Source organism: Macaca fascicularis, chromosome X, assembly GCF_037993035.2.
Source record: "Macaca fascicularis isolate 582-1 chromosome X, T2T-MFA8v1.1".
NCBI lineage: Eukaryota > Metazoa > Chordata > Mammalia > Primates > Cercopithecidae > Macaca > Macaca fascicularis.
Window position 1 is genome coordinate 9,469,074 of NC_088395.1, and position 232,170 is coordinate 9,701,243.

A 232,170-nucleotide genomic window follows, 5' to 3' on the forward strand; every position below is an offset into this window, starting at 1 on the left:
AGAATCGTCACCTCCGGAAACGGCTTGGATGGAGCTGCTTAGAGGAAAGGAAAGAGGTGTTCACCAGCGTTCAGCTACGTATACAAACGGCAAGGAAAACAGCTTTTTTGCAAAGCATGTAAATACCTATCCATGCAGGTATTTTAGACCAGAGTTTCATGGAAACTGAAACCGAGCAGGAAGAGGTGGCACACGTGTTTTGTCCGCAAACTTTCACCAATCCCAGACCACCACCTCCCCTTTTCGGGGATGTAAACATGGGAGACTTGAAGACCTTGTGGCCCAATCCTAGGCGAGTGGGGCCAGCGTCTAGACAGAAAGGCTTTCCGCGCGGTGGCTGTGGGAGGAGCCGTGGGCAGGCGCTGCGGGAGGCCTCTGCGGGAAGGTGGGAAGGCCCTCGCTGAAACGGGGCACGGTCCTTCTGCGCCCGCCTTCCGAGCCTCTCCAGAGGCCGGACCCGCGCCCGGCTCAGGCTGCTGGGGGGCGCCCTTCCCCGCTCTCCAAGTCCGGAGTGTGAGTGCGCGCAGGGCCGCGCGGGACGAGCGGTCTCCCTGCCCCGGGCAGCGGGCACACCGCGGGCACCGGGGCCTCCCGCAGCACTTCCGCTCTCACCTGCGCGGCAACCCGCATCCCGCGGTGCGCGAGAACAAAGTGGGGGCGCCGGCGGGCCGCGCGCCCCGAGACGGAGGAGGCCGGGGCTCCGGACACGCCACACCGCGCCCGCCGCCTCACCTGCCGCCTCACCTGCCCGGTCCCGGCCTCCAGCCGGCGGACGGGGGCGCCCAGAGCCTCGAAGCACTGCCGAGCTCTAGCGCGGGAGGAAGGGCCCGACCTGGCGCCGGGGCCTCCGTCCCCATCCCCGTCCCCGCCCGCGCGGGCTCCGCCAGCCCCGGGGCGCGCGCTCCTCGACCCCGACCCCGCCGAACGGCGCGCGCGCCTGAGCGCCCCTCCCGGCCCGCTCCCCTCCTCCGGACGAGAGAACTGGGGCGCGCCCCTCCCCAACCCTCCCCGGTACGAGCAGCCGCGTGGGACCCCGAGCGCGCACCTGAACCCCGCCCCTCACCCTGCGGGCCCCGGGCTGGACCCCTTGGCGCGCTCCCCGGGCCCGCGGCGCGAGCTCCCGAGCGCGCCTGCCCCGCCCCCGTCGGCCCCGCCCCCTCCCGCCCCCTCCCGCCCCCTCCCGCCCCCTCCCGCCCCCTCCCGCCCCCTCCCGCCCCCTCCCCGCCGGCCCTGGCCCCAGCCGGGGCCCCGGCCCCGCCTCCTCTCGGCTAGCCCTCCGGGCTCCCTCCGCTGCCGGGCCGGCACTTTCTTTCCAAGTTACGGCGCAAGTTCTGCTGTGCCCGGAGCCTCCCTCACGATCCCACGGCCGGGACTGCCCGGAGTGCATGGGTGCGGGCCAGGGACGCTGAGCGGACGCGCCATGGAGGGCGCCGAGCCCCGCGCGCGGCCCCAGCGCCTGGCCGAGGCCGAGACCGAGACGCGGGCGGCCGACGGCGGGCGCCTGGTGGAGGTGCAGCTGAGCGGCGGCGCCCCGTGGGGCTTCACCCTGAAGGGCGGCCGCGAGCACGGCGAGCCGCTGGTCATCACCAAGGTAAGGCGGCCGCCGGGCGCGGGCGGTGACAGCCCGGAGCTGGCCGCGCTGCGGGGCGCGTCGGGGTAGGGGCGCGGGAGGGGTGGTAGGCTCGCGCCCCCGGCTCTGGCGCGCGCGTCTGCTGGGGTCACCTGCGGGGACTGGGCGCCTGGACCAGCGTGGGCGTGTGGTCCTGGCGGTTCCCCGCGCCTCGCAGAGTTTAAATGGCTCCTGTTCCGAGTCCTCTTCCCCTCCCCCTCCCTCCTCCGGGCAGGGGCCTGGCCGGGTCCTCTGGCACTCCCGGGCCCGCCAGCGGCGGCCTGCACCTGCGGGGCTGCCCGGAGGCCAGGGGAGGAACGTGTCCCCTAGCCGTCCCCACCTGTGTTTGCCTCTCTGGGGTCCCTGGTTCGGCACACCTTGGACCCGTGCCTGTGATCACTACGAAACCCAGAGTAGCAGCTGTCGCCGGCGCAACTTCTCTATTCCCTTCAGCCCATCAATGTTTACTGACTTTCGGCTTCCAGTCCCAGATTCCCTGCGCACTGGATACCTGCGCAAACTTAGAGAAACCTGAAAGCCTGCTTCTTAAGAGCAGGACCCTAGTTCTAATAATAAGAAAGAAATTCCAGCTGTATCTCATCAGGAATGTTGTGTGTGTGTGGTTTGCTTTAGAACATTGAATTTTCTTGTCTCAAAACAAAATCCATCTGGAAACTTACCAGTTGAACCTGTATGAACTTGTAAAAGCAAACACATAAACAACAGTCTAGTCACCCTGTGTTCTGGTTAAAAGTGTGTAGTGGTCAGTTTCTCTGGGAAGGGTTGAGTCGGACCTTTCGTATGGACGAAGTTCCTTTTCAAATGTAAGGATTCTTGGCGACTAGAAGCGTTTGAAGATGATTTACTGGTTTTCTCGGCTTTCCTGCCTCTCCACAGCAGGAAGAAATTAAGTGATTCCTAACCCGCCCCACTGGTAATCAGTTTGGGAAGTGGGATGGCTTTGTTGTTCAAATAGCAAATGAGACACCAACGTCTTCCATTCTATATTTTCTGTCGCTTTTATGATTACAGAACTTTGTGGAGGGATTTGGGGAAGCCTTGGTTAGCTTTGCACTAAATTTTTGTTGAACTCAGGAAAGAGGTTGCCATTGTTTAAAATTGGACCAATGTGTAATCTTTTATCACATTGGCTTCTTTGGAAACATGGTGGACAGTCATAAAGTGTGTACACTCTGCCCAGCCAGAACACTCTTTTTCTTCTTTTTTTTCTTTTTTCTTTTTTTTTTTTTGAGACAGGGTCTTGTTCTGTCAGCCTCCTGAGTAGCTGGGACCACAGATGTCTGCCACCATGCCTGGTTAATTTTTTATTTTTTGTGGAAACGGGGATTTCACTATTTTGCCCAGGCTGGTCTCGAACTCCTCTGCCTCCCAAAGTCCTGGCATTACAGGCGTGAGCCACCGCGCCTGGCTCAGAATATGGATTAATCCAAGCTTTGAATCTTCCTTTCCCAAAAGCTACTGAAAAGTCACTGGGGCTCATTAAAAAATAGATCTTCTAATAGTTGGTTTTATTTGTTTTTTTTTTTTTTTTTTTTTTCGCTTAAAAAACCTTGTAATTAAATAGTTACATATTAGAGACCTGGAATATTGTGCAACTCACTTGCTATTTAGCAGACTCTGATTTGGGGGTAGCTTGCGTTAAGGTAAGAGGACACCTTCTCTTTATGATAATGAGGGTATCATTTGAAAGCCTCATGGGAGTGCGTGTAGTAGAATTGGGAGGGGTGTCAAGAACAGGGCTGGTTTGGTCCTGGTCTTCAGATGGAATTTTATCAGCCCATTTTATAGATGAAACAGCTGTGGCCCAGGCAGGGCAAATGGTGTATCTTGAGGTCACAAACTGTTGAGTCCTGGGAAGGGCCCTAAGAATCAGACTCTGGCCCCAGTGTTCATGCCTGCTGCTCCCCTCCGGTCAGTGCCATGTGCTTGGGTCTGGGATCTCCTGCAATACCATATTGAATACGTTCATCACATCGGTTAGGTGAGGGTTTGCCAGCCTTGGCATTGTGGACTTTGTGAGCTGAATCTGTGTTTGCTGTGCTGTGGGGCTGCCCTGTGTTTTGGAGGATGCTCAGCAGCCTCCCCGGCCTCTACCTGCTTGATGCCACTGTCACCTCTCTCCAGGTGTAACAACAAAAACGTCTCCAGACATTGCCAAATGTCCTCTGGGGGCAAAATTAGCCTGGTTTTGAATCACTTTTGTTAGATTAACCATGTATCACCTTTGCTCTTAAAGGATTTTTGCCTTTAAACTTGTTTCTTTTTGAAGACACTGGCCTTTAAGGTGGTGTGTTTAGAGGCCCCTGGCATTGCCAGTGTTTGCATGGAGGGCTGTTTTCCTCCCACGCGTTGGCCCTGAGAATAGGCTTTATTTACATAGTCAAACTCAAACAAATACTTGCTTCATCTGCATTTTTGTAGCTGGAGAAAGGAAATTGAAGCAGGAACTCCCAAGTGCTGTGTTTTATGGGCATCCACAGTGGCTGTTCAGGATCAGGACTGACTATTATCTGGGTTTAGTTTGAAGCTAAAGGGATACTAACTTCAGAGGAGTAGCATTCTTGGAATTTGGGGTGCATGCATGAAGCCCAGCAGAACCTCCGCTGACAGATGGCGACAGGATTCATCACTCCTCAGTATGTTTCTGCTGATTTCTGCCTTGAAATTTTGCTAGAGTTGGTGAAAAAAATGCACTCAAACCCATTTTTCCGTGCGGTTGTTAGAGAGGGGACAGGAATAACGTCCATGCTGTAGGAATCTACGTAACGGAAGTAGAGATGGTGGATATATGTGATCCTGGCGGATTTTTTGCATGTTTCTGTTCCCATCCATTCAACCAGTGGAAGTCTTCAGTGGGGGGAGGGGAGGGGACTGATGTCTAAAATGTCACTAGAGTGGCTTGAATTCCACAAAGCTGTTTGGGGGACTCATTAGGAAGCGTTAAATACACCAGCTGGGTGTCAGCAACCCCCTGTGGCCTCAGGAATGTTTGTTAAGGGAGGGAAGGAATGAAGCCCCAGCCTATCCTGTTCACTAGTTCTTAGAGTCCGCTCCCTCCCCCCAAAAGAATGCCAGAAGCCTTAGCCCGAAGCGCCAAAGAAGACAGTAACTTGGGCCTGGCCTAGCCCCAAGGGCAGCTCCTTTGGGAACCCATTGATTTTCGGGTTGCCATTGGGCACCAGAGCTGTTGTGTGCGACAAGACTGCTGTGGTCTGGGATGCTTGGAGGTCCCCCGACCTGACTCACCCACCCCACCCCAGGGCTTCAGACTCTGAGAACATTTCTCTGGAGAGGAGACAGAGCTTTGAAATGTCCTTTCCAGTGTGAATGCCAAAGACTGAATCAGGGCATATTTTGGGGGCTGTGCACCCAGGTGGCACTTGCCACTCTTGTGTAAAGTGTTAGCCGGGTCCTTGATTGCAGAGGGCACAGGGCTGAGACTGGTGGCTGGCGATGGGCAGGAATGGAGGCCCCGTGCCTGTGATGTACCTTCCTTATTGGTTTGGAAAGGGGGCTCCACTTTATGGGCCATGCCAAGTCACTTCATGACCCGAGGACCGGGGAGATCAGAGTGACCACCCTGGTCGGGATCAGTTCTTGTTTTGTATGCCTTTATATTGGCTCCCACGAGGCAACCAAGCTCTTTGTGAAATATCAGTAAAGGTTTTGAAAAAGTGGAATCTGCTGAATTCAGCAGTGGGTCAGGAGCTGGTGACTCTCAACTTTGTGGCTGCTGGTGGATTTCTGTGCCCAGACGCAGTGTGCGGTCAACATCTGTACAAGGGAGTGCTGCTGCTTCTCCAGCTGTCTGAGAACCAGCGGGTGAGGGCTTGGACCTCCCCTGCCGCTGCCATCTCTGGGTGATGTCCGAGTTGTAAAGTCTCACTCACTTTTTGATGCCAGTTACTGTGTTTTCTTCAGGTATTAGGATGAGTGTCATTATAAAGATCCATTTGTATTTAAGAATTAATAGTAAGGTTAAAAACCAAGAGGTGAGCTTTCTTTCCTGTGCTGAAAGACCCTTTCAGTTGGTAGGCCCGCCTTGCCAACTGGCTTTCAAATCTATCTTTATTACCTTTTCCCAGACTGTGAATTAATGTGACCCTGCTGAATTCTCATCCTTGTTCTCCAGCGATGTTTTGGGCGAGAGTATGGAGTCAGGCAGTGGGCCTCAAGTCCTATTCCAGGGTCTGGGAGCTGGAGGCTTTGAGGGTCAGCTCTGGGAGGATTCTTCCTCTCTTAGACATTAGCTCAGCTTGACTCACACCTATGAATCCAGAGCCTTCTGCGATTATGAGAAGCTATAAGCATAAGCTGTGCATCTCACTTCTGTACCAGGATGCGTTCGGTCTTCATGGCTCAGTTATGAGTATTTCTTAACATGTCCTAACATTTATCTTTTGGAAAAAAAAAAAAAGAAAGAAAAGAACACTAGTTTGCCCAAGAGCTAAAGGTAGAATAGTATGATAATGAAAGGCTCAGAACAAATAGTAGTTTTCACCTTGTCTTAATGAGCTGGGGTTTCTTAATCTACCTTTGTAATTCGTGGTCAAAGAAGCTGGCTTGCCACTTGGGAAGGGCTGGTTTTTCTCTTTGGAAAGCATTTTGGAGTTGTCTGTCCCCTTGCCAGAGTTGTTTTGTATCAGCATGCAAATAAACCTGGATTTGTGGCCAAGTTCTTAGGGGCAGCGGAGGAAAGCTGGGACTCTGGAACTTTTCTTCTTGCATACCGGGTGCAGCGGGGACATTCTACACGATAATGTTAGAGTATGAAGGCTGAATGGACTTTTTATTCAGGTCTTTTACTTTCAAGCACTGTAGTCAGGAGTGGGGTAATTCTTGAAGGATAAATTCTGCAGGTTTCTGCAAGCTGTCTTCCTACACATGCAAGCTGAAAACTTTAACCCACATGAAGGATTTTGAAAGAGTTCTGGGTTGCCTGTTGCTCTTTTAGGGCTTTTAAAAAATATCACCAGTGCCAGGCACGGTGGCTCATGGCTGTAATCCCAGCACTTTGGGAGGCCAAGGTGGGCGAATCACCTGAGGTCGGGAGTTCGAGACCAGCCTGACCAACATGGAGAAACCCTGTCTCTACTAAAAATACAAAAAATTAGCCGGGTGTGGTGGTGCATGCCTGTAATTCCAGCTACTCTGGAAGCTGAGGCCGGATAATCACTTGAACCCGGGAGGCGAAGGTTGTGGTGAGCCGAGATCGTGCCATTGCACTCCAGCCTGGGCAACAGGAGCGAAACTCCATCTCGAATAGAATAGAATAGAATAGAATAGAATAGAATAGAATAGAATAGAATAGAATAGAATAGAATAGAATAGAATAGAATAGAATAGAATAGAATAGAATAGAATATCACCAGTATCTGATACAGGGAGGGTGTGTTCTGGAGGAATTGTTGTCCTTTACCTTGTGTGATGCAGTATTTGGGCTGTCCTATAGTAGAGCCAGCCTGTACCCATTATGGGTGTGAGTATTCCAGCTTCTCTTTAGGGGAACATGCCTTAGAAGGATAATACTATATCATTAAAAAGAAAAAATTGGACAAATCTCATTTGGTTGAACCTCAGAACTAGGATGTTCTGAATTGCAAAGCAAAGGTAACTTTTTTTTTCCCAGATAAGGAGCCCCTGGGCTGTTTTTTTGTTTTTTTTTTGTTTTTTTAAATCCCCAGCATATTAAGTTGCAGGCAATGAGGGCTGCTTCTCTTGGATGGAAAGGCAGGAAAAACAGCATTTTGACTTGGCTAGGAAGGGCTGGGATTATCTTTCTTTTGGCAAAAGGTGACTTTCAGATCAAAGGCAAATTGTCAAGGTCAACAAGAACCCAGGCAGGGTAGACTCTGTGTCCTTGAAAGGTAACACTTACTCATAGAAGGGAAGGGGCAAGCATGATAGTGTATTTTTTATTTTATTTTATTCTTTTGAGACAGAGTCTTGTTCCGTCTCCCACACTGGAGTACAGTGGCATGATCTTGGCTCACTGCAACCTCCGCCTCTGGGCTTCAAGCAATCCTCCCACCTCAGCCTGGGGTTACAGGCACGCACCACCACGCCCGGCTAATTTTTGTATTTTTAGTAGAGATGAGGTTTTACCATGGTGGCCAGGCTGGTCTGTAACTCCTGACCTCAAGTGAACCACCCGCCTTGGCCTCCCAAAGTGCTGGGATTACAGGCATAAGCCACCGCGCCTGGCCAAGAATGTTAGTGTATCTTTTATGAGGTTTTATTTTATCAAAGTGGCTCTTGCACAGTATAAATTATCAAGCAGTTCTTCAAGGGTGCTTATATGCTACTGGTCATTTGGCCTGACTACTGATCATTTCCCCCTCCCTAGAGACAACTATCGAAACGTCTTAGCTGATTTCTTTTGGTATTTCCATCCATATCCCTAAATGATGGCTTATACTGTATATTGCTGCAACTTGTGTTTATTAGCTTGTTCTTCCCAATGTAGGATATTAGGATGTAGCCTTTTTTCCACTCTTTTTTTTTTTTTGAAAGTCTCATCCTGCCATTCAGGCCAGAGTGCAATGGCATGATCTCGGCTCACTGCAACCTCCACCTCTGGGGTTCAAGCGATCCTCCCACCTCAGTCTCCCGAGTAGCTGGGATCACAGGCTCAAGCCACCATGCCCAGCTAATTTTTATATTTTTAGTAGAGATAGGGTTTCACCATGATGGCCAGGCTGGTCTCAAACTCTTGGCCTCAAGTGATCTGTCCGCCTCAGCCTCCCAAAGTGCTGAGATTACAGGCATGAGCCACTGTGCCTGGCCCTTATTTCCACTCTTTTCCAATGCTCACCTACCCTCCTCCAACTACTCAGGCATAATTCTTGGCCCCTCATACCCCTAATGTAATTACATCATAATTTTTTGTTGTGGGACCATCCTGTGAATTATAGAATGTTGAGCAGCATACCTAGTCTCTTCCTTTTTTTTTGAGACAGGGTCTTGCTCTCTTGCTCAAGCTGGAGTGCAGTGTCATGATCACAGCTCACTGCAGCCTCCACCTTCTGGGCTCAAGTGATCCTCCCACCTCAGCCTCCTGAGTAGCTGTGACTACAGGTGCATGCCACTATGCCCAGCTAATTTTTGTATTTTTTGTAGACATGGGGTTTCACCATGTTGCTTGGGTTGATCCTGAACTCATGACCTCAAGTGATCCTCCCACCTTGGCCTCCCAAAATGTTGAAATTACAGGCGTGAGTGACTAAGTCTGGCCTCTTCCCCCTCTTGATGCTGGTCACACTCTTCCCTACTCTGAGGAGCACGGGGTTAACAATATTCAGTGTTTATTTTGGTTGCTATTGCTATCACTGCTGAGTCTGGGGGTACATACTGTGGAGTCCTGATAAGTTAGCATCAATGAAGAAGGGATCCCAGGGTGGGGGAGAACAATTGTTCTGAGAAACTGCTAATCACAAACAACTCTATTTCCATGGAGCTTCTCCAGCATGACCCTATAAAACTTCCCTCCAGCCCCTGCCTCTTTGCAGACAACCCCTTCTCTGCTGTGTTGCCCGTTGCTCCCTTGCAACGTACTTTTTCTCTAATAAACTAGTCTTCTCTTCTCTTTTCTTTCTTTTTTTCTGAGATGTAGTTTCGCTCTTGTTGCCCAGGCTGGACTGCAACGGCATGATCTCGGCTCACCACAACCTCCGCCTCCCAGGTTCAAGTGATTCTCCTGCCTCAGCCTCCTGAGTAGCTGGGATTACAGGTGCCCACCACCATGCCTGGCTAATTTTGTATTTTTAGTAGAGATGGGGTTTCTCCGTGTTGGTCAGGCTGGTCTCGAACTCCCGACCTTGGGTGATCCGCCCGCCTTGGCCTCCCAAAATGCTGGGGATTACAGGCATGAGCCACCAAGCCCAGCCATAAACTAGTTTTCTTTAACTCACCACTGTCTTGGTAAATTCTTTTACTGCCCGTGACTCTGGCCCCGGCCAGTGTACCCACGACACTAGTTTCTGCAGTCACTAGGGTTCAGGATAGTTTTCTTTGCTTAATTTTCAGTGCACTTATCCTTGATTCATCCCTCAAATCCTCCCCAGTGATGAAATACCTCTTAATATATTCAGGCACACCGGGGGTCATCTTTTGAGATCTTCTCTGTCTGAAAACAGCATGATTTTTATCTTGACAGTAAATTGTTTGGGTGCAGTCCTGAATGGAGACAGTTCTCCCACAGCACTCTGAAGGTGGTGCCCACTCTGCTGGTGTGCAGTATTGCTGGAGGGAGATCAGACATTTTTGTTTCTGGATCTTTTGTACTAGGTCTGCTTTTTCCCTCTCATTTTCTTTTTCTCTTCTTTTTTTTTTTTTTTCTTTTTCTTTTTTTTTAAAAGACAGGATCTTGCTGTGTTGCTCTGGCTGGAGTGCATTGGCTATTCACAGGCACGATTATAGCCACACTACAGCCTTGAACTCCTGTGCTTAACTGATCCTCCTACCTCAGCCTCCCAAGTAGTTGGGTTTACAGGTGTGTACCACTATGCCCAGCTCTCTTATTTTGCATTTCTTTGTATTTTTGTTCTTCCTTGAAGATTTTGTTCAACATCATCTTCTAATCTTTCCATTAAGTTTTAAATGTATGTCCTCATTTTTTCCCCAGATTCTAAACTTTTAAAATTTGTTTCTCAAATGTTCCTTTTTCATACCATACTGATGTTGTTTCATGATTCTTACATATCTGTGACAGTATTAAGCTGGTCTCTAAAAATGTCCTCTTTTTGCATAGATTGTTTCTGAGCTCTGCTTTTGTTGTTTGTTTTGGCTGCTTTCTTACCTGTTAGAGGTTGTCTTCAAATGTCTAGTGCTCCTTGGCCGTCTGCTGGTATTGAAGGTTGAGTTCCCCAAAATGCTGTCGACGCTCTGTACGTGGGGGTGAGTGATCAGGTGAAGCTGTTTCCCTGGGTATTCCCCCAAGGCTGTATCTTTCTATTTTTTTTTTTTTTTTTGGAGGGGCAGGGGGGCAGCCGTGTTTTTGTCAGATACTTTTTTCTACTTAATAAACTTGTGGTGTAGTGCAGGTTGAAAAGTAATGGGAAGTCTGCCAGTTGAGGGGATCTCTGCTTTGCTCAGCTGGGCGAGGGTGGTCGTCTCTGCCCCCAACTCTGGCTGTAGTGGTTCCAGTTTGGAGGGAAGGTCACCACTAGGCAGAGGAGGCAGTGCTTGCTTGCATCCGGAGCTGGAACTTGCTCTCAGTTCCTAACCGTTTCTAATTGGTAATCCTTTGTCTGTCCAACTAGAATCATTCCTACTTTATTGTGGTATCATGGGGATTACATGAGGCAACACATAAAGCTATCTCTAGTAAATTTAAATTCCCCCTCACTTCTCCTCCTTACTTTCCCTACTCAATCCTGATTCATTGAGAATTTGGAACTTTGGGAGGCCGAGGTGGGAGGATTGCTTGAGCCCAGGAAGTCAAAACAAGCATGGGCAACAAAATGAGACCCCATCTCTATAACAAATACAAAAATTAGCCAGGCAAGTTGGTATGTACCTGCAGTCCCAGCTACTTGGGAGGCTGAGGTGGGAGGATCGCTTTGAGCCCAGGAGGTTGAGGGTGCAGTGAGCCAAGATCATGCCACTGCACTCCAGCCTGGGCGACAGAGTGAGACTCTGTCTCAAAAACAAAAAATAAATAAAAAATAAAAATAAAATAAAAGATACATCTAATGCCCAGCATCGGTACATTTCCTATGTTATTTGTAGCCAACCAGAAGTGATTCTTTCCTCTCCTCTACCAAAAATTTTTTTTCTAGAATAATAGTGTTTCTTATTTTTATAATATTAATAAATGGAATAGCTCTTTCAGATCAATGTGGTATTCAGAGTAGGGTTTTTGTTTGTTTGTTTGTTTGCTTGCTTGTTTTGATATGGGGTCTCATTCTGTCATTCATGCTGGAGTGTGGTGGTGTGATCACGGTTCACTGCAACCTCAGCCACCTGGGCTCAAGCAGTCTTCCCACCTCAGCCCCCAGGTAGTTAGGACTAGAGGCACATGCCGTCACACCTGGCTAATTTTTAGTATTTTCTCTAGAGATAGGGTTTCGCCATATTGCCCAGGGTGGTCTCGAACTCCTGGGCTCAAGTGATCTACCCACCATGGCGACCCAAAGTGTTGAGATTACTGATGTGAGCCACTGTTCCTGGGCCAGAGTAGGGTTTTTAAAAAGTAGTTTTGGGAAGTGGAAATAGTGGGAAAGATGAAGGTTCAGTATCCCTGTGACAAGACTCTATTTCTTCACTCTTTCAATCTTTGGAGTAGAAAATCTGTTAAGGTTTAGAGTGGGACCCACAAGTGTGGCAGAAATGCTGCCTGCCAGAGTCCTTGTTGCCTCCTCCTTTCTCACACTGTTGGGCCACATTTCCCAGCCTCCCTTGCAGTTAGCTGTGGCCACATGACACTTCTCCCCTGGGGAGTGCAGCTGCAGCCATGCCTGCCATTTTACTTTTCCCCTTCTGGCTGCCTGGAGTGAAGATGGCCACAGGGCAGAGTTCATCAGCTTGGCTCCCTGAATGACTGCAGAGGTGGCTGCCTATGCTATGGGCACCATCCAAGCCAGTACCATTACATGAGCAAGAAATAAGCCTCTGCTGTGTTTGGGCCATTCATTGTATGTTTTTTGGATTATTTGCTGTAACTGTTAGACTATTCTCACAAATGAAATGCCGGGAGAAGTCAGAAGTTTTCCCTTTAGCAAATATACCCAGCTTTAAGAGGCGGAATGTACAGTGCTTCTTTTACACCCATGCTGGAAGGAGTGAGGAAAGCATCACTGTGGGTGTCCAATTAGCATGAAGCCTATTCCCTGCACACGTATTATATAAAATGAGACCTCCACACCCATTGGCTTCTTTCCACCTTAGCCTTTTCTCTCAGCTGTTAATTTAATACTGCCCCTCCCGGCCCTCCCCCCCACCCACCCTGTCCCGCCGCCGCCTTGCTCTTGCTTCTCCTCCCCGGGGATGATTTCCTGGGAGCCCTGGAGCATTAGGGCGGGAGGTTGGGAGAATGCCCAGTCTAGATAATTAGTCCTAGGTAGGGCTGACTGGAGGCACAGGGGTTGGGGTGGGTGGCCAGCTGCTGTTGGGATGATTTCAGGGATTGGACCTTCCTCCTGGTGGCAGTGCCCTTTCTTTAACTGCCTTGGTTAAAATGCAAATGTTGCTCCGGAGGGCTACACATTGTCATCATTAACAGAACTGCCTTCATCAGATTAATTAATTATAGTCTTGTATGGCAGACTTTTTTTCCCCCTGGTAATAGCACCCAGACACATGAATTAGACCAGCAAAGAGAGGAGAGATAAAGTTGAAAGCCAGATGAAAGCCAAGTAAAACTGGCCTCGGGAGGAAGGTGGAGCTGGCAGAGTGGGAATGCTGAGGAAAGACCTTGTCTGTTCAGGTACTGGCCGCCTACAAAGAGGAGTCAGGACAGCCTGTGGAGGAAGGTGGTAGGGAGGGCAGGGACCTAAGTCCAGCTGAAAGCCCTCCCGGGACTTGCAGAAGAGGTGAAAGAGATTCTTTACCTGCGGCTTGCAGATTCTGAAGCTGACGAAATTCCATGTCTTTTGTTGTTAATCGTGCATCTGTTTGCAAATTTGTAAACATGGTGATATTTATCTCTGCTAATTATATAATGCTTTGTATAGTGTCTTTTTTTCTTGTTGCATAATTAAAATGAAAAAAATTGAAAATAAAGGAAAAGATTGATCCATAGCCCAAAACATGTAATAATCTTATTTCTGAAAGTACAGCTGTATTGATTTTTCCCCATCTCTATGGAATTCTTTGCTTTGAACCTCGTAGATCTAATTTTTAATTGCTTGAAAACCCTTAAGAATTACATTGTCAACAATCTTTGGAATCAGATGAAAGGAAGTTTAATTTTGTGTATGCCACTTGACGTTTTAAGAAATGGTATGTTTTGTTGTGGAATATATTGAGTTTTATAATTTAGCTTTTTCTAGGCAGGCATATTTTTAAAAACCCTAATTTCTAGAAAACGGAGTGTACTTTATATTGGTCAAATATGTCAGTCTTTCAAACAACTATGTGCTTTTTTGTATGTGCAGCTTTTCTTAACATTTTCATTATGTTTAGATGCCTTGAATCTTGAATTAAAGTTTGGAAAGAAAACATCTGGACTTGAAAAGGTAGGCCTGCTGCTGCTTCCATCATATTTATTTTGTGTTTATATACCGACAGAGCTCTCACACGCTGATGCCATTAGGGTCTGGGACGGAGCCATTTCCACTCCCCCTCCTCATTTTTAGTGGCTGGTGTTTTGGGGACAAGTAATTAAAACTTGTACCACTATGCATGGTTGTGAAATCTCAACACAAAGGTAAAGTTCACATTCTCGGCTGGTTCCTGAGGATGCACCTCCTTGTACCCTGAGGCAGGAACTTGCCTTGCTTTTACCGAGAGTTTAATTCTTTTTTTTTTTTGAGATGGAGTCTGGCTCTGTCGCTCAGGCTGGAGTGCTATGGCATGATCTTGGCTCACTGCAACCTTTGCCTCCTGGGTTCAAGCAATTTTCGTGTCTTAACTTCCTGAGTAGCTGGGATTACAGGTGCGCCACCGTGCCCGGCTAATTTTTGTATTTTTAGTGGAGATGGGGTTTCGTCATGTTGGCCAGGCTGGTCTCGAACTCCTAACCTCAGGTGATCTGCCTGCCTCAGCCTCCCAAAGTTCTGGGATTACAGGTGTAAGCCACAATGCCTGGCCTGAGAGTTTAAGTTTTAATTTTTAAATTACCCATGTTGTAATTGCTTCGCTGAAAAAAATGTTCAATTCATATGAAAACTATTTCCCCTTCTTTCTGTTTTTACAGTGACTTCCACTGGTTCTTTTCCTTTGCCATCTACTAGAAGGTTGGATTTCTTGAAGATCCTTTTATCTGTCCTCTCTCATCTAGGTGGTCTCGTGCTTCCTTGAAATAACGTGCCTATAGACAATGCTCATATCTGTATGTGCAGCCTCAACTTCTCTTTTTTTTTTATTTTCAATGACCGTTTTACCAAATCAGCTTTTCGTCTGAACTCTGAAATGGCCCTTGTGTGTTGCTGAGGCCCTTTAAACTCAGCACAATCCAAATGGGAATCATTCATCTTCCTTTAACTTCTCTAATTCTGGATTTCTAATCTTGATCATCAGTTTATCCCCAAATCTAGAAGTCATCCCTGATGCCTTCCTCCCCTTAACCTCCCACAGCCAATTGATCACCAATCCTTTGGAGCCTAAATATGGGATGTGTGTTGCTTTCTTCTCATGCCCAGCGTCACTGCCTCCAGTGGTTTGCTCCAGTGACTGCCCAGGCAATCACAGGAGTCTGTAACTTGCATACTGCTGCTCACCTCTTCACATGGCAGACTCTTGAGACCTCCAGTAGTGGGTGTGCCAAAACAGTGGTCTACTTCTCATGCTGTTGCTGGAAAAGCCTCAGTAATTCCTCATGGGCCACCTTAGCTAGGTATAGAAGGCTTATTTATTTTATGTATTATTATTATTATTTTTTTGAGATGGAGTCATGCTCTGTCACCCAGGCTGGAGTGCAGTGGTGTGATCTTGGCTCACTGCAACCTCTGCTTCCTGGGTTCAAGTGATTCTCTTGCCTCAGCCTCCCAAATAGCTGGGATTATAGGCGCCTGCCACCACCATGCCTGGCAAATTTTTGTATTTTTAGTAGAGGTGGGGTTTCACCATGCTGGCCAGGCTGGTCTTGAACTCCAGACCTCAAGTGATCCACCCGCCTCAGCCTCTCAAAGTGCTGAGATTACAGGCGTGAGCCACTGCGCCTGGTCACTTTATTTTTATTTTATAGAGATGGGGTTCTCATCTCTGTCACCCCCTGTAGTGGGTGGTATGCAGTGGTGTAATGATAAATCACTGTAACCTCAAGCTCCTGAGCTCAAATGATTCTGCCCCCAACCCCTGCCTCAGCCTCCCAAATAGCTGGGACTACAGGCATGCGATACCATGCTCAGCTAATTATTTTTATTTTTTGTAGATACAGAGTCTCACTGTGTTGCCCAGGCTGGTCTTGAACTCTGGCTTCAAACAGTCCTCCCATCTTAGAAGGCTTTTTCTATTTTATCTCCTGCCTATTTTCCACCCTCATTTGCCGGTAACTCTTCGTGTAACACTGTATTAGTCTGTTCTCACGCTGCCAGACATACCCAAGACTGGGTAATTTATAAAGGAAAGAGGTTTAATGGACTCACAGTTCCACGTGGCTGGGGAGGCCTCACAATCATGGCAGAAGAACAAGAAAGAGCAGAAGGATGTCTTACATGGAGGCAGGCAAGAGAGAATGAGAGCCACGTGAAAAGGAAAACTTACAAAACCATCAGATCTCGTGAGACTTATTCACTACCATGAGAACAGTATGGGGGAAACTGCCCCCATGATTCAATTATCTCCCACTAGGTCCCTCGCATAACATATGGGAATTATGGGAGCTATAATTGAAGATGAGATTTGGGTGGGGACACGGCCAAACCATACCCAACACTTTAGCTGAGTATGAAAAGTTTTACATGCTTTAGCATCTTCCTTTTCCCTAGCCTTGTCTTCTGCTGTTACCCGCCTTGATCCTCCAGTCCTACATTGTATAATATGGTGGCCACTTGTCATATGTGACTGTTGAACAGTTGAAATGTAGCTGGTTCAAATTGAGATATACTGTAAATTAAAATATACACTGGATTTTAGACTTAGTCTGAAACAGAAAAGATGTAAAATATTTTAATAATTTTTTATTATGTTGGAATTATAATATTTTGACTACATTGGGTCAAGTAACTAAAATATATTATTAAAATTAACCTGGCCAGGCACGGTGGCTCATGCGTGTAACCCTAGCACTTTGGGAGGCCAAGGTGGGCTGATCGCTTGAGCCCAGGAATTCGAGACCAGGCTGGGCAACATGGTGAAACCCTGTCTCTACAAAAAAATACAAAAAATTAGCCAGGCGTGGTGACTGGCACCTGTAGTCCAAGCTGCTTGAGAGGCTGAGGTGGAAGGATCACCTGAGCCCAGGAGGTTGAGGCTGTGGTGAGCTGTGATTGTGCCATTGCACTCCAGCCTGGGTGACGGAGTAAGAAAGACCCTGTCTCAAAAAATAAAAATTAAAAATAAAAATAAAATTAATTTGACATGTTCCTTTTTACTCTTTGAAATGTGGCTCCTAACCAATTTGAAGGTGGATGTGTAGTGCTCTTATTTCTGTTGGACAGCTCTGCTTTAGCCTTTTTTTTTTTTTTTAAAGAGAGATGGGGTGTTAAGCTATGTTGCCCAGGCTGGACTTAGCTACTGGGCTCAAGTGATCTTCCCACCTCAGCCTCCTGATGTGGCTGGCACTACAGTCGTGCCTCACCATGCCCAGCTTGCTTCAGACTCTTGTTAGGCGGAGTGTGGTTTTTAGGTTAGCACATCCGCATCACCTGGGAGCTTGTTACAACTGCAGAATCTCAGACCCTGCCCCATACCTGCTGAATCAGAACCCATATTTTAACAACGTGATTTAGTCACATGGTAAAAAGTTTGCTGAGTGCTGCTTTAGAGAATGATTTGCTGGTCTCCCAGCATCCTCTGTTATTTGAGGCCTTGCAGTGTTTCTGAGACATTCACAGTTTTGTGGAAGGCTTTGCTCAGATTACATCACCCAGGCGAAGTGGCCCTAACTCTCCGTCCCCAGTCATGTGGAATGCCCTCGGTGGCCCTCTATAATCATTGGTTTTGCAGCATCCTTAAGCCTACTTGACCTGGGAGATCCCTGACAGTGGGGACTGGCTCTGTTTCATTGCTGGTATCACAGGCATATTGCCTGGCATATAATAGGTCCTTAAATATTAAAGTCCTTTAAACACAGCTTACACGTAGCCTTGAGATGGGATGAATGACTGCACATTGTCACACTGTTCTGAGCACTGTTAGGTCCTTTGTCCCCTTCCTTTTTATGAGGACCATCTAAGACAAGGTAACTTGGGCTGAGAGTGATCTGCCTGGGTCATGCAGGTTGTACATGGAGTCAGGATCTGAAGTCTCCATCTGGGTGACATCACAGCTGCAGATTTCTTTTTCTTTTTCTTTTTTTATGAGACAGCATCTTGCTGTGTCACCCACGCTGGAGTGCAGTGGCGTGATCACAGTTCCCTGCAGCCTTGACCTCCTGGGCTCAAGCAGTCCTCCTGCCTCAACCCCTGAGTAGCTGGAACCACAGGCACACACCACCTCGACTCCTGGCTTGGTTATTTTTTTAGTTTTTTTTTTTTTTTTAGAGATGGGGTCTTACTATGTTGCCCAGGTTGGTCTTGAACTCCTGGGCTCAAGTGGCCCTCCTGCATCAGCCTCCCAAAGTGCTGGGATTACAGTTGGGAGCCACCACCCCGGTAGCATCCCAGCTCTTTCTCCCTCTTTACCTCCTTGCTAAACAAGACACTTAAGCCTATCTTACTGTGTAAGCCACATGAGCCATACAGAGATTTCTTAAAGATAATTTTTTAAAAATGTGTAGCCTCAAAAGATTTGAGATATTTTTTTCTAACACAGAAATGCACACAGCAGTCTTGCTTTACGGTAACCCTTGGTTCCGTGGGGATGGGACTGGCTCAGGTGCCAGAGGCTGGTTGGAGAGGCAGGCCTCCATGCTGTCTCTTTGGTGCTTGCCCCCAGGACTCCAGCGAAGGGTGCCCGGTGCTTTTCCCACCCGACGGTGCTCTGTGCCTCCCATCAGGAAGAAAGCAGAACTGACTGCCGCCCACTACCAGACTCAGGAGCCTCTCCTGCCTTCCTGGGAAGGTGGTTTTGATGAGGTACTGATGAACTTGAGCCTGGTTTTTACAAAATGAGCATAGCCATCAGTTGTTCCATTGCACACAGCCAACTCTTAGGAGGGGCCGCCTTCACAGACCACCTCCGGACACAGAAGTCGGGATTTTAGGCTTTTCTCCTATGCATGCAGTATACTCCGTGGGCACACAAGGGAAAAGCAGTGCCAGTGAGAATCTGCCAGCGCTGTTTGGACAGCACGGGTTCTCGACAGGTGTTGTTTTATGTGCGTGTGGTGGATATAAGAACCGCCAACCAATCTCGATAACAAATCTAGCCGTTTAAACATCCACAGACATTTTAACGGTCCTAACCTATGGTCACTCACGGTGTCTGGCCTTGGGAAGATGGGCTGGGTGGGTTGAAGAAGGCCCACTGAATTAACTAGATCATGCCCGGGTTGGGAGGATGGCACGTTAAATTCTGTGGTATCTGATGTCTCTTTCTGTGAGCTCCCTGTCTTCCTTTGACAGCTCCCCAGTGGACAAGGTCTTTGGGGAGGTGGAGGCTGAAGGAGCATGTGCTTATGGTCCAGCAGGAGGCGGTGTGTCACTTAACACTCCTTCCCAGGACTCTGAGTCTCGAGCGGGGCAAGGGCTGGGTGCCGTCAGCTCCGTGGCCTGCTGTGGGTGATGGGCTGGGGCCCAGAGAAAACAGCTTGGATGCAACGGTCTGCAAGACCAGCCTCCCCAGGTTCCTTGTCTCTGGCTCATTTCTGACCCTTTACCTAAGACTTCCAACAATCCTTATGTTCCTGGTAGCATCTTAGTAAATCACCCTTTCGCTTACAAATAGGAATTCATTTCCATTGCTCACAACCAAGAAAACCATGGCCTGAAACAGCCTAGTAGGAAGCCTGCAGACCTGAGATCAGGGGGGCCTTACCACTTTGTCGTTTGCGGCCCTCTGCAAACGTGCCGTCCGACGCACTGCAAGGAAGAGTCTCTGCTTCAGAAGGTCTGAGGAGTGGCATCCTGAGACTGGCTGTGGTGAGCTGGTGGGTGCAGCTGTCTCCTGCACACTGACCTTCTTCCCTGGGTGGCTGTCCCCAGACCTCTGAAATTTGGGAGGAGCCAGGGTTTCCTTTTAGTTTACCCTCACCGGCACTGTCCAATCTGGAGCCCTGGAGGGTGGAACATTGTAGGAATGACTCCTGGGCTCTGTAGAGCACCTACTGTATGCCAGCAGCTGTGCATTATGCTGTGACTTCCTGGGCTCTGGGAACTGCTGTTATTCCGTATCACCAAGTCACATTGCATCGGAGTGGTGCAGTCAGAATCCACATAGCGGCCAGGCACAGTGGCTCATGCCTGTAATCCCAGCACTTTGGGAGGCTGAGGTGGGTGGATTATTTGAGGTCAGGAGTTCAAAAAATAAAAAATAAAAAAATAAAGGAATCCAAGTAGCATCTGCCAAATTTCCACCGTGCTCCAGGCACTGTTCAACTTTATGTGAACTTCACAGTGGTTCTGCGGGGTAGGTTTATACAGTTGGTATTGGTATGATCTGAATGTTTCTGTCCCCCCAAAATTCCGATGTTGAAAACCCACAAGGTGATGGTATTAGGAGGTGGGGACTGGGTGTGGTGGCTCACGCCTGTAATCCCAGCACTTTGTGGGGCTGAGGTGGGCAGATCACTTGAGGTCAGGAGTTTGAGACCAGCCTGGCCAACATGGTGAAACCCTGTCTCTACTAAAGATTCAAAAATTAGCCGGGCTTGGTGGCAGGCACCTGTAATCCCAGCTGCTTGGGAGGCTGAGGCAGGAGAATTGCTTGAACCTGGGAGGAGGAGATTGCAGTGAGCTGAGATCGCGCCATTGCACTCTAGCCTGGGTGACAGAGTGAGACTGTGTCTCAAAAAAAAAAAAAAAAAAGAGGTGGGGTCTTTTGGGAGGTGATTAGGAATGGGATCCATGCCCTTATAAAAGAGACCCAGGTAGTTCCTCGTCCCTTCTGTCCTGTGAGGACACAGTGCGAAGGCGCCTCCTGCAAACCAGGAAGTGGGTCCACAGCAGACACTGAATCTGCCGTCTCTTGACCTTGGACACCCAGCCTCCACAGCTATGAACAATACATTTCTGCTGTTTATGAGCCTCCCAGTCTGTGGTGTTTTGTTACAGCGTCTTGAACTAGACAGTTAGTGAGGAGCGTTAGGCTTAGAGAGGTTGAGAAACCTGCCCGTGGTTATGGCAGGGCCAGTCTCTTCACTCGCACCACAGGCACATTGCTGGGGCCCATGAACACGTTCTAGTTTTCAGAAGAAAATGAACTTCTAGGTTCCCAAAAATGTTTAGAGATAAATTATTTCAATATTTATTTACTGTATAATATTAATTTATATAAAATAATTGAATAACATCAAGTTAAATAGATTAACTGAAATACATTAATGATCTGGATGAAGTATATAACTTTAATTTGGTATATCACATTAATGTAGTCATCCTTATGCCAGCACAGTCATCACATACAACTTTAATCCTTTTTGTTTTTGTTTTTTGTTTTTTTGAGACAGAGTCTCACTCCGTTGCCCAGGCTAGAGTACAGTGGCTCGATCTCTGCTCACTGCAAGCTCCGCCTCCCGGGTTCACGCCATTCTCCTGCCTCAGCCTCCCGAGTAGCTGGGATTACAAGCCTGCACCACCACACCTGACTAATTTTTGTATTTTTAGTAGAGAGGCTTTCACCATGTTAGCCAGGCTATTCTCCAACTCCTGGGCGCAAGGCATCCTCCTGTGTTGGCCTCCCAAAGTGCTGGGATTACAGGCATGAGCCACCACGCAGGGCCCAACTTTAATCCTTTTTTATGGAGATGGGGTCTAGGGAAGGCCTCCGGGGCCCTGGGTCACAGCTGGCAAGTGAAGGGACTGGGTTCCCACCCATTCTGTTTGGATTCAGAAGCCTCATGAAGGTCCCTGCCTCGAGTATGTCTGAGCCTGGATGATCCCCGAGTAGGGTCACAGCCAGCCCCGTCGCCATGCCTAGCACATAACAGACACTCAGTAGATGTTTGGTAGGTGCAGGAAAGCCAGCCTATGAAAGGGCGCTCATCCTTCCTGCATTCAAGCATCAAGCCTGGTGTCAGAGCTGGGGTCATTCTGCTGCTTTGCTTCAGACGTGCGAGTTTGGGGGCATATGTCAGAGTGTCTCCAGGACCAAGCAGGTTGCACAGGGGGCTGTTTCCATGAGCCTGGGCTAAGGGGACCTGTCGGGAGGCCGGTAGCCCTGGGAGACAGGAACAGGCCTCAGGTGTTTCTAAGGATCTAGACCTTGGTGTATTGTAAAGACATCACAAAATCAGGCTTCCAGAGGCCTCATAGCGACAGGTGTGTCACATAGCGTGTGCTGTGCCATGGAAATAAAACCCGAGTTCAGGACTGCATGCTGCCTGCTGGTCTAGACTGTAAAAAACTGTCTGTGCCCCAACAAAAAAGTAAAGCAGAGAAATTAGACTCCTGAGATTAAAGCCATTTGCCTTTCTTTCTTGTCTTCTACATTGCTTGTAGCAAGGTGATGCTTTTCTGTGAAAAGGCATTTCTCACTGTCTAAAGGGAGCCCTTCTCTGATCCCCCACTGAGAGCAGCCCTTCTGAGTGTCCTTTCCCACCCCCTCTGGGCTGCCAGGCTCCTGCTGCTAACTTGACTCTTCTGAAGTCTCTTTTTAAGGTTCAGTGTCATGGGGAGGTCAGAGAGGGGCGTGGTTCAGCAGGAAAAGAGGAAGAGAGCCTGACTCGTGACCATCCTGGGTGCCAGGCACACCTGAGCACATGCAGCCCCGAGCTGTTAGCCTGGACAAGCCCAGGCCTGGCACCGCAGGGAGAACTGGTTCGTGGATTCAGTCTCCACAGCCTGATTTCCTCCCAGACTTTGCCCTGCTTGGAGCATTCCGATCTCCCGTGTTTGAGGGTTTCATCCAGTAAGTGCAGACTAAAGGTGTGCTGTGCACCCTGGGAGTTCCTTTACTTGGGGGTGGTAGGAGAGGCTGGAGGAAGCCTGCCTGCACTTCTTTTTTCTTGAAAAAAGAGGTTTTTTTCATTATTAAAAATGGAGGCTGTGCGCTGTGGCTCACACCTGTAATTCCAGTGCTTTGGGAGGATCACTGGAGCCCAGGGGTTTGAGACCCTGGGAAATATAGTGAGACCATGTCTCTACAAAAAAAAAAAAAACAAAAAAAAAAACAAAATTAGCCAGGTGTGGCGGTGCATGCCTGTAGTCCCACCTACTTGGGAGCCTGAGGCTGGAGGATTTTGCTTGAGCCAGAGAGTTGGAGGCTGCAGTGAGCTGTCATTATGCTACTGTACTCCAGCCTAGGTGACAGAGTGAGACCCTGTCTCAAAAAATTTTTAAAAAATAAATGGATATAATGGCCGGGCGCAGTGGCTCACACCTGTAATCCCCGCACTTTGGGAGGCCAAAGCGGGAGGATCACCTGAGGTCAGGAGTTCGACACCAGCCTGGCCAACATGGTGAAACTCCGTCTCTACTAAAAATACAAAAAAATTAGCCAGGCATGGTGGCAGGCGCCTATAATCCCAGCTACTCGGGAAGCTGAGGCAGGAGAATCGCTTGAACCTGGGAAGCGGAGGTTGCAGTGAGCCGAGTTCGCACCATTGCACTCCAGCCTGGGGGACAAGAGTGAACTTCGTCTCAAAAAAAAATAAATAAATAAATAAATGGATATAATTCACATGTCACAAAATTCACCGTGTTAAAGGGTACAGTTTAGTGGTATTTTTTCTGTATATTCACTGACTTGTGTAATCGTCACTTTAATTCCAGAACAATTTTTTTTTTTTTTTTTGAGACAGAGTCTCGCTCTGTCGCCCAGGCTAGAGTGCAGTGGCCGGATCTCGGCTCACTGCAAGCTCCGCCTCCCGGATTTACGCCATTATCCTGCCTCAGCCTCCCGAGTAGCTGGGACTACAGGCGCCCACCACCTTGCCCCGCTAGTTTTTTTGTATTTTTTTTGTTTTTTAGTAGAGACGGGGTTTCACCGTGTTAGCCAGGATGGTCTTGATCTCCTGACCTCGTGATCCGCCCATCTCGGCCTCCCAAAGTGTTGGGATTACAGGCTTGAGCCACCGCGCCTGGCCATAATTCCAGAACATTTTTATCACCCCAAAAAAGAATCCCTACATCCATTAATACTCCCTCCCCATTTCCTCCCTTCCCCCAAATCCCACCCCCGCACTGATCTGCTTTCTTTTATTAGTCAGGGTTCTCTAGAGAGACAGAAGTAATAGGAAATACCTATGAAGAGGAGTTTATTATAAAGTATTAACTCACATGATCACAGGGTCCCACAACAGGCTATCTGCAAACTGAGGAGCAAGGAAGCCAGTCCGAGTCCCAAAACTGAAGAACTTGGAGTCTGATGTTCGAGGCCAGGAAGCATCCAGCATGGGAGAAAGATGTAGGCTGGGAGGCCAGGCCAGTCTCTCCTTTTCACGCCTTTCTGTCTGATTTAGATTAGACTGTGCCCACCAGATTAAGGGCAGATCTGCCTTCCCCAGCCCACTGACTCACATGTTAATCTCTTTTGGCAACACCCCCACAGACACACCCAGGACCCAGGATCAATATTTTGTGTTCTTCGATCCAATCAAGTTGACACTCAGTATTAACCATCACAAGTCCACCCCTTGTCAATGTGAGATCATACATAATCTTCAAGTAAAGACAATAATAAGGTCATAATTACACCTAACATAATACAGCTATCCTTCATACAACCAAAAATGCACCAATCCCCAACCCAAATACTATTACATAAAGCTGATAATACTTAAATGCTGATATGAAGTCAATAAATCTTTTTTTTGAGACAGAGTCTCGCTCTGTTGCCCAGGCTGGAGTGCAGTGGCACGATCTCAGCTCACTGCAACCTCTGCCTCCTGGGTTCAAGCAATTCTCCTGCCTCAGCCTCCCGAGTAACTGGGACTACAGGCGTGCGCCACGACGCTGGCCAATTTTTTTTTGTATTTTTAGTAGAGATGGAGTTTCACCATGTTTGCCAGGCTGGTCTTGAGCTCCTGACCTCAAGTGATCCACCTGCCTCGGCCTCCCAAAGTGCTGGGATGACAGGCGTGAGCCACTGTGCCTAGCCTGAAGTCAATAAATCTTATGTCACGTGATAAAGGAAAAGAAATTAAAATAAAGATATTTTCCTAGTACAGGTGTATACATGCACAAACATACTTTTAGCAAAAGGAGGAGGAAATACTCATGACAGTTACAGTCCCCATTTCTGCAGCTGGTCACATGGTCGTAGCTGGTACTGATGACTACCTTCTACTACCCATTCTGTATTCCCTTTGCCTTCAGCAAGCTCCTTAGCTGATTGTGTTTTTTTGCCTGGTGGAGTGACTCAAACCTTCATTCCTGAAGGGTCTGGGTCATTCGTAGTCTGGCCTGGATTGGGCTGTTGTAGTGTTCCCTTAACCTTAATCACAGGGCATGGTAATACTAAGAGATGCCCTAATGGGTCTCCTGTATTCCATGCATACTCTTCCCTAGCTCCGTTGTGGAGTAGTAGACTGATTTTATCTTGATAGTCTGGGTCAGTCACCCCAGCCAACACTGTAACTCCCTTCTTATCCTGTTGACTTAAAGGTAGGAGGAGCCCAAAGCAGCCAGGTGGCAATCTGAACTTCCAGTTTAATGGAATCATTGTTGTGTCTCCTGGTGGCAGCGTTCCTCCCTCTGGAACTAAGACCCCTAGGCCAACAGAATGTAATGTTGCAGGAACAGGAAGCAAAAATTTTGCTAGTGGATCACTAGAGGTGATGGTAAGTCGTGCCACGTCTACTTCCACCCTTTGATTCCTGGACCCATGAATTCTGGCTATGGGAGAAACAGTACCATACATTGGATGCTGATTCAGAGCATACATGGCCTTCTGAAGAACTTTGCCCCAGCCCTGCAAAGTATTGTCACCTAGTTGGCGTTACAGTTGACTTCAAAAGGCCATTCCACCATTCCATTAATCCAGCTGCTTCAGGATGAAGGGGAACGTGGTAAGACCAGTGAATTCCATGAGCATGAGCCCACTGCCACACTTCTTTAGCTATAAAGTGAGTGCCTTAGTCAGAGGCAATGCTGTGTGGAATACCATGATGGTGGATAAGGCATTCCATGAGTCCACAGATGGTAGTCTTGGCAGAAGCATTGCGTGCAGGATAGGCAAACCCATATCTGGAGTAAGTGTCTATTGCAGTGAGAACAAACCTTTGGCCTTGCCATGATGGAAGAGGTACAATATAATCAACCTGCCACCAGGTAGCTGGCTGATCACCCCAAGGAATGGTAACATATCGAGGGCTCAGTGATGGTCTCTGCTGCTGGCAAATTGGGTATCCAGCAGTGGCCATAGCCAGGTCAGCCTTGGTGAGTGGAAGTCCATGTTGCTGAGTCCATCCATAACCTCCATCCCTGCCACCATGGCCACTTTGTTCATGGGCCCATTGGGCGATGATGGGTAGCTGGGAAAAGAGGCTGAGTGGTGTCCACAGAAAGGGTCATCCTATCCAGTTGATTCTTAAAATCCTCCTCTACTGAGGTCACCTGTTGGTGAGCACTCACATGGGATGCAAGTATCTTCACAGTTTTTGAGCACTCAGAGAGGTCCATCCACAAACCTCATCCCCGAATTTCTTTGTCACCAATTTTCCAATCATACTTCTTCCCATGAATTCAGCCCATGAATCAGTATATAATCACACATCTGGCCATTTTTCCGTCCATACAAAGTACACAACCAGGTGCACTGCTCCAAGTTCTGCCCACTGGGAAGGTTTCCCTTCACCGCTGTCCTTCAGGGGTGTTGTAGAAAGGGGCTGTAGTGGTGCCACTCTCTATTTTGGGGTGGTGTCTGCATATCATACAGAACCGTCTGTGAACCAGACCCTAGTCTTCTCTTCCTCTGACAACTGATCATAGGGAACTCTCCATGAGGCTATTACTGCAGGCTCGGGGAGAGAAGGCAGGGTGGCAGGAGTGGAGACCATTGGCATTTGAGTCACTTCTTCATGTAACTTACTTGTGCCTTCAGGACCTGCTTGAGCCCGATCACGTATATACCACTTCCATTTGATGATAGAGTGCTGCTGTGCACACCCAGCTTTATGGATAGATGGGCCAGAAAGCACCCAGTTCATGATAGGTAGTTCAGATTGCATGGTGGCTTGATGAGCCATAGTCAAATATTCAGTTTCTACCAAAGCCCAGTAACGGGCCAAGAGCTGTATCTCAAAAGGAGAGTAGTTGTCTGCAGAAGATGGCAGGGCCTTGCTCCAAAATCCTAGAGGCCTCCGCTGTGATTCACCTATGGGGGCCTGCCAGAGGCTCCAAACAGCATCCCTATCTGCCACTGACACCTCAGGCACCATTGGATCATATGGCCCAAGTGGCAGGGCAGCTTGCACAGCAGCCTGGACCTGTTGCAGAGCCTTGTCCTGTTCTGGACCCCACTCAAAACTGGCAGCCTTTCGGGTCACTTGATAAATGGGTCAGAGTAACACACCCAAATGAGGAATGTGTTGCCTCCAAAATCCAGATAGGCCCACTAGGCGTTGTGCCTCTTTCCTGCTTGTAGGAGAGGCCAAATGCAGCAACTTATTCTTCACCTTGGAATATCTCGACAGGCCCCATACCGTTGGACCCCTAGAAATTTTACTGAGGTAGAAGGTCCCTGAATTTTAGTCGGATTTATTTCCCATCCTCTGGCACACAAATGTCTCACCAATAAGTCCAGTGTGTTTGCTACTTCTTGTTCACTGGATCCAATCAGCATAATATCATCAGTGCAGTGGACCAGTGTGATGTCTTGGGGAAGCGAAAAGCAATCAAGGTCTCTCCGAATAAGATTATGACACAAAGCTGGAGAGCTGATACACCCCTGAGGTAGGACAGTAAAAGTATATTGCTGCTGAAGGCAAATTGCTTCTGGTAGGCCTTGTGGACAGTAATGGAGAAAAAGGCATTTGCCAAGTCAATGGCTGCATACCAGGTACCAGGAGATGTGTTAGTTTGCTCAAGCAATGAAACCACATCTGGTACAGCAGCTGCAGTTGGAGTCACCACTTAGTTAAGCTGATGATAATCCACTGTCATTCTCCAAGATCCATCTGTCTTCTGCACAGGCCAAATGGGAGAGTTGAACAGGGATGTGATGGGAATCACCACCCATGTGTCTTTCAAGTCCTTGGTGGTGGCACTAATCTCTGCAATCCCTGCAGGGATGTGACATTGTTTTTGATTTACTGTTTTTCTAGGTAGAGGCAACTCTAATGGCTTCCATTGAGCCTTTCCCACTATAATAGCCCTCACCCTACCAGTCAGGGAACCAATGTGGGGGTTCTGCCAGCTGCTAAGTATGTCTATGCCAATCATGCATTCTGGCACTGGGGAAATGACCACAGGATGAGTCTGGGGACCCACTGTAAGTCGGACCTGAGCTAAAATTCCATTAATTACCATACCTCCATAAGCCCGTACTTTAACTGGAGGACCACAATGACGTTTTTGCTCCCTTGAAATCAACATCAGCTCAGAGCCAGTGTCCAGTAGTCCCCAAAATGTCTGATCATTTCCCTTTCCCCAATGCACAGTTACCCTGGTTAAAGTCCAGAGGTCTCATTGGGGAAGGATGGGAGAAAGATTCACCACATTAATTGTTGGTAATGTAGTGGGGTCCTTCCTCAAGGGAACCTGGCCTCCTCTTCATTCAAGGGGTTCTGGGTCTGTAAACTGGCTCAAGTCTGGAAATTGATTGAGGGGCTGTGATTCTGTTTTTATAATTCAAATTAGTCTTTTGTCCATTCAACCCAGAAGTTTTCTGCTTGTATAAATTCAGTAGGAAGGCAATAGGCTTCCTATCAACTTCACTTCTAGGAGCACCGTGATTAATTAATTAGCCAATGCCAGAGCTCACACGAGTCAGACTATTCTGATTGCCGCTTTGCCTCTGCTGTCCATTACGGTAGCTACACACACCTTGCCTTTGACAGTTGAGTGTCATCACTTGGCTTCTGCCACCTCAGGATCCAATTATTCCTATTGTATTTAAACTTTGTAGTTGCGTGACTGCAGTTCCCACCATTAGATCTGACATACAGGGAAGAACAATCACAGGGCTCTTCAAAGATGCAGGTGCTGCCCTCACAAATCTGTTTTGCAAGGCATTGGTCAAGGGTATATCTTCTGGACCCTCTCAGCTGGGATGAGTAGGTCTAAGGTGACTAATCCACTCCACCATCCCGATCTCCCTAAGCCTTTGGATCCCTTCCTCTACATTAAACCAAGGGAGGTCAGGCATTTCTAGCTCATTCATGTGGGCCATCTTTTAATCCATATTTCAGCTAACCAAGCAAATAAAACTATTAGAACATTTTTAAACTCCCCAGCTGCAACATTAAAAGCAGAGTCCCTACTTAGTGGGCCCAAATCAATAAATTCAGCCTGATCCAACTCTGTGTTCCTTCCATCATTATCCCGTACCCTTAATATCCATTCCCATGCCTGTTCTCCAGATTGCTGTTTATATGAATTAGAGAACTCAAATGGTTCTTTTCGAGTGTAGCACACCTCCTCATGAGTCACATTCTCAACCTCACCTCTAGGGGCCCGCTGGGACTTTAGTTATAGGTCTAGAAGTAAACAGGGGTTTTGGGGGTGGCTCCTGAGAAGAATCAACATTATCTTGCCTAGCAACTGTCTTGTGGGAGGCCATCACTGTTGCCTCCGGCAGCACAGGTTTATCTCCTCAGACAAAGGTGGAAAGGCTGATGGCAGCATGGGAAGGGATGTTGCCGCCACAGGGGATGGGGAAGCTGTTCCTTCTGGCAAAAAAGGTTCATCAGAGTTTACAAACTCAGTGTCCCCAGCTTCATCAGGGTCCTCCCACACGTCCCCATTCCAAGCTGCAGGGTCCCATTCTTTTCCAATCAATGCCCTCACTTTAACAGTAGACACCTGGCGAGGCTGTGCACGTGTCTTGCATTGCAGGTCAGCCACTCGCATGATAAGAACTTGTGTCTGTTTTTCCACAATTTCAGCTCTTTCTCTACAGGAGGTAAGAATTTCACTTGGGGCAATCTTAGCAGATTTGAGGCTCAGTATCTGCTTCTGAAGCTGAGAGACGGAATCCCTGAGTTCATCATTTTCTTTTGTCACTTTGCCCGCTGAACTTAGGAACAACCAACCAGCTTCATTATGTTCCTTGGTTCTCCACATATGGTCAAAGGTATTATGTATAGAGTCACTAAACTCCTTGCCTCTCATGAGCAGTGAATCAGGAGTGTCAAATGCATTTATTTTGCATAACTCTCTAAACAGTTTATGCCAAGGACTATCAGTGTTTTCCATACTATGTGAAGTAGAGTCCTTAGCATTTTGGAGTCTAATCATATTAAGCAGCTAACTCCAGAAACCCCAAAACCGACAAAAGAACTCCATCCTTAATATTCTGTTCCTCTAGAACCAGTCCTGGTACCAAAATCTGCATTAGGGTTCTCTTAGAGGGACAGAACTAATAGGCTAGATATACATATTTATATATATATATATATCTCCTACATATAGCTCAGATATATATCCTCTATATAGAAAGATCTGTTCTCTATATATATCCTGTATATATCTATATATAATTATATATATGTCTACATCATATATATATGTATATACATATAAAGGGGATGTTATTAAGTATTAACTCCCACGATCACAAGGTCCCACAACAGACTGTCTGCAAGCTGAGGAGCAAGGAGAGCCAGTCCGAGTCCCAAAACTGAAGAACTTGGAGTCTGATGTTCGAGGGCAGGAAGCATCCAGCACGGGAGAAAGATGTAGGCTGGGAGGCCAGGCCAGTCTCTCCTTTTCACGTCTTTCTGTCTGCTTAATATCCGTTTCAGCTGATTAGATGGTGCCCACCAGATTAAGGGTGGATCTGCCTTCCCCAGCCCACTGACTCAAATTTAATCTCTTTTGGCAACACCCTCACAGACACACCTAGGATCAGTACTTTGTATCCTTCGATCCAATCAAGCTGGCACTCAGTATTAACCATCACAGTTACTATGTATGGATTTGTCTGTTCTGGACATTTCATGTCACTGGGATCATAGAATATGTGGTCATTTGTGTCTGGCTTATCTCATTATAATGTTTGGAGATTAATCCATGTTGTAGTGTGTATCAGTCATTCCTTTTCACGGCTGAATGCTATTGTCCTATGGGAATGGACCGCGTTTTGTTCATATCCTTTGATGGACATGTGGGTGGTTCTCCTTTGTGACTCTTGTGAATAATGCTGCTGTGTGGACCAGTTTTCAAGTCTCCTGAGTATTTTCCTTGTGTTTCGAGCTTTTAACCTCACTGCCCCAGGCATAGCATTTGTGATTTCCTGAGCACAGGGGTGGCACATCTCTTATGAATCAAAAGAATAGGATTGGTCATTTTGGCTTCACAGCTGTTGAAGCAAAATTAAAACTCACAATTTTCAAAGGTCATAGGATTTTTGTCCTGACCCTGGTGGGTGTGGGGCCCTGAAGGGCTCCAACAGAGGTGGTCAGCATGTCTGCTGAGCCTTCAGGAAGACATGCATGGTCGCCGGCATCCTGGTGGTCCTTGTGGTGGCAGTTTGTGATTAGCTCAGCCTCATCCCCTGCTGCTGCTGCTGCTTTCTGAGCAGGAGCATGGGAGTCTTTCAGCCTCCGTGTGAAGTGGACACAGGGTTGATTCTGGGGTTCAGGCACTGAGCGGAGTCCCTGTAACCCAAGGGTGATAGCGCTCGGGAAGGTGTCCCCCCTTAGACATGAGCTGCTCTCTTGTCATTTTCCACTCTTTCACTTCCCAGCAACAACATAGCTTCAGACCAAAATCAAAACCTTCACCTCTTCATCATTTCTGGTTATATTTCAGAAACCCCTGCTATAGGGAGATCCCTCAATAAACTTAAATTTTCCAGATTTGGGGGACATTGTATCTTCATCATAGCATTGTAGGATTTATAAAGTTTTGTGTTGAATATTTTTATTTATTTATTTATTTAAGAGACATTGTCCTGCTCTGTTACCCAAGCTAGAGTGCAGTGGTGTGACCTTGCCTCCCTGCAGCCTTCAATTCCTGGGCTCAAGTGATCCTCCTGCCTCTGCCTCCTGAGTAGGTGGGACTACAGGCACCCGTCACCCATGCCCAGCTAACTTCTGTATTTTTTGTAGAGATGGGATTTCACCATGTTGGCTAGGCTGGTCTCAAACCCCTGACCTCAAGTGATCCACCCACCTTGGCCTCCCAAAGTGCTGGAATTACAGGTGTGAGCCACCACACCCGACCTCCCTCTACCTTTTTTTTTTTTTCTTTCAGTATGTCTAAATATTTTGGAATTGTAATTTAAACCATAAGGGCAAAAGCTGAAAATTAATGCTTAGGTTTGCTAGTAAGTGCACCCTTCCCTGTTTCCCCCAAATAAAATCAGTTTATTGTTTAATTGCACCCCAAAGCGAGTTCTCTCAGTATGAAGCAACTACTACATACACACAAAATGGTTGTTAATGTAATAACTTCCCTGGCTCATCCAACGTGCAATGCACACGACTTCAAAGACTACAATTTAGGGCAAGTGTACATGAAATGAGAAAGCAACTCTCCAAGTTTCAAAACCTGCTGTTAAATTATTTCTAGGACACTCAGGTCATATTTACTTCTCAGTAGGATGTTGCACTGTCATGTGATTATCAGTCTACCTCACAGTGTACATTACCAGATGCCAATTGGAGGGACTAGAGATAAAACTTAAGTAGTATTATTTCTTAATGGGCTGAATAAGGTAATTACAAATAAGTTTGCTTTACATCCTGTTGAAGACCTCTTTACAGCCTCAGCACCTAACAATATCTAGCAGGCTCCAAGAATGCTTGTCAGGTGAAATGATGATGTAACATTTGAAAATGGAGCCAGTTGCTTCAGGTTAAGTCATTCAGAACCAAGTATCTGAAGAATGACCAAAATCAAATCTTTATTTTTATAACTGTATAAATGTGATCCAAATGTGTTCACCACCAGTTTTTCAAAAAGAAACATGCTATAAATAAGCAAACTGCATCTGCTCACTAATGTGTGTATGGACTCCCTAGATGTCTCATTGGGCTTAATTACAGAGCACTCACAGTAATAGATTTTTAGTGTATAGTGTAGCTTGATGTTAAGCCATTTTAGCTTTTGCACATACATGTTGTGCTTCTGGCTGATAATGGAGAAGAATTTGCAGCATTACACTGTTAAGCTAGGTTGCATCCATCCCATTAAATGGCATCAATATCAATGTCATCATCCTTGTTTTTGGACTTTACAGTTTCAACTTTAGGTACACTGACAGTCTTCTAATATACCACCTCAATGCTCTCATCTTCATCTTCTTTACCACCAGAAGATTCTTCCTCTGCCTCCTTCATTTTATAAATGGTTCTGCTTTGACACAAATCTCTTTGGCTAATTCTTTTGAGACATATTTCTTAAAGGCCTTTTTCCGACCAGCTGATGATGACCTCTTCTTCTAAAAAATCTACATCATACGTCTCCTTCAAGATATGTGGAATCTTGGAGATGAGGTGAGCTTGGTGCATTGCTACCCCACACGTCAAACCACGAAGAAGGTACCATTGAGCTTTGTTGTTGTTGTGACAAAATCATAGGAAATGGTGCCTGTATTTCTTATGTGTTCTCTAATCTCCTCTTTAAAAAGAACTCCAGTCAGAACAAGAGGGCCCATGGCTTTTACATCCAGTCCTTCTGCTTCAGCAACAGTTTCTTTGTCACATAAATCAATGATACCCTCTTCTTTATTTTTCTTCACAAAATCAAGCAGGATGTTGGCCCACTCTTCAACTGTTCTTTCCAAATCATCACGGAGTATCAGAACTTTTGCATAATCACTGATTTCATCCATTCTGAGACTTTGAGCTTCCTCACTTGTATCTTCCCCCCAATCATTCTCCTCTTCTTCCACTGTATATGGAGGACGGCTAATTTCTTTGGTGGTGGTGGTAATGTTGTCTCACTGCTGGATACGGAGCCATTTTCCTTGTCTTTGCCCTTTCTATTTTTCTTTTCCTTTTCTTTCTTTCCTGTACCACTGTCACTATTCTCAGGTGGGTTTTTGAGAATGAATGTGCAGAGTTTATGGTGTGTGTCAAGCATGCCTTGATAGCCACAGGCTTTATAAGAATTACCTAGTGTTTGCTGCTTTGGCTTGACATGCATATCTGTTTCAGGACTCTCACATTCAGGACAGACAACAATTTTTTAATGAATCCATCCAACATGTCTTGCACCTTATTGGCCTCATGAGATTCATTCACAATGTAACAATGTATCCCACCAAAATATTTGGTAGGATACCTTGGAGGCCGATTAATCGCCTTTGCGGTGTCAATCATGTTGACTATAACTGTCTTGATTCCATTTTCTTTGCCCTCAACCTTGGCAATCATACAGGGCATCTTGTGATAGAACTGGTCTGACACGCTGTGGTTGACATTGACAGACATTTTGGCTTTATTAGTGGCTTTATCAATAAGATGGAGATATCTTTGATTGCAGCTTTTTGGTATCTTCTGTCTGGAGAAGAAGGGATGACATAAACGACTGCAAAAGTTCTCGGTCTCTGATGTGAAAACATTTTCGCTACCAAGGCTGTAAGCTGTCTTGCTTGTATGCTATGTTTCCCCAATACAGGTACCAATGGCTGCACAACAGCTCTTCTGGTGAAGGCCTCCCTGTTCTCCCAGGCTTGAAAAGCGCTGTCCTTCATGCTTCCCTGTCACCTTGCTCCTAGCAGGCATCACATCAAGTCCACCCTGCCAGTTTATCTTTTTTTTGAGATGGAGTCTCACTCTGTTGCCCAGGCTGGAGTGCAGTGGTGCGATCTCAGCTCACTGAAACCTCTGTCTCCTGGGTTCAAGTGATTCTCCTGCCTCAGCCTCCCGAGTAGCTGGGACTACAGGCACCTGTCACCACACCCAGCTAATTTTTTTTTTTTTTTTTTTTGAGACGGAGTCTCGCTCTGTCGCCCAGGCTGGAGTGCAGTGGCCAGATCTCAGCTCACTGCAAGCTCCGCCTCCCGGGTTCCCGCCATTCTCCTGCCTCAGCCTCCCGAGTAGCTGGGACCACAGGCGCCGCCACCTCGCCCGGCTAATTTTTTGTGTTTTTAGTAGAGACGGGGTTTCGCCGTGTTAGCCAGGATGGTCTCGATCTCCTGACCTTGTGATCCGCCCATCTCGGCCTCCCAAAGTGCTGGGATTACAGGCTTGAGCCACCGCGCCCGGCCCCAGCTAATTTTTTTTTTTTTTTTTTTTTTGGTAGAGACGGAGTTTCACTATGTTGTCCAGGCTGGTCTTGAACTCCTGACCTAAAGTGATCTGCCTGCCTAGGCCTCCCGAAGTGCTGGGATTACAAGCATGAGCCACCGCACCTGGCTCCCTCCACCTTTTTAACTTTTTTTTCTTTTTCAGATTATGTTTTTCAAGCTTCAAGATTTATTTTATTGCAGTATTTTTTTGAAAATATGAAGAGTTATCCAGTAGAGTCTCATCACACATGGACTGAAGCTGACACCATCCTATGGCCCACAGAGTCTTCTGTAACTGGGTCTTCAACACGTGGCCTTCCCTCCATCCTTTCCCACCCTCTTTGCTCCAGCCACACCCAGCTTCCAGCTTCTAGAAGCAGCCTGCATTCCTCCCCTGCCCTTTTTAAAATAGACAGAGTCTTGCTCTGTCACCCAGGCTGGAGTGCAGTGGTGCAATCACAGTTTACTGCAGTCTCGAATTCCTGGGCTTAAGCAATCATCCCACCTCAGCCCTCCCAAGTAGCTGGGACTACAGATGCACCACCGTGCCCTGCTAATTCTAAAGTTTTTTTTAGAGATGAGTTCTCACCATGTTGCCCAGGCTGGTCTCAAACTCCTGGGCTCAAGTGATCCTCCTGCCTTGGTCTCCCAAATTGCTAGGATTTACTTGTGTGTGCCACTGTACCCGGCCTTCCTTTTTCTTTTGAAAAAATCCTTAGGTTTTAATAAAATTCCATGTCCTCCATTCTCTGAAATCTGTATGAAGTACCATAAGTCTCAATTTGACAATAGACATGGTCAGGATATTTCTAATGTTTAGATGATCCTCTGCAAACTAGAGGCCCGCAGACTTCTGTAAAGGGCCAGAGAGTAAATATTTTTGGCTCTGTGGGCCAAATTACTCCTCTGTACTGTACAGCATGATCGCTGCTGTAGACAGTGTGTAAATGAAAGGATTGTGTGCCAATAAATCGTTATTTACAAAAGCAGGCAATGGGCAGTAATTGGTATACTGGCTGGGGCTTGCTGCCCTTAGTAAGCAGTGGTTTTCAAAGTGTGGTTCCCAGACCAGCAGCATCAGTATCCCCTGGGAACTTGGCAGGGTTGAAAATTCTTGGACCCCACTCTAGACCTACTGAACCCCAAACCAGAAGTTAGTCAGGAATCATCTGGGTGATGCTGATGCTGGCTCCACACAGCAGAGCAGTTCTCTGTACAACTGCTCTACAGAGATGTGGCCTGTCTGCCATTTGCATTCTAATTAGCATGTGCAAAACCTCCAAATCACAGTTGCTGGGACCCAGGGACCTGAATTTTAACAACTGGCTCAGATGGTTTTATACACACTGAAATCAGAACCAGTTTCTAAAGCAGCACTTCTCTGAACCAGTAGAGGACATGGGGGAGGCATCAGGGAAGTTTTTCAAACTACAGCCTGGGCTTGCGTGGGGTGCTTTGCAAGAAGGAGGGGGTAATGTGGAAAGTGGGAGTGGGTGTGGCTTTTTGTTAGCTTATTGTGAACTCTGCCCATGATAACTGGTCTGGGAAGGTGGGTTTATTTCTTTTCTCCTACATGTAATGTGTGTTTTGAAACCCAGGAATTTCTGAAATTTTAAAGCCTGTTGGTTGTAATAAATATTGCACCCCATCACATTTGCTACCACATTTGCTAACTTGTATTTAGTATTTGAAGTGAAAACGGGTGGAGAAATACTGTATGATCCATTGGTATCAAATATCTTGAATATGCAAAAGCTTCAAATGCTTGAATATACAAAGACAGCAGAATGGTGGTTACCAGGGACGGAGTGCAGAGGGGAGGGTCTGGCAGCGGGCATGGGGTTTCTGTTGGGGTAATGAAAATGTTCTGGACTTAGAGAGTGGTGGTTGCACAACTCCGTGAATATACCAAAAACTCCTTGATTGTATACTTTAAAAAGGTGAATTTTATTGTATGTAAGTTATACTCAAGAAAGCAGTTACTTAAAAAAAGGAAATGGGTCAAGGTGTGTGTTCAGCCTTATTCTTGAATTGTAGAGACATCACTGAGAGGAGGCTGACCCTGAAGGCCCCTGTTAGAGCCTATCCTGGGGCAGTTCTTCAGTGGACCTGAATTCGTGTCATAGGGATCATCACTAAGCTGTGATTTTTCCTGGATCTGACCCAGGGGCAGACAGGCCTGGGAAAGAGTGTGTGTTGTTTATGGAGCCTCACTCCTGAGTGAGTGATCTCCGATTGAGGGAGAAACTCACACGGTGTTCCTCCAGGGCATGTAGCTGGAAGGCCCTCTGGGCTGGGGAGCTGGTGGCAGCCTGCAGGTTAGGGGAAGGGGGGAGGAGGCTGCAGTGGGTGAGGTAGGCAGGAGCCAGGGCCTTGCTCCAGGGCAGTGGGAGCCATGGAAGACTTTTAAGCAGGGTGTGGTGACAGAGACCACTTGTAGTAGAAGGGCAAATGGGTACAGGAGTTACATGGAGGAGTTTGGAAGCCTTGTGCTACCAACAGTGATAGAGAAAAGTCAAGGGATGAGAGTGGTACCACCAAGGCACAGTATGCGCATCTGGTGCAGGGATGGAGGATCCTGGTGCCTGAACGCATGTGTGCATCTGTGCATGACTACTTGCCTCTCCCTCCCTCCATCCCATCTGCCTGGGGGAGGCCAGGGCTGAGCAGGGATCAGTCCCCAGAGTCCTGGCTCCTGGATCCGTGCTCAGTGCCAGGCAGGTGGCAGCTTCAGAAAGCTCTGTGGAGGGAATGGCCGAATCTGGTGCAGACCGGCTCCTCTCTGCCCAGGTGCGGTTGGGGCTGCTTCAACATGCTTGCTCAGGGCCAGGAGGAGGAGGGGGTGTGCTCAGTGCCTCTGGGCAGGAGTGGGCCTCCCTGGGGCTCTGTCCCTTCTCTAAGGACTCCCAGCAAACACTGGCAGCAGGGGTCTTCAATGCCCTGTCCTAACTGCTTGTGCAGGAAATGAAGCAATTTGTTGGAAAAACTCAATTTTGAGAATATGAATTCTTCTTCTTCTTCTTTATATTTTTAGAGACAGGATCTCTCTCTGTTGCCCAGACTGGAGTGCAGTGGCATGATCATTGCTCACTGCAGCCTTAAACTCCCAGGCTTAAGCTATCCTCCTGACTCAGCCTCTCAAGTAGCTGGGACTACAGGCTTGTGCCACCACGCCTGGCTAATTTTTCTAATTTTTAGTAGAGACAAGGTCTTGCTATGTTGCCCAGGCTGGTGTGGAACTCCTGGCCTCAAGTGATCTTCTTGTCTCTGCCAATTTCATGTTATTCTTAAACATAAGATTGTATTTGAATTGTCACCATAAATAATAAGGTCTTATTTTTGTAGTTATGTCTTCACTGCATGTAAAATTGCATAGCGTGCTAGGAAAAGAGAATCAGGTAGTAGTTAATTCTCCTAGGAAGAGGCAGGATCTATACAAAGTCATTTTTGTTTTTTGTTTTGTTTTGTTTTTGGTAATAATCATGGAATTATGCTCCAGATTTACATGGAGAAACAACATTTTTTTCTTTTCTTTTTTTTTTTTTTTTTTGAGATAGGGTCTTGCTCGTTTGCCTAGGCTGGAATGCAGTGGCGCAATCACAGCTCACTGCAACCTCCACCTCCCAAACTCAAGTGATCCTCCCACCTCAGCTTGCTGAGTAGCTGGGACTATAGGCATGTACTACCACACCCGGCTAATTTTAAAATTTTTGGTAGAGATGAGGTTTTGCCATATTGCCCAGGCTGGTCTCCTGGGCTCAAAGTATCCTCCTGCCTTGGCCTTCCAAAGTGCTGGGATTACAGACGTGAGCCACTGCAGCAGCCCAAGAAATAACATTTGGGTATTAAGTGAATGAGGCTCCTTTACATTCTAGGTTTTTCCTCAAATCTTTTTAATTTAAACAACAGCTTAATAATTAAGGTCGGCCGGGTGCTGTGGCTCACGCCTGTAATCCTAGCACTTTGGGAGGCCAAGGCAGGCGGATCACCTGAGGTCAGGAGTTCGAGATCAGCCTGGCCAACATGGAGAAACCCAGTGTCTACTAAAAACAAAAAAACAAAAAAAAAAACCAAAAAAAAAAACGGCGTGGTGGCACTTGCCTATGATCCCAGCTGCTCAGGAGGCTGAGGCAGGAGAAACTCTTGAACCTGGGAGGCGGAGGTTGCAGTGAGCCAAGATCGCACCATTGCACTCCAGCCTGGGAAACAAGAGCTGAAACTCCATCTCAAAAATAAATAAATAAATAAAATAAAAGGTCATGGATTTCTAGTAAGAGAAGAGAGTATGTAAGTTGGAATGCATAAACCTAGAAATCTCCCATTCCATAGATTTTGCCCCTCTCTTCCTCCCCTCCCCACAAAGAAGTAAGTCATTTGGACCAAAGCAATTGCATAAACCTTTCTTAGCTGGTTTCCGGAGCTCCCTGGGAATAATGAGGGTGGAAAGCTGGAGGGGCGCTCTGGGTATTGGAATGCAAGCCAGTGGATCTGTAGCCCGCTGTGCTTCTGGGAGCCTGACACGACACACGACACACAACCAGCACACAACCGTTGTGCCTTTTTGAACTGTGCAGGGTCTTAGCTGGGCTGGGCAGTTTCACACGGCTGTTTTCCCCATCGGGATGTTCACTTATGGTTGAGTACTTGACAAGGGTAGGGAGAGAGGAATGTTCCCAGCCATCTACTGCAGGACACTTGGGACCCCCATCTTGAGATAGTCTCAGGATTATGGAGGGGGTGGCAGGGGTGCTGGGTTTGCTTTCATGAAAGAGAGAAGCAGTTTCCCTTCTACTTATCTTGTTTTCAGATGTAGTGGAGTAAGCCAGGAAATATTTCTCTGGATGAAAGGTCACTCTTCTTACATTGGAAGCTTTGGAAAAATCTCCCTAAATATCAAAACACAAAGGTTATGGAATAATATGTGCTTGGAATAGCTTAAGTGGTTAAAAAATTCTCTTTGCAGCTCAATATTAAAGGAAAAATAATAGACTGTTCTTGTACAAAAATGAAAGGGATCACGAAGAACGTGTTTCCAGCCAGCTTCCTGCACTGGGGTTATTGGCCCAGGACTGTGTCTCCATAGTAGAGACCCTGTTTACTGTGTTGCTTAGTCCTTAGTCAAGAAAGCGATATTTGAACCGGTAATCCCATGACAGCATGACATTTTAACTTGTGAGACTTTTTGGGTTCTCACAACGTGGTGGGAGTCTGTTTTGGTATTTTGTTCCTATAAATTCAGTTGGGGCTGACAAAATTAATGAACTGGCATTTTAGAGAAAGTGACATTGTAACTTCCCCTCCTCTTCCCATGTTTACATCCACACTGATAAAGATGCAACCTTGTCTGTAGCTCATTCTCCAGGAACTTGAGTGTCAAGGACAGTCTGCACCGCCCTTGGGAAATGGGCATTCCCTGACATTGAGTTGTTAATTGGACTCTGAGTGCTCGAGCTGCATTTATGGTTCCATATGTGGGTGTGTGTTTGTGTTTCAGTGAGGAAGATAGTAGCTGCTTCCCTCCCACAGCCTTGTGGACCCTGGCTGCACATTTCAGTTGCCTGTTTGAGGCTGTATGACCCTTTCTTAGCCAGTTTCTGGAGCTCCCTGGGAAGAACGAGGGTGGAAAGCTAGAGGGGTGTCCTGGGTATTGGAATGCAAGCCAGTGGATCTGTAGCCTGCTGTGCTTCTGGACACTCAACACGACACACAACTGTGTGTGTTCCAACGGAACCTCTGGGTGTGTCTGAAGCCCTCTGGGTGACTCCACCTGTGGCCACAGTTGGGAGCAAGCCTGCCTGGGCCTCAGCCTCCTGCAACTGTGATAGCCCCCACCCAGGGTGGGTGCATGTGCCTCTCACGGTAGCAACTCCATGGCTTGCCTGAGGTGGGCCAGGTTCTTCAGGGGCTAATGTCTCACCTCCCTGCCCAGTTCTGGTTCTCAGTGACTGTGATAGGCCATCATGACCTTTGTCAAATTCACCGGGTACCTTTCTTCCCCTTGCCTTGTTTTTGCACATTGGAATTTGCAAGCCAGTCTGTGGTCATCCGAAGTTGTGCTCTTCATGCATAACCCCACCTCCATGCCTCACTGCTGGGCTCGGATGATGCAGGTGGGAGACTTCTGAATATTAGAAGTTTATTGGGACATCTAAATTGTATTCTAAATAACATTTTTTTTTGTTTGTTTGTTTTGGACAGGTATCATTTTCCTTTTTTTTTTTTTTTTTTAAATCTCTATTTCTAAGAATAACTTTATCTTCAGCTCTTATCCATCATTTAAAAACAATAACAAAAGAGGCTGGGTGTGGTGGCTCACGCCTGTAATCCCAGCGTTTTGGGAGGCTGAGGTGAGAGGATTGCTTGACCTCAGGGGTTCAAGAGCAGTCTGGGCAATATGGCGAGACCCTATCTCTACAAAAAATACAGAAGATGTAGTTGGGTATGGTGGTGCACGCCTGTAGTCCTAGGTACTCGGGAAGCTGAGGTGGGAGGATCACTTGAGCCTGGGGAAGTCAAGGCTGCAGTGAGCCGTGATTGTGCCTCTGCACTCCGTCCAGGGCGACAGAGAGATACCCTGTCTAAATAAAAAAGAAAAATAAAAACAGCAAAAGAAAATATTACTATGTACATTCTTATCTTTCAAAGAATGAACAAGATTTGGGAAAATGCACCGAGGCTCAAATGCTTTTGAAACGTGGACAGTGGTAGAGAATGTTGAGTCTTTGGGCCTCTGGTCGGCTTTTAAGACCAGGGTGAAAACAGACCCCTGGAAATGTTACTGTGTGTTCAGTTAAATAAAAGAAGGGGGATGACGCCATTCCTCCAGTGAAATGGTGAAACCTTGGCTGTGCATTCAAATCACCTGGGGGAGCCGCGAAGCGCTGTTGACGGCCAGGCTGCACCCCAGGCCAGTTAGTCAGGAGACTGAGGGCAGGGGCAGGTATCGGTGATTCTAAAGAACACCAGGAGAGTCCAGTGTAGCCCGGATGGAGGGTTATGGTCTTACATGTTAGCCTTGACATTTTTCTTTTTCTTTTCTTTTTTGTGTTTTGTTTTGTTTTGTTTTTCTTATTGTCTCACTAAGGCTGCAGTGCAGTGATGTGATCTGGGCTCACTGCAGCCTCAACCACCCAAGTTCAAGTGATCTTCCCATCTCAGCCTCCCAGAGTGCTGGGATTACAGGCATGAGCCACCACGCCCAGCTAGTCTTGAGTCTTGTTGGCAGGTTAACAGACAGGCACCAAGCATTGTCTGCAAAGTTCACGGTGAACATTGAGTCCCCCTGGCCCGGAGCTTGCCCGAGTTTCATGAATGGGTGTGTTTTCTGAGCTGGAGGGGGTCACATTGGTTCTCTTTGGTTTGGGGCAAGGGAGCAAGTCAACCTTTGGTCAGGCTCTGGTGGTCAAGGTGTCACAGGAAGGGAAAAGGTGTAGTCTGTGTTGAGGCTGGGGCCGAGGGATTTTCAAGCAGAAGGAACTCCACAGAGTATGGAATGCACTCTTCTGCCTTGGGGAGCAGGGAGACCAATAGACCCAAGCAGTTCTGGGAAAGTAAATGGTGCTGCTATGTGGGGAGGTGGAGCAAGGAGGAGGGAGGAGGCCTTCCTCCACTGAGAGAATAGGGTCCTTCCGGGTCGGGGTGGTTGAGCTTCATTGTGTGGGATACTAGCTAGGGACCTAGCAGGTGCCAGGCTAAATGCTTTCTGGCAGGGCTTCTCTAAGAGTGTTCTTCCCATCAACAGCATCATCTTCCTCTGTGAGCTTGTCCAAAATGCAGAGGCTCAGGCCCTGCCCCAAGTCCTGCCCTTTAAGGGCTATATTAGTCCGATTTCACACTGCTATAAAGAATTACCTAAGACTGGGTAATTTATAAAGAGGCTTAATTGACTCACAGTTTCACATGGCTAGGAAGGCATCAGGAAACTTATGATCATGGTGGAAGAGGAAGAGGCACATCTTACATGGCGGCAGGCGAGAGAGAGTAGGCAAGAGCAGGGAAAACTGCTTTATAAAACCATCAGATCTTGTGAGAACTCACTATCACAAGAACCGCATGGAGGGGAATGCCCCCATTATCCAATCACCTTCTACCTGGTCCCTCCCTTGACACATGGGGATTATGAGAATTACGATTCAAGATGAGATCTGGGCGGGGACACAGAACCAAACCATATCAAGGGCCATCTGGAGGTTTCTGATTATAGGCTGGTGCTTGGGAACCTCAGCCTGATAGACTTTCTCTTATCCATTTCTCATATGTGTTCCAGGGAAGAAGTTGTTGTTGTTGTTCTTCTTATTATTATTGTTGCTTTAGTGACAGAGTATTGCTCTGTCAGAGTAAGCCTCACCCAGGCTGGAGAGCAGTGGCATGATGTTAACTCACTGCAACCTCCAACTGTGCCATCTGAGCCTCCCGGGTAGCTGGGACTATAGGTGCATGCTACCATGCCCAGTTAATGTTATTTTTTTTTTGTAGAGATGGGGTCTCGCTATGTTGCCCAGGCTGGTCTTGAACTCCTGGGCTCAAGTGATCCTCCAGCCTTGCCTCCCGAAGTGCTGGGATCACAGGTGTGAGCCACTATGCCCAGCTTGCCTGTCTATGTCTATATCTGTCTATCTGTCTCTTCATCCATACGTACAGTTTTACAAGTGGCAAAGCAACGGTTATTTCTATTTTGAACAGGCAAATGACACCTCAGCAGGGTGTAGCATAAGGACCATAGCACTATCTATGAGTTAGTAAACCAGACACTAATCCTTTGTGTTGATTGACTTTGAATTTAAAACCTTTGAGCACAGTTTTCACATATCTAAAGTTGGGAAGGTGATGCTTCCTGGGGTTGTTTTTTGTTTTTGTGTTTTAAACAGATTCTCTCTCTGTCGCCCAGGCTGGACTGTAGTGGCTCAATCTCGGCTCACTGCAACCTTCACCTCCCAGGTTCAAGTGATTCTCCTGCCACAGCCTCCTGAGTAGCTGGGACTACAGGCATGTGCCACCACACCCGGCTAACTTTTGTGTTTTTAGTAGAGGCGGGGTTTCACCATGTTAGCCAGGCTAGTCTCAAACTCCTGACCTCAGGTGATCTACCCACCTCAGCCTCACAAAGTGCTGAGATTACAGGCATGAGCCACCGCGCCTGGCCCCTAGGGCTGAGCAGCTGTCGCCACAGTCTACAAATGCTAGCTGTTAATAGCAGCACTGGTCAGAGACTCCACTTTTCCAGTGCCCTTGCAGTAGGTGTGATTGCTTTGTTGGTTAAGAACTGACCCCAGAGGTTTGTGGTGACAAGGACCAGAGCCATCCTTTGGAGGTGGAGTTCCAGTGATGCCCAATCATGATGGGGGCTGCTGTTGATCTGTACACTCTTTGATTCCTTTTCAGCCCTTAGGGTGGCAGGGACACATTGAGATTCTAGGGCCAAGAGACTGGGAGCCAGTCCTAGTACAAGGCATTTTTTAAAATATATGAAAACAAGGATGGTGAATCTGGAAGTTGATAAATTGCAGTTGGCTGAAGGTGACTCACAAGCGAAGGTATTTCTAAGCCAGAAGAAAATATGATTCAGATTGGAAACAGAACACACACCTGCTGGTTGCGGCAGAGTGATCTGAACGTGCTCATTACGACAGTCTAGTAGGGGTAGGTACAAAGATTATTCATCATGCATGCTTTCAGAATGAGAAAACCAAGGGCTCAGATATAATACAATATTATTCAGGTTTCAGGTTCAGTTGATGCTTTTAGGAGAGCATTTTGGCCCAGGTTTTTTTAATTATAATTTTTTTTTTAAGAATCATTAGCTAATGGTTTCAGAAAATACATGAGATTATTTCAGATTCACAGTGGCATGTCTTGGGCTCTGCAAGTCTCTCTCTCTCACACACAGTAAGAAGGTGGCCTTCTGCAGTCCAGGAAGAGACCCCTCACCAGAACCTAATTATGTTGCCATATCATGGACTTCCCAGCTCCAGGCTGTGAGAAATACATTTCTTTCTTTTTGTGTGTGTGCTGGGATTACAGGCATGAGCCACCACACCCGGCAGAAATACGTATTGTTGCCATTCCCTGCTCCCCTCTGCCCCTGGTAGCCTCCATTCTATTTTCTGGTTCTATGAGTTTAACTGCTTGAATCTCTTTTTGCCATGTACACGGAGCAGGGGGAGCGCTGGCTCCTGGATGATTGCCCGAATTTTCTTGCTGCCTAGAGTCACTGATCTGCCACAGCCATCTGTCTGGAAAGTGGGGTCAGCTGAATTGGAAGTGGCAACCTGATGAATTTCCAACATAGAGCATGATAATTCTTGTCCTTCACCCAAAGATTAACCTGGAAGAAAGCATGTTGTAGCTAAGAAAATTGATCGGTTTAGCTGTTACAGGGTCTCAAGTGAACCCCTGGTTTCTTTTTTTTTTTTTGAGACAGAGTTTCGCTCTTGTTGCCCAGGCTGGAGTGCAATGGCACGATCTTGGCTCACCACAGCCTCTACCTCTTGGGTTCAAGCGATTCTCCTGCCTCAGCCTCCCGAGTAGCTGGGATTACAGGCGTGCGCCACCACGCCAGGCTAATATTTTTGTATTTTTAGTAGAGACAGGGTTTCTCCATGTTGGTCAGGCTGGTCATGAACTCCTGACCTCAGGTGATCCGCCCATCTCGGCCTCCCAAAATGCTGGGATTACAACCCCTAGTTTCTTAGATAACTATCCAGCCTATTTGGCAAAGGCCAGACATTAACACCATGTGTTGAATGCGTGGGTCTCACGAGAGGCGTCTATGAGTTCTGAGTTTAGGCAGAAGGCGAGAGAAGTCAGGTTCTGTTGTGTGTTAGAGGAAAGCTTAAGGTTGAACCCACAGAACCACACACAGGAGAGGGGGAGGGGAGGGAAACTGAGGAAAACACTGACCTTTGTCAGAAAAGACTATTACGGAGGGGAAACCGAAATAGCTGGTTAGTGCCGTAGATGTGGTTTGTCAACATGACACTATTGACATTTGGGGCTTGATGATTCTTTGCTGTGGGGGCTTTTCTGTGGATTGTAGGATATTTAGCAACATCTTGGCATCTGTCTCCAGATGAGGACAACCAAAACTGTTTCTAGACATTGCCAAGTGTCTAGGGGATGGGGACCACAGTCACCGTGTCTTAGTCTGTTCAGGTTTCTGTAACAAAAGACCATAGACCAGTTGACAGTGGCTCATGCCTATAATCCCAGCACTTTGGGAAGCTAAGGTGGGCTGATCACCTGAGGTCAGGAGTTCAAGACTAGCCTGACCAACATGGAGAAACCCTGTCTCTACTAAAAATACAAAATTAGCCGGGTGTGGTGGCGCATGCCTGTAATCCCAGCTACTTGGGAGGCTGAGACAGGAGAATCGCTTGAACCTGGGAGGCGGAGGTTATGGTGAGCTGAGATCACGCCATTGCACTCCAGCCTGGGCAACAAGAACAGAACTCCATCTCAAAAACAAACAAGGAAACAAAAACAATGGACATTTGTTGCTCATAGTTCTGGGGGCTGGAAATCCAAGATCGAGGCGTGGCAGATTCAGTGTCTGGTGAGGGCTTCCTGGTTCACACAGTGCCTTCTTGCTGTATCCATGCATGGTGGAAGGGGCAACAGAGCTCTCTGGGGTCCCCTTATTAAGGGCACTAATCCCATTCGTGAGGCTCCACCCTCATGATGTAATCACTTCCCAAAGGCCCCACCTTCTAACACCATCACCATGAGGATCAGGAGTTCAACATATGGATTTTGTGGGTTGGGGGACACACATTCAGTCTGCAGCACATACCAGTTAGGAGCCACTTCTATCCACTGTCAGATTCTCCCTAATGTGTCATTCTTCCCTTGGCCTTAGGGCTGGGAGCCCTAGGGAACCTTAGTTAAGGTCTTCACACCTTCTTCTTTCCTGTGTTCTCTTTGCGCTGAAGTTTGCTTCAGGTGTTTAACAGAGTCTGGTCCTTGAAGAGGCAGGATGACCTTGGCAAGACCTGGAGGAGCCAGGGTGCCTGTCCAGAGGCAGGGAGCTCCTTAGGCCCGCACAGTGGGGCTTGGCCAGGGATCCATCCTCAGGACTTGGTTCTGGTGTGGGAGGTAACACCCAGCGCCTGTGTCTCCCTAGCCCTGCCGAGCCCCTCCCTCTGCAACACACCCCTCCTTGCTTGTCTTGCACTTTGTGTTTGTCAGGGAGCATGACCAGGTTGGTGGGGAGTGGAAGGGAAATCTCCAATCCTGAGGGATTTGGGATGCTGTCCCGTGGCCATCTCTTGGCTGAGTCTTTTGGAATCGTGTGCTGACTCCCTCGAAGTAGGATGCATGTGACCATGTGGCGCAGGCAGGTTTAGTAGTTAGGAAACCATTTACCCAGTAGGCATATGGGATAGGGAGTGGGCTCAGCTAGAGCTGGGAGTGCCCCAGCACACTAGAAGAACCAGCAGGAGCCTGCGTATGAACTGGCTGAGCTCCCCAGCTTACCGTTGAGCTCACTTGCAGGTCAGCGTGTCCTGGGGCTTGCTTGTTGAGTACTAACGTGTGTGCAGCCTGCAGGGGTAAGGGTGGGGGACGGGTGCACCTCACTCTGAGCCAGCTTCTCTGATGGCCCCTGGCTTGCTTGTCTACCAGGTGTTCCTCTGGCCAAGGTCAAAACTCCAGATATTTGATATTTCTTGTTTTGTGTATAGGGAGTAGTAGAAATCTACTTTGAAATGGGTCAGAGGAAGGGGGAGGACTTATTTGTGTTGGTTTCTGAAGCAGGAAGTGGCCACATGCAAAGGTTTTCCTGTGGCCGGGCAGTCACAGAGGGGAGATGAGATGGGAGGAGGAGTTGCCGGCACAATGGAAAGTGCTTTACTTCTAGTTAACAAATGTCTTCTCACATCCTTGTGGAGAAGGAAAACTGCAGGTGGCCCTGAGACTCTGTTGACTAGGAAATGACACATGGAACAAAACCGCAGCCTCAGAGCAAGCATCCCTGAGTCCCTTCACTGTCTGCGTGTGGGAACACATTGGTCCTCATTCCGTAACAGGAATCTGCCACGTTGCAGAGCGGACATTGTATTACCTGTGACCGCCCCATGTTGAATTGAATACACTTCTTTCCAGTTTTCTCTGGCTCTTGTGTTAGTGTAGTGACCTGCAGCCTCTCCTCTCCAAGGCAGACGTCCACATTTTCCCAAAGTTTTGGAAATTCCCTTCTCCTAGGTCATCATGAAGAAAATGAATCAAAATACTGGGTGATGTTTGCTCTGCAGGTTACTTTTGTTTAAAACTATATTGTGAATCACTGTATACATTTTCAGCTACCCCACCCCTGCATCGGACCTCCTAATTAGGGACCTCATAACTAAGCACTTAGTTACTAGGACTTTGAGCACTGAAGGACTCCATTGACAATGAAGAGACACACAAGTAGATTCTGTGTGTGTGTGTGTGTGCATGCGTGCACACGTGCACACATGACAACAGAATTCCAGCCAACTCCAGACAGCCAGAACTACTTTGTTTGCAAGTGACAGAAATACAGCCTAGACCATTAGCTTCCATGGGAGAGGGACTGCATTAACTCCCCAGCTAGAAAGTCTCAAGGGGCTTCAGGCGTGCTGGAGGACCCACTGTGTCTCCCTGTCCCACCCCACTGAGATCCGATGGCCTCCTTCCTGCTGGCCTAGTTCTCCAGCAGATTTCTCACAGTGACCACACATGTCCCTGGGCTTGTGTTCTACAGACCTGCAGCCTCAAAGGAAGGACAACGTTCCTCCCTGACAAGCCTCGCCGAGGTTCCCATCTACACTAGTGATTCACAGTTGGGAGTGACTTTGCTCCCCAGACATCTGGCAATGTCCAGAGGTGTTTTTGGTTGTCTTAAGATGGGGGGATGCTACTGGCCTTTGTGGGTGGAGAGTAGGGATGCTGCTTAACATCTGCCAGTGCGCACGATGCCCCCCTCACAGCAAACAGTCCATTCCTCCCTGGCCCTCTTTCTCCACTTTATTTATTTATTTATTTATTTACTTATTTATTTATTTATTTATTTATTTTCTTTGAGACAGCATCTCACGAAAAGTAAAAAAAATAATAATAAAAAAATAAAAAAGAAATAAAAAGAGCATCTCACTGTCGCCCAGGCTGTAGTGCAGTGGCACAATCACAGTTCACCTTTCACCTTGATCTCCCGGGTTCAAGAGATTCTCCCCCCTTGGGTTTTCCTTGTCAGGGAGCTGAGCCAGGTGGAGAGGGGTGTTTGCAAGGTGCACTGCCCGTGCCTGCAGGATCTGATTACTGGTGCAGAGCCCATGGTTTAGCTTCGCACTGGCTTTGTTCTCAAACTTCACCTAGCATCTGCCACTCTGCAGAAACAGGTGGCGCCTCATCAGGAGGTGGTGCTGTCATGCCCTACCCAAGGTGCCAGTCAGGGAAGTCTCTGTTCATCCTCATTGATTCTGATGTCCAGAATCTTACAGAGAATTTTTTTCTTTATATAAAGTAGGTTTTATTGTGTTCACCTTGAAAACAACTCACTGATGGGAAAAAACACACTGACAGTGTTGACTGCAAATAGAGTGACCTCATATTTTCATTTCAAACTAGGAGTCAGGAAACTGGACCTGCAGGGCAGAGAACCTATGCTTTGCGGTTGCCTGGAGGACCAGAAGTCCACAGGAAGAAAGGGCCAGTTGAGTATATGCACGGACAGATGTGTGTGAGGCAGATAATTCCTGGGGCTCTGTCTCCCTCTCTTCCCGCCCCCCACTCCCTGTCCAGCAGTTTTAATGTTTCGAGCCTTGCTGTTCCAAGGAAGGAGGCAAGAGCAGCAGCAGCATCATCCCCTTGGAAGCACATTAGAATGCAGGGCAATGGAGAGAAACCGTTCAGCTGCACTAGGGTTTAGGACAACGTTAATTCTTCTGCCATCTTACAGGTCCTGGCTGCAAAAAGCAAAAAGAAGAAAAGCAGCCTTAGCATACACCATTGTATACCCCAAAGAAGGGTTGTGCTTTCGGCACCAGCGTGGGCCAGGAGGATTCTGATTTTAGAAAACCAAACTTTTAAGCTTTGGGAGAGCACCCGCCCTGCCCTAGGGGGGTACTGGGTACAGAAGCCCAGCACTGCTTTTGCCCATCCTTACTGGCTCTCCATGTTTTTGTTTTGTTTTTTGTTTTTTTGGTTGTTTTGAGTCAGGCTCTCGCTCTGTTGCCCAGGCTGGATGGAGTCCAGTGGAACCATCATAGGTCACTGCAGCCTCCAACTGCTGGGCTCAAGTAATCCTCTCATCTCTGGAGTAGTTGTGTGCCACCACACCGAGCTCAGTTTTCTCTTGTTTTTGTTTGGAGGCTGAACACAGAGGCTCCCTGAAGAAAGTTGGTTGGAGTTAGAGTTGTTCTAGAACCTCTCACTGTCAAGTAAAGAACCCTGCTGAGCAGCTGAGCCCGGAAGCTTCTTCGCACCCCTGAGCACCTTTCCTGAGCCACGTACAGCCCACCTGAAGGCATCTGCACACCTAGAGAGTGGGGAGGAGAGGGGCAGCAGGCCCAGGCCCAAGGCAGCCGGCTTTGCATGGTGCAGTGGGGAGTGGAAAGGCCCACGTCCCCTCTCCCAGCTCCTCTTTTTAGTGGACAGCTGACCTTGGGTAAAAGTGGACCATGCTCAGCCTCAGTTTTCTCCTCTCTAAAAGGAGGGGAACCCCTGGCAGCATTGTGTCTGGAGTCTGCAGGACCTCAGAGATTGCTGGACACATAGACAGCGCTCAACAGATTGGAACTGGAGGTCTCTAAGAACATTTCTGGGCCTGGTTTAGCATCTTTGCAATGTCTGTGTGCCCTCGCTTCTCTCCCTCTCTAGCTGTCTTTCAGTCTCAGCCTCAGTCTACCCCTCAGCTTCTCTCTCTCTCTTTTCTCCCCCCCCTTCTCCCTTCTCTCTCTCCCTTTCCCTCCCACTGTTTTTCTTTTACAGCTTTATCGAGGTATGAGATTTTCTTTCTTTCTTTCTTTTTTGTTAAGAGACAGGGTCTCACTATATTGACCACACTGGTCTTGAACTCCTGGCCTGAAGCAATCCTCCTATCTCAGCCTCCCAAAGTGCTGGGATTACAGGCGTGAGCCACTGTTGCCAGCCAATTTCTACACTATAAAATTGACCAATTTTAAGTATACAATTCAGGGATTTTATACTGAGTTCAAAGGTGTGTATTCTTCATTATGATCCAATTCTAGACCCTTTCCATCACCCCCAAAAGATCCTTTTTATTCCTTAAGCCATCCCTTCTGGTTTCCACCACAGCCCCAGGCAACCATGAATCTCCTTTCTGTCTCTGGATTTGCTTCATTTGGACACTCCCTGTACGTGGAATCCTGCAGTATGTGGTGTTCTGTGACTGGCTTTTTGACTCCGCATCATATTTTCGGAATTGATCCACATTGCAGGTGGTATCGGTACTCCATTCCCTTCCGGTGCCAAGTGCTGGTCCTTGGTGTGGATCGACTGCATGGTGCTGACCAGTGTGTCAGCTGATGCACGGTCTCATTGCTTTCCCATGCCACCCTGACAAGAATGGTTCCCACCTTTGTGGGCACACGGGAGGAGGTCCCGGCTCTGGGAGTGACCAGCTCTGTGGTTTGTGGGGAGGCTGGTCTCATAAGTCCTTAGAACATCAACTGTCACTTGTGAGCAGGGATTGTTAGCATAGGATTGTTCAAAAAATCTAATAAGCCAAATAGTTTAAAAACGTGTTTCACGTTGCCTCTCTCTGACCTCAGGAAGTCACTGTCAATTCTTGTCGGGTGGGCAAAAATCTCCAACTTCCTTCAACTGACAGCTCAAGGGACAGGCTTCTAGAAGCATGTTCTCCATGTGGTTCTTCTGAAGATGAAACGTGTGGTGTGCACATGTCCCATCCTGCCTTCCCGACAGGGCGGCATGTGGAAGGAACGTAGGGGACCAGCCCTGTTTCAGTAGTGGGGAGGCTCACAGGAGATTGGGCACTGGGCTGCGCTCTGAGACCGTTCCTTCTCTTGCTTGGCTTTTTCTTTGGCCAAGTGGAGACGGCACCAGGTGGCCAGACTGTGTTGGGCCTGGTCATGTGCTTGATCTGCTGTATTGGGGATGTCGCCTCGTACCCCTCTGCCCAGCTCCTTGTGGCTGGGTGGGTCTCCTTCACCCTCCTGTCCTTACTGGCTCAGTGTCTGTGTGCCTGGCCAGTATAATGTGTGGCAGGTTCCCCACATCCTTCTTGGGCCAGGCGGGGTGCCTTCTCTAGGGCACTGCAGCCTCAGATGGTGGTGACACCTGCCCCCATGTATGGATCAGGCCACTGGGGCATCGGGGTCACCATTAGAAGAACAGCTGGAATTGGGTGGTCCTGGACACTTTCTTGGCGAACAAGAGCACTGAGTAAGCTCAAGACTTAAATCAGGAGTTTTAAGGTCACGAGCTGGCTGGGATTGGGTTGTTGCCAACACCCACGACAGCTGAAAACTGCTTAAGAAGTGCCTGCGTGTGGGACTTGCAGGGAGCCTGGGAATTCACAATCCCTACCATATAGTAGATCAAGCCTTGACTACTAAGGAAGGAGGGGCTATGGTAATCTGCAGGAAAGTAGCTCAGTAGTGACGAATTCATCATAGTATGTGGTGTAGCCTTTGTTTCTTCTCAAAACTTTTACAGCAAGTTCAGGATGGCTTCATCCAGACATCCGAGCTAAGCAAGCAAGCAAAAAACAAAAAGCTTTAAATAACAGAAGTGGAAGACAGTGCCCCTTCGTGCCTGAATTTGGCTAGGAAAACATTGGCATGGGAGAAGGTGGCACATTCTCTGGGCCACCTTCAGAGGTTTCACTTCTGTGTGAGAGAAACCATCCACTGGGATGCAGCTTTTACGCCACATACTCCAGGATTCCATGTACAGGGAGTGTCCAAAAGGGGCAAATCCAGAGACGAGAAGGAGATTCGTGGTTGCCTGGGGCTGTGGTGGGAACCGGAAGGGATGGCTTAAGGAACACAAAGGATTTTTTGGGGGTGATGGAAAGGGTCTAAAATTGGACCCTTTCCTTCCCTGTCACACAGGGAAGGAAATCAGAAACCAAGCAAGAGAGCTGGGTGTATGAAAAGAACTGTGTCATTTTCTTGACTGAAATTTCACCAGGTGGCACTGGGTGTTGAGATACATATCACTGAGCAATATCAGGTCACACAATACAGGAGTATTGTTTCTGTCACCTCCGAATTGGTGTGCTTGACCCCAACAGCTATTTTGTATGTGTTATGTGGGCAAACCCAAGTGGGTATTGTTAGGTTTCCATAGCAATGAGGCTGCGGGGCAGGGATGCGTTTTTTTACCATCACCCTCTGTGGTTTGGGTGCATTATGTCTGAGCCATTGGTCATCTTCTCTTGTCACCCACATCTCCCCGGGTCTGGAATATGACCAGAAAGGAAGCCGCATTTGCTCATCTGACAGGTCCCAAGGTCAGAGAGCTCCCGCCCCCATGAAACCATCACTGTGGGGCAGGTGATGAGCAAACCACACTCCCGAAACATCACGCATGTGCCCCCTTGCCATCTTCTCCCTCCTGCCTGTGTCCCCAGCCCAAGCACGGAGCTGCTTTCTGTCCCTGTAGGTCACTGTACACTTTCTGGACTTGTATGTAGATGGAGTCCTGCAGCTGGTGCACCCTTCCACCTGGCTCCTATCTCTTGGAATAACCATTCTGAGATGTGCCCGTGTTGTCGGATGGCTCAAGAGCTCATTTCTTTGCTTGCTGAGTAGTAGTGCAGTGTTGGGTGGTAAGTTACATGCTGGTGGCATTTTGTGTTAATATTAGAGGCTAGCTTTTAGAAAACAGTTGCGGCCGGGCGCGGTGGCTCACGCCTGTAATCCCAGCACTTTGGGAGGCCGAGGCAGGCGGATCACAAGGTCAGGAGATCGAGACCATCCTGGCTAACACAGTGAAACCCCGTCTCTACTAAAAAATACAAAAAAATTAGCCGGGCGTAGTGGCGGGCGCCTGTAGTCCCAGCTACTCGGGAGACTGAGGCAGGAGAATGGCGTGAACCCGGGAGGCGGAGCTTGCAGTGAGCCGAGATCGCGCCACTGCACTCCAGCCTGGGCGGCGGATAGAGACTCCGTCTCAAAAAAAAAGAAAAAAAAAAAAAAAAAAAAAAAAAAAAGAAAACAGTTGCAAGGAGAGCCCACAGGGAGAACAAAGAGAGTGTCCTGTGAAAGATATCTCTTGACACCAACAGAGAGAAGGGCGCTCATGCCAGTGCCGATGTCTGTTTCCAGTGCCATCGAGCTCTAACTTCAACCTGGACTCTGTTTTCCGAGTTTGGATAAGACTTGTTTCCTACTATATTTGAGGTCGTCGGAGACCATCACTTTATTATGGATGGGAAAAGTTTTCAGGTGATGAAGGGCTGTGCTGTTGATTTGGAAAGAGGATGCCGGACTGGACACTTCCTTTCAGAGTACCATTTCTAGGCCCTCTTGATATTTTAATATGTTTTAAAAATTAAGAGAATGTCTGCATATGTATTAGAGGAAGTCCTGTTACACAGAAAATACTCTAAATTCAACTCACATACAGCTGGTTCCCATTTTCAATTCTTGGGAATATGTTGGAAAACGAAAATTTTAACCTTGGAGTTAAAATCTGTTGCTGTTTTCTTTTCTTTTTCTTTTTCTTTTTGGAGACAGGGTCTCTGTCACCAGGCTGGAGTACAGTGGCATGATCATGGCTCACCTCCTGGGATCAAGCAATTCTCCCACCTCAGCTCCCCAAGTAGCTGGGACTACAGGTGTGCGCCACCACACTGGCTAATTTTTTGTATTTTTTTGTCAAGACGGAATTTCACCATGTTGCCCAGGCTGGTCTTGAACTCTTGGAATCAAGCAATCTATCTGCCTCAGCCTCCCAAAGTGCTGGGATTACAGGCATGAGCTACCTTGCCTGGCCTGCTATTTTTCACAGATGCTAAATGAGAACACTCAGAATTCTATGAAATCATTCAGACTATAAAATATTCTTTAGCAATTCAAGCTGCTGTTTATGAGGCGGGCTGTTCATAGTAGGGTAGATGCTTCTAATCTAATGTAGAATTGCAGCTGCAGCATAGAAAGGGAAGAAGAATTGAGAGTATACCAAAATGTTAAATGTTTGTCTTTTGGTTTTGGAATATGGGTGAGTTCCCCCCTCACTTCTTTATACTTTTATATAATATAGAACTCTTGGTTCTTCTGTAGTGAATATTTATTTTTAAGAAAGCAGATAAATGTTGCACATAACTTGCTTTGGAAAACTTTTCCCATTATGGTTACTTGAAGACTGAAAGATTTTTTTTTTTTTTTTTTGTGAGAAGGAGTCTTGCTCTTGTCACCCAGGCTGGGAGTGCAATGGCGCGATCTTGGCTCACTGCAACCTCTGCCTCCTGGGTTCAAGCGATTCTCCTGCCTCAGCCTCCCAAGTAACTGGGATTACAGGCATCCGCCACCACACCTGGTTAATTTTTGTATTTTTGGTAGAGATGGAGTTTCACTATTTTGGCCAGGCTAGTCTCGAACTCCTGACCTCAGGTGATCCTCCCGCCTCGGCCTCCCAAAGTGCTGGGATTATAGGCATGAGCCACTGCAGCTGGCCATTTTTTTTCTGTTTTAAAAATCCTTCATATCTTCCATGGCAGTAAATATGGTAAAATAATACGAGTGTGAGGATTTTTATAATACATAAAATATTCTAGAAGATGAGTTCTTGTACATGCTTTTGAATCGTTTCATTTGCCTTCTCCGTTTGACTTACATAATAAATAATGAAAACTGTAGTTTCTGTCTTGGGCCGTCTAACATTCCTAGGAAGGGAAGGAGGAGACAGGAGGGGAGACACTGGAAGAGGTGGTGGAATCACAGTAGCTTTTGTTTTTCCTGCATGCCAGACACAAAATACGCACCCACGTTATCCAGGCTGATAAGGCCTGCAGGTCAGACCCCACAGCATAGACAGGCAGTTACAGTTGGAGTCCTTCCCTCATTGCAGGGCGTTCCTTAGCAGACCAATTCGGAATGAGTTATGTGCAAAAATAAGCATAGAATGCTTAATGCAGTGGGCCACGGAATCACATCTGATGTTCAAACTTTCTAATGAGGCTAGATGTGGTGGCTCATGCCTGGAATCCCAGCACCTTGGGAGGCCGAGGTGGGAGGATCGCTTGAACCCAGGAGTTCAAGACCAGCCTGGGCAACACAGGGAAACTGTCTCTACCAAAAAATTTAAAAAGAAGCAAACAAAAAAATAATTAGCTGGGTGTGGTAGTACATACTTGTAGTCCCAGCTACTGGGAGGCTGAGGTGGGAGGATCACTTGAGCCTGGGAGTTCCAGGCTATAGTGAACTGTGATGGCGCCACCACACTCCAGCCTGGGTGACAGAGTGAGACTTTGTTTCTGAAATAAAATAAAATAAAATAAAACATCCTAATGATGTGTGGTGATGCTGTGTCGTATAGTGTCTGCATGCTATAGTCATCGGGTAACCTAATTAAGATTCTGGGTTGTAAATTTTTCATTTATAACCTCCTGAGATTCATTTCTTTTAATATTCATTAAGGCAACATAAATTTAGAGAGTTGGGATCATTTCCCTCTTAACCTATTGTTTTACTTCATGATTGCTGCATTTAGAAAACTTTTAAAATTTTGTTTAAAAAAATAGATAATCCCAAGGTGTTGATATTACAGGTGTGAGCCACTGTGTCTGGCCAGATTCATTTCACTTAAATCCCTGAAGATCCATGTGGGATTCTGAGAGATCTCTCTGAGACATTCTCCTGTTGTTTCCTTTTCACCACTGCAGGTCTCCACCTGCCCTGAGGTCCTTGGGAGGAAGCCCACCATAGTAGGGCACACAGCGGCTGACTTGTCCTGGTAAATCATAAGCGTGGTGGGCTCTGCAGGTGCCTCCCTCCCTTCTGTCCTTGAGTCTGAAGCCAGCACCTTCTTTGATGGCACAAATGTCTGTGGTTTAGGGTTTTCAAAGGAATCTCCCCTCTTCTTCTCCCAGCATAAGAAAGGCTGCTGTGGGGAGCCGGTAGCTTGCACACTGCGTTGTTTGGTTGTTTGAATTCCACGAGAAAGCCAACCTGGCTGTCCTGGCTTGGGGCGAGGCAGGAGGGCAGGAGTTCTGGATCTGCCTGTGTCTGTCTGTCCCTGGCTGTCTGCCCCTCCCTCCCCCTTCCCTCCCCTCTTGCTTGGGATTGGGCGGGGTCTGTCTTGGGGAAAGAAGAAGGGCAGGGAGGGAGAGAGCTGGAATTTGACCCCAGAGCTGTCTGCAGCTTCCCAGGAGCCCTTTTCATACAGGGTCTGGCTCCTTAGAAAGGCTGGGTGGCTCCTGCGTGGCAGGGCTACCTCGTTAAAAACACTGGCTTAGGGGAGAGTGCTGGTCGCTCTTGGGGCCAACCAAGATGTTTGCATTTGTCCTATGCAAACAGTACAAAGTTGTTGTTTTTTAAATACCGTTTTTAGAGGAGTTTGAGTTCTACAGAGGAGTGCAGAGATAGGAAGAACTCTCACCTCCCCCACACTGGGCTTCCCCCTATTGTTTTTTTTTTTCCAATGGCCGTATATCCCTGCCATCCCCTATTGTTAACATCTCATATCACCATGGTATATTTGTCCAAGCAATGAACCAATATTGCTACATTATTTATTGTTAACTAAAGCCCAAACTTTGTTCCTATTTCCTTAGTTTCCCATTAATGTCCTTTTCTGTCCTGGGATTAACCACATGCCTTTTTTTTTTTTTTTTTTTTAAACTGAGACAAGGCCTCTCTCTATTTCCCAGGCTGGAGTGCAGTGGCGTGATCACAGCTCACTGTGGCCTCTGCCTCCCGGGTTTAAGGGATCCTCCAGCCACTACCCCCAGCTAATTGTTTTGTGTTTTTAGTGGAGTTGGGGTTTTATCTTGTTGACCAGGCTGGTCTCGAAATACTGACCTCAAGTGATCCACCTGCCTCAGCCTCCCAAAGTGCTGGAATTACAGGCGTCAGCCACTGCGCCCGGCACACATGACATTTAGTCTTCCTGTCACCTTAGGTTCTTCTTGGCTGTGACAGTTTTTCAGACCTTCCTTGTTATTGATGACTCTGACCTTTTTGAGGAGTACTGATCAGGAATTTTGTAGACTGTATCCCTCTTGGGATTCATCTGATGATTTTCGCATAGTAGAATGAGGTTATCGTTTTTTGCAAAGACCACAGACCATTCTCATTACACATGATATGTTTTGTTTTTTAGTTTTGATTTTCTAACTTTTCTTAACTGTAGGAATTAATTAAGATTTTCCCCAATTCCTATGCTTTGGAAAATTTCCTTTGATGATGAAATTTCTTTAGGGAAAAACATTTTTCTTCTGAAAGTGTTTTGGCAGAGAAACGTTGTTACTGAAGTATTAGTGATCAGAGCTACTGAGTTATAGCAAATTTGTAGAGGTTATTGTCCCAGACAGGAGGGTCTGCTAAGTATGTCCTGTGGATATGTTATTTATCTTATTCTGTGCTGTTGTGCACCCTAAAAATAAATATTTTAGGCTGGGCATGGTGGCTCATGCCTGTAATCCCAACACATTGAGAGGCCAAAGCTGGAGGATCTCTTGAGCCCTGGAATTCAAGACCAGCCCAGGCAACATAGTGAGACGGCATCTCTCCAAGAAATTTAAAAATTAGCCGGTCATGGTGGTGTGCATCTGTGATCCCAACTACTTGGGAGGCTGAGGCAGGAGGATCACTTGAGAGCTTGGGAGGTTGGGGCTGCAGTGAGCCATGATCACACCACTGCACTCCAGCCTGGCCCACAGAGCAAGACCCTGTCTCAAAAAAATAAAAAAAATTAAGGCCAGGTGCAGTGACTCATGCCTATAATCCCAGCACTTTGGGAGGCCAAGGTTGGCGGATCACCTGAGGTCAGGAGTTCAAGACCAGCCTGGCCAACATGGTGAAACCCTGTCTCTACTAAAAATACAAAAAAATTAGCTGGGCGTGATGGCGGGCACCTGTAATCCCAGCTACTTAGGAGGCTGAGGAACGAGAATGGCTTGAACCCGGGATGCAGAGGTTGTGGCAAGCTGAGATTGTGCCATTGCACTCCAGCATGGGCGACAAGAGCGAAACTCCATCTCAAAATTAATTAATTAATTAATTAAAAAATTGTAGATTTCAAAATAGTGTTTGAAAGTTCTTGGTGAATTGGTGTGCTCCTGCATTCCTCTCAACTCCCACTGTTGCTCAGTTGTCTACCATCACCTCCAATCTCCTGATGTTGGATTTGCAAGTTAAAGTATTTCTCTAACGTGGGAGTTGGCAAGTGTCTTCTGTTAGAAGCCAGTAAATGTTTTCTGTTTGGGCCGCTTGTTCTCTGTGGGACTCCTCAGGGTTGTTGCAGTAGCAGGAAGCAGCCACAGCCGGTGTGTACATGAAGGTTGTGGCTGTGTTCCACTGAACCTTTATTCACCAAGCAGGTGGCAGGCCAGGTTTGGCGCAAAGGCTGTAGTTGGCTGATCCTTACCTTATTGCAGAAGTGTATACTGCCAGGACTTTTTTCTTGTTTTTGTTTTGCTTTGTTAGGGAGTCTGGCTCATTTGGCCCATGTTTATGGGGCACTTACTCTGTTGGAAGGCAGCTTACTAAGCGCTGTGTTGCTATGGAATGTTTTGGAGAGATTTAGACCTACCTAGTAAACCTGAACAAGAAGCCAGCCTGAGCAGTTAGCCGGGGCCACAGTTCTCCATAACTTCTCCCCCTGCTTCCTGCTGGAACAGCTCACTTTTGAAATGGCAGGGGAGTCATTCCAAGCTAGCATCCCTCATCCCACCTTGTCACCCATCCCCACCCACCTTTTTGTTTTTTTCTGGAAAACAAATAAAAGCTTTTATTGTATCTACTTGGGAAGGACTGGGGGTGGTAGTTCCAGAGTCCAAGGATTCAGAGCCAGGACCTGGCCCTCACCTCTGCGCACACCAGCCCACGCTGGCTCCTGTCACCCTCCTTTCTGTCCGTCTCTGCTCCTCTCTGGTCTTACCTCGTCTGCTGCAGACAGTCCCTCTTCATGAGTTGAGAAACAGAATTCCTGGCAGCTGCTGTGTCGCAACCCCTTCCTCTACATTTTGTGGAATGAACACAACTATGTAACTTGCTACCCAGATCAAGAGATGGAACATTCCTATTTATGTTTTAGGAATGTTCTAGCTCCCCAGGGGTGCCCTTGAGCCTCCCCCAACCCCCCAAATATAGGGCTGTCTTGAATGTCCACACTATAGATGAGGGTAGCCTCTATTTGGCCTTTATGTAAATGGCATCATCCAGTATGGATTCTTTTGTGTCTAGCTTTTTCAGTCAACATTACTTTTGTGAGATTCATTCATATTGTTTCTGGTGGCAGTTGTAGTTTATTCATTTTTATTGCAGTGAACCTCAGTTTGTTTGGTTTTCGTTTTTGTTTTTGAGACAGGATCTCACTCTGTTGCCCAGGCTGAAGTACAGTGGCGCCGTCAGGGCTCACTGTAGCCTCAAACTCCTGGGCTCAAGCCATCCTCCTGCCTCAGCCTCCTGAGTAGCTGGGACCACAGGTGCATGCCATCATGCACAGCTAATTCTTTTATTTTTTATTATTATTATTATTTTTGAGATGGAGTCTCGTTCTGTCACCCAGGCTGGAGTGCAGTGGTGTGATCTCAGCTCACTGCAACTTCCGCCACCCGGGTTCAAGTGATTCTGCTGCCTCAGCCTCCTCGTGCCACCACACCTGGCTAATTTTCTTGTATTTTTAGTAGAGACGGTGTTCCACCGTGTTAGCCAGGATGATCTAGATCTCCTGACCTCGTGATCCATCTGCCTCAGTGTCCCAAACTGCCGGGATTACAGATGTGAGCCACCGCACCTGGCCATTTTATTTTTTATAGACACGGTGTCTTGATATGTTGCCCAGGCTGCTCTCGAACTCCTGACCTCAGGCATGAGCCACTGCCTCCAGTCTGTGTGTTTATCTAAAGAATTCTTAGTGGCTAAGGAAGGTTAAGACCTTCCTGTAGGCCGGGCGCGGTGGCTCAAGCCTGTAATCCCAGCACTTTGGGAGGCCGAGACGGGCGGATCACGAGGTCAGGAGATCGAGACCATCCTGGCTAACCCCGTGAAACCCCGTCTCTACTAAAAAATACAAAAAACTAGCCGGGCGAGGTGGCGGGTGCCTGCAGTCCCAGCTACTCGGGAGGCTGAGGCAGGAGAATGGCGTAAACCCGGGAGGCGGAGCTTGCAGTGAGCTGAGATCCGGCCACTGCACTCCAGCCTGGGCCACAGAGCGAGACTCCATCTCAAACAAACAAACAAACAAACAAACAAAAACAAAACCTTCCTGTAGTCCCTTTCATCTTTCCCCAGAGATGAGCCATTTTGAACATGGATTTGGCATCTGTGCTGCCTCTGAGCCCATGCTTGGCTGATCTGTGGTTGGCGTCTGCCTTCCAGAGAATTCCTTGTTTTCCCACAGTCCCTTTGCAGCTGTTTCATGGAGCGCGGGGATGCACGCTGGCTGCTGCCACCAGCTCTGATGGCTATGAAGGTTTGAGACAAGTCTCATAGGTGAAATCTGGGCTCTAAGACAGCCCACCTTTTGAAAGGACAGTTCAGCCACCAGAATGTTATCTTCGATCTGTTGGTTTTTCTCATTTTGGTTTCCAAAAGCCTTTAACCATTGTTATTGTTCTGTGCTTATCTTGGTGTCAGCTCAGTATCCATGAAACCTGACAAACCTCTTTCTAGAATGAGGCTGGCAAACCAGTCTCATAATGTTCAACCCCAGTGAAGAGGAACTAAACCTCAAAATTGTTGTACCGCAAACTCTATTAGCCTTTTATTGGTGGGGGTTTTGTTTTTATTACAAGAGGGGTGACTGCTGCAGTGTTGGCGGGGCATTCACTTTAGGCCCTTTCCAGCAGCAGGCCGGGCCTGACAGATAAGAATGCTGTGTCATAAACAGTCTTTTGCAATGACTAACCTTGCTGGGTTGGAATGCAGTGCACACCAAAGGAAGATAGGACTTTTAGTGGTTGTCGCAATAGCTGTGTGAATCCAAATGTGGCTAGAAAATGTCAACATACTCTCCAGAGAATCAGCTCTGACAAATGTAAGAGACATAGTGTTAGGGGAATGTCTGGATAAGTTGAACTCCAATCAGAGGGAAAAGGGGGTTGGAGGAATAATGAATGAGGGAAACACTTTTATTGGGAGAATAGCTTGCAAAACGGCCAGTTGCGTAAAGTGTTCTGTCCTAAGAAGTTCTAGTGTAAGCCTCGGCGAGTCCTAATATATGAATGATACCTAGGACTTATTTTATGTATTTCTGTTATCCTTACTAGCAGTTTTGGAGTCTGCATTCTGGTAATGCCTAAATGCTTGTGCTAAGTTACATGTAGAAACAGCTCTACACAACATTCCCTAGTCTCTTGGACACTTACAGTGTTGGCCAGTCCTTTTCTCGTGATTTTTTCCATTTAATTTACTCATGTCCTAACAAAGTTATCATTTTTTGATTGTTTCTCTTTGCTTTCGTCCTTTGCATCTGTGGCTGCTCACTTGCTATGCCCAGGGGAGGGGAAGATGGAGAAATAGATTATGGATATGGCACTCCAGGGCCTGTTTACCAACAACCTGAAAGGCTTATATTCTCAGCGGGTCAATACCCCCCATGTCTGAGGGCGAATGTTGTGTGGATTAATAGGCGAAACATGTTGCATAGATTTGCAGATCCACATTGACAGATTCCCCGCTGTATAGCGAGGCCATAGAGGAGCCTGAATTTGTGTATCCCTTGTGGCTATTGATATGTTGCTGAAGTCAAGTCAGGTATCTATTGAAAAGCATGTTCTAAGTATCTAAGTATTTAAGTGGTACATGTCTAGGAGATAAAACTCTCTTTATACAGGGATGTGAGGAGAGGAACTAGGAGGAGGCTTTATCATGTGCTGATTTATGCTGTGCCAGTAATGAGCCGTGCAACCCTAAGCAAGTTACCTCACTCATTTGGCCAGTTTTTTAGCTTCCTCAATCAGTTTATCGACAAGATGGGGACATTCAGGTGTATCTGCCAGGGTTAGGGGAAGCTTTGAGTGGTAATGTATGCTTTGAATGGTAATGGTAATGGTAATACCAGAGAACCAGCTGGTGCCCTGCATGAGTGCAGCGCTCCATGAAGGACATTGTGTTATTAACTCCTGGGATGCCTGGATTCCCTTCCATTCATCCACTTTGTTCACCTGAAGGGCCAGAGCAAACAACCGTCCACTCAGGTAAACGTCCCCATCCCAGAGTGACCGTTTGCATCCTCCAGGACTTAACAGTACAGCTGGACTCACCGTGAGTCTCCTGGAAGGCATTGTGTCAGAAACGGAGCATGGGAGCGCTGGGCAGCGTCTCTCCTGCTTCCCTTGGTGTGGCCTATCTGGAAATCTATAGTCTGGAGCGTCCCAGGCTGGCCTCCTTTGGCAGGTGGTGCAGGAGTGCTGCAAGCCCTCCTGGCTGCACCCAAGGACCCAGGAAGATGAGAGCGTGGATCTCTGTGCCTGGGCACAGAGGCTGGGAGGAGACACAGCAGGCACCGGCTGGCAGGAGCGGTCCCTGTGGGAGCTTCTGTGTACTCCCACCTCCGCTTCACCTCCTGTTGATCTCGCCTCCCTCTGCAGCATGTTCTGCCCTCCTTCCCCAGAGTCCTCCCCACGGTTCGCCTTGAAACACACCTTTCCATGGGATTCATTTCAGAGGCTGCCCATGTGGGACCAGTGCTGCAGCTTCCCTGTGGGGGTGCTGGTGGCCTTGTGGCACTTGCTAAGCTGGGCGGGCAAGGCTGGGAGTTTGGGCACTCACCGAAGTTTCCTCTCTGCTGAGTGCTCCTGGGGTCCATCCCTCTGGGGTGAAGGCAGGCAGCTTTACACATCGCCTTAGAGCATGTCTTTGTTTGCTCCTGGATCAAGAACCTTTTACCATCAATGTAGGGCTGAGTACCGCCCCCCCACCACCACACACGCCCTGTCCAGATATCTCACTCTGGGGTGGAAGGAAGCACTCGTGGGAAGAAGCCTCCTCATCACATTAGCTCCAGGTAATTTCAGAGAACTTTGCCAATCTCTTCCCTAGCTTGTAGGTACAATGAAGATAACACTGGCAGACAAGATAGGATACTCTTTCTTGAGTTTAAAAGGCATCAGAATAGTTGCATGCAATTTAGCAAGGAATGGACAGATTAGATTGTATTTAAGAGAGTGCATGTTACTGTACAGTTTTTAAAAACAGGTTGAAGCAGAGCAGGTGCCTCTCAGACACTGTTTTGGTGGGGAGGATGGGGGACAGTTGTTTCCTGCTATCACGCTGGGGAGAACTGAAGGGGAGAACACTGCTGCGCCTGAGTGGAGCCTGACAGTCTTGAGGTGAGCACCCTGAACTTCGGGTGTGTATTGTCTCTCTCATACCTGGTGGGCATCTTGGGGCCAGGCTGGGCTGCGTGCTAGCTCTGTGGGATCATTCCCATCTGCGGCACCTGGGGGTGCTGCTCATTGTGTAGACCGAAGCCCAGCCAGCGGAGGCGCCCACTTGCTGACCTTCTTGCACGCCTGCCTTTCTGCTACTAGCTGTCATTTTCTTTTATTGATTGGTTGGCTGTCATTTTCTTTTATTGATTAATTGGTTGGTTGGCTGACAGGCCACATCACTGCAGCTTTGGTATGGTCACTTCTCTCATCTTTCCAAAAAGTCGCTTCAGGTTACAAAGTGAGTTAGCGGCCTGCTCCCTGGTTGCTCCGTGAGAGTTTGCCCTCTCCTCACAGTTGTACAGTGGGCCAGCATTGTTGTTTGGCTTCCTGGTTCATATGCCCCTTCTCTGTGGCACCCCATGTCCTTATGAAAATGACCTAAGCCAGGTGTGGTGGCACATGCCTGTAATCCCAGCACTTTGGGAGGCCAAGGTGGGTGGATCACTTGAGCTTAGGGAGTTCATGACCACCCTGGGCAACATAGCGAGATCTCGTCTCTACAAAAAATACGAAAATTAGCCAGGTGCGGTGGGACACAGCTGTAGTCCCAGCTACTCAGGAGGCTGAGGTGGGAGGATCACTTGAGCCCAGGAGGTCAAGGCTGCAGTGAGCCGAGATTGTGCCACTGCACTCCAGCCTAGGCTAGCAGATAAGACCCTGTGTCAAAAAAACAAGAGAAAACAAACAAACAGAAAAACCTGTACCCTGGTATTGATAAGTCTTAACGGGAGGGCCCCTGCCTCTTACCACAGCCTTCCAGAAGTCAGCTAGATCCCTTTGTTTCCAGCCCCTGGTAGACCAGGGTGGCCTTACGATCCCCTCTTTGTCAGTCTCATCTCTTCCTCTCTTTTTTTAGAGACAGAGTCTCACTGTGTCACCCAGACTGGAGTGCAGTGGCAGAAACACAGCTCACTGCAGCCTCCATCTCCTGGGCTCAAGTGGTCCTCCCACCTCAGACTTCTGTGTAGCTGGGACTACAGGCACACTACACCAAGCCTGGCTAACGTTTTTAGTTTTTGTAGAGATCGGGTCTTGCTATATGGCCCAGGCTGGCCTTTTTTTTTTTTTTTTTTTTTTCAGACGAAGTCTTGCTCTGTCACCCAGGCTGGAGTGCTGTGGTGCGATCTCGGCTCACTGCAAGCTCTGCCTCCCGGGTTCACGCCATTCTCCTGCCTCAGCCTCCCGAGTAGCTGGGACTACAGGTGCCTACCACCACACCCAGCTAATTTTTTGTATTTTTAGTAGAGACGGGGTTTCACCATATTAGCCAGGGTGGTCTCGATCTCCTGACCTCGTGATCCATCCGCCTCAGCCTCCCAAAATGCTGGAATTACAGGCGTGAGCCACCGCGCCTGGCCCCAGGCTGGTCTTGAACTCATGGTGTCAAGCAATCCTCCTGCCTTGGCCTCCCAAAATATTGGGATTATAGGTGTGAGCCACCATGCCTGGCCTCCTCTTTTTATTTTATTTTGAGCTAATTATAGCTTCATGTGGCAATACAGAGAGATGCCATGGGTCCTGTACTCAGGTTCCCCACGTGGCGACAATACCTTCTTTGTAATATGACGGTAACAGTGTTTCAACCAGGATATTGCCTTTTTTTGGTTTTTGGATAGAGTCTCATTCTGTCATCTAGGCTGGAATGCAGTGGCGTGATCATGGCTGACTACAGCCTCAACTTCAGCCTCCTGGGCCCAAAAAATCCTCCCACCTCAGGCTCATGTGTAGCTGGGACCACAGGTGTGCACCACCACACCTGACAAATTTTTGTATTTTTTTTTTTTTTAGAGATGGGGTGTTGCTGCGTTGCCCAGGCTGGTCTCAAACTCCTGGTCTTCACTGGTCCTTCTGCCTTGGCCTCCCAAAGTGCTGGGATTTTACAGGTGTGATATTGACATAGAGACCATCAAGACACAAGACATTTCCATCCCAAGAGGTTCCCTCACATTACCCCTTTTAACTCCTTTCTTGCTTTATAAAGATATCAAGTTCAAAACTTTATTATATAGTAGAACTCTGTTAATCAATTGTTGACCGTTTAAACCGGAATTTAACTGAGAGCCAAGGATCTTCCCCAGGTGACTGAAGTCTGTTGTATCCCTTCGACTTCTGGTTTTGAATTAACAGGAGTTCAGTGTATTTGGAGAGAGGCCTGTCACTCCCTTGTTCTGTTCCTTTAAAGAGTTATGGTCCAGTAGAGAGGGCACGCTCGTTAAAAGCAGTCTCTCGTGAAGTGGATCAAGATGTGTTGGAATGTAAGGCATGACTGCTAGCTGCTGAGCAATTCACATACTTTGGAGGAGGTTAGTGCCCATGAAAAGGTTGATGTGGTAATCAGAAAAAACTCCCGACTCCCTCCGGGCAACATATTCGGCTAACGCTTTGATTAATTGAAACATGTAATTAACTAGATTTTCCCCCCATGCTTTGCTTTTAAGAAGGATCCTTCACTTTCTGTCTTGGCAGGGGAGTGGGGACCAAAGATATTACCCTCTGATTCCCAGACCACCTGCAGGCATTTTCTAGCTGGGATTAGTCTAGCTCCTTGCTGGCTTTTCGTGGCATCTGAAGCTTAATTCTTATTGCCACCACCTTGAAGGTCTGCTCCGAGCTGGGTCTACCAAAGGCTTTCTCTTTCTGTTATGCCCACTTTCCCCCTGGGATACGCAGCACACCTTATTCGTGCAAAAATTTGTATGAATTGCAATTTTAAAGACTGTCGAATTTGACCTGCAATAAAAATGGTGATTGTAATTTGTCGTGGCAGAATTGTAAAGCTAGAAAAGGTCTTTAGGATTGAACTGATCATTTTATGGATAAGGAAACTGAGGCCCAGAAAGGTCATTGGTTTGCCTCTAATGTGTGTTTCTGTCTCCAGGAAGTGCTGGAAATGTACCCTCTTTCTTTAGCCGGTGCCCAGCCCACGCAAGTTGTTAACAGTGGATGGATGTAGACCTACTATATGCCTCATTCTGCATTCTCCGCTATGCAGTGGAACCAGTCTAGAAAAGCCGGCATCTTTATAGCCTTGAGAGTGTGCTTCTCAGTGGGATTGTGGGTGGTTTCCTCTTTAATAAGAAAGCCTGTTTTTATATAGATGTGTTTCTTGGGTGCTGACAGACCCAGCACCACCAGCTCCTAAGCAAGCCCCAGTGTTTTCTGCTGGGGACAGGATCCAGAAGCATCCCGTGGAGGGGTCGGGTACCCCAGATCCACCTGCCGGGACTCTGGGAGAGTCGTGCGTGAGCAGCCGATGAGCCCCCAGCTGTGGAGGACTGAGGCTTGGGGCACCCTGATCTCATTCTGGAACATTCAGTGGCCACACCAGCAGTTCTTTGTGGTCACTTAGGAGCCCATTTCTTGCAGCAAATGGGGGCTACATCAGTTTCGTAGGGCTGTCATAACAAAGTACCTAGCAGAAAGCTTAAAGCAACAGGAATGTGTTGTCTCATAGTAAAGAGGCCTGGAGGCCAGAAGTCTGCAGTCATGGTGTCTGCAGAGCCTCTTTCTGAAAGCTCTGGGGGAAGATCCCTCCTTGCTTTTCCTGCTTCTGTGACTCCAGGCATTCCCTGATTGCAGATGCATCATGCCAGTCTCTGCCTCCATCTCCACATAGTTCTCCCGTTTATATGTGTCCAAATTTCCCTCGTCTTTTGTGGGCACCGTCATTGGATTAGGGCCCTCCCTAATTCAGGATGACATCATCATCACCAGTTACACCTGCAATGATCCTGTTTCCAAATAAGGCCACGTGTACAGGTTCCGGAGGTGAGGCTTCAACATATCTTTTTGGGAGACATAATTCAGCCCCATAACAAAGGGTAATACAATGTTTTGAGAGAGGATCTATGTACAGAAAAGCACTCACGTCGTAGCGTAGACATTGATGAATTTTCACTTAGCAAGTCATACTTGTGACCCCCACCCAGATGAAGGAATAGAAGAGATAGTCGTAGAAAACAGATACCAAATTCCATGCCTAATGGAGAAAGCCAAGGCTCATTAGTCTGGTTTGTGCTTTTAGGGTTAAATCAGGTACATTGTTGACACTTCAGACCAGGTACACCTAAGGATGTGGGTATTATGCTGCAAATCACAAAGGGCAGTTTCGGTTTTTTACCCGAGTGGCTTCCTGAGAACTCTATTGTAAAGCATACTGTTATAAACTGAATTGCATTTTGAATAGGAATAATTAGATTTAAGTTAGAGATTCTGCCAAAAATTGCTTTATCAGATAAATGTCAGATGTGAGCAGTTACATCATAAAAGAAGAAATGCCACTCAAACCTGTGATTGCCAGTTTAGGAGAGGTTTTGGGTCTTGGGCCATTGCTCCGTGTTTCCATTTTGGGTGCCTTGTCTATAAAGGGGAAGGGGTGTCTGGATGGCTTTCTGGGTTGGATAGTGGGAGGAGACTGCAGCCCACATCTAGTTCCAGCCTCTTGTCACACAGTTGAGGGAGTGGAGCCCAGCTGAGATTGACCTGCTGAAGGCACCTGGATGGGGGTCATAGTCGCCATCCCTTTGTTTTGCATTTTCTCGTGTTTTTTTTTTTGTTTTTTTTTTTTTTTTTTTTTTTTTTTTTTTTTTTTGAGACGGAGTCTCGCTCTGTCGCCCAGACTGGAGTGCAGTGGCGCGATCTCGGCTCACTGCAAGCTCCGCCTCCCGGGTTCACGCCATTCTCCCGCCTCAGCCTCCCGAGTAGCTGGGACTACAGGCACCGGCCACCACGCCCGGCTAATTTCTTTTTGTATTTTTAGTAGAGACGGGGTTTCACCGTGTTAGCCAGGATGGTCTCGATCTCCTGACCTCGTGATCCGCCCGCCTCGGCCTCCCAAAGTGCTGGGATTACAGGCTTGAGCCACCGCGCCCGGCCATTTCTCATGTTTTAAAGCTTTGGTGCCCACTAATTCCAGCCCTGCTGTTCTTGTGAAAGTCACATACACAAAGTGACTGTCACAGCAACTCTTTGATCTTCACAGTCCTGAGTTTGATTTTCTGTAAAATTGAGAAAGAAATACTTGCCTGACCTCTCATCCCACGATTGTTTTTAAGAGTGGGAATCACAGCCCGGGGGGGGGCAGGGAGTTGAGATCTTCCACTGTAGTGGTGTGAGCAACACAGGATGGCCATATTTAAATTGGGGTTGTACTGTGGAGAGTTATATTAAATTCATAAGGTCAGGACACGGGAGTTGGGCCTTATTGCAGATTCCTCCTTGGTGATTTTACTTGGAGTAAATGGCACACGTAATCATAGCATGTCTCATGTCAAAATCATGTCAAAGAATGCCACGGGTAAGTCTGCGGCAGATGATCAGGGCATCTTTTTAAAGGAGAACCAAAAAACTAAAATTTATCTTTTCCTTTTTAATTGTGGCTATTTTAAACTTTGTTACTTTAAAAATTACATATGTGTAAGTGGTCCACTCTTTAAAAGAAAAAAGGCATCCTCATTGTTCAACTCCTGGACACAGGGAGGGGAACATCACACACCAGGGCCTGTCGGTGGGTGGGGGAGTAGGGGAGGGGTAACATTAGGAGAAATACCTAATGTAGGTGATGGGTGGATGGGTGCAGCAAAGCACCATGGCACGTGTATACCTATGTAACAAACCTGCATGTTCTGCACATGGATCCCAGAACTTAAAGTATAGTCAAAAAGGCATCCTATCGTATCTTGGCACCCTCGATGTCAAAATGTGGTGAAAAGGACCTTTGCCCATTATGTTAGGCATTTTAGCTCTGTTCAGAATCTGTCACTGTTACCTACACTTATTTTGATTTTAGAATTTGGGGGCAGAAATTTTTTTATCTGTCATGGAAAATAGCTGATGCCCCAATTTTTGAACTCAATAAAAATCCCAAACATTCCCATATTGATCCAGATAGATAGATAGATAGATAGATGGGTATTTATTGCATCAGATTTTGTCCCTAAAAGGATTGAATCCAGTACAGGATGTGGAGTGAAACAAGGCTGCTACGGTTTCAGAAACAGCTTTGAAGCTGAGACTTTGCCAAGGAAAGTGGGAACTGCCCTGCCCCAGGAAGAAGTGATGAACCCATCCTTGACTTGCACGACCATGGGGTGTGTCAGTTGCCTCGTTGCCTTGCTCTACAAACTCTTGCCCACCACGAGCTAGGCACACGCTTAACTCAGTGTTGTGGCAGATGGATGACTAATTCGGGTTTTAACTTGGAGAAGCAGAGGTGGCAGATTCCACCATCCTGGCAGAAGGTTGCACACCCGCCGAAGCGCACTCAAAAGCTTCCTAAGTCGCTCAGCTTTAGCTGAGGCTGAGTGCTGCTGTCTCAGAAGAATTAATTACTTTGAATGGGAGTCATTTTTTAAAGACTTAAGAATGTTTCCTTTTTTTTTTTTTTTTTTTTAGCAAAACTGAATGAACTTGGGAGAAATAAATGCTTTGCCTTTGAGAGTTTTCTGCTGGAAAAAGTCAACAAAGGGCTTCTGGGTTTTGTTCAGTGGTGTCTTGATTAGAGTGGCATAAATCTTAAGTACTTTCAGAGGAGGCTTACAAATTAGAGAATAGTTTGGCTGTTTTGGTTTGATTCTAACAAGAGTTCAGCATGGAGAAATAATACCACTGATGGGATGAGGAATGTGTTTAGCATAATAAAAAACTACCTCCGTGTAGCCCCATTTTTAGGGCAGATGCAATTTGTGTCTTAAACATAAAAACAGTCAGACATTATCATTTTTCTTTGCTTGTTCCTCAGACACCTTAATAGATTATACCCCTCAATCGTTTTATATTTTAATTACACAAGTGAACAAAGTTTTGCTGTTTAGAACTATTCTGTTGGGTGTTGGTTTTTAAGTTATAAACATTAAAGGAAAAATCATTTGGACTTATATAATGATGAGTCTTGAGAAATGTCAGTGTTTTCTGGGAAGAGTTATTCCATTTTTCTTTTCTTTTTTTCTTTTTTGTTTTTTTTTTTAGACGGAGTCTTGCTCTGTCTCCCAGGCTGGAGTGCAGTGGCGTGATCGCGGCTCACTGCAAGCTCTGCCTCCTGGGTTCACGTCATTCTCCTGCCTCAGCCTCCCGAGTAGCTGGGACTACAGGTGCCTGCCACCATGCCCCGCTAATTTTGTTTTTGTATTTTTAGTAGAGACGGGGTTTCACATGTTAGCCAGGATGGTCTCGATCTCTTGACCTCGTGATCCCTCCGCCTCGGCCTCCCAAAGTGCTGGGATTACAGGTGTCAGCTATCGTGCCCGGCCCGAATTGTTCCATTTTTCTAACTGCCTCACTGGGGATCCTGGACTGGAGCGTTTGCCCCTGGGATGCAGCGCCGGGCACCTCTGCTTCCGGGCAAGTGGCTGTGCTGTTCCTGGCCTCCGTGACTTTTCAGGCCTTTCTCTCCCAGTTGCATGATAGCTGCTGCATCCGCAGGCATCCGGTCTTTGTTTAAGACCAGAAGAAAAGGGAAAGGGCTGTACCAGACATTTCTGCCCCTTTGATTGCGGAGACAAAGGCTCTCCTCAAGCCTGCAGCTAACTTCTGCCTTTCCCCCATCCGCTGGGACTGCACATGCCACATGGGGCACGAGGCTGCTCCAGTCTCCATGGTGGATTCAGATATTAAGGAGGGCAGGGCTGATGGCCGCCAGGGATCCTTTGATATTAGTAATGGGGGAGAGAAGAGGACATCAGTTCCAAAGGGTGCAGTCTTCCTATAGAACATGGGACTTGAATGAAGCCCTAATAGAGAAGTCAACTTTGAAGAGGCAGAAAGAGGACACAAAGGTGACGTGCTAGTGAGGTCTAGGATGAAGAGAAACAGTGAGGGAACGTTGAGAACACCACCTTGGTGTGTAGGGATCCTGCATGACGCCATGGATTCTAACACAAAAATACTGCAGAAGAAATTGATGTTTATGTCAGAATAGGGTGTGAGTTACCCACACCAGAGCATGCCGGTTGGTGGTTACACATTTGACCCTTGGACATGATTTTGGGGGGAGTGGGGGCGGTCTCATCTAGTTTTATTTTTTAATTAAGAATTTTTTTTTTTTTTTTTTCCAGAGACATGGAATCCTGCTCTGTCGCCCTGGCTGGAGTGCAGTGGTGCAGTCACGGCTCACTACAGCCTCAAACTCCTGGTCTTAAGTGATCCTCCTGCCTCAGCCTCCAGAGTAGCTGGGACTACAGGCACACACCACCACACCCTGCTAATGTTTAAGATTTTTGGTCGGGCGCGGTGGCTCACGCCTGTAATCCCAACGCTTTGGGAGGCCGAGGCGGGTGGATCACGAGGTCAGGAGATCGAGACTATCCTGGCTAACATGGTGAAACCCCGTCTCTACTAAAAATACAAAAAAAAAAACTAGCCGGGCGTGGTGGCGGGCGCCTGTAGTCCCAGCTACTCGGAGGCTGAGGCGGGAGAATGGCGTGAACCCGGGAGGCGGAGCTTGCAGTGAGCCGAGATGGCGCCACTGCACTCCAGCCTGGGCGACACAGCGAGACTCCGTCTCAAAAAAAAAAAAAAAAAGATTTTTTTGTAGAGATAGGGCCTCACCATGTTGCCCAGGCTGGCCTTGAACTCCTGGCCTCAAGTGATCCTCCTGCTTTGGCCTCCCAAAGTGCTGGGATTATAGGCGTGGGTCACTGTGCCCAGCCTGCTGTCACTTAGTTTGAAAAGCAAATAGATTGTGAACATTTACAGACACAGGGAGATTACCCACCCTGCCCCCAAAACTCTAGATTTTTAGTTGCATTAAACACATCGTAAAATTCGTGCATCCTGGATGCTCACTTCCCCATGCCTGACACTGGGTAGTGGCTGCTCCTTCAGAAGGGCGGACCCTGCCCCTTCGCCATGAGGTCCAGTGCTCAAGGCTGTAGACCCCATCCTGAGGGTGTGTGTTCTGTACGTGCGGCCCCTCCACTTGTAGCGGCCCCTCCCAGCCCCTGCGAGCGCTGGCGTGTGTACTCCAGGGCTTCATGTTTTCCCCGTGTTGCCTTCTTAGGCTCTGCTACCTAGGCTATGACAAAGGCATCTCTGAAAAGAATTGTTCAAAAAAGAAAGATAGCCCTTGTGACGGGTGAGATTATCCATGTGTTACCCAATAAAAAGTCAAAGGTTTGAGGGGCCCTTTGAGTTCACTCCAGAGAAAGGTGCAGCAGCCTCGGCTTGGTGCCCACTAGGCCTCCCTGACATTGCATGGTGGCAGCATTAGGTTATCTCACTGAACAAGCCCCATCTCTTTGAAATAGCAGTAGGATGGGAATGTCCATTAAAGTAAACAGCTGTGTGTTCTGAGAAGCGGGGACGCTTTGTTCTAATGGCCAGCAGTTCCTTTTCCTGTTTCTTGATTCCCTATCAGTTCTTTCAGATTGCCTTTTCACTTTGAAAACTGCAAAATTAAGTAATCCCAGTTATCTCTGTTTAAGCGGGTGCTTCAGTGATGTGATGACTTGCTTTCAAAAGCTCAGTGAGGCCAAGCACGGTGGCTCATGTCTGTAATCCCAGCACTTTGGGAGGCCAAGGCAAATGGAACACCTGAGGTCAAGAGTTCGAGACCAGCTTGGCCAACATGGTGAAACCCCGTCTCTACTAAAAATACAAAAACAATTAGCTGGGCGTGGTGGTGGGCACCTGTAATCCAAGCTACCTGGGAGGCTGAGGCAGAAGAATCGCTTGAAGCCAGGAGGCGGAGGTTGCAGTGAGCCGGGACTGCGCCACTGCACTCTAACCTGGGCGACGAGAGCAAAACTCTGTCTCAAAAAATGATTAAAAAGCTCAGTGAGAAGGGGTGAGGATCTGGGCAGGTCTGCGTTCTGTGTTGGCTGGAAGCCTGCTAGGAGTGCTTTGACCAGACAATTTTTGATACTTCTAAGATGGACTTGAGGCCGGGCGTGGTGGCTCACGCCTGTAATCCCAGCATTTTGGGAGGCTGAGGTGGGTGGATCACCTGAGGTCAGGAGTTCAAGACCATCCTGGCCAACATGGTGAAACCTCGTCTCTACTGAAAATACAAAGATTAGCTGGGCATGGTGGCAAGCACCTGTAATCTCAGCTACTCGGGAGGCTGAAGCAGGGAGAATTGCTTGAACCTGGGAGATGGAGGTTGCGGTGAGCCAAGATTGCACCACTGTACTCCAGCCTGACCGACAGAGCGAGACTCCATCTCAAAAAAAAAAAAGAAAGATGGACTTGAAAGACCAGGAGTATGGTACAGGTTTTGTTTTTCCCTCCCATAGTAATAAGATGAAAGCAGGGCTTTGGACAGGACGTCGCTTATCTTCGATGATTGTTTTTCTCTCCGTTCATCCTCCCCAGAAACATTGCCTATTGTGTTGCGACCAGCTTTTGTATAGGAAGGGAAGAAACAGATATCATTTGGATTTTGTCATCAGGGAGATGCTAGTCTTGTTGTGGGATGAGAAGTATAAGCTGGTAACTGTCAGCAGGGTTAGGAGCAGATAGTGGCCATGTGCCCCAGGCACCAGGGAGGCTGGGAGATGTACAGAGTCCCTCGGCGGAGACGGTGGGGTTCAGGATGGCGTCCTGAGGGCTGAGTGTGGGTGAGCTGGGCAGAGTGTGTGCACAGCAGCGATGGGGGTGCATGGTGTTTCCAGAGGGGACCCAGTAAACAAAGCTCTGCAGGCAAGAAAGACCACTTTCTCTAGGGAGGAAGGACAAAGGGCCTGTTGTTGCGGGTGTGTGATGTTTGGGCAGGGTGGGGATGGTGTCCAGAACAGCAAGGCTTGTTTTGCATGGTGGTGATTAATTGCAGTGCCCACCTCCCGCCCCCCGCCTGATCAAACTGCTCTTTTGCATTGCTGCTGGAGGCGAGAGAGAAGATGATTTGCGTGAGGCAGACGGCTGCCTGTTTCCTGTCGTGGTAAATGGGTTTTACAGGGCAGGAGGTTAAAACGTGACTTTAGAGGTGCCTTGGTTTTGTTTTTCTGTTCCACACGAGCCATGGGTGACCATTTCTAACACATCATCCTTTCTCTGGAATATGGTTCTCCCTTGGGGGCAAGTTTGTCCTCCAGGAGACATGTGGTAACATCTGGAGACATTTGAATTTGTCACAACTTGGGGCAGGAGGGTGCCACTGGCTTCTAGTGGGTAGAGGCCAGGGATGCTGCCGAGTCCCCTGCAATACCCAGGGCAGCCCTCACGGCAAAGAATGATCCGGCCCCAAATGTCAATAATGCCGAGGTGGAGGAGTGTGGTTTGGAGTGTCCTATTGTTTATCCATGTTTTATCTATTGGACATTTGGGTAAAATAGCCTGTTTTTAGCTCTTACAGATGGTCCTGGTATGCACATTCTTCTGTGGGTCTTTTGGTTAACATACATGCACATCACTGAGTTGTAGGTCACTCGGTCTGTTTTCCCAGTCATATCTTTTTTTTTTTTTTTTTTTGAGACAGAGTCTCACTCTGTCACCCAGGCTGCAGTGCAGTGGCGTGATTTTGGCTCACTGCAATCTCCTCTTCCTGGGTTCAAGCAATTCTCTTGCCTCAGCTTCCTGAGTAGCTGGGATTATAGGCATGTGCCACCATGCCTGGCTAATTTTTGTATTTTTAGTAGAGATGGGGTTTCACCATGTTGCCCAGGCTGGTCTTGAACTCCTGACCTCAAGTGATCTGCCACCTTGGCCTCCCAAAGCGCTGGGATTACAGGCGTGAGCCACCGTGTCTGGCCAGTCATATCAATTTTGGTATTCATCCTGTATTCAGGAGTTGAAGGTGTAGGGAGCAGCGCAAATGGCCATTGACAGATGAGTGGATAAAGAGAATGGATAGCGTACATACAGTGGAATATTGCTCAGCCTCAAAATGGAAGGAAATCCTGTTACTTGTTACCACCTGAATGAACTTTGAGTCCATGATGTTAGCTGAAATAAGCCAGTCCTACAAGGGCAGGTACTGTATGGTTCTACCTATGTGACATATCTGGAATAGTCAAATTCACAGAGGCAGGAATAAAATGCAGGTTGCCAGAGGCAATGGGGGATTGTTCACTGTTTTGGTTTTGCAAGTTCTAGAGATCTGTTACACAACAGTGCAATTATAGTTAATGCTACTGAACTGCATGCAATTAAAATGGTTAAGAGGATACATTTTATATTATGTTTTTGTTGATGCTGTTGTTGTTAAGAGATAGGGTCTCTCTCTGTCCCCCAGGCTGGAGTGCAGTTGTACAATTCAAGCTCACAGTAGCCTTGAATTCCTGGGCTCAAGTGGTCCTCCTGACTCAGCCTCCCAGGTAGCTGAGATTACAGGCATGTGCCACTGTGCCTGACTAACTTTAAAAACAAAATCATAGAAACTTGGTTTCGTTATGTTGCCCAGGCTGGTCTCAAAACTGCTAGCCTTAAGTGATCCCCCTACATTGGCCTCCCAAAGCCCTGGGATTACAGATGTGAGCCACTATGCCCGGCCTATATAATGTGTTTTTTAAAAATCACAGTTTAAAATTAAAAAGCATTGAAGATGCACTTGTCCTTGGGGCATCTTGTTCCTCGCAGCCATTCTGGAGTGTGTGGGTGGCACCATCTACTCTCTCCTCCATCTCCCCGGCTACACAGGCAGGCTCTGGGTAGCTAAGCATACGCACACAGACCCCTCCTTCTGTCAGTGTTCCATCAGGGAGCAGAGGCGCTGTGAATGTTGTAGGGCAAGGAGTTTATTAAAGGAATCAGAACTTACGTGATTGTGGGCAGAGGTTCGCAGGGAGAGTTGGGGGGTCCTGCACAGTTGGAGTCACACCCCCAGTGCCTCTGAGAACCCATCCGTCCAGCTTGGGGAGGGGATGTACTCTGGGATCCCCAGGGGAGGCTGGTCCTCCCGGGTTTGAGCCAAGCAGTGAGCTGAGGCCACTGTTGGGGGGTCATAGGACCCTCAGTTGGGAAGAAGAAGGGGATGTGAAGCATTGGAGTATGAAGTCAGGCTGGAGCCTGCCAGACACCTCTGCAGCTGTTCCTTGTACCCATGTGACTGTGATGTGGCCTTATGGTATATTGGCTGCAGTGTCACCTCTACTTTCAAACCTTTGGCAGCTTCCTCTTTTGATCCAGTCTAACAAAGAACCATATAGGAACGGAGACTGTGGAAAATATAGTTCCCATTTTAGCCAAGATGGCTGGTACTATACTTGAAGTTAAACCTGACGTGTGGCATATTCCCTGCATCCAAAGGGCCAGCTGGGGAAATGTATGTGGTTCCTTCATTATTCCTTGCTTGATTGTAAATACACAGTATTTAAACCGTGACACATTTTACAGAGGTATTTTTATCTTAGCCTGAGAGTTTAGCTATCATTTAAATCATGACTTTTCTTGGGAGGAATGTGGCCTGGTTTCCACATAATCTACTTAGGCTAAAACTTTTGTAAAACAACTCATTTATAAACTGCAACTTTCTGTGTTTATGAAGTTCTCCGTAATGCTTTAGTAGCTAAACACCGGGAAAAGGAAATTTTAAGTTAGGTTTAAAGTAAACAATGAGAATATCTAGGACAATTAAGCTTTTGGGTTATTTCAGACAATCTTATATAAAAGGGCTTAGAAACCACTCTACCTAAATAGCTCTAAGTATTGTAAGTGGTTTCCCTTTACCTCTTAAGCTCTGGTTTCCTCGTGTTATGATTAAAACGGATACTTTGTCACCGTCCCTGAGAGTGGAGCAGCATAGCCTAGGTTCCACTGACAGTTTGGACATGAACAAATTATAACAGCAGAATAAGTTGTAACTGTACTTGTAGCATACTTTAGAGTTTGCAACATATTTTCATAATTGTTTCACTGTTATCCTCCTGGTCGTCCTAGGATGTAAGACAACCAGCTCTTACCATCATTTTTGGGGTGATAAAACCAAGAGTAGGAAGCATTTCTCCAAATCGTGTACTTAAGTGGGGGAGGCAGGTCTTCAGTACTAGATCATTCCTCATCTTTTGAAATGCTCCCTGCCCCCACCCTCTGATGTGATTATTCCCTCCTGTCTGCCACCAGGGGATCCTGTGCATGTCTGTCACTCTGTCACTGCACTTGCCTCATGGGATTTGTATCAGCCAGGATCCAGTTAGGAGACAGAAACCACGCGGTAGTTGGAACAGGAGTGCTTCATAGGAAGCGGGATTTGGTGGATTGACCACATCCCACCATGCCCCCGTGCTTACGGCTTTTCTGTTTACAGAAGCAAGGTTGAACAGTTGCCACAGAGATTGTGTACATGCAAAGCTCAAAATATTTACACTACGGCTCTTTGTGGAAAAGTTTGCTCACCCCTAACGTAAAGAACTATTAACTTGTGGCAGGTTATTATGTATTATCGAGGAATTATTAACTAGTAGCTACTACAGGTAAGGAGAACTCTAAAGAATACGAGAATAGTAGATAGAGGGAGCAGTCACTCCTTCCAGGGCTGGGTCACAGAGTACCTGAGGAAGGAAGAAATTTGGAACTCTTCTCCCCACCCCCTCCAAATCTGAGATTCAAATCTCAATGGAGGATGGTCCATTAGGTAGTGGAGAAAGTCGCTGAGGGCTACCGCTGGCTGGAGAGCAGGGAGCCACCCCCGGCATGCCAGTGAAGCTCACTAGGAAGCTGGCTGGGGTGTCTGTGGGACTCGGTGGAAAGCCATCAAGGAATTGTCTCTAAAAGTCGCTGGGAAGCTGCCTGCCAGAGCACCAGTGGAACTTGCTAGGAAGCTGCCCTTGGAGCTAGTGACACTGTGTGTGCCACATGACTGCCAGGTCCCACTGGAGCAGGCAGGGAGGAAAGCACACCGGAATGATGAAGGCAAGCCCTTTCCACTGCCCGCGTGCCTCCACTGCCCTCTGCTGACGGTGCTCAGGTGCCAGCGCTGGAGAAACACCCACAGGGTCCTGCTCCAGGATCACCATGTGGGTAGTGAAGGTGCATTTGGGATGCAGAGGCAATGCATTACTAACTGGCATTGTTGCAACAGGTTGTCTTCAGATCTGCATTGTAAATTCCTCTGACACACGATGGTGTTCCAGAAATCCTCCCTGAACGTTGCTCTCCGTTAACCATCTCTTAGGTGGATCTTGGCCTGTGCTCTGTGAAATTCGGGGCTGACACGTCCTGGTCAGGATCTGGCCACGTCCTGAGGCCCCAGGACCTTTGCCACATGTGGAGAGGAGGCACACACCTTTGGGCTCTCTGCTACCCTCCCTCCAGGAAGACTGTCACCCCTTGCCACAGAATGCACACTCCTCCTCTGGTCCCATCCAGTTGGCCTGCATTCTGAGGCTGCAGCTCCCACCTGCCTGGGGCACATTCCACCCCTGCCCGTTTCTCCCAGTCACTCCTGGGACAGTCAGCTCACCTTCTGTTGCTCTGTAGAAATGTTGTCTGCCAACTCAGTCTCCACCACCTCCAGATCTTCACCTCATCTCCCGATGGCTACATCCTGATGGACTCCTCCCTCCACATTTTTGAGAGCCACATGCCCCCTTTTCACCTAGCCAATCACCCAGCTGTAGGCTTTCTGTCATGACACTCCCTTGGCCTGTGTGTCCGTTAGCATGGCTTTGTCACCTGGTGCAGCCACGTCCTCGTCCTCTCCTCGTGCCTCATCCTCGCGCCTCTCCTTGCCATGGGGCCTCGTGCGATGCAGCCCTCATTTTAGAGAGAGATGAAACAAGGGTTAGACCTTTGTGGACTAAATACCTCCTTGAACATCTAGTTCCAAAATACATGAGGAGGGGTTTGATTTATTTTGTTAGTGTTATTATTATTATTATGGTATATATTAAGAGATGGGTGCCTCACTATGTTACCTAGACAGGAGTGCAGTAGCTCTTCACAGGCGTGGTCATAGCACACACTGCAGCCTCCAACTCCTGGGCTCAGGTGATCCCGCCTCAGCCTCCTGAAGAGCTTTTTTGTATTGTTTTGTCATTTTCCTTGCTTTCTTACTAATTTTGTCAACTATGAGGAAAGAAATTTTTTCTTTCCTAATAGAGATTTTATGGATACTTTGGAAGATGAATACAGAGCTGTTTCAATTTGTATCCCGTTCTTAATGTCCTTACAGAAAATCTAAGAGCTGTGTCTTGGGATTCTTTTCTAGGAATTCCAGAGATTTCTAGCTGAAAACTTGGAGGCAATTTTTCCTTAAAAGGCCAGGAATTATGATGTTTTGAAGTCTCAGCACCTTTGGGTGGTGGTTTCCATCTTTAAGAGCACAAATCTGTCTCAGGGCGAAACTTCTGTGTAGATGACGTGTTCTCAGGATGTTTCACAACTTGCCTTGCTGGATGGGCCACATTTCCTTCCCCAAGTGCCGGTACCTTCAGATGTTGATGAGCTGTCACATCAGAAGTCACAGTCACTCACCATTATCAGCAACACTGCATACTCAAGTTTTCAGCCTTTCATAGCACATTAACAGAGCGATTAGGAAAACCGACTGCCATGACCGGAAGACTTCCTGGGTGCATGCCTTTCTGACAGGGAGAGTCAGGATCAAGGAGTCCCTTTCCTTCCAAAACAGTTCTACTAAAAAACAACCCATGGGCTCACACCTATAACACCAGCACTTTGGGCGACCAAACAGGAGGTCAAGGTAGGAGGATCACTTGGAGGCCTGGAGATTGAAACCAGCCTGAGCAACATGCTGAGACCTCGTCTCTACAAAAAATAAAAATAAAAATAAACTAGCCAAGTGTGCTGACATGTGCCTGTAGTCCCACCTTCTTGGGAGGCTGAGGCAGGAGGATCGCTTGAGCCCGGGAGTTCAAGGCTGCAGGGAGCTGTGATTGCACCACTGCACTCCAGCCTGTGCAACAGAGTGAGACCCTGTCTCAAAAACAGAAAACAAACCTATGAGTATAAGTAATTTAAGCTGCTCAAGACATGTTAAATGCATGACCATGACTGCAAATTGCCAGTCAGTATGCTTTGTGTTGTAGGATATGAAAACTGTCCGCCCAGCCTGGCACTCAAGACAGTCAAAGCCTCTCTAAATATATACCAAAAAAACAACCAGCAAATGATTTCACCTCTTTTTAAAAAAAGGCATTTATGCTTAAAAAATGTAATCAGGTGGGATTCTCTCCTTAAAAAATGTTTACAGAACTACTAAAAAACTTGCATTTACAAAACAGTTGCTGACAGTATTCCCCTGGCATATATGGGAAGGGAGACGGGGGCCGCTGAGCAGCATATGATAGTAATCAGGTTTCTTTCCCTCCTGCTTCCTGGGAGCCTGGACTCTACTTGCATTTAGACTCTGCTTCCTGCGGGTCAGTCTTCAGGTTCCTGCTGAGCCACTTCAGCCCATTTGCCCTTTGCTCCCCCTTTTCTCTTTTGTGTTTTTTTTCCCTGAGGATTTTATCCTTTCCTGCTGCCTTTTTGGGCTTCATTTCCACTTCTGCTGAAGCAGGTTGAGCCGACAGCCTGGCAGACCTCTGGACTCTGCCTTGGCCACCCCGGGGCTGACCTGACCTTCCCCTTGGGCATCTTGGCGGCGCATGGTGCCTGCTGCCCAAAAGCCTTATGAATCTGGATGTGCCGCACCTCCCTTCCCCGCCCCTCAGGCCTCTGGGATCGCAGCAGGGGCCAGGAATTTTTTTTTTTTTTTTTTTTTTTTTTTTAAGTCTCAACACATTTGGGTGGGGATTTCCATCTTCTAGGGGCTTCCCTGTTATCGGAGCACAAGTCTGTCTCACAGAGAACTTTTAGTGTGGACAAGGTGTTCTCATCTATTTCCCAACGTGCCTGTTTCTTGGATGAGTCAGGTTTTCTTTCTGAATACGCTGAGCTCAATAAATTAAGCAGACGGAGAGGTGACTTCATTGCTTGTCCTTGTCATGCAGATACTTTATCTCTGGAAAGTGAAGCATTGTTGAGGTGGTCAGAATTGATCAATTGCAGGTGTGACTCATAGCCCTTGAAATATGATACTGGACTTAAAAAAAAAAAAAAAAAAAACCAGCTCCTTTTTCTCTTCTCATTTTGATTTCTGGTCACTGTGATTTTCCAAATCCCTCAAGCTGCAAACCCTACGGCAGGTGGCGTGGCCAGGTCTTCCCTCCCAGCCTCTGGAGTTGGTGCATTACTCCCGTGATTTTCTCTGCCTCTTTCCCCAAGAGTTCTGCAGAGATGTAGTGGTGGTGCCCATCAGGGTCGTGGTCCTTGTCGTTTTATTCTTATTGCCAAAGAAATTCATTTGTGTGTGACTATAAGAGTCTTCCAGAAGCAGCTGCTGTAGTGATGAGTTCACTCCCCCACTGCCATGGCTGCCTTCGCTGGGCCCCCACTGCCTGCAGGACAGCGTCCAGATTCCCATTCCAGGGCGGGGTCCTCATCTTCCCCCACATCTGCCCTAGCTTCAGACACGCACCCGCACACACACTCATGCCTCAGGCCTCCTGCCTCCACGCCCTTCTTCGTGGGGAAGCCTCTGCGGAAGGCCTTCCCAGCCTTTTCTAGTTGCCGTTTCTATTTGGAGGCCTTCTTATCTCCACCCGAGACAGAGGATCACATCCCCCTCATGCTGCCACTGCAGGGACCCCATTCTTTCCAGCGTGAGCCTGCTTCCCCGCTGCACTCAGGATGCCTTCACCCTCATGGGACTTCATTGGGATTGTCTCTTCAACGAAGTATCAACAACTTTGTTCCATAAAAGACTTTGATTAACTGTTTTTTTCCTGCTCTTCCTAGAGAAAACATTTCCATGAGAACAATGAGGCATTCTGCACGTTAGGAGACATTGAACTCTAATCAGGGCCGTAAGAGTGAGTTTCCATACAGAATATCAGTTAAAAACTTAAGACAACAGTATTTGCCTGGGTGTGTGGACTTGGTGCTTTGGGTCTGTGAGTGCCTATAGCACGGCACCTGGGCTGGCATCGTCGTGGGTCGGGGGTGATTGACTTCCTAGCTTTTGGTAGAGGGACTTTTTGAGGTTAGAGCAAGCGAGAGCAAAGATTTTTCCTAAGTACTACAGGACAGAACTGCCTCATTTGTGGCTCTGGCACTCCACAGACATTAGGCGGCTGTCACTAATCGGTGCAGTGCCAAGTGCTTCCTTAGCTTGTAGACCTGGGACTATGACAAAATGAGCATCATCGTGATGCTATCATGCATGCGGCACTAGGGATGCCACAGGCCCAGTCCTTAATTAAGCCTAATTAATTCTACTGAACTTGAGAAGTTCAGTGGGGCAAAGAGAATAGAATGGAGGTTTTCAAAGCTGCTGCTGCTTTCCTGACTACTTTCCCCATAGCGCCATAAACATGTAGAGGTACTTTCTCTGGACAAGGAAGCCAGGGGAAAAAATGAAGACTTTATCTCCCAAACCAAAACACATTTTTGCTGGGAAATGTAGGTGGAGTGTGGCGGGGGAAGGCAGATGGATGTTGTGGAATGCAGCCTTCGTATCTAGAGGGGAAGCTTTAGGAATCTTTGCAGATGAGAAGAAACAGCATCATGTTATCCTTTGCAGTGAAGTCAGAGCAACTGACAGCCCTTTCTGAGAGTCTTGCAGGACTTGTTACACATGCGCTTGTGGGAATGAGACACATTCCCACCGAAAACCCCACCCAGTCACCACTGAGTCAGACACAGAACTGTCACCCTGAAGAAGTGCTGCTCCAAAAGCTGTCCCAAGACCCTACAAGCCATTAGTCTTCATGGTTTTGCCTAAAGATTTTCCTGTGATACTTAAATTCAAACATGTCATTGTGGAGAGGACACAACTTCATTTATTTTTGTTTTTATTTTAATTTTATTTATTTATTTATTTTTGAGATGAAGTCTCACTCTGTCGCCCAGGCTGGAGTACAGTGGTGTGATCTCGACCCCCTGCAACCTCCATCTTCCGGGTTCAAGCGACTCTCATGACTCAGTCTCCTGAGTAGCTGGGATTATAGGCATGCGCCACCAAGCCTGGCCAATTTTTTGTATTTTTAGCAGAGATGAGGTTTCACCATCTAGGTCAGGTTGGTCTCGAACTCCTGACCTCGTGATCCACCTACCTTGGCCTCCCAAAGTGCTAGGATTACAAGCGTGAGCCACCATGCCTGGCCTTTTTATTTTTTTGAGACAGGGTCTCGCTCTGTCACCCAGGCTAGAGTAGGGTGGCATGATAACAGCTCACTGCAGCCTCAACCTTCTAGGCTCAAGTGATCCTCCTGCCTTAGCCTCCCAAGTACCTGGGTGCCTCCCGAGTAGCTAGGTGCCTCCTGAGTAGCTGGGTGCCACCATATCTGGCTAATTTTTTTACCTTTTTTTTTTTTATATTACCCAGGCTAGTCTCGAGCTCCTGGACTCAAGCAATCCTTCCACGTTGGCCTCCCAAAGTGGTGGGATTCTAGGCATGAGCCACTGCTCTCAGCCCTAGACACAGTTTTAAAGCTCACCATATATCACTTTTATAGTGGGTCAAAATAGTTTCCTTGATTTTATTTTACTTTTTTTTAATTTTAATTTTTTGAGACAGAGTCTGACTCTGTCGCCCAGGCTGGAGTGCAGTGGCATGATATCAGCTCACTGTAGCCTCCACCTCTCAGGAGCAAGCAATTCTCATGCCTCAGCCTCTCGAGTAGCTGGGATTACAGGCATGTGCCACCATGCCCAGCTAATTTTTGTTTGTATTTTTAGTAGAGACAGGGTTTCACCGTGTTGGCCAGGCTGGTCTTGAACTCCTGACCTCAGGTAATCCGCCTGCCTTGACCTCCCAAAGTGCTGGGATTACAGGCCTGAGCCATCGCACTCAGCCCCTTGTTTTTAGATATTGAGGAATGCATAACTTTTTATTGTGGTAATGAGGAAAAAGAGACCAGAAGTCTTAGGGTCTGGAGTTGGCAGCCATGGATAACACGTGGATAGAAAAAAACTTCTGCGGTCTTTCAACAAGGTGGAATTCCTGACAGGCAAGAAAAGTCACTAAGACCTGAAGTCTCCAAAACAAAAGACCAGCTCCAGGATGCCAAGAGCTTCCTTGGAATCCCTGGACCCCCAGATGTCTGTAACTTGCCTCCTTATACGCACCTCATTTTTACTGCCTTTCCCACCCTGCCTGGATACTCTTATTTGGTTCAGGGGGAATAGAAATGAGCAAAGTCAGCCACGTCAACATGTAGGCTTTCTAGCATTGAAATACAGATGAGAGTAGGTCATTCCAGCCACAGCACTTAGCAGTGACCTAGAGAAACAGCGCCCTTCATCTCTGATCCATCCTCCTGAGGCACAGCCTGGAAGGAGCCTTTCCTCTGTGCAGAAACCTTGGGGGAGGGTTGCTGCAGATCCCCAGCCTCCTGGCCGGCCCCTTGGTCTCCCTCTTGGGGCATGTCGAAACCCAGTCTCCACCAGGTATTGCCTGCCTTTTGCTATTCCTTGGCTGTGTGTGCAACCTTGGCGGGTGGAAGCTTATTTACAGTCTATAAAGACATCGGGATAAAATCCTCTAGAACTTTTGGAACCAGTTGGTGACTGAAAAAATTGCTGCATATTTTTGTCAGGAGTGGTTTTAAAATTTTGTTTATGGTATTGACTAGCAGTGAATAATTGCTTTATTCACAAGAGTTCAGTTGTCCTCAGATGTAGGTGGAGATTTCAGGAAAATATGCAGCTTCAGAATTGAGGCATTGTAAGTTACTTAGCACCTAGCTTCTTCTGGCCCCCCACCCCAAAAAGTAAGCTTGAATCCAAAGCACCTAGCTTTTCAACTGCCAGAAGAATGGACGGCATTAGCTTCAGGCTCACTCTTGGAAGTTATTCTCGGGTTAGCCATGGCATGCAGCTGGGTAGCAGTGAACTCAAAGCTGTATGCTGATATGCTTGTAACCAGTGATTTCTTCTTACTGGTTTCCTAGCAGTTTTAAAGCTTTTTGGTGTAAAACAGAGTTGGCAAACCATTTTTGGAACAAGCCCAGTAGTAAGTATTTTTGGCTTTGTGGGCCAAGCGACTCAATTCTGCCCTGTAGCAATATGTAAACCAATGGGTGTGGCTGTATTCCAGTAAAACTTTGGGGGGTGGGAGGGGGAAAGAAAGCAGCTGGCTCATTGGCTCACTGGCCAGTGTGCCAGAAAATGGGCAGATTAGCTGGAATGAATTGCTGTTGAGTTCCATTTTACTGTATAGGAAAATCTAGGTTAATAAAAGTTACAGAATATAGGCCGGTCACGGTGGCTCATGCCTCTAATCTCAGCACTCTGGGAGGCCCAGGCGGATGGATCACAAGGTCAAAGGAGTTCGAGACCAGCCTGGCCAATGGGGTGAAACCCTGTCTCTACTAAAAATACAAAAATTAGCTGGGTGTGGTGGCAGGCGCCTGTAATCCCAGCTACTCAGGAGGCTGAGGCAGGAGAATTGCTTGAACTGGGAGGCAGAGATTGCAGTAAGCCGAGATCACACCACTGCACTCCAGCCTGGGTGACAGAGTGAGACTCTGTCTCAAAAAAAAGAAAAAAGGGAAAAAAAGCTATAGAATGGATGGCATTCAGGCTGTTAGGGAGTCAGTCAATACACATTGGGAGGATACTGTGTTTAGCACTGAGTAGTGAATATCTTAACATACACAGCATGGTATAGTAATCAGATTAGGGCTATGACAAAAAACAGATACGTGTTAGCAAGGATATGGAGGCATTGGAACCTTCATACACTGATGGTGGGAATGTAAAAACGGTACAGCTACTGTAGAAAACAGCCTGGAAGCTCCTCAGGTTGTTAAATGTAGTTATAGGGCCCAGCAATTCCACTTTGTAATAGCCAAAAGTAGACACTGATGAATAGATAAAATGTGGTCTCTCCATACAAGTGAATGTTATTCAGCCATAAAAAGAAATGAAGTACTGCTACGTGCTACAATGTAGGTGAACTTGGAAAGCATCGTGCTAAGTGAGAGAAGCCAGACCCAAGAAGCCACATATTGTATGACTCCATTTATATGAACTGTCTAGGACACGCAAATTCATGGACACAAAGTACATTTGTGGTTGCCAGAGGCTGGAGGGATTAGAAGCTGAGTAGTAATGAGCACAAGGTTTCTTTCGGGGTTAGGGGAAATGCCCTAATATTGATGGTTGTGATGGTTGTACAACTCTGAAAATACTAAAAGCCATGCTTTATTTGAGTGAATATATGGTATTTGAATTATATTTCTATAAAGTTGTTACAAAAACAGTCTAGTTCCAGGATTAATGTATGAGAAATAATTAATAAATAATTTAAAATGGTCCAAAATTATTGTCTGGTTACAGGAAATCTAGAAAATGAATCAGTATCTTCAGGTCCCCTGTTTTCCATTGTGTGTGTTTCCGAGCTTTCCCATTCCCTGGATAAACAGGAGCCGTGTCCAGGGAAGGCAGGCCAGGGTGAGGGGTATAGTACATCCCTGATCCCCTGAGTGGTAATAAGGTCAGCCCCCTGGGCCCCATTCCCGCCAAGCTTGAGGTATGTCTGTTGCTTTCCAAGGACCTGCTCTGCCTCAGGAATTGCTGCTCGTGGAAGGCTCATGGAATATGCTTCTCTGTTACAGATTGAAGAGGGCAGTAAAGCCGCGGCGGTCGACAAGTTACTGGCTGGAGATGAGATCGTCGGCATCAATGACATTGGTCTCTCAGGGTTTAGACAGGAAGCGATTTGCCTGGTGAAGGGGTCCCATAAGACCCTGAAACTGGTCGTCAAAAGGTAAGACCTGAGCTTCCTCCCACATTTACCACGACACACAGGAGTGAGTGGAACATCAAAGTGGGAGTCCAGTTGTCCCACCCACATCACTGCAGAGATCTCGATTGGGACATGCACTTAGAGTTATATGTCTCGGCCAAGCATGGGCCCAGCATCAAGTGTCCGAACAGTTCCTAATTTTATTACAACTGATTTTTATAAATGTTAATGTATTAAGTGGATTTGAATACTCGTATCTTTCCTTTGGCAATATGTAGATTATTTTCTTGGCAGGCAGAAAACTCTGCTTATGCTCCCAGTGAGGTGACATGTTGTTGCCTGTCTTGTACACAAGGTGGCAGGCCACTGCGCTTTCTGTTTTCGTGCTAGAAAGAGAGTGACTGTCACGAAGATGCCAGCCGCCAAGGGTTTAGAGCGCTGTGCTGAGGTCTGGAGGGAGCGTCTGGAGGGAGCTGGCCGTCTATTCCTGTACATTACATGTCACTTGGAGCTTGGATGGTTTTAAGAGGTTAGAAAGTGAACTTGGGGACATGATGCTTTTATATACGGGAACTAAAGCAATACTCCTGTGTACCACAAGAATGTTGGTGATATGTCGCTTTCAAAGAGAAATAACTCTCCACCTTGGTTTTATAGTTGGCTTATTAATAGGAAAGTGCTTACACATCCTTTTTGGCAAAATTAGCATGTTCTTTTGAAGGCTGGCTGTAAATTTTAATTAATTGACTCACATTTATTTCCATTTTTAGTACAGACATGAAGATATCTTCCTTTTTTATGAAAAAAAAATTTTTTTCAAGTCTGGCCAAGTGAAGTAGTGTGCGTGGAGAGGAACAAAGAAATCTGTAACTGGTTGTGACTAATTATTTGTAAACACCGCTGCATTCAAACCAGCCAAGACAAATACCTAAAGGCTTTTTTGAAGTGGGGGTGATTGGAGGTACCAAAACAGTATCCAAAGAAAAGGTTCAGAAATGAGGAAGGGCCAGACGTGGTGGCTTATACCTGTAATCCCAGCACTTTGGGAGGCCGAGGCCGGAGGATCACTTGAGCCCAGGAGTTCGATCGAGATCAACCTGGGCAACATAGTGAGACCCCATCTCTCTAAAAAAATTTTTTTAAAATTAGCTGGGCATGATGATGCGCGCCTGTGGTCCCAGTTACTCGAGAGGTTGATATGGGAGGATTCTTTGAGCCTGGGAGGTCGAGGTTACAATGAGCCGTGAGGGTGCCACTGTACTCCATCCTGGGTGACAGAGCCAGACCCTGTCTCAAAAAAAAAAAAAAAGGAAGGAAAAACATTTTTTGCCTCATGAATTTAGCAAAGTCATTTGTAAGTAGTACATGCCATTCCTGAGCACCCTTTTAACAACTCTTTGTAGATCAGAAAGTAAAATCTCAGAATGGTGGTTTCTGAGCCATTGGGGAGGGTGGGGCATGAGAGGCACCATGACACTGTGTTATGGTTCCTCTGTGATCACCGTCGTAACCCTCCTATAAGCAGCACGTTTGTCCTTACACGATTCAGTTAACTTAGTGGAATGCTGGTGGTGGTGAGGGAAGCTTGTTCTGCAGAGGTAAGGCGAGGAGTTATAAATTGGCTCCGGGGGCCATCATCCCGCTGCCTGTACTGTCTCGTTCTGGGCTCCCAGAGCCCCCAAAACACTGGGCTGTGCTTGTGGTCTTACTGTCTGTCTTCTCTTCTTCGATGGAGACACCAGCTTAGTTAGTCAGCATAGCTGGCCAACTTTGTATCACCAGGGCATAGCTACGCATAGAAATTCCTAGCATCGGAGTTCTTAAGTCAGAAGGTGTGTGCGTTGTGAATGTTCAGAGACATTTCTGAGTTTCTCAGACCCCTTTTACATCATCTCTAGCATAGGATATTTGTAGTTTGTTTGTTTGTATTCTCTGTGAATGTGATAGGTGAAATATGGTTTTATATTTACATTTGCATTTCCGTAGTTATGAGAGTGAAGTCAGGTATCGTTCCATGTGTTTAGAAGAATGGTAGATGTGATTCTTTTTTTGAGCTAGAAGTACATATTTAGTGATAAAGATGGACAGTCTAATATCTGTTCAAAGGAAAGCCATGCCACAGGAGAACTGGTTGATGGGAGGAGAGAGAGAAGCCTCAGGGCATCTGCTGGTTGGTTTCACTGAGTAGGTACTTAAAAGACTCTTGGGAAAAGGGATTAAACTTTTGCCCTGAAGGATCTCCGGGAGCCACTGTGTAGAATCCCCATTTTGTGTTCTGCAGACCCACTTTCCTTTAAATGAGAGATGTGGACAAAATGATAATGTGGTTTAGATGGAATTTTATTTAAGTAATATGTGTAACGAGATATAAAGCAGCAGAGTTTATTTACAAATTTTTATTTCCAAACACACTTTCAATAACTGTGTTAGGAAAAAAACCCACAAGCTGTTTTTCCTCTGCTCTCACACAACACACAACACGGAAGACTTCTGTGACCAAATGTGCATAGAACTTCTAAGACTCCAGCCACCTTTATGTGGTTTTCCTCATTACAAAAGCACCAATGGGTGCTTTCAAAATTGTTCTTCTTAAAGCCAGAACACATATTCTTCTCTATCTAAATTTAAATCTCTATTTAAATCTCCCCGCCCTCCTCTTTCTCCATTCCTAGGCAACCACTAATCTGCCTTCTGTCTCTATGGATTAGGTAGCATTTTCTAGCATTTTATGTAGAGCTCCAGGATGGAGCGTGTACCCTTACAAGTGGCTAGTTCATGAAAAGAACTCTGCAGGTAGTTCATAGATTGAGACACCAACATATTCATATTCTATATTGCTCTGCTTAAAAGCATGATCAAATGGTAAACTAGCTCGCCCAAGCCTTGTTTGACTTGTTGCAGTTATCTGCCCCCATCTGCAAAAGTGTAATGAGGGAAAGAGGTACATCCATCTCAGTGTAAAGCGCAGGAATCCATGGTTTTTTGAGACAGGTTCCTGCTCTTTTGCCTAGGCTGGAGTGCAGTTGTGCAATCATAGCTCACTGTAGCCTCGAACTCTTGGGCTCAAGCGATCTTCCCAAAGTGCTGGGATTACAGGCATGAGCCATCGCACCTGGCCTCTCCGTGGTTTTTAAAACATCATTTGAATAGTGGTTCATAAACTCCCCTCCCTGTAGTGACAGCTGCTACACGTCTTATTTTGTAGGCTCGTTTTATCTTTGTGTGTGTGGGGACCAGGGGACCAGGTGGCCAGGATAGGATTGCGATGGGCCACTTTCACAAAGTGGTCGCATCTTGTTTCACAGGCATGGGCAACGCGGACCTTGTCGTTGAGAAGCTGGTGCTGGGAAAGCGATGCAGGAGGAGACAGGCGGATCACTATCTCCACAGACAAATGAGGGCCAGAGCTTCCTCTTGCCCAGCGTGGGGGGAGCTGGAGACAAAGAGCATGTAACAGTCAGCCCTACCAAGTGCACGTATGTTCTTCTTTGTGAGGCCCAGGTGGCATCCACGGCCCGAGATGTCAGGGGAGGGGTGCTGACCGATACTCAGATCTATCGGTTAGGTCAGGAGGAGAGGATGAGGCTGGCAGTTTTGCTTTTCTCTTTCTTCCCAGGTGGTTTGTTGTTCCGTCTCTACTTGGCTGGGGAAGTGCTCCTTGTAGGAAAGTTCAGGGCAGACGTGTAGCCTTTTTGTGTGTGTGTGTGTGCGCGTGCGCGCGTGCGCACGTGTGCGTGTGTTTCCAGTTTTTTTCTTCTGCACTGTTTTCCTGGGTGCCCAGGCCCACCCCTGGAGAGTCCTGAGCAGGTCTTGAATAGATCTGGGCTGTGGAATTTTCACACAGAGCCACAGGCCATTTCACTGGGCATTTGCAGCAGGTCTACCACTTGCTGGCCTTATGCACAAGTTCTTGGGAAGGTTAAGGCCAGAAACTGGGTGGCCCTTTGGCATTTTCCTCATTAACTTAACCCAGTTGGGTTAGCACAAAAAGGAGGTCTGCCTGACGCCCTCAGGCTGCTCCAGAGGAGAGGGAGCAGAGTTGGGAGGGTGGGGAAGGACTGAGAAGGGGACAGCGGCTCCTCGCTTAGCTGGGCTCATCCTGTCCACTCGGTGCCAGGGACCGTGGCTGTTGCCTGTTGCTGTCTTCTCTCTGAAATCTGCATTAACAGCTCTGGGGAGAGAGTCGTCCATTTTTCTCCTTTCAGAGGCAAATGGCTGTTAAGTTCAGCTTCTAAAAAGTACCTATAATTTCAAACACCCTAGGGAAAATTTCTTTTAAATATCACATCATAAATTATTTTCTAAAGCTTTGCAATTACCCTTTTGGCTTTTCCCCCAAATATGCATTATAATGTTAGTTTTGTTTACAGCAAAATCCGCCTGCCACCTTGTCATGGAACCCACTCTGGGCAGTTTCTCTTGAACGGTCATGTGTTGCGAGTCATTTTGTAGGGGCCAAATCGTGGATAGGGTTGATTCATGTCACTTCCTGCCTCTTCGCTGGCAGCCCTAAACCCTCTTGTGAATCTAATTACATCCACTAAGCTTGCATTCAGGAGCCGCTTAGCCGCAGAGGGGAGGTTTTTTCCAGCAGGCTGTAAGGGTTTGCGAGACCATGTGGTGTGGTCCTGCATTTGAAGAGAAGAGGCTGGATGTCGAGGGACAGCACTCTTGTTTGCTAGGAGCTAATTTCTTACAACATGTGTCCCCTCTTGGGCGTTGCTAAGGTGCCCTGACTGCTGCTCCAAGCCCACGTTGTGCTGTGTCCCCCTCTGCTGCTGGCTCCTTGGAGCTGTCCTGGAGCAGGTGGCCCTGCAGCCCCAAGGTTGATTAGCACAGATGTTCCGGGAGCTGCTACTCACAACGTGGCAGCAGTAAGGGGCCGCCTAAGACGTCAGCAGGTTTACATCCCCACCCCACTCCCCCAGCACCCCACCCCCTCCAGAGCTACTCCTGAGGCAGAAATGGTGTGTGGTCAGACGGAGGGCATGCTCCTTAGTGGGGACACTGGAGGACGTCAGGTGAAACCCATGCCTTCGAGGCTGTCTGATGTCTTTGTCTGTGATTCAGGAGTGGGTATTTCTATCCTGTGAACATTTGGGGGCTAATGGCTGTTTGCTACTCTGCTTATTTTCTTGTTAAAACAAAGGAGACCCTGACTTGTTTAGGCTATTTTCCATTATGGTTTTTATTTCATTTATTTTGAGTGAAGGAAAGAAGGGAGAGAGGGAGGGAGGGAGGATGGGAGGAAAGAAGGATGACATCTCACTCTGTTGCCCGTGCTGGAGTGCAGTGACTACTGACAGGCATAGTCATAGCTCGCTGCAGCCTCAAACTTCTGGGCGCAAGTGATCCTCTTGCCTCAGCCTACTGAGTAGCTGGGACTACAGGTGCATGTCACCATGCCCAGCTTACTGTTTTTCTTTTTTTAATTTAATTTTATTTTTTCTATCGTTTTGTGACAGAGTCTCATTCTTTTGTCCAGGCTGGAGTGCAGTGGCACGATCTCAGCTCACTGCAACCTTTGCCTCCCGGGTTCAAATGATTCTCGTGCTTCAGCCTCCCCAGTAGCTGGTACTACAGGCGTGTGCCACCACACCTGGCTAATTTTTGTATTTTTAGTAGGGATGGGGTTTCGCCATGTTGGCCAGGCTGGTCTTGAACTCCTGGCCTCAAGGGATCTGCCCCACTTGGCCTGCCAAAGTGCTGGGATTACAGGCGTCAGCCACCGCACCTGGCCAGCTTATTGTTTTTATTAAGTAAAATCAGGAGAAGAAAAACCACATAGATCAAATTGTTTTATTTTGGGGAAAGTTACTTCTATTGGGGTTTTGCCTTAGTGTGTGGTTTAGGTAATTTAATCAGATGAATCAATGTTTGCAAATAGTGATGGTTGTTAATATAGTAAGACTTACAGAGAATGTTTAGCTTACTTTTGTGTTTATTTGGGGTCTCTGGAGGACCTGTATGTGCTGTGCAGTGGGATCCACACTGTACAGCTTAAGGTTATTTTGAGGTTCAAGGAATTGAGAAGTTAGCATCAGCATTAGCAATGAAGTTTAAATGACTTTTTTTTTTTTTATGGGTTCTGCAAATGGCGTAGGCTTTTATTTTTAAAAATGGAGCAGCTCTAATGAGATCCACCAAATTGAAAGCCCTGAGCTTTAGGAGAAAAGGTTGATGTACACTGGTTGAATTCCCAGTTTGCTATTGGCTTGGAAAGAAGAGTGTTCTGGTGAAATTTTGAGAGCAGACCCTGGGAATGTCCTCCCTTGAGACTTGAGGGCGCAGGGATCTGGGAACAGGTCTTCGTGTCTGTCGTCTGGGAGGTAGTGTCCTGCGAGAGGCAGCAGCCCAGCAGACACCAAGGGCCCCTGGGCTCACATGCTGACCTCTTAGTGGGCTTGGCAGGGCAGGAGGCCCACATGTAGCTTCTGTCCAGTGTGCCACTTGCCCTTGCAGTCACCCCTGAAGGACAGGTAGATGAAGCCTTTGCAGGTTGAGATGCCCCCAGAGGCTCTGTCCGTCCCACACTGAGCACACTGAGCGGGTCCCCTCTCTGTCCATCCCATCCTTGGCTGTGGCAGCACTGGCACGCTGTGGCATGCTCTGCTCTGCACTGGCCGCTTTGTCCAGATGGAGACAAACATCACTTTCAGTGTGTTGCCAAGGGGCAAGGAGAGGTGATATTGGCAGAGCCATGAGCGATGGTTGCCCGGCAGGTCATAAAGGTGGAGTAAATGTCGCCTCTTCTTAGAACTGTCGCCTCAAGCCCGGTTACCACTCATACCCCTTGTTTCCAAGGTGGGAGAGTCTGGGGGAAGAAATGAAGTACCTGACACAGCCTTGGCCCTTTCTACAAAGTGAGGGGCATACTTTGTCTGTAACAATAGCCTTTTGTTTGTTTGTTTGTTTTTTATACTTTAAGTTCTAGGGTACATGTGCCCAACATGCAGGTTTGTTACATATGTATACATGTGCCATGTTGGTGTGCTGCAGCCATTAACTTGCCATTTACATTCGGTATATCTCCTAATGCTCTCCCTCCCCCGTCCCCTCACCCCACAACAGGCCCCAGTGTGTGATGTTCCCCCTTCCTGTGTCCAAGTGATCTCATTGTTCAATTCCCACCTATGAGTGAGAACATGTGGTGTTTGGTTTTCTGTTCTTGTGATAGTTTGCTGAGAATGATGGTTTCCAGCTGCATCCATGTCCCTACAAAGGACATAAACTCTTCCTTTTTTATGGCCGCATAGTATTCCATGGTGTATATGTGCCACATTTTCTTAATCCAGTCTGTCATGGATGGACATTTGGGTTGGTTCCAAGTCTTTGCTATTGTGAATAATGCCACAATAAACATACATGTGCATGTGTCTTTATAGCAGCATGACTTATAATCCTTTGGGTATATCCCCAGTAATGGGATTGCTGGGTCAAATGGTATTTCCAGTTCTAGATCCTTGAGGAATCGCCACACTGTCTTCCACAATGGTTGAACTAGTTTACAGTCCCACCAACAGTATAAAAGTGTTCCTATTTCTCCACAACCTCTCCAGCACCTGTTGTTTCCTGACTTTTTAATGATTGCCATTCTAACTGGTGTGAGATGGTATCTCATTGTGGTTTTGATTTGCATTTCTTTGATGGCGAGTGATGATGAGCATTTTTTCATGTGTCTGTTGGCTGCATAAATGTCTTCTTTTGAGAAGTGTCTGTTCATATCCTTTGCCCACGTTTTGATGGGGTTGTTTGTTTTTTTCTTGTAAATTTGTTTGAGTTCTTTGTAGGTTCTGGATATTAGCCCTTTGTCAGATGAGTAGATTGCAAAAATGTTCTCCTATTCTGTAGGTTGCCTGTTCACTCTGATGGTAGTTTCTTTTGCTGTGCAGAAGCTCTTTAGTTTAATTAGATCCCATTTGTCAATTTTGGCTTTTGTTGCCATTGCTTTTGGTGTTTTAGACATGAAGTCCTTGCCCATGCCTATGTCCTGAATGGTATTGCCTAGGTTTTCTTCTAGGGTTTTTATGGTTTTAGGTCTAACGTTTAAGTCTCTCAATGTTTCTGCTTTCTACTTATGGCTAGCCAGTTTTCCCAGCACCATTTATTAAATAGGGAATCCTTTCCCCATTTCTTGTTTTTGTCAGGTTTGTCAAGGATCAGATGGTTGTAGATGTATGGTATTATTTCTGAGGGCTCTGTTCTGTTCCATTGGTCTATATCTCTGTTTTGGTACCAGTACCATGCTGTTTTGGTTACTGTAGCCTTGTAGTATAGTTTGAAGTCAGGTAGCGTGATGCCTCCAGCTTTGTTCTTTTGGCTTAGGATTGTCTTGGCAATGCAGGCTCTTTTTTGGTTCCATATGAACTTTAAAGTAGTTTTTTCCAATTCTGTGAAGAAAGTCATTGATAGCTTAATGGGGATGACATTGAATCTATAAATTACCTTGGGCAGTATGGCCATTTTCACAATATTGATTCTTCCTATCCATGAGCATAGAATGTTCTTCCATTTGTTTGTGTCCTCTCTTATTTCCTTGAGCAGTTGCTGGTAGTTCTCCTTGAAGAGGTCCTTCACATCCCTTGTAAGTTGGATTCCTAGGTATTTTATTCTCTTTGAAGCAATTGTGAATGGGAGTTCACTCATGATTTGGCTCTCTGTTTGTCTGTTATTGGTGTATAAGAATGCTTGTGATTTTTGCACATTGATTTTGTATCCTGAGACTTTGCTGAAGTTGCTTATCAGCTTAAGGAGATTTTGGAAAAGCGTGTTTTTGTTGTTGTTGTTGTTGTTAAAAGCCTGGTTTTTTTTTGTTGTTGTTGTTTGTTTGTTTTAACGTCACTTGCTAATTTGTTCACACAAAGAAAATGCTCCATAATGAAAACAACTTCATCCCATGTCTCCCTCCCACCCAGACAGACACATTCATATCCCTCCTGTCCCCAACTGCAAGATGCATTCCTACGTCTTGGCTATCTTTTAGAACCAAACCCTCATAAAAACCATTTAGAATAGTTGCCTGATAACTTGGTTTTATTGCTAAAGAAAGCCTGTTTGTGGCAGTTAAGAGTCCAAAGGCGTTTTGAATGGAATGTAGTGGCGTGTTTAAGGAGAGGGCTCAGAAGGATTTGCTGAATGGTAGTCATGACAGCATTGGTGGGGTTGTGAAATGGGCTGATTAAATAACTGAAGTAGTTCCGGTGTCCAGACCATGTTTTAGTAAGGTAGCCAGTGTCATGGACAGGGCAGGTGGCAACAGTTCTTTGCACCACGGAGGGTGGTTGTACCATTTACTCTGCTGGTTGTGGGTGTGCTTGCCTTTAATAATAGGGAAAGCAAGGTCATTGGTCTGCAGCTGTAGTAAATGACAAAAAAAGAGGAAGGAATCAGATCTTTCTTCCGTGATTTCACTACTTTGATTTGCCAACTATGACGTGGTTTATTAGATGTAAAGACACAGAGGAAAGTTCTCTGGCTCAATGCCCTTGCAAAGAAAAGGATGCCTCCCACCCTCTTGGTGAGATGATAAGTGATCAAATAAGGGAAGATTTTTTTCAGCCACTCGGCACATGTCAATCACATGCGAGTGGACGTCTGGCTTACCATAGTGACCACACATGCAGTGGTATTTAATAGTTCTCTGAATGTGTGTAGGATCTGTACAAGGTTTGGAATAAAAGCACACGCTTCCTTTGGAGAAATGTTATTTAGTTGTAATAGCATTTCACTACTGCCACATTCAGTTCACCTATGGTGGTAGTGCCTGTAACTTTTTATTCGGAGGAATTCGTGGACCTTCCTCTCCCTGCGTCTTCGATTTTGCCACTGAGTTTCATCTCTTTTCATGGTCCAGGCTCAACGTTTCTTTGCTGCACTGCGACTCAAGTCTCTTTTATTGGTTACTTTCCCTAAACTTCATCTCTCTTCTCTATACCTTGGTTTTTGTTTTTCTGTGAAGAATATCTTCTTAACTCTTCTAGTACCGTGGGTAACCATGGGCTCTGGGAAGGGAATTTGAGGATGAATTGAGTAAAAATACAGTAAATTATTATGGGCTTTATGTAATGAGCAGAACTCCAGAAAGGGCGAGGTGGGGATATTGTTTGCTGAGATCTTCTAGTGGGCAGAATTCCAGAAAGGGCTAGGGGAGATTATTTCCTGAAATCTCTTTCCTTTGCATCTATTTACGTGGCTAGAACGCTTTGTACATAGGATAGCATTTAGAGGACAGCAGTCTTGCAATCTCTTGTTGCTTTTTTTTTTTTGGTAAGGCTTTTGCCATGTGTATACTGATATGTTGACTCAACAGGTTAAACATTTTGTGTCTTTATTCTTATATCCGTGGTGTTCATCCTTAAGGCTGTATAAAATGAGTCATATTAATGACTGCACAAGTGAATATGCTGAGTTTCTTTGCCAACAGATTCACTCTGTTGAAACATGGCCAGGAAATTGTGTGGGTGCCCTTTTTAAAACATCAAGCTGAATGAAATGATGATTTGACACTTGGGGCATATATGGTTAAACACAAGTGGTTTGGATACTGGGACAGAGATCGTCTTTTTTTTTTTTTTCCCCCCTGTCTTTCCAACAGTAATGGGTTTGTAGAAATGAAGATTACAAAGGTTAATGGGAAAAACAAGTCATTCGGGTCTGCTCCACTCCTCTGTTCTGTGCTGCTCGGTTCTGCCTGTGGCTTCTGTGGCATTCCTCCGCAGTCTTTTCTGCCATAGGACTCAGGTTGAACACCAGAGGTTGAGGCCAGAGGTGGGGCACGCTCTTGCTAGGGGTGAGGCAGGCAGGCTGGCTGGGTGGAGAGCAATTCTGGGGCTCTCACCCCACGTGAATGCTGCTGCTGGGCCCTGACGTTTGCTTACAATGCAGCTCTGATGTCTCAGTTTCAGCTACTTAGGTCATTTGGGAATTTTTATCTTGCCTCAGTTCTCTTCATGTTTAAAAGCAGGAACTACTTGCCTCTTATCTCCTAGGACCATAGACTTTATCAGGCATGATGTCACCATTCACGCAGGCATTGCCGGCACCACTGCCCGGGAAAAGACACTGCATATAAATCTTCCCACAGTGCCTTTGGGAGGTGACTTTTCTTACAGAAAATACATGCAGAGTTAACCATTTCTAGAATGCTCTGGTGTATTTGTATACATTCATGTGATGTATGTGAGAAGCACTCCCACCACGTGGTTGAAATCATTCCTTTAGGTCCCGCTTTCCAGGAGCTTGCAGCGGAGTGGGCTGAACGGCTCTCACAAGTGCAGACTCAGAGAGGAAGGAAGGGTGGAAGTCGATCCAGGAAAGTCTTTGCTGAGGACAGGCCAGTGGAGCCATCCATTGCAGCTGAGGCAGTTTTGAGAGGCAGATATAAACGTCTGCCAGGTGCTCCAAAGCTGGAAGCCATAGCTGGAAGTTCTAGTGAGAACAGTAGAGGGGGAGGCTTGGGAGAAGGAGGTGGAAACACAGAATGGGGCCAGCACACAGCAGCTCACACAGAGCTGCTCAGGTGGTGCAGACACTCCTGGCCCACTGCAGCCCAGACTTCCTAGGTCTTGGGGAACTGAGAATTTGCTTTATCTGCCAAGACCCCAGATACTATAGACGCTGCCAGCCCAGGGAGCATGCTCTGAGAACCCCTGGACTAGACCACAGAGAACCTAGCATGGACTTCCTTCTGTGGAAACTGGGAGCAGCTGATGGTTCTAGAGTGAGGGCAAGACCTGGCCAGAGCTGTGTTGCATGCAGGGAGACTGGGAGAGGAAGAAGCCTTCCAGAGGATTGGCAGGAAAAGGAAGGAAGCAGAGTCAGAACTGGGTTTCATTTGATGTTTGCAGAGAGGTGGTTTTTGTTTAAAGGATTAGCAGAGTGTGGGCAACTGCCAGGTAAATTCCCCTCTCCCCAGACCCTGGGGTCTGACATCAGGAAGCTTGTCACAGTCCCTGAGGCCCCCAGAGTGTTTCCAGGGCTTCCCTTCCTGGCCCGGTATCTGCAAGGCCTTTCCAACTACGGACTCTTCTTTCAAACCCTGCTCTTCCTTATCTCCAAGAAGCCCTTAGAAACCATTATTTATCTGTTTTCCCACAAAACCTTTGTCAGCTCCCAGTGTAGGACAGAAGCCCCCCACCTATGCAATACCACCACCACCACCCCTGTTCCCCCATCCCAATTTGCAGGCAGGGAGACCAGGTGGGCCTATATTTCAGACCATAGGCTCCCAGCAGGCCAAGGCGCCTCCCTTCCCAGACCCTGCCTTGGCCTCCAGCCAGTGTTCTCACTGTGCGCTTAGTTAGCTGGGGGCACGAAACACAAACTATTTGTCTTGGGAGGTGGTGCTTCTTTGCTTTCTTCTAAAAGGTTAGGAAAATAACCCAACACTCGTGATCTTTCTTTCTTTCTTTCTTTCTTTCTTTCTTTCTTTCTTTCTTTCTTTCTTTCTTTCTTTCTTTCTTTCTTTCTTTCTTTCTTTCGTGTGAGGGAAGGGAAGGAATTCTGCTCTTTGTGAATAATAAAGATTTCCTTGAAACAGTTCTTGGAATAATTCCTTTTAAAAATAAAACAGGATATTTGATATCTAATCTGTTGTTCTTTCTTTTTTTAGAGATGGAGTCTTGCTCTGTCACCCAGGCAGAAGAACAGTGGTGCAATAATAGCTCACTGCAGCCTTGAACTCCTGGGCTCAAGCATACAGCTGTTGTTCTTAATGTTCAATGACATCCTAGCATTTTTTTATATTTGTGATCTAAACCCTGTCCTTAAAAAAAAAAAGAAAAGAAAAGAAAACACCACCCAAAACACTACCTAGCATATAAAATTACTCTAAAAAATTGAAGTAAGTTTCAATTAAGTTTGGTATACAATCTGTGGGAAGGGATTTCAGGGCAACCCACCATTAGAATGAATAGTTCCATCTGGAGTACCAGAAAACTTGGTATTGTCAATACCATGGTGTTTTGTTATATGAAAGGAATAGTATGCATTGACTGAAGATTATGTTTTGGAAGAATGATAATGGCCTGGGCCAGGTGTGGTGGCTCATGCCTGTAATCCCAGCACTTTGGGAGTCCGAGGTGGGAGGATTGCTTGAGCACAGGAGTTCAAGACCAGCCTGGGTGACATGATGAGACCTCATCTCTTTAAAAAATTTTTAAATTAAATAAATAAAATTTTAAATGATAATGGCTTGGGAGAATGATCACAAAACCAGGCAGACTGGGGAAAGAAAGGCACTCTTCAAGTCTGCAGGATGAAAGGGAATGCACAGAAACATGTGTGTCCTGGTCCTGCACATGAGACCCACAGTTCTAGGGACAAGGTGATTTAAAACGTTTAAAGAGTGTGTGGCTTGTGCAGGAGGAAACACCACAGCCTTCCATCTACTCAAGTCCTTCTGGGAGCCCTTGAAACTCAGCCAGAGGGACCGTGAGTGTAGGCGGGCTCTAGGTGGCGCCAGAGCTCTCTATCCCCAACTCCACGGGTCTGTGGTTGAGCGACCAGCATGTAGGGGCTGAAGGTCCCCCCCATCATCTCCTTATCAACACCAATCCAGCCGTTTCAGAGGTGCCAACAAACAGAAACCAGTCTGACCCTGGCTTGATCCCCAAATACTTTCATTATGCATCAGGAAATTCAGAGGACTTGGGGAAAAAAGCATATATATTTTAGTAAATTTTCACTGTCCACAGTAACCAAGATATCTTCAGTTAAAGCAGAAAGAGTATAACTCTTTTCACTGTGTGTCTTCATTTGTTTATTAAAAAAAAAAAATCCCTAGGCCAGGTACAGGGGCTCATGCCTGTAATCCCAGCACTTTGAAAGGCTGAGGCAGGCAGATTTCTTGAGCTCAGGAGTGTGAGGCCAGCCTGGGCAACATAACGAGACCCCATCTCTCATTGTACAAAAAGTTAGCTGGGTGTGGTGGTGTGTGTCTGTGGTCCCAGCTGCTCAAGAGGCTGAGGTGGGAGGATCACTTGAGCCCAGGAGGTCGAGACTGCAGTAAGCCATGATTGCGTCACTGTACTCCAGCCTGGGTGGCAGAGGGAGAGCCTGTCAAAACAAAACAAACGAACAAAAAACAAAACAAAAAAAGCCACAATTCGTATAAGAACTGCTGACTGTGTCATATATGAGAACACATATATCTGTATATTATCTTTTTAAAAAGGAGCTTCTGGGTTTGTTTTCATTTTTTCACTGCCTCATACAGCATTGCTCATTCTCTTCAGACAGTTTGAAAGGTGTAAACCAGGTAAGATGCATTTTATGAAGGCATGGAAGTCTCACTTCCATGCCAGGTTCCCTGCCTGCCTCCGACAACTCCCACCCAAGCTGCCTTCTGCACATGCATTGCCGTCCATGGGAAGCCCTCTTCCATGCCATCAGCCTCCCTGGCTGTGATGCCCCTGTTCGGACTCTCCTATCTTCCTCTTTCCCTGGCCTGCATTTTGACCTCAACCCTGTGTCTTTTTGTCCCCGCCGATGGACACATCCACAGGGATGTCCCATAGCTATGGGAGATGCACAATATACACTTTGGGTTTTTGTTGTTGTTGATAATTAGGGTGAAATGCACACAAAATTTACCATCCTAACCATTGTGGTGTTCAGTAGTGTTAAGTATATTCACGTCATACAACCAATCTCCAGAAACTCGTTTCATCTTGCAAAACAGGCTCTATATGCATTAAACAGCAACTTCTCAGTCTCCCCTCCCCCACCCCTGGCAACCACCATTCTACTTTCTGCATTCATAATTTTGACAAATCAGGTACCTCATATAAGTTGAATCATACAGTATTTGTCCTTTTGTAACTGGCTACTGTCACGTAGAATACCGTCCCCAAGGTTCTTCCATGTTGTAGCATATGTCAAAATTTCCATTTTATTGCCAAGTAATGTTCCATTTTATGGATAGACCACATTTTGTTTGTGCATTCTTCCACCCATGGAACAGTATACGTTTTGACTAAATGTCCAGCTGTTAAAGTCTGTATTAGATACAAGCTGAATATCATCATTACAGAATAAACTTCTAAGGTAAAAGAGTAAATCTGGAATGATATTATTATTACAATTTTGTTTTAAAACATAACATTCAGATTTCAACAGAATGACATTTTGGTCCAGGAACGGGATTGTTCAGCCTTCTCAGCTGCTAGAAGGCTTCTGTGGTCACTGCCTTATTCATTTGCAACACTAAATTAATTTTTATTTTAGCCTGAGGCCAGTGGAAGGTTGAGATGTGTTTTGGATTTTTTGGCTAACTGCTGGTTTAGGTTAATGTTACCACCAAGCTGCTGTCTCCTGAATGTAACTGACCAAGCTAAAGGGCTAATTTCTCTTCATACTTGGATTTAAGGAATCGGTGCATTGGGATGATTCATTTTCTTTGAAACAGTTCTGCAAACTGAAGCTTTGTGTACATGGGGAGGAAGATACCTCCTGGATATTTTCAGAAGCAGATTTAAGGCTGAGCATAGTGGTGCATGCCTGTAATCTCAGTGCTTTCGGAGGCTGAGGCAGGAGAGTTGCTTGAGGCCAGGAGTTTGAGACCAGCCTGGGCAACATAGCAAGACCCCATCTCTACAAAAAATTAAAAATAAAAATTATTATATTTTTAAAAGCAGATTTAAGATGATTACTCTCCATTTTGATCTTCTTTGCTGCATGAAAAGTTGCCCCAAAATTAGTGGTGTCAAATAGAATTTCTAGTCATAAAATTGAGCACAAAGCAATTGACCTATACGGAGGTACTCAGAAGCATGCTATGTGTTAGGGCTGGCTATTTCAAGATTTAAAAATATGCTCTAGAAAATCTCCAAAAGGTAGTTATCTGCACATTATGAAAGTGTTGGGGAGGGAGGCGGTGTAAACAGTCACTGTGCTAGGGTCACGGGCAGCAGACAGTCGCAGGCGGGTAGCAGCGTCCCCGCCATGCAGATGAGATGGGGTTACTATATCTCTAAGGCAGTGCTCCAGCTGCAGGGCTGCAGATGTTCCGTATCTGTGCTGCCCATGCAGTAGCCACTACCCACATGTGGTCTTTGAGCACTCGCAATGTGGCCAGAATGACCAAGGAGCTGAACTTTGGATTTTGTCACTTTGAATAAATTAACCACTTGTGAATAGGGATAAGTGACTTCCTTCTTCCCTCATGACTCGTCAGTGGCTACACCCGGGATTGATGTGCGTCTGTCCAGGGCCAAAGCTAGGAATAGAGGCAGGGCACAGCTGGGACTCACTCTCTCCCTTACCCCATGACAGGGGCCTTCCGCGGGGTTGGCTTGGGCCTTGGTTCTGGCTGCCAACTGGGTTCCTCAGTCTTTTTCCATGTCGCCTCTGCAGGGGCCATATGTGCAAATGACTTCCTTCTCTCCTGTGTCTGGTGCGTAGGCCAGGAGGTTGGGCGACAGCTGGGGCTGCCTGGTGTTGCTTTCCACGCGGCCTTTCCGCGTGGCTCACTTGGGCTTCCTCATGCCACGGCATCACAAGGTCACTGGATTTCTCATAATCTATCGTGTGTGTGTGTGTGTGTGTGTGTTTACTTATTATTTTTTAAGACAGAGTCTCGCTCTGTTGCCCAGGCTGGAGTGCAGTGGCATGATCTTGGCTCACTGCAACCTCTGCCTCCCGAGTTCATGCCATTCTCCTGCCTCAGCCTCCCAAGTAGCTGGGACTACAGGCGCCCGCCACCACACCCGGCTAATTTTTTGTATTTTTATTAGAGATGGGGTTTCACTGTGTTAGCCAGGATGGTCTCGATCTCCGACCTCGTGATCCACCTGCCTCAGCCTCCCAAAGTGCTGGGATTACAGGCGTGAGACACCACGCCTGGCCTACACATATATATATTTTTAAGAGACAGGGTCTTACTCTGTCACCTAGGCTGGAATGCAGTAGTGCAAACACGGCTCACTACAGCCTCAACCTCCTGGGCTCTGTGGTAGCTGCAACCACAGGCATGTGCCACCACGCCTGGCTGATTTTTTTATTTTTGTGCAGAGATGGGGTCTTGCTATGCTGCCCAGGCTGATCTCAAACTCCTGCCCGAAAGCAGTCCTCCCACAGCAGCCTCTCAAAGTCCTGGGATTACAGGTGTGAGCCACAGCACCCAGTCATTTGCATGTATACTTTGTGAGAACAAAATCTGCTGCTAATATTCTTATGTGTGCTTTCTAATGATAGTTTATCTGGGAGAACTTTTATTGTACCCATGGAGAACTGCTGACCCTCTAAACCAGCTAGTAGCCCAGTTATTCCCATAGCAGGGTTGAACTAGTGTCATCTTGAGTGTCAGACGTTTTCTTTTCCTAGCCTTCTCTTTTTCTCCCCTTTCCTCCAGTTTCAGTCAGTCTAGTTTATTTTCTTCATTAATTAACTATAAAGGAAGATGAAAGAAGTTATGGATGTCATAGCACAGAGAAAGCCAGCTGAAAATGAAATTCACATGGCCAGAACCTTCCTTACGAGGATTTTGAGAAATTCCATGAGGTACAGTCTGGGTTTTACAATTGCTTTCCTTCCATGGGGTGCTGAATTTGTCTTTTATACTTTCTCTTTGGTTCCTGGGAAACTATCATAAAGTCAGCATGTTCCACATTTTGCCACCCATATACTTTTCCTCGTTAAAATGATCTGAGTCATCGAAAGGTTTGTGTTATACATGCTTTTCAGTTTTATTTTGTAAGATGTTCTTTATTGCATAATATTCTTTAATGTTTTTGCCTGCTGGGAAAAACGTCTGATCTCCACAAAGTATTTAAAGAGGCCCACTTGAGCTTGTTCTCCATTCTTGATTGGGCTATCAGCTGTCAGTTCTGTCCCAAATTAGAGAAAAGTAAAGCTGGCTTCCTACCATGAGGCTGGAGAAGTGAGTGCGGAAGGATCTCCTGCCCGGCAGTGTTCCCCTGGAGGCCCTATTGCATTACCGACATCCATCGGGATTTCTAACCAGACACACCTCATCACATCTGGGCAGATGTGGCCAAGACACTAAGAAGACACACATGGGATGGTGGGGACTGTGGCGGGGGAGCCCAGGAAAGCCCCTCTGTGTTCAGGAGCCCTGGCTGAAGGGACTCTAGCCTTTTGGTGCGGGTTGTCATGACTCCCTGGGGGGATCTTTGGTTGACTAAGAGACTCAGGGTAAGATGCAGCTACTAGTCTTAGTCAACCAGAAGGTGGCTGTCTTTACTTTGTTACCTAGGTAAACAGACACAGATAAGCTGTCTGAACTCTGTGTGACCCGACTGCCTAGGGGACTCATTTACCTTTTCTCCAGCGAAAGATAGGGGGTTCTCTGTGTGTTCATGTTGGGGCGGGCAGAGGGCAAAATTTGTGTACTCGTTTATTTAGAATAAATGTTCTTTATTTTTACATTTCTGAGATTTTAAATTGGCAAGTTAACCATATTTATGGAGGAACACATTTTAGAGATAAGGGCCAGCCGGGTCTACAGTGGCCCACACCTGTAATCCCAGTACCTTGGGAGGCCAAGATGAGTGGATCACTTGAGGTCAGGAGTTCAAGACCAGCCTGGCCAACATGGTGAAACCTGGTCTCTACTAAAAATACAGAAATTAGCTGGGCGTGGTGGTGAGCGCCTGTAATCCCAGCTACTTGGGAGGCTAAGGCAGGAGAAACACTTGAACCTGGGAGGCCCAGGTTGCAGTGATCCATTGCACTCCAGCCTGGGCGACAAAGTGAGACTCCATCTCAAAAATAAAGATAAGGGCTGCTGCACATCTGGAGCCTGTGATTCCCACTCTGGTTAGGGCAAATGGGTAGTGAGCAAAAATCTAAAAAGAAGGTGTGGGTTTGGATTAAGTGTGCAACCCCTGAACATGGTGCCATGCGCCTGCCTGAGTTGCTGTGACCAGTGTCAGTCTCTGCACTGTTTGGCACAAGCGTGCGCGCTGTGCACATTCCCTGAACCCCCTGCACTGTTTGACTTGAGCACACACACGCTGCGTGCAGTCCCCGAGCCCCCTGCACTGTTTGGCATGAGTACACGTGCGCTGTGTGCGGTCCTCGAGCCCCTTGCACTGTTTGGCACAAGAGCGCATGCGCTGTGTGCGGTCCTCAACCCCCTGCACTGTTCGTTTGGCACAAGCGCACGTGCTGTGTGCGGTCCTGAGCCCCCTGCACTGTTTGGCACAAGCACACGTGCGCTGTGTGCAGTCCTCAAGCCCCCTGCACTGTTTGGCATGAGCGTGTGCCCTGTGTGCGGTCCCTGAGCCCCCTGCACTGTTTGGCACGAGGGTGAGCGCTGTGTGCAGTCCCTGACCCCCGCCTCCCCTGCGTTCTTTTCTAGGAGGAGCGAGCTGGGCTGGAGGCCTCACTCCTGGCATGCCACCAAGTTCTCTGACAGCCACCCTGAGCTAGCGGCCTCCCCGTTCCCCTCCGCCAGCGGCTGTCCTTCCTGGTCTGGCCGACACCATGCGAGGTAGGCACCCATTCCCGTCCAGGACGCCAGGTTTGTTTAGCCTTCTACAGGGAGCACACTCCTGACTGCAGAATTATTTTGATGTTTCTGATGAGACTGGGCCACTGACACATAATCACAGTTGGAGTGCTCTGAATTTTTGACTGAACCGGCAAGCATGTGACACAAAATGAAATGGCAAGACAAGGCGTGAGCAAGAAGGGGAGCATAGGACTTGGGTTTCGGCCAAGCTCCTTTGGGATTGACCAGGTGGGATGCCAGGCGGTAGGGTTCTGAGCCGGTGGGATGGCGTTGACGGCACCCCTCCTTTCCAGGGTTTTACACACGGACTGGAAGGCAGGAGATCTATATGGGGCGGCAGGTGTATCTTGTAAAAGCTCCCAAGAGGTTCTGTTAAGCTTTGGTAGCCTCTCCTCAACCCTCTTGGCGTTAGTGGCAGTATCCTCACTAGTCTCCTGTTAAGAGGATGGCGGTAACAGCAGATAGTCTGGTTTTGGTGTGCGTGTGTGGATGTCTCCCTGCTTATGTGAGTGTGTGTGTGTGTGTGTATCTGTGTGTGTTTATGGGTGTGAGTGTGTGTGTGGGGTGTGAGTGTGCATGTGTATTTCTACATGTTTGTGTGTCCTTGTATGTGTATGAGTGTTCATGTGTCCATCTGTATGTGTTCATGTGTGCCTGTATGTGTGCATGTGCATCTATTTGCTTGTATGTGCATGTGTGTGCACGTGTATATGTATATGTGAGTGTGTGAGTATGAGTGAGCATGTCTGGTGTGTGTGTGTGTGTGTGTGTGTGTGTTCAGGTATGTGCGTATGTCTGGAGCTAATGTAACCACCCAGTTTTTGGCTATTAATAAATACTGGTCTTGGCTGGGCGCAATGGTTCATGCTGGTAATCCCAACACTTTGGAAAGCTAAGGTGGGAAGATTGCTTGAGTTCAAGACCACCCGGGACAACACAGCAAGACCCCATCAAAAGGCATCCGTTTGGTAAAAAGGCATGTCACGGGGAGGACACAGTCTTTTCAGCCTGTGCTCAGTTTCTCCCTGTCTCTGCTAAAATCCAGATGTACTGAGCTGCAACCTCAGCCTCAGCAACTTCACCCTGGGAAGTTGCTGTTTGGCGTTTTGGTATTTCCACGGAGGGCCAGCTGCATCCACCGCCTTGCCCTTTGCCATTGCTGATGCTAAAGCACACCCTGCCTTGTCCTTCTTCTCATTCTTGCAGTTCTTCCTCCCACGACCTGTCCAGTTCCTGGGAGCAGACGAACCTACAGCGCACCTTAGACCACTTCAGCTCCCTGGGGAGTGTTGGCAGCCTGGACCACCCCTCCAGTCGCCTCTCGGTGGCCAAGTCCAACAGCAGCATCGACCACCTGGGCAGCCACAGCAAGCGTGACTCAGCCTACGGCTCCTTCTCCACCAGCTCTAGCACTCCTGACCACACCTTGTCCAAAGCCGACACGTCCTCCGCAGAGAACATCCTCTACAGTGTAGGCCTCTGGGAGGCTCCCAGACAGGGTGGCCGGCAGGCCCAGGCCGCAGGTGACCCTCAGGGCTTGGAGGAGAAGCTAAGGTGTTTCCCGCCCAGGGTCCCCAGTGACAGCGACAAAGGCCCCAGGCCAGAGTACAATGCCGAGCCCAAGCTGGCTGTCCCTGGGAGGTCCAATTTTGGGCCAGTCTGGTATGTTCCTGATAAGAAGAAAGCACCAGCATCCCCACCCCCTCCCCCTCCCCCTCTCCGCAGTGACAGCTTTGCTGCCACCAAGAGCCACGAGAAGGCCCAGGGCCCTGTGTTCTCAGAGGTGGCCGTGGCACAGCACTTTACAGCCCCGGCCCAGGCTCAGCCCCGTGGTGACTGGAGACCAGAGCCCACTGATCGGCCTTGGAGGTCAGCACACCCAGGGAGCCTCGGGAAGGGATCGGGAGGCCCGGGCTGCCCACAGGAGGCCCGCGCAGATGGCAGCTGGCCACCCTCCAAGGATGGAGCTTCCAGTAGGCTGCAGGCCTCTCTGTCCAGCTCAGATGTGCGCCTTCCTCAGTCTCCTCGTAGCGGCCGCCACCCTCCCCTGTACAGTGACCACAGCCCACTCTGTGCTGACAGCCTTGGGCAGGAGCCAGCGGCTGCCAGCTCCCAGAACGACAGCCTTCCTCAGGTGAGGGGGCTCAGCAGCTGTGACCAGAAGCTGGGGAGCGGCTGGCAGGGCCCCCGGCCCTGTGTGCAGGGAGGCCCGCAAGTGGCCCAGCTCTGGGCAGGATGCTGGCCTTCTGACACGGCCCCTGGAGCCCTCAAGAGTCTTCCCCCACCCACGGTGGGCCAGAGCCCACACCGTCACCTACCTCAGCCTGAGGGTCCTCCAGATGCCTGCGAGACAGGACGGTGTTACCCACTGGACACAGGGGCCGAGGGCTGCTCCGCGGGAGCCCAGGAGCCTCCCAGGGCCAGCCGTGTAGAAAAAGCCAGCATCACGTGGGCAGATGGGGAGAGCAGCAGGATCTGCCCGCAGGAGACACCCCTGTTGCACTCCCTGACCCAGGAGGGGAAACACCGGCCTGAGAGCAGCCCAGAGGACAGCGCCACCAGACCGCCACCGTTCGACGCCCATGTGGGCAAGCCCACCCGGAGAAGCGACCGCTTTGCGACCACCCTGCGGAATGAGATCCAGATGCGTCGAGCCAAGCTGCAGAAGAGCCGGAGCACAGTGGCTCTGACTGCGGCAGGCGAGGCGGAGGATGCCACCGGCCGCTGGAGGGTCAAGTTGGGAGGTGGCGCCCAGGAAGGACCCTTCGCTGGCACCTATAAAGACCACCTGAAGGAGGCCCAAGCCCGAGTCCTGAGGGCCACGTCCTTCAAGCGCCGCGACTTGGACCCCAACCCAGCAGATCTATACCCAGAGTCACTGGAACACCGGATGGGTGATCCAGACACTGTCCGCCACTTCTGGGAGGCAGGCCTGGCCCAGCCACCCTCATCTACAGGTGGCGGGCCCCACCCGCCCCGCATCGGAGGCCGGAGACGGTTCACAGCTGAGCAGAAACTGAAGTCCTACTCGGAACCCGAGAAGATGAATGAGGTGGGCCTCACGAGGGGCTACAGTCCTCACCAGCACCCCAGGACATCTGAGGATACTGTGGGCACATTTGCTGACAGGTGGAAGTTTTTTGAGGAAACGAGCAAACCTGTTCCCCAGAGGCCTGCCCAGAGGCAAGTGCTTCATGGAATCCTGAGAGACAAGCCAGAGAGGCCGTGGACAGTGGGCCGCACGTGTGAGGGCACGGAGCCCTGGTCGCGCACCACCTCCCTTGGGGACAGCCTCAACGCTCACAGCACAGCGGAGAAGACAGGGACGTCAGACCCGCCGCAGAGGCTCGGCACCTTTGCAGAGTATCAGGCCTCCTGGAAGGAACAGAGGAAGCCTCTGGAGGCCAGGAGCTCCGGGCGCTGCCACTCAGCGGATGACATCCTGGATGTGGGCCTGGACCCGCACGAGAGGCCGCAGCACGTTCATGGGAGGTCCCGGTCTTCGCCATCCACAGACCACTACAAGCAGGTAAGCATGGAGCCACAGCAGGGGCATGGCCCCTGCTGACCATCATCTTAACCTGAGGACAGGACACACCCAGAATGCAGTGGCTGACGCCAGGACTACTCATCTCCAGCTGTGTGAGCATTTACCTTTTCCAGATCTCCTAGTGTCCTCTGTGTCAGAGGTATTTGGGGACAAAATTGACACATTCTAGGCAATTTAAAGTGCCATATTTCCGAAAACCCACATTTTTTTCATTCCCGTTCTCGTTGCCATAATCTCTGGCTTTAAATGTGTTTCCCCTTAAGTAGCTTGCTCCTGCCTTCATGCTCAGCAAAGAACTTGGAGGGAGAAACTATGGGAAATGATAACTAACACCTCTGACATGGAAATGTGTGGTTTATGTAAAAGCTTAACGTGACATACAATAGCCACTTTTCAAACACTGATGGATGACATTTAATATTTATAGTATTTGGGTTTTTTTAGTATTCTGTTTTTTATTTGCAAGTATTTTCAAGGATTGCTCTGGGGCAAAATGTATTTAAAACACATTAAGTGTTTGCACTTTTTTAAGGTGAGAGTTTTGATGGTGAGAGTTAATGTCTAGCTTTCTAGAAAACTGCATATTTCTTAGCCCTGCTTCAAAGTTGACAGCCTCTTTCTCTCTCGCCCCTGCCCTCTTTGAAAGCTTTTTCTCCCTATTACATCTGCACTTGCACATCTCAAAGAAAAAAAAAGTTCTGCAGTGATAGATGCAGTTTCTTTTTAAAAGAATCCAGGGTGGGTGTGGTGGTGCATTTGCAATTCTAGCACTTTGGAAGACTGAGGAAGGATGATCACTTGAGGCCAGGAGTTCCAGACCAGTCTGGGCAACAAAACAAGACCTTACCTCTACAAAAAAAGAAAAAACACTTAGCCAGGTGTGGCGGTGCCCAGGAGGTTCAGGTTGCAGTGAACTGTGTTCTCACCACTATACTCCAGCTTGGGCAAAAGAGCAAGACTCTGTCTCAAAAAAAAAAAAAAAAAAAAAAAAAAACAAAAAAAAAACCACTAGTATATTTAATACAAGATACCTAATATGTGCATGGAAAGAAGGCTGCTGGTTTGCTCTGTGGTGTCCCAGCCCTGAAAATCCATACAGATGCTGTGAGTGTTTTTTTCCACCGTTGGATACCCTGGCTTGTGGCTGTTCAGCATGACCTCTGAGAATTCCATGCTTGCTCTGTCAGGAGCAAAGAATCCCGGGCTCTGGCGAGTACTAGAGCTTGAGGCTTCACCGCTGTAATTTGTGACCGGCTGTATTTTATTTTATTTCTTTTGGCCAATTGTGCCACACGGTTTTACAGGCTTCACGTAGGAGTTGTTTCCTGCCCAGAACAGAAGTGGACGCGGGGTCTTAGTTCAGTCGTCTCAATGAAATGCTTTGTAGAGCTGCCCTGGCAAGGCAAACCCACAAATGAGGGCTTTCATAATCACAGATGTCCTGAGGAAGGCAGCTTGAGGACTTGGTGTCTTACTGTGTTGCCCTTTGCAGGAAGCTTCTGTCGAACTGCGAAGGCAGGCAGGGGACCCTGGCGAGCACAGAGAAGAGCTTCCCTTCGCAGTCCGGGCCAAGGAGGGACAGTCCACGCTGAGGTGGGTGAAATTTGGATTCAGAGTTACTGAAGAGGTGTCTGGGGGTGGGCTTCTGTATGGGTGGGTGCTTGGTTAACATGGCTAGACGTCTGGCTTTTGCCAAACCCAAAGCGGCTGAAATCCAGCATAATTTCCATCATCCCTGATGCACTGGAGGTCTGGGCAGAGCCTGTGCACCCTGCGGCCCTGCCCAGAGACACATCCCAGGGCAGGGAGGCCTTCTTACACGGCGGTGACATTTTTTTGGTTCTTAAAATGGCTACTGTGTTTTCCACACGGTAAGACTGCTTATGGAGACATAATGAGAAGTCCAGTTTAACATACTGGAGCTGCACGTCTTTGCACAGAGCGCCTTATGGAAGGGCAGCTTTAGCTATCTAGCACACAGCTGTGTGCCTAGCTGCGGCCTGGAAATCGGAGTTGCCTCTAAGGATTATTAGTAGGAAAGGAACGGGCAGGCTTTCCTAAATTGGACCTAGTTAATGAGTTAATTTTGAGCTTTAAAATAGAAATCGAGTTAGTCGACTCCCAAAGAGAGGCTGCAAGCATCTGCAGAAACTGTGGCAGCAGCAGGAGATTAGAGCGTTTTGTGCCGTAATTCCAGAATGTGCACTAGGCCGCTTAGTTGTGGCGAGGACAGGGTTAGATTAAATACATAGTATAATCTGGGCCAGGCGTAGTGGTTCACACCTGTATTCCCAGCACTTTGGGAGGCTGAGGCAGGTGAATTGCTTGAGCCCAGGAGTTCAAGACCAGCCTGGGCAACATGGTGAGATCCCGTCTCACTAAAAATAGAAAAAAACAAAAAAATTAGCCGGGTGTGGTGGCAGGTTCCTGTAGTCCCAGCTACTCTGGAGGCTGAGCTACTCATTCAAGCACAAGAATCGCTTGAACCCAGGAAGTGGACGTTGCAGTGAATGGGGATTGCACCACTGCACTCCAGCCTGGGCAACAGAGTGAGACCCTGTCTCAAAAAAAAAAAAATAGTATAATCTTCCCCTTCATCACATGAGGAGGGCAGGAGGAGAGTGCGTCTCTGCAGAAGATGTGGTGCAATCTTGTTTATAAAAGGCGGTTGGAGGGATGGGAGTAAATGCACGACAGGGTTCCTGGGTGTGGATTGTTCTGTCGCCTTGAGAATCTTGTGTGATTGCTGTGACATTCACGTTAAACACCGACCTCAAAACTCAAGGTTCTGTTGCAGAAATTACCAATTTAAAAGTTTGCTTTCAAGAGCCTCATGTAATGGGGTTTTATTTCATTTGGCCTTAAACAGAGCTGTTAGCCTTCTACAAGGGGATCAAATATTTATGTGACTCTGCAGCGACAGGATTGATATTGTGTGTCTGCTTGGGGAGGAAGTCTCTGCAGTTACTTAACAGACTCTGAGGCTGAAACCAAGAATGCGTGGGTCAGAAAGGCCGACGAATAATCCACCTACAGAATTTAGCTGTGTCTGAGAAGCACAATTAGAGCTTTATGACTGTGGATTCCAAGTGGGTCACGTGCCGAGCACCAGCTGCAGTCTGTTTTCCAAGCCAGCTCCCAGGCCGTTGAGGCCGGCCGTGCGGTATATCACGGGCAGTGCTCGATGGGCTCTGCACATGCGGGCCTTGCTTTGCCCCTGCGCTGTGCTTGATGCCACAAGCGTATCATCTGTGCAGAGGGCACCCGTGCTGGTGAGAATGTATAGCTCTGCTGTGCATGGAGGGGGTCGCCCTGAACAGCTGTCACGTGCAGGCTGTGTGAGAGTGAGTGAATGGCACTGTCGATACTGAAAGGATCGAGAGGAAGCAGGGGCCCCATGCCTCATTCATCAAGGCCGTGTCTTCCAGCAGACTGCATAGCCACTCCAAAGAAATTGGTTCCAGAAACTCTCTGCTTTTGAGCTACTAACCCAGCAATTTTCAGAATTGTTGGGTGCGTTTTTTTTGTTTTTTTTTTTTTGAGTGGTGAGGCGTGATGAAATTTGGGAATATGTGGGTTGAAAAGTTGTTTTCAACTTTTTTCAGAGACTCTTTAATTTCTGAAGGACCAGCAAGAAAGAATACACTTGAAAAATTTAAATGGAAAATAATAGAAGTCAAAGTTCAGGCAAGGGATTGTCCTTTGCCCACCAAAAAGAAAATCTAGAATACAAAGGTTTGAAGATACCCAATGTTTTGCATAAGTTTAAAATAACATAGACATGTCTGTGTAAATCATATGAAGTGCTGCTGTGATAACCGATGCATAACAAAAAGTATGTATTGTTGTATTCTGTTTGGATAACAAAAGAATGTTGAGATCAGAATTTTTGTTGTTGTTGTTGTTGCTCAGGTGAACCAAATAGAGATAACATTTTTTGTGAAGTTCAAGATCCTATGTTAATATAAAGACAAGTAGGGCAAATTGAATTGATGATACTTTTTTTTTAAGTTATGTGATGCTTCAGAAGCTCAGAGGAGAGAGAGCAAAGTGACTTCTGGCTGGGTTTTGGGAGAAACAGGTGGTGTTTGAGCTAAAATAGAACTGAACCTGAGGGAGCAGACCCAGCACGTTTGCTTCCCTCCAGCTCTTCTGTCCTGAACAGCCCACCGCCCGCCACCCTCACTGCCATCAGAGGCTTCACCCCAGACCTGCAAGGTCAGGCATCATAGCCAGCAGGAGCCTGCTTTGGGGAAATGCTCTCTCCTGCTGACTTGGGGCCCCTTGAATACTGGGTCTGTTTCCTAGTGTGGCCATAACAAACTCCCCAAGACTGGGGGGCTCAAACAACAGAAGTGGATTCTCCCACAATCCTAGAGGCTGGAAGTTCCAGATCAAAGTGTGACAGGGCTGATTCCTCCTGGGGCCTCTCTCCTAGGCTTGTAGATGCTGTCTTCTCCCTGTGTCCTCACAGGGTCGTCCCTCTGTGCATTTTTGTATCATTTCTTCTTATAAGGACCCCAGTCCTATTGGATCAGAGCCCTCCCCAATGGAACCCAATTACCTAATTTTGCCTTAATTACTTCTTCTAAGGTCCTGTCTTCCAATGCAGTCACATTCTGAGATACTAAGGGTTAGGGCTTCAGCACATGGATTTTGTGGGGCACAGTTCAGTCCCTAACACTGGGAGAAATGTCCCTGCTTCTCCATTCTACCTTTATAGTAACCACTTCTGTCAGCTCTCTCAGGAGGTGTCATCCTACCCTTGAGCTGATCAGGCTTTATGTTCATGACAGATGTGAAAGCCTTTAAGATGAAGGGAAGAGGGAGCTGTCACCTTGTGGGTGGCACAGAAGAGGGGCATTTGGCAAAACCTGACTGGAGGGCTTTTTGAGGAACCTGTCTGGAGGGTTCCTTGACACCATGCAACTGAAGGTTGACAGTCGTACACACCTTCTGGTTCAATCATTCCATCTTTTAAGAGTTTACTTTGAAAGTGGACATCTACTGCCCCGTGAATGTGCTAACCTCTTCAGACTGGGATGGTTTCGCAGGGGGACAGTGACTCTTAAACTCACTTCACGAATGTATTTGCACACTTTCACTATTCCTTGCTGTCTGCTGGGCTGGACTGTTGGCTCCCAGAAGACTGGATTTTTCTTTTTCATTTCTCAGTACCCTGTACCTGACATATATCCTGCGCAGATTACGTGCTCAATAAATGGTTGGATGAATGGAAGGAGTGGTGGATGGACAGATGGGTGGATGAGTAGACGGATGGACCAGTCCTCAGGTAGATAGTTGGAGGATGGGGAGGGTGGGTGGATGAATAGTTGGATGGATGGAAGGGTAAGTGGATAGATGGATGCATGGATGGATACATGGATGAGATGTAGGGGTACATGGATGGATAGATGGATGAATGGAAGAGTAAGTGGATGGATGGATGGATAGATGGGTATGTGGATGGATACAGAGGTGTATGGATGGATGGATGGGAGGGTAAGTGGATGGATGGACGAATGGAAAAATAAGTGGGTGGATGGATGGATGGATGAAAGGGAGGGTGAGTGGGTGGATGGATGGGAGGGTAGGTGAATGGATGGAAGGGTAAGGGCATGGATGGATACATGGGTGCATGGATGGATGGAGGCATGGGAAGGTGGATGGGTGAGTGAATGGGAAGATAGAAGGATGGGTAGGTGGATATATAAGCAGATGGATTGGTGGCTGAATGGATAAATATCAGCCTGACCTTCCTTGAGTCAGTCTTTCTTGATTGTGGTGAATAATCTTTCCATATTGGTACATTCTGTGTCCTAAAATTTTATTTAGAATTTTAGTTTACACACTAGTAAGTGAAATCGCCTCTACTTATCCTTCTGCACTAGTATGGCATTTGGAATCAAGAAGACATAAACATCTCAAAATAAATTTGGTAGCACAGATCTGTTTTTGGTATGAGATTTTAGACCTCGTAGGAAAGTTTAGAGGTACCACATTTGTTCGTTGCTCCTCAATTTCGAGAGGCCTTGGGTGAGGACTGTGTTCTGGGTGGCTCCAGAGACTGGCACTGAAATGAGATCCGGGGGCGGCCTCTGGAGCTGTGGGTGCTGGCAGTGTCTTCCTTCTCTGCCTTCTTGCAGCCACTTCCGCCCCCGCCTGCAGGAGCCACTGCCAAGCACTGATGAGCTGGCACTGACCTCAGGCTTGTATTTTGTTGGGACAGATGGGAGGGGAGGCGAAGAATGAGAGTATATCCTAAATCCTAATACCAGCTGAACATTGAATGCATATGAAATAGAGCTCTTTAGGGAACAGTTTGCTTTCATATAATATTTGTAAACAAGCTAAATGAACCTGAGGGTCATCTTCCTGGATGTTTTCCCTGAGAGGTGACTTGGTGTACAGAGGTTCGTGTGAAGACCAATTTTTCATTTACAAAACAAGCTCCTTCATGTAGATTTCAGAACAAGTAACAGATTTATCATCCAAGCTCTCCCCCTCATTTGTCACTTTAGGGCAGACGTTTGCTTTCCCTGGCCTTCAATTAGCTCAGGGCAATTGAAGCTTTCCATTCTGAGCTGCTGTGCTAGGTAATTATGAAGACTGTGCTGGATTGGGTCAGGATAAAAAGGTGAAACTTGATCTTGGAATTTTGTCGGGGCAGAGCCCAGCATTGTGCATGGCTTTGTACAGTGTAGTACTGCATGCTGAACAGAAAGGTTCTTCTTGTGCAGGATGTAACAGCCTCACCCCGGAAGGGATAAACGGTAGCTGTAGGAGAGAGACTGTAGTATGGGTCTAGTGGGCTTGTCTTTATGTCTTTTTTTTTTATGTAGTTTTTTGAGACAGGGTCTCGCCATGTCGCCCAGGCTGGAGTGTAGTGGTGCAACCTCTGCTCACCGCAGCCTCCACCTCCTGGGCTCAAGTGATCCTCCCACCTCAGCCTCTGGAGTAGCTGGGACTACAGGTACACACCACCATGCCAGCTAATTTTTGTATTTTTTTGTAAAGATGAGGTCTCACCATGTTGCCCAAGCTGGTCTTGAACTCCTGAGCTCCAGCGATCCACCCATCTCAGCCTCCCAAAGTGCTGGGATTACAGGTGTGAGCCACCACACCTGGCCTTGTTTTTATACCTTACTTTGCAACTACAATTTCCCCTTACATTTATACCCATGGGAACTTAAACCCAGAATCGAGACAGGCGGCCACCTGTTTGTTTACTTTTTGGTTTGGTCTCGTGATTCCACATTATTTAGAAGGAGTAGCTTTCAGGTGATAGTTTACGGTTACAGGATTTCAGCTAAGGAGGAGAAGCGAGAGCAGGGAGGCAGATCCACAAAGCCCTCGTGTGGAGGGAGAAGAGTGCAAAAGGAGGCTGAAAGTGACCAACGTCCCTAGATGCCAGAGCTGAGGGAAGCCAGAGGGAAATGCAGAGGAAAATTTAACTCAAGCATCTCAGTTCTAGATGGGGCAGGTAAGCAGTCTTCTACAAACAGAATCTGTGTCATTGAGCAGGGCACAGTGGCATGTGTCTCTAATCCCAGCACTTTGGGAGGCTGAGGCAGGTGGATCACTTGAGTCCAGGAGTTCGAGACCAGCTGAGGCCACCTAGCAATGCCCCATCTCTACAAAAAATACAACAGTTGCTGCCCCGTGGTTGGGTGCCAACATACACAGCTGTACTTGCACAGGCTCCTTGATCCCTCATGTGACTCCCAGGCTGTGGCCTGAGACTTGCCTTTCCAGAAGAATCCAGCCCTGTGGAAAGCTGCCCCTTTGTTTCCCAGCAGCCCCATCCCTGGTGCCTACCCAAGAGCTCCCGCTAGCCAGGTGAGCCACTGGCGGCCTCTCTTGGGGGAGAGACTCCCGTAGCACGTGCTGAGGTGGCAGCCCCGCTCCGCTCTGCCTCTCCTCTGGCCTCCTTTCTTGTCAGCTGGCTGCGTTCTTCAAAGCTCTCAGCCTCTGGGCTGACCTTGGCTGAGTTCGCACGTTACGGGATCCTTTGGGGCTTTCACCTTTCTCCAGAGAGCTACCTGGAAATGTAGATGTCCATTCTCCCCTTTAGCTTCTTCTAGCCTCCATTCCTCTTGGCTGCGTCCTAGTCCAGTCCCCCACCCAGGTTGGGCCGAGGTGACACACCCACCCAGAAGGCTGTACAGATTGATCAATCGATTGATTCATTGACAGGGTCTCGCTCTGTCGCCCAGGCTGATGTGCAGTAGCACAATCATGGCTCACTGCAGCCTCTACCTCCAAGCTCAAGCGATCCTCCCAAGTAGCTGGGATCACAGGCATGCGCCAGCACACCTAGCTCATTAAAAAAACAAAAAAAGTTTTTGTAGACAAGGCCTCGCAGTGTTGCTCAGGCTGGCCTCAAACTCCTGGCCTCAAGTGATCCTCTTGCCTCGGCCTCTCAGAGTGCTGGGATTACAAGGGTGAGTCACCGCACCACACCCAGCCAATGTGTTCATTTTTAAAGTTTGACTTAAGAGTCCCAGAGATTCAGTGTCTTATGTGGCTGTTAGGTCCTTGCAGTTAGTCTCAGAAATCGATTTAGCTCATCTGTTTTCTGAAGGCCCACACATTTGAAATAAAAAAAGAAATCGTTCTGAGTCACCTCCTTCTCAATATAAATAGAAAATGCATTCAAATATTCCCACAAGTTTTGTGTCTTTTAAATCTGCACAAACCCAAAGAATTCCTAGAGGAGGCCACCAGAGCTAGCAGTATGTGTCAGGTCTGCATCCCCCCCGGGCCAGCTGAACAGCCCGCTTCAGGCCTCTTCATACCACACAGCTCACCACCACCTCCACCGCCAGGAGAATCCAGAAGGCTGGAGGGCGAAGGAGGACTGACGCATGGGCGGTGATGATGCGGGAGCCAGTGATGTATTTCTGCTTTGGGCTTTCTCACACGTGGCACTTGGAGCACATCCTTGGCAACATGTCTGTCCTCTTTGCCAGTTTAAATTTTTGTGTTTTCGTTTCCATGCTAGCTCTTAGAATCTAAATCAAGTGTTGTGGATGGTGTGCAAGACCATGGCTGTGTGTGTGAGTCTCATTGACCGCAGTGCTGACCCAATTTCCTTTGGTGGGAGTAAAGAGTAAGTTCAGGACTCCCCTGTAAATGATGTGCTCTCCCGTGGATGAGGGACAAGAAGGACATCAGGGTACTATGCCAGCAGAACTCTGTCCCCTGTTAGTCGAAACAAAAGTGATGGCTGAGATTAGTCCTTCTGTGGCACCCAGGAAACTTTGATAGCTGGGCCAAGAAGCAGCGGCGCTGCAGTGCCCCGGGCCGTGAGCATCATGGTTCATGCTCAGCAAAGCCACATCACCTGTCATATAGACCCGACATCAGCTTTACAGTTTTGCTTGCATATAACTTGCAACTTTGTTTTGTGTTTTATAGCCTAAGAACTATTAAAATAAGGAAACAGATTTTATATATAGACATTAAACAGTCTAATAAAAAAATCAAAACCACATATTGTATGATGCCATTTATATAAAATGTCCAGAATAGGCACATCTGTAGATAGAAAGTAGATTAGTGGCTGCCAGGGGTTAAGGGGGCAGAAGTGAGGGAGAGACTGTTCATGAGCATGGCGTTTCTTTCTGGAGTAATGAAAATCCTCTGGAATTAGATAGTGGTGATGGTGACTGTTGTGACTATACTAAAAACTACTGAACTGTGCTGTTTCAAAGGGCAAATTTTATGACATATTAATTTTATCTCAGTCTTTAAAAAAAAATCTCAGCACTGGGAATCCATAAGAAAACTTCTTTTTAGTTTAAAATGGGTCTGTCAGGCCAGGCGTGGTGGCTCATGCTGTAATCCCAGCACTCTGGGAGGCCAAGGCGGGTGGATCACCTGAGGTCAGGAATTCGAGACCAGCCTGGCCAACATGGTGAAACCCCGTCTCTACTAAAAAATTAGCCAGGTGTGGTGGCAGGCACCTGTAATCCCAGCTACTGGGGAGGCTGAGGCAGGAGAATCGCTTGAACCTGGGAGGCGGAGGTTGCCGTGAGCCGAGATGGTGCCACTGCACTCCAGCCTGAGCAACAAGAGTGAAACTGTCTCAAAAATAAATAAATAAATAAATAAAATGGGTCTGTGCATTAAGTGGCTGTAGTTCAGAGATTGACAAAGGTTGGGGAAAATGAGATGATAAATATTTTTGGCTCAGAGGGAATTAGTGTCCCTGCTGCGACCGCTCAGCTCTGCCGTGATGGCGCAAAAGCAGCCACACAGTGACCAGGTTGCCCTCCCTGCAGGCCTGCTAAGAGGACTCTGGCTAGATTCCAGCCCTTGCTGGTCCCCCTGGTGGGGAGTGGCAGGGGAGGTGGGCAGCATCCCTATTGTCCCACCGAACCCAGCAGCCACAGGGGCCTTTCCCTTCTTCACATTCCTTCCTGCCCTGCCCTAAAGCAGGAAGCAAGACAAGGAAACCTCTGAGTCAGGTATGTGGATGTCCCCTGCAGAACTCACCTGGTCCCTTCTTTCAAGTCATTTGTTTCTTTCTGTGAGTCAGCCCTGCCTCCTGTTTACCAGGCACAGGTGGTTTTACCTGTGGCTCCCTGAGCATGACTGGAGTCGGTGTGACACAGGCTGTGTCTCTGAATAGAAAGTCTCCACACTGCCGTGCTGCTCTCCACTCTGTGTTAGCCCACTGTATGCACCAGAGCTCCCTCCCGGCTCCCCATCTCCTAAGCAAATCCCACACACCTGCATCCCATCCTTCCTCAGATCACTTCCGGAATTGTCTGCAGAGCTTGAGTCTCATGATTTGTGAGACACTCTCAAGCAGCTCACCCAAATCGGGTGGTGTCAGATGGTGAAAGTCTGAGGGGTCTAGGTCAGGGTCACTTGGAAACAAGTTCCTGGGGGAGCAGAGCAACTTTCTTCTCTACTTCGAAGAATATGATAAAGCACCCCTAGACTCACTGGTTTCGAGTTCTAGGGAAGCAGATATTGATGACTCAACAGAGGAAAGAATTGTGTAATCATTGCTTTAGTCAGGGGTTAGCAAACTATGGTCAACAGGCCAACTCTGGCCCCCTGTCTGTTTTTTTAAATAAAGTTTTATTGGCATGCAGCCACATCCATTTGCTCACAGACCGCCTGTGGCTGCTTCCTCTCTATAATGGCAGAGAGTTGAGTCATTGCAACAGATCAGATGGCTCCTAGAGCTGAAAATATCTGCCATCTGGTCCTTTACACAAAGGTTTGCTTGCTGACCATGTTGGGCTTAGTGGAGGGATGAAAGGGATGGTCTTACATGAGCGTGCTTCCAGCACAGGGAGCATGGAACCCAGTGGCAGTCTGTCTGGATGTTTTCAAAGAGGCTTCTTTGTGATAGTTCATGATTATCTTGCAACATGATATCTGCCTCCCCATCCCTAGTATGGTTAACTTGGGGAAGTTTGCTTTGTCCAAGTAGAGGGGGCTGTGGCTTGTTCACAGCCCAAGAATGCAGGAGCACGCAGGATGCTGTAGCACCAGCTTTTCTGACTTGTTAGTGATAGCCTGGGTTAGGGAAGGTTGCCTTTGGACCACATGGGCTGGGCATGCCGCTCAATTCATGGAAAGTGACTCAGAAAAGTTTGAGGTTTCACCAAGACTGTCTAAGAGGTGAGGAGGAAGTTCTTTCAGAACATAAGGGAACTGGGGTGGTGATTTCATTCTGTTCTTTTTTTATTTGTGGAATTTTTCAAGGGCACAAATGTTTTGTGTCTATTAAAAGCAGATTTGTATGCATTTTATTACAATGATTAAGATTTTAAAGTCTTAATAGTATTAATACTATACAATCTACAAAAAGATTTGAGCATCTTATAAGCCCTGATAATTATGCCTCGCTCTAAGAAACATGGCTATCTGGAAAGCCGCATTATAAACTTTAATATTATAAATGTACTTTCTGTTTAGAAGTAATTCTTGGAGAGTCTCCTTTAAGAATGGATTCCTAGGCCAGGCACAGGGGTTCATGCCTATAATCCCAGCACTTTGGGAGGCTGGGAAGATTGCTTGAGCCCTGGAGTTCAGTACCAGCCTGGGCAACATAGTGAGACCCCATCTGTACAAAAAACATTTAGCTGGGCATGGTGATGCAACCTGTAGTTGCAGTTATTTGGGAGGCTGGGTTGGGAGGATCACTTGAGCCCAGGAGGTCAAGGCTGCAGTGAGCTATGATGGTGCCACTGCACTCCAGCCTGGGTGACAGTGAGACCCTCTCTCATAAATACATAAATAAATAAATAAATAAATAAAAAACAAAAATGAAAAAAACAGGATTCCTAGAGCACAGCCAGCATGCAGATCTTGTTTTCTAAGGCTTTTCTCCAATAAAAGGAACCAGGGCTCCTCAGAGGAATGGCTGAGTCTAGGGTTGGGGCAGGAACTGTACAAGATGAGCCTGGAGTATCTTATAGTGCCAGAAAATAAGTGCTCAAATACACCCATAAGTAAACCCAGCAGTGACAACAGTGTGGATATGTCATAGGGACACAGGAGCCAACAGTGACCAAAGGCAGAACAAGTTAAGCAGCAAAATTAATTAGTAGTGGATTATAATCCAATATATAAAATGAATCCACAGCCCAGACTGATAACATGGAATGGTTGAATAAATTAACAAATGAAGAACAGAGAAATCTGCTGTGCAGAAAATTGCAAATACTTTATGTAGCTACTCTGCCCTTAAGGAGGTGGAGCATAGCTCCCCACACTCAGTATGGGCTGCCAACAGTAAGCTCCCTCCAAAGAGTACAGTGTGGCAAGGGGGGCCGAGGAGAGGAACATCACAGTGGAGAAACCGGTGTCTACCGACTTCACCAAGTGATCAGGGTCAACGTTGACAGGTAAGTTATGTTGACAGCATGCCCCTTGATATCATAGAATGACAGTGGCACTTCACTTCCGTGGTCTCTCTCCCAGAAGTCCCAGGCTAATCATAAAAACACATCAGACAGTTCCCAATTGAGAGACATGCTGCAAAATGCCGGAACAGACCTCTTCAAAACTATTAAGGTCATCAAAAACAAGGAAAGCCTGAGAAACTATCATAGCCTATTCAGGCTGCTATAATAAAATACCTAAGATTATATGACTTATAAACAGCAGAAATATATTTGTCACAGTTCTGGAGGCTGGGAAGTCTAAGATCGAGGCACTGGTAGATTCGGTGTCTGGTGAAGGTGCTTTCTGCCTCACAAATGGCTGTCTCTCTGCTGCGTCCTCACATGGTGGAAGGGGAGAGGGAGCTCTGAGGGGTCCCTTTTATAAGGGCACTAATCCCATTCACAAGAGCTCCATCCTCATGACCTCATCACCTCCCAGAGGCCCCACCTCCTAACACCATCACCTGGGGGTTAGATTTCAACATAGGAATTTGAGAGTGGGGGGCACAAATGTTCAGTCTAAAGCTATAGCACCCTCACAGCAAAAGGAGTCTGAGGAAGCAGGCTTGAGTATGATGCAGTACCTGGATGAGGTTCAAGGACAGAAGGAGAACATTGAGTAAAAAGAAAATTGGAATAAAGTGTGGCCTTTAGTTAATATTAATGTACCAATATTGATTCATTAACTATGACAAACACACCCCATAGTAAGTCAGATGTTAATAATAGGGGGAAGCGGGTAGAGGGCATATGGGAGCTCTCTCCCGCCTGTTGCAATTTTTTAGTAATCTAAACCCATTCTAAAATGAGATGCTGGCCAGGCGCAATGGGTCATGCTTGTAATCCAAGCACTTTGGGAGGTTGAGGCAGGAGGATTGCTTGAAGCCAGGAGTTTGAGACCAGCTTGGGCCACACAGCAAGACCCTGGCCAGGTGCAGTGGCTCACGCCTGTAATCCCAGCACTTTGGGAGGCTGAGGTGGGCGTATCACCTGAGGTCAGGAGTTTGAGACCAGCCTGGCCAACATGGTGAAACCCCGTCTCTAATAAAAATACAAAAATTAGCTGGGCATGGTGGCATGCACCTGTAATCTCAGCTACTCGGGAGGCTGAGGCAGGTGAATTCCTTGAACCCGGGAGGTGGAGGTTGCAGTGAGCTGAGATCACGCCACTGCGTTTCAGCCTGGGTGACAGAGTGAGACTCCATCTCAAAAAAAAAAAAAAGTGTAATGAAATATTTATTTTTTACAAATTTTTATGTAGAGGTGGTGTCTTGCCATGTTACTCAGGCTGGTCTCCAATTCCTGGGCTCAAGCAATCCTCCTGCCTCAGCCTCCCAAAAGTGCTGTGGTTATAGGTGTGAGCCACCACACCCAGCCCTGTAATAAAATATTTAATCAGCCATCAACTGATTGCTGTTCCGTACGTGGCCTGGCAGTATGTGTTGAGCATTTGAGAAAAGGAGATGGCCCAGGGTGAATGGCACCCTCTCTTAGAGACAGGAACATGTACTTGGTAAAGTAGTACATGAAGATGAAAAGTACTGGAAAGAACGTGGGCTTTGGAGTCGAAGACACAGGCTCGAATCCTCATTCTGCTTCTCAGTGTAAGTGTGTCAGGTCCCCCCCAAGCTTGCTGAGCTCACAGCCCTGGATCATGGGGATGTGCAGAGCAACCTTGCTCGCAGACTTACTTACTTGCTTAAGGGATATAACATTAATGAATCAGCACAGTGCCTAAGGTCAAGTGTCGACATGCAAAAATAAAAAATCTAAAATAGCAGTGGTACAGTATATGCTGCAAAGCAGCATATGTTATTTGGAGAAATGAGCAAGAGTTGGAAGTAACTGCTATGAATGTAGAAGAGGTTGACAGGAGCAGGTTGGAAAGAGAAACTCTGTCCTGGTGGCTAAGCCCAGGATGAGGGAGGGTGGGATAGGGCTGTGAGGTGCAGCACCTGGCAACGCTGCTTCCTGGAGGGGCTGTGGTGCTGAGGTCTGGGGCTGCATTAAGAGGGAGGTGGGGCTCAGGGACTTTAAATACAGATCATTGTGAAATGGTGAATTGGGAAAGTCAGGTCCAGCCTGCCTTTGTCTTCTTCCCTGAGTGCCTTGCACACACTCAAACTTCCGGAAACACTTGGTAGTTGCTTGATGGGTTACATTCCTAATGAGTGTGTAACCAACCCAAGAATATATGGACATAGAATAGGCTGTTGAATGTTTTCTTTTGCCTCCTTATGGTTGTGGAGTTGAACTGTGTGTCACATGTGTTATAGGATTACCTAACATCACTAAATAGAGAAAGCTGTAACGTCAGTGCAGTAGGCTTTCTATATTTCCCCGTTAAAATATAATAAGTGCTGGGCACAGTGGCTCACACCTGTAATCCCAACACTTTGGGAGGCTGAGGCAGGAAGATCTCTTGAGCCCAGGAGTTGGAGGCTACAGTGAGCCGTGATCATTCCACTGCACTCCAGCCTGGGAGACAGAGCAAGATCCTGTCTCGGAACACACACACACACACAAAGGAAGACTGCCCCCCAAACCTTTTGGAGTTTTAAAGTACAAGACTTTTGGGGTTTAAGCACTGAAGTGTTGGAAATGTTCCCCACTGAGGCGAGGAGTTGCTGATGAAGTGATGGGAAATGCAAGCGGAGCCTTGAGCCGTGGAGGTGAAGGTTGACGGAGCCTGCGTGAGCTTGCCCATCAACAAGACAGCAGGCACAGACAGGCCAGCTGTTGTGAGCTTGGCTTTAGGACTCCATTCAGTAGGCAGGAGGAGAGCTGCAGCAGAGGCGGGCTGTAGGTCCCTGAAGCACATCGCTGCCTTCACAGCTGGGCAAGCTCCCATCCAGTGCGGTAAGCAGAGCCGGGTAAGGGACCCTTGCGTTTGCTCTCGGGGCAGTTCGTCCCAGATGGGACTGGTTTCAGGACGCCTGCGCCGTTTGTTAGGGGTTTGTAGTTCCCAGTGGCTCTTTTGTTCTGCTATCTTGAAAAGCAGGTTGCTTGTCAGCTCACAATGCTGTGGGTAAGGTCTGGCGAGGTCGGCGAATGTGTTCTCATTGTTTATTCTTCTGCCTGAAGATGAGAAATAATGCAAATCAGAGTGCAGATTCCGGCTCGAGCTCTGCAGGCATACACGGATGTGCGAGGGTATGCTCGCCGGTGCTGCATGTGTGCTTGTGGATGCATGCAATTGTTGCAGCTTGGGATTCACAGTTAGCTGAAAGCACATTGGAACTGGAAGGCAGTGCTCTTAACACCGTGTTCTAGGCTGGAAGCCGTAGAGCCAGCATCTGCACTGATGGGACTGCAGCCCTTGGTATGTGGGACCCTTGCTCCGTGTGAGTTCTGCAGATGGGTTCCCTGAGGGAGCTGGCTGCAGGACGCCAGCATCGCATGAAGACTTGTCTGCCTTGTTTGCCTTTTCTTTTTCAGTAGCAGTAAGAAACAGGCATTCCCACTACTCAGGCATTGAATGCGGACATTGAGAAAAAATGGTGAGTCAGCTACATCCAAATGAAAAAAAAAGCGGCGAAATCAGGTGTGCATGTTTAGTCATGAGAAATATTCCCTGAGTGTTTTGCACATAGCCTGCTAATTGCAGTGAGATAATTTAAATAGAGAAAATGGAATCACCATGGTTCTTAGCATTTTCCAATTCTTTTATTTTCCTCTTTGGTGTGATTGTGACAGTTTAAGGGTTTTACTATACGTGCGCTTTTCCTTCCCTTTTATGTTGTGATAAAAGAAAGAGATGATTAGTTTTGGTTATATTTCTAAATGGTTGGAATGCTTTTGCTTTACTAAAGGAAGCTTTTGTGTGTGCAGAGGGTCGATGCCATTTTTACAGGGAAATTGATGCATAAGTACGTGTGCACACACAGACTCTCTCTTTGGTCTGCATTTACTGACTCACATGAGTAGGTGTCATTTTGAAATACATGTTTTTAGCGGTTGTGCTAGTTGAAAGGTAAAAAGGCAAAGGAGTTTGAAGAAAGGCTTTTGGAAATCTACCTGGTAATGCTTACAACTAAACAGCCTACTGCCTTGTAGATGGTCTTAAGATTTATAATATGAATGGAAAATAATATTTTAATGTAGCATATAAAAAAACTGAAGATTTGGTACCAAGTTGATGAATGGTTGGCATATTTCTTTTCATTACAGAATAGAACCTTTGAGGTCATACTCTACAAGTATTTATTATTATTTTATTGCAGAAAAGTATTGCATGGGTGGTAGAGGCACATTTCTTTCTTTTGTCGCACATAGTAGCAAAAGCATTTTATACTTTGTCCCTTTCTGTTTCTGTCTCTGCCTCCCCCCGCGCCCCACGCCCCCCACCACCCAAACCAACACCATACCTCTTAAGGAAAAAAATTGCAGGGGAATTCTCATCTACAGAGGCATGAACAACACACACAGAAGTGGTTTTTCACAGAGTGCTAGGAATAACCATACATGTTGGTGTCAAGCATATAGGCTACAGAAGGCTCTGTTGCCCAGCCGGGGGGACTAATGACCCTGGTGAGTGCACGCTGGCTGCTGCTTTTTTTGCATGGGCTGGCTGCTCTTCCAGAGTCTGCCTTTGGATTTTGGAGGTTGAGGAAGGAAGGGAATATTTTATATGGCCTTTGGAATACATTTACTTTACACTACCTTTAATTTTTTACCTCTTATGTGCATTACATTTTTAAGAAGACCAGGGTGGGGGAGCAGTGGGAAGAAGCTGTCTTGTATCCACCCATCTTTCCCCTGTCCTCGGGCACTGATTTCCAGCTGGCTTTTCCAAGAGCAAGTAAGATAGTTGGGTCATTTCTGGAAGGCTTGTAGACATCCCTGGATGTCTGAAGAGGTCCTAGAGTTATTTACTTGTTTACCTTTAAAACATATTTGCAGACTCCTTATTTAAAATTCCTGAAAGTTCACAGTGCCTCTTCACATGTATACCTTGGGTCCTACTATGCGGGTACCGTCTTGATTTTATAATGAAGCAAACTGGGGGTGGGGTGACCGGATTCTCACAGCCAGTTAGTGAAGAGCCCTCGTGGGGCAGCATGGCTGATTTTCAGTCTGGTGGGCTCCTGCGGACTAACGGGCCAAGGTCCTCCAGGTAAGGCTGAATGTAGAACTGGCCCCAGAATTCCCAGTTATTCTCTTTGTAACTTTCACATCCCTTATCTAGTGTGCTGCCAGTGCAGTGAGAAGGAATTTCAGTTTGGACTTCTGGGGGTGAAGTACAGAAACCTGTCAACCAGGCGGAGACAGCATGTGTGCTCCTCAGCCTGCATTGTTGTGGCTTGCGAAGCCACCTAACCATTCTGACCTTCCATTTCTTCGTCAATAAAACAAGGGGCACAGATTAAATTATTTCTTATTTAAAAATTGTTTATTTTTTATTTTTACCATTACCTTGATCTTGAAGATTAAATTATTTCCAAGGTACCTTCCAGCTATAGTCATTTTTGGTTCTTAGGGAGAGAAGCCAGGGACTCACATTTCCCTTCAGTCATATTTCCAGCTCTGTGGGGTGATTTGTGGCTGCACTGTTTTGCTCATTTGCCATCATTGTTTCCAGGAACAAAAGCATATGAATATATATGAGATACATGCACAGGTGTAATAGCTTTGATACCCATTTACAAATAAAATCAGCTCTGTCAGCAAACTCCATTTTCTGCCAACAGGGCTTTGTTGACGGAAATGCCCTTGACAGCTAAACCTACTTCGGTCTTCTTGTGGTAATGCCTCATAAAGCCACTCACTGACAAGGTGCTCTTGGGTATAACTTGCATGAAATTTGTTATAAAATTATTCTGTTAAAAAAAATCTGGCCCGTTGGACCCTTAAATGTACTTGGAGGCCATTAAGGGTGGAAAAAAAAAAAAACAACCTAGAAATTCTAGAGAAATTTTCAACGTTTATAGACGTGTGTGTGTGTGTACACACATGTACATACCCATACACATATATGTACTACACACGTTTTCTATAGTAATTATGCATATAAAGTTACGTCGTGTACAACAAATATCTGAAGCCTATTGGATAAACAGTCCATTTCTGATTCTAATTCAGCTGAGTTAGATGATAGGCAGGCAATAATCTGAGATGGGAGGTTTCCACAATTTGGGGTCACATGCAATTGTGATAAAAGGAAGGTTGAGATTTTCTCTTAATTTATGAAGCTGATATGCTCTTCTAACTAGTTTTTATTATATCTTACCACAGGGCCACCCAAAATTCAAAATTACTCCTGATTTTGTAAGCTTCACATATGTTTTTGAGAATGAGGTTTTATACTAATCTGAGATCATAGCTTTCAAGGCTGTGATACATAGTTTTTATTAACATTTCCTATTTTAAAAATCAATTTTGCTAATTAAAACCTTTTTATTAAGAATATGTAGAAGTTCTGGGAAGCAGAGTGAAGATATTACAAATCACCCTCAATCCTATCACCCAGAGTCTCCACTGTGGAACATGGAAGTGTATCTGCTTTGAAGTCCTTGCAAATATATGTTTTTACACATGCAATTATATTACACATACTGTATGTAAGCTGCCTTTTTCTGTAACTTGTATGTGTATAGTGCATGACATTCTAAAATCTAACAACCCTGTAGCCATACTGTGGACATTTAGGGCTGCTGTTGGTGTTTGACAGTTGTAAATAATACTGCAGCAGATATCTGCAGTGAAATGCTTGTGCTCTTCTGTGTTGATTTCCTTGGGATACAATTCTAGACATGGAGTTGCTAGGCAGGCATTAGAAAATATCACCATGTTGCCCTCCAAAAAGTGTGTGCTTACTATTTACACTCTAGGCACCGATCGTCCAGGGCAGTCCTACTTCTCCCAAAACTTTGTCAATATTAGACATATTTAAAATTCTGTGGTTTGATAGGCAAAAAAGTTATTTCATTTTTAACTTGCATTTCTTCAGGGACTAGCAAAGTCAGACTTTTCTGGTGTACTGAGTGGCCATTTGTGGTTTTTTTTTGTACATTACTCTTCAGGGCATGTTCATTTTCCTACTGAAGATGAGCCCTTTCTTTATTATTGTGGTTTAGGTTGCAGATACATCCCTGCCGTGTGCTGTGTGCCTTCCAGATGTTAGTGGGTGGTTAGAGTTCGACTTTTTGGACACACAAGTGTGTTGAATTTTAGTGTTGTCACCCTTGCACCTGGAGCCTCTGTGTGGCCAGTTCTGCCTTTTGGTGGCTACTGGCTTCTGGTAGTTGTGCATTGCCATTACTGGTCTCTTGTTACCATATGTGCTGCAGAAGGTGTAACCACCAGGAGCTCTGTCAGCATGAATTCCCTAGGAGATGTAGACATCCATCTCGGAAGGCTGGTAGGAAAATTGTCTCTGTGGAAAAATTAAGAAATGGCCGGCTTTCCGACAACGCTAACTCATCATAGTTCACTTCTTTTGCTCTGGTTGACGGGAAACTCGTGGTCCTATTGGAAGCACAACCGTAGGACCTCTGTACGTTCTAGGGTCCGGTCTGCTCTTTGCATAAGGGTGCTTGCCCCTGCTTGTGCCTTTCTGCTTTTTGTTTACATTTGCTCTCACTGTGATGTTTTTATGTTCCTTTTGATACTCAAGTTGTGTGTTTGTTTTCCTGCGTGAGACACTTCTAAACATTTCATCATTTAAGGTATACATAGATCAAAGTAAATAGGGACCACATAAACATATGTAGAAACACGTTCGGAACACCAAAGAGCTTCTCAGTCACCAGTTAATATTGTGGTTCTTTTCTGTTGTTGTTGTTGTTGTTGTTTTTGAGATGGAGTCTCGCTCTGTCACCCAGGCTGGAGTGCAGTGGCGCAATCTCAGCTCACTGTAACCTCCACCTCCCAGGTTCAACCAGTTCTTCTGCCTCAGCCTCCCGAGTAGCTGGGATTACAGGCATGCGCCACCAAGCCCAGCTAATGTTTTTTTGTATTTTTAGTAGAGACAGGGTTTCACCATATTGGCCAGGCTGGTCTCGAACTCCTGACCTTGTGATCCGCCCGCCTCGGCCTCCCAAAGTGCTGGGATTATAGGCATGAGCCACCACGCCCGGCCAATATTGTTATTACAGTCATTGTTTTATAGAAAAACTTAGTGACCTCATATTGTTCTTACCGGGCAAGTGAGCCTACCAGAATCTGTTTCTGTAGTAATTGTGGAAATGTGACGTTACAGTGGAAGAGGAGAGTTGGGACATGGCTCTGGAGTGGAGCTGGGGCTGTCCACCTCTCACTTAGGATGGAATCCTCTCCTAGGCCCTTCAGCTCCAGCACACTGGAAGTCTAAGGGATTTTAAGTTTGTCTGTCTGTTTGCCCCTATGTTTTAATCACCGCTAGGATCAGAAGAACTGCAGTCTCTGTGGACAGGTCTTCAGGTGACATCAGTATGTTATCTCCCTGGTTAACAATTAGCATTCCCGAGGTCGGGTGCTGTGCTGCATGCAAAGTTGAAGCAGGCACAGACAGAACCTTCCTTGAAGGAGTTTGTCCTGTATTAATAGTGAAGATAATATATAAATTGTTCAACAAATGACCATAGACTGGGAGGCTTAAACAACAGACATTTATTGCTCACGGTTCTTCTGAGTGGCTGGTAGTCCAATGTCAAGGTGCTGGCCTGTGGATTCCTGGTTCATAGATGGCACTTTCTACCTGTGTCCTCACATGAGGGAGAGCAGAGAGAGGAAGCAAGCTCTCTCGCCTATCTTTTCTTTTTTTGAGACAGGTTCTGTCACTCCAGGCTGGAGTGCAGTGGTGCAATCACAGCTCACTGCACCCTCAAACTCCCAAACTCCTAGGCCCAAGCAATCTTCCCACCTCAGCCTCCTGAGTAGCTGGGACTTTAAGCATGTACCACCATGCCTGGCTAATTTTGTTTGTTTTTGTAGAGATGGAGTCTCATTATGTTGGCCAGGAGGGTCTCAAGCTCCCGGCCTCAAGCAGTCCTCCCACTTTGGCCTCCCAAAGTGCTGGGATTACAGGCATGAGCCACAATGCCATCCTTGAGTACTTCTTATGAGGGTACTAATCCATTCATGAGGGCTTCACCCTCCTGACTGCATCACCTTCCAAAGGCTCCACCTGTTAATCCCATCCCATTGGAGTTAGGATTTCAACTTACGGATTTGGGAGACAGGGCACAGGCATTCAGACCACAACATAAATGTGAATGGCTGAGGAGCATGGGAGTCAGAAGGCCCGAGCACATCAGGTTGCCTGCTTTGCTTTCTGCTCCTTTCCTCTCTCTTCCCTCCTCCCTTCCTTTGTTTCTTCATTCCTTCTTTCCTGTTGACTCAGTGAGCTTTTGCTGCAACCTGCTTTGTGCCAGGCATTGTGTTGGACCTGGAATACAGAGGTAGATTAGGCAGGAGTGAGCACAGTCATTTCAGCCAGGAGGAGAGATACTAAATGAAAATACCACAGAATGGTGAAGTACTGTCTAGGAATCAACAGGTAGGGATTCAGTACTGTGCAAGTTCAGAGAAGAAAGGCATATCTGTGTCAACGGGTCCAGGAAATGTTTCATGGAGGAGGTTGCTTTTTTTTTTTTTTGAGACGGAGTCTCGCTCTGTTGCCAGTCTGGAGTGCGGTGGCGCGATATTGGCTCACTGTAGCCTCCGCCTCCCCGGTTCAAGTGATTCTCCTGTCTTAGCCTCCCGAGTAGCTGGAACTACAGGCGCCCGCCACCATGCCCAGCTAATTTTTCTATTTTTAGTAGAGACAGGGTTTCACTATGTTGGGCAGGATGGTCTTGATCTCCTGACCTCGTGATCTGCCCCCCCTCGGCCTCCCGAAGTGCTGGGATTACAGGCGTGAGCCACCATGCCCGGCCCCGCATTTCACTGGATCTTCAGAACAGGAATGGCTTCCTTGGGGAGGGTCCCAAAGAGTGCGAATCAAAACAGAGATTTGGGAGCCACCAGGCATGCATAGGTAGGGCAGGGCATCTCAACTCACTGCAGCTCATCAGACAGTACATCTTAACTCTCTATAACTCATCAGACAGACATCTCAGATCACTACAGCTCATCAGACAGACATCTCAACTCACTACAGCTCATCAGACAGACAACTCACTACAGCTCATCAGACAGACATCTCAACTCACTACAGCTCATCAGACAGACAAATCACTACAACTCGTCAGACAACTCACTACAACTCATCAAACAGACATCTCAAATCACTACAGCTCATCAGACAGACAAATCACTACAACTCGTCAGACAACTCACTACAACTCATCAAACAGACATCTCAACTCACTACAACTCATCAGACAGACATCTCAGATCACTACAGCTCATCGGACAGACATCTCAACTCACTACAACTCATCAGACAGACATCTCAGATCACTACAGCTCATCAGACAGACATCTCAGATCACTACAGCTCATCAGACAGACATCTCAGATCACTACAGCTCGTCGGACAGACATCTCAGATCACTACAGCTCATCAGACAGATAGATCACTACAGCTCATCGGACAGACATCTCAAATCACTACAGCTCATCAGACAGTATATCTCAACTCACCACAATTCATCAGACAGACATCTTAGCTCACTACAACTCATCAGACAGTACCTCTCAAGTCATTGGGTTTTATGGTCTGTGACTGATACCCCGATAGAGTTGTGGAGGTGAAAAGAGTACAGGTGAAAGTGTTCGGTAATATGAACACCTCCTAGATCCATCCTAGATGTCTAGAAATTCACACACACAATTCACACACACATTTGTGGCTCAGAAGAGCATGTGGGTGTAGGGAACAAGGTGTAAGGTGAACCCAAATTCATACATTGCTTGTTACCTCTGCCCAGACCTTAGTAGCTTTAAGCTTTTGTCAATAATAGATCATACCTTATAAATATTACACAACCCAGATGCTTCTAAAACTATTATTGAGGTAAATGAAAATGTCTGCCACAGTAAGATAGTATTTATCACAGAGATTCAGATATGATTTTTTTTCTCTTTTAATCTAAAGAAATATAGTAATGAAAAAAAAAGTCAGCTAATGTGCTATAAGCAATTGTTGGGAATCTTGGCATGAAATTCAGGGTACCGATTATATCCATATCCAATTTTTAGAAGTGGATACTCTGATGTGTTTATGAGTTTTATTTCTGGTCTGCTTCCTACTCCTCAAAATTCCCTGTGTATACATTGAAAACAAAAAGCCAGCCACAGATCACTTGATCATTACAGCATAAAGAGTAGAATAATTGTGTTAGTTACCTTGCTGCATAACAAATCATCCACCAATTTGGTGGCTTCAGCACCACTAAACATTTATTATCTCATACACTTTCTAAGGGTTAGGGAGGAGGTTAACTGGGTTATTGTGGCTCAGCATCTCCTGAGATTGCAGTCAACACGTGGGCCGGGACAGCCGTCTTCCAAAGGCTTGCTTGGAGCTAGAGGATCCGCTTCCAAGAGGGCACCCATATGTCTGTTGGCAGGAGGCCTCAGTTCCTCCCCACATGGATCTCCCTATAGGGCTGCTTGAGTGTCCTCACAACATGGTAGTTGGCTTCCCCACTGTGAGTTATCCTCAGGAGAGAGGAAGGAGGATGTTGCAATGCCTGTGTGGTCTGGTCTCAGAAATCACACACTTCTGCCATACATTTTTAAACCAATTTATTGAGGTATGATTGACATACAAAAGGCTGTACATATTTAATGTATACAACTTGATGAATTTGGAGATAAGTATCTATATGCCTGTGAAATCATCACCACAATCAGTGCCTTAAATGGATCCATCACCTCGAAAAGTTTTCTCCCACCCTGTCAACCCTCTTTTTTGTTGTTGTCATTGATAAGATCTACCCTCTTATCAAATTTGTAAATGTACAATACATAATTATTAACTACAGATGCTCTGCTGTGCTGTGCAGTAGGTCTCTGGGACTGATTCATCTCGTGTAATTGAAACTTTGTGCCCTCTCACCAATATCTCCCTGTTTCCCCTTCCCCCATCCCCTGACAACCACCATTCATTCTATTTGAATGTTTAAAATTCTTCACGTATGTGGGACCATGTGGTACTTGTCTTTCTGTGCCTGGCTTGTCCCACTTAGCATAATGTCCTGTAGCTCATCCATGTTGTCACAAATGGCAAGATTTCCCTCCTTTTTAAGTCTTTTCCATTCCTCTATATGCACACATCACATTTTCTTTATTCACTCATCTGTCAATGTCTGCTTAGGTGGCTTCCATGCCTTGGCATTCACAGTATACGTAGTTCACACAAGTGAACTATTCAGAATAGTTCATGTTGTAGTGAACATGTGAGTTCTGCCATATTTTGCTTGTTCAAAAGGAGTCAGAGTCCGGCCTACTTCTAACAAGCTCCACTTGTTTGAAGGAAGGAGTTTCAAAGGAATTGTTGGGACTTCTTTGTTTGTTTTTTAGAAATGAGGTCTCTCTCTGTTGTCCAGGCTGGCATGCAGTGACACAGTCATGACTCAGTGCATTGTTGAACTCCTGGATTCAAGTGATCCTCCCGCCTCAGCTTTCCGAGTAGCTGGGACTATAGGTGCATGCCACCATACTTGGCTAATTTTTTAAAAAACTTTTCTTTCGGTACCAAATCTTGCTATGTTGCCCAGGCTGGTCTCGAACTCCTGGCCTCAACTGATCCTCCTGCCTAGGCATCCCAAGTTGCTGGGACTCTAGGCATGAGCCACTGTGCCTGGCTGGTTTTGATAACTTTCTACACCTCATAGTCAAAACAGTAAGTTCCAGAAAGCTCCTTTGTATTCTTCCCAATGAAACCCTGCCCCACAACCATCCCTCCCTGATGTGTGACCCTAGTGAGTGTTGCCTTTTCTTGAGCTTCATGTAAACTGGACCCTGCTTGTGCATTCTTTGGCAGCTGACCCTTCATTCAGGGTCATGCCCCTGGGACCCGTTCTCATTGCTGTGTCTCGGTAGTTTTTCTAAATTACTGGCTAGTGTTCCCTTCTGTGAATACAGCACCACTGGTTGATCCACTCACCAGTAGGTGGGCAGTGTTTGGCCAGCATGAATGAGGGCTTGTGTGGTTTCTCTTGGATGAGAGTTGTTTCTCTGAGAGTGGCGGACTGGCTGGGTCGCAGGGCAGGTGTGTGAGAGTCTCCTTCCTCACACAGTTTCACTAGGACTCAGAGGCCATGATCTTTTCTCTCCTGTGAAGGGCTTGAGACTTTCCGGAGTTGAGTTCATGTAGGTGTCCTCAGCTGTTAATGAGGGACGTGTGTGTGTTCCAATAACACTTCGTTTACAAAACCAGGAGGCAGTAGAGAGTTGGGCCTTCATTTCTAGCTTGCAAACTCCAGGTCTAGAAGGTAAGACAAATACTAATTTTTAAAACCCACATGTCTTTAATTGCTCATTTTGAAAGCACTGTGAAGATAACACTAAGGGAGAGGGGATGGGGAGACTTTTTACATGTGTGTGGGGAGTCTGATGAATTTGTAAAACCTATGATTTTATAACTTTTCTGGCCTCTTTTTAGTTGCTACTGGAAGCAGTGGTACATATGTGAACCAGAGTGGACCTCCACAAGCTGTCTTTTGAAGTTGTTACAGTTAGCAGAGATGAACTGGCCCAGGGTTCAAGAAGCCTTTCTGGCTGGAGGAACGTGGATCAGTCCCTCCAGGCCTGGAAGAGGGTGGGGGTGGGGGTGTGCACTCAATCTTACCATTTTCACAGATGAGAGTAATTTCATTTGAGAGGGGTATGCCAAGCCAGCGATGAAAACTTCAGGAATAGCTTTGAATATCTAAAGGAAGTGGGTAGGAAAGTGGGAGGTTGGGAGTTCTGGAGGGAGAGTTCCTATAAAGCAGAGATTCCCAGGGCTGGCTCAACATCCACATTGCTTGGAGGGCTTTCCTGAAACACAGGTTTGCAGGCATGCCAGCCCTTGCTGTTTCCCACCTCTGCCCAGGCCTGGCCCTCTCATCAAGGCAGGAGGGCCCAGCTCCCAGGGCTGACTTTCTGGAACCAAGAATGAGGCTCTCCAGGCACAGAGACAATAGAAGCCTGGAACAGATCCTCAAAATGTGTGTGCTGAAGACATACTCAGGGTCCGATACTTGAGGGGCCATCCCACATTATAATCTCCAAATCTAGGCAGGTTCTGTTATTGGGCATTAACCCCTCGAGAAATCAGTGCCTGTAACTATGATTTGGATCATCTGTGCTTTGGATTTCTCTTTTAATCTCTGTCTCCTCCCCTTCCTAACCACAAGTGATTTATCAGCCTCTAATTCAACTTTGTTACTCTTTGCCATCCAAGTCCCTGCAAGCACAAATAAAACCCAAAGGAAGCAGCAGACCTTTTTATCCATCTGTGAAGACACTAAAGAAACACTAATTCATCTGACTTTCTAGAATAATTGCTTTCCCCACACGGCACTAGAATCCTGGCATACAGGGAGCAGCTTCAGCAGAGATGTGGCAGTAGAGAAATGACTGACTTAAGGATGGTTCAGGGCTGTTGTCCTCCCTGAAGGTGGTTCCACAGGACACAAAAGTTGTAGCAGAGCCTGTGAGAACAACTGTGTCCTTTGTCATCACTAGCTCTATCTGTTCATTGGGCAAATGTTGTTTTTATGACTGAAAGCTGGGCTTGCAAAGGACAACCAAACAGCCTCTAGCTTGCTGGTGCTCACAGTCTGGGAAGTCCTACGGTAAATTAGTATTTCTTTTTTGTGTTTTAGAGACAGAAATCTCACTCTGTTACCCAGGCTGGGGTGCAGTGGCATGATCATAGCTCACTGCAGCCTCCAACTCCTGGGCTCAAGCAATCCTCCTGCTTCAGCCTCCTGAGTAGCTGGGACTAAAGGTGCACACTACCATGCCTGGATGGTTTTTCAATTTTTTGTAGAGACAGGGTCTTGCTATGTTGCCCAGGCTGGTCTCAAACTCCTTGCCTCAGGCAATCCTCCTGCCTTGGCCTCCCTAAGTGTTGGGATTGCAGGCACGAGGCACCACACCCAGGCTTTTTTCATCTGTTTTTAGAGACAGGGTCTCCATCTGTCACCCTGGCTGGAGTGCAGTGGTGTGATCATGGTTCACTGCAACCTTGAACTCCCAGGGTCAAGCGATTCTCTCACCTCAGCCTCCTGAGTAGTTGGGACTGCAGGCATGCATCACCATACCTGGCTTTTGTTTGTTTGTTTGTAGAGACTGGGTCTTGCTATGTTGTTCAGAGTGGTCTTGAATTCCTCCCACCTTGGCCTCCCAAAGCACTGGGATTATAGGTGTGAGCCACTGCGCTCAGCCTGGTAAACTGGTATGGCTAAGGAAAGAGTTTTTGGTGCCATTGTTCCCAGGTATTCACACTGTTTAAAATGTTTCTAATACATCTCTGCATTGATTGGTTGGTCGCTTGGTTGGTTTCTTGCCTCTGTTGGGCTCCATCACCTTCCCCACTGTCTCCTTTTTCTACCTCATCTGGCCTTTATGGGGTGCTGTGTTGACAAAAGAGCTTTCCACCTGCGCCTCCCCAAGGGTGAGTGTCTGTAAGAGCTGCCCAGGGCCTGGGAAGGACAGTGGAGACACCAGGAACTCGTTCAGGAAACTTGTGCTCAGAATGGCACGGGTGTGCCGGCTCTCAGCTGCCTGACCCGCATTCTGAGGCCTGGTGGCGCCGTTGTTCTTCAGTGTGCGAACACCTGCTTGGCAGCGTCTGATACACCTCACCAGGCTGAAGGGCAGACCAGCTACCTGTGATTCCTGATAAAAATTCTATGCTTTACAGAATCCCTTCTATTTATGCCCACAACCAATGGAGGAGTGCTTTCTAAATGATAACCTCAAACTGTCAGTGTTGAGCTTGAGTTGGTGTCTGAGTTACTGAGCGTTCCACGTTCCATGCTCGTGGAAACCTGGCTCTGTTTGGAAGCAGCAATGCTGGGCCCTACCCCAGTTGTCCCATGAGATAATTGTGCTCTGTGCACACAGCTCCGGTCCCAGATCCTGGCTTTGTAGCATACATTTTCAAGGAGGACTCTTGGGCCACCACAGATACTGCCCTATCCATTGCTATTCTTGACGATATGCTTGTGTGTAATATGTTTGTATATGGCATAAGTTAGCCTTTTGCAGAATATGTAAATGAAAGGAGGAAACACCTCAATGTCATTATCCACGGGAATTGTGTTCACTCTGTCTCTTCATTGTAAAAATGAGGCAGTGCCATTGCCCAGAGCTCTCTTGGCACCTTTTATACCCCTCACCGGCTGGCTTGGTGGCTGCAGGGGTGCCCTTCCCATCTCATTGGTTGGGTGTGTTGCATGGTGTTATGCTTTGGGAAGAAGGTTGTATGGTGCTGGTGTCACGGAGGCCTGTGTCAAGGTCTGCCCCATCACAGACTGATGCTTTGGTCTTAGGTGCTCAGCAGGTGCCTCGCTCGTAGGAAGCCTACGCAACTCCCTCTCCCACACCAGGGCCTTTATCTGCTGCTAGCTCACCGCCATCCTATGCGATGTGGCCTGTGATCACCTGGAACAGGAGAGGCAGCTTCCTGGGGTGTAGTTGCCTGCCCGACGTCACATAGCTGGCACGTGATGGATCCCGATCGGATGTGTATGCCCAGGGAAACCTCAAGTCACAGGCAGCTACCACAGCTCGAGCATCCCTAATCAGAAGGTCTGAAATCCTAAATGCTCCAAAGTTCAAAAGTTTTTGAGCACCAACATGATGCCACAAATGAAAAATTCCACAGCTGATCTCGTGGGACGGGTTGCAGTAAGAAAGCAGGTAGAGACCGGGCAAGCTGCTACTGTTTGCCGTTGCTGGCGCCTGACAGCTGAAGCGGGTGTTCCGGTGCCATTGCTGTGCTGCTTACTTACCCTGGACACATTCCTCTCTCACTATATTGATGGCATGTCGTGCTTTTCACTGTTGAGTGCTTATATATCAGTAAGTGTAGGAAAATTACGGCTTGTTGGCAGCATATAAATTCAGAGTCCGGAATGACGGAGATGCCAGACAACCACAGATTGTGCACATGGGTGGCCGAGAGACTGACACTTTTGCTTTATGATGGTTCGGTGGATACAAACTTTGTTTCATGCACAAAATTATTAAGCATATTGTATAAAGTTACCTTCACGCTATATGTATATATAAAGTGTATATGAAACAAAATGAATTTCAGGTTTAGACTTGAGTCCCACCCCCGAGATGTCTCATTATGTATGTGTAAGTATTCCAAAATCCAAAAACATTGGAAATCCAAAACACTTCCGGTCCCAAGCATTTCGGAAGAGAGATGTTTAACCTGTACTTTAGAAAGCACTCAGACACTGGAGTTCATCGAGGGCAGCATTTCAGCAGCACCTGTGTTGTGTGTCTGCAAATCAGAATGCATCCCTATCCCATCATTGACACCAAAAGTAGTTATGATGCCTGTGGCAATGACTCATACCTATACTCCCAGCGCTTTGGGAGGCCAAGGCAAAAGGATCACTTGAGCCCAGGAGTTTGAGGCCAGCGTAGGCAACATGGTGAACCCCATCTCTACAAAATAATTTAAAAACTAGCCAGGCCATAGTGGCATACACCTGTGGTCCCAGCTACTCAGGAGACTAAGGCAGGAGGGTCACTTGAGCCTGGGAGGTCAAGGCTACAGTGACCCATGATCACGCCACTGCACTCCAGCCTGGGCAATAGAGCAAGACCCTATCTCTGTCTCAAAAAAAAAAAAAAAAAGAAAAAAAAATAGGTGAGGAGGACCCTGCGGTGTGTGTTCCTTAAGTCATCTGCAAGATTCGGAAATTTTCCCGTCCTCCTTGCTAAAGATAATTGTTAACCCTGTTCAGAAAACAGTGGTGAATTATTGATTACAGAGCCGTTCAAAACTGTTTAGTTGTGTTGGGAACATTCATACACAAGGTCCTTTTATGGAGAACTTAACCATGGTGTCTTGAAAAAAATGCGGCTTCTCCCCTTTTACAATTCTGCACAAAAAGCGAAAGTGATTGAAAGCAACAAGTGCATTTACATTGTGTTCAAGTGAAGGCATAACAATGCATGTAATAAATATTTGCCTACCAGGCCCTGAAGGAAATAGCCCAGCTCCCTGCCCTCTGTAGAGATGCTTTCAGCCCAGGGAGGAGCGTGGAGGCAGGTGAGCAATGGGATGATTTGAGAGAGTCCCCTTGCTGGGGCGTGACCTGGAGGTGGGGTGATGTCAGGGCAGGACTGGGAGAACTGAGGGCTATGTGAGAAGGAACCAGCCATCCTGAGGGCTGTGTGGAGGCAGGAGCAGCGCACAAGGAGACTCAGAAAAATGGGCCCAGTGTCCTCAGGGAGCTTATCACGGACAGATGGAACGTGGAGATAAAACTGCCACCTCTCATAGGTGGAAACCTTGCATTCAGACACGGGGCTGGCTGTCTCAGTGGAAGCAAAAATGGAGTAATGCCAACAGCATCTCTAGAGTGTTTGTTTTTTTCCTAACAGTGGTTTCAGTCCTGTCATAGCACGTTGGGTGACTGAGTACATTGATGGTGGCCCTTCCTGCAGGTTTGTGCCCTTCAGATTAGTTCTGTTTGGCTTTGAGGTGCTGTTTTAGAGCCTCGTGCTCCAGCTCCTTCAGTGGCGGCCAACCCAGGGAGAATGGCAGGGCCACGGGCTCCATGTTGCAGATCTCTGAAGCCTCTGCTGCTTGGAGCCTGCTGGCCCTCTCCCCTCTGGGAACTGTGCAAGCAGCTGTCTCCTTGGGAACGTGGCATTAGCATGTTTTGCATGAGAATGAACACCAACCAAGGCTGAATATCAATTGGATCCTAGAGTGCAGCTGCCTTTGAAATGTTCCTTTGTGTGGCCCAACTTCCTGCTGCAGTGGATTCCTGGAGCTTGTGTGAAGACACCAAGTCCTTAAGTCATCTTAGTGCCTTGCTTGCTCTATCGCTGGATCTTGCTGTCACCATTTATTTTATCCTTAGAAGTATGGCAAAGAGAAATACATACATATATACAGAGACAAATGTATATACATACATATATACACAGACACAACAGAGACACACGTACCTACACGTGCATACAACATATACAACCTGGCACACACCCACAACATACATCTCCACACAGACACAACACAGGCACACGTACCCACACATACATACAACACAACACAGACACACACAACATACATGGACACAGAGACATGCATCTACACACATATACAACCCAGATGTACACATACAACATACATCTACACACAGACATGTACATTCAGACACAACCCAGACACATACATCTACACATGCAAACAACCAGACATACACATACAACATACATCTACACAGAGATATACATCTACACACATACACAGCCCAGGCACACACACAGTGTACGTACAGACAGACATTTATACACATACAACATGCATCTACACACATACAACATAGACACAGACAACATCCACACATAGACATGCATCTGTGCACAAGCACAACATAGACCAGTCACACAACCTACAGAGCTGCCGCTTGGAACCAATTAGAAACAAAAGTTGGAATATGACCCCAGCAGAGGCCCAAATCCCCATTTTTGGTCCTTTTCTTCGTTTGTGTTGGTGACCCTGATTTCCCAGATTCTTATCATCTATGACAATAAAAACCAATTAGTGATTTTATAGTTTGACTTTACAAGGTGGGGGTGGGGGGTGAACTTGGTCCAGACATTGCTGTGCTACTGCAGGTCTGAATGAAGTGCAGTGTTGGGATGGAGCGCCCTGTGCCTCTCTTCTGGCGTGGGAAGTGACAGTGCAGCACACGCCACTCCCCTGAGAACAGAGCACCCAGCTCCTGTAGTTTGGCCCTCTAGGAAGATGGGAAGGAGCCTGTGGGCAGTTTCTGATGTAGGAGAGAAGCCAGGAGCCAGCCTGCCATCCAGTTTCTCAGTGGGTCTCTTGCTCCATGTCATTGTTCACTTCTCACAGGGGCTTTGCTCCCTGCAGGTGAGTTCTCTTTCGTTTATGGGTGGATCTCGGAGCACTTCTGCAGAAGGCACTTTGCAAGTAGAGTTCCTTTTTAATCAATGGGTGACCAAAGGCACTTGGATTACTTGGATTTTAGCAATAAATTATAGTACATTTAATTATCTGTTTCTGGCTGGGCGCGGTGGCTCACACCTGTAATCCCAGCACTTTGGGAGGCTGAGGCAGGTGGATCACGAGGTCGGGAGATTGAGACCATTCTGGCTAACACAGTGAAACCTGTACTAAAAATACAAAACAATTAGCTGGGCGTGCTGGCGGGCACCTGTAGTCCCAGCTACTCGGGAGGCTGAGGCAGGAGAATGATGTGAACCCGGGAGGCAGAGCTTGCAGTGAGCCAAGATCACACCACTGCACTCCAGCCTGGGTGACACAGCGAGACTCCGTCTCAAAAAAAAAAAAAAAAAAAAAAAAAGATATCTGTTTGATCTGTTTCTATGATGTGGTGATGTGATAGGGTTTGGCTGTGTCCCCACCCAAATCTCATCTTGAATTGTATCTCTGAGAATTCCCACGTGTTGTGGGAGGGACCCAGGGGAAGTAATTGAATCATGGTGGTTGGTCGGGCTGGTCTTTCCCCTGCTATTCTCATGATAGCGAATAAGTCTCACAAGACCTGATGGGTTTTTCAGGGGTTTCCGCTTTTGCTTCCTCCATTTTCTCTCGCCACTGCCATGTAAGAAGTGCCTTTCACCTCCCGCCTTGATTCTGAGGCCTCCCCAGCCATGTGGAACTCTAAGTCCAATTAAACCTCACTTTGTTCCCAGTTTCGGGTATATCTTTATCAGCAGCGTGAAAACGAACGAATACATGGCACTTTTAAAGAACAGGTACCGGTACTTTCAAGTGGGTCTATGGGTGCTATATTTCAGGAGTTTTTAAAGGGAAAAAAAGTTCAAGTGTACCTCAACTCTTTGGAATGAAATGAATTATTGAATGCTGAAATATTGAGGCTGGGCACAGTGACTCACACCTGTAATCCCAGTACTTAGGAGGCCCGGAGGCCAAGGCAGATGGATCCGTGAGTCCAAGAGTTTGAGACCAGCCTGGGCAACATGGTGAAACCCCATCTCTACAAAAATACAAAACTTAGCTGGGTGTTGCGGTGGGAGGATCACCTGCCAAGGAGGTGGAGGCTGCAGTGAGCCCAGATTGTGCATTCCAGCCTGGACAACAGAGTAAGACCCTGTCTCTCTCACACACACACACACACACACACACACACAAAAAAAAAAAAAGGAAGGAAGGGAAATGGAATATTGAATACTAAACCATTGAATATTGAAATGCAATGTGGGGGAGACATCTGACCTGTGAGAGCACTTCTCAGAATGCAGGTCAATTTGGCAGTATTTTAATGCCATTCTGTGTTTTGTAACCAGACAGATGTATTGTTCTGTAACCCATGCATAGCTGTGTTCAAATTTTGTTTTGTTTTGTTTTGAGATGGAGTCTTGCTTTGTCACCCAGGCTGGAGTGCGGTGGTATGATCTCAGCTCACTGCAACCTCCACCTCCCAGGTTCAAGCAATTCTCATGCCTCAGCCTCCCGAGTAGCTGGGATTACAGGTACACGCCACCATGCCTGGCTAATTTTGTATTTTTAGTAGAGGCAGGGCTTCACCATGTTGGCCAGGCTGGTCTCGAACTCCTGACCTCAAGTGATCCGCCCGCCTCGGCCTCCCAAAGTGCTGGGATTACAGATGTGAGCCACTGCGCCCAGCCGTTCAAGTTATTTTGATAACACTTCAAGCTAGGAGTTTCTGTTAGTGTCTGCCTGGTGCACATGAGAAATCCGACTTCCTTGAGTGGGGTTGCTGTTGTCTGAAGCTCTGAGGTTGAGCTATTTGGTTATAGCTTGTTTTCTAAGCCTGTGCTGTGTCTTCGGCCTCCTCTGAGCTGAGAGCAGACCTGCCCTCCCAACACTTTGGGACCAGACCTCCCAATACTTTGGGAGGCTGAGGCAGGTGGATCGCTTGAGGACAGGAGCTCAAGACCAGCCTGGCCAACATGGCGAAACCCCATCTCTACTAAAAATACAAAAATTAGCCGGGCATGGTGGTGCATGCCTGTGGTTCCAGCTACTCGGGAGACAGGCAAGAGGATCACTTGAACCCAGGAGTTTGAGACTACCCCGGGCAACACAGACCCCATCTCTACAAAAATTTTAAAAGTTAACCAAGCATGGTGATGGGCACCTATAGTCTTAGCTACTTGTAAAGCTGAAGTGGTAGGATTGCTTGAGTCCAGGAGTTCAAGGCTGCAGCATGCTATGATCACGCCACTGTACTCCAGCCTGGGCAACAGAGCGAGACCCCAACTCTTATTTGTTGGTCTTAATTTTCATAATGCAGTACTGATTTTCAAGGTTTTATTAAATAAGTGGTTTGCAGCTCATCTTAGAAAGGTTTACCCCTTTGTATATGGCAATTTTCCATGAGCCACATAAAAATACTGTGACTTGAAGTAAATATTTCTGAATCTAGTCCTATGTGAGCATTTCCACAAACATTCATGTTGTTTCTGAAATTTTTGTTCATTTGTTCCTGCAAAAACAAATGCAATTTGTGTGTGCATGTGTGTCTGTGTGTGATGTGTGCACCTGTGTCTTGAATGCTTCATGTTCCCTTGTGGGACATGCCAGTCGACAGCCTCATGTTGTCCGAGATGTGTCACGACTCCCCACCTTGCATGAGGAGTTGCGGTGGCGACAGGTGTGGGAAAGTGCATATGGATTTAACTGCTGAAAGTGGCTTCAGGGGATTGTGAAGATCCAGGTCCAGTCCTTTGTGGCGGGAAGGTGTTATTGGAATTGTTGATTAATTTGTACTTGTTCTTCCTCTAGACAAGCAGATGTCCAGTGTTGGGAAGGCAGCCCAGGATCACAGCAGCACCCACCGAGTCAAAACGCACCGAACCCACCCACATTCTCTGAACCATCTCACTCCCAGGGAGCCCCAGAGCTGCCCCAGGAGGGCCGGGGCCGAGCAGGAACCCTACCTCGAGATTATAGATACTCGGAGGAGAGCATCCCAGCAGACTTGGCACCCCGAGGCCACAGCCCTGGCTCACCCCTGCATGCTCGAGGACAAGACTCGTGGCCAGTGAGCTCAGCCCTGCTCGCCAAGAGGCCAGCCCCACAGAGGCCACCGCCACCCAAGCGCGAGCCCAGGAGATACAGGGCCACAGACAGCGCACCTGCCGACGCACCCCTGGCCGTCCTTGGCAGGCCCTTCCCAACACCGTCCCCTGCATCCCTGGATGTGTGTGTGGCCCGTCTGTCCCTCTCCCACAGCCCCTCTGTGTTCAGCAGTGCCCAGCCCCAGGACATCCCGAAGGCCGCTGCCTGTGAGCGTGGAAGCCAGCATGTGAGTGGGGACACATCCCTTCCTCTGCCAGAAGCACCGCTCCCTCCCAAGCAGCAGCACCTGCGCCTGCAGACGGCCACCATGGAGACCTCGCGCTCCCCCTCGCCCCAGTTCGCTCCCCAGAAGCTGACGGACAAACCTCCCCTGCTCATCCAGGATGAGGATTCAACCAGGTACTGTCCTGCCACAGTGTTCCCTCCCCACGAGGCTCCTTCCGTGAGACACAGGTTCTCAGTGGGTCTTTCTGGGGAGACACCTGGGTACCTTGCTTTAGCTCAAGGCGTTGGACTCAAAGTCAGTCCTGGGGAATAACTGCGTGGACAGAAAGTGCAGCTTCAGTGGTGGTTGGATTTTTATCTCATTGAGGGGCTGCTCTTTCCTACAGGGAACAGGGGTAGATGTGAATAGGTGGTTCTTCATCCCCTTTTTCCAAGCCAGATGCATTTATAGCTGCATTACCCACAGGCATCTGCAGGGTAGAGGTCTGTTTTGTTGTTGCTGTTGTTGTTGTTGTTTTAATGCAGTCAATATTTGTGATTGGAATTGATTTGAACGTAAGCATGCCACCGTTAGGTGAAATTGGTAACATTGTAAGGTTCTGAAAGGAAAGTATCTTACTCCTTTCACGCTGCTCTAGTAAAGATCTCATAGCCTGCACGGCTGGTTAACAGTGTTTTTCATGGTGTCTAGTATTTTCTTACTCCTTTTTTTCCAGATTTTTTTTAAATGTTAGAAAGCTAAGCTGGTATACACCTTTTGTTTTTTTTTTGTTTTTTTTTGTTTTGTTTTTGTTTTTTTTTTTTGAGACGGAGTCCCGCTCTGTCGCCCAGGCTGGAGTGCAGTGGCCAGATCTCAGCTCACTGCAAGCTCTGCCTCCCGGGTTCACGCCTGTTCTCCTGCCTCAGCCTCCCGAGTAGCTGGGACTACAGGCGCCCGCCACCTCGCCCGGCTAGTTTTTTGTATTTTTTAGTAGAGACGGGGTTTCACCGTGTTAGCCAGGATGGTCTCGATCTCCTGACCTCGTGATCCGCCCGTCTCGGCCTCCCAAAGTGCTGGGATTACAGGCTTGAGCCACCGCGCCCGGCCTACACCTTTTGTTAAAGCAGAAGAATACTCATTCATGTTTCATGGTGCTATCAGGATTTCAGGCATGGAATTATTGCGTCCATTGAGATGTTGGTAAATGTCAGGCAGGGACTTGACCTTTCAAGAGCGCTAGGCCCAGCATGGTAGCTCACACCTGTAATCCCAGCACCTCGAGGGGTCAAGGCAGGTGGACTGCTTGAGCTCAAGGAGTTCGAGGCTAGCCCAGGCAACATGGCAAAACCCTGTCTCTACTAAAACTACAAAAAATTAGCCAGGCATGGTGGTGCATGCCTATAGTCCCAGCTTCCCAGGGAGGAGGCTGAAGTGGGAGGATCACCTGGGCCTGGAGGTCAAGGCTGCAGTAAGCCAGGAGGGCACCACTGCACTCCAGCCTGGGTGACAGAGTGAGACCTTGTGCAAAAAAGAGCACTGGCTGTTTAGCTTTTTTCACACACAAACACCACCTCCTTGAGTGCCTTGAAGGACTGAGAAATGAAAGAAGGGGAGAATTTCTGTCTCATCCTCTAGAGCAGTGGCTTTCAACCTAGGAGGTAGAGGGCGATTTTAGCCCCTAGGGGACATTGGGCAATGTCTGGAGATAGTTTTTGTTGTCCTAAGTGGGATGGGAGTGGGGGGTGCTCTCTGCATCCAGTGCTGGAGCCCAGGGAGGCCGCTCAGGGTCTGCAGTGCATGGACAGCCCCCACAGAGCATTGTCTGACTGCAGATGCCAGCTGCTGTTAGGCTGGGAACCCTGCTGTAGAGCTGCACGCCCAGTACAGGACCCACCGTCACCTGTGCTGTGTAAATGTGGAGCAAAGAAAACCAAGTCGATGAATGCGGGTCCTCGGTCACACCAGGTGTGGAGGGTGGCTGCCGTCCTGGACAGGACAGATAACAGGTATTCCCATCACCGCAGAAAACTCTGTGGGACCTCACTGCTCTAGAGTCTCAAGTCATTTTTTTTCTTAGCTTCTAAGTAACTCAGCAGAGAAAGGATATGACTGATACTGATCCTGTATCTCCAGCGGAGGCGTTGTAACCACAGCTTTCTCTGTGGGCCAAAACTGGGCTTTGCATCATTTAAAATGTATCTAAAGATCACTCAGATATCCTTTCAATTGGTAACATTGTAAGGTTCTGAAAGGAAAGTGTCTTACGCCTTTCAGGCTGCTCTAGTAAAGATCTCATAGACTTCACGGCTCATTAACAGGAAAAATTTGTGAGTTGATGAGGGCTGGTTGCTGGAAGGTCCGATCCACTGTGTTCTGTCCTTATTTTGAAGTCAAGGCTTGTGAAACGGTTCTCATGTGGAAGTCAAGAGCGTTTTTAAGAAGAGAGACCATTTCTATTAAAAAATGATCAGGAATAGATGCTTTGTTGGAAAGTGTATGTGAACCTGTGGGAGACAGGAGATTTGGTTTTTTCTTTCCCAGTATTTTATTTTATATTATTATTATTATTACTATTATTATTATTATTATTCTTATTCCCTGTCGCCCAGGCTGGAGTTCAGTGGTGCGATCTTGACTCCTGGGTTCAAGTGATTCTCCTGCCTCAGCCTCCCGAGTAGCTGGGATTACAGGCGCACGCCACCAAGGCAGGCTAATTTTTGTATTTTTGGTAGAGACGGGGTTTCACCATGTTGGCCAGGCTGGTCTCAAACTCCTGACCTCACGTGATCTGCCTGCCTCGGCCTCCCAAAGTGCTGGGATTACAGGGGCGAGCCACTGTGCCCAGCCTCTTTCCCAATACTTTAAAACCTGTGAAGGGAGATTTGTTTGTGTTGTTTAATTTTTTCTATTGTGCACATCAAATTTCTGCACAAAAGGGGGAGGATACCAACACAGGCTGATGTGAAAGTCAGTAATAGGCAAGCAGAGCTTCTATGGGGGGATGAAGGGAGTGCAGAGGTTCTGCGTTTGCTGCTGCTTGGATAAGGTGGCCGGGTTTTCCTCCTCCTTTTATTATTATTTCTTAACAGAGAGGTGGGGGGTGGTCTCACTGTGTTACCCAGGCTGGTCTCAAACTCCTGGGCTCAAGCAGTCCTCCCACCTCAGCCTCCCACAGTGCTGGGATTCCAGGTATGAGCCACTGTGCCTAGCCAGGGTTTTCCTTTATAAGTCTGACCTATCTAAACGGTATTTTCCACAGTTAGACTTTGTAAATTTTCTTCATGAGGAAGCAGTTGTGAGGTGTCTGTCAGTCCCTAGATAAAACACATCAGATGTTAATGGACCCTACTGGAGAGAGGGAGGAAAATACACAGTTAGTTCATCTCAGCCTGAGCACCACTCCCTTGATAGGGAACGAGCCCTCCTGCATTCCCAGTCACCAGTGAAAGAGGGAAAAACAGCATGAAATTTAGAGATCGTGGCTGCCCTCGTGCTGTGGAAAATTTGATTCATTTGTGTAACGTCGTAGGGGCAGTTTTGGGTTGACTTCATTAGAAACACATCCTAATTTGGGGTTGTGGAGTTTGGCCTGTTTCTTTTTGCTTCCCTCCTGACCACTAGCATATGGGGCTGCTTCTCCAGTGCTTTGAAAAGCTCTTGGCTGAGTTGGCCCTGGTCAGCGTGGTCCAGCACGGTGCTGCTAAGAGCAGCAGGTGCAGGTCTGCCCCAGACAAGGGACTGTGGCATTGCCGGGCCTGTTCCTCCCGTGCTCTCTCCCCCAGTCTCCCAGGGGTGCTTTAGGTGCCTCTCTAGTCCCTTTCATCCAGAAACTTTTTTTTTTTTTTTTTGAGATAGAGTCTTGCTCTGTTGCCCAGGCTAGAGTGCAGTGGTGCGATCTCAGCTCACTGCAACTTCTGCCTCCCAGGTTCAAGTGATTCTTGTGCTTCAGCCTCCTGAATAGGTGGGATTACAGGTACGCACCACCACACCCAGCTAATTTTTGTATTTTTAGTAGAGACAGGGTTTCACCATGTTAGCCAGGCCGTTCTCGAACTCCTGACCACAAGTGATCTGCCCGCCATGGCCTCCCAAAGTGCTGGGATTACAGGCATGACCCACCACACCTGGCTGAAACTTTTAAAAAAGCACATCTGTGCCCTTTGGGAGTAATACAGAACCGATGACTCCCTGCTTACTGTGAGATCATATCTCACTGGTGTGCAAATCTGTGCAACACTAGCTTGAAGCACAGGGGGACGGGGGTACAAGAATAGTGTGGAGTGGGCTGCCCTGCACATGGCACAGGAACTTCTCCTGAGTGGGATGGTGGGGGGCTCTGGCCTGACTCCAAGCACAGCCACTCCAGAGAGGAGCTCTCCCCAGGCCCTGAGAAGTACGCAGGAACCCGCGGAACTGCAGCAGCCTAAGGACAGATGGGAATCCTGGAAAATGCCCATCCACTGCAGGCTTCACCTACAAAAGAACGTTTAACCAAACAGGGCTTGTTAAAGTTTGCATTATCATCGGCGGAATGACAAATGGTATTAAACAGTCCTCACAGCCCCCCACAAACCCCTGGAGGACACCTCGGGATGCCTCAGGGGTGACATTGGCAGTTTGAGCATGGAAAGGATGCTGGGGTTGGAAGGCGGAGGCAGGAGTCAGAGGGAGCTTCTTGAGGCCTCTGTCTCATCCAGGATGTGCGATCATGGAGGCTCCTTCAAGTCGGATGGCTGGCTAGTGCCTTCGAGTCAGGTTCCCATCCGAAGGGGAGGGCAGGGGATGCGTCAATCGGGGTCTGTGGCTGGAGCATGCTTTGCGATTTCAGCAGACTGTTTTTCTTCCAGAATTGAGCGGGTGATGGACAACAACACCACGGTGAAGATGGTGCCCATCAAGATCGTGCACTCGGAGAGCCAGCCAGAGAAGGAGAGCCGCCAGAGCCTGGCGCGCCCTGCTGAGCCACCCGCCTTGCCCCGCGGGCTAGAGAAAGACCAGATCAAGACGCTGAGCACGTCGGAGCAGTTCTACTCCCGCTTCTGCCTGTACACGCGTCAGGGTGCTGAGCCCGAGGCCCCACATAGGGCCCAGCCAGCTGAGCCCCAGCCCCTGGGCACCCAGGCGCCCCCCGAGAAAGACCGCTGCGCCTCCCCTCCGGGGCTCAGCTACATGAAGGCCAAAGAGAAGACTGTGGAAGACCTGAAGTCGGAGGAGCTGGCCAGGGAGATTGTGGGGAAGGATAAGTCCCTGGCCGACATCCTGGATCCCAGTGTGAAGATCAAAACCACCATGGACTTGATGGAAGGTATCTTCCCCAAAGACGAGCACCTCCTGGAAGAAGCCCAGCAGCGGAGGAAGCTGCTCCCCAAAATCCCCTCTCCTAGAAGCACAGAGGAGAGGTGAGTAGACGTGGCCTCCCAGCTTCGGCGTGACTCTGCGTGGCATCTCTTAAACTTGTAAAGGGAAAGGGGGCATGCCTCTCTGTTTTCATGTGTGCTTTTGGGGAAGACAGATTTTCGTAAGGGCTCCTCAATACTTAGCACTTTTTGACTTTTTTTGTGAGCCTCCTGAAAGAGGAATGGAGGGTTCACGGCCCCATCCCAGGGAATGATGACTTTGGCCCTGACATGAAAATCCACACTACAGGCCACCACGCCTTGGCCTGAGGCCAGCAAGATTTCTGATGATGGCCACAAGTCTCCTTTCTCGTAAGACAGCTGTTCTCAATGGGGCCGTTGTCTACCCTGGGGGACAGTTGGCAATATCACTATGGGGAGGGGTGCTCCGAGCATCTGGTGGGTGGAGCCTGGGGACGCTGCTCAACATCTACAGTACACAAGAGGGCCCCCACCACAGAGAGTCATCCAGCCCCCACATGTTCCCAGTGCCAACATGAGAATGAAGGCTTAGATTGAATATATATGTGGTTCTTTATGAAATGGATTTTTAAAACTTTATTTGAAATTTTTTTACATCTGCATTAAAAAAAAGTATTATAATTTGGCCATGTGTAGTGGTGCACACCTGTAATCCCAGCACTTTGGGAGACCAAGGTAGGCGGATCATTTGAGCCCATGAATTCAATACCAGCCTGGGCAACATGGCAAAACCCTGTCTCTACAAAAAGTACAAAAATTAGCCAGGCATGGTGGTAGATACCTGTAGTCCCAGCTACTCGAGAGGCTGAGGTGGGAGGATCACTTGAGCCCAGCAGTTGGAGGCTACAGTGAGCTATGATGGTGCCACTGCACTCCAGTGTGGGCGACAGAGCAAGACCCCATCTCTTGAAATAGAAAGGAAAAAAAAATTATGACAATTTACACCTGCCTGAACGAATGTATTTTAATTGGTTTTGTAAGTAGCACTTTCAGCATATCTCCTTCAGCCGCTTGACCACAAAGGCATGCGTGGTGGCATCTTCCCTGCTGCTGACATACATTCTGCCAGCACAGCATCATTCATGGGTGGGAAGGTGGAGTGGGTGTGACACACAGCCAAGGAGGAGCAGCTGGACCAAGTGAACCCAGGCAGGAGGGCGCCAACAGGGCTGCTGGGAGGAAGGGAGAAGGGTTGGTGTTTGTAGATAGCATCACACGTGCCCTTGTCCTCATCAACCCAGGCTCCTGGTAGAGGTGATCTGTGCTCTCACCTCTATGGCAGAGATTTTTAGACATTCCTGCTTATTTGAGTTTTTGCCATTTTTAAAAACTACATTTCCTACACTTACGAGTATCCATTTGGCAGGGTTGATGGTTTTTAGTTTTAACCTTGTTACCTACTTATTTTTCCCCGTTTGGCTGTCTCATCTCCCTGGCTGGTGTCCTTTTGTGAGCGCCAGCGTTGATTTGTCACAACCCAGGGAGTGGGGCGGAGGGGCTGTTTGCATGCACAGTCCCAGCTCATTGACGTTCCCACGCCTTTACCCAGAAAAGAGGAGCCCAGCGTGCCTGCGGCCGTATCCCTGGCCACCAATTCTACCTACTACAGCACGTCGGCCCCCAAGGCGGAGCTGCTGATCAAAATGAAGGACATGCAGGAGCAGCAGGAGCGTGAAGAAGATTCGGGGAGCGACTTGGACTATGACCTGTCGGTAAAGAAGGTAGGAGAGCCCATTTCAAATGACAGTGTGCGCGTGTCCAGGCAGGGGCAGGCATCCGGACCACACCATCCTACCCCAGCGCAGACCCTGTACCACGTGTCCCAGGGCGTTTGTGTTCAGCTTTCACTCAGGACAGTGGAATTTGAGGTGATATTAATGAAGCCCTCTGTGGTTAGTTCTGTGTTCTAATCTTGACCCATTCCACCAACATCTCTTTGCTGTTTCAGTAGGATCCAGTGTCAAATTAGTTTAGTCACCATTCTTTTTCATTTTATCTTATTTATTTTTGAGACAGGGTCTTGCTCTGTCGTGCAGGCTGGAGTGCAATGGTGTGATCATGGCGCACCGCAGCCTTGACCTCCTGGCCTCAAGCGATCCCCCTGCCTCAGATAAAGGAATATTATTTTCAAATTAGAAAGTGGTAACTTTTTTTTTGGACAGAGTCTCCCTCTGTGGCCCAGGCTGGAGCGCAGTGGCACAATCTCGGCTCACCGCAACCTCTGCCTCCCAGGTTCAAGCAATTCTCCTACCTCAGCCCGTCGAGTAGCTGGGATTACAGGCACCTGCCACCAAGCCTTGCTAATTTTTGTATTTTTAGTAGAGACAGGGTTTCACCATGTTGGCCAGGCTGGTCTCAAACCTCAAGTGATCCACCCACCTCAGCCTCCCAAAGTGCTGGGATTACAGGCGTGAGCCTCTGCTTCCGGTCTAGAAGGTGATAACTTTTTGGTTCAAGGTATTAAAAAGGAAATGAAAATTAAGGGTTTGGGTCTTGGGGCTTTTACGGGCCCTCCGTCTGGCACAGGGTACCATTCGCTTCATTCTGGCTGCACATTCCTCTTTTGAAAAATAAAGAATCCAAAACATGTTCAGTTTTTCCACCCAGAACCAGGAAAATCATACCGTCTGGACCATTTGAATTTGGGCCACACCCTGCCTGGATGTAGAGAACTGCATTCTTTGCTCGCATGCCTTTGTTTTTCATGATATAATGAATTTCAGAAGCTGCATGCCTTGATTCTGCCGCCCTCATCTGTGGGGCACTCTGTCCACCTGCTTTGGGAGGCTGGAGATGCTGGGAAGCCGCCTCACCAGAAGTGTGGCTCTGGAACTGAGTGAGTCACTGTGGCCTGGAAGTTGGCCTCACTTTAGTTCAGCAAGCGTGAGTTGGGCACCTGCACCAGAAGCACGTGCTATACATCCCAGCTCTCTATGGTGCTGGTGACTCAGCGGTCCTGTTTTCCTGCTTGATTTGACAAAGTGGCCACTGCTGTATTACATTTTCTCCCTGCTTTCCCGCAGCCACACACTTATGATGTCGCACGTTCCTGCAACACGTGCACAGGCGGGGGCATGTTCAGGGAGGAAGCGAGTACAGCACAGGTGGGGACTTAGCAGGCCACCTGCTCTGTAGCTGCTTCAGGGGAACACATGAGACCCGAATTCTGCAGGCTTCCAACATTCCCAGGGGGACCACAGTTGTCCCAGTCACCGCATTGCTAGGTGGTCATAGAGCTGAGAGCCAAATCAGGGGACCCCCTATTTTAGGAGAAGACTAAGGACAGAGGTGAGAGAGTGGAAGTCCCAGGCAGGGATACAGCAGGGGTCTCTGGTGGCTGGTAGAGAAGCAGCATGCAGAGACGACAAAATATGGTTTTATACTAGGGTAGCTCAGAAGGACTCTGCCTAGAAAAGAGAGCACCATGTTGAGTTGTGGGGCTTCTTCAGGAGAAGCAGATGGCTGATTGCTTTAAGTTTGGAATCTTTGAGAATTATGGCTTTTCCCTGGAAGCAGGAGGTGAGTGCAGGGCCCAGACAGAAAAGACCTTGTTTTCCCCATAGAAGGGAATAAAAGGTGGAGGAAGGGAATGGCCCAGGGCTCAATCGCCCTGAGTCTCGGCCCATCTTAGTGAAGGGGTGAGAGTGGCTGTGTGCCTGGTCTCTACTGTTGCAGGCTCTTACCTGAGCCTCCCGGAAAGCCACATGCTGCAAGAAATAGCAGATGGGCCTCCCATACAGTACGGACCACAGTGGTGAGCCCTTCAGCACCCTGGGTGGTGTGGACAGCCACAGATCTGTGCGCTGTCCCAGGCCAGGTCTTGTCTCAGAAACCTTGGAAAGCCAACGGTTGCTCTTTATACAATGGCCCTTTAACAAAGGGGAAATGGTTTCAATAAAAATGTGCATGTGACACGTAAAAGAACCAATAAAGAAATCTGGACTCCTTCCAGAGAGCCCAGTTTCAAATTAGCTCAACTGAGGTAGATTTTGAGGGCACGTGTTCACGCACCGTATAAAATCTACATTTCCGTAATTGCTGAAGAAGAATGGCACTGAAAAATTCCTGAACAGCCCTGACAGGCGTCTTTCCATATCCACAGTTACCTGCATTGCTTACAGTCTTTCTTCAGGCTAGCATTGGTATCAGATAGGAATTTGGGAAGTTCTTCATGCCTATTTCCTGTTTTGTGCTTTTCCCTCAAGTGATGAGTATCTAAAATTTGGCCACATTCTCAGCTGTGAGATTCTCGATTTAAACAGTCTCTCCAGATAGGTAGTGAGTAGGAAAAGGTACAAACTGCTTTTCCTCTGCTCTCACGCCACAGCAACCAACACAGAAGACTTTGGTGACCACATGTGTGAGGGGGGTTTTCCCACACACCCAGCAAGCAGTCACTTCTGCAGCGGACACCAACTGGGTGGCCTCTGATTCAGTTCAGTTGTGACACTGTCAAACTGGAGGTAGCGTCATATCCCACAGGTTGAGGGCTCAGTCCCCAAGACTGCACCCCACACACACACCAGTTGCAAGTCTGAGTCTCAGGGACTTCTGACCAACCACCTACAAGTTGGGGTTCCCGTGACCCCTGTTTAGTTTCCATTACTTTGCTGGAGTGGCTCACAGAACTCAGGGAAACATTTACGTCTATGATAAGGAGTGTTACAGAGGATACAGATGAAGACATGTGTAGGGCGAGGCATTGGGAAAGGGGTGTAGAGGAGCTTCCATGCCCTCCCTGGGTGCTCCACCCTCCAGGAACCTTCCTGTCTTCACCCGTCAGGAAGGCCCTAGCCCTGTCCTCTTGGGCCTTTAATGGAGTCTTCATTGGATAGGCCTGGTAGACATCTGTGTAGAAATGTGATTGAACAAAAAGACTACAATCCAGTCCTAACAGACTGCGGAGAAAGCCACAAGGTCTGCCTATTGAGATTCTTGTTGGCCTCTCTATGTAGCGTTCCTTCCCCCTAGGTGTGCCGCAGGACCCTTCGAGAATATGGGGATCTTAAGACCTGCAGTCATTCAAGGGGCCAGAGGATTTCTTTACAGAAAGGTTGGGGAAGATTAGATCCTGCTTTGGGCAGGTCAAAGAGGGCAGGAGAAGGTCAGGGAGCGAGAGTCTGTTTTCTGAGGCATAAAGCACCCCAACATTATAACGAGGGCTGTGGGAATGATGAGCCAGGAACTGTGGACAAACCCCAATATAGATAGATAGGTAGATCAATATCTATACGTATATTGCATCACAGGTAGGTGAACAGAAACACAGATATATAGACACAGACAGAGGAAATAAAGGGAAAAGAAATCTAGACACATATGTGTTTAAAATGGTAAGGGAAGAAAATGTCTTGGCATCCTGAGCAGCTGTAACCTGACCTGGAGAAGCCAAAGCAACGTCTCCATTCCATGTGGGCTTTCCGGGAGAAAGCGGTGCTGGTGACTCAGCAGCCAGGGTGGATGCATCCTGCGAAACTGCTTTCCGCTTTCACCTGTAGGAGAGGCAGACTGAAAAACCCAAGGCGGACTGAACCAAGAGGAGGCAGTCCCCCGATAAGAGCTCATACCTACCTTCACATTTCTTCACATTTTGGGGGGATATATAAATGCTAGGTGGAGATTCTCTTTAAAAGCATCTGTGTGTGTCTGGGCACAATGACTCACACCTGTAATCCTAGCACTTTGGGAGGCTGAGGCAGGAGGATCACTTGAGCCCAGGAGTTTAAGACCAGCCTGGGCAACATGGGGAGACCCTGTCTCTACAAAAGTAAAAAAAAATTATCTAGGTGTGGTGGTGCATGCCTGTGGTCCCAGCTACTTGGGAGGCTGAGGTGGGAGGATCGGTTGAGCCCAGGAGGTCACTGCTGCAGTGAGTGGTGATCGTGCCACTGCACTCCAGCCTGGGCAACAGAGTGAGACCCTGTCTCAAAAAATAAAATAATAAAATAAAATAAAATAGAAGTATCTATGTGAGGGAAAGACCTCATGCAATCAGGAAATAGGCTGCCTCGTATCTAGCACGTGTCTCTCCTGCTGTGGGGTTGACTTTTCCTGCCTAATACTCATCCGCCTGGTCATTTTACCTGTAGATTATGGAATCGGGGCAGTTGCTCCTCATCCCAGATCCCATTGTTGATGAGAACTGATATCTCCTGGGGACTTACTGGATCTGAGCATTGGGCTAAGCGCTTTACACACCGCCATCCCATTCACCTTCATGCCAGTCCCAGAGGTAGGGCTGCGACCCCTGTGCTGCTCTTGGACACTTCTATCCCTCAGAGTTCAAGCGAGACTTCAGTCTCTCATCCATCCAGGCCCAAGCATGAGCCACTCTGCTGAGCTCTGCAGACCCACTGGGGTCAGAGTCTGTCAGCTTCCCCAGGGAAGGGATGATGGCACTGACAATTGCCGAGGATCCACTTTGCATGCAATAGTGTTGCTTGTTATGACAAAGTGAGCTTTCCTGTTCACATTGACTGTTGAGTTCATTTTGATCGGTGCACCTGAGCACTCTTCAGTGTCCGTCCTCCTGCCGTGCGCTCCCCGGAGCGTGTGCTGGCATCACAGTCCCGAGCGAACCACAGCGGTGGTGGATGTGAGGCTGGTGGAGTCAACAGCATCTTGGGCAGGGCTGGTGGCAGGGAGAGTTCTTGAAAGGCAGCACATGACCTTTGTCCTAAACATTGCTTCCCTACAATTCACCCTGCTCAGGCAAACTCCCATGACATGTGTCGTGGACGGATTCAAAGGCAGAAAGACAGCCATGGCCATGAGACAGGGCTCTTCCAGGCAAGACTTACCTGTCGGACTCCTTAAAGCCACCTCTGTAATCTCTCTCAAATATGGCGTTGGAGGAGGAGGATCTGTTTATTTGTCTGTCACTCAGATCAGACCGTATGTTGCCACCTCACTTCAGGATGGCAGCTGATTTAAAGGGTTCATACTTTTCACTTTTATTTTTGCTCCTTAAAAGTTAATCATTTATAAACAGGGTGTGGTGATACACGCCTATAGTCCCAGCTACTCAGGAGGCTGATGCGGGAGGATGACTTGAAGCCAGGAGTTCGAGGCTGTAGTGCACTATGATCATGTCTGTGAGTAGCCACTGCACTGCAACTTGGGCAACATAGCAAGACCGCTTCTCTAAACAAGTCAAAAAAAATCATCATTTAGAAGGCTGGTGGGAAAGAGCATAGAGTGTTAGTGTCTAATAGTTACGCAGTTTCAGTTGGGGAAGATGAAAGAGTTCTAGAGACAGATGGCAGCATGAAGGTACCACACACCACAGAACTATGCTCTGAAAAGTGGTCAAGATGGCAAGCTTTATGTCACATATATTTCATTACAATTAAAAACAGTCATCTGTTTGCATTTTGGTCAAGTTGAAATCAGTAGGTTATAGTAAAAGACTGTTCAGTTCATTCGTATCGTTTTGTTGGTCTTAATTTTTATATGCTAGTATTAGCAATTAAATTTTTTTTTCTTTTTTCTTTTCTTTTATTTTTTTGTGTGTGTCTTTAGCAATTAAAATTTTAATTGCTAAGCCAGGCCTGGTGGCTCACACCTGTAATCCCCAGCACTTTGGGAGGCCAAGGTGGGTGGATCCCTGAGGTCAGGAGTTCAAGACCAGCCTGGCCAACATAGCGAAACCCTGTCTCTACTAAAAATACAAAAATTAGCCAGGCGTGGTGGTGCATGCCTGTAATCCTGTCTACTCAGGAGGCTGAGGCACGAGAATCGCTTGAACCCGGGAGGCCATTGCACTCCAGCCTGGGTGACAGAGCAAGACCCTGTCTCAAAAAACAAAAATAAAAATAATTGGTAGTGACAATAATTATATGTACAGGACACTTACTAATCATGGAATTCGGTGCTGGACATAAGACTCAATACTTTCTCTCTATGTGAGTCTTTACATTAGAAAATTCCAAAGGACAGAATACATAGGTCTGTGACTCCTTCCAAAGATATGGGTTAAAACTGCATCTACCATGATGAGCATCAGGGCCACAACTCCAATGTTCTCTAATAGGGCATGAACAGAATGAGAACAGGTTTATTTTGTTTTATTTTTAAATGCCAATAGTATCATTAGGAGTCATTCTTCTTTCCCTTAGTCATATAAATCCCCTATTATTTGATGATGCAAAAGTGAGCTTTCACGCAGGTCAGCTCACCTTTCACGTAGGTGCACCAAGGTGGCAGTGGGCAGTGTGGCCGGGGTGGGGGCCGGCCTAACTAGTGTCTCCGTGTTCCCTTGCCATCCCATGCCCAACAGCAGGAGCTCATCGAGAGCATCAGCCGCAAGCTGCAGGTGCTTCGGGAAGCCCGCGAGAGCCTGCTGGAGGATGTGCAGGCCAACACTGTGCTGGGGGCCGAGGTGGAGGCCATCGTGAAAGGCGTCTGCAAGCCCAGCGAGTTTGACAAGTTCCGGATGTTCATTGGAGACCTGGACAAAGTGGTGAACCTCCTGCTGTCACTGTCAGGCCGCTTGGCCCGGGTGGAGAATGCCCTCAATAATTTGGACGACAACGCTTCTCCTGGTGATCGGGTAAATACGGATGCGTCTGACTTGGAAATGGGGGATGGTCTCGTGGGAAGGCTGTTTTTCAAGTGTCGTGAAAGTCAGCTCCTTGGAGCCTAGCATAGCTTCCACATGACCTGTCCACCTCCTCCTGCAGACCTTGTCAAGACAGTGCACACACTATACCCTCTCCTTCCTTTTATATTTCTTTAGTTGTTTGTTTGTTTGTGACAGGGTCTCATTCTGTCGCCCAGGCCAGAGTGCAGTGGTGTGATCTCGGCTCACTGCAGCCTCTGCCTCCCGAGGTTCAAGAGATTCTCCCACCTCAGATTCCCAGGTAGCTGAGATCACAGGTGCATGCCACCATGCCCAGCTAATTTTGTAATTTTTTGGTAGAAATGTGATTTCACCATGTTTGCCAGGCTGGTCTGGAACTCCTGAGCTCAAGTGATTTGCCTACTCAGTCTCCCAAAGTGCTGGGATTACAGGTGTGCGCAACCGTGCCCGGCCTCCTTCCTTTTAATTGAGGGGAAAAGGTGCTCATCAGATGCAAGGAGTTGAACTGTCATTGGACTGCAGGGCTGTGGGATCTTCCCAAAGAACTGTTACCTCTTTTTGACATATTTTCAGATATTCCTATTGACTCTTACTGATAATCGTCTCTTCTTAGAAAAATCATGTTGTTGTTTTTAACTTTTCTTTTACCATGTATAAGTCCGTAGCAGACATACCTGCTTGCTGACGATCGTAAGTACTCAGTGATAGCTATTTTCTTGTGGTTGTTGTAGCTGTGATTTAACAAGAGGGCATATATCAGTCTAGAAGGAACCAGACCGTGCACCTGACTTTTCTCCTGTTCCTGAGGCGTGCAGCTCTCAAGGCGTTTCTCAGTGGGTCTGTCTTTTCGTGCTTTCACATGTGAACCAAGGGAAATAATAGCTGCCTTGTTGGCTTCTACCTCATAGGCCAAATATCAATAAAACAGCTAGTTTTGTTTGCACAGAACAGGCCTTCAGAATGTTCATCTGTATCATGAATAAAACATCTTAGCCTCTCTCAGAAGGGGAACAGAAGAAGCGCCTCTCCCTTTTCTCCAGGTGAGGGTGATTTGGGCCACGCAGAACGCTGTCCTGGAGCTGGGCTTGGAGACGGTGCCCTTCTGCACTCAGCCGAGTGCTTAGTTACTGTGTCGTGGAACTAGCTAGGTCAGGGTGGCACCGTGCCCGAGGTGGCTGCTGGCCGACACCCGTGCACAGCACTGCGTCTTCACCCTCGGGCTTCCTTGTGTGCAGACATGCTCTGCAGGCTCGAGAGCTTCTCCTCCTTCTGCCAGGAGCGTTTAGCAAGCCTACCCTGAATTCCTGTCGAGTCCTCCCATGTGGCCAGCTGTCCCACGGTGTTCCCATGGAGCGGACCTTGATACCAGGAGGGCCCCGCAGTCCTTTGCCCTTTGCAGCATCTCAGAATTCTGTCGTTGTGAGTCCCTTGGTGACTCTTCTGCTCACCATTCAAGGCAGGTGGGAGAGAGGCAGGCTCAGACAGCAAGAGGAAACCCAGAGAGGCCTGTGGGCGGCTTCTGGGGGCCTCAGGCTGATGAGACACGTGCCCCCGGGCCTTGGGCCCTGGGTTTGTCTCTGTGGACCCCATCGGATCTCTGGTGGCATCAGGGTTTCCATCAATAAGTTGTGGGACCAGCCCACAAGTTGCCAGTGTCTTCAAGGGTTGGCCAGTACCCCGGCTTTCATCCTGGTCCTCAACAGGCTTGTTTGTCTGTCAACAGCAATCACTGCTTGAGAAGCAGAGAGTCCTGATCCAGCAGCACGAGGACGCCAAGGAGCTCAAGGAGAACCTGGACCGCCGCGAGCGCATCGTCTTTGACATTTTGGCCAACTATCTGAGCGAGGAGAGCCTCGCGGACTATGAGCACTTCGTGAAAATGAAGTCGGCCCTCATCATCGAGCAGCGGGAGCTGGAAGATAAAATCCACCTTGGTGAAGAGCAGCTGAAGTGCTTATTCGACAGCCTTCAGCCTGAAAGGGGCAAATAAGAGACCGGTCCCCCGTGGAGGAGAGGGGCACGGGGCTTCCGAGCTCCAGCTCCGTTCCCAAGGATACTCGCGAAGACCCCGCCCGTGTTCATGCCCTGGAGACTTCTCTTATAGCAAAGAGGCTGTTAGAAAAGCAATAACTTTTGTGTTTGTGTGGGATGATTTATTTAATTTTTTAGTTTCCCTTTTGATTGCTGAGAGCCATTTTCCTTTACACATAACTACATCTGACACTAGGCTCTGCCGGATGTGAGTTTCCACTGCATGGGCTGTGGGCTGGGCCTGTGGTGCATGCCGAGTGGTCACTGTCAGTGGGAAACCCGTTGTTCCTCCCGTCTTCAGATGCTGAGCCAACTGCTTGGACAGCGGCCAGCACGTCATGACGTGCATGAGAGGGGGACCCTGGTGCGCATCTTCTCTTGTGATTCATCCAGGCATGGGCTGCCAGGTTTTGTCCCTGCTCGTTCAACAGTGTGAGCATTTGTCTCTGTTATCTAATGATGTTCTCTGACCCAGCAGAAGTCGTCATCATGATGATGATAATTTATTAACTTTTTGGAAAGGTGAATAGTTTCCTAATGGTTAAAAACCAACTGTGAAAGGAACAACCTGTGTGGTTAGGTTCACTCATTCTAAGATTAAATTGCCACTTAAAGAAATAACGTGCATGCTTTAAAAAACACAGTCACGCATCAAACAGGCGAATAGCTTTAGTCCCTCTCACCTAACATCACAGTTTTTCTGCAAAGTAAAATTTTTTGGTTAAGAGTGTGTCCAGTAGTAATGTGCTTGTTAGCTCTTCCTCAAGACTAACAGAATATTTTTTCAGTTGCTTTCCCCCCATGTATTTTGTATGCATATGGTTGTCCATCATAATTGGCTACTTTTCCATTGTTTCCTCCTTAAGTCATTTAGCGTGGCATGAGGGCCACATTCCATGTACGGGAAGACCCCTTCCTCTGGCTCTTCAGAGGTCCCGTGGACTACACAACTCCTGGGCTTGATCTTTTTCTGCCATGAAGTTTAAAGATTCTATATCCATTTCCTTGATTGAAATGGCAGGATTCTAAAGAGAGCCTGGTTTATTAAAACACTGTCATGCTGTCAGTTTCCAATTGACAAGTCACAGACTGGGAGAAAATATTTGCAAATCATGTATCTGACAAAAGGTTTGTGTCCAGGATGTACAAAGAACTCTCAAACTGGATAGTAAGAAAACAGCCCAAGTGAAAAGCAGGCAAAAGACTTGAATAGACACTTCACCAAAGAGCATACACGCGTGGCAAACAAGCACATGAAAAGACGTTCAGCCGCCGACAGCTTGGTTATAATTTATAACTTACTTATTTTTATCTAATAATTGTAGATTCAGTGTATTTCTTCAAAAAATGTTTAATTAAATGCATGTTAATGGTGAGTGAATCCTTTGGGTGACTTCGTGTTTAGGCCGTATTAGGGCATTTGTTGGATCAACAGATCATTTTAATCCTGACTTCCCCTTATTCCCATAAAAGATGTTTTCCAGTGAAATGGAGATTTCATTTTGTCAGCAACAGTGACCACCGCCTTACCAAAGCAGACACGTGCGCGTGCACAGACGCACACACACAGATGTCTTAAAAGACTGGAATCCACACTGCCTGAGCCAGAGGGGCTGTGTTGGCGGTAATGCCTTCTATAGAGCCAAGTCCAAACTGGCAAGCTCAATGATGCAGGCAATAAACAGCCTTTCTGGCAGCCTACCAATGCCAGAAGGATAAATGTCTTTCCAAAAGTGTGTATTCCTGTTCAATTAAGCTCTTGCTAACTTGAAAACTCTCTGTTCTGCCAGCGAAGCTCCCTCCTCCTCTCCAGCTGGTGGTCACTCGCTGTGAATGGTGGTCAGTCTGAAAAGGTGAGGCTAGCTGTGCACTTAGCCCCATCTTTCTCCCTCAGGGAGAGGACCCAAGGAATTTCAGAGAATTTTGTTTGACAGAGCTTTTACCTGTTATTCTTTGCCCTCAAATACAGTATTGTGGTCATTTTGATATGTGTGTAAAATGTGAATAATCCAATTTGTGTGTCTGTACTCAGCCTTTTGATGTCTTTTTAGGACTTCCTCTTCTACATAGCAATACATAGTGCTCGAGTATCCTTGTAGCAAAGCACATAGAGTCAGCTGTCCCGTCAGTTCCCCTGTTTGCCTCTGAAATGTCTGGTTAGTGGGGACCCAAAGATTCTAGTGAGTCAACATCCATAACTCTGTATCTAGTTGTATTATTCATAGAAAAGCAATCTGGTGCTAATGGTTGGCCCTGGTGTTCTTGGGTGGCAGCTGCTCCTTCCCCTTCTTGTAGCGTGGCTGTGGAGGGCTCTGCCTATGGGAGGTGGCCTGTGGCTTGTATCCTTCAGTCCACTGCAGCAAATGTGTGTAGATTTCATGCTTGACACTTACCACTCACCTATCAACAGATCATCCTGCTTGACTGTAACAAAATAAAGTGTCTCTTCAAGTGAATGGAGCATGTCTTTGATTTACCTACCTTACAGCTTTTGTAAAAAAAGAATATCCTCACCATATGTCAGATTCTTAAGCCATCTGAGTAAACTGTGGGATTGATTATATATGTGTAATTTATTTACACTAGTCGGTTTGTAGTAAAGAAACAGGGACCAGGTCGCATCAGTTAGCTGGTGCCCCAGTAATGCTGTGTAACAAACTATAAAATGTCAGCAATAATCTGTGCAACAAAGTATTGACTTAGCTCATGAATTTGTAGATGAGCTAATTCAGCCTAGACTCTGTGCTGTGTGCCTCTCCTCTTCCTTGTGGGACCAGCAGTATGGCTGAATGTGTTCATGGCAGGGGCACAAGACAACACACCCTGTCACAAAGGGGCTTCTCCTGGCTTTGTCCTGTCATACCTGCTAACCTTCTGGCAAAGTACATCTCCTGGCCAACCCCGGCATCAAAGGGGTGGAACAGGCTCCACCTCTTTAGTGGAGGAACCACAAATTCACGTGGCAGACTGTGGACACAGGGAGGGATGAAGAATTGAGGCTTTCCATGGGCTCCGTCTTGCCCGCCCCCTAATGTCTACTGATATGGGGTGGCACCAAAGCGGCTGGGACCACGGAGTCAAGTTGCCTGGAGCAAAGCCACCTCTGTCACTTCTTAGTTGTGTGGCCACAGCAAGTAACCCAGCCTCTGTAATTGGAGATGGGCTGCTGTGAGGTCAGATGAGTTGATAAATGTTCGTGTGCTTAGATGCCATGCTTGGTTCACAGCACGGCTGCATAAGCTATGAATACAGCTCTCATCCTGTTGTGCACCTGGAGGAAACACTGTCTCTGCAGTCAGAATAGATCCGCCTGCCAGAACCACCCGAGAGATAGATACGGTTGATTTCTTTTAATTGGTAGGATTAGAAATGTTTCTGCTAGGAAGCAGATTTGTGAGACCTGAAGGTTAGGTATCAGGGTTATGGGAAAACATTTAGGAAAAAAGACACAGTCTTGCTCTGTCTGTAGCCCAGACTGGAGTGCCGTGGTGCGACCATGACTCACTGCAGCCTCTAACTCCAGGGCTCAAGTGATCCTCCCACCTCAGCCTCCCAAGTAGCTGGGACTAGAGGCACACTCTCTACCACACCTGGCTAATTTTTTATTTTTGCAGAGACAACATCTTGCTATGTTCCCCAGTCTGGCCTCAAACCCCTGGCCTCAAACCGTGCTCCTGTCTTGGCCTCCCAAAGTGCTGGGATTGCAGATATAAGTCACTGCACTCAGCCCAGTGTTGGGTTCATATGTGTTTTCTTGTGTTTGTTTAAACTCCCTTTCTATGACTGTCAGATTTTTTTCTTTTTCTTTTTCTTTTTCTTTTTTTTTTTTTTTGAGATGGAGTCTCGCTCTGTCACCCAGGCTGGAGTGCAGTGGCGTGATCTCAGCTCACTGCAACATTCACCTCCCGGGTTCAAGTGATTCTCGTGCCTCAGTCTCCCAAGTAGCTGGGATTACAGGTGTCCACCACTATGCTCAGCTAATTTTTGTATTTTTGGTAGAGATGGGATTTCACCATGTTGGCCAGGCTGGTCTTGAACTCCTGACCTCAAGTGATCCACCCAGTTTGACCTCCCAAAGTGCTGGGATTACAGGCATGAACCACCGCGCCTGGCCTTATGATGGTCATATCTTAATTTATATGTTTAACCTCTTGTTAAAATTTGGGCTATAAAGTAGAGCAGGTTCTGTGATTCTTTCTAATGTTTTCTAATAGTCAAAAAGTGGAAACAGCTCCGATGTTTATCAGTAGGAGAATAAATAATGATAGTCTACTATGTACAATAGAATACTGCTCAGAAATACAAAGGCATAAATTACTGAAACACACAAAATATAAGAATGCATCTAAGAAACACCGTGCCAAGTGGGAGACAGCTGAGGTAAGAAGAGTGCCTGCGGCAGGACTTTGTTTATGTGAGGTTCTAGAATTGGCCAAATTGTCTGTGGTAGAAAATATCAAAGTCATAGTTGCCTCCAGAGGGGGAGGTGGGCACAGGGTACTTGGGGTGAAGTTCATGTTCTGCAAATGGATAGGGGCATGAGTTACTCAGGTGTTGGCTTTTGTCAAAATCCAGCCATCATACACTTAAGATTTGTGCATTTTATGAAAAAAAGAAAAAAATAAATATTGAACTGCACTTCATGCTGTGCAGGCTGATGTGTTTAGGGAAGAATATACTGATGTCTGCAATTTGCTTTGAAATGCATAAAAAATAAGATGGGTGAATGGGTGGGGAGAGATGAATAGGTGTATTGATATGTGATAGGCACAGTAAAACACTAATGGCAGAAAGTTCGTGGTGAGTATATAGGTGTTTACTGTAAAATCCTTTCAACTTTGCTGTTTGAAAATGTTCATAATCAAATACTGGGAGAAAATATACATCTCACCCTTCCTAAGAGCCTTCCAGATGATCTGTCTGCTCTTAGGTATTCACAGAAAAGATGCAAAAGCCATTTCCTGGGCATATAGTTCACTTATTCTCTTGTTGGTGTATTCATATATAGTTATTAATATTCTTTCTTTCTCTGTTTACCAGAAAATTATAATATGGTATATTTATTTGTTCTCGCATTGCTATAAAGAACTACCTGAGACTGGGTAATCCATAAAGAAAAGAGGTTTAATTGGCTCACAGTTCCACAGGCTGTACAGGAAGCATGGCTGAGGAAGCCTCAGGAAACTTACAGTTATAGCAGAAGGTGAAGAAGAAGGAGTCACATCTCACTAGGTTGGAGCAGGAGGGAGAGAGAGAAGGGGGAGGTGCTACACACATTTAAACAACCAGATCTCATGAGAACTATCATGACAACAGCAAGAGGGGAATCCATTCCCATGATCGAGTCACCTCCCACCAGGCTCCTCCTCCAACATTGGGGGTTACAATTCAACATGAGAATTGGGCAGTGACACAAATCCAAACCATATCATTCTGCCCCTGGCCCCTCCCAAATCATGTCCTTCTCACATTGCAAAGTACAATCATCCCTTCTCAACAGTTCCCCAGTGTTAACTCATTCCAGAATTAATTCTAAAGTCCACAGTCCAGAGTCTCATCTGAGAGAAGGCAAGTCCCTTCCACCAAAGAGCCTGTAAAATGAAAAACAAGTTACCTCCAACATTCAGTAGGGGTACAGGTATTGGATAAATAATCCCAATCCAAAGTGAAGAAACTTGCCAAAACAAAGGGGCTACAGGCCCCACGCAAGTCCAAAACCCAACACGGCAGTCATTAAATCTTAAAGCTCCAAAATAATCTCCTTTGACTCCATGTCTCACATCTAGGCCATAGTGATGCAAGAGGTGGGTTCCCAAGGCCTTGGGTAGCTCTGCCCCTGTGGCTCTGCAGGGCTCAACTCCCATGGCTGCTCTCAAGGGCTGGTGTTGAGTGCCTGTGGCATTTGTAGGTGCATGGTGCAAGTTGTCAGTGGATCTACCATTCTGGTGTCTGGAGAACAATGGCCCTCTTCACAGCTCCACTAGGCCATGCCCCATTGGGGACTCTGTGTGGGGGCTCCAACCCTACATTTTCCCTCTGCACTACCCTAGCAGAGGTTCTCCATGAGGGCTCTGCCCCTGCAGCAGACTTCTGCCTGGACTTCCAGGCCTTTCCATACATTCCCTGAAATCTAGGCAGCAGCTCCCAAGCCTCAACTGTTGCCCACTGCACACCTGCAGGCTTAACACCACGTGGAAACTGTCAAGGCTTATGGCTACCACCCTCTGGAGCAGTGGCCTGAGACATATCTGGGGCCCTTTTAGCCAAGACTGGAGCTAGAGCAGCTGGGACACAGGGAGCAGTGTCCTGAGAATATGCAGGGCAGTGGGAGCCCTGGGCCTGGCCCACAAAACCATTTTTCCCTCCTAGGCCTCTGGGCCAATAATGGGAGGGGCTGCCGTGAAAGTCTCTGAAATGCCTTGGATGGATTTTCCCCCATTGTCATGGCTATTAACATTCAGCTCCTCTTATGCGAATTTCTGCAGCTAGCTTGAATTCTCCCCGGAAAATGAGTTTTTCTTTTTTACCACATGGTCAGGATGCAAATTTTCTAAACTTTTATGCTCTGCTTCCCTTTTAAATACAAGTTCCAGTTTCAGATCATCTCTTTGCCCACGCATATGACCATGCTGTTAGAAGCAGCCAGGTTACATCTTGAACACTTTGCTGCTTAGAAATTTATTCTGCCAGATACCCTAAATCATTTCTCTCAAGTTCAATGTTCCACAGATCTCTAGGGCAGAAGCATAATGCCTCCAACTTCTTTGCTAGCACATAACAAAAGTGACCTTTGCTTCAGTTCCCAATAAGTTCCTCATCTCCATCTGAGACAACCTCAGCTTGGACTTCATTGTCTGTATCACTATTGGCATTTTGCTCACAACAATTTAACAAGTCTCTAGGAAGTTCCAACCTTTCCCTCATTTTCCTGTCTTCTAAGCCCTCCAAACTGTTCCAACCTCTGCCTGTTACTCAGTTCCAAAGCTGCTTCCACATTTTCAGGTATCTTTATGTCAATACCCCATTCCTGGGGTGTTGATATAATTCTGTATTAATTCATTCTCTCATTGCTATAAAGAACTACCAGAGACTGGGTAATTTATAAAGAAAAGAGGTCTAATTGACTCACAGTTCCACTGGCTGTACAGGAAGCATGGCTGGGGAGGCCTCAGGAAACTTACAATCATGGCAGAAGGCAAAGGGGAAGCAGGCCTGTCTTACATGGCCAGAGAAGGAGGAAGAAAAGAGAAGGGGGAGGTGCTACACACTTTTAAACAACCATATCTCCTGAGAATTCACTATTATGAGAACAGCAAGGGAGAAATCCACCCCCATGATCCAATCACCTCCCACCAGGCCCCTCTTCCAACACTGGGGATAACAATTTGACATGAGATTTGGGTGGGGACACAAATCCAAACCATATCATAAAGTGTGCATGAAGGACTTCAAAGGGATGTTAAAACATTTATTTGTTATACATGTGCATCAGGCAAACAGGAAGTTTTTTACAAATCCCTGTATATGTTCTTGCCCCTTAAAACCCTGTTTGACGTGTGGTGTCATCCAAGTTTCATGTCAGTGTTCGAAGTTAATATAATCGCTGCTTGCTTTGCTGAGTTGCTTTAACATATCTGGATATCATCTTTCTGTGTGTAGAGAGTATACCCAGGTGCCTCTGGGTTTTTTTCTCAAATATTTGTTGAGGGTATCCTCAAACCCCTGTGCTCTTTGGATGTTGGATCTTTGCTCTGAAGACAGGAAAAGGAGTGCTGAGACAGCAAAGGTGACTGGAATGCCAGGAGCCTCACCTGGCTCAGAAGAAGCCCCCAAGGGCAGCAACATCCTTGATGTGGTGAGCTGAAAGCCAGCGCTCCCTAAAGATCTGTGGCCCCTGAATGGATGAGTTCCCTTGGCGTCTTGCTATCTTTGTGATCCATTTCAGTCAAAGATGTGTGAAAAGCATTCACACATTCAGTTGTAACGTGCCCTACTGTCACTAAACCTCATACCATCAATTTTATAAAGCTCTTTTAGTGAGACCAGCCTTGCAGCAATTGCTCTATATTTGGGAAAGCAAAGATGGATATTACCACAAAACTGCCCCATTCAAGAGTTTTTTACCTACATGATAATTTTGCCTTCTCCCTGTGTTCCCTCTTTTCATAGGATTTCACCTACATATCTGTGTGTGTGTGTGTGTGTGTGTGTATATATATATATATTTTTTTTTTTTTTTTTTTTTTGAGACAGGACCTCACTCTGTTGCCCAGGCTGGAATACAGTGGCACAATCACAGCTCACTGTAGCCTTGATCTCTCTGGGTTCAGGCAATCCTCCCGTCTCTGCCTCCCAAGTAGCTGTGACTACAGGCGTGCGCACCCTCACCTGGCTAATTTTTCTGTTTTTTTGTAGAGATGGAGTTTCATTATGTTGTCCATTATGGTCTCGAACTCCTGGGTTCAAACGATCCTCCCAAAGTACCGGGATTACAGGTGTGAGCCACCCTGCCCAGCCTACATATTAATTTTGCTTTTGAAAAGGAAAGTTCAGCCAATGAGAACTGGGTGTTGAAAGGATCCAGAGCTTAAGATGTGCACATTGAGATCCCCAGCCTGGTAGTAGAGACTCCATCATAAGCCTGGAGTGTTTCTCCACTGACTTGACACAAGTACATCCAGCTGCTCTATCTCAATGGCCAGTTGATTTAGAGCAAACACGTCCTGTGAAGGGATTTTTAGACACTTTTGCTGTATTGCAGTTCATTGTGTAGGCATTTAAAAAGAGCTCAAGAATATGTAGGAAAAAATGCTTCTAAAAATTCTTTGTTTCCTATGGCATTTCCTAAGTTTTAGACTTTAAGCTTTTTCTTCAGAGAGGAATTTATTTTTATACAAGTGACACTTGATTACTCAGCAGGATACACTTAAACAGCTAAACATTCTACCAGAAGACTGATGTCCTTGTTCATATCCAATCATATATAAATACTGGCCCGTGAACAAAACTGGAGAGATGTGTGACCCTTTTTTTGTTTTTTATTTTTTAAATTTTATTATTATTATTATTACTATTATTATTATTATTAGGTGGAGCCTTGCTCTGTTACCCAGGCTGGAGTACAGTGGCACGATCTTGGCTTACTGCAAACTCCACCTCCCAGGTTCAAGTGATTCTCCTGCCGCAGCCTCCCGAGTAGCTGGGACTACAGGCACGTGCCACCACGCCCAGCTAATTTTTGTATTTTTAGTAGAGATGGGGTTTCACCGTGTTAGCCAGGATGGTCTCGATCTCCTGACCTCGTGACCCACCCACCTCGGCCTCCCAAAGTGCTGGGATTACAGGCGTGAGCCACCGCGCCCAGCCCTATTTATTTATTTTTTATGGCCCATTCTAATCAAAGGAAGAAGAAAAAAAAGAATACAGCATGCAGGGAGAGTTTCAAATGCGAAAAACCCTAAGCGTGAACATTTTGTTTACATTATTCTGCTTGTGCAGAATTTTCAGTCTTAAGCTATCCCCTGTAGAACAGATATTTGGAATTAGAGTACTTTTTAAACTATTACTGGCATGAGCCTTTCTTCTTAAACTGATTCAAAGGAATCAAACTATTAGCAAATATTACATGTTGTCTTAGTCCGTTCAGGCTTCTATAACAAAGTACCATAGACTGAGTGAATCATAAACAACACAGAAATTGATTTCTCACAGTTCTGGAGGCTGGAAATCCAAGATCAGGGTGCCACTGTGGTCAGGTTCTGGTGAGAACCGGGTTGCTGGCCTGGTTGTATCCTCACATGGTGGAAAGAGCAAAGTAGCTCTCAGGCCTCTTCTTATAAGGGCACTAATCCAATTCATGGGGAGTTCTGCCCCCATGACCTGATTACCTCCCAAAGATCCCACCTCCTAATACCAGCACACTGGTGTTAGGATTTCAACATCTGATTAGGGGATAAGGGGGCAAACATTCAGTACATAACGGTTGTCAACTTTTTAGCATATATAAGAAAAGCATGTTTCTTCTTCTTCTTCTACTTCTTCTTCTTCTTCTTCTTCTTCTTTTTTTTTTTTTTTTTTTTTTTTTTTTTTTTTGAGAAGGAGTTTTGCTCTTGTTGCCCAGGCTAGAGTGCAATGGCGTGATCTCGGCTCACTGCATCCTCCGCATCCCGGGTTCAAGCGATTCTCCTGCCTCAGCCTCCTGAGTAGCTGGGATTACAGTCATGCGCCACCGTGCCTGGATAATTTTGTATTTTTAGTAGAGATGGGGCTTCACCATGTTGGTCAGGCTGGTCTCGAACTCCTGGCCTCAGGTGATTCACCCGCCTTGGCCTCCCAAAGTGCTGGGATTACAGGCATGAGCCACCGCACCTGGCTTCTTCAATGCTTTTCTAAGTTTAATTGAAAAAGAAACCAAAATGGTGTTTATGAATTAGAAGGGAGAGATGTAGATCTTAATGTATGTGATAGCTATAACCTAAAGGTTGCAAGGAAAGGACACACCTAGTGGTAAGGTTGCTACATTCCTCTGGAAGTCATGAAATATTAATTCTGAATAGGCTATGGGCAGGGCACAGTTGCTCATGCCTGTGATCCCAGCACTATGGGAGGCCAAGGCAGGAGGAATCGCTTAAGCCCAGGAGTTCGAGACCATCCTGGCAGCATGGCAAAACCCCATCTCTACTAAAAATACAAAAAAATCAGCTGGGCATGGTGACCTGCACCTGTAGTCCCAGCTACTGAGGAGGCAGAGGTGGGAGGATTACTTGAGTGCAGGAGGCAGAGGTTGCAGTGAGCTGAGATTGTGCCACTGTACTCCATCCTGAGCAGCAGAACCACACCCTGTCATAAATAAATAAATAAATAGTTTTTTCAAAATAGGCTATGAAATGCCTGTGTATTGTCATCCCTAGAACAACCACTGGAAAACTGTACAGAGATTCACACAACTGAATAGATAACTTTTGACCTTGCTCAGATAGCCCAAAAGAGGGCAGTAGAAGGGAAGCCGCAACAACAACAACAACAACAACAACAACCAGAAGAAACAAAACAAATATTAAAATAGCAGACCTGCCCGGGCACGGTGGCACACGCCTGGAATCCCGCACTTTGGGAGGCCGAGGCCACAGGATCGCTTCAGCCCAGGAGTTCAAGACCAGCCTGGAGGACATAGGGAGACCCTGTCTCTAAAAAAAAAAAAAAAAAAATTAGCTGGGCATGGTGAAATGTGCCAGTGTTCCCAGCTACTAGGGAGACTGAGGCAGGAGGATCTTGAGCCCAGGAATTGGAGGCTGCAATGAGCTATGATCACACTACTGTGGCGACAGAGTAGACCCTGTCTCAAAAAAGACTCCAACCTGGGCAACAGAGTAGACCCTGTCTCAAAAAAGAAAAATAAATTCTCCAAATACTGTTAAAAAAAAAAAAGGAGGAAGTGGCTATTTCTGCTCTCCACATGAAAATCTGTTATATGACAACAGTTGGAGATCATCAAACACTTGGAGCCCAGTGGGAGCGAGACTGTACAGCCACCTCCCTCCAAGCTCAGATTGGCCCTCCTGCCTTCTGCCGCAGGAGGGAACTGGTGGTCTGGTGATTATGGGGGGTGGCCGTGAAGCGGGTAATTTGGAACATCGGATACAGATTCTCAGGCACTATTCCTACTGACAGTCCCTCTGTACTTCCCCCACTGACACCCCCCTCCCTGCAGAGGCACCTGGTACCACAAAGAGTCTTGCTCCCAACAGGTCTGCATCTCAGCCTTCTGGTCTACCAGGACAGCTGGCATTTGTCTATCACCTTTCCTGCTACCAGGATCTTTTTGGTAAATCATCTGCTATGTTCTCTGGGGGTCAATGCCTCTCTTAAGCCGTTTCTGTCATTTTAGTGGGCTTTGAGGAGAGGGTGCAGGTAAAATGCATATGTGCATTACTATTTTTTTTTTTTTAAAGATAACCAATAGTCAGTGCAGAAAAGCACAAAAACTTGTCACATTGTAGGACACTGAAGAACAAGAGAGATCACATAGAATTCCCCAGCCAGTCAGGAGTCCAAGACCAACCTGGCCAACATGGTGAAACCCCGTCTCTACTAAAAATACAAAAAATTAGCCAGGCGTGGTGGCGGGCACCTGTAATCTCAGCTACTTGGGAGGCTGAGGCAGGAGAATTGCTTGAACCCAGGAGGCGGAGGTTGCAGTGAGCCGAGATTGCGCCACTGCACTCCAGTTTGGGCAACAAGAGCAAAACTCTGTCTCAAAAAAAAAAAAAAAAAAAAAAAAAAAAAAAAAAAAATTCTCCAGCCAGACATGGGCAGTGTGTTAGTGTCCTATTGATGCTGTAACAAATTACCACAAAGCTAGTGGTTTAAAATGCCACATTTACGCATTGCAGTTGTGAAGGTCAGAAGTCTGCAATCTATCACACCGAGCTAAGGTCGAGGTGTGAGCAGGGCTGCGTTCCTTTCTGGAAGCTCCAGAGAGAATTGGTTTCTTGCCTGTCTAGTTTCTGGAGGCCGCCCCATTCCTTGTCTCACGGCCCCTTCCTCCAGCCGCAAAACCAGCAGTCTAGCGTCTTCCGGTCTCTTCCTGACTCTCCTTCTATCATCTCATCTCCCTCCCTGACCCTCTTGCCTCCCTCACACAAGAACCCTTGTGATGACACTAGCCCACCTGATTAAGCCGGGATCATCTCCCCATGGCAGGATCCTCAATTCCATCACAGCCGCAAAGCCTGTTTTGCCATGGAAGGCAACATAGCCACATACCCCCTTCCTTCCTTCCCGCCCTCCCTCCTTCCCACCTTCCTTAAGGACCTCCTTCTCCCCTTCCTCCCCTCCCTTTCTCCTTCCCTCCCTCCTTCTCTCCCTCTTTCCCTTCCTCCCTCCTCATCTCCTTTTTCCTTTTGCTTTTTTTAAGGAAACGGAATTATATAATACTATTTTTGAAATCTGCTTTTTACTTAGCAGTATTGGGAATGTTTTCCTTAATTATTCTGCAGCACAGTATTGAATTTTGGTGTGATATCCCATTATAAGGATATAAAATGGTTTGCTGAACGGTTCTCTAAGTGTGGTTTTAGGATTTTGCCTTTTTGTCCCAGTTGTAACCTCAGTTACAGAGTTCATTGGGTGTGCCTTGCACTTAGATCTTTGCACACATCTCTGCTCATTTGCTCAGAATAAATTCCTTATTATGGAAACCCTGTAAGCAAAGGAGTCCAGTGGGATTTTGACTTCCGTGCAATGTTTAGTCCTACATACTGGGTAGCCGGCATCGTTTGCCTTTTGGCAGCCTCATTTCTTACACAGGTTCCATTTGAAGCTGTCCCCAATCTTAGCAGGTCAGTTTCACACACCAGGAATCACTCCACATCTTCCACTTGTCCTGCCTACCTAAACTGTGTTCTAGCAAGCTTGTAATTCAAGACTTAGCTAGAAAAAGGTCATTTCCCATGAGCTAACAGTATCTTTCCCAGCTGGCGCGGTGGCTCACACCTGTAATCCCAATATTTTGGGAGGGTGAGACAGGTAGATCGCCCAAGCCCAGGAGTTGAAGACCAGCCAGGACAATAAAGCAAGACTCCATCTCTGCAAAAAATACAAAAATGAACCAGGCATGGTAGTGCGTGCCTGTGGTCCCAGCTACTTGAGAGGCTGAGGAGGGAGGATCTCTTAAGCCCAGGAGGTTGACTGAGGCTGCAGTGAATTGTCATTGTGCCACTCTACTCCAGCCTGGGTGAGAGTGAGACCCTGCCTCAAAACAATAAAATTAAAATCAATGGTGTCTTTCCTAATGCATGGGTTGTCAGTGGCTTTCACAACTCAGTCTCATCCAGGTGGGTGCCACTTCTGCTAACACCTGTACTTATATATTGCCACTGCTTTAAAAAAAATGTTGGCCGGGCACAGTGGCTCACACCTATAATCCCAGCACTTTGGGAGGCCGAGGTGGGCAAATCACGAGATCAGGAGTTAGAGACCAGCCTGGCCAACACAGTGAAACCCCATCTCTACTAAAAACACAAAAAAATTATCTGGGCATAGTGGCAGGTGCCTGTAATTCCAGCTACTCAGAAGGCTGAGGCAGGAGAATCGCCTGGACCCGGGAGGCGGAGGTTGCAGTGAGCCGAGATCATGCCATTGTACTCCAGGCTGGGTGACAAGAGTGAAACTCCGTCTTGAAAAAAGAAAAATTACCGGGCCGGGCGCGGTGGCTCAAGCCTGTAATCCCAGCACTTTGGGAGGCCGAGACAGGCGGATCACGAGGTCAGGAGATCGAGACCATCCTGGCGAACACGGTGAAACCCCGTCTCTACTAAAAAGTACAAAAAAAATCTAGCCGGGCGAGGTGGCGGGCGCCTGTAGTCCCAGCTACTCGGGAGGCTGAGGCAGGAGAATGGCGTAAACCCAGGAGGTGGAGCTTGCAGTGAGCTGAGATCCGGCCACTGCACTCCAGCCTGGGCGACAGAGCAAGACTCCGTCTCAAAAAAAATAAAAATAAAAATAAAATTACCTGCAGGTGATACGAGTTAGATACCAGTTCTAGGGCTGGTGGGGAGAGAGAAATTAGGAGCCCATACAGATGTTGGAGTGGACCCTGCAGGTCTATTGGCAAACATAGCCACCCTCCAAAGGCTGACAGAGCAAAAGAGGCTACATGATGAAGCAAAGGAAGCAACCAAAGGGTGGTGGCTGAAGTGACCTCAGGACCTAGGACTGATACCTGGATGAGCAGGGTGACTGGTGGAATGTGGGAACAGAACATTGAGGGAGGGCCTCAGAACCAGAAACCATGGCTACAGTGTTGATGAGAACTCCCAGCTGCCTGGACCAAGAAGCCAGTGCTGAAGAACTAGGCAGGTCATCCGAGAGGAGCTGTGTCCATGTCGGCCCCGCTGGCCAGGTGAGCTGACTGCCCTCCCCTTAAGCCACCAGTTCACGTGGAGACCACGTCACTAGGTAGCAGAGGTTCGTTCCTTCTTTACTGTGTTTTTTTTTTTTTTTTTTTTTTTATTGTGGTAAAGTATATGTAACACAAAATTGACCATTTTAGCTGTTTAAGTGTACAGTTCAGTGGTAGTAAGTACATGTAATTGTTGGGTAACTGTCACCACTGTCTACCTCCAGAACTTTTTATCTTCCCCAAATGAAACTCTGTCCCTGTGAAACATGCACTCCCCATTAGCTCCCGCCAGCCCCTGGCAACCACTGTCTACTTTCTGTCTATGAGTTTGACTCTCTATTATAGGTACCTCCCGTATGGGGAGCCAGACAGTATTTGTCCTTTTGTGAGTGGCTTCTTTCACTCAGTGTAATGTCTTCGAGGTTCGTTTATGTGGTAGCCTGTGTCAGAACTTCCTTCGTTTTTGAGACTGTGGACAGAGATCGTATTTCTGGCGTCGGTATAGACCACATTTAGCTTCCATTGTCTGTGGGGGGGCACTTGGTTTGTTTCCGCCTTTGGTTACTGTGAATAACGTTGCTATGAACATGGGTGTAGAAATATGTCTTTGAGTCCCTGCTTTCACATCTTTTTGGGTATATACCCAGAAATGGAATTGCTGGATCACATAGCAAATCTTTTTTTTTTTTTTCTAAGAGGAACTCTCCCTCTGTCACCCAGGCTGGAGTGCAGTGGTGTAATCTCGGCTCACTGCAACTTCCGCCTCCCAGGTTCAAGCAATTCTTGTGCCTCAGGCTCCCAAGGAGCTGGGAATACAGGGACATACCACCACACCCAGCTATTTTTTTTTTTTTTTTCTAGAAGAGACAGGATTTCACCATGTTGGCCAGGCTAGTCTCGAACTCCTCACCTCAGGTGATCTGATCCACCCGCCTCAGCCTCCCAAAGTGCTGGCATTACAGGTGTGAGCCACCACTCCTGGCCCCCTGGATCACATGACAATTATTTGTTCAGTTTAGTTTTGTTGTTGTTGTTGTTGTTGTTTTGAGACAGAGTCTTGCTCTGTTGCCAGGCTGGAGTGCAGTGGTGTAATCTCGGCCCACTGCATCCTCCGCCTCCTGGGTTCAAGCAATTCTCCTGCCTCAGACTCTCGAGTAGCTGGGACTACAGGTGCGCACCACCATGCCCAGCTAATTTTTGTATTTTTAGCAGAGACAGGGTTTCACCATGTTGGCCAGGCTAGTCTCAAACTTCTGACCTCAGGTGATCCGCCCACCTGAGGCTAACGCAGGAGACTCGCTGAAACCCAGGAGGGCTTGCAGTGAGCGGAGATCACACACCACTGCACTCCAGCCTTGGGTGACAGAGCAAGACTCTGTCTCAAAAAAATATTTATATTTATAGTGAGTATATGTTCTTACACTAAGGATGGTAAATAAAGTAGGAATCAGGAGGCCTTCACAGGACTGGTGTTAATCAAAAGTCAACACTGCTGGATTAGCATTGAAGATGGAGTCACTTGTCTCCACAAAGGGCTGTTCCTATGTCTGCATCTTCTCTGAAGAGCCATCTTGAAATATGCCAAAAAAGGATATTTCTTTTGTGTATGAACCTGTTTGATACCTAGTGAAGCCTACGGACCTTTCTCCAGAAAAGATGCAAAAACAAGATGCCCAGGATTACACTTATTTTGAAATACAGTTATTGAGCCAGGCACAGTGGTTCATGCCTATAATTCTAGCACTTTGGGAGGCCAAGGTGGGAGGATCATTTGAACCCAGGAGTTTAAGACCAGCCTGGGCAATATAACAAGACCCCCATCTCTACAAAAAAATACAAAAAGAAATTAGCTGAGTGTGGTGGGACACGCCTGTGGTCCCAGCTACTTGGGAGGCTGAGGCAGGAGGATGGTTTTTGCCCAGCAGGTTGAGGCTGATTGAGCTATGATCACTTCACTGCACTCCAATCTGGGAGACAGAGTGAGACTCTGTCTCAATAATAATAATAATCATTTGTTCAAGATTATCTTGCCAAAAAGAATGATGCTATAAATGTGGCATCTGCCAGGAATGTTCTGGCCATTAGGAGGGATTTCTGACATCAGCCTGGAACAACCTCTGACCCATCCCTCCCCAGCATGCCTCCTCGATAAAGTTCAGACCCTCAATGTTCTCCAGCAATTCTTTCTTTCCTTCCTCCCTCCCTCCCTTCCTCCCTCCCTCCCTCCTGCCCTTCCATTTCTCCCTCCCTCCCCCACTTCCTACCTTCCTTCCTTCCTTCCTTCCTTCCTTCCTTCCTTCCTTCCTTCCTGCCTTCCTTCCTTCCTTCCTTCCCCTCACAATGTCTATTTCATCCCATCTTTATTCGTCACTTAAAAATGAGTATCTCTTTCCAGAGTGGATCTTCCTTGGGGAGTCGGGAGAGGTATGTGAGCTACTCCTCTGCACCCTTCCCAGCACCCAGGAGAGCCTTTCAAAGTTTTCTGCGTATACATGTGGGTGTCTTTTTTTTTTTGAGACGGAGTCTCACTCTGTTGCCCAGGCTGGAGTGCAGTGGTGAGATCTTGGCTCACTGCAAGCTCTGCCTTCCAGGTTCACGCCATTCTGCTGCCTCAGCCTCCCGAGTAGCTGGGACTACAGGCGCCCACCACCACGCCTGGGTAATTATTTGTATTTTTTTTAGTAGAGACGGGGTTTCACCATGTTAGCCAGGATGGTCTCGATCTCCTGACCTCATGATCCACCCACCTTGGCCTCCCAAAGTGCTGGGATTACAGGCGTGAGCCACCGCGCCCGGCCACATGTGGGTGTCTTTTAAAAACAAAACTGGCGGCATACAACTACACACACACACACACACACACAAGGAGACACACAAATACACACAAACATACAAACACACAAAGAGACACACAAACACACACACATATATATAAAAAACAACATGTATATTTATACATTCTTTTGCATCCTTTTCCCATTTAGCAAACAGTGACAATTTCCTGTCATTAAAATGCTTTTGAAGACTTCATTGTAAATGGTTGAATAATATGCTATATCACCTGGAATTATGAAATGTACTTAAGCATCTGTATTGCTTCATATATTACTTGTCTCCAGATTTCTCTTACTCCTAGTGTCAGCAACACCCCTGGTGAGCATCAGTGCCCAGACACTTTGATCCCACTTCTCTGATTTGTCCACTAGAATTAATTCCAAGAAGTGGGAGATTGGGTCAGGAGACACCCATGTTTTTATTACTCTTGATAATAATTTTTTTTTTTTTTGAGACAGAGTCTCGCTCTGTTGCCCAGGCTGGAGTGCAGTGGTGCTATCTCTGCTCACTGCAGCTTACGACTCCTGAGTTCAAGCGATTCTCCTGCCTCAGCCTCCCAAGTAGCTGGGACTACAGGCGTGCACCACCACGCCTGGCTAATTTTTGTATTTTTAGCGGAGACGGGGTTTTGCCATGTTGGCCAAGCCGTGCTCAAACTCCTGACCTCAAGAGATCTGCCCTATTCGGCCTCCCAAAGTGCTGGGATTACAGGCGTGAGCCACCATGCCTGGCCTTATTCTTGATAATTAATTAATACACTTTTATGTTTGTGTCTCTCTATGCTCGCCATTTTTTTCCAATTAAAAAAGTAATATACTTTAAGACATGAAAAGAAAAATCAGTAATCCTAATATTTAGATGCATCTCATTTTAGCTTCCCAGCATATTTTATGATAGGCAAAAATAAGATTATACTACTATATATACTAATGAGTTTGTTACCTGCATTTTAGATTCAATGCACCATGGACATTTTCCCATGTTACTAAATCTTTTTCTACTTTACTATCTGCAAAGTATTATAATAAATGAATGGCTTCACTTTAACGTATACTAGGTAGTAAAGTGTATTTCTGTACTCAAATTAATCAATCTTCCATTGCTTGACAACTTTTTTATTGGAGACAGGGTCTTGCTATGTTGTCCAGACTGGTCTCAAACTCCTGGGCTCAGGCAAGTTTCCTGAGACAACTGTTTCATGAAATATTTTTTATTGTTTTCTTATTTTAAATAATCATGCGTATTGCAGAAATATTTGAAAATACTGAACAGCCAGGCACCATTAAAAAATTACAATCTGAATGTCACAAATGGACACAACATTGCGTGAAAGAAACCAGTCACACAAAAGCATTGACCATATGATCCCCATTTTGAAAAACAGGCAAAATAGAAGTAAGGTGTGTGGGGATACATGCTGAGATGATAAAACTATGAAAGCAAGCAAGGAAGTGGGAATATTGTGTATCTGAAATGCAATGGTGGCTCCATGGGTGTTCACCCCATCATCATTAATTGAGCTGCACACTTGTGTGCTTTTCTATATGTGTGTGACCCTTCACAATCCAAATAGCTTAGAAAAAACTCAGAATCTCTCAAACCCAGTTAAAAATGTCTCCTAATAGCTTAGGATATAGACTTTCTGTTCCATTTGTATCTATGATTATATCATACATATTATTTTGAAACATGTAATTTGTATTTGAAATATTATGGACACCTCCCTTTTGGTCACATAGAATGGCAACTAGAATGGCTGTCATGAAAAACATTAAAAATACCAAATGTTGGAGAAAATATGGAGAAACTGGAACCTCCATCATTGCTGGTGGGAATACAAAATGGTGCAGCCACGTGGGAAAACAGTTTAGCAATTTATAAAAAGTTAAATGTGCACTTACCATATGAACCACCAATTTCACTCCTAGGCATCTACACCAGATAAACAAGGACATATGCCCATACAAACTTTTATATTCAAGTGTTCATGACAGCATTATTTATAATAGCCAAAACATGGCACCAACCCAAATGTCCAAAAGCTGATGAATGAACAAACTGTGGTCTATCCACACAATGGAACACCATTCAGCAATGAAAAGGGACAACCTTCTCATACCTGCTTCAACATGGATGACCCTTGAAACCGTGCCGTGTGAAAAGAGCCACACAAAACTATTACACCTTGTATGATTCCATTTGTATTGTCAATGTTGGCATATAGCTCCATCGCGTAGACGTAGCATAAATTCTTTCACCATGCCCTATTGTTGGACTTGATGTTGTTTCCCAGTTTCCAATATTACAAACAATGCTGTGATGACCATCTTTGTGGCTACATATTTGTGGCCGACCTTATTTATGTCTTTGCACCAATGCCCAGAAGTGGAACTGCCAGTCTGAAGGTGTGTGCATTTTAAGGCTTTCGGGAAATATTGTGGAGCGGCCCTGCACAAAGTTTGCTCAGACTGCACTCCCACTAGCAGAGCGAGAGGGTCTAGTGTCTCCTTTCTCCAATACAACACCTGGGAGGCTGTCCCAGGTCCCAGGATCCCCCCCTCACCATGCTCTGTATTTGTTTGTAGTTTCCTGGGTGCACTGCCACCATGTCCTGGTTCTGCAACAGTGCCAACTGCCAATTTTCAGTCTTCACCCTTACCACCATAGGATGGATCCTCTCCTGTACGTCCATGGGCCTTGTGGAGTGGCGAATATGGTACATGAAAGACACCCCGCTCTACCCCCCTGGGATCGCCTGCGTGGGAATATTTAGAGTCTGCATTTACCGGCATCGCACCAACAGCACCACAACCAAATTCTGTTACCGATACAGCTACCAGGACACCTTTCTCCCTTTTGAAATTTACATGGCTCAACGCTTCCTACTGACTGCCAGCATTTTCGGATTCTTCGGGAGAGCCTTTAACATCCTTGCACTTAGAAACACGTCTGTGAAAATATTTGAGGAGGACACCTACAATTCATTCATTGTTTCAGGAGTTTTCAACATTGCTGCTGGTGTCTTTATCTTAATTGCTGTGCTCCAGAACTACGATGCCATCATAAACTCACAGGGAATCACCTTCCCGCCATCTCTCCAAATGCCCTTCAAGCCAGATGTGCAGGAAGTTGGCACTGCCATTCAAGTGGCAGGGATAGGTGTCTTGCCTATGCTGTTAACTGGGATGTTTTCTCTATTTTACAAATGTCCCCTGTACTGCCAAGTGCATCCTGATATTTCAGAAACGTGAATTTCCTGGTTGCATTGGCTTTGCAAATCCAAGATTTCTGGGAGTTTATGGAAAATGTTATTAGCATGCTCTACCAAATATTTCCAACGACTCAAGACCATGGCATGTGTAGTTTGGGACAGAAGGTGGCCAACTGTCTCCTTCTGTTATCTTGTGTATCTGAATGTGGTTCACTGATTTGCTCGTTGAATTGAGAACTTTTATTTAAAAGTCTTCCCACCTGCCAGTTGGTCTTATTGCATCTGAATTTTAATTATTGTTGGCTAAAGCAAATAACCCTATAAACTAAGGGTAGGGAAATAAGAGTTTCTGAGTACATTAACTTTTAACATTTCCCTCTCAAACTTTTGCTACAAACAATCATAGGCCGGGCATGGTGACTTACACCTGTAATCCCAGCACTTTGGGAGGCTGAAGTGGGAGGATCACTTGAGGCCAGGAGTTCAAGACCAGCCTAGGCAGCATAGCAAGACCTGGTCTCTACAAGAAAAAAAAAAAAAAAAAAGCTGAGTGTGGTGGTGCGTGGCTGTGATTCTAGTTACTTGGGAGGCTGAAGTGGGAGGATCATTTGAGCCCAGAAGTTGGAGGCTCCAGTGAGACATGACGGCACCACTGCACTCCAGCCTGGGCCATATGGCAAGACCCCATCTCTTTAAAAAAAACCTCAATAAACAAAAAAACAAGAATGGACCTTGTTTTCTGTGTAATGGTAATAACATCTCCCTACCATATAAAGTTTTCTAAAATGTGCAAAAGTAGAGAGGATAGCATAAGGAATCTCCACACACCCATTGCCAGATTCCACAGTTACTGAGATTAGGGCACTTCCGCTTTCTCTTTCCATTCTTGTCCCTTTCTACTCTATGTTTCTTTTTCCTAAGGCTTTTTTTTTTGTTTTTTTTTTGTTTTTTTTGTTTTTTTGAGACAGAGTCTTGCTCTGTCACCTGGGCTTGAGTGCAGTGGCGTGATCTCAGCTCACTGCAACCTCTGCCTCCCAGGTTCAAACGATTCTCCTGCCTCAGCCTCCTGAACAGCTGGGATTACAGGCACCCACCACCACGCCCAGCTAATTTTTGTATTTTTAGTAGAGACGAGGTTTCACCATGTTGGCCAGGCTGGTCTCAAACTCCTCACCTCAAGTGATCTGCCTGCCTCGGCCTCCCAAAGTGCTGGGATTACAGGCATGAGTCACTGCTCCCGGCCTCTTTTTCCTAAGTATTTTAAAGCAAACCCCAGACACCATGTCCCTTCATCCTCATATACTTCAATATTAAACTCTTAAAAGGTGGACACTTCTTGCATAGCCATATATGTAAAAAACTGAGCAGTTATTCCTCTTTATGAAATAGTCAGAATGTTTAGATGCCTTAAAAATAATTCTGTAGTTTTATTTGTCCCACACAAAGTGCTCACTCTGCCTCTGAAGTGTTCATCTAAAGCACTCCCCAGCACACACACACACACACACACACACACACACACACACACACACACACACACAGCAACCCCTCTGCCTTTTTTTTTTTTTTTTTTTTTTTGAGGCAGGGTCTCGCTCTGTCACCCAGGTTGGAGTGCAGTGGCATGATCAAGGATTGGTGCAGCCTTGACCTCCAGGTTCTGGTGATCCTACCACCTCAACCTCCAAAGTAGCTGGGACTACAGGCGTGCACCACCATGCTCGCCTAATTGTTTGTATTCCTGTAAAGATGAGGTCTTGCCATGTTGCCCACACAGGTCTTGAACTCCTGGGTTCAAGGGATCTTCTTGCCTCAGCCTCTCAAGCACTGAGATTACATATAAGAACCACCGTGCCTGACTTCATGTGCCTTTTTAATAAATGATTTTGATTTGCTGAAGAAAGTGGGTTAATTTAACTCTGTTACCTCTAGAGGCTTGATTAGAGTCCTAGTCGGTTCTCAGAGGAAGAGTGTTTCATAGGTGGTACCATGTACTTCCTGCTGACTGCACTATGCCAAGGGTACATGGTCATTATCCCTTTCAGTGATGCTAAGATTGATCAGTGGATCCATGAGGGGAACGCCTGATCCCTTTTGTAAGTTGCCTCATCAAACTTCCACCCAACCCTAATGGTTTCATCTATTGATGGTCCTTGTTTGAATAAATTATCGCATTAAAGATTGCGAGTGGTGACCTTTCCTTTCTTCCATCCCTCCCCCTCCCTCTCTCCCTCGTTCCCTTCCTTTCCTTCTTTCCTCCCTCCCTTCCTTCCCTCCTTTCCTTCTTTCCTCTTTTCATTCTCTCCTTCCCTCCTTCCCTCCTTCTCTTTTTCTCTTCCTCTCTCCCTCCCTCGCTCTGTTCCTCCTTCATTCCATCCCTTCCTCCCTTCTTCCCTCCTCTCGCTTTTTTCCTCTTCTTTCTCCCTTCTTCCCTCCTTCTCTTCTTCCCTCCTTCCCTAATTCTTTCCTTCTGTTTCTCTTTCTGCCCTTCCCTCTCTCCCTCCTTCCCTCCTTCTCTCTCTCCCTCCTTCCTTCCTTCGCTTCTTCTTTCCCTCTCCACTTCCCTCTTTCCCTTCCTCCCTCCTTCCCTCCTTTTCTCTTTCTCCCCCTCCCTCCTTCCCTCCTTCCCTTCTTCCTACAGGAATCTCTGTTGCCCAGGTTAGAGTGCAGTGGTAGGATCATGGGTCACTGTAATCTCACACTCTTGAGCTCAAGCAACCCTCCCACCTTAGCTTCCCAAGTAACTGGGACGACAGGTGTGTGCCACCATGCCCAGCTAATTTCTGATAAGTTTTTGTAGAGATGGGATCTCACTATGTTGCCCAGGCTGGTCTCCCACTCCTGTCCTCAAGCAATCCTCCTGTCTCGACCTCCCAAAGCTGCAAGTGGTGACTTTCTAATGTGAACATTCTAGCCAGATATATCAGCTGGGATGCTTTTGTGTGAGGGCCTATGGTCCCAGCTACTCGGGATGCTGAGGTGTGAGACTCTCTTGAGCCCAAGAGTTGGAGACCAGCCTGGGTGAGACCCCATCTCTAAAAAAATAAAATAAAAAGTTTCCCTCATCAACTATGGCTATTTAGTTACTCTAAAATTCAGTGCACACACACAGAAAAGGCAGACTAAATGTTTCGTTCTTTGCTCCAATTGTTGATTTCTAGAGTGAAAAGGAGAATGCCCTGGTTAACATTAGGGTTGACCAATGTATTGGTTGTTTTCACTATTTCCATTTTCTTTTTCTTTTTCTTTCTTTGAGATAGGGTCTCACTGTTGCCCAGGCTGGAGTGCAGTGGTGCGATCTTAGCTCACTGCAACCTCCACCTCCCAAGCTCAAGTGATCCTCCAACCTCAACCTCGAGAGTAGCTGGGACTACAGGTGCATGCCACCATTCCCAGCTAGATTTCGTATTTTGTGGAGACGGCATTTCACCATGTTGCCCAGGCTGGTCTCGTACTCCTGAGCTCAAGGCTATCTGCCTGCCTCGGCCTGAACTCATGAAATTGTTTCTGTGTTTTTATTTTGGAAATTTTCAAGTGCATTACAAAGTAGAGAGGCTATGGCCTCAACCTCAATCATCAATATCCGACCAGTCGTGTTCCAGCCCTACCCTTACTCCCTGTCCTGTCTTCACCTCAGATGATTTTAAATAAATCCCTGGCAATATGTTATTGTATCCACAAATACTTCTATATGTCTCTCTCAAAGATACAGACCTCTTAGTCTTTTTTTTTTTTTTTTTTTTTTTTTTGGAGTCTTGCTCTGTCGCCAGGCTGGAGTGCAGTGGCGTGATCTCTGCTCACTGCAACCTCCACCTCTCGGGTTCAAGTGATTCTCCTGCCTCAGCCTCCCACGTAACTGGGATTAGAGGCATGTGCCACCATGCCCAGCTAATTCTTTGTATTTTTAGTAGAGACGGGGTTTCACCGCGTTAGCCAGGATGGTCACGATCTCCCGACCTGGCCTCCCAAAGTACTGGGATTACAGGCATGAGCCACCGTGCCCAGTCCTCTTATTCTTTTTAACATAACCACATTGCCACAATCACACCACAAAGTTAATAACTTCTTTTTTAAATTCGTTTTTATTTTTTAAATGAAAAAATATATATAAACAAATTGAGATGGGTGTCTTGCTATATTGCCCAGGCCAGTCTCAAAGTTTTGGGCTTGAGCAATCTGCCCACCTCAACCTCCCAAAGTGCTAGGATTTTAGGCATGAGCCACCATGCCTGGCCAGTCACTTATTAATATATTCAAATACCCAGGCAGTGTTCACATTTCCCTAGTTATCTCATAAATGTTTGTAACAGTAACCTGTGGGTTTTTATATGTTCCAAATGTTTCACTCAATTGCATTCATCCTTCCTTTTTATGATCAAATTGTCCTATCTTTGGCAGTAGAGCCATGGTGACATGTGTGTCCTTTGACATGTCCCCATTGGTTTTTTTTTTTTTTTTTAAGATTAAAAAAGGCTCTTTATTCAGGACAATCCTAACATACTATTTACCTCAAGCAACTCTTCACTTTATCAATAAAATTCACTCTACAAAATAATTTTCCTAAAGAATAAAATGGTAAAGAGAAGGACATATCAACAATACTATTTACTACATTCATCAGGTGATAAAGAGAGAGATACTGCAATTAAAGCATGTTTATTTACTTATTTACTCTACATCTAATTTCCTTTTATACCAGTGGTTTGTAACCACATGGAAATTCTCCCAGAAGAATGCCCATACATACAAATTATGCACAGGTTCTCAAAACTCTCTTGGAACCTAATCTTGAATTTCATTTTCAAAATAAGTGACAATTTCAAAAATATATATATATGTGTGTGTGTGTGTATATATATTATATATATATATATATTTTTTTTTTTGAGATGGAGTCTTCCTCTGTTGCCCAGGCTGGAGTGCAGTGGCGCGATCTTGGCTCACTGCAACCTCTGCCTCCCAGGTTCAAGGAATTCTCCTGTCTCAGCCTCCCAAGTAGCTGGGATTACAGGTGCGCACCACTGTGCCCAGCTAATTTTTGTATTTTTAGTAGAGACAGGGTTTCACCGTATTGGTTAGGCTGATCTCGAACTTCTGACCTCAGGTGATCCACTTGCCTCAGTCTCCCAAACTGCTGGGATTACAGGTGTAAGCCACCACGCCCAGCCCCCAAAATTATTTTTTTCATGTACAGTCTAGAAATTCCCTCATCTCATAATCTTCAGCTTATTTTTTTGAGCCAGAGTTTCACTCTGTCACCCAGGCTAGAGTGCAGTGGCATGATCTTGGCTCACTGCAAGCTCCACCTCCTGGGTTCACGCCATTCTCCTGCCTCAGCCTCCCAATCTCTAGCTTATTTTTTAAACAAATTAACTTTACCAATTAAAAACCTTCCTAGAATATTAATGAGCACAGATATATTATGCTGAAACCCGTTCTATTAAACAGCTTTGAGTATTGGTTTCTACACTTAAGGTTTAAGAAAAAATAGGAAATTTAATAAAATTGAATTCACACTGAAGTCATTTTCCATTCTTTCAAGAAACATGACTAAAACGTATGTTAATATTTTAAAAGGGAAGGATTTTACTGCAGAAACCCTATCCCAGGAGCACAGCAAACTCTACATGCAGTTAGATTGTGTAGCAGTTTCATGAATGTCACTCCCATAATCCGCATGGTGGCAGTGACGTAGTTCTCATTACACTTTTTTGTCTTGTTATTGAACTATTTAAATAATATTTTAATAACATTTTCTTGAAGTATAATTCACAGACTGTAAAATTCACCCTTTAATGTGTCCAATTCAGTACTTTTTAATGTATTCACAGAGTTGTACAACCATCACTGCTGTCTAATTGCAGAATATTTTCACCCCAAAAAGGAACCCCATGCCCTTTAGCAGTGCCCATTACTCTTTGAGGCTTTCTTTTTCACCCCTCCACAAGATTTCCAGGTGTATCTTGTACATGTCAGGCACAAGACCTTGAATCAGCTATGCAATTCCTTTAGTGAGTCCTGAAGATGAAGACGGGATTTAGAAACCACAATTTGGGCACTAGTGGTGCTTATTCACTCAGTTGTCATTACATTTAGGTCTTTGTAGTGAACAGAACCAGGATGTATAACTTTTTTTTTTTTTTTTTTTTGAGACAGAGTCTCACTCTGTCACCAGGCTGGCATACAGTGGCGAGATCTCGGCTCACTGCAACCATGCCACCACTGCCTGTCAGGTTCAAGCAATTCTCATGCCCCAGCCTCCTGAGTAGCTGGGACTACAGGCGTGTGCCACCATGCCTGGCTAATTTTTGTATTTTCAGTAGAGATGAGGTTTCACCATGTTGACCAGGCTGGTCTCAACTCTTGGCCTCAAGAGATCTGCCAGCCTCAGCTTCCTAAAGTGCTGAGATTACAGGCATGAGCCACCATGCCTGGCCTGTAATGATTTTCTTTTTATGGTTATGTCACTAATTTGATAAACAGTTAAATTTATTCATTTTGGTTTGTTTTCTATTTTTGATATTATTACTTTTGTCTTTTTGACATAGTTTTCTATGGGATTACCTTTGTCTTTTTGACATAGTTTCCATTTTGAATATGTGGAATATTTACATAATTTTCAAAGTCAACATTATATAACCATATTTATTCAGAAAAATCTGAATAAATGTACATTTCTGTTTATATTATATTCTCTCCCACCATAGGTAACTTTTACATTTCTGGTTCATTTTGCAGTTTTTTGGGTTTTTTCTTTTTTTTTTGCAGATAGAAGGGTATGTGTTTATATTTATTCCATTTCTTACAAAATACTATCATAATATATATATTTTTTGACACCTTGCTTTTTCACCTGACAATAAATTCCTGGAGATTGCTCTATATCAATGTGTAGAGATTTTCTCATTGTTTTTATGGCTGCATAGTATTCCATTGTGTGGATGTACCCTAGTTTGTTCAATCAGTTATATATGTGCATGTGTATGTGTCTATGTGTGTGTGTGTGTCTGTGTGTGTGTGTGTGTGTGTGTACATAACTTTGTGCATACATCTTTTTGCATTTTGCCAGTGTATCTTTGGGACAGATTCCTAAGGCTACTGGATTAAAGGGTAAGCAAATCTGTAATTTTAAAAACTTATTGCAAATTTTTTCACTATAAAAGTGACCCATTTTGCACTCCTGTGAGCAATCTATGAGAATGTCGGCTTCCTCACAGCCTTGTCAAAATAATATATTGTAAAACTTTTGAATTTTTTCAACATAATAGGTGAGAAATGGTATCTCAGCATCATTTTTAATGTGTATTTCTGGGCAGGGCAGGGAGGGGAGTTGTTCTGTTTTTTAGAGATGAGGTCTCACCATTGCCCAGGCTGGTCTCAAACTCCTGGGCTCAAGCAATCCTTTTGCCTCAGCCTCCGAGAGTGCTGGGATTACAGGTGTGAGGCACCACACTCAGCCATGTATTTCTTTTATTAGTGAGGTTGAACATTTTTTTAAATGTTTTAGGTCTGTTTTATTTTTTTTTAATGTTCTCTCAGTTATCTATTGCTGTGTAACAAATTAACCTAGCACTTAATGGCTTAAAGCAACACCCAATTGTTATCTCACAGCTTCTATGGATCAGGAGTTTAGGCACAGCTTCTGCTTCACATTCTCTCACATAGTTGCAGTCAAAATGCCAAGCTGGTCTGTGGTCTCATCTGAAGGCTCAGAGGGGAAGAATCCGCTCCATTGCTTGCACACATTGTTGCTGGCAGAATTTATTCACTTAGTTCCTCACAAGCTATTGGACAGATTCTTGTTTCTTGCCATACAGGGATCTCCATAGAACTTCTCCCAGCATGGCAGCTGGCTTCACCAGAGCAATAAGTGAGATGGCCAGAGAGAGTGCTGGCAAGAGTACTAACAAGAAGGAAGGAGGCACAACCTTTTTTTTTTTTTTTTTTTTTTGAGACAGGGTCTCACTCTGTCATGGCTCACTGCAGCCTCGGTCTCCCAGGGCTGAAGCAATCCTCCCGGCTCAGCCTCCCAGAGAGCTGAAACTACAGGCCCACAGAACCATGCCCAGATAATTTTAAAAAAATTTTTTTGTGGAGACAGCGTCTCACTTTGTTGCCCAGACTGGTCTTGAACTCCTGGGCTCAAGCAATTCTGCCTTAGCTTCCCAAAGTGCTGGGATTACAGGCATGAGCCACTACACCCGGCCCACAATCATTTTGTAACCTAACCACAGAAGTCATCTCCCATCATTCTTGCTGCTTTTTATTCATTAGAAGTGAGTGGCTAAACCAGCCTGCACTCTATGAGAAAGAATGAAGGGTGTGAATGTGAGGAAGGTGGGGACCTCTGAGGGCCATGTCACAAGCTGCCTGCTATAATACCTACTTATGTTTCTAGCCCATTCCTCTACTGAGTTGTTGGTATGCTTGATTTTTTTTTTTTTGAGACGGAGTCTCGCTCTGTCGCCCAGGCTGGAGTGCAGTGGCCGGATCTCAGCTCACTGCAAGCTCCGCCTCCCGGGTTCATGCCATTCTCCTGCCTCAGCCTCCCGAGTAGCTGGGACTACAGGCGCCCACCACCTCGCCCGGCTATTTTTTTGTATTTTTTTTTTTTAGTAGAGACGGGGTTTCACCGTGTTAGCCAGGATGGTCTCGATCTCCTGACCTCGTGATCCACCCGTCTCGGCCTCCCAAAGTGCTGGGATTACAGGCTTGAGCCACCGCGCCCGGCCCGGTATGCTTGATTTTTAAGAGCTCTTATTATATTATAGAGTCCTTTGTGCTCTCAGTTACAAATACTTTCCTTAATTTATCATTTGTTTTGGTACTTTGTTTGTGGATCTTTTGTTATGCAGATTTGAGGGGGTAAAGGTTACCTACTGTAAAATTTACCGATCTTTATTTTATTGCTTCTGGTATTTGAGTCATAAGTATAATGTATAAGTATACAGTTGGCCCTCCATATCTGTGGGTTCCCCATCCATGCATGCAACCAACCATGGATCAAAAATATTTGAGGATGCTTGTGGTGGTTCATGCCTGTAATCCCAGCACTTTGGAAGGCCAAGGCGGGCAGGTCACTTGAGGCCAGGAATTTGAGACTGGCCTAGCCAACATGGTGAAACCTCATCTCTACTAAAAATACAAAAATTAGCTGGGCATGGTGGCACACACCTATAATCCCAGCTGCTCAGGAGAATGAGGCAGGAGAATCCCTTGAACCTTAGAGGCAGAGGCTGTGGTGAACTGAGATCACACCACTGTACTCCAGCCTGGGTAACAGAGCGAAACTCTGTCTCCAAAAAACAAAAATTGAAAAATAATTGCATCTATACTGAATATGTATAGACTTATTTTTCTTGTCATTATTTTCTGAAAAATACATTATAACAACTATTTACATAGCATTTACATTATGTTAGGTATTATAAGTAATCTAGAGATGGTTTGAAGTATACAGGAGGATGTGCATAAGTTATATGTAAATATTACATCATTTTACATCAGGGATTTGACATCTGCAGATTTTGGTGTCCAGGGGAGGTCCTGGAACAAATCCCCTACAGATACTGAGGGGTGACTATATTTTTTCCACTCTTATGTGATAAAGGTATTTCTTCATTTTTTTTCCCCTATTACTTGAATGGTTTTGTTTTTACTGTATTCATTTGGAATTTATCTTGACATACAGGATAAATCCTTTTTTTTTTTTTTTTTTTTTTTTTTTGAGACAGTCCCACTCTGTCACCCAGACTGGAGTGCAGTGGCGCAATCTTGGCTCACTGCAGCCTCTCTCTCCTGGGTTCAAGTGATTCTCCTACCTCAGCCTCCCAAGGAGCTGGGACTACAGGCGTGCACCACCATGCCTGGCTAATTTTTATGTTTTTAGTAGAGATAGGGTTTCACCTTGTTGGCCAGGCTGGCCTCAAACTCCTAGCCTCAGGTGATCCACCTACCTCGGCCTCCCAAAGTGCTAGGATTACAGATGTGAGCCACTAAGATGCTATCTTTTTCATACACTAAATTTCCATAGATATTGGGCTAATTTCTGGACATTCTGTTTGACTCCTTCAGCGTTCTTTGTATATTCATGTACCCATAGTATAGAGTTTTAAGTTTTAAAGACTGTATTAGTCAGGGTTCTCCAGAGAGACAGAACCAATAAAAGATATACATACAGACAGGTATGTGGGAAGAGATTTATTAGGGGAATTAGCTCACATGATTATACAGGCCATCTGCAAGCTGGAGACCTTGGGATGTCAGTAGCGTGACTGCCCAAGATCAGAAGCTTCAGAACTAGGTTAAGCTGTAATTCTCAGTCCAAGACCAAAGGCTGATATAAGTGGGGTGCTGATGTAAATCTCGGAGTCCAAAGGCCAAAGAACCTACAGCTCTGATGTTTAAGAACGGGGAAGAAGGGTGTCCCACACAGGAGAGACGGAAGGAGAGAGACAGAGACAGAGAGAGATAGAAAGAATTTGTTTTTCCTCTTTTTTGTTCTATTTGGGACCCCAGCTGATTGGATGGTACCTGCCCACATAGATCTTTCCCACCCAGTCTGCTGACTCACACGCCAGTCTCTCTGGAAACATCTTCAAAGACACTCAGAAATAATGCTTTACCAACTCTCTATGTATTCCTCAGTGCAGTCGAGTTGACATCTAAAATTAGCCATCACAGAGACTTCTTTTAAAATAATATGTATGTTATGTGTTATCTTATTCCCACTCCACCCCTAGGACTTTCTTAATTATTTCTGCTTATTTTTCCATATAAATTTTGTGATCAACTTGTCTTGCTCCAGTCTGGGGGGGAAATCTCTTAATGTTTTTATTAGGATCATGTCAAGTTTATATGTTAACTTAGGGATAATTTACATATTTATAATATTGAGTCTCCTTTTTGGAGAACATGGTACATCTGGTACATGGTACATAGTATATCTTTTCCTTTGTTCAAGTTCAGTTTTGCATTTTGAGGAATGTTTAGAACACTTTTATTTGCATTGGGTTGTTTCCAGTATGGTGCAATTATGAATAAAGCTACTATGTCCATTTGCATTTGAGTTTATGCATGAATGCAAGTTTCCATTTCTCTTGGTTAGGTACCTCAGAGTAGGATTGCTGGGGGGTATGTTAAATCTAATTCGTTCTTAGACTTTCAACCCACGCAGAGTGATACTTTTTCCATTCAGCATTTATAGTTGTCAGGGAAGCATTAAATATTTCTTCTCTTTTGTTGTACTAATACAACCAATAGTTTTGTTTTGTAACTTGTATAAGGAGCATAGGTCTTATTTATACAAATTTAGGTAACTGCTCTCGGGGTCCCACTCAGCAAGTATGACTTTCATGAACTGTGGAATGCCTTTTTCTCCCAAACTTGAAGGGTGGTTTAACTAGCTCCCAGAGTAACTTCTAAGGCCCTGAACACCCTTAGTTGATTACAATCCAAAAATCATACTTAAGGCCAACTCAGGGGACAGATAACTTTAGCTCATTCACTCGCTGATGAATTCCTTCACCAAACATTAATGTCTTTCACGTGAGAGATGCCACCAAGATCTGTGGCGTAACATATAAGAAACACACACCATCTACTGTGTATCTTGATTGCCCACAGCTCTTATTTGCCCACAGGTGTTTACAAGGCCTCAATCAGGCTGGGCACCGGTGGCTCACGCCTGTAATCCTAGCACTTTTGGAGACCAAGGCAGGTGGATTGCCTGAGCTCAGGAGTTCAAGACAAGCCTGGGCAACATGGCAAAACCCCGTCTCTATTAAAAATATGAAAAATTAGCTGTGCATGGTGGTGCACACCTGTAATCCCAGCTACTGGGGAGGCTGAGGCAGGAGAATCACTTGAACCCGGGGGGTGGAGGCTGCAGTGAGCCGAGATCATGCCACTGCACTCCAGCCTAGGTGACAGAATGAGACTCTGTCTCAAAAATAAATAAATAAATAAAAAGAAAAGAAAAGAAAAGAAACATACCATGTGTGCAGGTGCTCTCTGCTCTGACACAGAAGTGCTCCCTGAGATAAGCCCTCCAAAAGTTCTGGGATTACAGGCATGAGCCACTGCACCCAGGCTCCAACATAAATTTTCTAAGAACAGTCTAACTAATTAGATTTCTACTTTTCTTAAGTTTACCTGCTACTTAGCTTGATTGACATTGTAGGTAGAAAGAGCTGCAAGGCATTCTGGGCTGTGAGTGGCTGCCCTACTGGGAAGAAACAAGAAGGCCCAGTCCTGGTAGAGCAAGGACTCGGAGGTGTGGCTGAGGTCACAAAGGTTGGCTTCTGTTGAGCCAGCATAGTTCTGTGGGGTTACTCTCTTCACCCCACAAACCAGGCCTGCAGCTGGGCCAGAAAAGGAGCCCCAGGGAAGAAGTCAGGCAAGAAGCTCAGTCACTGCTGTAGGGAGGCAAAATGAAGGCCATGAAATGGCCCTCCATGGCTGCAGGGCTGATTCCAGACCTTACTGGCAATGCATAGAGCTGCCACTCAGAGTCTCCCCATACTGGAACTCATTTCCCATTTCAGAGCAGCAGCCATTGCTATTCCTTGAGAACCATGACCCTTTGTACCTTTGGCGGGAATTGATATGAACATCACCCTCAGATCTGAAGCCACATGCATTAGGCTGTTCTTGCATTGCTATAAAGAAAATACCGGAGACTGGGTAGTTTATAAAGAAAAGAGGTTTAATTGGCTCATGGTTCTGCATGCTGTACAGGAAAAATGGCGTCGGCATTTGCTTGGCTTCCGGGGAGGCCTCAGGGAGGTTTTATTCATGGCAGAAGGTAAAAGCAGAGCAGGCAGCTCACATGGTGAAAGCAGGAGCAAGTGAGAAAAAGTGTGGCGGGAGGGTGTGGGGGCCATTGCACACCTAATAAATCCTGCACCCTGTTAAACCACCAGATCATATGTGAACTCAGAGCGACAGCTCACTCATCACCAAGGGGACGGCCCAAGCCATTCATAAGGGATCTGCCCCTGTGATCTGAACAACTCCCACCAGGCCCCACCTCCAATATTCGGGATTACATTTCAACAGAAGATTTGGGCAGGAACAAATATTCAGACTGTATCACTAACTAAATATGGCTGGAGTTTTCAGTAAGTCTGAGTTGGGAATTTGCATTTCTGGCAAGTCTCCAGTGAATGCTGACACTCTTGGTGCAGGGACCAGCTGCTGGGAAACATTCCTAACTAGAGTCTTCCTCCTTCTACCTAAAGCTCACTCATTTTGAACACCTGGATGAATTATTAGTCATTTAAAAATTAACTCATCAGTGATTACTTTGCTATAAATATTTTATTTCAAGACTGCTACAAAGAAGGCATTATATTCTTGCTCCTTCCCATGTCTTAGTGTTCTGACAGCACTGGTTGTTTTCAATATCACCTCTTTACCTCCCACATTAATGACAGCATGTCAACATTTTCGGGCACAGGACAAACTGGCTTCTCGTAGGGTGTGATATTTGATTTTGAAGTGGGAAAATCAAGCATAAATTCACTCCTTCAAGGAAACTTTTTTTTTTTTTTTTCCTGAGACAGTGTCTGTCACTCAGGCTGGAGTGTAGTGGTGTGATCCTGGCTCACTGCAACCTCTGCCCCCTGGGCTCAAGCAATCTTCCCACCTTAGCCTCCAGAGGAGCTGGGACCACAGGCGCACACCACAACATCTGGCTAATTTTTTATATTGTTGCCCAGGCTGGTCTCAAACTCATGAGTTTAAGCCTCGGCCTCCCAAAGTGCTGGGATTACAGGCCTTGAGGCACCTGGCCTCAAGGAAACTTTTTAATTGATACTTAATAGCAAGCAACAACAGATAACAATTAGACCAATCTGTGGCAGGAAAAACAAAGAAAGGGGAGAGGAGATAAAGAAACTCACTTTCTGGAAGACAAGCAAAATAATTGCTTGTCTCCATTCTACATTGGAAACTTTCATTCTCCATTGGAAACAGGGAGGGCAAACCAACAGTACTTGCTAATAGATTTGATGATGGGGGAGGGTAGAGGAAAGTATATCAGATCTTGTTTTCTTTTTTTAGAGACAATGAAGCAGAAGATATAAAAAGAAAAACAAGTTTTTGTTCCTTGTTCTGTTCTCATAATTATTTTTGCAAGTTTTGTAAGTTCCTGTTTTTCCCTTCTGTGTGGCACAGCAAGGTCACAAGATATGTTTTAAGTTGCAAAGCCTGCCACTGTTTAACAAACTGCCTTTGTTCTGCTTCTGTAAGCTTGCTTGCCTGCCCTACAGGTTTTGTGCCATCAAACTGGCCAACGCCCTTCTGGATGCATGTATAAAAGTCAAGCCCTGTCTTTGTTCAGGGCTCAGCCTTTAGATGTTAATCTCCTGGGCCAGTACGCACCTAATAAATCTTCCTGTCCCACCCATTGGTCTCTCCTGTCCCTTAATTCCCGCAACAACAAGGTCTCACTTTGTTGCCCACGCTGGAGTGCAGTGGCACAGTAATAGCTCACTGCAATCTCTACCTCAAGGGCTCAAGCATCCTCCCACCTCAGCCTCTGGAGTAGCTCGGGCTACAGCGTGCACCACCACAGCTGGCTGATTTTTTAGTGTTTTGTAGAAACAGGGTTTCCCTTTTTGCCCAGGCTGGTCCTGAACTGCTGGGCTAAAGTGATCCTCCTGCCTCAGCCTCCCAGAGTACTGGGATTACAGGTGTGAGCCACTGTACCTGGCTGGAAATACTGTTTAAAAAGCTTGAGGTGGCTGGGTATGGTGGCTCATGCCTGTAATCCCAACACTTTGGGAGGCCGAGGCGGGCAGATCACAAGGTCAGGAGATCAAGACCATCCTGGATAACATGGTGAAACCCCGTCTCTACTAAAAATACAAAAAATTAGCTGGGCATGGTGGCGGGCGCCTGTAGTCCCAGCTACTCGGGAGGCTGAGGCAGGAGAATGGCAAGAACCTGGGAGGCGGAGCTTGCAGTGAGCCGAGATTGCGCCACTGAGCTCCAGCCTGGGTGATAGAGCGAGACCCCATCTCAAAAAAAAAGAAAAAAAAGCTTGAGGTTAGTGGTCCATTTTTATTTCTATTTTATTTTTTAATTGACAAATGTACATATTCATGGAGTGCATAGTGATATGTCAATACATAGAATGTACAGCAATCAGATCAGGGTAAGTAGTGTATCTATAATCTCAAGCATTTATCATTTCTTCGTGTTGAAAACATTCAATATCCTCCTTTTAGCTATATATTTCTAATTTTAATTTTATTTTTAAATTATTTTATTTATTTATTTATTTATTTTAGAGACAGGGTCTCACTGTCACCCAGGCGGAGTGCTGTGGTGCAATCACAATTCATAGCAGCCTCAAATTCCTGGGCACGTGCAGTCCTCCTGCCTCAGCCTCTTGAATTCAGCTATTCAAAACTATTTATTATTTTTAACTCTAGTCATCTTACAGTTGGTATAGAACACTAGAATTTATTTCTCCAATCTAGCTGCCATTTTGCATCCTTTAACAAATTTTAAATGGAAAGTTAGAGAAAACCAACTCAAACTAGCTTAGAAAATAAATCAGGCTGTCCAAGTAGTAGTTTCAGAAACAGGTGGTTCCACAGATCTGATATACTTTCCTGTACCCTCCCCCCATCATCAAATCTATTAGCAAATACTGTCAGTTTTCTCTCCGTCAGGCAGCTTGGACCCATCCACTTCACCTAGCAAACCAAGCTTCCATCATTTCTCACCAGAAAAACAAAATGAGATGGTTTATCCCCTTTCACTGTTGCCTTTCTGATTGGTCCATTTTTAAACAAATTCTACTTTACCAAGAGTCACTTTTCTTGAAAAGTCCAGGTTTGAAGGAAAAGATGTTGGTTTTGCAGCCAGTGTGTTGGCATAAAGCTGTGAGGTGATCAAAAGAAGCCCTCCAGTGGAAAGGAGAAACCCACCCATACAGCCGCCGGACATGGTATTGCCATATTCCCCCGGGCTTATTGGGTGGGAACTCAGAGCTTTAGAACCTCCACACGGTGACATGGGCAACGCAGGACATGGACCCTCAAGTAGTGAGTCTGTCCAGAAAAAACAGAGCTCCCCGGGCAATGTTCACACTGCTCTCCCAAGAACTTCCTCCTCGTCCCCAGCATCTCAGCCACATCAGTCCCAGGATGACCGCCACAAGCCCGAGAGGAAAACCACAGCCCCGACCACGCACGTGAGGACACAAGCCACCTGGAGTTTGGCAGCCAGGTTCTTTGGGCTGGTGTAGTGCTGGCACACACTGGCACCTGTGTCTTGAGTCACACATGCTTCCCAAAGGCCCAGCATGTACTTCTCACTCTCAAGTAAACCCAAGGAGAAAGTCGGCCACTGAGGCATGCACAGTCACCAGGGAACAGATGCAGCCAGCCACAGAGGCCAAGAGCCCCACATTTTGATTCAGTCAGAGCGCCCTGCTTTTCATCCTGCTCTCCAGGCCCAAGTTATTCTGAGGAAACTGTCTCTCGGTCACAACAGGGCTGGCTCATTAGATAGACATCTTGACGGATTCACCGCAGTTTGTGCCAGCCCATCTGCAACCACGAGTTCAGTCCTTTGTCAATCAACCAGAATGCAGCTGCTTATTAAATCGGGTTACTCGGTAACTGGGCTGCTATTGTTCACCCTCAAGTAACGCAGACGAATACCTACCATCAAAATAGACCCAATAGAAAACCTGCCGCCAATACAGGGCCAGGTGGGAGAACCAGCGGACTGAGACAGGTATGCAGGCTTGGGAAAATTCTTGCTGGTTATAAAAGGCATGCATTTTAGCAATTTTATTTTCAAAAGGGAAACAGTTTGGGATATGGAGTTATTAGATATTAGAGTCATCTAGGTTTTTTTTGTTGTTGTTGTTTGTTTGTTTGTTTGTTTTTGAGACAGAGTCTTTCTCTGTTGCCCAGGCTGGATTGCAGTGGTGTGATCTCGGCTCACTGCAATCTCCGCCTCCCGGGTTCAAGCAACTCTCCCTGCCTCGGCCTCCCGAATAGCTGGGATTACAGGCACACACCACCACACCCGGCTATTTTTTGTATTTTTAATAGAGATTGGGTTCAGCCATGTTGGCCAGGCTGGTCTTGAACTCCTGACCTCAGGTGATCCACCTGCCTTGGCCTCCCAAAGTACTGGGATTACGGGCATGAGTCACTGCACCTGTCCGGATCAGGTTTTTAAAAGGAGTATTTCTTCACTTTTAATTATTTTAAATTCTCTTTAGTATTGTCTCTTCCAGGGTTTGGTATCTCTATCTGGTTCTATCATTCCTAAACCTCCTTTCACAGAAAACATCTAATTAATTACCCACACCTTCCATCAAAATCAGAGATTGGGATCATTTTGAATTAGAAGAGACAGACTCTTATGATCCCACAACTGCATTCCTTGGTTTTTATCCAAATGAACTGAAAATTCATGTCCACAGAAAAACCTGCACACAGACGATTATAGCAGCTTTACTCATAATTGCCAAAACTTGGAAGTAACAAAGATGTCCTTTGGTAGATGGGTGGATAAGCAATGTGATACATTAAGACAATTGGATATTTTTCAGCACTAAAATGAAATGAGCTATCAAGCCATGAAAAAACATGGAGGAACCTTAAATGCATATTTCCAAGTGAAAGAAGCCAATCTGAAAGGCTACGGACAGTAAGATTTCAACTGCATGACCTTCTGGAAACGGCAAAACTATGGAGACAGAAAACAATCCGTGGTTGCTAGGGGCTAGCAGAGAAGGAAAGATGAAGAGATGGATTGTAGAGGACTTTTAGGGAAGTGAAACTATCTGTATGCTACCATAATTATGGACACATATCGTTGTACGTTTGTCCAAACCCATAGAATGTACAACACCAAGGATGAAGCCTAATGTCGACTATGGATTCTGGTGATAATGATGTGTTGAAGAAAGTGCCCTGAGGGATTGTTCACAGACCTACACCAGGAAAAAAATGTTTCTGCTCATTAATGCCACTCTGGCTCTCAACCTGTGCATGAGTGAGATCCCCACAGACAGGAGCTCACAACTCTCTTTCAGCCCCCATTAATCCGGAAGGAATCTGGCCTCAGAGGTGGGCAAGATCGGATCAGGCACCAGAGGCCTTGGCAGTCATTCTTGTCAAGCAGCTTTGCCAAGATGGAGGCAGAGGCTGGTGACAGGTGGGACAGCAATTCCAAGGAGAGGTGGTGATGGCCCAAATCGGGAGCATGGCAGAAGTGTGGGGAGAGAGAAGGAGAGATGGAGGGGCAGCAGTGCCGGGATGTGGGGGTTACTGGGAAACAGAGGACAAGCAAATGCGGTGACCAGAGGGGACACCTGCACTTCTCCCTTGGGCAACTTCCCGCACTCACGGAGACCTCTCATGTTGTTCTTACGCTGTCGAGGCAGTGTGTGACGAGATGTTGAAACCTTGGCTGGTAAGTGCACTTCAGGCCTTCAACTTCCTGGCTAGTATAGCCGAGGTGGGATTTGGGTAGCTGTGAGTAAGCCAGAGGCGACAGACCGTGTAGTGATAGAGTCCGCACTAAAAGGTCCAGAAGAAATCCTGTAAGGTCATCAAACCTGGGCTCTGAATGGAGTTGCACTAGGACACAGTGGGCCCGTGGATGGTAACTGTCACATCCACAAGGCTATTCCTTGTGGCACAATCTTCATCATAGGATCATTGAAACAGCTGAACTTGATGGGAAGAAATCAGGAAACAGCTTTTGTTTTCCTACCACTACCTTGCAAACATGATGTGGATGAACCTTGAAAACATGATGTTAAGTGAAAAAAGTCAGACACAAAAGGCCACAAATTGTACAATTCCGTTTATATGAAATGTCCAGAGTAGAGAAATTCATAGAAACAGAAAGTAGATGAATGGTGGGCAGGGGCTGGGAAGAGGGGAATGGGGAGTGACTGCTAATGGGCACAGGGGTCCTTTTAGGAGGGACAAAAATGTTCTGAAATTGATGGTGGCAATGGTTGCACAACCCTGTGAATGTACTAAAAACCATTGAATTGTATGCTTTACATAGGCGAATTGTACAGTATATGGATTATACCTCAGTACAATTGGCATATATGTGTATATATATAGAGAGAGAGACAGAGAGAGAGCGCGAGAGAGAGCGCGAGAGAGTTGCACATTAATTTCTGATAAGCACCCTTTGTAAACTAAAAAAACAAAAGACACTTCATTCAATGCTATCTATCTTAAACAAACACTTAAATGTATCTTTAACAATGAAGGATTAGTACAGTTTTTTCTAACCTTGGAGTGGTGTGGGCCATTTCAGGATCACCTGTGGGGCCTTGTTCAAATCCACCCTCCCCACCGCAAAGCCCCCCTCCACTGACCCTGGTCTTCCCACACTTGTGAATCACTACAGTAGAAGAATTCCCTGAAAATAGGAAACCAGACTTGAAAACTTGTCATTACCACGGTTACATAAGATTGCTCTGGAAGTTTCTTTTTTTTTTTTTTTTGAGACGGAGTCTCGGTCTGTTGCCCAGGCTGGAATGCAATGGCATGATCTTGGCTCACTGCAGTCTTTGCCTCCCAGGTTCAAGCAATTCTCCTGCCTCAGTCTCCTGAGTAGCTGGCATTACAGGCGTATACCACCACACCCAGCTAGATTGTTCTGGAAGTTCTAGCTAGGGTGATGTAAGTCAGGAGACAGAGAAAAGAGGTATAATTATCCTAGAAGGGTGTGTGAATCTTTGTTCAGCTAAGTTGATCCTACACCTAAAAAAAATCCAAGAAGGCCGGGTGCGGTAGCTCACGCCTGTAATCCCAGCATTTTGGGAGGCCAAGACGGGTGGATCACGAAGTCAGAAGATCAAGACCATCCTGGCTAACAAGGTGAAACACCGTCTCTACTAAAAAAAACACAAAAATTAGCCAGGCGTGGTGGCGGGCGCCTGTAGTCCCAGCTACTTGGGAGGCTGAGGCAGGAGAATGGCGTGAACCCAGGAGGCGGAGCTTGCAGAGAGCCGAGATCGTACCACCGCACTCCAGCCTGGGCAACAGAGGGAGACTCCATCTCAAAAAAAAAAAAAAGTCCAAGAAAAGCTATTACACTACAAGAGAAAGTTCAATTATGTAGATGGATACTAAATACACAAGCATCAACAATGTTTTCATGTTCCTACACGACCAGCCAGTTTGAAATTAGAATTGAAACAGACTACTTTCACAAAAGCAGCAAACTCCCAAATATCTAGCAATAAGCTTGATATGAAATGTGCAAGACCCCGTATGTTGCAAACTGCTCAACCTTAGTAAGAGCCAAAAAGAAGCCATGGAGACGTCCCCAGTCCCAGATGGGGAGATTAAATTTTGAAAAGTTGTTCCACCTTCTGAGATTAATTTGTTGGCTTAATGTGATGCTAAGCAAAATGTTTATGAAAATTGGCAAATGAAAAAAATGAGCAAAACCTGCATGTATTAAGATTGTTACAGTTTATTAAGTGTAAAGTTTATATCCAAAGAAAACCAGTGTAAACACATATTAATCTCTTGTTAGCGGCATACTTACTGAAAACTTAGGAGGATGTGTACTGATGTCTGCAATTTACTATGAAATGTATCAAAGAATAAGATGGATTGATGGATGGATAGAGGGATGAACAAATGAATAGATACATGAAAAAGAAAATATAGTAATCTGCCTCTTCATCAGAGCAGAAAAAATGAATAAAAAGAAAAAGGAAAATACAGTAGAATGTCAATGAGGGAATCTAGGTGGTATTTGAGTTGTTTGCTAAAATTTTTTCAACCTTGTTTAATATAGGAAAGATTTTGGCTGGACACAGTGGCTCACGCTTGTAATCCCAACACTTTGGGAGGCCAAGGCAGGAGGATCAATTGAGCCCAGGAGTTCAAGACCAGCTTGGGCAACATAGGGAGACCTTGTTTCTACTAAAAATTTTTACAAAAATTAGTTGGATGTGGTGGCACGTGCCTGTGGTCCCAAATACTCAAGAAGCTGAGGGAGGAGGATCGATTGAGCCCCGGAGTTAAAGGCTGCAAGGAGCTGTGATCGAGCCACTTCACTCCAGCCTGAGTGAAAAAGAAAAAAAAAAAAAGTTCGTAATAAAATGAGAAAAATACAGAGCAAAGAACAACAAAGCCAAAATGCATGTAAAAGATTATTTCAGCTTGAAAAAGATGAGCTGGATAAAGATGGGGTGGAAATGGGCTAAAATGTTAACTGTGATGAAATTATAGGTGATTTTTATTTACTGTGATGAAATTATAGGTGATTTTTATTTACTTTTTCATACTCCATGCATTGATTGAGTTTTTTCTTTCTTTTTAAAAACAAAATCCAAGTACTACTTTTATTTTAATTTAATTTTTTTAAACGGGGTTTCGCTCTGTCACCCAGGCTGGAGTGCAGTGGTGTGATCTTGGCTCACTATAGCCTCAGCCTCCTGAGTAGCTTGAGACTACAGGCATTTGCCACCATGCCCGGCTAATTGTTTATTTATTTATTTATTTTTTGTAGAGATGGGGGTCTCACTTTGTTGCCCACGCTGGTCTCGAACTCCTGCTTAAGAGACCTTCCTGCCTTGGCCTCCCAAAGTGTTGGAATTACAGGTGTGAGCCATTGTTCCTGGATCAGGAGTTGCTTCTTATGGATGAGCAAATAAAGTAGTTTCTTAAGACACAATCTCCTCCTGGTGAAGATGTTGTGAACATTACTGAAATGACAACAAAAGATTAGAATATTCCATAAACTTAGTTGATAAATTAGTGGGATTCTTCCATTTCTCTACCAGGTGACATCATAAGCACATCAAAATAGCAAAAATTGTCTCCGAGCACAGTATTTGGTCTGACTTTGAACATTACTGCTGTTAATTGACTAGCTGTTTATTTTGACATGTTACTTGCACAAAGGATTAGAATAGTATATCAACCTAGTTGATAAACCAGTAACAGGGTTTGAAAAGATTGACTCCACTTTTGAAAGAAGTTCTAATGTGGGTAAAATGCTATCCAAAAGCATCACATGCTACAGAGAAATCTTTTGTGAAAGGTAGAGTCAATTGGTGCAGCAAACTTCCTTGCTGTGTTATTTTAAGAAATTGCCACAGCCAACCCAGCCTTCAGCAACCACCACCCTGATCAGTCAGCAGCTATCAATATAAAGGCAAGACCCTCCACCAGCAAAATGATTACAGCTCACTAAAGGCTCACATGATCTTTAGCATTTTTTACCAATAAAGTATTTTTTGTTTTTTGAGACAGGGTCTCACTCTCGCCCAGACTCCTGGAGTGCAGTGGCACTGTCACGGCTCACTGAAGCCTCAACCACCGGGCTCAAGCAATCCTCCCACCTCAGCCTCTGGAGTAGTTGGGACTACAGGTGTGCACCACCACGCCTGGCTAATTTTTGTATTTTTAGTAGAGATGGGGTTTTGCCATGTTATCCAGGCTAGTCTCGAATTCCTGAGCTCAAGCAATCCTCCCGCCTAGGCCTCCCAAAGTGGCAGGATCACAGGCATGAGCCACCTCACCTGGCCTGCAATATAGTAATTTTAATTAAGGGTACTACATATTTTTTTAGACATAATACTATTGCACACTTAATAGACTACAATATAGAGTAAATATAACGTTTATATGTGCTGGAAAACCAAAAAATTTATGCGACTCAGGTTATAGAGATATTTGCATTATTTTGGTGGTCTGGAACTGAACCTGCAATATCTCCAAGGTGTGTGTGTGTGTGTGTGTGTGTGTGTGTGTGTGTGTGTGTGTGTGTGATGTTCATAGCAACATTTATTTTTAATAGTAAGAAAAAAAAAAGAACTGGCCAGGCGTGGTGGCTCTTGCCTGTAATCCCAGCACGATGGGAGGCTGAGGCAAACGGATCACCTGAGGTCGGGAGTTCGAGACCAGTCTGACCAACATGGAGAAACCCCATCTCTACTAAAAATACAAAATTAGCTGGACATGGTGGCACATGCCTGTAATCTTAGCTACTGGAGAGGCTGAGGCGGGAGAATTGCTTGAACCCAGGAGGCAGACGTTGCAGTGAGCCTGAGATGGCACCTGCACTCCAGCCTGGGCAACAAGAGCAAAACTCTGTCTCAAAAAAAAAAAAAAAAAAAAAAAAAAAAAAAAAAGCAACCAAGATATCTGAATATCTGAACAGGGTCAAAGGGTCAAACTACTAGATATTTCTATAAATGAAGAAACTTGATTTTAGGTAAACAAAGCAAGAATCAAGTATAAGAACCATGTCCAAGATTAGCACCTAAATAGCAGAAAAGAACTACTGAGAGAACTATTATACTCTGATTTGTGTATCTCTTCTAACTAGGAACTCAGAATCTTGAGTCAATGGTAAAGTGAAATTATGGGTATTTTTAAATTTTTCTGTACTTTTATGGATTCTTTGTTCTATATTGAGCATGTATTAATTTTTAATAAAAGTTATAAATAATTTTTAATATTTTTAATAATTTAATAAAAGTTATAAATAAATCCACATCTGGATTTTATAAATTATATTCATAAAGTATTCTTCTGCAAGGTGGCAGCCTAAGCCCTTCAGAGTACATTATTTAGCCTGAAATTGAGCACCATTGCTATTCATTGCTCAGTTGTTTATTTTGACATGTTACTTGCACAAGAAAATTATTCATTATGTTGTTAATTTTTATGAAAGAATTACTATATATTTATTGCAAAGTTGGTATATAGAATAGGATAAAACTCTAAATCACCTGTTGTGGCACTACTCAGGTATAGCCAAGATTAACACTCTGAAATTTATCTTCATGTTTACAGATGTGTGCTGGAAATAGGAAACAACATGTTTTTAAAGCAAAATGTGCCACCCCCATACAATTGTTTGCTTTTTAAAATAAAAAAATGTTTTTGGCTGGGCGTGGTGGCTAATGCCTGTAATCCCAGCACTTTCGGAGGCTGAGGCAGGCGGATCACCTGAGATCAGGAGTTTGAGACCAGTGTGGCCAACATGGTGAAACCCTGTCTCTACTAAAAATACAAAAATTAGCTGGATGTGGTGGTGCACACCTGTAATCCCAGCTACTTGGGAGGCTGAGGCAGGAGAATCACTTGAACTCGGTAGGCAGAGGTTGCAGTGAGCCGAGATTGTGCCATTGCACTCCAGCCTGGGTGATGGAGGGAGACTCCGTCTCAAAAAATAAATAAGTAAATAATAAATAAACAATGCTTGTGAGTACATAGTAGGTGTATATAGTAGGAAACTACTGAAGAAGTTTGAAGCTAGCAGAGGCTAGTTCATGAAGCTTAAGGAAAGAAGCCGTCTCCATAACATAAAAGCGCAGGGTGCAGCAGCAAGTGCACCAGAAGACCTAGCTGAGACCACGGATGAAGGTGGCCACACTCAACACCACATTTTCAATGTAGACGAATGGGCTTATACTGGAAGAAGATGCCACTAGGACTGTCATACCTAGAGAGGTTTCACAGCTTCAAAACAGGCTCCCTCTCGTCAGGGGCTAATGCAGCTGGTGACTTTAAATTGAAGCCAACACTCATTTGCCATTCTGAAAATCCTAAGGCCCTTAAGAATGATGCTAAATCTACTCTGCCTGTGCTCTAGAAATGGAACAAAACCCAGATAACAGCACGTTTGTCTAGAGCATGGTTTACTGGTTTACCGAGTATTTTAAGCCCACTGTTGAGAAGTACTGCTCAGAAAAAAGATTCCTTTTCAAATACTACTGCCCATTGACAATGCACCTGGTCACCCAAGAGCTCTGAGGGAGAGCTCCGGGGAGGTTCACGTTTTCAGGCCTGCGAGCACAAGATGCATTCTGCAGCCCATGGCTCCAGGGATCATCTCACCTTTCAAGTCTTATTGTTGAAGAAGTCCGTTTCATAAAGCTATAGACCCCATAGAGAGCGATTCCTCTGATGCATCTGGGCCAATCCAACGGAAAACTTGCCGGAAAGGACTCGCTGTTCTAGATGCCACTCGGAACAGCCGTGGGTTTTCGTGGAGGCAGCTGAACCTGCGGAAGGTGGCGGCTGGGGCCGAGCCCCACGGCACCGCAGCGCTGTGAGAGCAGAGCGGCTCTGACTGTGCCCGCGGCTTCAGAACTACCGGCCTGGGGCCCTTCCTCCTGGAGGCGAGGGTGGCGGCCCAGGGGCAGTGGGCGCCGAGCGAGCTTTGGTGCAGCCTGGAAGTCTGTGGTGGGGACGTCCTCGTGGGTGTGGGGTACCAGCTTCACTGTGCCCTCGGGAATCCGATTCTCTGCACTCTCCTCAGCTCAGCCTGCTTCTGCACGTTCTGGGGACGATGGTCTCGCCATAGACCTTGGGAACCAGATCCCCTTTCATAGGACGTGGAGCCCCAGGGCGTGAATACCAAGGGATACCCGGCCCGGCTTCCATCTATGATTTCAGCTAGGCCTTCTGGAGAACTTGCTGTGATCTCTCCGTCAGCACTTTTATGTTACAGAGATGGCTTCTTTCCTTAAACTTCATGAACTAGCCTCTGCTAGCTTCAAACTTCTGTACTTCTGTACTATATACCCCTATTATGTACCCACGAACTTTATTTATTTATTTATTTGCCAGGGATGAATGGAAGTGGAGGAAAGGAAGCTACCACTTGTGGGCAGCCCCTAGGCCCAGGGGCTGGGAGTGGGCGGCCCTGGTGGGTCTAGTGCTGTGGCCTCCAGCAGAGCTGGGCCCGAGATTTGTCCAGGGCAGTCCGGGGAGGCTGGGGAGCCAGGCTGTCCTGGCTGAGCCCTGCTGCCGCCTCAGCGGTGGCCGGGAGAACAGGCTGCTCACTACCATCAGTCTGCACCAGCCACCCATCACCTCTTGTCCGCACACAACCAGACCCGGGACAACCAGGCACCACCGGACCGACTAGCTGCAGCTGGCGGTTCTGGGCCTGCAGAGTCGATTCAGGGTCCAAGGTTCTTCCTGTGTTGAGCCGGGGGGTTTCCTGCCGGGACAGGGGTGCTTGTGTCCGCCACCTCCCGGGCTCACACAGCAGAGAGCATCACGGGGACGTCCTCTTGGGTGCAGGGTACCAGCTTCACTGTGCCCTGGGGAATCCGATTCTCTGCACCCACCTCAGCTCGCCCTGCTTCTGCATGTTGTTTGTACTTTTATGGATTCTCTGAAGGTTCTATACTGCGCATGTATTAATTTTTAATAATAAAAATTACAAATAATGAACACGTGTATTTTATAAATGACGCTACAGTCATAAAGCATGCTTTCCGCCAGGTGGCAGCATAAACCCATCAAGTAGTTTCAGAGTATGGTATTTGGCCTGAAATTGAACACTACTACTGTTAATTGCTCAGTTGTTTATTTTGACATGTTACTTGCACAATCAAGTTATTCACTATATTGGGTTGTTTTTGAAAGAATGACTATAGATTTATTGTAAAATTGGTATACAGAATAGGAGAAAAAAAAGTCACCTGTCGTGGCACTACTCAGGTATAGCCAAGGTTAAGGATCTGACATTTATCTTTACGTTTATCTTTATGTGTAGGAAAGAGAAAACAACACTTTTTTTTTTTTTTTGAGACAGAGTCTCACTCTGTCACCCAGGCTGGAGTGCAGTGGCACGATCTCGTCTCACTGCAAGCTCTGCCTCCCGGGTTCACGCCATTCTCCTGCCTCAGCCTCCCGAGTAGCTGGGACTACGGGCGCCCTTCAACAAGCCTGGCTAATTTTTTGTATTTTTTTTAGTAGAGACGGGGTTTCACCGTGTTAGCCAGGATGGTCTCGATCTCCTGACCTCGTGATCTGCCTGCCTTGGCCTCCCAAAGTGCTGGGATTACAGGCGTGAGCCACCGCGCCCAGCCAACACTTTTTTAAAAAAAATGTGTCCTCCTCCATACAATTGGTTTTTAAATACTTTTTATTTTTGTGGGTATATAGTAGGTGTATGTATTTATGGGTTACGGGAGATATTTTGATACAGGCATGCTATGCATGATAATCACCTTGTAGTAAAGAGGGTATCCATCCCCTCAAGCATTTATCATTTCTTTATGGTACAAACAATCTAATTATATTATTTTAGTGTTTTTTTTTTTTTGTCTGTTTTTGTTTTTGTTTTTTTGAGACAGAGTCTCCCTCTGTCATCCCGGCTGGAGTGCAGTGGCATGCAGATCTCAGCTCACTGCAAGCTCCACCTCCCGGGTTCAAGCGATTCTCCTGCCTCAGCCTCCCGAGCAGCTGGGGCTACGGGCATGCACCACCACACCCAGCTAATTTTTATATCTTTAGTAGAGATTGGGTTTCACCATATTGGCCAGGCTGGTCTCGACCTCCTGACCTCATGATCCACCCGCCTTGGCCTCCCAAAGTGCTGGGATTACAGGGGTGAGCCACCGAGCCCGGCCTCTTTTAGTTATTTTTAACCTACAATACATTATTGTTGACTGTAGTCACTCTGTTGTGCTATCGAATACTAGATCTTATTCATTCTATCTATTAATAATTATAGTTTTGCACCCATTAACCATCCCACTCCCCACCCACTACCCTTGCCAGGCTCTGGTAACCATCCTTCTACTCTCTATGACCATGAGTTCAATTGTTTTGATTTTTAGCTCCCACAAATAAGTGAGACCATTTGAAGTCTGTCTTTCTGTACCTGGCTTATTTCACTTAACAACAATTGTTTTCTAATCTATCCTTTCACAATGAATGTCTCTTGAGCGTTTTCCCAGTATCCCTAAATTCTTTGATATGGTGATTAGTAAAGGGTGCACTGTATTCCATCCTGTGGATGCACTGTGACTTGTTTCACTGATTTGAATTAGTCATTTAGGCTGTTTTAACTGTCCTTAAATTATAAAAGATTTCCCATATACAAAATATACAGAGAAGAGGCTGGGTGCGGTGGCTCACGCCTGTAATCCCAGCACTTTGGGAGGTCAAGGTGGGCGGATCACAAGATCAGGAGATCGAGACCATCCTGGCCAACAAGGTGAAACCCTGTCTCTACTAAAAAAAAAAAAAAAAAAAAAAATTAGCTGGGTGTGGCGGCATGTGCCTGTAATCCCAACTACTAAGGAGGCTGAGGCAGGAGAATCGCTTGAATGAGGGAGTTGGAGGTTGCAGTGAGCCAAGATCGTGCCACTGCACTCCAGCCTCGTAACAGAGCAAGGCTCCGTCTCTCTCTCTCTCTCTCTCTCTCTCTCTATATATATATATATATGAGAATATTACAGCCACCCAATGAATTACTATTCAATTTTAATACATGTTAATTTGTTGCCATCTTTGCTTCAGACATTTTTAAGAAATAATAGTTTACAGGTAGAGTTGAACGGTTCCTCTATCCAATTGATTCCTGTCCTTCCATCCCACATGTAACCTCTAATCTGAAGGTTGTGTTTATCCTTCCTATCCCTGATCACAGACTTTAACTACAAAATAATGTTTCCTAAACAATACAGTATTGTTCTGAGTTTTAAAGTTTCACACATATTCACAAGAGCATATCCTTTATTCACTTAACATTATGACTTAGAGATTTACCCATGCTGACATAGACCTAGCTAATTTTTGCTGTCCTACTATATAATTTATAAATATAATATACTTTATTAACTCAGTCTCCTATTGACAAACACTTGGTTGTTTCCAGTCATTGGGAATCAATGCGCTTGGGATGGGGCAGGTGCGGACTAGTGCCACCAGGGGGCGCGCGGAGAGCAGGATTGAATGGAGACCTGCGGCGTTTGGCACTCCTAGCGGAGGAATGGCTGAGCCTCTGCAGTTTCCAGGATACTGCCAAATCGCATTCCATAATGCCTCAGATTTCAGTTCAGCCAGTAGCGAATGAGAGTCCCATTTCCTCACATCCTCGCCACTGCTGTGGGGTATGAGACTCGGCTTTGGCCTCTCTGAGGTTAAGCATCTTTTTATGCTTATTGGCTAGCAAGGTTTTGTCTTTGTGAATTTCCTACCCAGAGCCTTTGCTTCTCATCCCATTAGGTTTGTCTTTTTCCCATTGATTTGTAATTTTTAAAAATATATTCTTAATCCAGAGAGGATCTCTACAGCAAGCACGTGGCACGTGCAAACTGAGTAATTTAAGGCGAGTTTAATAAAGGGGCTGTGTGGGGCCCTCCCTATCCACCGATTCCATAACCCCAGATTCAATCAACCAGGGATTGAAAAAATTCAAACAAAAGTTCCAAAAAAATGTTGCATTGGTTTGTTGTTGTTGTTGTTGTCGTGGTGGCGGTGGTGGTGGTGCTGTTCATGAGGTCTCGCCATGTTGCCCAAGCTGGTCTTGAACTCCTGGTCTCAAGCAATCCTCCTGCCTCCTGCCTTACCCTCCTGCAGTCCACAATGTTCTATTGTGGCTGATGTGTACTATGTAGTTAGGCCTCAGATGGTTGCATCTGTACTGAACATACACAGACCTTTTCTTGCCATTATTCCCCAAACGATACAGTACAACAACTATTTACATAGCGTCTACATTGTATTAAGTAGTATACATAATCTAGAGATGAGTTAAAGTGTACAGGGGATGTGGCTAGCTTACATGCAAATATTACACCATTTCATACCAGGGACTTGAGCATCCTTGGATTTGGGAATCCGTGGGGCATCCAGGAACCCATCCCTCCATCACCCTGTGGATACAGAGGGATGGACGACTATATTTCCAAAAGCAGGAGCAGGTTGGGGGCAACCAACGAGGGCTATTTCAGTACCAATAGCCTGGTAACAGTGGGCGACGTCTCAGCACCCCAGGCCTAAAATGGTAAGCAAAAGTGTTGGCTGACCATTCTCCCTAGATGGCTCAGCATTCCCACGGAGTCTGGTTGCTGGGAGCAAAGGGCCCTGAGAAGCTCTGGTCGGTGCTGACTGGAGAGCCACCAGCCTTGGGAGCTACAGATAGCATCTAGTAAAGATAGAGATCGTCTCCCTCCACAGAGGCATTCCCACATCCTAAAGCCTTCTCCGTCCCCTCCCAGGAGATAGGGTCTTACCTTCCAGCATTACAGACCCAGAGAGCTTTTCCCTCAGCCCCTGGGCAGTGAGTGACATTGCAGGTCATGTCTATGGAGGGGAGGACGGCAGGTCATGAAGTCACCCCGAGGAAAGCTCCGGCTCCCAATTCAGGGCTCCCCTCCTGTGGCACAACCTGCACAGCTGCAGGTGAACACCTGGCCCTCTGTGTGGCCCATGGGAATCAGGGTGGTGGGGACCAACCCAGGAGCTTGCAGGGCTACTGCTTTCTGCTGTGAAGAATACGCAGTCTGTGTCTCTGAACAGAGCCCTGCAGTCTTTGGTCAGATGTGTGCATGGAACTGGCACAGGCTACCTCGTTCCCTGGCAGGAGGGGACAATCTCAGCCCTTTCACAGTGTCTGACTTCATAGCAATGCGCAGAAGGGGAAGTGAACTGTGCTAACGGGAGCCACACTGCAGTGGAGGCAGGCAGCCAGCTCTGGGCTATGTTATGAGGCTAGCGTTTCCATGATGCCAAAGAGAACGGGGGTTTCCAGGGACTAGGGGAGGGCCAAATGGAGAGATGTGCGTCAAGGGGTGCAAACTTTCAGTTTCACCAGATGAGTACATTCCAGAGATGTCACGTATCACACAGTGACTATAGGTGACAATACTGCACTGTGTACTTGAAATTTGCTAACAGGGTAGATCCTAAGTGTTCTCACCACCAAGAAAAAAACATAACTATGGGACGGGGTGGATATTTAATTAGCTTGATTGTGGGAATTATTTCACAATGTGCACATATATCAAATCATCAAGTTATACAGCTAAGATATAAACATAAAATTTGTTTCTAATTAAGAAATTTTATAGTAATTTCCCCGCATAACTGGGCATAGTGGCTCATGCCTGTAATTCCAGCACTTTGGGAGGCTGAGGTGGGAAGATGGCTTGAGCCCAGGAGTTTGAGACCAGCCTGGGCAACATAGCAACACTCTGTCTGTACAAAAAATAAGAAAATTAGCTGGGCATGGTGGCGCACATCTGTAGTCCCAGCTACCATGGAGGCTGATGCAGGAGGACTGGTCTAGATTGGGAGATTGAGGCTGCAGTGAACCTTGATCGCACTACTGTACTCCAGCCTGTGCAACAGAGCAAGACCCTGTCTTGAATAAAACAAAACAAAAGGAAACAAAAAACCAAAATCCCCCATACTTTTTTGGTTTGTTTTCTTGCATTTAGATTTTGATCCATCTAGAGTTTATTTAGTTGAGATGTGAGTTTGGGATCTGTATGAAATAAAGTGAAAGCTAGCCTGTTTTAGAAAGCAGATTCAAAAAATTCAGTGACTTGGCCGGGTGCGGTGGCTCACACCTGTAATCCTGGCACTTCGGGAGGCCAAGGCAGGTGGATCACCTGAGGTCAGGGATTCGAGGCCAGCCTGGCCAACATGGCGAAACCCCATGCCTACTAAAAATACAAAAATTAGCTGGGCATGGTGGCACATGCCTGTAATCCCAGTTACTCGGGAGGCTGAGGCAGGAGAATCGCTTGAACCTGGGAGGTGGAAGTTGCAGTGAGCCGAGATCACACCACTGCACTCCAGCCTGGGCGACAGAGTGAGACTCCATCTCAAATAATAATAATAATAATCATCATCATCATCATCATCATCATCATTCGGTGACTTAAACTACAGATCTCACCAAGTGACCAAGGTAGACACTGGAGATCACTGGGTGACTTGGCTCCAAAGAGTCATTTGGGGATTCAGGTTTCCTCTTGTTTCCCGTCCACCCCCTAGGATGTTGTCCTTGTCTCTCGCTTGATGATGGGCTGCCTCCATCTGTGGGTGGCAGCAAGTGGCAAGAGGAAAGAGAGCATGGAGTACACACACCTCTAGGATGTCTTAAGTCCTGGGCCAGAATCCACACCTCTTACTTCTACCCACGCTCCATGAACAACTTTAACATATAGCCACCCCCAACCACAAATGGGGCCGCCAAATGTATCCATGTGTCCTGCAAGAGGGGGAGAATGGATTCCAGTGACAATGGACACCAGTCGCTGCCAGAGAATTCAGCACAGATTTTCTCCAGGTGGCTGCAGAGTGGCTCAATGCTTTTTTTTTTTTTTTGAGATAGAGTCTGGCTTTGTCGCCCAGGCTGGAGTGCAGTGGTGCGAGCTCAGCTCACTGTAACCTCTGCCTCCCGGGTTCAAGCAATTGTCCTGCCTCAGCTTCCCAAGTAGCTGGGATTATAGGCGCCTGCTACCACGCCCACTAATTTTTGAATTTTTAGTAGAGATGGGGTTTCACCATGTTGGCCAGGATGGTCTCGATCTCTTGACCTCATGATCTGCCCGCCTCAGCCTCCCAAAGTGCTGGCGTGAGCCACCACAGCTGGCCAGGTCAATGTTATTGATTGAATCGTGCCATTTTCCCCACACATTCGCACCCCCACTTTATCATGTGCTAATTTCTTATGCTGTGTACTCATTTCAGTTCACTTCTTCATTAGCCTATGTGCTTACTAATGCTCCAGTAATGCGCTTTTTCAATAATGCCAGCTTTATACAGTGTCTTTCAGTATCAAATAGACCAAGTCCTGCCTCTTCCACTTAGCCTTCTTTTTTGCAATGTTTTCTGACTCTTTCACTATGTTTTCCACTTTTAAGATAGCTTATCTATTGGTAAAAAGTATATTGTTATACTATTTGGGATTTTATAAAATTGGTAGATTAATTTGGGGATTTCCTATTCAAGCTCTTCCCTCTGGTCAAGACTTCCTTTGAGTCTTCTAGTAGTGCCTTAAGTTGTTGTTGTTGTTGTTGTTTATATAGATTTTGCGTGTTTATTAAGTTTTTGTTGTTGTTGTTGTTGAGACAGAGTCTCGCTCTGAAATCCAGGCTGGAGTACAGTGATGCGATCTTGGCTCACTGCAACCTCAACCTCCCAGCTTCAAGTGATTCTCCTGCCTCAGCCTCCTGAGTAGCTGGGATTACAGGTGCCAATCACCATGCCCAGCTAATTTTTGTATTTTTAGTAGAGATGGGGTTTCACCATGTTGTCCTGGCTAGTCTTGAACTCCTGACCTCAAGTGATCTGCCCGCCTTGGCCTCCCAAAGTCCTGGGATTACACTTGACTTGAGCCACTGCACCTGGCCTATTTCTAAAGTTCTTAAACATTAGTTTATCCGGTTATAGAGTTTTAAATTATCAGGTATTTTCTTTCAGCTGGTGGAAGATATTATTCATTGCATTCCTGCTTCTTTTGTTACTGGTGTGATTCTTATTATCAAATGACTTCATTTTCCTTTGGTGATTCTTTTCCCTCTCGTTAAATTTTTCTCTCAACTTTTGTGTTTTGAAGTTTTAATATGACGTGTACAGGCGTGGATTTGTTTTTGTTTATCTACTCTGAGAATTCATGTCTCATCAACTCCAAAAAAATTTAAAATAACCGGTTACTACAACCAAGTTTTAGTATTTAAATCTTATTATCTTAATTTCTTGGGCTACTAATTCTCAAGTAGATTGCGTTTGTTTCTGCCAGATACTCCAGGGACTGGACTGGGGCCAGTTTTTCCACTAATTTCTCCTCTGGAATTTCCATGCCACAGGATAGTGTGCATTCACACCTCACAACTCCGTGCACAGACTTGAGATTCTGTTTTCTTCTAAGATTGTTTTCCATTCCCTCCCTTGGAGTATCTACAAGAAACAAGCTTTCTTGGCTGAGCACGGTGGCTCACACCTGTAATCCCAGCACTTTGGGAGGCTGAGGCAGGTGGATCACCAAAGGTCAGGAGTTCGAGACCAGCCTGGCCAATGTGGTGAAACCCCGTTTCTACTAAAAATACAAAAATTAGCCGGGCATGGTGATGGGTGCCTGTAATCCCAGATACTCTGGAGGCTGAGGCAGGAGAATCGTTTGAACTGGGAAGGCGGAGGTTGCAGTGAGCTGAGATGGTACCACTGCACTCCAGCCTGGGTGACACAACAAGACTCCATCTCAAAAAAAAAAAAAAAAAAGCTTCCTTGCTACTTCCTTGAGAGGATGAGAAGTTTGCCTGGTCCTCCCTTTCATGAAGGAGGTGGTCAGTCCATGTCCCAGCTTTATGCAGGAGTCTCAGTTCCACCCAGCTTCCTGTCTTGTGGAGTCAACATCATGCCTTTTACTTTCGTTCTGGAATGAAAACCTCAGCCCTTAATGGTGAGTGTCTAAGTTGGGATACAACCTCCTTCTGACCGAGGAAAGGGATTTTTCTTCCTAGCTTGTCTGTGTATTTGATATTGGTATTCTATTTTATACAGCATGCCTATGTGCTTAGAGAAATATGGAGGGTAGGGGAATTATTACCCAATCTGCCCAGTTGCCAGAACTGCAAGTTGGAGTCTGGTTCCAGTTTTTCAATACTATAAATAATGCTATGATGAATATCCTTGCCCATTAATGTTTATGCACATCTCTGGTTATTTTCCTTGGATAAATGCCTAGGAATGGTCAAAGAGTATGAACATTTGTAAGGTGTTTGATATATATGTGAGGCCCCATTGCCAGCCCCCAAAAATGCACCACTTCACATTCCCTGGAATTCCTGCTTTCCGGTGCCCTTGCCAACATTTGGAACCTTTAAAAAAAAATTCACCATTTAGTTAGATTTTTAAAATACTGTGAAAAAAAAAAGACCCATAGTGTGAAAACAATATTTTTTATGTTTATAACTACTTAGAAAAAATCAAGAGTTGGGCACAGTGGCATGTGCCTGTAGTCCCAGCTACTCAGGAGGCTGAGGTGGGAGAATCACTTGAGCCCAGGAGTTTATGGCCAGCCTGGGCAACATAGTGAGATGCTGTCTCAAAAAAGGCAGAGAGAGGCGGGACGCGGTGGCTCACGCCTGTAATCCCATCACTTTGGGAGGTTGAGGCGGGCAGATCACGAGGTCAGGAGATCAAGACCATTCTGGCTAACATGGTGAAACCCCGTCTCTACTAAAAAATACAAAAAAAAATTAGCTGGGCATGGTGGCGGGCACCTGTAGTCCCAGCTACTCGGGAGGCTGAGGCAGGAGAATGGCATGAACCTGGGAGGTGGAACTTGCAGTGAGCCAAGATCGCGCCACTGCACTCCAGCCTGGGCAACAGAGCGAGACTCCATCTCAATACAAAACAACAAACAAACAAAGGCAGAGAGAAGGAACAAAGAGAAGAAAAGAAAAAGAGAGAAAGAAATAACGAAAGAGAAAGGAAGGAGAAAAGAAAGAAAAGAGAGAGGAAGGAAGGAGAAAAGAAAGCGAGAGAGAGAGAGGAAGGAAGGCAGGCAGGCAGGCAAGTGGGCACGGTGGCTCATGCCTGTAATCCCAGCACTTTGGGAGACTGAGGTGGGTGGATCATGAGGTCAGGAGTTCAAGACCAGCCTCGCCAAGATGTGAAACCCTGTCTCTACTAAAAATCCAAAAAATTAACCGGGTGTCGTGGCGGTCACTTGTAATCCCAGCTATTCGGGAGACTGAGGCAGAGAATTGCTTGAACCCAGGAGGCGGAGGCTGCAGTGAGCCGAGATCGCGCTGCTGTACTCCAGTCTGGGCGACAGAGTGAGACTCCGTCACATACACACACACATACACACACATACACACACACACACACACACACACACACACCACAAACACAAATAAAATAAGGCTGAGTGCAGTGGCTTACACCTGAAATCCAAAAACTTTGACAGGCCGAAGTGGGAGGACTGCTTGAGCCCAGGAGTTCAAAACCAGCTTAGATAACAAAGTGAGATCCTGTCTCTACAAAAAAATTTTTTAAAAATTAGCCAGGCTTGATAGCACGTGCTTGTGATCCCAGCTACATGAGAGGCTGAGGTGGGATGATAGCTTCATCCCAGGAGGTTGAGGCTGCAGTGAGCCATGTTTGTGCCACTGCACTCCAGCCTGGGCAACAGAACAAGACCCCGTCTCAAAAACAGAATAAAATAAAAGTAGAACAAATAAATGCTACTATGCACTCTGTTGAGCATAAAACTCAAGCAACACATCACTGAAACAGTGATTACTGTTACCCGACTTTTGTCTAGGTTGATGCTTCTTTTTATTAGCCCCACCCATTTCTCCCCTTCTTCATCAAGGCTTCTTCAACTTAATGTGCATGGGAATCACCTGAGGTGCTTGGTAAAGAGCAGGTTCTGATTCTGAGGAGCTTCTTAAAGAGCAGATTCTGATTCTGTAGGTTTGGGGTGTGGCCTGAGAATCCCCCCCAACTTTTTTTTTTTTTTTTTTGAGACGAAGTCTCACTTTGCTGCCAGGCTGGAGTGCAGTGACGCGATCTTGGCTCACTGCAACTTCTGCATCCCAGGTTCAAGCAATTCTGCCTCAGCCTCCCAAGTAGCTGGGACTACAGGTGCACACACCACGCCCAGCTAATTTTTGAAGTTTTAGTAGAGACAGGGTTTCACCATGGTGGCCAGGATGGTCTCGATCTCTTGACCTCGTGATCTGCCTGCCTCGGCCTCCCAAAGTGCTGGGATTACAGATGTGAGCCAACACGCCCGGCCGAGAATCCCCATTTTTAATGAGGATGCTGATGGTGCTGCTCTGTGGACCACAGAGAATGGTTGACTCACTTTGTTGGCCACAATCAGACCACAGTGGAATTCAGCCAGTCAGAGCTCGGTAACTTCCAAAGCACATATGGCTGCAAACAGCATTATTAGGACCTTCCATCAACACCTCCTAGCTAAAGTGACAGAGTTAAGCTGATCCTTTATAAGGAGCATAAATCAGTTGGTTAGTGATGAAATAGCTTATTGAGATGACAACCAAATCACACACAAATACACACACACACACACACACACACACAAATCTATAAACGGGAGATAATGTAAAACAAGAGCAGAAAGTTAGATTCAGATTGTGCAAAAACAAAAACACAAGCACCTTACCAGGGAGGCAACTTGCATCATATCAGATCTTATCAGCTTCAAGCAGACTCTGTTGAGGTGAGCAAGCTTTCTGAGTTAGGGTGGAATTTATCTGGTAAACAACATGGTATTTCAATTTGGTATTTCAGTATGGTTTGCCATTATTGACATAGGATTGCAAAGATAAGTTTGTAACTTTTTTACATGAGCACATTAATCTGGACATTGTACGACCTTTCGGAAGTGTTGATCATAGCCTTCAAGAGTGTTGTGTGTGCACAAAAAAGGATTTATTCAGGTTTACAAATTTCACAGTCAATTTATTTGAGTTACGAGTTCTAATGCCTAGTTTTCCCTTAACCTTCTAAGTTTAGTCTAGAAATCTTATTATTCTCTTTTCTTTTTAAATTCTATTTTAAGTCTAGCAAATAATAGCAACCACTTTTAAGAGGCCTTTGGAAAATACTTGACCCTATTTACAAATTTAAACACCTTCGTGCATTTTAAAATATATTTCAAACTTGTAACAGACTGCATTCAATTCCCTTCTTAATTACTTCAGTTGTCTCAATAAACAAATACATTCCCAAGTTTACAAATAACTCTTTTAAATTTAATGAATTAAATTGACATGGTGAAACTTAAGTTCTCTTAAAATGTTCCAACACTGTATATAATTTAGTTTTCATGAGCCTCAAGTCAGTGACAAGAAAAAAAATAGTTTTCAACTAAGATCACAAGATTACTCAATGATACATTTTACAGTGATTTCCAAAGCTTAGAAATTCTTTTAAACTTTATGAATACATGGAACATCAAATATGCACAGATTCTTTCTGCATTCCGAATATGAATCCTATAGTTTTGATTCTCTTAAGAGTTTCTATACTTTCCCTAAATCCTCCTGGAACTGAAAGATTCACCCTCTTACAGCTGACCATTACCATCCTAGTAACTGAGCCGGTATACACACCCAATATTTGAGCTGGACCCTGACTAAATTCTTGTCAATGACCCTAATGGGATACTTGAGCCCTACTCATAATTGCTATGCCCCGATGCCATCATTTACGAGAGGTGCTCTCAAGGCCCCCTGACCCTTAGTTTTAAGTCATACGCGTTATTGATTCTTCTACATACACCTGGACATTTGTAGGCTGACAGCATAGATCACTTGAGATTTTGTATTTATCTGGTTCTTAAGATGTGTATTTTTCCCTCCAGCTCTAAAGACCTTTGCGCTTAAAGGAATCCTAAGATAGATAGATAAATGTCCTTTCTATTTGCTAATGAAGGCCTTTGGAATCTGTGGAATCTTTCTAGAGGCTTTAATCAGATTTGGGTTTGGGGGCAGGATTTTCTTGTAGGTGGTGGTGTTTTCTTCCCCAAAGGCACATCATGTCTGCTGTCTCTCTTTTTGTGACGACAGCAGGAAGATATCTTTTTATGAATACTCCAAATAATATTCAATTTTGGATACCTCAAATGACTTTGTCTGAGTCGTGGTCACTGATTTTGAGGTCATTTATTGACAAGAAGGTGTGATGTTAGTGATTAACAAGATAATTCTTTATTCATTTAAGAAATATATCTTGATTACCTGCTCTTTGCAGATAGACAGTGGAGAATGAAACATGGCTCTTTTCCTCCTGTTGCTTCTTTCCCAGGATTTCTCAGCCTTGGTGCTATTGACGTTTTAGGCTGGTAAGTCTTTGTTGTCCAGTGCCTTGAATGAGGTTTAGCAGCCTACAATCAGTGTCCTCTACTCACTAGATGCCAGCAGCACTGCCTCTTCTTTGTCCATAGTCTTGACGATCAAAAATGTCTCAGATATTGCCAAATGTCTCTGGGGGGGCAAAATCACCTCGTTGAGAACCACTCTGTTCTAGTCGAGTAGGGGAAAAGAGATATTAACAAGTAAGCACAAACACAAATTCAGTAGGGGTTATTGGCTCATGCCTGTAATCCTAGCACTTTGGGAGGCTGAGGCGGGCGGATCACCTGAGGTCAGGAGTTTGAGACCAGCCTGGCCAACATGGTGAAACCCCGTCTCTACTAAAAGTACAAAAATTAGCCAGGTGTGGTGGCAGGTGCCTGTAATCCCAGCTACTTGGGAGGCTGAGGTGGGAGAATCACTTAAACCCAGGAAGCGGAGTTTGCAGTGAGTGGAGATTGCGCCACTGCATTGCAGCCCAGGTAACAGAGCAAAAATTCTGTCCAAAAAAAAAAAAAAAAAAAAAAAAAAGAGAGAGAGAGACATGATGTGCTACTGTGAGAAATCCTGGTGTCTTAGTTCATTCCGTTTGTAATAAAGTACCATAGACCGGGTCTGGCCATCTTTCTTTTTGTGATGTTAGCAGCCAGTGATGCTCAAAGCTGAGATCTAGTCAATCCTTGTAAGTTCTGTTTGTTCATTCTAACTCTAATTTCATCACTCCTTTAGGATTATCTGGAATGCTTCTATAAAGAGCCACTTTGCTCATCTGCAAGTTGGATAGCCAGGGATCCAAGGTAAATCTGAACTTTGGGCACTCATGACCAATGTGAGCATTTCTGGTTTGCCTCTGGTCTACACTGGATATCGGCTGCTACAGTTTATGGCATGTACTTGAGAGGTCCAGCATGTCATGTCTGGGGCTCCTGGGTTTGGTGGGATCTCTGGGGGCTTTCATGGCAGGCTTCTGTTTCCTGTGATTTCCCAGCACTGATTGGGACCCTGTGAACAGAGTTCTATAGACTCTGTTCCCTACTGAAGCAGCAGCAGGAGCCTGGGGGCAAGTTTCCAGGCATGTTAGTTTTCTAGCACCACTGTAACAAAGGACCACAAACTGATGGCTTAAACCAACACAAATTGATTATTTCACAGTTCTGGAGGCCAGAAGTCTGGAATGAAGGTGTGAGGCAGGGCCACTCTCTCTCTGAAGGCTGCAGGGTAGAATCTGTTCCATACTTCTCTCCCAGCTTCTGGTGCTTGCCAGAAATCCTTGGCATTCGTTGGCTTGTGGCCGCATTACTCCAATCTCTGCCTTCATTTTTACGTGACCCTGGTGTCTGCGTTCCTTCTGCCCTCCCTTATGATATGACACCAGACATATTAGATTCAAGGCCCACCCTACTCCAGTATGACCTCATCTTAAGTAACCGCATCTACAGATACCCCATTTCCAAATAAAGCCACATCCACATGTACCCAGGGCTAGGCCCTCAGCGTATCCTTTTTTTTGGGTGGGGGAGCACAATTCAACCCGCAGCACCAGGGAACCAAGAGAGTCAAGAGCAGTGGAGGTTCTTCCTGCCAATGGGGTCATGCTGACCTTGGGGAAGTAACTGGGCTGGCAGAGAAGGCTTGGGCCGCAAGTAGTTTGATTTGCAGGGACAGAGCCCCTTTCCTCAAAACAATCTCCTCTGCTGTCACTGAAAATTGTTGTCTCTTTGGAATTTTCAAAGGTCATCTGACTAGAAGTGAAAGGTGGACAGAGCCGGCTTCAAAGGCTGCTGCCTGTGCAATCGTACAGGGTACTGTGCTCCAAAGGGCCCGTGCTTATTTTAGTGGTCCACTGTTACCATCTGGACATTCTTGGGATTTTTTTTTGGAACAACGGGTCCTGCATTTTCACTTTGCACTGCAAAATGTAGAGCACAAACTATGTAGCTGACCCTGGGTTGGGACATCAGGCAGGGGAGACGCATAGGAAGCTAAGGCAAAAATCAAGCTCTGTTACAGTGCGGTTGGCTTGCAGCTGGCTTCTTGTCCATTTCTACTTCTGGACCAGGGAAATTGGACTGTACATTACTGTGTAAGCCTAAAGCTGAGTCACAAACAGATCCAGGCTCTTCAATGTGCTTATCATGCAGAGCAAGTGTGAAAGTGGTTTGTGATTACACTTTGCTCAAGGATTGGCATAGGGCTCGGCACCTCTTAAATGATAAATAAACCCCTCTTGATTATGCGGTGAAGTTAGGCAGATACTACCCAGATGGCTCTGTGAATCGATATTGTAAGGTAAGTTTTTTTAGATGCCTACACCCCCACACCATCCTCTTCCATGGGGTGTAATATGATGCTTCTCAAACTAACGGCCCTGGGGTGGGCATTTCAATGAGTTCCCCTATGATGCTGCCGCTGCTGGTCCACGACCCACACTGTGAGCAGAAAGAGTCCTAGAAACAGGCCAGGTGCAGTGGCTCACGCCTGGAATCCCAGCATATCGGGAGGCCAAGGTGGGCAGATTGCTTGAGTCCAGGAGTTTGAGACCAGCCTGGGCAACATAGTGAGACCCCATTTCTACAAAAAGTTAAAATATTAGTCAAGCATGGTGGCTTGTGCCTGTGGTCTCAGCTACTCAGGAAGCTGAGCGGGGAGGATTGCTTGAGCCCAGGAGGTTGAGGCTGCAGTGAGCCATGTTTGTGTCACTGCACTCCAGCCTAGGTGACAAAGTGAGACACTGTCTGGAAAAGAAAAGAGAGAAAAAGAAAGAAAGAGTCATAGAAACAAAGAACAACTAGTTATAAAGTCAGGAGGTGTGATGGTTAATTTCATGTGTCAACTTGACTGGGCCACTGGGCCATGGGGTACCCAGATATTTGGTCAAACATTACTCTGGGTGTGTGTGTAAGGGTGTTTCTGGATGATATCCACATTTGAATTGTAGACTGAGGGAAGTAGATTGCCTTCTCAGTGTCGGTGGGCCTTGCCCAATCAGTTGAAGGCCTGGCTGGACCACACCACAGAGGCTGGGTAGGAGGGTGCTCCTGCTGTATGACTGCTTGAACTGGAATGTTGGGCTTTTCCTGCCTCCAGACTCAAACTGAAACATTGGTTCCTCTTGAATCTCAAGCCTGCTCACTTTCAGACTGGAACTGACACCATCAGCTCTCCTGGTTTTCAGGCTGTCAGACTTGGACTGGAACTGTGCCATCATCAGCTCTCCAGCTTGCCAACTGCAGATCCTGGGATTTATCAGCCTCCATAATTCCATGAGCAAATTCTTTATGATAAATCTCTCTCTCTCTCTCTCTCTGTGTGTGTGTGTGTGTGTGTGGTGTGTGTGTGTGTGTGAGAGAGAGAGAGAAACAGAGAGAGAGAGAGAGAGAGAGAGAGAGAGAGAGAGAGAGAGAGTTTGGATATATATATTGGAGCTATTTTTCTGTACAGCCCTGATGAATACAGGAGGTCAAATGGGATAGCTGGGCTTCAGTCTTAGGGCTGATGCATTTTAGCACTGGCCAGGTCATACTGGGCTAGTTACTTACATTCTCCAAGCCTTGTTTTCCCACTATAAAGCTTGGGCAGTATAAATGTTCTCATAAATTACACATTTGAGCTCAGGAGTTTGAGACAAGCCTGGGCAACATAGTGAGACTCCTTTTTTACAAATACATATAAACCGGGTGTGGTAGCGCATGCCTGTAGTCCCAGCTACTCAGGAGACTGAGGTGGGAGAATCATTTGAGCCTGGGAGTTGGAGGGTGCAGAGAGCCGTGATTGCACCACTGCACTCCAGCCTGGGTAACAGAGCAAGACCCTGTCTCAAAAAAAAATAATAAAAATAAATTATATATCTCTCATAGGGTTTTTTGACTTCAGCACTGGTGTCATTTGGGGAAGAGCATTCTCTGGTGCTGGGCTGTTGTGGGCACTGCAGGATGTGTGCCAGCATCTCTGGCCTTACCCACTAGATGCCAGGAGCACCACTCTCCCAGTTGTGCCAAGCAAACATGTCTCCAGGCATTGCCAAATGTCCCCTGGGGGACAGGGACACCATCACCCCCCCCCCAGTTGAGTCACTGATATATAACAATCATCTTGGTTACCTGTGTCCAGAAACGGTTCCATTCATGTTACAAGAGAAGCTAATTTTAATGCTAGCGTCACCAAATGAAAAACAAAGATTGCTCATTTCTGAGAGAGATAAATTTTCCTTCTTGTCTCTGCAAGCCTGAGACTTCTGAGCTGCTCTGCCTGGCTCATAAAGCAGAGGTCTGCAGTTTTAAGGATCTGTTTTTTCAAATACACAGGGGACCAGAGCCCTAATCCTAAATAAGAGAGAAGCCAGCCAGGAGGAAGCAGTGTAGTGTGCTGGCTCACGGCCGCTGCCTCTTCCTAAAATTATGGTATGCTTGGAACACATTTTGAATTGGCCCCTTCACATTTTGTTGAACAGACCCCATGGGAAGGGGAGGAAAATAAGTAAAAGTGTAAGGTTGAAAGAGGAGACCTGGAGAGGAAGGAAGTGAGTGGCTCTGAGTTTTCTAAGTGTGGGAGAGAAATTGGTCTACATTTTTTAAAAATCTGAATTTTAATCACCCAGGCACAAATGCAATGTGCCTAAAGCATGACAGCCGTTTACTGATGCCAAGGATGATTTTTTTTTTTTTTTTTTTTGTGATGCGCATCCAGACACGGGAATTAAGCGTAAAATGAACCATACGCAGACTGGCAGGTTTATCCACACAGTGGACGCTTTGGGAATACCCTGCATGCCTTTGGAGTGGAAGATTAGGACATGAGAAAAATCTGAATTTTCAAAATGGACGCATCTACGCAAATCAAGGAAGTCCCAGTTGAGAAAAGTGCTCCCCGTCCACACACGAAATCTAAACAGTGACTTTTTTGAATACAAGTCAAATAAGTGCCTAAAGTTTATGTCTTTACATAAAGCCATGAAATAAAACACCAAGAAATAACCTCACCCTGTCCCCATTCCAACTCCTGAGCCTGGGGAGAGGTCCCCTTAGGGATCTTTGCAATTTACCCTTCCTTTGATGCCCCTAAACCAGCAAGACAGGAATGAACAAGAACAACATCTTCTAATCTCTTCCAGTGCTTGTGGATTTGCATTATTTAAATATATGAGAAACACCCATAATTGAGTAATTATTCCAGCATTTAAAGAATGCCAAACAATGAACCATTTCTTCTTCAGACCTAATCCAGCCCATTTCCGTTTTCCTCTTAGCACAATGTGTAGAATTACCCAATGTGTCGCTTCCTAGAACACTTGATTGTTTATACAAGGTAGGCAAGACTTCTCTGGCGGTATTTATTTTTCTCATTTTACACTTGATGATTGTAGCCTTCACAGATTTTCCTTTTCTAGACGTTTATCAAGTACTGAATGTGTATATATCCAATTTTGCACTTTCCTTTTCACAAATAAAGCTTATCCTTTAGGTGAGGGCTGGGGAGAGGAGGCAGAATCTAACAGTAAAAATCTTCAGACTCTGTCCTTGTTGGAGTTACTCCTTAACCATCATTTTAAGGAAAAGTATTCTGCAAGTTAGAGATCAGTGCATTGTAACAGCTGCAGAAAGGGGATTTCCCAGAGGGTCTGGGAGGAGAACAAAAGCATTTGCATCTCCTTTCCCCAGAGCCTAAGTGGATTTTTCCTGAGCTGCTTTTCCATGTGAAGTCTTGGTGGGAGGATGGAGCACTACAATGTTGGTGCTTTTGCTGTTGGCATGGCTGTGGTTTTAATGCGGAGGAAATAAAGAATGTGGAATTGTGCATTCAGTTAGGACTCAAGACTCCTTCACTCTGCAGTGTTTTGTGTGTGCATGTGGTTTTTAGTCCGATATGGAAAGCCCCGCTTGACTGTAAGAAAGACAGGCCTTATTCTCTCTAACAATTCACACACACACACACACACACACACACACACAGAGAGAGAGAGAGAGAGAGAGAGAGAGAGAGAGAGAGATCCCAATTTATGGCAAAGCTGGGAAATCAAGAGTCCCTTCACACCCCTACCAATTTCTCTTCCTTCCCATCTCCATTCACAAGTCTTTAGGGACGATCAGCAGACGCCTGGGGCTAACATTGCACACAAGTGGAAAAGGACTAATGGTATAATAGAGAAGTCTTGGTCTTGGTCACCCCAAGCGCTGGCCTCTTCCTCTCTGGTTCAGCTCCTTTTAGGAAGACAAATGCAATAGCCCCACTTCTGTTCTCTCAGGAAGAGAGTGTCCAGAGGCAGTGGGTGGGCATGTGGATGAAGTTTTCTCAGTGAGGGTCTCCAGTCTCTCTTCTTTGGCATGCCATGTCACACTCCTTTCGCCTCTATTAATGTGCAAATGACAGTAGGAATGCTTCTAGATGTTACGGTGATTAAATGAGCTTGTATTTGCTAAGTGCTTAGATGACAGCAAGTGTGCAGGATCCTATCTTAGGTCAGTCTCTTTAGAAAGGATGCCTGAGATGGGGGTTCTCAAGTGAGCAGCTGATTGGAGGCATGCTTACACAGGCAAGGGAGGTGGGACCGGGCTGGGGAGGAGCTGGCAAAGCTATGATTTCCAGAGAAGTCCAGCCTCAGCCTGACCCCATGGGGAGCTCTGGGGTGTCAAGGCATTCGAGTTTGTCCCACTAAGGCAAGGAAACTGGACGGTCAGCTCCTGGGGGTGGGTGTAATCTCTCAAATATCTCTGTTAGTGAAGGGTCATCTTCACAATACTCCAAAAGAAGGGAGCCCGCCCCAGCATCTGCTATACAAGTAAACAATTTCATGACAGCAGCTCCATGTGCCAAGGGGCAAGAGCTCAGAACTTGGGAATCTGAACACCTGAGCCTCAGTTTCCTCATCTGAGCCATCTTCCCTTTGGTCTCACAAAGCCTCCCGCGAGTCCCCAAATTGAGGTTGGCACCCTGGCTTCATTTGTGGACAAGTCACAAGTGTATTACAAGGGCCAATTTCTTTCTTTCTTTTTCTTTTTTTTCTTTTCTTTCTGTTTTTCTTTTTTTTTTTTTTCTTTCTTTCTTTTTTTTTTTTTTTTGAGATGAAGTCTCACTCTATTGCCCAGGCTGGAGTGCAGTGGCGCGATCTCGGCTCACTGCAAACTCCGCCTCCCGGGTTCACGCCATTCTCCTGCCTCAGTCTCCCGAGTAGCTGGGACTGCAGGCGCCTGCCACCACGCCTGGCTAATTTTTTGTATTTTTAGTAGAGACGGGGTTTCACTGTGTTAGCCAGGATGGTCTGGATCTCCTGACCTCGTGATCCACCCGTCTCGGCCTCCCAAAGTGATGGGATTACAGGCGTGAGCCACCGTGCCCGGCCTACAAGGGCCTATTTCTGTGTTTGGTCCCCAAGGGAGTGCAGGCTGGAGCACAGACTATCCTCTTCTCTGCAGCATGCCTACACCCAGCACAGTGTTTGCGCGTGGGAGGTCCACTGTTTGCTGCCCGCCTGAACCGGTAGAGATCTTTCACCTACAGTGAAGACTCCTCGGCGCGCTGGCCTCTTTGAGCTCCTAATTGGATGCAGTTTCCCCCACCCCTTGCTCTACCTGATGCTTTTTTCATCTTGCCTTTCCTTCTGAGTCCTTTGATGTGTGGTGTGTGTGTTATCCTCTTTCCACCCTCTCTCTGCAGAAGTCGGTTTTACTCCAATATGCCCTAGCCCCATTCAAAGTACTTTTGAGTGATAGATTTGTGTCCAGATTTGTGAGATTCTAAAAGGACCAGGTGACAGGGAGGGTGGAAACGCAGCTTCAGAACGGCCATGTTGGGTGGTAAGGGAAGAAGGCAGTGGCAGCCCCATTGGCGATAAATCATGCCAATCGGAAGGGAAGAAGTCAGAGCAGGGACACTCAGCACTTGGGGCATTCCCTGGCACATGCGACATCACGAAGTATTTGCTTTTTTGACCCTCCCACTCTTTCCCTTGGACATATAATAATCACACATGTTTAACTAAAAGGACTCATGCGGCGTAATTTATGACATAGAACATTCAGGTAGGGGTAGATAGATACTTGGGGAGCAAGAAAGTTTCTGTGTTGTAGTGGGAGGAGGGAGAGGAAAGGTCTTCCTTGGATAGTTTCTTGGATGTCGCTATACCGTCACATCTTCATCTTCTTCTCCTTCTTTTTTTTTTTTTTTTTTTTTTTTGAGACAGGGTCTCTGTTCCGTCGCCCAGGCTAGAGTGCAGCGGTGCAAACATGGCTCACTGCAGCCTCGACCTCCCCGGCTCAAGAGATCCTCCCACCTCAGCCTCCCAAAGTGTTGGGATTAAAGGTGTGAGCCACCGAGCCCGGCCCCACATTCTTCTTCTTCCTCCTCTTCTTCTTTTTTACTTATTTATTTTTTTTGAGACGGAGTCTCTCTCTGTTGTCCAGGCTGGAGTGCAGTGGCCCGATCTTGGCTCACTGCAACCTCTGCCTCCCGGGTTCAAGCAATTCTCTTGCCTCAGCCTCCCGAGTAGCTGGGATTACAGGCGTGCACCACATGCCCGGCTAATTTTTGTATTTTTAGTAGAGACGGGGATTTCACCATGCTGGCCAGGCTTGTCTTGAACTCCTGACCTCGTGATCTGACCGCCTGGGCCTCCCAAAGTGCTAGGATTACAAGCGTGAGCCACCGCGCCCGGCGGTGTTCTTTTTTAAAAAACACATTTCCCCTCATAAAAGTAGTATTACCATTTTACAAAAAATTGGAAGGCAAATCATTTTTTAAAATCCCGCCAAAGGAATGCAAACTCCTGTGAGCATTTCGGGACATTTTCCTCCAGTCTCTTCCCCTATGTATCTGGATTTCAATCAGGCTCTACCAGATATTTTTGTATCACTGTAACTGTTTAAAAATCTCCCCGATACTGTCCTGCATTTCCTGGCATAACGTGTTGTGGCTGTGGGTCTGGAGCACGAAGTAGGTGGGGGATTTAGGGCAAGACACAGCCCCAACTCTGGAGCTTCAGCTTCCCCAGCTGGGAGCCAGTGAAACAGAAGTTCCCGTCTAGGCTGAAAGTTTTAGGAGTTGACCCGGCTTCCTCCTCAGCAACAACGGTCTATTTGGGTCTCCGCTCAAACGATCAGACCCCACAAACCGGATGAAGACCTCAGGGAAGGTCAAGGAGCTCCCGCCTAGTGTGGGCACCCAAGTTAGCCCTTCTAGGGCTGTCCTGGCGGGGACGCTAAGTGACCACCTGCCCAGCTGCCCGCTTCCAGAGGAGTCCTCCCTCCGCTGCCCGAAAGGACCGGCCGCGGGCTTCCCCAGCTCCTCAGCTCCCTCGGC

The 232,170-nt window shown here is 46.6% G+C and overlaps 2 protein-coding genes and 1 pseudogene across 19 annotated transcripts; 2 read left to right on the top strand and 1 right to left on the bottom strand.

Annotated features, from left to right (window-relative positions):
• Positions 1-1,266: 1,266 nt before the first annotated feature.
• SHROOM2 (shroom family member 2) lies at positions 1,267-165,764 on the top strand. Of its 18 annotated transcripts, none has more exons than XM_005592935.4 (10): positions 1,267-1,591; positions 87,872-88,023; positions 107,324-107,455; positions 108,683-111,005; positions 112,519-112,619; positions 146,817-147,512; positions 152,166-152,717; positions 154,246-154,417; positions 160,975-161,247; positions 163,001-165,764. In XM_005592935.4, the coding sequence occupies exons 1-10, from the start codon at positions 1,421-1,423 to the stop codon at positions 163,265-163,267; spliced, it is 4,839 nt and encodes a 1,612-aa protein (XP_005592992.3). In that variant the 5' UTR covers positions 1,267-1,420; the 3' UTR covers positions 163,268-165,764. The 18 variants fall into 18 exon arrangements, with proteins under 18 accessions (XP_005592992.3, XP_005592993.3, XP_073885448.1 ...); XM_005592936.5 differs by having other exon boundaries at positions 160,978-161,247; XM_074029347.1 differs by lacking the exons at positions 107,324-107,455; positions 108,683-111,005; positions 112,519-112,619.
• On the bottom strand, positions 32,787-34,191 carry LOC102128019 (eukaryotic translation initiation factor 5 pseudogene; annotated as a pseudogene).
• Positions 165,765-183,635: 17,871 nt separating the features above from the next.
• On the top strand, positions 183,636-184,795 carry CLDN34 (claudin 34). Its single transcript, XM_005592938.5, has one exon. It carries the CDS (start codon positions 183,652-183,654, stop codon positions 184,294-184,296), a length of 645 nt encoding a protein of 214 aa, XP_005592995.2. The 5' UTR covers positions 183,636-183,651; the 3' UTR covers positions 184,297-184,795.
• The last annotated feature ends 47,375 nt before the right edge of the window (positions 184,796-232,170 follow it).

Excerpts from the sequence above, each read along its gene's own strand:
- SHROOM2 (XM_005592935.4), top strand. The coding sequence starts at position 1,421 with ATGGAGGGCGCCGAGCCCCGCGCGCGGCCCCAGCGCCTGGCCGAGGCC. Across the intron at positions 152,718-154,245 it reads CCTAGAAGCACAGAGGAGAG|AAAAGAGGAGCCCAGCGTGC; the intron begins GTGAGTAGACGT and ends GCCTTTACCCAG. Across the intron at positions 161,248-163,000 it reads ACGCTTCTCCTGGTGATCGG|CAATCACTGCTTGAGAAGCA; the intron begins GTAAATACGGAT and ends GTCTGTCAACAG.
- CLDN34 (XM_005592938.5), top strand. The coding sequence starts at position 183,652 with ATGTCCTGGTTCTGCAACAGTGCCAACTGCCAATTTTCAGTCTTCACC.